Source organism: Bradysia coprophila, unplaced genomic scaffold (genome assembly GCF_014529535.1).
Source record: "Bradysia coprophila strain Holo2 unplaced genomic scaffold, BU_Bcop_v1 contig_297, whole genome shotgun sequence".
Taxonomy (NCBI): domain Eukaryota; kingdom Metazoa; phylum Arthropoda; class Insecta; order Diptera; family Sciaridae; genus Bradysia; species Bradysia coprophila.
In genome coordinates this window covers 3,282,198-3,522,922 of record NW_023503555.1, presented here as the reverse complement: position 1 = coordinate 3,522,922, position 240,725 = coordinate 3,282,198, and the positions used below count along the sequence as shown (strand labels likewise).

At 34.6% G+C, this 240,725-nt stretch overlaps 10 protein-coding genes and 2 long non-coding RNA genes across 14 annotated transcripts in view; 8 read left to right on the top strand and 4 right to left on the bottom strand.

The window, feature by feature from the left end:
- The first annotated feature begins 3,016 nt into the window (after positions 1-3,016).
- LOC119078905 (cadherin-related tumor suppressor) lies at positions 3,017-197,820 on the top strand. Its single transcript, XM_037186634.1, has 17 exons — positions 3,017-3,325; positions 11,372-13,167; positions 17,194-17,269; positions 17,388-18,724; positions 18,926-20,109; positions 22,379-22,773; positions 23,543-25,083; positions 155,052-155,360; positions 161,300-161,533; positions 161,595-161,796; positions 166,480-166,667; positions 166,884-167,300; positions 167,367-167,880; positions 188,653-190,261; positions 190,351-192,272; positions 192,361-194,197; positions 194,259-197,820. Exons 2-17 carry the CDS (start codon positions 12,397-12,399, stop codon positions 196,870-196,872), a joined length of 15,150 nt encoding a protein of 5,049 aa, XP_037042529.1. The 5' UTR covers positions 3,017-3,325; positions 11,372-12,396; the 3' UTR covers positions 196,873-197,820.
- Positions 25,271-27,162, top strand: LOC119078908. Of its 3 annotated transcripts, XM_037186638.1 has the most exons (3): positions 25,271-26,622; positions 26,674-26,688; positions 26,793-27,162. In XM_037186638.1, exons 1-3 carry the CDS (start codon positions 25,467-25,469, stop codon positions 26,849-26,851), a joined length of 1,230 nt encoding a protein of 409 aa, XP_037042533.1. In that variant the 5' UTR covers positions 25,271-25,466; the 3' UTR covers positions 26,852-27,162. The 3 variants fall into 3 exon arrangements, with proteins under 3 accessions (XP_037042533.1, XP_037042531.1, XP_037042532.1); XM_037186636.1 differs by having other exon boundaries at positions 26,674-27,162; XM_037186637.1 differs by having other exon boundaries at positions 25,271-26,689; positions 26,794-27,162.
- LOC119078909 (antigen 5 like allergen Cul n 1-like) lies at positions 74,245-76,820 on the top strand. The gene is made up of 6 exons (XM_037186639.1): positions 74,245-74,357; positions 74,414-74,541; positions 74,640-74,792; positions 74,852-74,933; positions 74,993-75,152; positions 75,232-76,820. Exons 1-6 carry the CDS (start codon positions 74,345-74,347, stop codon positions 75,494-75,496), a joined length of 801 nt encoding a protein of 266 aa, XP_037042534.1. The 5' UTR covers positions 74,245-74,344; the 3' UTR covers positions 75,497-76,820.
- LOC119078906 (piggyBac transposable element-derived protein 4-like) lies at positions 81,070-83,057 on the top strand. Its single transcript, XM_037186635.1, has one exon. The coding sequence runs from the start codon at positions 81,083-81,085 to the stop codon at positions 82,826-82,828; it is 1,746 nt and encodes a 581-aa protein (XP_037042530.1). The 5' UTR covers positions 81,070-81,082; the 3' UTR covers positions 82,829-83,057.
- LOC119078910 lies at positions 83,414-109,691 on the bottom strand. The gene is made up of 3 exons (XR_005088083.1): positions 109,680-109,691; positions 93,492-93,501; positions 83,414-83,531 (listed from the first exon to the last, which is right to left on the bottom strand). It is a non-coding gene; the product is annotated as an uncharacterized LOC119078910 (long non-coding RNA).
- Positions 197,821-200,412: 2,592 nt separating the features above from the next.
- On the top strand, positions 200,413-201,303 carry LOC119078904 (endo-1,4-beta-xylanase-like). Its single transcript, XM_037186633.1, has 3 exons — positions 200,413-200,496; positions 200,592-200,686; positions 200,748-201,303. The coding sequence occupies exons 1-3, from the start codon at positions 200,428-200,430 to the stop codon at positions 201,241-201,243; spliced, it is 660 nt and encodes a 219-aa protein (XP_037042528.1). The 5' UTR covers positions 200,413-200,427; the 3' UTR covers positions 201,244-201,303.
- Positions 201,304-203,906: 2,603 nt separating this feature from the next.
- Positions 203,907-204,847, bottom strand: LOC119078903 (endo-1,4-beta-xylanase-like). Its single transcript, XM_037186632.1, has 3 exons — positions 204,707-204,847; positions 204,517-204,611; positions 203,907-204,455 (listed from the first exon to the last, which is right to left on the bottom strand). The coding sequence occupies exons 1-3, from the start codon at positions 204,773-204,775 to the stop codon at positions 203,960-203,962; spliced, it is 660 nt and encodes a 219-aa protein (XP_037042527.1). The 5' UTR covers positions 204,776-204,847; the 3' UTR covers positions 203,907-203,959.
- Positions 204,848-207,763: 2,916 nt separating this feature from the next.
- Positions 207,764-209,798, top strand: LOC119078902 (vanin-like protein 1). The gene is made up of 6 exons (XM_037186631.1): positions 207,764-207,947; positions 208,015-208,669; positions 208,741-209,135; positions 209,196-209,323; positions 209,382-209,546; positions 209,607-209,798. The coding sequence occupies exons 1-6, from the start codon at positions 207,888-207,890 to the stop codon at positions 209,773-209,775; spliced, it is 1,572 nt and encodes a 523-aa protein (XP_037042526.1). The 5' UTR covers positions 207,764-207,887; the 3' UTR covers positions 209,776-209,798.
- Positions 209,799-212,468: 2,670 nt separating this feature from the next.
- On the bottom strand, positions 212,469-213,855 carry LOC119078901. Its single transcript, XM_037186630.1, has 5 exons — positions 213,735-213,855; positions 213,348-213,538; positions 213,036-213,291; positions 212,740-212,957; positions 212,469-212,677 (listed from the first exon to the last, which is right to left on the bottom strand). The coding sequence occupies exons 1-5, from the start codon at positions 213,749-213,751 to the stop codon at positions 212,562-212,564; spliced, it is 798 nt and encodes a 265-aa protein (XP_037042525.1). The 5' UTR covers positions 213,752-213,855; the 3' UTR covers positions 212,469-212,561.
- Positions 213,848-216,639, bottom strand: LOC119078900 (triokinase/FMN cyclase-like). Its single transcript, XM_037186628.1, has 4 exons — positions 216,296-216,639; positions 214,718-215,726; positions 214,045-214,529; positions 213,848-213,979 (listed from the first exon to the last, which is right to left on the bottom strand). The coding sequence occupies exons 1-4, from the start codon at positions 216,498-216,500 to the stop codon at positions 213,909-213,911; spliced, it is 1,770 nt and encodes a 589-aa protein (XP_037042523.1). The 5' UTR covers positions 216,501-216,639; the 3' UTR covers positions 213,848-213,908.
- Positions 216,640-231,917: 15,278 nt separating this feature from the next.
- Positions 231,918-232,383, top strand: LOC119078899. Its single transcript, XR_005088082.1, has 2 exons — positions 231,918-232,102; positions 232,181-232,383. It is a non-coding gene; the product is annotated as an uncharacterized LOC119078899 (long non-coding RNA).
- Positions 232,384-238,043: 5,660 nt separating this feature from the next.
- Positions 238,044-240,725, top strand: part of LOC119078898 (serine protease snake-like) — a 3,104-nt gene continuing 422 nt past the window's right edge. The window contains exons 1-5 of the mRNA XM_037186627.1: positions 238,044-238,357; positions 238,441-238,592; positions 239,246-239,352; positions 240,076-240,356; positions 240,596-240,725. The exon at positions 240,596-240,725 is cut by the window's right edge and continues 37 nt beyond it. Coding sequence (XP_037042522.1) covers positions 238,081-238,357; positions 238,441-238,592; positions 239,246-239,352; positions 240,076-240,356; positions 240,596-240,725 — 947 coding nt within the window. The 5' untranslated portion in view covers positions 238,044-238,080. The remainder of the gene's footprint in view (positions 238,358-238,440; positions 238,593-239,245; positions 239,353-240,075; positions 240,357-240,595) is intronic.

Here is a 240,725-nt window from a genome sequence, read left to right as displayed (position 1 = left end):
AGCCCTGCTTCTACCATGAACATAGAAAATATTCCGAGGCTGATGAACTCACAGTAAGCACTGCGTTTCTGTTGTACAGATAGATGACTTGCTTTCGTTGTATGAGCTAAAACATATAATACAAACAATCCTAGGCTGTAGCTCGTATCACTAAAGCCTCCAAATTTGACACTTGTCAATTCAGTGTTCATGCTAGTAGCAGTGCTGTGATTATATCAAATACAGAACGTGATTCAAAATTTAAAATGCTCTCGATCACATTCAGTACGTACGTGAGTCCAAATCCTCTAAAAAATAATATTAAAAGCTAGAAACCAGGTTATGGTTTTATTTTTCTGTTCCTAATGTATTGACTAATATGCGTACATATATTCGGTCCACAAAAATATCTTTTTACAAATTGAGTGATGTATTTCATTTAAACTGTCAGTCATAAAACAGGTAAACATTTTTTTTCTTCAACTGTTGAAAATTGATTGAAAGGAATCTGATGTAATGCCGTACCGACTCTCAAAACATTGATTATAGATGTTTTACATATTCTAAGTAGAATAAATTTTTCTTCTCTTCATTTCTTTGGTATTATGCTAATTTTACTTTAAATTTAAAGCATAAGTGATGGAGCGATTTGTTTTCGATTTAACTAATTTACTATCCATCGAAGGGCGGTAACGTTTAAGCAATTCACGTTTGGCTAAAACGTATAATTAAGTGATCGGTGAGGGTGTTCTGGATCTCTGTCTCATCATCATTTACTGGGCTTGTAAAAAAAAAACTTTACTTAATACTTCACAGATAGCATCCACATCTTAATAATAATTATAAAATCTGTTACTTCTTTTGTTCTAAGTATTTTGAATAGATTAATACGAAGTCTTCTACTTCGTTGGTTTTAGCATCAATTTCGCGATATAAAACCACGTCAGCCGCAGCTCATTTTTTTGTCGTCTTCTTCGATAACAGATAATAATAAGATTATCTGTTGACGTGAAGAGCTTTTAAGAAACAAAATCATCAAACGTAGTGACTATTCGCAGGCGCCTTCCAATAGCCAAATTATTACTAAAATGCTATTGGCAGTCGAACTTGCCTGCGAATAGTGTTTTCCCTTTTACGGAGGCTATTGGCAGGCGCACCCGCGTACGAATAGTATCTACCATAAATCAAAAGTGCGAAAGAGCTAACATCTGTTATCGATAACGACTACAGGAATAAACGACAAGCTTTGACTAATGCGATCTTATATAGCAAAAATAACATGTTCAAAAAATGAAGTAAAAGATTTATCAATATCTTCAAACTAATATGACCAAATGAAGTAATAGATCCGATGGTAAAACTGCTTCATTGGTTTTAAGATTCATTTTGCTTTATAAAATCACGAAAGCCAGAGCTCATTCTCCACTCTCTTGAGTTAACAGATGACTCTTGTAAAATTTTCACTTGCATCGTCCATAAATAACGAGTTACATTGTCATCATTTAATTAAGTATGTCTCAAAACCTTGCTTGCGCTCGTTTAATGAAAATCGACTACCTATTTTACTAACCCCTTTGACCAATGCGATCGTCAGACAAATTACGTGTTATGAGAAAAAGAAACTCTGCTGTACAACCTCCGGTCCGAGCCATTATACAATTCTAAAAACTTCATTTACGTATGGATTCTCAAGGAAATGTGAAAATGTACGTGCTGACGAGAACCAACTTAAAATTAGTTCAATAAACTTTCCAAACAGCACTGAATTACCCATATAATTTCCAAATAATACGAAACCCGAAAAAAAATGATCACGACACATTAGACACGCAAATATTTACAACATACGATACGCGTTGGTTCGCATTATAATCGAACTGTGTCCGTAGCAATATATACATACAGCATGAATTCCTAAAAATAACAATAAAAAAAATCCAACCGAACTGATCTCATATATCTCACCATAGGGATTTGTGTGGTGTGCTTACCGGTCGCGACATGTAGAATTACCGAAAAAAAAAATTGTATTCACACAACATCAAATCTCAAATAATTCGCGTCATTACTTCTAGAAATTAGAGGGAATGTGTGTGGGATATTTTAACATAAACGAAGAAACATGTTGCTGCTCAAACATTTTGTTTTCGTTTTTTTTATTGACTTCAACAAATTCATCTCGTTCATCCTTTTTTGATTTTCGGCACAACAAAATTATTTATGTTTTTTTATAGTTTAGCATTTTTGTAATAGAATTATTTTGAGCGAGAGAGCGAGCAGCAGGTTTTACAAATTTTTTCATCCAGTTGACGCAAACTCAACGAAAATACCGTCTACCTGCTGATGATCGAGTAAAAAAAAAATCGTTCGAAATACCTGTGTGTAAAAGCAACAACTTTTCTTTACTGTACTCTATACTATATCCTCCATACACAGTCAAGACAAGTGAATGTGATTGTTGTATCATACACATCTATGCTATGGATTTCTTCTCGGGCTAACCATCTCGTTTTAGTTGTTTGGAACATTAAAATGCATTGCGACGAGAGTCTTTTATACTCTTTTCTGTTTATAAATATACCACGTAGATGAGGTGAGTGACTATTCCTTTTCACACCATCAAATGATGATGGAACATGGAACACGCATATATGTATACATGCATTATACATTTGTATACAGACACACACCGAAAAAGTCATATTATAGTCAACATATTTATAACTCGAATTTATATCTTTTTTATTGTTGTTTCTCGGTCTTCTTCTATAAATGTATTAAATAACATTCCTGGTACTCTGAGGGCCCTCGCCTGAGACATTTCGTTGCGTGTATTTATTATTCTGAGTATAATTTATTCTCTTTTCCATACCAGCGGAGTTTTGTGCAGAACTGCATTATGATGGTGGTAAAAATACAGGCTTGGATGGAGAGAACAAAAAACATAACATTTTTTTATACACCGAAAAATGTCTTGAAAAGTCTTCGCATTTTTCTCTCTTCCACTCGTTCGTTGTGCTCAACATTCCGCTGTTAGCTTTTCAGTTTCAAGTCGACCGCGAAATTGTAAAGACCGTCGCGGACATTTTAAACGCTTTTTTTTAAGTTTGAACAAAATTCATTTTTTTTTTGTGTGTATGAGAGATTTAGTCGCTTGAAAACAATAACTATTTAGGAATTGTATGTTGTGTTTACTCGTGTATATTTGATGAACGTATCAATGATTTGGCGACATAAATTCGAAAAAAAAATTGTGGACTTTTGATTTATTTTTAATAAAGAAATTCCCGGAATTTCGTGGAGAATAGAGTGTGTGTCTGTGTTTATCAGTGCGATCATTTTTTAGGTTAGAATTTGTTGTGCAATTTATTGTTTTCACATAAACCGATTTATTGGATTACCATAATACACATTGAGAGTCTCCAGCTAACAGCTTAATGAATCGGCAAGGAACTTGTTGAATTCTTTTAAAAGCTAGCGACAGGGTTTGTGTTCTTCTCAAATGCGTTGATGTCTTTCGTTTGAAGTTATTTGGAATGAAGTTGAATTGTCGGAAATTGATATATATTTTATGAGGGATGGGCTCTTCTAACTGAAGAGATAATTCACAAATTATCAAACGAAATTTAACGAGATATGACTTTGGACTCTGATATTTCTTTACCTTCTAGAAAAATTATTTGTCTAATTGAAAACATCACCCGTCGTCAAGAACTTCTAGAATATGATTTCAAAGTGGATTTGAAATTTTGATAAACGAGCCCATCTGGAAGCTCCTTGTGTCCTCTAAGATTTTTCACTTTTTAACGACAACGGCGGCAACAATAGCAATGAGACGTAGACAGTAAAATGAATGTTAAAACAAATGAAGTAATAGATTTTGTAGCCTGCTGGAAATACTTATATCAAAAAAAGCAATAGAATTATTCTAGTGAAACCTTCCTGTCTGCAAAAGGTCAAATGCGGCGAGAGTGTTTATAAAACAAAACAAACTCATGCGAAGTCTTAAATCATCTTGAACTTGAATCTATTTCGATTCGATATTTAAAGGTCAGCGTTCATATATCGAAGCAAAAAAAAGCAAGCACAATTCATACTGTTGTGTTTCGTGCATCGTGCTACTTGCGATCGACGTCTGTTAAAAAATTTAATTAAAATTTCGTTTAAATATTGCAGTCAAATTGAACTGAACCACACAGCAGGGATATCAAATACTGTTTTAGGTTTAAAATTTATGTTGTCGCAGTTCTAGAAAAATTACTATTCGGTACCCCCTCTGGAAACGTTATTATAGACAGAAAATCGTTCTGGAAGTGGTGCAAAAACTTTCAAATTTGCTCGGACATCACTAAAAGGTTAATTTTTCTTCGTAAACAATAGGGATGGGAGGCGTTCAAAATTATCGATAATATCAATCGAAAGAAATGATCGATAATCGATTAATTATATCGTTATCGATAATTTAATAATTATCGATAATTATCAAAATATCGAAATTCGATAATTATCAAAATATCGATATTTTGATATTTATCTGAAAATTCATGATAATATACCGATATATCGGAATATATCGATAAATATCGGATTTTCGGACCGAAATATCAATATATCGAATTATCGATATCTTGATAATTATCAAAATATCAATAATTATCGATTATCGATATTTTTTTTTGATAATTTTCGATAAAAAAAGTCGATAATTATCGATTATCGATAATTGATAATTATCGATAATCATTTTCATTATCGCCCATGCCTAGTAAACAATTATTTAGGTTAAAAACTACTTGCTATATGCCTCAAAATCTTAGTCTGTATAAAACGAGTGATTAGGAACGAGAACTTAGAGAAATCATAATTTCAATAGAAGATAGTTTCGTGAAAATCAGACCCTCTGTAAAAAGTTTAATTTTAGTATAGAATTATCAAATGCTACGCCATACGAAAAGTATTCAAAATTATCGTTTATAAAAATTGTTTTCCTATAATTATTGTCAACTAATAGCAGTTTAATCGCGTCAGTATCCTAATCACGGATGACTCAGTGTTTTCTGATCTCGGCAGTTAATAGAGGTAAATGTTTCAGAGTATCGTTAAAATGAGCTAGACTTTGTTTCAAACGATAATTTTGATTTTAGTTCATGATTTAATTCCAAAATCAACTCTTTTGTTTGGTTAAAGTGTCGCTTTTCTTAATACGTTGTACAAAATCTGCTACTTCATTAGTAGCAACATTTGATTTCTTATATGAAAGAACCTATCGATTATATCTATATTAGATGTCGGTAACAGATGACTTTTCAGATGTCTGCAGTTCGTTGAATTTATCTCTAATCTAATTCAAGTTCCATCCAGATTTATCACTTTATATTAGATAGATTTAACAACAGAAAAATTTGTATATGAAATAATTAATTAAGTTTAAGGTACGTCCTGAGACTTGCGATTAACCTTACTCTCGCTGCAACGATCTGCGAACAAAATCTAGAAGCGATCAGAATGAGTGAACTTGATTTGCTTGTTGCTTTTGTCAGCTTCAATAAAATTATGTCACACTAAATTTTAATAACAGAAAAACCCATTCCCATAGGACTCAAGCATATAAATTTATTTATTTAGATCATAATCTTTGAAATTTATGCCAACGCAAATAACATTACCGTCGTTGAAGTGAACATAACAACAAGAGAGCGAGAGAAAAAAAAAACGTTTCCCTCATAAAATGAGGTAAACATTGCGTACAGAAATACGAAAAAAATATGAATACAACCAAAACATAAAGAAAAACAGAAAATTTGTAAAGTTCTTTAACAAAAACACCTTCAGCATCAACCAAAAAACAGTTCAACGAAACCATTACCTACGTTGCTAAATAATTTTTTTTCCGACTTTTAAGTGAACATTGAAACGAGTCAGTCCCAAATATTGATTAAGGTAAACATAATATAAATATCGTTGTGTGCGTCTCTTTATTTACCATAATGAACAACCATAGATATTCCTGATAGTTGGCTTTAAACGAGGCTTTACAATCACTTGTGGTTTGTTGTTTGTTTAAATTAAAAATCATTTAGTCATCTCAGGTGAAGTTATTTTCCTCACGTTTCGTGCAATGGCATTGGTGTTAACTGTTCACAGACGACAAACATAATACCGGTGATGAGTATATCGAATCTAGTACTTCTTTTGATTGAAATATTTTCAAGAGATCGGTTCAAAATCTTGTACTTCGTTGGTTTTCAACATACATTTTGTTACATAAAAAGACATTAGTCAGAATTCATTACTTATTTTTGACGTCGCCGTCGTTAACAGATGAAACTGTGAAGGCTAGTAAGTGTATTGATGTAACACATCCCGTGAAGAAGAGAAGTGAAAGGGAATATAAAAGAAATGAAGCATAATTTCATCGCCGTTTAGCTTTTAAGCCTACAAATTTTAATTCTCTTCTATTGTTCATCGAATGAACAGAAGTTTAACATCTCTGGCCACAAATCAACCAAGAAAATGAAATTTCCAATTTTCTCACCGATATCAACGTTGAATAGGTGAATTCTTATTTTTCTCTGACTTTAAACGTTTTAACTCGAAAAACTGGAAAAACGCTTTCTCATATTTTCACCAATTTTCCAAATTTTTTTCATCTTGGAAAAATTTCCCAAAAATAATTCATGGTTTCATCGGATAGTCCTGTCCTGAAGCGAAATTTTTGTAGGACTAGAACTTAATAACGTTACTTGTCGCCAAAGTTTTCATTAAATTCAAACATACCAATTGGTAACTGATCTAATGAAATGATCCATCAATGACTCTATTAAATTTAGGACAAAATATTTGTGATAAGTTGATGTTCAATGGTCATTTTGAAGGGCGTTTATGGTGAGATTAAACAGCTATAGGGGAAGCTGAAAATTATACGGTCTGTGTGATGTCACTATTACGATCAATTTCACAGTGAAACACCGTTCTCACCACCACATTCCGATTGATAAAGGGAATGACTACTTCTGCATGGTGTGCGAAAAAAAACAGAATTCCTTTACGGTCAGTGCATAGACAAGAGTCTTGAAGTTCATATTTATAATCTAACACATAACTAAATCATAACCAACAGTTGCGTGAAGACGAACAATTTAACAATTATATAACATTGCCCATAAACAGAAAAACGCTCTTTGTGATTTATGCATTTTACAAGTTGGGTATTCTCAAGCTCGACGAAGCATGTAATTTGGTTTTGGAAATTATATTGATATTACAAGAAGGGAAATAATTTTTGTATTTGAACGAAACATTATTATGTTCGATCGGAGACGACCTAAAAACAAAAATCAAAATCCGATAAATAAAAATGCGAGAGAGAGAGAGATGAAAAATCCATCCATCGTTCATTTAATCTAAAATTCATGAAAAACTTCAAATTAATTTTTGAGAACATAATAGAATTTTTTTTTTCTTCTTTTCAACAATTTAATTTGCTTTGGTTTTGTAGTTTTTTTTTTAACTTCTCGTTTGGTGTGTTGTGTTCCTCCAACTTCTCGTGAATCAGATATTTAAAAGTCGAACTATTCTAACATAATATTTTTTATTTTATTTTCTGTATTTCGACCATGCGCATCAGCAACGTGTTATTTTGTTGTTGTACCTCATACCTTGGTGTGTATTCGGACGAAGACGATAAAAAAAGAGTATCAGCTACAACAATGTTCAGCCATATTAAATACCTGCGCAAAGTGAGAGACACACATGCGTTTTCTTAAAGTAACTGAATCTGGTATCGGGAAGACAAAGATGGTTGACTCTTATGGTGTGTACATGATAGAAAAATAGTTTTACACACGGAGGATTTTTGTGGAAGCAAAACGAACAGAAAAACATAAAGATTTAACGAGACATCGAAATATATCGAATGAAAATAAGATGAATCAACGAATATATCCGGCGCTAGGAGTTGTTTCTGAAGGGAGTTAGGTGAAGAGAGGCTACAGTGTATAGGAAATGATTAACGAAATTAGAATTTTTCTTCTTATTTTACAATTAATTACACGTTTCAATGGGTTATTCATTTATTTATTTTTAATTAAAATACTCACTATGTGAGTCTCGGATTGTATGGGCATGTTCTGGTTTGTTACAAGCGTTCAGTTTCAACCCGCATGATTGTCGTTGTTGTTTTTGTTTAATCTTACCTCAGTTACACCGAAAGCGAAACTTTGACTTTATGTTACGCTGTTTTCGTTTTCTATTCAATTCACCATTCTCATTCCCATTTATAATTAACTCGTGTAAAACAATTCAATTGAAATAATGTCGCGGTTGGATATGCATCGAATTTTTCATTGTCATTGTCAATTCAATCAATTTTATTTCCCATTGACAAGTGGAATTTATACTTTTAATTAATTGGCAATAGATTTTGCTGCTTTTTTTTCTACGGACGTCCTCTTATTATGCTTTCAAATTAGTTTGATTCGGTATACCATTTCTGATGTGAATTTTTTTCTTCTCGGAATTAATGAAGTCTAATGAAGGTTGACGGGACAAAGTTTTCAGACAACAGCTTTGCACTTTCCATTAAAATGATTATTAAGAATTTCTTTAATTTTTTTAATTAGATTTTTATTATGACGCAAGTGTTTGTCCGTTTCCAGGAAATTTTTCTTAAATAATTTTGACTTTCATTATGTCGTTCAGCATCACGGTGACCCTTAGGAGTTTTTTTTTCGAAGGAGCACCTAATATATTGTCGAACGGTTCTCCTGAGTCATGTAAAGTCTCATTGTTGCTAGCAATACTCTATTCTTGGGTACAGTCGAAGACACTGAAATTTCAGCATGAATTTGCTTCAGCTGTTTTTCAGTTGATCCACACGTTTAATACTTGTTTATACGCTGCTTTACGGATGCGCGTTGTAGTTGGTGAAACCGTATGAAGATTTATAAAGAGCTTTGATTGTTTGTGTGAATCTGCTGAGAAACAGCTGAACTTTTTATTTTTTCCACTTATTCAAAAAAAACCATAAAAAATTCGGTAAAAATTTAAATTTTTACAAATCTTATGTGAAGGGGAAGCTTAGATATCGTGGAACGGTTTTTCTGTGTTACCAGACTCTTTACTAGCCTGACTAATTTCTTGGGCACACCATCAAAAAACTTTTTCTCGCTTGAGGCCCACCGTGAGCACAAAATTAATGTCTGTTGTTCGGAGAAATTATTTTTTAACCTGTACCTTAATGATCTGTGCACATCTGCTTCAACAAAAGCCTGATAAATAATTGAAAAATTTTAAAAATTCCTCTGAAGAAAGAACTTTAAGTTATCGACTTCTTAAAATGAATCTTAATCACTTTAGCCATACAATGTAACACATACCGTCAATAATGTGTAATTTTTCAATAATTGCTCATTTCGAACATTTCGTAATCAAGTTTGGCTAAGTACCGGGACTTCATCATGATTTATTAAATCTTTTATCTTCATTAACCTTTTAGTCATATCGTATTCTTCGTTAGTTAGGAGACAGAATGCTCCGTCGTCAAAGAATCAATGTGTTCACAATTCGAAGAAATTGGTGAGCCAACCATGACGTTGTAATGGATTATTATTAATAATAAAATGTTGCAAGAACTGTTTTTCGGCATGCCGTAATTTATCATTTCATTATTTGCATTCAAACAAATAACAGACGAATCGTTAATTCCAGTTAATTTTTCAAGTAAACTAAGGATTTGGAGTTTTTTTTCGTGTCAGTTAAGGCTTCTTTAGAACTTAGAACCTTTTAAATTTAATTTTTTAATTCAAAAACGTGAGGTAAAGTTAACTTTACTTCACGGAGCCAAAACTTCACCTCAAGTTTTTGAATAGTAGTACATAACGTCCGAGGTTCCAAATTTTTATTTTGACGAGTGGAGACGTTATGGCACGACCCGAAGAGGAGGGCTGTATTTCCACTCGTCAAAATAAAAATTTGGAACCTCGTACGTACAGTGCTTTACGTGCTTCTGGTTGGAAGCACGTAAAATACCTTACGTGGCAATAGGGTAAATGATGTAAATGGTGCTTCTTGTGTGTTTACCGACCAATCGGTTACACCACGATCGGCAAATTTGACACAAGAACTACCATTTCCATCATTTGCCACATTGTTAAGTTATGTACTATTAATGAGTTAACCGTATGCTAAAACATTAGTTTTACCACATCAAAATCACCCTAAAAAATATAAATAAATTTAACCAAAAACGTCATGGCATCTGTTATCGATAGTGACTAAAAAATAAACGTTGAGCTCCGACTAATGTGTGGTGTTTTATAGCAAAATTTCTGTCAAAAATAATGAAGTAGAAGATTTTTTATAATCGATTGAAAATACATAGAACAAAAGTAGAACAGATTCGATTATTAAGTGCGGCGGGGCTAGTCAAGAAAAGTAGCAGACTTGACACATGGCATGGTTAGCAAACCGATTCACCTTGAACGCATTATTCATAATTTATGATTAAATACTATCTGCTTAAAGGGCAAATTCTACTCGAAATAAAAGAAGTAAAAAAGGACAGGAGCGCGTGAGGATATGCCCGATTAGCCCATATGGCCACTCCGATCCTGGGTGAGATATATGACCATAGTCATTAGTTTCAACAGTTTCATCGAATATATCTGCTGTGTACTGATAGTTCATTCATCAAAGGTATGACGACTCTCATTTCCAAAATATTTCTTTACTAAATCCAATTGAGGGACAGTCAAAGAACCAATGTAGTAACCAAATTTCGTATGGCAATTCAATCTGTAATAGTACATTACTATGCAAGGGAAGTAAAGTGATATCTCGTATCCAGATGAGTAAAAGTAAAAGTACATTTACTCATCGTGATACGAGATATCACTTTATTTTCCGTGTGTAGTACGACGTTGTACTATGCGAGTGATGTAAAGGTTATTGCCTATACATGTAATAGCCTTATTACATGCACCAGCATAGTAAAATCTGTTACTTAAACCGTTTGACGTATCGACCGGCATTGTTACAAAATCTTTTACTTCGATTGTTTTCACACAGATTTGCTATAAGAGACCACGTTTACCGGTTAGACGCTTATTTTTATCGTTGGTGTCAATAACAGATTACTCAGAGTCTCATATGACTCGGTCGTGTCCCAGTTTTCTTCAAAGTAAATGAATCTGATTATTATTGAAAAATTGCGACTGATTGCAGCTGTTGACTATACAAAGTTCAGATAGAGCAGTTTCGATTGAAGTTTTTTAGGAGACACCCTTTCGCCGCAGCTCGAGACTCTCAATATATTTTCAGGATCAAAAACAAAACTTATGCAAGAATAACAACCTACTATACTAACTAGACAAATATGTTCTTACTTTTGCAGCTAAAGGAAAACCAGTGAAAATTCTGCATCATCCACATCTACAGAAGAAAAAAAAAACTTTTAAATCGACAGCCACACATTCACACATATACACTATTTTGACGAAGGAAAAAGAATTCTTTCACTACAACGAAAACTTATATTATGATGCAAGTGTGGATAAAACTATTCGTAATGTGATCATAACCAGTTTTGCTGTCATAAATGTATATGTGATTATGAAGACTTTGAGCGCCTTTTGCTCTTGGAAAAAAGTCTTAAAAGTGTTGGTGGTTTAGTGTTGTTTTTCTTCTTTTTTTTTCTTCGTCTTGTGTTTTGCTGTAAATTTCATTACATTCTAAACCAGTGAGTGTATTTGTACACCAAGAATTTCTTCGTTGGATCGGTTTTTATGATATTCTGTACACACCATTATAATTTTTAAATCGAAATCCAACTATGGTGTATGGCGATTGATCTTCCACAGGGAATATATATGTACACCGACCGATACCTGTGTATACATTGTGTTGTGCTTTTTAAGAAGAAAAAAAATATTTGTATGAAAGAAGAAAAAAATCTCAGATGAACGAACAGACGATCATGAAGAAAAGGTGAATTTTTATGTTCGATCTATGTGCGCGCAGTGGTAACATACAAACAAGATCAAGAAATTTTTATTAGGTTTACTTCATGGTATGTGCCTCATATATAAATTCTATCTTTAAGACAGAGAATTATTTAACAAAAAAATAAATAAAACATTCACACAAAACATAACACGTGCAGGCAGAGATAGTAAAGAAACAATTTGAAAAAAAAAAACGTAAAAACAAATATTGATTCGGAAAGAGTTGGTTGTAATTTTAAATAAATAAAACAGTGAACACAAACCATAAAGTGCCCGCGAGAGAAATCACTCGCTGCAATAAATGTCATCGAAAGTTTACTCGACGATGACTGCAGCCGGTTCACAATTCGAACAGATCAAGTGTAATGGATCAAGTGATCATTAGTTATGTGCTCAATATAATAAAATCGAAATTATGATGACAATCACCAAAATGCAGATTGTCAGTGCTCTGTGGCTGTTAGCAATAGCCGGATTTTGTATCGGTATAGGTAATGGACATGGACCCGGGCCGGGACCCGGAACCAGTTTCGTGATTCCGCGTCGTCGTTCATCCATCGGCGATGGCTATTCGTCGTCACAGATGCAATCGCGCGCGGTCGATATGCGTGTCCAATTGGAAGTGTTTGAAGGTGAACCGAAAGGAACAGTTGTTGGATATATTCCGACAAAAACGGGTTTCACGTATCGATTCAACGAGCCGCCACGAGAATTTACGCTCGATCCGAACAGTGGTGAAATTAAAACGAACACGATATTAGATCGGGAAATGATTCGCGATCGGTATGATCTGGTTGTCTTGTCCAGTCAGCCCACCTATCCGATTGAAGTGCGCATCACAGTTTTAGATATAAACGATAATGCTCCCGAATTTCCGGAACCGAGCATTGCCGTTTCATTTTCCGAAAGTGCGGCGTCCGGAACGCGTTTGTTGTTGGATGCGGCTACCGATCGGGATATCGGTAACAACAGTGTAACCGATGATTATCGGATCGTCGACGGTAATCATGATAATAAGTTTCGGTTAGCGGTTACAACGAATCCCAGTGGTGATGTGTCGTATTTACATTTAGAGACAACCGGTAAATTGGACAGAGAAACTTGCGGATTTTATGTGTTGAATGTTTCTGCGCGAGATGGAGGAAATCCGCCGAAAAATGGATATCTTCAAGTTAACGTGACTGTGGTAAGTTTAAACTTCCGTTTCTGGAATGACTTTTTATTATGAATGTGCACGAAATCACTCTATTACTAAGTTGTTTTACCCCTTTAAAAAATCACTCACCTAACGATATTGCTACGACCGCACCTTTATGTGAATCATCCATTGACCATACTCGTTTGATTCATAAGATTTTCGGTAGAATTTTGAATTCTTCATAAAATCGCAACAATCTATGACACAAAACTGATCACAATAACACGGCGTAACGTTTCAATTCAGTTCAAACCATGGTCAATTAAAATCTGCCCGAATCCGAGGTAGGATGGGCATATTTTGTGCGAATTATTTCAAATTTAATTAATTTATTTAATTGGCTAAAAACTATCAAACAGAAAGATTAAAGAAGCGAGTTTAATATCAGTTTAATTACAGAGACGATAAGCATATCTCAGATATGATCTACAAGTCTTCTACATCTATTGATCAAAGCTCTTTTTACAATTTATACAAAATCTTGTACTTCCTTAGATTTTACATATAGATTTGCTATATAAGACGACGTTCATCAGTGCTCATCGCTTTTTTTTTGTTAACACAGGCGGTAACAGATGCAGTAGGTACATAAAACTCATTTCATTCTATTCAGAAAATGAATTTTAAAACCAAGAGTTGTATACAACTGAAGTACCTACAAGATTTTGAAAAATGAAACACTATGCGACATTTTGAACAAAAGAAGTATCAGATTTAGTTATTGACTTTCGTAGAAATATCTAAGAATTACCTATTAGTTTTGCTATGATCGACAACAAAACTAATAGGTCCATTGATTTGTTGGTTTTCCTTATTTCCAGGAGTTGTAATCAACATACATTACAAATGAACAAAATAATTTATTGAGAAAATGCCTGAACCGATTGATTAATATTTATGAATTGAGACTAACAAGTAACTTTCGTCAAGGCATACTAACTAATTTTCATTAACACTAGATTATCCAAATTGTATAATCCAACACTCCTCCTCAATTTAAATAATCTCAAACCATCTACACTCATTCAAACGTCACTCCTCCTTAACATAATATTGCTAACATGTTCAAGCACTTCAATCTTCCGAAAAGTTCGATCGTTCAGCACTCCGATCGTCCAATTGTTGTCGATTCCAATTCAATAAGTGTGTCAATTCTGACTCCAATTGTTTGCTAATTCCAATTGACTATATTTTATTCCATCTACTTTAGAATTTCCAAATTTCTTCATTCCATTTTCGTGTCTAAATTCCAAGTTCCAAACTTCTCCGATTGTAACTTATCGTAACTGCCTCGATTTTCATTGCTTTCCTGCAGTGTTACGACTTCCCGTACAATCGGTCAACGATTCCGATTGTGTGCCAATTCTGATTGTTCACCAAGTCATATCGTGTGCCAATTTTAATTCCGTTTGTTTGCTAATTCCGATCGTTTGTCGATTGCAATTCCGATCGTTTGCCAAATTCCAAACGTGTGTTAAATTCCGATCGAATGTCAGATCGTTTACAAAATTCCGGTGCCTGACCGCTATGCCACTCAAGCACCAATTTCCAGTTCTAATTCCAATCGTGTAGAGCTTTCCGATTGTATACCACAATCCAATCGTGTACTACATTCCGATCGTTTCGAATTCCGACAGCAGTCAATATTACAGTTAGTTCGATCAAATGTGAAATAATTTTGCTTATTCACTCCCACAATATTCCACGTCCTCCTGGGCCCATAACCTGTTGGTTTTCCTTATTTCCAGGAGTTGTAATCAACATACATTACAAATGAACAAAATAATTTATTGAGAAAATGCCTGAACAGATTAATATTTATGAACTGAGACTAACAAGTAACTTTCGTCAAGGCATACTAACTAATTTTCATTAACACTAGATTATCCAAATTGTATAATCCAACATGATTAATCAGTATGGAAATGAAAGTCCTTCGCTAACATTCTGATTGATGGACTTTAACCTAAAGAATATCGAATTCTACACCGATTATTCTAGATTCATACACACACATACATTTCCTCTAAGTATAATTAAAAGTAGGTATATTCGAGGTACAGATAAACGTAGAAAATTTTAAATTCTTTTAAAATTCTTGAAAATCAAAGTAAATCCTTGAAATCCAAGGAAATCCTAGGGTCCTAAGAAATCTTTTAAGGATTTTCTTTTGTACTAAAAAAATCCTCAAGTTCGTTAAAAATACAAAAAACTTTAAATTTTAAGAAAATCGTTGAAAATCCAAAGAAAATCCTAGAATTTTAAGGGAAAATACTCACAAATTATCTGAAAATCCATAATAAATTGTGTCATTGTTCTAGATAAAAACTGTACCTGACTATTCATTTATTAATTTATTGTTTTTTGAAAGTCTTTAATTAGTTTTTTGATTAATTTGCCAACACACTCAACTCAAAGTGAGCGAATTTTATCAAGATATGCACTGAAGATGATGTAAATCTAAACATCGAAACGTTTGCTGAAAACTAGCATTTTTCACTTAAAACAAACTGATCCAATCCGAAGAATATTCCCCGAATAATCTGAAAGTCCTTTGAAGATTTGCTTTTGGAATATCCCTTTGTACTCAAAAGAGAATCCTCAAATTCGTTAAAAAACCTTGAAAATCAAATTAAATTCTTGAAACTGAAGGGAAAGTCCTTAAGAATGTTTCAAAATCATTTGAGGATTATCTTTTAGAAAATCCCTTGGCACTCAAAATAAAATCCTTAAATTCGTTAAAAATCTTTAAAATTTATTTTATACATAGGGAAAACAAGAAATTTGGTTTAGGTTTCAAAAGCATGCAATAGTAGAGTTTTTGTGTGAATTTTGTTGATCCGAGGCGAAGCCGAGGTCAATAAACAAATGAAAACCAGACTTTTCATTTTTTATCCCGAGTTATGCAATGCATTTTACATGCTAAGGGCGTCGAAAGAAGTGCTTGCAACAATGTTTTCGACGGTTTTCGACGCATGTACCATGTAAAATCCATTACATAACTCGGATAAAAGTTGAAATGTCTCGTTTTCGTGTGTTTATTGACCTCGGCTTCGCCTCGGATCAACAAAGTTCACACTAAAACTCTACTTTTCAACTTTTTATCCCTTGTTATGTAAATAACGATGAAAATCATCAGCAACTCCTTTGCGGATTTTCTTTTAAAAAACTTTTGCACTCAAAATACACGATTATCTGTTCTTCGGATATGATTATACCTAATGAGGATATCAATGTGTTTGGTGTTTAATTTTTGCAACTTATTGGCCCTGGTGTATCTTGCAAGAAATAGTTATACTTTTCTACTGTCAACTACATCAAGCCATGAAAACTTTGCTTGTAACTACAAACATTCAAAATCAGTTGCTGCGTAAAAATGCTTCACATTTCTTGTTAAATTCAATCATCATTTTCGAATGAAATCTTTTCTCTTTTACTTTCCTAAATATCGCCTGAATTATCACTCTGTTGAACTACCTTAAATAACAGGTTCATCAGCATTTTGTGTTCCATTGAAGAAATACAATGGACTGGACATCACGACTCGTAAACTTATTTTTTCAAATGAACGATGGAATGAAGAAAAAATAAATAAATTTCTATGCTCAAGGCACACACACATATCAATTTTCAGGGAAAACAATTTCACAGAAATCAGTTCAGTAATTTCGAAATTATTTTTGAAATCGTAGAGACCATCAACCGTCACACGATCGTGGTACAGACGGTTTACTTTTTGCTTGTGGAGGATAATGTAGTGTCACAAATGAGTGTTTTGCTTGCACGCAAGTTTGAAGCGTTGCACCAAATATTATCAATTCCAAATTCGATGACTTATTGTCGAGTAGTTTATATTGTTGTTATACATTTGCATGCATGGGTTTTAAGGGCATTACATTACCGTTATGCATTTTCATGGGCATATAAAACGAATCACGAAATAACATTTTCACTCAACTATTATTATGTCGTTTCTTCGTTGAATTAAAAACAAAATTATTTTCACAATTCCAGGCCGACGTTAACGACAATCCACCGATATTCGATCACAGTGATTATATCGTTTCATTGAACGAAAGTGTACCACCAGGTAAATTGGAAATCATTTTTGAATTTAAAATTTTAGAGAAAAAGATTACAGACTCCCTTCTCCCTGAGAGACCTCTCAACTCCATCAGTTCGACAATAAAATTTAAAAACCTTCTCAGGTACACCGGTCCTCCAAGTCATGGCTTCCGATAACGATCTCGGAGATAACAGCAAAATAACATACTACTTAGCGGACACCGAGCAACAGTTTACCGTCGATCCGGAAACCGGTGTAATTTCGACCACACTAAAACTAACATGTCCACAACAAAATTGTCCATCATCTGCACGTGGAAGTAGTTGTCCGAAGAGCTGTGTATTTACCGTCTTCGCCAGAGACCACGGATCACCGCGCCAGGATGGACGCACCTACGTTACGGTGAATCTAGTCGATACCAATGACCATGACCCAGTGATACGATTCCAATATTTTCCATCGACTGGGTCATATGCTACAGTCGACGAAAATGCGGTTAATGGCAGTGTGGTTGCTGCAGTGTCCGTTGTTGATGTGGATGAAGGTTTGAATGGCGATTGCAATATTCAAATTATATCCGGCAATGAATTGCAACATTTTCGGTTGGAAAAGACGCCCAGTTTTGATTTAGTTCGCGTTAATGGTGTTTTAGATCGTGAAGAAATCGGAAAATATAATTTGACTGTGGTCGCAACTGATAAAGGCACACCACCACGCACAGCAACTGCCTATTTAATCATTCACGTGAATGACGTTAATGATCATGAGCCAGTCTTTGAAAAATCCGAATATTCGGCCGTGTTGAGTGAATCGGCTCCACCTGGTACATACGTAGCAAGTATCGGTGCCACCGACGAAGATACCGGTGTAAATGCTCAAATCACATACGACTTCGTATCGGGAAATACAAATCAATGGTTCATGATCGATTCGGTTTCGGGATTGATAACGACGAGATCTGCATTAGATCGCGAAATTCAGGGCACGTGCGAACTAAACATATCAGCCAGAGATGGTGGACCGAATCCGAAATGGGCATACACACAATTGAAAGTGACAATTTTGGATGAGAATGATGAAGCGCCTCAATTCTCGCAGCAACAAATCAATGTGAGCTTAAGCGAAAATACGCCACCACATACACTGGTTGCAATGCTCACAGCTGCCGATCATGATCAGGGTACGAATGGCAGTGTTACGTATTCGTTGCACAGTCGAGTGCAACAACGATATCCGGATGTTTTTGCTATGGATGCACTCACCGGCCAATTGACCACAAAAACTGCACTCGACCGTGAAGTGATATCGTCGTATGAAATACAAGTTGTTGCTAAAGATCAGGGCATACCATTGCAATCGGCTACGGCAACAGTTTATTTGAATGTTGAAGATGTGAACGACAATAGTCCGGAATTTTATCCGAAGAAATATTTTCTGGCTATAGCAGACGATACGCCCGTTGGTACTTCGTTGATGAAGGTGAGTGTTTTTTCATGGAAAATTACATTTTTATCGCTAAAACTAAAGATTGAATGAACAACTGCATTTCCTACTTATTAGTCTCGGCAAGCAAATTACAAATTCAGTGAAATCTTGTCGCCTCGTCTCAATTATTTTCTTTCAAATTTTCTTTTCCAATCGTCTTTTAATGACAGAAACAAATTGTTCGCTTGATTGCAGCTATCCGCAACCGATCGCGATGAAGGTGATAATGCCATATTATCGTATAATTTGGAGAGCGGTGGTGACGGTTTGTTCATCGTTGATAATTGGACCGGTGCCATAAGTTTACGCGGCAATTTGGGTACATCACAGAAACCATTACATAAATTGGTAATTTCTGCGAAAGATCGTGGTGATCGTCGGTCGGAGCATGATGCAATTGTTGAAATAATTAAAGAAACCAAATTGGAAGAATTGGAATTCGATTCGTATGGCGGGTATGAGTTTCAAATTGTTGAAGATCATAGCATGGAAAATGCGCAAATTGGCCGTGAAGTGGGACGTACACAAATACGTTCATCGGCAACGAAAAAAATACCAACAACAACCACAACACCAGCACATTCAATTGAATATTCAATTATATATGGTGATCCTAAAGGCAATTTTAAGATAGATGAACGAACAGGAATTATAACCACGGCTACCAAGATTGACCGTGAAGTCACGATTATGTATACATTGACCGTTGTCGCTCGCAGGGGTTTAGCTTATGCTAAGACAACTGTGAACGTATCAATTTTGGATTTAAATGACAATGCACCGATATTCTCACGGGATCGTGATGATATACATTTACCAGAAAATACGGCTGTGGGCCAAGAAATTTATTTATCTAGAGCACGAGATAAAGATTCGGGCATCAACAGTCGCGTTACATACAGCATCACATACAATCCGGACGACCATTTTCGCATCAATGAAGCAACCGGTGTCCTATATCTGAATCGACCCATTCGTGCCGAACCGGGCACCAATCTGCACATCGAACTAACAGCAACAGATGGCGGTACACCACCGCTATCATCGAAAAATACATTAACCATTACCGTTGCCGATGTTAACGATCACACGCCCGTATTCGATCATACATCGTACGAAACGTCTTTATTGGAATCGACTGCGGTTAACGCACGGTTCTTTGCACTGGGTGCATCCGATGCCGATTTGAATGAAAACGGACGCATATCGTATGTCATTTCGGAAGGGAATAGCGACGGTAAATTTGGTATATTTCCGGATGGATATCTGTTTGTTAAGAGTCAATTGGATCGTGAAGAGCATGACTATTATGCGCTAACCATATCTTGTCATGATCATGGCGAACCGTCTCGCAGTTCGATGGTACCGGTCATCATCAGGTATGTAATTCAATCACTTAATCAGATTATTTTATCAAACGATTTTTTTCTGTTGTTGCTCCGTTTCTTTAAATCAAATTATAACTTGACTTTGACTTGTTTATGGTTATGTAGGAATGTAGGTTAGCTTTTTACAGAGATCGGTCTTTGGTGTACTTATGCCAAGTTCAATTAATTCTAGTTCTTGATTTTTGAAACGAATATTGTGTTTCGTTTTTTATGAACTTGAACTTAATTTCGTTGTAGTCTCATAGAGAACGACGATATACTGTTAATTCGGGTTGTTTGTTTTTCTGTTGGCTTTGTTGATTTAATTCGAATTTTTTTCTTCTCCATCGTTTAAACGATTCATGGTAATCTGTAATTGGACCGTCAAAAAATCATTTGATTAATCTACAAATGAATGAACAAACAAACAAAAAGTGCGGGCATCAACGAGAAGACAAATCTATTATTATGAATCGCCGTTGAATACGATTTATCGTCAGAGTTTCATCGCAATTTTTAAGTGAAGATAGGACGATAGGACGGTAACTATATTATAAATATGGTGGGAGAAAGTCAAAGTTAGCAAACCGACAAAATTAAATTAAAAATTCCATCAGGGAAACGGTATGCTTCGTCTATATGAAAGATACCATGGAATCGCGATGCGTTCATTAAATCTACTACTTATTTGGTTTAAAGTATAGCCCATTGTTTGATATAAAATCTTTTACTTCATTAGTTTTAGCAAATATTTTGCTATATAAGACGTCATTCACACGATGTCATCGCGTATTTTTGTCTCAGATATCAATAACAGATGATGCCCGTATGGCAAACGCATTTCGACGTAAAAAGTTACTTATTTTAGCAATGATTTTTTTAGCCTGTTTATAACTGATAGGTTTGTTCCAAGTAAACACGAAATTTGACTGGCCGAACGAACGAACACGATTTCATCCACAGAGCTCGGTTTTCATACAAATATTGATGAGGTTATGTCTCTATGGGTGAAATTTGACAGTAACTTAATAATTCATATGGCCTTGGAACAGACCTATATTATACTGACCTTTCTAAAATAGACCCATGTTTACTACATATGTCGGTGGAAGCATGGGGCTTCAGGGGGCTTTGAAATTTAGCTTTTTAATGTTGCAAGTTTTGCATTGTTAAATACTGTCCAACGTCTCAAAAACCTTGAATTTGACAAAAAAAATTGATAAAAAAAGTAAACCCCCTAAAAACCGGTGGCGATCCACTTGTCAAACGGACACTATATGAACAAATTCCTTGATCTATGTATGAATGAATTTACAAATATTTTACTCACTGTACCCCCTGGAAATGAGTCATTACTTCATTGACTTGGGTGTTAATAGTCATTTAAAGAACAAGTGACAAAAAGCTAAAAAAATCAAGTTTTCGTGGGAATTTGACTGATCCAAGGCGAAGAAGAGGTCATTAAACAATCGAAAACGAGACTTGTCGTTTTTAACCTAAGTTATTTAATGGATTTTATCGTGTAAGCGCTTTGTTTTCCCCTCAAAATTATTTAACTAGAAAATTATTCTTCTGTGATATGTCAAACATGTCATTCCCCTATTTTGTTGTTTCGTTCAAGGCTGTATACTTTTAAGAGGTCACGCAGATCGCCATTTTATTAGATACGCGGGAACACATCTTTTCCATACAAACAAATTCACCAAAATTGAATTTGTATGGTGTGGTGAATTTTTTGTATGAAACGTGGTGTGTAACCCGCGTATCTGCATCTGCGAGACCTCCCCAAAATATACAGCCTTGGTCTCGTTTTCGCTTACACTATAAAATATTCCACTCACATTTAAGGGGAAATTTCGGCAAGCCTCGTTTCCATTACAAAACTCGGTATACAAATGTGAAATACGGCGTTTATTGACTTGGGCTAGCCTCAGATCGTCAAAATTCACACGAAAACTCTACTTTTCATCTTTCGATCTGTAGTTATGTGATAATACATTAGTTACCAATGGGGCAAATGACGGAAATAGTACTTCTTACGTGAAATTTACCGATCGAGGCGCAGCCGAGACTGTTAAACGCACAAGAAGTACCATTTCCATCATTTGTCCGATTGCCCAGTAAGTACTTAGTTAACTTTACCTCATGTTTTTGAGCAACCTTAATTATTTTGTCGTTTCGCTTTCATATCGCACAAAATGGTTGCGATCGCGTACAAGCATTATTAAATGTTATAATATCGAGCATTACACCATTTTTTTGTTTTATTTTCATTTCGCAGGATAATCGACGAAAACGATAATGCCCCACAATTTACCAACACCACGTTTACATTCACTATCGCTGAAAACGAGCCGGCCGATTCGTTTGTGGGAAAATTAACAGCTATCGACCGCGACATTGGTCGTAATGCCGAGTTAATTTTTACATTATCAAATGTGCAAGACGATTTTACGATAGATCCACGTAATGGCTTCATAAAAACGATGCATGAATTCGATCGTGAATCGTTGGTGCAATCAACCGGTCAGCCATTTGTAATACTTGAGGCTATTGTTTCAGACAATGGTGTTGTGAGACTGAAAGATAAAGTCAAAGTGAAAATCATCATATCTGATGTTAATGACAATGCACCGCAGTTTATACGGGCACCGTACAAAGTTCAAATATCCGAAGGTAATTTTAATGTTTGCACTTTCAGAACAATCCTTGCTTTTTTTTAATGAAATAAATTAGAAAATGTATATGGATACGAAAGGAATGTAACCTATGGGTGCTGTTGAAGCGATTGTTTCAATATTTTTTTTTAGTTTTCTCGTAATTTTAAAGAAATTTATTTTTTAATTCAAGCCAGCTAACACTGACCGTTTCTAACAGCATCAATGTGAGACTCCTTTACTTTAATCGGTCTCCATCTCCAAGTAATGTAACCAATCCAATTTTTTTCTATTCAAAACATTTTCCTTACCTGCTGCCTCGGGTCGACAAGTTTTTTTTATACATTTTTAGGAACCAGAATTCCTTACATAATTTATTGATGATCCCTAACTGTTGTGATAACCAATCAAATTATGTTGGAAAGATCGTTGTTGAATTCGTTTCTTTTATATTTAAAAATTATTTGTCTACGGATTTAACAAAGGCACCTGCAAAAGTGAATAATTCATTCAATATGTCATTGTCTATTGCACTTGTTACATACCACTTGTAGCAACAATAAACAGACCATTCCAGTCGATACGATCGATAAACATCTGCCTGTTTTTTTCTCTCTAATAAAAACGACACAACAGATTGAATTTGAATGCAATAGACTTTCTATTATTGCTATGGGGATGGAGATGCGAGATGCCATATAACAAAAGTACTGCGGGTCTTAAGTCTAATCACAACCTCTCAAACAACAATTCTAACGAAGAATTTTTTACAAAAAAAATTTTTCCAGGTTCTTCGATCGATACCCAATTGATTCGTGTTTATACCATCGACGCCGACGAAGGATTAAACGGTGACGTATTTTACAGCATCGAATCGGGAAATGATGAAGCCCGATTCAATATTGACGATGCAACCGGTCAAATAACATTGGCCCGAAAGCTTGACCGGGAAGTGAAATCAATGTACAAATTGGTCATTGTCGCTCATGATGCGGCTGTTAAGAATCAACTATCCTCGACAACAACGCTGACCATCGATGTGTTGGATGAAAATGACAATGCGCCCGAGTTTACGCAAACCAATTCGCAAGTGTTTGTCAATGAAACGACACAAGTGGGAAAGGAGTTGATGCGTTTCCGGGCAACGGATGCTGATCTGGGTGTGAATAGCCAGATTTCGTTTTCCATTTCGTCGGGTAATCGTCGCGATACGTTTCACATTGATCCAATCACCGGGTCGCTTTTCCTGCACAAGACTCTGGACTATGAGGACACAACGGCATATAATTTGAATATCACCGCATCGGATGGTGGTAATCCACGGCTATCAACGACTATCACGTTCATCGTGAACGTCATCGATGAGAATGATAATCCGCCGAATTTTCCCAACACAGCCATTGTTCGACAAATACGTGAAGGAATATCCGTCAATACGCCAATCGTAACGATCACCGCTGAAGATCCCGATTCGGGTGTCAACGGAAAAGTAACCTACGCAATTTCCCATCAAGATCCATTAAATCATCAGCGATACTTTGGCATTAACGCAATGACAGGTGTTATTAGTACGCTGAAAGAAATCGATCGCGAGAGTATTGACACGTTTCGATTGACTGTGGTTGCAACCGATCAAGCAACTGTTGAAACGAAACGATTATCGGCTGAAAAAATCGTGACTGTTATTGTGGAAGATATCAACGATAATGCACCGGTGTTCGCATCTATGAATGCAGCTGTGCTGCCGCTTAAGGACATTCGTGTGGCACCAGGTCGCGACGGTTCTGTTATTATGAATGTTTTCGCTCGTGACGCCGACTCAAGCACCAACGGGTTAGTCACCTACGAAATGGTGAGCGGTAATGCGGAATTGTTTAAGTTGCATCGCAGCACTGGAGTTATTTCGTTACGCAAAGCACTAACAACTCCAGAAGCCCGATACAAACTGGCCGTTAAGGCAACCGACGAAGCCGTACAAAGTGAACGCAAAAGCTCCGATGCTTATGTGACAATATTCGCGAGTGCCTCAGTGAATAATGGACCAAAGTTCGAGATGAGTGAATATTTCGGTAGTGTTTATGAGAATGAAATGCCCGGTACTAGTGTTGTGACTGTGACGGCAAAGTATAGTTCGTCGGTTGATATTGAATATTATGTGACGAATGTTACGGGTGACGGTCGACAAGTGGATCGGTTGTTTGACATCGATACCAAATTGGGTATTTTATCGACAGCCGCCCAATTGGATAGGGAATTAGGTGTGGATACGTACGAGATTGAGGTGTATGCCATTATCATCGGTGGATCGCCAAGGACATCGAAAACTAAGGTGAGTTTTTTATTGAACTTTTTTTGTCATTTTTTACATTTAATTTAAAGAAAAGGCTAGGGCATCGTTTAACGAAGAATCAAATTTCTTATGAAATAATCTCTTGCCCTTACACCACAGTAGTATCATGTTACAGGTTCACTTACGCTCTGTTAGGAGGCTACTATTAAGGTTCAAAAATTGTTCAGACCAATCTGAACTTTTGTTTATCTTAATAGTTGGCACAGTCAATTAAGTTTCTAAATTATGTAATGTCAAGCATTGTACTGTGCAATTTAGTTCATATTATAACGTTGATCTATAAACAACAGTCTTTTGATTCGACATAAAATAATTGAACCTGAGAAACCGATATTCCTTAAACATTTGGGGGCTCAACCGGGATGTCGGTTGCTCAACCGTTTGTTTATTTAATTCGCGTTGTAGTTGTGAGAGAAATCGGCTGTTTTTTTATCAAATTATCGGTCGATGAAAGTTTATGTTCCGACAAGTGCGAACAATCGCGTTCTAAGACAATAGACATTTTTGTGAATCATTCAAATTTGTATGTTTGTGAAAAGAATCAAATGGTTCTAGTTGTTTCATCGAAAAGATACGATTTAAAGAGTCAAGTGTTCAGCGAGTTGGAAGTTTTACGATTTGTGCCCATTCTCTCAATGTTCATTTGTGAGAAAAACGTGGATGGAAACAAAAGGTCGCTGGTTAACAAAAGATCCACGTTGTCTCAAATACACGCTTCGAAAATAATCATCGAATTGCAGTTTCATGTAGTGGCTCATGGATTGGCTTCGTGCTCTACTGTCTTTCAGTGTTCAATAATGACAGAGAAGCTGATTTTCGACTACAAATTGGTGCATTCGAGTATCACTATGCAATTAGTGTATGCCAGTACAGCTTGGTTGACGTCACCATTTCTTTGTTTCAAAGTTATCGTGTGCAATAATCGTCTACCAAAGACAATCAATGGAGTAGAGCAGTGGTCATTTTATGGTTTCAATTTTGGTCAACTGCAATCCGTACAGCGAAAACCGGAATTTACAATTTTGACTTTATGTGTTTCAATAGTCAAACATCATCGAGTATTCCACATTTCAATCGTTTGTTCGATTAAAGTTTCATTTCGAGCATTGGTTTCGGCGTCTCATAACGGATCAAGCAATCATTCCAGTTCGTCTTTAAGCGTGTCAAAGGCCGAACGAGTCGGAAGTTGCAAGGCTGACAGATCAGCTGGATTTATTCATCTTGCAGTAATTGTTCCAACTGCCGTTTCTTCGTATTATTGTGGTCAATTGCAGACAGTCAATGGAGTATCAATGTGTGAACAATTAGCGGAATGTTTCTCGACTTGTTTATGGAACATGAGTAGTCTTCAACATCGTTCGCTGGAGAATGAAGCGCTCCATGGTATCCGAAAACGATTATCCAAGAGATTCATCAGTCGTCGGGCAAAACCTGCCATTATGTACAACAAAAATGCTGCGAATTTTGTGGACTGGATAACAGAGCTTTCTAAGGCACAGCAGAGCGCACTGAGAGAACAAATGGACGAAATAGTCGCTTTATTTACCAACGACGGCGTCGATTGGGAATTCAATCCTACAACAGCAAGTAATTTCGGAGGAATTTGGGAAGCAGCAGTGCAATCAATGAAGTTTCACCTCAAACAAATTGTTGGGTCGTCACATCTCACGTTTAAGGAGCTGACAATTCTTTTTTGTCAAATCGAGTGCGCATTTATTTCGAGACCAATGTGCAGCCTGACCGATGAGGATTTGAATTTGAGTTTATTTTTGAGTAAATTTTTCCGTTTCATTCATTTTATCTTCCGAGCCAATTTCATTTCATTTTGAATTTTTTGTGTTAGTTTTATTTGAAGACGATTTATAATGTCTTGGCCGGGAGTATGTTCAGACCAATCTGAACTTTTGTTTATCTTAATAGTTGGCACAGTCAATTAAGTTTCTAAATTATGTAATGTCAAGCATTGTACTGTGCAATTTAGTTCATATTATAACGTTGATCTATAAACAACAGTCTTTTGATTCGACATAAAATAATTGAACCTGAGAAACCGATATTCCTTAAACAAAAATCTTACTCTTTTCACATGCGAAGATTTTTCTGTTCTGTGTTCCAAGTGACCTAAGACCTATTCATAAAAGACATCCGGAGATTTGGGATTGTTTGACTCGTTTGACCAGTATTTTTATTACCTACTACCGTTAGTGCTGAGTCTTTTTTCATTAAGTTATCTGTTATTGACAAACAGCGAAAAAAATGACTTTTGCTTAATGCAGTCTTATAGCTGCAAAATGAATGGTTAAACAAATGAAGTAAAAGATCTATATAAACATTAGACGATGAACAAAGGGATGAACCTATTATTGGTAATTCTATTATTGAAACTACTGAAAATTACTAGAAACTACCGAAATTTATCAAAACTTACCGAAAAATGGTTTCGGGAAATTTTAGTCATTTCTAACAGATTAACAGACACATATTTACCTATCCTACGTCGTAATAGTGGTTCCCAAAAACTCGCAACAGTTACAATATCTCAATATTCAAATTGCTGTCTTTCGGATCTGATTTTCGTTTTCTTCTTTTCATTCAAATCGTTCAATTGACGATGATAATTGTAACGCTGTACAATTGCCGTTGAATAAATTTTATCCCAAGCCATTTTAATGATACCTCTCTGGCCATACGAACAAACAAGTATTATCACTTTATAAAACGTTTTCCAGATATTTTGCTGGTATTTCCAACTTCACACTTCAAAACTGAAACGAAACATAAGCATTTGAAAAGGGTGTAAATCAAGTCTTTATAAGTCAATTTAAGATAGTGTCACCTATAGACAAAATGGCAAAGAATATTTTTATTGAGTCTCTTTAGAGCCACGGCTATCTGTTAATATATGTATACACAAAAAGGTTGTTGCACATAACTACATTCAGAGAAAAGTATTTATTACAATCTATTTCTATACTTCTTAATAAGCGCACAAACGATTCGTTAAACAAGTTCAGGAAAGCGAAAAAAATTAATTAAAAGAATTCTTTTCCATTTTTTTCCTTCTTTTTCTTTTAATTTATGGTGAATTATAATTTTTCCAACACGTTTTCATGCATTTATTGCAACACTTTTATAAATTCGAAAAGTTGGTTAATATTCCCGTGCGAATGTTTGTTTATTAACGTCTTTTTTCACCAATAGTCTCGTATAGATATGTATAAATACACCTCTGAAAACTAGTTTGTTTGTTTATTTATTTTACCTACTTCATAAGTGATCCGATGTTAATGCATTCGACAAAAGCGATTTATGCAACAAGTTGCGAAATCGGCTTCGCCAGGACCGATAACTCAACACCTTTACAGTGTTATAACTGTAAGAATTAAGAATGGACAATTTTCAATCCAATGCTCTCTGTTCATTCTGTACTGTTCATGGTTTGCCATTTTTTCGGAAGAACTCACCAAATTTTATTCAATGCAAAATTTACTAAAACTATATTTTGTTAAGTTTCGGTAAATTGGAATTTGGTAAAGTTCGTTAAAATTTGGAATGACTAACAAATCCTCGTTTGAAATAGTCCTTTCTTATGAGTCTCAATCTGTAGTAGATATAACACCCAACTTCACGTAACGTTTTTTCAGATTTATTTATGCAACGACTAGCTTGAAGTGAACTTTTGAATGCATACTTTTCCACCCACTTATTCTATTATATTCTGAGCACTTGCCTCTGAATTTTTTCTGACAACTAGTTAATAGTGGATGCACATCACTGAAACGACGCATGAAAAAGTCCACTTTCCACAACAGCGTTGCGTAAAACTATTTTTCTCAATAAACGGAATAATATGTGGCTACGTTTGTGGATAAAAACATTATTTTTCTCTCTCTCTCTTTCTACTGATTAAGTGTTAATTTTCTGAGTGCCTTTAATCAACACTTGTTTTTTTGTAGGTGCAATCTATGCATATTTTACTACACAGCCGGTAATATAATTTAAATAAGGAATTGTACAACCAATTAATTAATTAATTAATTTACTTATTGGCGGAAAAGATATACGGTTGATCGTTAAAATGTCTTAAATTTCACTGGCAATATTTCACAATAATTTTTTTTTAAATTTTCGTTGTTGCTGACCAATGATTGCTCGATGAAATGAACAAAACTTTCTGAACCAAGTAAAATGGATAACTCTATCGGTAAATATAACCAATAAAATAGGTAGGGAGCCATAAAACGTTTACGGAGTTAGTAGCTAAATTAGCTGCCGAATCCGACACACAAGCCATAAATGTACAATAAATTTTTCGACATAATACAATTGTCTTATTTTATACTGTGTCCAGTACAACCAACCATTTTCATATCATAATATTGCCTATAACTACCGTATTAGCAACAATGTTTAAATTGACGGCCAATTAAGTAATAAATCTGAGAAAAAAATTATTATTTTCTCTTCTGTGTGTCGGAGCATATCTTTAAGAAGCGTTCAGGACACAACTGACAAACTAAAATGTCATCTCAGCGAATATAAACCATTTCTATTGTATTCGTTCATTTAATTACAATAGGTCGTGATGGTAGTTCACAAATTAAACACTTGTCAGCGACTTATATATATTAGACACTGTGACTGTCTGATGTGGTTTTGCTAAGTGATGTCTAATACAAAATTAGCTTGTGTAACCGTCGCCATCATCGTCGTCGTATTGGTGGTTTATTTTCCATGTCCATTGTTTGATGCATAAAATCTTTTCTAACGATTTTTCTTTTGAAATTAATTAGAGTAGCATAACCTGTCGACATTTTTAACGTTACACCGTAAAATATACGTTGAATACGTCTTTCGATAATTCTAAGAATATTTTTGAATTATGGCATGTAATCAATTTATTTTGAATGCTGTGCCACTTGTACGAATTATTATTGCTATTAATATGTGCGTGGAAAGTAATACATGTATTTGATTCGGTGTATGTTTTGGTTACATTGGAGAATACTTTTTTTTATCGTTTTCAAAAGATTAGTTATTTGTATTGTTAGATTTTTTTAAAGAAAAATGGCCACGAAAATTACCTTAGAAATATCAACGATAAATAAATTGCACGTTTCGGAAGAAAACGATGCCATTAAAAAATTTGTAAACTGAAAGAGAGGAAAAAAAATTGTTTAATTCGAATAGACGAGTAATTCTTTCTAATTTGAAATAAATTAACCTTAATTCCATACGCAAGGCAAAAACAAATTGAGGAGAGAGAAAAAAAAAACATTTTTGTTCAAAATTAAATGAAAGTGATGATAGTTTGTCGGTTGCGATGTTATGATAGTTTGGTTAAAAGAAATTATTTAATAACAGAAAAATGTGGATGGTTTTTTTCGTCTTTCTGTACGCTTGATGTAATAAAATGAACGTACCTTACCCATTAGCATTAAATTGGGTTAATTTTATGAAATATAATTGCTGTACACAGAATGTATATATTCATCTTACTTATGCGATTAAAAGATGAAAAAACTGTGTAATTGCTCGTAGGTTGGGAGTGATGGGTGATTTCGCGCAAATTTAATGGTTATATGATGATTTGATGTGCAATATTGCATGGATTTTTGGTTAGGGTAGCCCATTTTTGACGAGTGCTCGAAGCAGTATTGGTAGAATTATTCAATATTCAACGAGATATTGAGATGCAATATTAGGCGTTTCGTTAATCGAAAATTTACCGCAAAATTTACGGAAATTTACCGCAAAATTTACGGAAATTTAAAGGTAATGTCAATTTATTGAAATTAACCGACAATTAAAAAATTTATTGATAATTTACTGAAATGAAACGAAATTTTACTGCAATTTACCGACAATTTGATGAAATTGAACGAAAATTTACTGAAATTTACTGAATCCTAACGAGGAAGGAAAGGTCTAGCATGTGACTTACCATCTTAAATTCTTAGAGTGTCCGAATTGTGGCCGAAATGAAGGTCACATTGCGAATGAAATTACAATTCACATTTTTGTTTTATGTGGGATCTGATATTACTAGTCCCACAGATTCTGACAGCTGTTATATTGAATGCAATTTTTGAATTTTTTCCCAGTCGAAATTTTTGTCGAACATGTGTAATGACCAGTTTACTGGGATAAAAACCAAGAAACCATTCGATATCCAGACTATCAAATTTTTGGATCTAGAATTATGTTGAATCTTTTGAAAACGAAAATGTGATAATTCGTTAATTTGGTTAAGTTTAAAATATTAAGTTATTTGTTGTGATCTGGCGTTCCTAACAAGTTAAAATTTTCGATTTTCGCACGTCGGTTGTTGATCTATAGAACCTGGTTTCGACCTGTGTCTAAAAATGTACAGAATTCGCTCAACAAGAACGACGAGAAATGTTTCCAAAGTAGTAGACATTGGACATTGATACAAATATTAAAATTTCGATTACTGTCCTTGCGTGTCCATTGTTGTTCGCAAGACATATCTACAGACAAATTTGATTATTAAATATTATCTCTAGCTTACGTATTAACCATTAAGAAAGGCACAGGCTCGTTTCACCTCGCTAGACAATTCCTGAACATTGCCTTGAGTCATTTACTGTGTAAGATTTGGTTACCCTAATGACTTAATACGAAGCGACTTTTATTTCAATTACATTTAAAAGTGTGAGAGGATCGTCTTATTGATTTAAAATTAATAATAAAAATTCAGTCTTCGAAAAAAGTGTACTTTTGCTCTCAGCCAGATTATCTCTCTTGATTATCTACTAATTTCAATAGAAACTTTTGAATAATTTTTTTCTTCTTCTAAATAAATTTTATAACTTTGAATATTCAGATTCAGACGAAATAACCGTTACCAATATACACAAATATACGGACAGAGCGTTAAATTTTCATTTATTAAAAAAAAACGTTTTTTTCCTACATTTTTCTAACGTGTTTACGTTATTAAAACTAAAAATTAATCATCCAATAAATTTGGTTAATAGCATAAAATTTGGACATATCTTACCAGTTATATTCATTTGCGCGCGATGTTAACTAGCTACATTTGACATTTTTATTGCCGTCTTCAACTAACATTTTCCATGAAATGTTTATATAATTGCCTGTAGGCTCTGCAAGACATCACATTAGATTGCCATTCGGTCTATGCATTTTATTAACGACGTGGCAATCAATTTCTTTTTGTTACTTTAATTTTGTGTTTTTTTTTACTAACTAAATATTAATATTGTTTACGGTATATGTACTACAATGTACATAGGTTGTTTGTGACGACCAAACTGTTAGGAACTTTCGATTGAAATGTTTCACTTGAAATGTGGATGGAAATGTGGCTAGTAGAACCACATTGATTGCTCTAATTATTGTTAGTACGCAGACATATAGTTAATCTTTTAGGGATTAAAAGCAATTGGCCGAATCTTTTTTGGAATTGAATTTTAATTCCATCGGGAATTACTGTCATTTAACACAGAATCCTATTTTGATGTTATGAGACCTTAGTTCAGAATCCGAAAAAAATGGGACCAGAGCCTCCAGTCGACTATCTTACCATTGCTTCAATTCGTTCTTAAGCCCAGCTTAGCGTTATTTCTAACAAAGAAATCAATTTCTTGTGGGATTCAAAATGGTAAAGATGGGATTACTTACTACCGGCAAAGTTTCTTAACAACCACAGAAATCATTTTTTCGCACAAACGATTACTTACACAACAGCCTTCTTAGAACTACAACCAAACGTAAAATTCTTAGAATCACTTCCAACAAATTTCGTCCGCGACTTAGAAATGACTTTCAATTCTCAAAACTTTCTAAAATCTGAATGCCCTGAACATTTTATATAATTTTGCAACAGTGGCATCTGTAATTAGCTGTAATTAAAATGTAATCCCTAAAAAATTAGTTACCCTCATAGACCAAAAATCTTATCTGAAATTCGTTCCTCGTTGGTTCCATCAAAGAAATGATTTTTTTGGTAAAACAATCTACAACCTACATTTATCTTGTACAATCGGCAATCATATAACATGTACATCAAAACTTTTACTTCTTTCTTTGAAGTGATACACAGTGTTGTCTTCTACTTTATTTGTTCTACCCTCCTTTTTGGTATACAAGAGATTACTAGTTTAAGACTCGTCGCTTATTTTGTGTCGCCTCTGCGCTGACAGATGATTAAAAGATTAGTTGATATAATTTGTGGGTTCCCACTGTTCGCTCATCGTTTCATTACAATTTATAAAATTGAAACGTGCCCTGATGGAACTAAGCGTTTTAGAACTCTGTGATGAATTTACGATTGTCCACTTTATTGTTTAATCTGGAATTTTAATTTATTTTCCGCCGATTTTAGCTTATAAAACGCCATTTAAAAAGTGCATCAATTTTATTTTTTAAGATTTGAATTAATAAAATTCAGTTTGAATTTTACGATTTAATAAACTGTTTTATTGCTGCCAGTAATAAAATCACAATAAGAAGACGTCGTCGAGTGTTTTTATTATGTTTTTTGTTCCTTTACAAACAATAAAAAAACCTAAGACCATATCATAGACTATGCGTTGACTATTTCCCTCGGTTTTTTTTTATGAATTGCTGATTTGATATCAAAGTCGTTAACTCGAAAGAGATGATTTCAAAACGTACGTTTTATTGCAAATTCATCTAATTACATGCTTGACTGTAAATGTTGTTTATTAAATTGAAAAATAAAAATTACTTTTTTAAGAGAGGTGCATTTATGTCGTTAGTTTCATGTGAATGTTTATGTAACAGGTAGAGACACAGTAGTGAGTGTTCCATTTATAGCAATTCTTTTCTGCGGTTCTCTGGTGCATTTCTCTTGTTTGAACTATATTCGTAAGGTTAGGACGGAATGGTTACATTTTGTTCTACAATTTAAATCACAGTTACGTTTGTCTCTGAGTCAAATGTATATAATTTTGCGAGCTTCATTCATTTCTTTTCTTGTTTAAATTTCTTCTAGTTAATAGCAGTTACAAAAAGAGTTCAGAAAAAACTTGAACCGACCGACAAAGCAAGGCTAAAACAATAGTTAATTACGTATGTGTCTTGAGATATAGGACGACTTGTTTTAAACAATTTTGTCGAACGAAGTAAGGAACGAAATCTCGAAATTAAAATCTCCCAATTTTATTTTGACTTAATGTCAATTTAAAGCGTTGAAGGGCGGCTTAACCTGGCCCTAGGCCGGACGAGTTGTATCAACATAGAGTGAAGTCCGATATCAAAAAAAATCTTTAATTCTATTAGGTGTCTACTCACCAGACACATAGAAAGTCTGAACCTTGTTCATCTTAAATAGTGTGGAACAGGAATCTATTGGAGTCTATCAAAGAAGTTTTTTTTTTTGCTTACCTGTTATTCCATAGTCATGAACCTGTTCCTCCGATAAATTTCCCTCAAACTCATATGTTCTTGGTGATACCATACGGCGCTAAGCCAATTGACAAACGATGTTCCTAATTTTACCATCTGAGAATTGAGTAACTCCTACTACTCAGAAAGTCTGCAATACAATTTCCAGTAGAAGTCTGGATCGCAGTTTATTCTAATCATGAAATATTTTTTTCCAACTTTATTCAGAGAATTTCTTGGACTTCATAGTAGTCTCACAACATCGCAAAATTCATTGCATTTTTTCTATAGAATTTATGAATATATTTTGCTTGCAACGATTTTGTTTTGTTCTGCTGTATTATGCTGCTAAACACAAAGTGGCTCAAGAACAGGAATATGAAAAGATTTATTCAAGAGCACGGTTAACATAAAATTGAAATATATTGCATATTGCATAATTATGCCTATATTAATGTCATTTGCTTATAACATTTCATTTAAGTCCGGTGTGCAAATTCAGGGGGAGATAAAACACAAAAACATTTAAGAAAGAAATTTACTTTTTTAAATGTTTTTTCCCGAATTGCTCGAAAAATGACTCTGCAATGCGAGCTGAATATTTGCACATGTTTTGACTGTTGAAATGCATTGCGAACAAGTTTATATGGACAGGCCACACAAGATGCTCAAAAACGAGTGCATTGCAGATTTGTATAAAAATGTTTTCTTTTTTGTATAAAAAAATTATTCAATTTTATTTATTGCACATATAACATCACGTACGTACAGTATTTTTATTATGTTTACCATATTTTTTGTTGTTGTTGTAGCGTACTTTCGAAGCGTTGCATTGTGGAACAAAAGAAATGCAAAGTGTGTCCTTTTAATAAATTTTAGATTAAAAGTTATTATGTTGATTAGGGAACGAAGGTGAGATGATAATGGTCATTTCAATGAATTATGAATGACAGAAAACTTTTTAATGTCTTCAGAATTCTCTGTAATTTCTTTTGTGCGGAATTTTTATATGACTGGGGGGAATGACTTAAGACAGAAGTGAAAATACTTGCTCATTTAGAAGATAAAATTTTCATTATTTCTTGCTATACAAAAAATATACCAGAACTTTCCCACACAATAATAAACACACCAATTCTTAGGTATTAAAGAATTGACTATAATGGTCAAGTGTATCGACACAATAGTTATTTGTTTGCCGAGGGAGAAAAATCGGAAATTCCAACACTCGCTCGGGTAAAAATTTTAAATATCTCCCAAAGGTGAACACAACGTTTTTCATATCTGAGAGGTGTGATTTACAGATTTTCTCCACGAAACAAAAGTAGTTATTTACGTATCTGTGATGGACGATAGCGAAGGTGCCTAAAATAAACCGTCCATAACATATGCTTATACAGCTTTTCATGCTTAGGGCCTAAATTACGGGAAAATTTCCGAAATTTATGTCCAAGGCATGAAAACATCAGTTCACCATACCATTTTTGAAAACATTAGCAAAGTGACCAGGGGAGAAAAGTTCTGATTTCTTTCCTCATGAGAGAAAGGGCTGCACTTATCTCACTAAAAATCCCATTTGATTTATCGGTTTTATTTGAGTTATGTCAAATATTGAAAAGTGATCAAAATAATTGGTAGTCCATTTCATAATATTAAGATCGGCGGCTGCTTGTTTTGAAGTTAGTGGCACAGTTTTCTCACCTCAGCCGAAACTTCTGTACTGTGAAAAACGTTGTGTTAACTTCGGAAAAATTAGGAAATTTTACAATTTTTTTTACACAAATACTGAGAGGTTGAATACTGAAATACTGATTGAAATTTTTACCTTATCTTGCGTCTCTCATAATTTGCATAAAGTCCAAAGTCCAACACGAAATTTTATATCCATCCCCGGTATGCAGAAATTTAATCTCAAATTTAACTTTCTTTTCTATCAATTAAGGGATTATGAAAATAACACATTCGAAGTGCCATTAGGAAAATTGACTCTTTCCAAATGCGACAAAAACGATTTAAAAAAACAAAACATCTGCATACAGACTGTATAGTTAATCCTAGTTCAAACAGTGCCGTCCTTAGATTTTGGATGCCAAATGTACATTTCGGGCGAAGAATGAACAACTTTTTTCAGGATAGCTTCACCGTTACCATAACTTAATTATGGTGACCTGAGTCATAAAGCAATTAACATCCGACTGGATTCAAAAATTCTGTTATTCCCTTATAACATTTCAGTCCATTCGAACACGATAGCATGAAAATGAGTTAACGTATCGTTTCATTGTATAATTACAATTTAGAATTTAATATTTACATTTATATCCACTGCTCACAATTTTAAATACTTATCTACCAGCCGTTGAGATGTTCGTTGTCTACAAAAAGATGATGAAAAAAAAAAAATGAACAGAGACGAAGAGCAGCAAAACCAGAAAAAAAACACTAAATCCATCAACTCACTATAATTCTTTAATTTAACATATCCCTTAAGCTCTTGATTGTTTTGTTGGCAACACACAAACTCGAAGGCCTCTTTAGGTGGATTTAGATTGATGGATTCTATAATGTATTACCATCACTCGTGTATAATATACGTTATACATAATATGTTTCAAAATGAAATATATATTTATATGCGCCGTTCTGAGATGTTCTGAAGATTTAGATATAGAAAATATTATGTATGCTACACGTATCAGTCACTTACTAAATTCGAAAAATCACTTATACGAATAAAAAGAAGAAGAAAAAAAAAATCGTTGAACAAACCAACAAGTCATAATTGCGGTTAATGTTGTTCACTTCAGAAAATATTTAAATTCATTAACGAATTCCCGTAAGATCTGTGTACAACATTAACGATACACATATTTATAACTCTTTTGCCTCTTTAAACTCTCTACATATGTATTGCCTGTATATAAATAATTTATTGTATAATATGATTGTTCAGGCTCCCATCTACCCGGTCAGTCATTTTAAATCATATTTTTTTTATTCTTAATAATTATTACGGCGCTTTGATATATTAAGATTTTATTGATCAATTGACATATATTAATGTTCATCCAAACTGTTGGTTTTAAAAGATTTCAAATAAAAATTGGTTGTATTGAATGACCATTAATCAACAGATTTTTTTATTATTCTTTTTTGATTGTATTTCAAAGCGTATACCTCTTTGCTTGGTGGCTGATATGCTATAAGCTTTATGTGAATGAGTTTCGGAAATATTTGGTCTCGTTTTTGAACATCCACAAAAAAGATGTTAAAATTGATATGTAGAACCCTTTCAACAGTGGAGCGTTGTTCTTTTTTTTGTATACATTTCGAATATCACTGTAATTCCCTAAGACTCACACTCAGACGTGACAGTAAAAAAAAAACAGTAGGAAACACAGGCTTTGTACATAAATGGTGACAGGTATCGGTGCCCTAAGTACGAAACACACATCCGTTGGTCCTAATGATGTATGTGGTTCCATTGTATACGCTTCTGAAAAAAATATGGAAAAGTACTGGGAACGGGTGTAGCAGGTATCGAAGTATCTTGGGTGCAGTGAGATGAAAGGTCTTTACTACCTATCGTTAGTATATAATTAAAAGATGTCGAAAATCCGTCATACAAGTCGACATGCGGGTAGTGTAGACTTTTGGAGTGGTCCCACTATTTGTTTACATTCCCAAAGTTTCGAATTGTTGCCCAGTTGCCAATCCACCGAAAATGATTTTGTTCAGAAAATGTATTATTTCATTTCGCGTGGTACCACACAAACCCACCAACACATATCAACAGAACCGAATCGTTAATTAAACTGAAAAACAGCTGACCTAACTTAACAAAATGTTTCAAGTTCAATTTCTCTACATACAACATTGATTTCTACTTGATAATGAATAGATGCGATGATGTATGTGTTCTATCATTATTCATGTACGATATTCCTATATTTGATTAGATTTTTGCATGTCGTTGTATTGTAGTATCACTTTTAAATGCACCTAAACGCATAGCACTCCTTACCACCTTTATCAATCCCAACTTTTATTTCTCGATCGTTTTTTTTTTGACTCTTTTGATATTCGAATGTGAATTGTTTGTCTAATTGGCAATAGCGTTAGTTTGTTGATTCGCAAATTCTTCCACTACTTCAATTACAGCTAAAAACATTAACCGGATTATCTACAGATGATATGATGAAACCAGAATCTTTGTTACTCGAAAAAAGTCGGAATTACTTGTTGTGGGTGCTGCAAAGGAAATCTTTGGAATCTGTCTTTGAATTTGTCACATTTCAAATGAATGTGACCTTTACGGTTACATGGAAGTTCTTTATTTCTCAAAATAACAATTTGTGGTTTTCAGACAATTAAGAACATTTTAATCGTCTGTAGAGGTTTAAAAAAATTCCAATTTTCGTTCATCACTTCAGGAGCAAATTTTTTTTGACACTGTCAGACAGGTAATTATTAGTTCAACTACCCTAATTAGTTGGAGTGTTAGAGGAATTTAAAAAAAATATATTTCACACAAAGTCACGTTGTCAAGTCAATAAAGTCATTAAAAGGGATTATATTTTACAAAAGCAATGAATGGACAAATGGATTATGATTCTTTGCGTTGAAACAAGTTTTTATCGGTTATGAGACTGGTGTGCAGTACATTTACATAGAATTTGGGGTGGGTTGGATTGTACCTTCCGAGCATAAATAGGACCTTCAGAATCCATTTCTGTTCAGTTGTTAACAACAGTTCGTATCGTCAAGATATCGTTTTGTGTGATTTCAAGCTGCAAGTTCAGTCGAAATTTTGTGATTTTATTTTCAAAAAAATCTTCATAACAATGCCACAATCAACAATTGGTCCAGTCACTCAATATGAGAGATACGAGTACGAGAACAATACCTGGGAATCGTACGACGACAACGACATGGATTATTATTTAATTGGCGATGACGAGGATGAGTGGAATAACAGCAACCACGTACAACCAGAGGAGGACTGGGACGTCGAGCCAGTAGAACCTGAAGTGGAAGAAGATTGGGACGCGGAGCTGGAACTGGCCGAAGCTGAACAATTAAGATTGACGAATATTAGTTCACAAGTGTCGAATACCGAAATGGAGACAACGGCCTGCGGTAACATTTCGTCATGAAAAATGTTCGAAAATCGTAGTTTAAGGCAATTGCCTAACGTCAATAGAAATGTTTTGAATAATCGTTGATGCCTAAAATTGGATTTCGTGAAAAATTTAATTAACGAGTCGTTCACTTTGAACGACATTTTTAAACAGTGCTGGATAAAAAAATCGAAAATGTTCTTATCAGCTGCAATCAAATATGTTTCAAGTTATTGTGACCTGTAATGAATATTTCAAATTTTTAATTTTATATCGAATCATTGTGCAGTAAATGTATGAGCCAGTGAATTATGTCGTATACAAGTATTTAATGTATTTTGAAGTGTGCATGAATGAAGTGCAAAATAAAAATTTAATTTAAATTCAAGTTTGTGAAGTTTCTCTTATTTGTTTGGTTTTGCTCCGTGCATTTCCGGCAGTGTTAGTTATCATTTCAACAAAAAAAAATTGATTTAATTCTATTGATCATTCGAAAGCATTATCTCGTCGATTTGGCGAAATGTACCTTGTGCGGTTTATGTGCTACGCATTGCAATCGCACATGCATCGTATAACGTAAAGAAATAAATCATTATCAGTTCCATTCATTACTTAAATTGCATGAAGCTTCAGCGAGTCGTAGCAATCAAATGAGAACAAAATATTTTCAAGTAAAATTCGAATAAACAACAACGAAGCTTTTGTGTGCATTGGTTATAATTCCAACACAGATCATACAAACGATAATCTGTGAAGTTGTTGTTGTTTTTTCTGTTCTCGTCTACACTTCAGCTCATTTAAAATATAAAATCTTTACCGAGTTAACTAACGAATGGGACTCTTTTGTTGTCTTCGGCTCTTTTTCCCATTCTGTTTCATTCTAGATTATGCTTCGTCTCTGATTTTTGTTTTTTTTAGTTTTGTAATACATTTTTCGAAACGCGAATGCATATAAAAGGTCAGAAAGTGTTTTAACAAATTAAGCAAATAGCTAATTATTCATGTTATCAGCTATGATAATTGGATCGAATATATTTTCTGTCGTCTGTCTTTTGCTTCTTTGCGCTGTTTCATTTTTATACAAACACACTCACACAAAAAGTTTCGTTATCTTCTTTTTGCATACCTCTTTAATTGGACGATATTTTCGGCAGAACGAAAATTCAATTTCGAGTCGATTTTATTTCGAATTGAAATCTATAATAACTGAAGCAAGTGAAGTTTAAATGGTAGAGCATCACAATAGCAGGACCGTATCTAGATACTGGTAACTGTATGCTGAGATTCTTTGCGCCCACCCTGATATTGGGAACATAAAAATCCATTGAATGCGTACTCAATAAGTCGTACCAATTTATCGGGTCAGGTCAAACCAGGTGTGTTTCGAGCATTATAGAAATATTACTGATACCCTGAAAAACGCCGAAACTCCACATCAGTGAAATATTTTCATCCGTGCGGCGGGAATAACTTTATTATCTCCACTCAAAAGCGATGAGAACATTGCGCTTTGTTGACGTTCTCTCTGATGACAGTTCCAGTGAGAAAGTCTTAATTTTCTCAACTCTTCCCGGAATGAACAAGAGTTTTTTTTATCAACTGTCACTTTGTTTTGGGAATAAAAACGATTATTCACGCACGCAAGGATGAAATAGACATTTACATGCTACATGCGTCGAAAAACGTACTTTTCATGTTTTAAGCACTTCTTTCGACGCCCTCAGCATGTAAAATCCATTACATAACTCGGGATAAAAATTAAAAATGTCTCGTTTTCGTCTGTTTCTTGACCTCGGCTTCGCCTCGGATCAACAACACGAAAACTCTACTTTTCATCTTTTTATCACTAGGCATGTAATAGTACATTACTATGCAAGGGAAGTAAAGTGATATCTCCTATCCAGATGAGAAAAAGTATCCGAGGGCGGCAGCCCGAGGTACTTTTACTCATCGTGATACGAGATATCACTTTATTTTCCGTGTGTAGTACGACGTTTTACTATGCGAGTGATGTAAAGGTTATTGCCTATACATGTAATAGCCTTATTACATGCACCAGCATAGTAAAATACTATTACGTCACTAGGACGGAAAGGTTGATCTGAAACGAGTTGCGTACATGTTGAAATAAATGTTTAATTAATGAATGAACTGGTTTCGGTGCAGAAGCAGGTAAAATTCTGTATACACCACGGGTAGAAATTGGAAATTCCTACTCCAGCGAAAATCGCTGGAATTTCCTATTTTCTCCACTCGTTAAACAAATCACTATTTCATGACGAATTTAGAAATCAGAAATCGGTGGCTAGAAATCAGAAAATAAATGTTTAAATGTAGAAGACGTTCTTCAGTGCGGGAAATGACCGATGAAACTAGCATGAATTTAAAAAAAATAAACTTTTCGCAGCGCTCGCAGCATTTTATCAATCAATGGTTTATTTTTTTTTCATTTGGCGCAAGCCCTAGGAAAGCCGTCTGGATACGGCTCTGCACCACTGTCTGTATCGTCATTTATTTTCTTATTGACTGCAATGCAGAAAATAAAATGACCAAAAAGAAACCAACGTAATTTAGCGACACAATTCGTGTAGAAAATGACCAGCTAAACGCAGCTACGATTAATTCCATATCTGTGAACACACTCATAGCGAAACCTTTTGAATTTATCTTGCAGAATTTAATATACATGTCATTGATATAATGAAACACGAAACTATTTACATTTTCTAATATTTTTCTTTGCTTTTTTTCTTTGCAAAAACATCAACACTCTCTGCACAGCTTTTATAAAATATAAATCCCTTTCAAACCCACATAATTTATAAAATATCTACACATACCTCTCAACCTACAAGTTGGCTAAAATTATAACACGCACTTGAGATTAAATAAAATATTTTTTCTTACCTTCCATGATTTTCGATCGTCAGATTAGATTAACCACAATGTCACATTTTATGTTAAAAGTTTACAATCAATGGCAAATTCTGTAAAAAGAAATCCTTTATTCAGGTGAATGTAACTTATTCGTTTGGTATTGGGTGTAGTCTATATTTATTCACATAAAACATAGAGATACCTAACTCAACTTGCATTCTAGAATAATCATTTCGACACCAAAGATAAATGTCCATCAGTTTTGTGTTCTGCTCTGGATATCCATTTCTACTTCCTATGTCTCTCGCATGGTATCTGCATACCAAAACCATTCGAAGACATTCATAAATTCTGTACGGTTTGTAGATCTCAAATCCTTATTTTGTGGGTGGTAACCTTTTATTTCAACATTACAACGCCTTCCGCATTACGGAATTACGGTTTTGAATCATTGCGCATGATTTTCTTTTTTGTGAACTGTATCTTGGTTTGGTTAAATGAGTTTTCAATTTTTCATAAAAACTTTGGCAGGCGTTACCTGATTGGAGCTTATGGATAATGGTGAAAAAAAGGCATTACAATGATAATGGGTGGATATGTAAGTGGTGACATTTGATCTGACTGTTCCGTGTGAAATAGGATTCTAGTTTTAGAAATAAGTTCTTTTGTTTAGAGGGGAACGAGGCCTATGTTCGAAATTCTTGAAAATGTTTGAATTAGGAACTTCGAGAACTTTAAAGTTCTTGAAAATTCTTGAAACTTCCTAAATTCTTGAAAACATTAGAAATTTCGAAATTCTAAAAATCAAGAGTTTTCGAAATTTAAATTCTTGAAATTCTCGAAATTCTTGAAAAAAACGCTGATACAGGCTCTGGTCAGCAGAGTACAGTAGAGTAGCATTGACAACAAATTAACCTGTCACAGACGGCAAGCATATTAATAGTTTTACTATCTGATCTATTACTTCATTTGATCAAAGATTTTCAGAGATTGATTTCAGAAATATTCTACTTCATTTGTTTTGAACATGCTTTTCGCTATATTAGACCTCATCAGAATAAATATCTTTAGATTATACGAGCTTACCTACACGAATGCTTTACAGCTCGTCCTCTCTACGAGGAGTAGATTGAGGTACGCTCAATCAGCGCGTCAAAATGACTACCTTTAAATGCCGGTGTTCAAGCACCAACATTGCCGAAGGTGGGGCGAGGACCCAGCATCATCCTTACTGCAATACTCCCTGGAGCAGTCCCTAAACGAACTGAACCACATCCACCAAGTTTCAGCAAAGGATAGGCTCCTCAACCTCATACGACCTCATCAGTCAGAGCTTGTCGTTTATTCTTGCTGTTGTTGTCGATAACAGATGACAGCCTTCTGCAACAGGTTAACTTTAAAAAACGCCGTTTCGTTACATTCATAATCAGTGGATATTACGCAATTGAAATAATATTTCCTTCAAGCTTCACAGACGGCCAGTATATCGCGATTTTTGGTTAAATTATCACCAAGATTTTGTTACAAAATCTTGGGCTTCATTAGTTTTACTAAATATTGGCCATATTATAAGAGAATGCAAATGAGAGTACATTGTTTATTTTTGCCGCCCTTGTCGATACCAAATGAAATGACGAAATGTTCGAAAGTCTGATTTCTGGGATATACTTATAAGAACGCAAAACCTGCGCTCCCACTCATTTATTTATTTCTAAAATACTAGTTTGCACTCCCTTTTCACTGGATTTTAAAACCATCAATTACCGATTTGCAAATGCAAAATTCAGCAACAACAATACCCCGAACTTGACTCTCGATTATCTAATCGATTTATTGAATACAAACAACTTCAACTTCTACCAACAATATCGTTATCTTCTCTTCGTTGTTGTTGTTTTTTTTATCGCGAACAAAAAGAACCGAATGCTTCATAAACACCATGTTTTTCATAAAATTCCGCTTAAATGTTTTTATTTTTTATGATGCGAAAGACTGATATTTTACATCATTTTTATTTTGTTCAGAAATAATTTTTTTTTTGTACAAAATATGAAAGAATCGCAAATCTCTCGCGTATAATATTTTGCATACATATATTTTACATGAAAATCGAAATGGCTGCCCTGGGCGCTAGAAATTGCATTCTGGACAATATCTCAATAAATAATGGTACCCATAAATAATAATCTGTGAGAGAATGCTTTTTGTATACGTATACAGCATCATATATATGTTGGCTGTGGTACAGGTAGTTGAATATAAATACTCTGCAGCCAATGATTTTTTCCATTCTTTCGGTCGATGTTACCATACTGTGGCAGTTTAAGAAGTTTATTCTAATTTTTTTCCCTTTTATTTTTGTGTGGCATGCTATGAAGCTGTACATGGTGTTATCATTATTTAATAAATTTTTTTTTATTCACCGGATTTTTTTTCCTTCTTATTATTATGTTTTTATGAGAGGGATTTCACGAAAATGAAACTCTTTTAATAATAAAGTATTAATTTAAATATAATAAAGCTTGTGCATTGAGGGAGATTATAAGTTGAAAATTGTCGATGTCGATATGTCCATACACAAGCTGAATATAGAGAGAGGGGGCATTCAATTTCTTTAAAAATATTGACTTCATTTTTCATTTAAACAACAGAACCTGTGTTTATTTTTATGTAAGTCACCTTAAGGGCCTTTAAATTCATTGTTTTCAGTAAATTTTTCCATTCCAGCCCAAGACATTAACTAATTGGAAATGAATAAAGATTATTGTCATTAATTCATATTTTGCATTATGTGCATGTGCTGAGCAATTCTATACGGTGCGGTGCATAGTCGCGTCCAGTTAATGAATAATTTGCTAATTTACTAGTTAGACTTCCATACAATATCCTTGAAAGTGTGAGCTTGTAGAGGTTGTTGACTGAGTGGCTTCAGTGTCATTGGTTTGCTTTTTGCTCGTAATCAATTTACGGACGGAAACTAATTTTTCTCAATTCAGCGAAAACTAAAATTTTCGTTTGGTGTTTTGTAGTGCTATGTAGTTCTCGAATCGTTTCGGGTTTTTGCTTCCACGCGCTAGCTTATTGAGTTGTACGCAACTCGGTGGTAAATATTTGTTTTTAGGTAACACTCGGTTTGGAGCGATAATCTACACATCTATCGCCTAGAAATCATTTATCAGTCAGTGGCGTAGTAGTATATTACGTACCTGCCTGCGTTGTTTTCGTAAGTGTGAGGGTTGCGGAACTATAGCCTAAGGCGAGTGGAGTGTTCACACTAATCAAAACAATAATTTAAAATTATTTCCGGGGTTCCAAGTTGTGTATTTGATAAGTGGGATGCTACAGCCCGACCCAAAGGGGATGTATTCCCCACTTGTCAAATGAAAACTTGGAACCTCGTAAGCACAATGCTTTACGTGATTAGGCAATGTAAATGAAAATGAAACATGCCGTAACACGTGAAAGAAATTACGTAAGTTATTTCACAAGCTGGGGCTAGTAGGGTAAGTGCATTTTAACTGTCACAAACAGTGACATAAAGTACTGTTTACCGCACGCTAGCATGTAAAAGGCCAGTTTTTATGTGAGTTTTATTGTTCCAAGGCGCAATAGTGTTGTAAATGAAAATTTTAGTTAACACTAGGGGACTAGGGACAAATTATGGGAATGATGCTTCTTCTTGTCTATATCACGTCAGGCATTTTTCGACCTTTTCATAACAATCTTTTAACTTGACAAGTAAACTGACGTGACGGTGACCTCTGAGTTATTGCTTTGGAAGTAGGGCTATCGTGTGAGTGGCTCTTACCATTTCCGCTCATTTAATAAAAAAAAATTGGTTACCTAGTAATTAACACTAACACAAGGACCCATCATTTGTCGTTTTTTGTGTGTAAATTAAGTGGTTCTAACTCGAGCGTTGTTTTGCTCTGATGAATAATAAATTGCTTCAATTAGAATTCCATTGTAAGAAAACTATTCATGACATGTACAGTGTACGAAGAAAATGATTGTCTAATTCAATTTGATGAGAACGATCGAAAATAAAAAACCGAGGGGAACATTAATAATAAGACGAAAAAACAATCGTAAAACCGCAATTGCTATCTGCTTTAGATCGGTGACAAATTCATTACTTACCATAAAATGCAAATTAAACATCCACATAATATGTGACTATAAATTCCCTTTTGCCGGTCGTGTGTGTGTCTCTCTCGTGTTTTTTTTTCACTGTATTCATTCTCATTCGTCGGACTGTATAAAATGCAGTTATAGGAGGTTGTCTGTACAATATATGTATATCTATAGCTGCAACACAAGCGTAAAAACAAATAAATAAATAAAAAATCGAATCAATTAAATTGTAAGAAAAGAAAAATATAAATGCAGCTGATTAAAAATTATAAAATATATGATTGCAAAGTCATGGGTTCAACAATTCATTTTATACGATACAACGAACGGTCCGTCTCTTCCACCTTTTTCTTGTCGTTGATACATATGTAGATACAAAAGATGTGTGTGATTATAAAAGATTATTATCACAGGGCGATTTTTCAAAAAAAAAAATTCTTTATCAAATCTTTCATTAAAACGCCACTTAGTTCGCCCCGGCTGCATGTGAAACTAAACGACGTTGTTATTAATGAGGAAACACCCTGTTCCAGTGCACAACATATTCATCTTCAACATTGTATTATGTAGATTTTTCGTTTTATTTTCATTTTATACTTTATGCACATCATATATCAGCATTTAATTCATCATATCTCACACAACAGCATGGTTTTGATTCAGATATCTAGCTGGAGTGAAGAGAAAAAAAAATCATAATAATAAATTGATAATATTCCCGTCTTATGAAAACGTATTATATGTGTAATTGCATTCTGCCCACTTATTTGTTTACACTGATTGGAACATTTTAATTAGAACAATAATTTATAGACGGAGTTCTATTCCGTTGTATTGCAGTTTCCGTTGTTAAATCAATAATTCGTTCTTGTCGACATATTCATTGAACAATCAAATTGTTTTATTACCCGGCTAGGCGTTTTTTGTTGATTAATTATGCTGTCGTTTAATTAATAAAGTGGAAATATTATGTTGTGGGCTATTTTTCAGATATAAATCACTTCCTAAGATCATACTTAGAGTATCGCTTACAGTTGTAAGGCGCATAAGAACTTTCTTAGGGTTTACGTAATATCATTTCTCTTGCTTTTAATCTTTAAAAAAACATCAAGCTTAAATCTATTCTTTTCTTTAAATGTTTTTGATGAAAAATCTATTACTTCATTTGTTTAAATATACATTTTCTTGTATAAGAAGATGTTAGCCAGAGTTCAGCGTTTATCGTTGACATCGTTATCAATAACAGATAAATAATTAACCGTTTTGAGACGTCTAGCAAACTTTTTTGAGGCACCTGATTCACCCAAGTAATGGGGCTTCAGCTGCTCAATATTTTAACGTTTGCTTGATTTGCGCTAAAGAGAGCTCTTGGCCTTATATAAGCGCAGGTGTGAAATGTGTCAACCTATAATGCAGATCGTAATAACTATACAAAAGGGACCAGTTGTTGACTACGATCTTTACCAACTGGATCATCATCACAGCTTACCATCTTTTTATTGATATATTAGGCCAGACCGAATGTATTCGTTGCGAATATGAAGATATGTTATCTTGATTTAAGTGAAATTATCAGAAACTATTGCCTGTGCGGTCATTTGAGTGGCATCCTTACACTCCGCCAGCAAAGTAACTATAATAGTTTTCCACTGTAATAAAAATTTTGGTTCGCCTTTTAGTTAGACCTCGTTCTCGAAAGTGTTTTGCTTCAGCGTCCTACATGCTCATCTTCAAAAAATCTGAGGTTTTACGTAACTGTTACACATTAACACATTAACATGAAATTCAGTTTTTTCTTCACGGATTTTCTATAAAAATTTCAGTTCCATATTTGCGAATGGCCACGTTCAGTTATGATATTTTTCAACAAAATGAACTTTCATAAACTTTATTTTATCCTAAAACATTTCCGTTTCTTAAGACTCACAAGTACTTAACATAACCTCACTTTCAATTTTCGTAGTAAAATGAAATTTGCAAAACAAAAAACCAAAGATTTACGGGATTTGTATTGACTCGGTTAACATTTCAGAATGATCCACTCTAATTTTCACTGGACTGGAACATCACTGGAATCAGATTGGATCGTTTCGGAATGTTCGCTGAGTTAATAAAAATCCCGTGAACCAACTAGTGGGACAATATTCTATCTCGTCGTTTCCCCGAGGAGGGGGGATCAAAATTCCTCAATTTTATACCTTCGTATGAAAATAGCAATTTGAATATGACAAACAGTTAGAATCTATTACCGATTTCACATTCTAATTAAGTCTTATAAATTTTTTTTTCCAATATCCGAGCTTGACTCGGGATTGAGAATTATTGCTAACTTTCATACAAAGATATAAAATTGAGAAAGCAGGAATTCTAATCACACCTTCGTTCTACAAAATATTATTTTACGTTGATTAAAAATAATTTCGGAAAACTTCCTCATTTTATTAAGAAAATGGTGGTATTATGTTAAGTACTAAATCGAAATAATTTGGTGGAAAAAATTTGGTTTCAATTAAAATCTAATTGTCGAGAGAATAAACGACGAATCTAAAACAATTCTGCAGAGTCCTTATCGTCACCAGACAACACACCGTTTTTTCTCTAATGAAATAACAAATATCAAGAAAGTCGATAGATAAATACAACGAAAAGTGTTATTTCGTCTTTTATAAAGCTGGTGTTAACAATTCTCCTGCGTATTATTATCCAATCCATCCTTTGGGTAAATTGTGTTTGTGTCTCAGTCTCACACTCTTTCTTTAAACCTTTTTCCATTTTAACTTAAAAACTTGAAACAATGAGTTTATATTGGTATCTAACTAGTTACATTTGGTTGCAAGATAAAGTGAGGTTTTATTTTTGTTGGAGCATGTAAAAGCTTCCGATTTTTTTGTTTTTTTTTTTTTTTCATAGGGAAAAATATCCTATTGTGTTCCACTGTCGGGTGTTCCACATTGACGTGTAGAACATCCGGCAGATGTTGAGCTATTGATTATCAGTGCTTCGACAGTGGAACCCCCGACAGTGAAACACTCGAATGAAGAAAATATCTGATTCTCTCCTTCTGTTTATGATTTATGATATTTAATCGAATCATTAGCGGTGTGTACAATGAACTCTTTCACATTGTTTAACTTGCAAAACTGCAAAACATTGCTTAGAGCTCTTCGAAATCAATTTGAGATAACAGTGTGCGGCTTATCATCAGCTTATCATCCCGCGAAATAACTTCGATAAAGTAACAGTCAAAATTTACATTACTCATTCATATTATCATATCGAAAATTAAACGCGAATTGATCGTAAAACTGGAATTAGAACCGGAAATCTTTATCTCTTCTACTAATCGCGACGAATAAAAACAATCATTTTATTTGACAGAGAAAATCCATCAGACATAGACGACTTGCGAAATTACTCTGTTCTTCGCAGTGTAAAAAACGACAGCATTTATCTTCCGGTTCTTCTGAAGAAATTGAAAGATATTAGAACAATAAAGTACACCGATGGTTGCCGATATCGCCGACTAACAGTATTGTGAATTTAATCAATTCGTGTTTCTTTGTGTTCTACGAACTCACTTCAAATTAACAGATTTTAAACGAGTGTTAGTGCGAGAATGGAATCGAGCTCAACCAAAGTGATTTTTCAAAATGGTGGAACTGCGGCTTCTATAGGTGTCGCTCGCGACGTTCATATCAACACAAATTTGTAGTAAGTTGAAATTCGTTGATTTCCACTTCGTACTTTGTTTTGCGCGAAAAAAAATACATCCGGCGGAAAACGGTTTATCCGTCAAAACAAATGGTAAAGTAACTTTCGGGAAGAATTGATTTTTTTTAGAAGTGCAGAGAGTTGATATGAGCTTGGACTCGTTTGGACTTCTTTTTAAAAGTCCTTTGAAAATTTCTACATCTTTTTTTTCCAAAATTCGTTTCAGCCCCAAAGTGACACCGAATGCAGACGACATATTTTTCGGAATCACAAAACCAGAGACCGATTTCACTGGAAGATCGATTGAATTGGACGAATTGCAACGATTTCTTTGCACAGATGCTGAAACGAAAATTGTCGCCGTGTGTGGAATGGGTGGCGTCGGCAAGACGCAATTGGCAAGGCAATTCATAGAAGACAACAAAGGGCAATTTAACAATTGTATTTGGATCCGGTCCGAAAATTTCGAAAGTATCCACAAGTCGTTCAGAGATCTGTTGAAAGATGAATTAGGTTTAGCGACACGTGATGCGAACGGTGATGAAATGGATTTGAAATCCATCATTGCCAAGACACTTCGCTTGTTGTACAAAAAGAAAACTTTGTTTGTTTACGATAACGTCGACACAATGACAGACATCATGAAATACATATTAGCAATGGCACCACCTCCGGAAGCCGAAAAACCGAAAATTTTGGTTACAACTCGCATTGCGCAATGGCGTCAAGGCATCGAAGTCATTCATTTGGAAGTGTGGAGTAAAATCGAATCTGTTGCCTACATTTCAAAAACTTTCGACATGTCAATCAAAGACACAGATGCAGAGATGGAAACACTAGCTAACATGTTGCAGTATTTACCATTGGCTCTGCGACAGGCAACGGCATTCATAAAGGAACAACGAAGGAAGAACGGAATATTTGGAATCTCGAAATTTGTTGACAGATACAACCGTCAGACGCGCAAAATGTTGGATGATGGCAAATTTCGAGATCATTTGACCGGTGAATACGACAAAACGACGTACACCACATGGCTCATTACGATGGAAGAAATCGAAAACGACAAAACGAACGGTGAGCTGGCGATAAGAATTTTAAGAATCTGTGCGTTCTTCGAAGCTGATAGGATTTTGCGAGACTATTTCTACTGGCTGCCTTTGAGTGACGACAACCAAGAAGATGCCGAGATCGACAACGACGAACGAGAGGAAATGGTAGACTCGGCTGTAGATGTGCTGATGAAGTATTGCATGATTAGCAGTGTGAGTGAGCAGAAAATTTTCAGCATACACCGGCTGGTGCAATTGGTAACAAAACTTGTATCTGAAGAATCAAACAAAGTGGAGCCGGTGGTTCGGAATGCACTTCAAATGTGTTCAAACATAATCGATGGCAATGTGGTAGCACTTTCGGAATACCTTACGCAAACCGTGTCAGTGTTGAAGTTCATCCTAACATTACCCGATCCACGGAAAGAGAAGTTGTTAATAGAATTTTCTGCACTACCTCATTCAATTCTAACATTTGAGTTAAAATTAAATATTTATCAACGAAAGACTGCTATTCATGAAACGGATATTATGAAGCTCGCAAATGTCATCTTGGAGCAGCTCAGCAAAATTTTGGAACCATGCCACAGAGACGTACTCAAATTCCAATTTTGCGTTGCACTGAGAGTATACGATTGGTCAGGAACGCCGAACATTTTGCTCGACATTCATGATAAACAGAAGACACACTTTGGGGAAGCAGATCCAGACACTCTTGAAACTCAGTATCGGATAGCACGCGTGTACTTAGAGCTGGGAAATTTCAAAGATGCCAGTCATTCGTACAACGAAGCCCTGTCAATAGAATGGAAGTGTTCTGGTGGGAAAGACAGACGTATTATGGGACCAATTATCGAATTAGCCGAGTTCTACAAAAAACGTCACGAAAACTACTTTGCAGCACGATTGTTCGAGATCATTTGTGCGCAACAAAGGAATATCATGATGGAAGATGACACCGTCATTCTTCAAACCATTGAAGAAGTATTCCAAGGTCACATCAAGGCAGGTAGCTATAAATTTGCGATAGAATGGTGCGACGAATTGCTTCAATGTCATTGTAAAAGAAACAATTTCCACATTTTCGAACAAATTCTCGACGAAGCACGTTCTTACAGTAGGAAAGGCAAACATTACATCGCACTTCGATTAAATGAAAACGTTTTTGAAAAACAGAAAATTTCGTTGGGTGAGGATCATAACGACACCCTCAAGACTTTGTTTCTTATAGCCGATGAACACAGTAGACTTCAAAACTACCATTTGGCAAGGCAGTTGTTCGAATTCATTTATGAGGAACAAAAACGTCGATTGGATAAAGCCCACCCGGACATTCAAAAATCTTTGCGAGCGGTAGCATACGTTCGGAGTAAACTGTCGAACAGCAGCGACCCGACGATTCAGTTGCTAAAAACTGTTGTTGAGATCGGAATGAAAATCGACAAACCTGATCCACCGCTCCATGAAAAAATTACCCACGATGTTACTGCATACGCAGTTGATCCATGGAGTCTGAGATATGCGAACGAAAAGCACTACGATGTGGCACTGCAACGGTACGTACTGACCTTTTCTACACAGAAGACTCGACTAGGCGAAGATCATCCCGACACTATCGACACGATGTGCGAAATGGCTCGCCTCAATTCCAAACTCGGAAACAACGATTCTCTGCTTCAATTGCATCAAAAAATTTCGACGAAACTGAAAACCATCGACGAAAATTGCAACACCTTCCAAGAAATGTGTCTTCTGGGCCGACTGCACAGTTTGATCGGAAACAATGATATCGCAAACCATTGGTATCGAAAATCCCTGGAAACGGAGTTCGAAAGTACCGGCGATGTTCCATTCAATTTCAAAAAAGAAATATCTTTTCAAATCAGTTATGGCAATTACGATCTGGTGAAGCAGTTGTACGAATTCCTTTATGAGAAAGAAAAAAACCGTCGAGGAGAAAACCACTACCGAACTATAGACAAGATGTGCGGCATGGCCCAAGCGTGCACTCTGATGCGTAAACATGATTTGGCACTCAAATGGTACGACGATGCATTTCAGAGGGATGAAAGTAAAGCGATAGTCATCAGTCGTATTTGTAGCGAAGTGTTTCATCAAATTGACAACGATGATGGAAATTACGATTTTGCACTCCGATTGAGCGACGTCATTTTGAAACGGTTCTCGATAGAGGACTATGTTTATTATCGCCACAACTATAGCAGCATGCGTGAAATAGCTTATGGGAATTAATCTCGACCATATAGAATGTCTACAGTCAACTAATACAAGATCTACAGATGAAATTCAGTAGATGTGTCTTCGGCCGAGGCCGGGGATATTATGATTTATTGACGCATTGTACACGGTATATATAGGCTGGAGCACAGGCTACTTGATGCTTGACAATTCAATGGCAAACTGTGATCACCACAGATACTTCCCCCTTTGAAAAATTTTGCTGGTCCAAGTCGATCGTCTGTGGATCGGGGACGAGTTTTCATAACATGACCATATTTATGTTTGGATAGGGATGTGGTGGATTGGTTGAGCCAGGGATGTTCGGGCTTGAGAGATCTCCGAATTCGTTTGCTTGTCGAGTTGTGTGTCCAAGACCATTTGAATGTTGGTAACCGGTGTATGGCGTGATGTACTTTGAAAATTTGAATCTGTTCCATAGCGATAGGATCCATAGGATTACCTAGTAGCTGTGAAGACAGTTGGTTTTTCGAAAGTTTTTTTTACTTTGAAATTTTGTGTCTGATTAGATTGGTAACGATCTAATAAGATTTGGTTCGAGAATTTGTTATTTCGAATTTTTGGATCTGTTTAAATTTGGAAATAATTTTAAAACAGAGTACGTTGAAAATGATTAAATTTTGAACTTTATTTCGGATGAAGATGGATTTTTTCCGATGTTGGAAAAAAATGTTAAGTTCCCAACTTCATTTGAAAATTTGTTTAGATCGAGAGATCAAACATCATCACAATTTCACTAAATGACATTCTCCACGGCTTTACCCGGAAAAATGAGAAGAGGTCATCCATTTAACTGTTATTTTTACAGTTTCTAATGGGTGAAAAGTGAAGTGTTGTTGTCCTTTTCAAATTTGATTTTGACTTTCAATTCATATGGAATTTGTTTTAAAATTTCCTTATTACTGCCTTTTATATTTGCAGGAATACACACACTGCACGAAATGCACTTTAATTGGATGGTAATATTTGTCTGTGATAGCCGGTGGTAGCAGACTTTTTAGGCAGTAGTTTTTTGTGTGTACATTTCGACTGATATTATTTATGTGACTCATTGATTGTACGGTCAATGAGTGTAAACCTATTGGCGCCGGTTTTGGTGGTTTAATATCAGATTTTATAGACTTAGGTCATTCGTGAACTTGAAATTGCTATGTGTTAATTTCAAGGGTGGTAAATTTATACACGATGACTTTTGATTTCGTTACGTTCTGTGATGTTAAGAACTTGTGAAACTATTTTACATGGAAAAAGGTTGTGTTATCGCACAGTGGATAACTCATTGGATCAATTTCCATGTATCAAGTATTTTCGATTACAATTTTAAGAAACAAAACATTTCAATCCTCGACACGCTTCGGTTTTGCTAAACGGTTCCGTCGTTTATGAGTGAATCATGAAAGATTATTCTCAAGACGGATAGGCGTAGAGCTTAATCTGCGAAACGCTGAGCCGGTTGATTGAAAATCGTTCTATAATTGTAATGAGGGAATACTTGACTTTTTTGTGTTTGTCAGATGAATTTTTAGGATATTTTTTCCGAAAAATTGTTTTAATTTTGGAAGTTTGAACTATTCGTTTAAACTTTTTAGGGTTTGTACGGAAAACGTGCAGACCTTATCTCCATCACAACGATGTCTCGCACCTGTCACAGCATTACCTGGTTGTACCGTAGTACGGGCGGAACGTACATCTCAATTTCGATAAATCGAAATTGGTGATGGTTTTATAGATAGGTTGTCACATTACGTTTTCCGTGAATAATTCACGAAAATGGTATTCTCTGAACGAACAATTTAGTTTCACTAAATGTTGATTTAAAAATTTTTAAGAAAATGGTTGTGAAACCATATTTCTGGGCCAAAAAGATTATTATTTTTTTTTGGTTGACTGTAGTTCTCGTAACTGAGTGGTAAAGTTACGGTAATATTGTCGACAACATTTTAGCCAAAATATTTGTGCTAAAACTAAGTCTTAAATCTAAATTTACTTGTTGAGCTTAACTAGTGGCGTAACCTAGTTTTTATGCTTAAAAGTACAATTTGTTATTAAATTTTGAATTGGTTTTCATAAGTGAAAAACACAATTTTAGAATGTTGTCGACCGAAGTATAGATCTTATAACTTCGTTATATTTTGACGACTGTAGTGCTCGTGTGGGCATTCTTATTTATTATTGTTACAGTCCACTGAACGTTTGTTACGGACAGTGCAAATTGGTTTATTGTGCCAATTTGGTCTTTAATTTTGATTTCATTGCTATTTATAGCTGAAATTATTAGACTTTGTTCAGAGGTATTTTAACGTGAACTTGAGTCGGGGTCACCAATTATATGGGAATTAATCTCGACCATATAGAATGTCTACAGTCAACTAATACAAGATCTACAGATGAAATTCAGTAGATGTGTCTTCGGCCGAGGCCGGGGATATTATGATTTATTGACGCATTGTACACGGTATATATAGGCTGGAGCACAGGCTACTTGATGCTTGACAATTCAATGGCAAACTGTGATCACCACAAGCTCATATGTGCGCCAAACTTAAGAAAAACGATGCAGCGCTCATATTTTACCAGTTTGCTTTTAAAAAGCAAACAGATCTTACATACACCAATTACAACAGCGAGGAATTTGAATTGCTGATAAATAAATATCAAATAGCAGCAGCATTCAACATACACGAAAAAAACCATCTCACTGCACTCCGACTGTACGAAATGATTTTCGAAATACAAAAGATTCGTTGGGGTGAAAACCATCCCGAGACTATCAAAACAATGTGCGACATGGCGAATGTACACAATTTGTTACTTAACAAGCAGTTGGCCCTAAATACTTATCGCAATGTGCTGGAACACCAGAAGAGCTGTCAAGGTGAATTTCATCCGGACACCATCGGAACTATGAGTGCTCTGGCTTCTTTGAACATGGAATTGGGGAATGACGTGGACGCACTACAATCGTACCGGAAACTTTTGAAGATTCGAAATTTCCTGAAAGGAAGCACTGACCCAGAGACCATCGAAACTGAATCGCATATCGTATCTCTGCAGCAGAAAGTGGGGCAACAGGAAGTTTCAGACAATCCAGAAAACTACATTGCGTTCGCTTTCCCAGTAGAATATCGAATAGTGAAGTGGTGGGAGGGAAGCCTATAAACATCGACATTAATGAGTTCATATCGACATTGTTTAAGAGCAATTTTTACACGCTGAAAAAATAGTTTTTCAAAAATTCTTCGTTTCGAAAAACTATTGGCGACAAAAAATTGATGCAATAAATTTATCACAAATAATTAATTATTTATCACAAACGACAACATTTGGGATAAATAGAAAATAGTTGCATTCTCCTTTCTTTTCGTGCAAACAAAACTTGATCAAATAAAAGTTAGAGATTGGAAAAAGTTCAACGTGTGCATGAAAAAATGATCTTTCATTGATCTAGTAGCTATTGTATCTTCTTCCTAAATTTACATTTCTTTTAACAAAATTTTCTTTAGAAAAGAGGGTGACATTTGTAGTTTTCGATCAGTCCGGTAGAGAGAGCTTATGGATTTCTCAGAAGGAAGTTACGGCTAAGTACGGAAACTTTTCGTTGTTTTTTGACAAACGCGTGCTGAGACGAAAAAAATTCACTAGCCAGTACATAGATTGATACATTTTTATCGGAAAGTTCCTGAATATGGACGAAAATATAAAGTTTCCACTTAACCGAAACTTCCCATTGAAAAATTTGTAACTTTGGAACATATGTAGGAACGGCTCTCAAGAGATTAATCGATCGCACGAGCGTCAATCAACAAATGTGGCCGATAACTTGAAATTTGACAAAGCTACTAACTGTTTTCCCAAAAAGTAGAACACAACAATTTTACTCGCATTGTCTAAAAGAAAAGTTCTTTGATGTATCAGATTAACGTTTTGATTCTTTTGTAAAAGAAAGTTTGGTATACTATTTGATGTAAAAGTCGAAAGTGTTAAAATGTTCGCAAGAGTGTCCTCCTTTTGATGGTTGTTACATTTTGCCCGAATTTCTGTTTAAATTAATGCCTGATGAGATTGTAAAGACTAAGAAAAAAAATTTGAAAATGAATTAAGGCACACAATGTGCAAAAAAGAAGAGAGAATATAAATATCGTTTAAGAGCCTCTGCTCTTTAAATGTTTGCTGTCTTTTTTTATGGTTAAACAAATTTTTTAGCTTTAGAGGTGTTTAACTAAACCATGTGTACCAAATACCATTTTTGGAATAGAATATTTTATTATTAAACGAAATGATAATGAGTGAGGGATAATAAAGACTTTATTTTGGGAAATTTAAGTGGATTTTATTTTAGGTCGTTCATCCCCATCAATAAAGAAGGAAAGAAAGAAATTAATTAAATAAAATTAAAAAAGAGGCTAAAAATGTAAATTGAAAACAACAACAACAACATTTTATTAGCCTCTTCTTTCCACATAAAATAGAAGCACTAAATTTTGTTTATTTATTAACGAAATCCACCTAGCATAATAATAACATCCTTTTTTTCCTCAAAAAGAGCACGTTGTTGCGTTCTTCAACTTTTTCTTTTATTAAAAAAAATCGCACTACCGTTAATCGAAATTTTCCCTATCAACCAAAGAAGGAAAAGTGCATTTCTACTTTGACTCGATTCGTGTTCAGAAAGGAAAAAAATCTATCAGAATCTCTGAAACTGCGTGAAAAATGGCACTTTCGAAGCTTTTGTTATACGTAAACAGAAGAATGATGCTGTTGTTGCCCATTTTCAGAATCGAGAACTAAATGCTCGATGGACCTATAATTTACTCCAAATATATAAAAGACTTCCAGAGTTATGGCTAGATATGAGGAAAACTATTCTTGTGTGAAAAGTTGTTCTTTATTCATTCAATGACTTCACAAGAATGAAAAGCAAAGGACCAGTGTCCTGTGATAATTTATTCGTTTGGCATACTAGGTGAAATTATATACTCAACACGCCCCCTTAATTTCGGCCTAGTATTGCAGGTTTTCCACTGTAATAAAAATTTTAGGTAGACCTCGTTCTCAAAGTGTTTTGCATCAGCGTCCTACATGTTCATTTTCAAAAAATCTGAGGTTTTACGTAACTGTTACAGCTTCCATTAAAATATAAATTATTTTCATCTGACAAAGTTCCTCCTCTCAAATCTCCTCTCCCAAACGACTTATGACTGTAAATATTTCCAAACAGCCACTAAAATTCCTGCTGTACCACTGCAATTGTGTTCGTTTCATTAATTTTCAATTATATCTACAAATAGCAATTAAAATAAAATAATGATGCGAAAAGCAGCATAAATTAAAAGTACAATTTTTGTGTGTGTACGGTTCTTTCGTTTTTTGTTTTTCCTGATTAAAAAAAAACTTTAATTAAGTGTTATGAATGTTTGCTTTTTTTCGGGTTCTTTTACTTCATGTTCATCATCATGTTATCCATCCTGTCTCACAAGCGTACAGTTTTTGGCCTCTTAATGTATCTGAATGTTCCCGCCGCATCAAACATAATTTTTTATATTTTTTATTTCGACTCGGATACACACATCGCTTCATATATACACACACTGTACAGATTTGTGTTTATGAAATATATTTTGTTCTGTGAGAAATTAATGAAAACAAATTTCAATTCTGACTGTTTTAAGATGGATTCCGTTAAATAATAATAAAACCAACCGCAAGTGGGATAAGAAGCTTTAACCTAACATGAATTTTGTATGTATATCCCATGAACATATAAGTACAAATTGTACATTCAACCGATATATGTTTGTGTAAAAGCGTTTCGGACATGTAGCGAAAAAAAAAATCATCATCAAGGTGTATAATGCAAGAAATGTTACTTTATAAACATAGAATGTGTACTGCTCACAATTCTTTTAACGTTCTTGACCATTACACAAATTTATCATGATCATCAAGCAAAATGGTATATTAACGCACACCAAAACAGATCTTTTAAACCAAATATTTTGATTTAAATAACAACACAGGGGGTTAAGTGATTTAATTTTTTCGTTGGGTTTATTAATTTCGATTGTTAATGGTTACACAAATAACATATAACTGACATGGTGTTCAAGACACATGAGTTATTGGCTTAATCAGCTTACAGTTACATGAAATATTTATTTGTAATCACATTATTAATTACGAATGTATATATGGGCACCACAAAACCGATGATATTCTTCACTGAAGCTGAACGGGATATTAGCGTATAGAAAGAATCTTTTTATTTATTTCACGTTGAAATGCAAGGCATGTGCTTTATAACATACGATGGTAATTTAATAAGAAATTTCTTAACAAAATGAATTTCTAAAATCAGAATCCGTTTGAAATAAACGAGTCGGTGCCATGATCGGTGTTATACATCGTTGTGTCAATCTCTTATTTTCATGAGTCCGTTTTGTTCCACACTTCCACAGGTGTTTCACATGTGGATTCGTCACAATATATGAACGTGTAGAACAAAGTGGACAGTGGACATTCATAAAGGACGTACCCAATTCAGTGATGCCTCTCAGAGTTGTAACTCGAGAAAAACGCATCGTTGTTAGTTAAATGTGCTACCCCCCTATTGTATAGTATTTGGAGATTGATAACACGGAGGCCTCTAATGTGTAAATGACTATATACCTGACTGTAAGTCATGACGTAGTTTGTTTGGTTTATTTGTCGACCGTATCTGTAATAATCAATTTGTTTACAGAAGTCTGAGTCTTATTAGACCGAAAGCTTCAATGTGATTTAACTGATAATGCTGAAAACAAACGAGACATTGAAAACGTGTTTTGGTCCTAGTTTTCATTGACAAATGCAGCAATTCTAATTTTCGATAGAGAAATTTCTAACTTTATTTGACAGTTGCGACAATTTCGTCATGAAAACAAGGACCAAAACATGTTTTGAATGCCTCGTTTGTTTTCAGCATAAGAAAGGTGACTTTACCTTAATCCTCTGTATTTAGCTTATAACCTTACGATGGATGTTATTTATGTTTATAGCTGAGGATGGATGACAAAACAACGTCCGAAATATACGGAAAAGAAACAAGAAATTTTGCTTCTTTCATTCGTGATCAATACTGATCCTAGCCAAACCAATCTCACAATCAACTCGAGAAAGTATTATTAGTATCTACCGTCTAATCAATCGTCAAATTTTGACTGTAAGCCTATTTTCTAATCTGTTTAATCTGTTACTTCGTTCGTTTAATGTGTCGAATAGTTCTTAATGTAAAATCTGGTACTTCATTAGTTTTAGAGTATATTTAGCTATACAGAGTGTTAGAGGCATAGCTCGCCGCTTATTATTTAAGTAACTGTCTTTAACAAATGAATAGCTCTTTCTAATATGTGTAAAGCTGGTATACCGCCTCACAAATGCAAAATGTTCCAATACCTCTCCAGCATACAATTTTTCCCCATAACAAAACCGATGAACATTTTGTTCAAAAACCTCATATAAGTTATTTTCTTGACTTTTCGCTGGCTACAATGTGGCAAAGTTGCATAAAACGCGAAAAATCAGCAATGAGAACCTCTTCGATATATATACAAGGTTATAATAATGGAATGTCCTATCAATTGTCTGGAAGTGTACTAATGCGCTTTTAGTGTAGTCAGAAGATATGATGCAGATAGGCGAAAAGAAACGAATTAACAAAAATATTTTTTTTTTCATTATTTTCTCATGGAAGTTTTTTTCTTTTACCTTTTTTTATTCTCTTGTACTTTGATCGTGGTTTTTAAGCAAAAATAAATCTGCAGCGAAGCAACCGACTGTGAGTAATCAAAGATGTTTTCATTTTCATTTTATATATAAAAATGTATAAAGTTGGTATTGTGTAGTTACCTGGAGAGTGTTTCTTCTTCTTAATAATATTAAAGTTAAAAATTTTATCAATTTTATTATCAGCCGTGTTTATTATATATATGAAAATAAATAAGAAATTGAAAATCATCAATTAGTGAATGTAAACTTAAGTAGTTTTTGTTTTGTTCGTTGCGAATTATCAGCGAGTGCGTGCAAGATGATGAGTGGGTTTACTGACAAGGAACGTTTTTTTTTTAATTCTTTCATTATTATAAAAAAAATCCTTTTATTTCTCTCTCGCTCTCTCGCAATTTTGTTTCCTTTCAATTTTGTTCACTTTAATTCTACGGTAGCCGTTTTCATATGGATAAGGGGATGTCACATAAGAAAAAGTTTCCTTCAGTCGGGCTAAGTGCAATAAATTGTTTATTCGCGTCAATAAATTAACCGCAGATAAAATGGGAATGTGTATTAATTGAAGTCATGAAATTTACGATATTTGATGTTTTTCTTCCATTTACATTATCTTAACGATTATTATTTTCTATTTTAACCTGCAGAAAGACATACATACATATGACTCGACGACATTCAGCTTAAAATTACCTGAGCACCAAACGGAATAATAATAAAAAAAATCGAATAAATTCTTACGACAACGACGACTTTGTACAGTTTTTCTTCGTTAGTTTGCTAGAAAAATAATAATTTTTATTTAAGTGTTTTATTGTTTACAATTCTCAATTTTGTAAATTCATTTGTGGTTGAATGGTTGTTTATTCCAGCGCTAAACCAGCAAATAAACTCGTCCAACCATATTTGCTCAGAAATTATGATCGTAATGGGCATAAAACTTGTCCTCTTTATGTTTATAAAAAGTGGAATTTGACAAGTTTTTCATTGTCATTGCGTTCGCAAGCAAACGGAATGGTTGAAAGGCAAAATGAAAATGCTGTTATGAAGAAAAGAAAGATAAAAAAGAGAACAGAGCCATCCGAACCGACCAACCAACAGAGGGATAAAAATAAAACATTTTGTTAACATTTTTATATACAAGAGACATTGACTATGCTTATGTTTTCACAGTGACATGATATGTTCAATCAGTAAAACGATGTCGATGCCAATTGCGAAATTTCTTATTAATGAACAACGACTCAATCCGGCTCGATAAATATAAATTACTTCTGGCGAAACGGATTACAATTAACTTTTTAAGAATATTTTACCTTGCGCTTAAATTATTATCGTAATAGGTCACCGAACACCACAGGCAAAACGAATATTGATTGTAAACAGTTTGTGGTTTGACTTCTGAAAAATCATACTGGTGTTGAGATGCCATTAAAAATCACCCGTACACAGATTGCAGATTTATCTCATCTAATCTTAACATTAGCTCAAATATATAGGGCCACCGGCCCATACGCTCGCTCCAAATTTTCTCTCCAATGAAATGAATGCCTAACATGAATTATGCATACACACACTAAGTGCCATTAAATTGATGTACCTTCTGTGCCGGTGTGTATCCATGAACGCGTTTTAAGCCAACGTTTTCCTCTCCCAACTGAATCGTTATGTACAATGCGAAAAACAAGAAGAATTTATTCATCACCTGAGCATAATAAAACTGTTTTGTTATTGATAAAAGATTCTGAGTGGTGTGTCGACCATCAAATAAATTTTAATTTATTTTCAAATGTATCATTACTACGGTTTATATAGCCACAGCCAGTTCCTACAAAAGATATACGGCGTCAACAAAGTTGCCAACTTTTAATGGCCGCAAAGTCTTAATAATGCATTAAATATTATTGTCTTTTATCAATGTTATTTTGTAGTTTGCTTGCTTTTGTATTGCAGCAATTTTATTTACAAATTTTTTTCTTTCTTTTCCAGGTGAGCTTTACGATCCATTTACTTTGTTTAATTAAGGTACTATTATCGTAAGTATTGCACGTTACTTAAGAGATTGTTATTCTAGCATTTGTCAGACCAAGAACATTTGCTTTTTGTATTTTAAAGATCTAGGAGGGCCATAAAGACATTAATTTGGACTTCCTACATACGGCTAAGATATGCATTGGGCAAGGCTATCGATTAATTAAGACATTCTTTATTAAAAGAAAAGTTTGAATTAAAGAGATTGAGTGGGATTTTCAATCTCTATAAAACAATTAGGGGTATCACAACATAATATATAAATCTGCTACTTCTTTTGTTTACATGATCGACCAGTGTTTGATACAAAATCTTTTACTTCATCAGCTTCAACATTCATTTAGTTTAATAAGAGGACATACCCAGAGCTCATTGCTTATTTTTGATTTGGTTGTCGATAACAACTGACCAGCCGTTTTCCAAGGTTCCTTTTCTCTTTTTCCTTCAAAGGCTAATTGTTTGCTTCATAGTATTACAAAGCTGTACTCCACACTCAAATTAAATATTAAAATAATTGATGTTGATGCTCACAAATGCTGAATAAAATCATTTTACTGTGTAGTGTAGAAGCAGTCCGGTGTGTATACACAGACGCACATCAAGTTAAAGAGTTGTAAAGTAAATGAACATACTTAATTCCCCAAAAGTATTATTATTACCCTCATTCCTCGTCAGAATGTCGAAATTTTTAAATTATTTATGTTTCATGAGTTGTGGCCATGGTCAGCTTACATATCTTTATACACATAACATTGAAAATCCAAGTGGAAATAAAATACATCCGGACTAAAACTGACACATTACAATTCCAAAACCGAAGCTCTCTGTGGCACATCAAGTGAACACAGCAAGAAGAAAACGAAAATGAGAAAAAAAAGAGTAAAATCAAAAATAAAGAAAAAAAAACTTATTTTTATAAAACGTAATCATTTCTTCTTGTGTGTTGTGCAATCATTCATTCTCCTCTTCAATGGTAACATGCAGGTCTTTCAACCTTTTCCTCTTACCTGCATGGCGCTCTTTAAAATTTAACAAAATTATTCATTAAATGCATACAACAACACATATGGAATGTAAATAAATCCAAAATCAATTTAGCATTAAGATAAATAATTTGGCTACCATTCGGTTAGAAAAGCCGAAATGAAATAAGTATAAGAAAAATCAAAGAACAAAAACAAAATTGGAACTCGATTCAAAGTTCCCTCCCGTCCAAAGCGTTATCTTTTCTCGCGCACTAAGCAAATTAATAACTCAACTGTTTCTTTATGCCTTGGCTATTTTGTTTTTAATATCCATTTACATTTTGTTGAAACAAACGAACAAGTCCGGGTATTGCGTTTTCTTTTTTTTTAAATTTATTTATTTTAATTTTCGTCGTCCCTGCACCCATTATAAAAAACTGGAAGATGGTTAGGTTTCAATAAATATTTTTTTTAGTGTTCTTTGGTAATTAAATACTGATTAATTATATGCTTTATATATCGGATAAAAATAAATTTACACTCTGTCCGTTTCGCTTCGCAACATATGTGCACTTTTCGAATATATTTAATCTTCGACTGTTTGAGGATTCGGTGTTTATATCCGAGTCTCTTCTTATACAGTTGTGTCAACAAATCGCTCCTTTATTTATTTTCCGAAACGGTTCGTTGTGTGCGCCTTTTTTTTCTCCTGTTCGTACGATTTTTGTTGTTCTTCTTCTGCTTATATCCACGGATAAATTCCTTTTGGAACGCTATCAGCTCCAGTCAATTTTGCTAATGCGAAACGCTTGTCTGAATTCGGATTATGGCTCAAAATTGATTGCATATTTATATGCAGTAAACTTGAGAATTTATATCAAGATATATTTCGTGCAATTTGATTTTAGTTCGCTTGTGTAAATTCTTTTTTCTCTGGTTTTGTTTTAATTCATCTGAAGCTTTCAGTAAGTCGTTGCGTGATCGTATATTTTGTCTGTCTTGTCGCTTAAATGAAGAAGAAATAATACAAAAAAAAATCGAAGAATTAAATAAGCAAAGTGATACGCAATGCAACATGATTTTGATTTAAGTTCGTTTCGGTTTGCGAAATTTGTTTGGATTAAATTGATGACGGAAATGTATCAATATTTTACGGTACACTGTTAGTGAATAGAGGTGTGTGTGCATGGGATTGAGAAGTTCGCGTTTAATGATCCTCTCAGAAACAGTGACAACGAACAATGGCAAAAGTAAACAGTGAACTCTGAATTGTATCGTCTTATATATAAGAAAATGTGTGTTAAAACAATTGAAGTAAAAGATTTTTGCCACATCTCATGACGACAGTGGCAAAGATGCAACCAACCTCAAGGGCTATTCATATCTTTATGCATGAAAAAGTCTAGCGATTTGTAAGCGAAATGAAAGAAAGCTTTGATAAACTTCATCACCAATCCATTCTGTTATGCCTGTGGTAACCACTGGGTAAAAGTTAAATCATCGAATTCATGAAAATTGAGGTGTGATGTTAGGTAAAATTTGAGCACTGAAAAGTGTTCCTGGCTTCCGTAAATAAATAAATTCTATTGATCATTCCGAAGCATCATCTAGTCGTTACGGCGGATGTGCCTAAGAAATTCCTTTTTCGTTATCGACACCAGGTCAATATCTAATTGCAGAAAGGATACGTGTCCAATTAGCGAAAAAAAAATGAAATGTATTTGATTTCCCTTCATTACCAATAGGCTGACGATGTCTTTCCCTTTTCTTAGAATTCGCTAAATGAACACGTTTCTGCATATAGATATTCAAGCCCCTTTTAAAATGGTTATGACTACCGAACATTTCTCACCGCTATTCGGCAAAAACAATGAAATTATACATCTCATAGTTGCATCTTCATCTTACTCATAATACCATCGTGATGGTTATTCTGCGGTTTAATTTTTCTGTTGATATTTAAGCTCATTCGTGTCACTCTCTCTATTCGTTCATTAAATGATGATTACTTCTTATGCAATACGAATTTACCTGACCTGCATTACAAGAGATAATTTATCAAAGTAAAAATCAAACTCCTAACATGGCATTATCCATTACACAATCTTATGCTTAAAGGTCCGAGTCAAAGAGCTTCGAAAACGCCCCTTTGTTTTATATAAACTCAGCTGTTATGATAGGGAAACAAATGCGCGACTATCGTTGACTGTCTTTCGTTGTTGGTAGCAATGACAAAAATACGATTGAAAACTGAAACGTTAAAAACCAATTAAACTATCAGTTCTAACAAATTATATCAGCCCATCGCATCTTACGCATGGCCATTAAGTAATATTTAGTTCATCTTTCCATACATTTCATTATGAAACATTGTTTTTCTCTACACTATCTTCCATATACCGTTGTGGCTGTCCGATACTGTCGCTACATAATGATCAAACACAGTCCATTATGACTCTAATACTTTTCATTTAGCACTTTCGAAATTGTGTTACCAATTTTGGTATGACAATTTAATTATAATTTTCAAGTCCATTGAACGTGGAACTAGTGGCGAGAGTGTTTGATATAGAGAGCTATAGTCCCGACAATGTTAATCGATCATATTCGTAATTATATGATTTATCAACCGGGGCAGTCAAGTACAAAAGAGATTATATACGACGGAGTGTTAAAAAATGAATCAATTTTTATGAAAGGAAAAAACAATGTGTGCGTACAATGCGTTTTATATTAATGCCACGACGAGAGAAATTTAACATTTTAGCTGGATGGTTCGGTATAAATTTTTGTGCGTTTTAACACAGTTTCAAATAAAAAAGAATGTTGGTGGGTCCGAGTCCGGCAAAAGTGATTTATTTCAACCGCTTTTTTTTCCTCACATATTGTTTTGATTAGGGTTTTTGTTTTTGAATACTTTTTTCTGTTTGTTTGTTCTCCTTTTATTGTTTTTCTCTGATTTTTTTTGTATTTCTTCGGTTTCGTAATACTTAATAATATACAAACATTTACAATATACAAATAATGCTGAAATCGCTCTCAATGACTTTCTATATCACGAATAAATTTCAGTTTTATTGCAGAAGAAGTTTTTTTTTATTTTGTATTCTCCGTTTAGTTTTGTTTTGTTTGGATATCGTTGAATCGTTGTTTGTACTGCAATAGGCAATACAAACCATGTATAAAATAATACTGAATGAATACACATATCCGTGGTAACATAGTCTTGTGACAGTTCTTAGACATTCCGCAGGAGTGTCAGCTGTGTTATGGATTTTTGTTTTCTTTTTTGTTTTTTTTTTTTCTCTTTATTTTTGTAAGAATTCCGAATGAAAAGGGAAATGTTTCGCTGCAATAGTTGGATACATATGCGCCGATTTTATTATTTGTTTTTCGTCATTCGTGTATTCCGCGGATGATTTCGCAATGGATGTTTGGATCAAGTTTCTGGTAAAACTTTTACTTTTCATTTTTGTAGATTTGTTTACGCTGATGTTGAATAGAACATGCAATGGGTTTCATGTACGTGTTCAATTTTTTCGAGGTTTTTATTTCAGTATAAAAATCGAAGGAAACGTATTATTAGACACAATTCTCTCTACGGATTTGAATTAACGAAAATTGCACCTCTCATCTTAGAGGTATAATTTATACAGCATCGCACAACGTTGGCATACAACACGCGTTGCCTTTTAATATACCTCAACTTTTTCTATAATAAACATTATTAATCATTTTAATTGCACCACAATAATGACCTTCCAGTCAAATAAATTTTTCGTGAACATTTATTCATTGATAAACAAACATTTCGGTGTTGGGCATTTACATGATTTGTCCATTAGACCACAAAACTGATTTCAATTTTTGTATTCATAGAGAACCCATTTGACTATTTATAGAAAAATGGATTCGTTATTCGAAAATACCGCCCATTGCAATTCAAGTTCTAATACGAAGATTTGTGTTAAATGAATGCTAAGAGCAATTTGAGCGGAACTTTCAAAAATTTGAAGGATAAAATCATTTTTCGTTGTTCATTGGTTTGAATCATAACACTCTTCTTCATGGTAATTCCTCTGAAATTAAACCTTTCACAGATGGTATTCTCTCGTTGATAATTTTAAAGTATAATTTTTATTACTGAGTCTGTTACTTCTTTTGATCACGACGTTTGAAAAAAAATGATTCGAAATCTTGTACTTCAATAGTTTAAACATTTATTTTGCTATACATGCAGGCAGCAGTGAGGGTACAAGGTTCTTATTTTTGTTGTTGCTAACGATAACAGATGATACAACCAGGTGATATAAAAATGTGATTTAGCATGACATTTGTGTACTGCACTAGCTTATCACACAAAATGATATAACTTGAAGAGTAGCAGCATTTCTTACGAAAGCTTTTATTGCGTAAAATTCATTTACTTCATTATAAGGTAAAACCAAAAAATTCAGTCATCGACATCAGGTCAACTGTCTCCAGTTGATATTATTATTTCGATTTGAGCGGTTCTTTTGAAAAACAGCCTGCCGAAATCGGACACATCTTCCAGTTGATTTTTTGATATGTGCCTAGATATTGGTCGATAGATGCCAAAAGCACTTCCAAAAAAATTATTCTAAGCGTGTGTTCTAAGCACTTTTTTATGAAATTTTCTCCGCGGATACACAAAACGTACAAGCTCGTGTGGGCTGTCAAAATTCCATAAGAAAAGTGCATGTTTTCGATCGCTTCCCAATAGCCACACAAGCTTCGATAGTCATTTCTGGAGTGTTCTGATCCCTTCGATTTCGCATCTACACAAGAATCAAAACCGTTGCATGTCTATGGCTTACGAAAGTTAAAAAAAGTTACTAATTTATCATCGTATGCGACGAAAAAGCCATACACCGTTTAGCTTTTGTGGTAGCTCAACACAGACCCGTCCCGAATTGGCCTGGTTAGTGGTGAATTAAAATTTAATTATAATTCGCTAGACATCTTCATGTGCAAATTACTATAGTGTTCGTGAAGCATTGCATGACTGATTTTTGAACTGCATATTATTGCAAACAGTCGAAACAGGACGATGTTAATTTTCTCACAAATCTAAACAGTGGTCAAACGTCGTACCATAACTAGAATCAATACTCGAGTTTTATAAAAACCACCACATCAGCTAATCGGGACACTATCTAACGACAAACCAAATCAAAGACCCGCCATCCGTACATCTTCTCACCGCTCCCTAATACCGCTATTATGTCTTTATCTTTATATTACTCGCATCCAAATTGATCAAAAGCCCGCATGTCCATCGCAATATTATGCTGGTGACTACATTTTTATGGATTTGATTTAAATAAATTTTTTTATATTCCCATTTCATACATTAAGGAAACCTTAGAAAATTCATCATCTCAAACGGATGTTCTGTGTTATAGCGTTCAATAGAAAAAATGTATATGAAACGATTCACTGCCATTCCATATACTGTACGTAATCGTATATAAATATTTTTTAGGTTCATTCAAATCGACGTGGTTTTTTTTATCCGTCTCTCTTCTCTATAAAAATAAAAGGTGTTGAAACTAACAACAATATAAAAAAAAAATTAAAAATAAAATAATTGAAAAAAGAAGAGTATTACAAACAATCCATCGGCTCGCCAGTAATATAATGCATCGTGGTCTGTAGTAAATAAAGAAGAAAAAAAAATATTTTCTATGCAAGCATATTACATGTGTAGTTTAATTTCACACCGAAAATAATCTTTTTGTAAAATGCCGTCTCTTAAATTGAAGAAAAAAAAAATTTCTTCGGTTGATTTCAACGATTAAATCAATAAAAAAATACAGAACTCTCCATACCATACCATAAGTCTATAAAGTTTGTTAGTAAAAATGTTGGAATATTACAAACGTGTACAGCATTTCTATACTGTTTAAAGATGTAAAATACTCGATTTTCTATTGAACCGTTTATCTTTTTTAAAACGTAGAAAATTGTGTGTATGTCTCAGTCTGTTCGGTCTTAGGAAATTTTCTGCACCATGTCTCAAAGAACATTCATACTCATTTACGTATAAATATTAAATAAGGTGTTCTTTTGTAAATAATAATAATACAATGGGATAACTTAATCTTGTCATCATTCATATATGGCATTTGAAAGCATTCTTCGGATTGGGAGGAATGAGAAACGAACAAACCAAAACACGACACATTCAAACATATATCGATTTTGATTAGTCGTTGAAACCGTTTTTTTCAAATGATTTTTCTTCGAAGAACTTTTTTTTTTCAGATTAAATAATGAAAGTCATTTATTATCATCTATTGAATTACATTTTCAGTTAAATGGCTGATGTGTGTGCGATGCTTGTTCTGAGTGTGTTTCGTTTCGTTTTTCGGACAAGAAAGATGAGAACAAATCTTTTATTTTTATATATATTTAAACAATTACAATTATTAGGCTTTGTGTGTGGCATAACATGTTTCTCTTTTATGGAAAACATTGTTCAATATATATTCATTTCAGAATAGATTCTTTTATGTACAAAAAAATATTCTATTTCCCTATGTATAGCATTCTCACCAAAATTTATACAATTTCTTGTCAATGTCAATGTTTTCTTCGGTCTTACATACACCGAATCGTATACAATACAACAACCGAAAAAAAAAATAATTAGATGTCCGAGATGTCCTATTGTGATGTTAATTTTATTTGTTACTCTTTTATATAATTTCTGTATAAATTTGGATCTCGTTTGAATAAATTAAATTCGAAAATTAAATAAACCGAAAATAGTTTTCGGTTCGGAATCGTACACCTAATTCTTTATAACCTTAAACGAAAAACAACCAATTTATCTATCAAATGCGAATGGTTCGTATGGGTTTTTGAACTTTTACGAAATTATTCGTTTTTTTCGGGTTACCGGTTACAGCATCACCTATTGTTTCGAATTGATGAAATGACAAATTAACTTTCGACATTTAATGTCTGCCATTCAGACGAATTAACAAGGTTTTATGATTGACAAATTGCTTGTAAAGTAAGCAAGCATTAGGTCTTGGCTTATGGGACAGATAGGTTGGATATGTAACTAAATCCAACAACATTCATTTGAATTTCCGTCATATTGGTTATTGATTTGTCAAACGTACATTTTTACAAAGTTTTTCACTTCCACAAAATAACTCACTAAGCCTTACTGACTAAGATGCATAATCTCCTTTAATTGAATTTAAACAACTCCTAGACCTCAATTAGAAATCCCTCAATTCAAATACACACAATTTCTGTTAACAACAGCACTGGCTGTGCACCGCCGATTCAAACCTAGACTACCTAAAAATTGCCAATTAGAAGGTAGAAGCTTATCAAGCTCGTAAAAGCTTTTCGAATCGAGGTGAAAAAATATTTTCTTCCTCTCTAATGCTTCTTTCTCCAATACTTTCAAGATCAGTTTAAACTGCCTCGAAATTCGGATTAGCTTCTATCCGGCGATCACGAATCATTTCCACGATTTGAAGAGTTTTGTGGTTCTCTAAGAACATTTACAAGCCATTGAGTGCTATTTGCAATTCATCTTCGATTTTCACTACAAAAAAGAAATTGTAGGACCATTCAATCTGTTACTCAGTTTGTTTAAATTCTGACCTAAGGTTTGATTGCAAATCTAGTACTTCGTTCGACTTTCACGAATATGTTGCTATATAAGAGGACACTATGCGAAGTTCGTCGCTATATTTTACCATGTTTGTTGATAACAGATGACAGATGTTCTATTTTAGAACGGTTTCTGGGGTTACAAAACTGTAGATCATGTTTGGTATTGACACAGAAATGACTTTACAATGGTAAAAGATTGATTTAAAGAATTGCCATGCTATCGTTCGCTTGTCGAATATATAGAATAAAACAGTTACCATTAATTGCATGTCTTAAAGCAAAACCGATAAATCTAGTTGCTAACGAAGAAGTGGAGCTCACCATCTACGATGGTATACTATAGTCTGGTCATTGAAATTACGAGCTCAACCGAAGTTTTGGTATACCTCATTAAATTTAAAAAAATCCACTCCAATCGGCAGGCATTCTAAAACGATTCCAAACAAGACAAGCATTTTAGCTACAGGTTGTGTTGCACCTTACATTTTGTTATTGCAATAATTCTTGATCAACCTAATCAATTATTTATTATTTAAACATCAAATATCATGAATAAATAGCGTCTTGTGTGGTTGCATTGCTATGATTCGTTGCACCCTGTTTGCATAATCCCATTTAGAAAAAAAATAAAGAAATAGAAAAATGCCTAGATATACCATACCATACCCAATTTTAAGTCTTGAATTTCCAGAGTGCCATCAATTATCATAATAAGATATGAGTAGTGAGTAGGTATGTAATAAATATTAAATAGATTTCATAACACAAAGGCACAAATAGCATATATAGGTACAGCTTAACTATAAAGAACGCGCCCAGATTTTATCTTAATGAATTAAATGGAAGACATATCGTTTTTTATTTATATTTTATTCAAATTATTTATATATTTCGATGGAAAACCAAAAGTGTAGAAGATATTGTCACAAAACAAATAGATTTTTTTTCCTCCCAATTTTATTCTTCTCCTATTTATTCTTCGCTTTTTTTATATTTTATTTATTTATCAGTTAATATGTTTGCACCATGTCTCTTTTCACATTCAGTTTGTGGTTATAGAATGTGGTTTTTGGTTTATTCAATTTTTTGTTGTTGTTGTCCGCTCATAATTTGAATAGCATGGACCATTGTCCAGAACGAATATAGAAAAAACATATCCCCAAAATATTAGTTTGCCACTTTATAAATCAAATAGGTGACGCGGTGATGCATATCACTTCTGCAAAAGCGATTGGAAGTTTTTTTTTTCGTTCCGAAAAATTTACTTGTTAGTTTTATGTGTTGCGGTTCTGTTATGACTTATTTATGCAGAATGTAGGATTAATTAAGTTCAATAGAATGTGGGAAGTAAAGTTGAACATTTTGACTGACACGTAAGAGGCAAATAAAAAATGTTTTGTTCACGAAGCGAGCGAAGTTCTGTATTTCATTGTGGAGATGTCTTCCAGTTCAACTTCATCATTTTAAAAACGACAAGCATTTTGATACAAAATCTTTAAATCCGTTACTTAGTATGTTCAAAGTATTTCCAATGCAAAATCTATTACTTCAACATTTTTAACATTTCTCCAAGCATTTCCCCATATAAGGAGCACACTATCCAGAGCTCGTCGCTTAGTTTTGTCTCTATCGTCAGAAGCAGATGACTACCATTTTCTATAAGGTTCTAGACTCGTTTGTTATACAATTTTTTTACTTTATTTGTTGGAACATACATCTTGCCACATAGAAATAAACACAAAATATTGATTCTCTCCTTCATTGTCACTAGCAGATTAGTAGACGTTTCTAAAGGGTTTATCTTCGTATCGATGGAGTATACCTACAAGTATACCGACTGCCGCCTCTGCCGATAATAGAATTGGTATAAACAAACATACTAGCAGGAACCCTTTCTTACTTTCAAACTTTCTGTGTAAAATGATTCAGTACGATCCATTGTTGTGCTACTATTATAAAAATGCACATGGCCGCGTCATCGTCGGAACGTTATAAAGAAATTGTGCTTACAAACCACTTTTGCACAATATTTTGACTTTCGTTTATTATTGTTGATTGTAAAACATGTTGGTTGATCGAGTTTCAAATGTTTATGTTTTTTGCTTCGAAATTGCGGAACGTGTTCACTCGGAACAATAAGAGTTCACTGAATGAAATTCCTAACGTATCCGGTTCCACTTCCTTATTAGATTTTACTATATAAGAATGGTTAGATTCTAATGCCTTTAGTCCAATTAATTTACGAGAAATCATAGAACTGTGAGAGCAACATTAAATGGGTCGTTTCGGTAAAGAAATCTCAATTAATTTGTCAGTTTATTGTTAAAGACTTAATGATTCTCAGTGCTTCTTCACTACTTTGTTGCCATTCTTATTTCAATTGGTATAACCTGTGCTACGACTGACTACTGTCGGCCAGAACTCTGCGATAATGTTGATGGTGCTCCTCATATCGGATGTGGAAATAACGGCGTGTGTATTCATACTTATAATCTCGCCAGTTCTTAATCAATTTGCGATTTAATGATTACGCCTTTTTCCGATTCCGATTGGTCGCTTCCAACTACTAGCTATGGGGTCCAAAATGCTACGGTCGACCCGTAATCCATCCGATGACCTCGAAATTGAGAGCATTAATTTTAAAAAAGCACAACATCGCTCGTAACAAAATAGCTTTGGGAATCGTTCCGGGGTATCTATCGGCCGATAAAATGCTTGAAATGGTACGATCATCGTTTTGTATGTCTTTAGTGTTTACGGGGAAAAAATGAATTTATTACAGTCCTGGAACAAGGAACTGGAGATTATAGCTATGCTTAACGTTAAAACTTGTATATATGGTCACAATCCATGTAGCAACACAGGTATACTGCAGGTAGCTGAATCAATAATTCATAATCAATGGAAACGTTTTTTTTTGTAGACAAGCATCGTTATGTCGGTCAAAACATAGCGATGAGAATATACAGCAAGAATTACGTGATAGAAACCACAGATGTAACAATAAGCTCGTTTATTGATTTATGGTTTAATGAGTATGTGAATTGCAGCATGTCTTATATAAACAACTATGGGCCCAACGAGTAAGACAAACAAGTACATCTTTTTAATGTTGTTGATTCACGTGCTCATCAAATTTTGTTCACTGCCTGTGTATACCAGGAACGTAAAGATTGGTCATTTTACCCAAATTGTTCAATCGAGAGCTAAAAAAATCGGTTGTGCTGCAGCAACATTTCCGTCCGAAGATGGCTATTTCACCCAATTCTATTTGGTGTGCAATTATTCATTCGGTAATGTGATTGGTGAACCAACATACTGCGTTGGACCGACAGCTTCTAAGTGTCACTTTGGTCGAAGTATATCGTACAGAGGACTTTGTAGCACGAAAAAGAAGAAGCATGGCGTTAGAAATTTAATTGATTAATTGGGGGATTGGGTAGGTTTATGAGTTCTTTATAAATTCATTAAATTTGATACCTCGAGCTTAGTGTTTTATGTCGTCTATCGTAGCGGGTGGATTTTTTTCGAAACCCGACCCAACTCAACCATTCAACACGACGCGAACACAACCCGAATTATATTTTTTTAAACCCGACGTTCTAACAAGCTTCCTTCGACAAGCTTCGGTAGGAGAGAACTATTGATAACAAGAGAACGATGTTCTGGCTTATAAATACGATGTGATACATGTCTCAGTAGACCTCAGGTTGCATCATAAAACTAGGGATAAAAATATGAAAAGTAAAGTTTTTGTGAGAATTTCGTTGATCCGAGGCGAACCAGAGCTCAATAAACACACGAAAACGAAGCTTTTCATTTTTATCCCAAGTTATGGAATGGAGTTTACATGCTAAGGGCTTCGTGAGTAATACATAACTGAAACATGCTTAGAATGGTTTCCGATGCATGTAGCGTATAAAATATATTGTGGAAGTCTACTGATAAAAGTTTCAAATAACCCACTCATATCTAGCCTATCGTAAGGTTAGTGTGACTTTTCTACTTCATTTATGAGGACAATGGACTCATCACACCTCTCGTTCCTTTATTTCAATGATCGGAAATGTTTTCAATCAATATTTCATTGCCATCAAAACCACCCACAACGAACGAGCTGAACATTGTGCGACCCTTTAACATTTTTAGTTAAACTCATAAAATCAAACCATGAATAAGAGAGATATGGACATTTAAGCAAAGTCCCATGATTTCACGACTATTATTATTATTATTTCAAGCGTTTAAGAAAATTATTGTTAGGTTGAAGGTTCTATAGATATACGCTCTGTTCGAACTAAATGGAAAATGGAATGTTTATAGAATTTTGTAGCAAACGAAATCATTCAGTGAAATTGTTCAAAGTTGTGTACCGAATGTTTGCATTTATATATCTATATAGGAAAACGTAATAGACCATATAACCCATCGTACAGCACAAGCTAAAAACGATAAAATAATTTTATATCTTCACAATGTTTATAAGAAGGAAACAAAAAAAAAAAAACAAAAAAAAATCAACATGACCAATAAGTTCGTTCATAATCTCTGTATGTACACTACTGCAATTATAGCATAGGATTTATGATTGTTGCAAAGCTTTGGGGCACGAAACATTTTATTATCCAATTCAAGCGACTTTAATATTATTTTATGCATTTTATTTTATTTATTATTTTTTTCCTCTCCTATACTTTTTTTGTGGTTGGTTAGCTGTCTTACGACGGAACGGTGCAACGAAAATCCAAAACATCTTGACTTTTTCGTTCATTTTGTATATCATCGGGATGTGTGCATGAAATTCTTGCCGTTAGAAGATTATTGTTATTATCATGACAATCTTGACACGATCAAGACCAATGTTTATATGGGTTAGTGTAGATGATGAACAAAAAATAAATAAAAATAAATTTTTAGCAACAAAAACTTTACAAATAACAATTTTATATGGTCGGTAAACGCAGTGTTGTATAACAGGAAAATGGTGGTTGTTTCTAACATTTATCAAACTGAATTCCTTGCAGTCATTGCATTTATTACTTTAGACAATCTATCATCGTTTGTAATATACTAATTGATCGTGTTGCATTTTAGATTCAGTTAAAATTATAATTTGCTGAAAAATTACCTTAGTGACGTGTGTTCTGTAATGTAATATATGAACATCGCCGATTAGAATCTCTTTACTAAGTTTGCTTGTCATTGCTTGGTTATAAATATCGTTGGAGGTGATTTCAATGTGTATAATACTATACGGACAGTTCCTGCCATCTTTAGGGCCGGTTTGTTACTTTGTATCTATTCAAATTGTGTTTGTTTGAACGAACCTCGACTTCAGTCTTCAGTGACTTTCATGTATAGAATCTGACCTTTCGTAAACGAAATAGAATATTTGCGGTACAATTATTGAGTCTTATCTCTGATGAAGTATATGCAACAGATTGAAACTAATTCTATTACTTCAATTGTTTTAGCGTGCATTTTGTTATATAAGGCAACATAGGCTAGAGATCATTGCTTAGTTTTGTCATCGCTGTCAATAACAGATACTATATAACCGATTTTTGTTTTGAATTCATATAATTGTTTTTGAGTTTGAAAAAATGCTTAAAAGACTTCTAATACAAAAATTTTAAGATTCCCCGCACAAAAGACTGGTAACTACATCACTGAAATATGCAATAAAAACACAAATTTTCGACGTAATCTATTAACACACTCCATGGGACTTTCTGTAGGGCATATTATTGGTAAACTTATTAACCAAATTTTTACAGAAAGTCAAAATTTCTCGGGTTAAGCATCAATCATTCTTGACATTCTTCGACGTTCCTCAACTCTACCTTTTTCCGTTTATCAATTTATATGTGAGCATAAGTTTAGAACTCATGTTCTTTAGAGACCTGAGGTCTTTAATTACCTTCCTGCTTAAGATCTTACCGTCGTGCACATTTGCAAAGTATATAAAAACTGTAAGCAATGAAAATCTTTCACGTATCACAAATATAGTGGAACCCAACTTTCTGGTGAATTCAAGTGTGGTAGCTCTAACCATTTCTAGGGAATTGATGGATTGTAGTGAATATTGGAAAAGAATTTCAACGCTGCAAAAGTGAGGTCCACTCAACTTCACCCGTGTATTTTTACGGAGTTGTATTACCTTCAGTGGTTTATGTATTTTGAATATTTTCCGTTTGATACTCATCACAGTTCATCAACTGCAGTCTTCTCGTCGACCATCAATTTCCAGGCTTAATTTTCTCGTTTTTATTCATTTTTTAAAGCTTACAGAATCATACTAAATCTACAGACCTTTGGGTCTGACATTTTATCGGTTACATTTGATATAAAGTTAATTGGTTGCAATATGAAATGCGTTTCGTAAACAAAAGATTTTTGTTTAAAAAAAAAAACTATTTTTCATTACGACTGAGTGTTGTTCATTTTGGGGATTATGTGTCGTAAAATTTAAATTTATTGAGAAAAAATACGATCTGAGCTTTTCATTTTTCGTTGAATCCAGGCAGTTACTTTATTGACGAGACAAATATTTTTTTTTCTTGCAATTATTTTAGCTTCATCAATATTGACTCTTTCCTCTGTTCATTTTTTTTTCTTCTTAGTTTACTCTTGACAGTCATAAACTTTTTTATGAGTTTCAATAAAGCCCAAAAGGCCCGAATTCTTTGGCTAAGACACATAAAAAAGATCAACAGAAAAAATCATCGAGAGAAATATTAATAAACCATAAAAGAAGTTTAAGTTATATTGCGTCCGAAAAGAAACCCAACTTATTTGTTCATACGATGACTATACTCCAAATGAGCAATAAATAAACGCACTATAAATGTGAATATTTTTTTTCTTTCCTTCTCTTCTCTCCATCATATTATTATATTGTGGAAGTAATGTCCTTTTTTCATCAGAAAACACATAAAAATTGTCAGATTTACATATGATATAAAACATGGTTGGGTTAATGCAGGTGGGATTTTGAATCTTAGCATATAACTGCACTGAACACGTTTAATAAATATTCACCAGCGTAGGAATATTAAAAATTGCGAGTACAAATCGTTTTTTGTATTATATGGATATGGATATGTGTATGTATGGGATGCATATATATATAAATATGTGCACAGTGCAATCATACTATATGTATAAGTACGTACGCATTGTAATATATTAAGTTGAACTAAATAACCTTCACCTGACGAGAATATTATCTTAAAATCCCTACAGGCTAGAACTGGATCGTGAATGGCCTTTGGTTTTTACTTTTGGTCTCATATATTTATGCCAACAGTTAATTTGAGATCGTTCTTGTTTTTTTTCGTCGTATTTTTACCTTCATGAAGAAGATTATCTCCTCCAGTGACTTTACATAGATCAGTTGCATATCATCGATAAAATTATTGGCATTAAGACTTTTTTCGTTCGTTCGTTCGGTGAATATATCTTTAAAAAAAAATGAACTTCCATCACCACAATTGCATCGCCTCACTTAATGAATGTAACAATTTGCAAAGCCTAAATAGAAAATGAAATGCTTGCATTTTGTTGACTCTCTTGCATGTATAATAATATTCTTACCATAATAATCGCTCTTTCTATCTAACAGGCGAAATAGAATCGTAAAATTTATTTTATTGTGCAAAAGATGGTGTTTTCTGATTAAAAATGAAGTGATAATAATTTTCAATAAAATAAAAATGGGATTTTATTCAAATGATGTGTGACGTAACATCACATTTTAATAATCGCATCGTGTCACGTCCGATATATGCATATTAATTCTATATTCCTCTTTTGAGTATATAACAATCTAACTGGTGAGCACTTTTGTTATGTAAACTAAAAAACGAAAAAAATCTTGTAAATTCTGTTAAATATTATGTATAATTTAAAGCTAATTCGTCGACTAATTTCGCATTCACAGATATGCAAAATATTTGCGCAGACAATGAACTTGAGTCAGTTCTTTGAATAAAATTAATTATTAATACAATTCCTTGTCAAATATATTCATGCTAATAACACGAACATTTTCTAGTCGAACATGTGAAATGAATGTATCCACTTTTTTACTACACCAGTCGGGTGTCAGTGTGTTAAATGGAATGGTCGGGCTTTACATTCGAGCTCTTATTATATGAGCAATATGAGTAGATAGATTGTACAATTGGACGAAATTGTGTGTTGACCGAGGACATTGAGATATTCAGTTTCTAGTTCGTAGGTTCAAAATTCAACAGCAACGCAAATCATTCTGTTTATCAGATTTATCCACAATAAACCACATCTAATTCAATTAGGTCTAGTTTGCGGCTGCGATAATAATTTCGAGTGACCTCTTTCGTTCTCCCATTGTATTAAGTGTCATAAATGTGTGTATAAAACACATTGTAAATTCAGTCTATTAGATGGAAAGCGCAAATATTGGGCATCTAGCCCCCTCTCCGATTAGATTGGATTTCGTCTCGAACGAACCCTTTGTAATTCCCGGTCACCATTAAATCTTACCTCTTCAATTAACAACTACAGTTAAAGTCAACTGTATGCGTGTGACTATTAAACCCATTAAACACTTATTGGTTGATCTTTGCCAATGCCAGACTGGTCTGTCTGAGAATTCAGGCAATTTCCGAAGGGTGTTTTGCATTTTTTATGAACAAGTATCTATTCCGAATGTTACGAGCCTTTTTCCGATTTCTCCGAAGGGCTTTATGGTGCGGTACTGATCTTTGCTGTCTCAAATCTTTAATATTTTCAGTCCCGTCTGGTCTTTACAAGCGGTAAGCTCGTCACCGCAAGATAATCAACAAATCTGGTACTTTGTTTAACCCTAGAGAGTATCATTGTGTCTCACAGACTCTCTTCATTTTTAACTCATAGATAAAATTTGATTTTTGATCGGTATACCATAGCCAATCGTAATTTTTACATGTCAATGATTTTCGCATTACGTATCGCAGTTTTGTTTATGTTACGTTTAATCCTGTAAACAAATATGACCACCGAGGACGATTTCTACGGTTTTAGTGACCAAGGAAATGATATATTTGATGAATGTTCATCAGACGAAGAACACCACGAAAGTATCTGTTTAGATTCGAGTGACGAAGAGGATACTGATACGGAGGATGCGATGAGTGATTGGTCAGATCTGAATGATTCAGAAACCAGTGATGATGACACTAAAGAAACGAGTAAAGATGGAACAAAATGGGCCAAAGTTCCGTACAAGTCAACAAACCTGAACTATAAGAATACGTTTTCGAATATATCTGCTCACCAGGTTAACTTACCGCCCGATGCTGTGATTAAGAACCCGGAAGATGCGTTTTTCTTGTATTTTAATGATTTCATTATAACTGAAATCGTAAAATATACAAACATCGAAGCTGAAAACCATACCGAAAATTGGAAACCTGTGGATGTTATCGAAATGCGAGCGTTTTTCGGATTGCTACTAACTGCTGGACACCTCAAACAGAACAACACGAACTACATAACTTTGTGGAGCGTTAAGTACGGGTCACCCATATTTCGTGCGACAATGAGCCTCGTCAGATTCAAATTACTTCTAAGATTTATCCGTTTCGATGACAAGGCGACCCGGTCAATTCGCAGAGCTACAGATAAACTGGCGCCGATACGGGATATATTTGAGGAATGTAACAAGATGTTCGCTAAGTTCTATATTCCAGGACATTTTTTGACAGTTGATGAGCAGATGATTGGTTGGCGAGGAAGGTGTCCATTTATGCAATTCATGCCAAAGAAACCTGATAAATATGGCATGAAAATGTTTTGGATATGCGATGCTAAAACAGCGTATCCGTTGAGCGCGATACCGTACCTTGGTAAAGAAGGAAATGAAAGAGCAAAAGCTGGACTCGGTGAACGAATTGTTTTGAAATTGTGCGAGCCATATTTTCAATCTAACAGACACGTTACGTACGACAACTTTTTTGGATCGTTGGACCTGGCTAAAACTCTACTAAACAACAAACTGACATCGCTCACCACCGTGAAAAAAAATAAAAGATTCGTGCCGGCATCATTTCAACCTAACAAACTCCGCACAATTCATTCGTCGATTTTTGGTTTCAAGAAAAAGGCAACTTTAGTCTCGTATGTGCCGAAGCGCAGCAAAGCTGTGATTTTATTGTCGACTATGCACAGTTCAGTGGATATCGTTGATACTGAACACAAGAAACCAAAAATGATTTTGGACTACAACAACACCAAAGGCGGTGTTGATACGTTCGACCAAATGATTCACGAGTATTCGTCTAAACGAAAGACAAATCGTTGGCCGCTTTCTTACTTCTTCAACCTAATGGACGCTTCAGCACTCGCTGCCTATAACATTTGGATTACAACCAACCACTCCTGGAAGACCCAAGTCGCCGACAGACGATGCCAATTTCTCAAAACTTTGTGCGAGAATTTGGTCACTCCACTAATTGCTAGAAGAATGAAGAATTTGGTTGGCGTTTGCTTGGAGACAAAGGCTGCAATGGATCTGTTCTTACCATCTGCTATCAACAACGACAAACCCAAACTCGGATCAGAAGAACCAAAAACAAATGAAAAATCCAAACCGGAGGGGAGTGGGCAAAAGCGACGATGCAGATTCTGCCCATATTCCATTGGACGAAGACAAAAACAACAATGTGGTCGCTGTGAGGTTAATGTTTGCAACTCGCACTGTACAAAAACAATTATTTGTCAAAAGTGTTTAAATTAAAACAAAAAATCAAACTCACAACACAATTGATGCAAGAAGATGTACTGAATAAATTTATAACAAATGTGAATGTCGCTGTTTATATTATGAAGCCCTACACGGTGGTGCAAAAGTGTTTGGCGAGAAACGACACGTCCATGAACACGTTTTGACACACAAAGCAGTTATTCGCTTACAATTGCTAAAGTCAACAAAGAATTGATTTTTCGATTCCTTTTTTGTGTATACGTAATACGAATGACGTTTGCACTGTTAAAATATTAAACGTATTTAGACACTGCAATCTGTACACTATCAAGTTTAAAGAAATTTTTCCGTTTGATTTTTTAGTGTATCATTTCATACTGCCTAGGGTTAAAGAATCTCCTATTGCTTGGTGCTCTTTTACTTCATTAGTTTTAGAGTACAAATTGCTATATAAGACATCACTATGTAATGCTTATTGCTCATTTTTGTCGTTGTTGTCGCTAACGGATGTTCAAGTTCAACACAACGATTTGACAGGTCCTTTATTGAAAGCATCAATTTTCCTGGCGTTAACAAAAATTCAAAATAAAACAAAGGGAAAACGAAAATTGATGAAACTGATGGTCCAGATACTGAAGGATTCAATTAAAAACACAAAAGCTGATGACCAGCACATTTGTTCTGATCGAACGAACGAATTTAACAATTGACACACTAGATTTTCAATTGATCAGTGCTGCTCGCCCAATTCAGTGTTGTACCACAACAAAAAAACATAGCTAACGCCGAACCGTACGAAACACCTATTCGTATCAAAAGCCTTTATTGTGAAACTCTTCATTTCTCTTACTTCATTTTCTTCTCTGCTGAAAAGCTATTCGCGCTTTAAAATCACTTGAATTATCCACTCTTTGCCTTGCAAATAAATTGCCGGAGGCAATATAGACAGCCCCGTACGAAGTCAAATTTCATAAATTCCAATTTAAACAGCTATATTTACCTATATTTTCCTATAAATAGACATTCCACAAATGAATTTGCTATTATATAGCTCTACATGCCTGTATATTGCTCAATATAGCTGTATATAGATATATATAGAAGTCCACATATGGGATTCCTAAAACCCCCCACACATAACCAATTACTTCTCTGTTAACAAAAACTATCTAAGTACAAATTTTACCACTTTATATAGTTTTACTAAAATCCAATATGGCCGCCGGCAGCCATTTTGTTAGGAGACCGGAAATAGTACCGACGCTTTACATTCGTTAATACCTTTCAAACAAAAAAAAATCATGAAATTCGGTCAAAATTTACTCGAGATATTGTCAAAATACACCACGTTCACTGTACTTCCGAGTAGCCAGATAAGAGCTCACTCCAAGAGACCTAGCTCACGCTCCGGAGAACATAATTTCATAATTTTTTTTTCCTGATTGGTACGGTCAATACCTATCTAATAAAGCTAAAACAGACGAAATATGTTCAAATGTGGCCGACCTACAAGCAAAAACTGCTTGCCGCCCTGTGCCTGTTCCACACCAAGGGGTCTAACTCACGAGTCGGTCATCCGATTTCCATAAACTTTTTTTTTGTCGATCGGTATTGTAAATACCTTTTATTTGACGTATCACTTACAAGTTTAACGTTTAAATGTCCGGAGATATCTTCGAAAAACCGTAAAGCACTTATTGGGCCACAGCTCGGGAGGGGTCGATCCAAAATCACTCATCTTCGAACTTAGCCTGTCTTTTGACATTACCAAACGGGAAAAAAAAGAATTTTCAAAATCGGATGCGTTTTACTCAAGTTATCGTGCAGACAGACAGACGGACAGACGGACAGACAGACGGACATTTTTTTTTCGCGGATTTGGCATCTCTAGACAACCACAATAGGTTTCTCTTACTCAGGGAGTCCAATTCGACGTGTTACAAACGTATGCGTAAACCTATAAGACCCCAGTACTTCGTACGGGTCTAAAAAGGTGTTCTTTAATACCGCATATATGAGCGATGTACAAACCCCACCATCTTCTACTTCTTTTCGTGTTCAAAGTTCTACTATTTGATAATCTTTTACTTCATTTGTGTCAACATACTTTTCACTACATAAGATAGCAAATGATTGTCCGCTTCTGAAAGGGAACGTGGCTACGTGGTACTACACAGTTCGAGAGGGAAGATCATGCAAAATATATGTGTATGTGGGCTTGAAAAATGAACGTTTACATCATGTTTACATCTGCCAATATTTTTCACAGTTTTTCAAGCATTTTTCAGACATTTTTCACGAACTGTACACTCATCTTAACATTGTTCTCATTCTATCTGATCAAATTGTTTTCATATCACATCACCTTGCATCAGACACACGCGATCTCTGATTCACAATCGGTTCGTTGTTTATCTAATAGTTTTTGTACACCAATCGACCGGCACATTCAATCACCCAATTTGAACATAAATCTTAAACTGGCGTTAAATGCTACATACACAACGTTTATCGATCGAAATGTCGAATTACTTTGTCAACGAAAATTACACTCTCGAAATGTGTAAGTAGCATTCCAGCTCGACTTACACAAGACATACGAAAAGCCATTTTTCGATTTAAAATGTTATGCTATATTCCAACCATCAAAAAAAATATATCTCTTTCGGTTGATAGGTATTATAACAGTAATTTAGCACAGTCAAATGTTAAACATGCATTTAAAATTCACAGAAACGGTGATAATTTACACCACAGATTTTTTCGTTGTAAGTTTAGTGGAAAATATGTTTTTAACTGGCTGCGATAGAAGTTATATCAATTTAATTTATTGAAAAACATATTTAATCAATCTATAAAGTACAAACAACTCTATACTGTATATTTAATGGTTTAAATGCATTGCCCGAGTCACCAAACAGTCACAACACTTATGTTATAATATGGAGTTTTGTGTATCTATATGTTGTGTCGGTCTATACACACATAAACTGAGAAATAATCGAGTGGCACGATTTTCAATTAACAGAAAATTACAATATTTAGATTATTTATAGAATTTTCAATGGTCATAGCGCAGTTATTTTTTGAATGCAATGAAATGTTAAATTTTAATTCCAAATGGTTGGGACATAATAAATTTATTTATATTTCTCCACAGATAACTCAATCTCAATCACCTAAATTACATTTAACAATTTGTTTTTATTTTAATTTTTCCGATTTTTTCTTTGCCTCCGCCATTTAAGTTCATTTTCTAATTCTTGCTAATGATGTTGTTCCATACGTTCATTTTATAGACGAGACATTCAATTTATTGTATTGCACACAACGTTCACACAGTGGCAAAGCAAAAAACCTTAGACGATTTTATAAACCGTACAATATTCGTCCAGCATATGATTGGTTTTTGAAAAATATATATTTTTTTAATTAACCGCCATATGTGCAGTGCATTGAATATTAAAATCTTTTACGATTAATTAATTAACCAATAAATTTTCAAATAAAATTTTGCAATTTGAAATTGTAATTGAATCTACTTAGTAGCGCTAATCAAATACCAAATCTGTTTTGTTGAAAATATAATTTTCAATTTATTTATGCGAAAAAATTTCATTTAAACTGTAATGGATTTATTACATAAAACGATGAATTGATTGGATTTCCATTGGAGATACACAAGCTGAACGAATCGAAATCACCGTTTTGCTATCACTGGGCAGATAAGTAACACATGTCCCGAGTAAAAAAAAAAATCTAAAAAAAAGTTTCATATCAACGCAACGAGTCAGGAAATAGTTACAGTTATTCTGAACACCGCATGATCATTGAAATCTCATTAGGTCAATAATTTCACTCGGCAGTGCATAAGTCGACTTTCAGTGGTTTTTTTAGTTCTGAACAAATTTGAGATTTCGTAGAGTTTTAAAAGTCATTGATGTTCCCAGTCAATTAAGTGCGAAAAATTTGAGAACGCCTTATCGTATTCAAAGTTTCCGTCAAAGTATCATAAACTAAGAATTACTTAATTGTCTAAGAACATCGATTACTTTTAAAGCTCTGATAAATCTAAAATTGTGTTTTTTAAAGGTGAACAAACTGTAATCTAAAAACATTCACTCTCAGGATCTATTTCTTTAAATTACATCAATTTTTGAATATATTAATTGATTGAATCAGCACTTGCTTGTTTCCCAGACTTCAGTCTACAGGAACACAGAGCTTCGAGCGTTTTGTTTTCACCAGAAAGCTGCTGACATTTATTTGAAGGCACCTGTTCTCTTAATCTACTCTTAACACAGTACGATATATCAGCTTTCTTTGGTTTGTGCGTTTAGTTTATTCGGTAGCGACAACATATCGTACAGTAATTATACTAAGATCTATCTGTTTTGAAGAGACTTTCCATAACTGAATCTACTACTTCTCTTTTTACATGAAAGCTGTTACTTCATTAGCTTTACATGTATTTTTCTATATAAGACAACTACACCTAGAGGTAATTTCTTATTTCTATCACCGTTGTCAAAAGCAGATGATCGCAAGATTTTCTTTATTTTTTGAAGAAAGTGTGAGGCAATATATGAAAAAGCTTTTAAAACTTGAACTTATAACTTCAATACGGATGTTATTCCAACTACACCAACGGCTGATACCTTTGAATGTTTTATAGAAAATATCTAAAGCAACCAATTACCAACACGCAATTTAATATAAAATATGACTAAACGTTCAAATCCAAATGGCCAATTTATTCAGGATGAGGTGATAAATTTCGGAAAATTAATGTAAACCAGATAAGAGTGGAAAATTATTATGTCGCGGCTATCATTAATATAGTGTGTACCGTGTAACCGTGTATAGATAAGTCGTCAATAATAAAATATTCCAAGTATTAATCCACATTTAGCAAAAATTTTATTCATTTTAAATTGCACACGACGAAGTAGCGCGGCTCTGAATTGATTTTGAAGAGGATTTTAGTGTTTGGTGTTTTTGCTGGCATAATAAAAACAATTTTTACGACCACGAGTGTGGGTGATATCAAAAGCTTGTTTCCGCTTCTAATATATAATCCGTATAATACAAAGTTTTTACAAAAATACCAGCGAACTAATGTTATTAGTCAAATTAATCAAAAATTATATCGTCGTCTACAAAACAAATCGTTCCCACTGGTCCGTATTGATTTTGTTCTTCATCTTTTCTTTGAATTCTGACTTTAACAGAAATAAAAGATTTTTTTAATCATAATTAATTAGATGAGCTTAATATGCTAATTTTTTTCTATTTTAAATCGTTTTTGTTTCTAATTAGATTTTGAATATGATTAATTAGTGGTTGGTGCTCCGCTCATATAGTAAAAATGTTTGTCTTAAAGTAGGCATTTTTATTTGAAGAGACAGTCTGTGAGAACAAAAAAAAAGTATTTTTCTTATTTTGAGAAAATAAAAGAAAAAGATAAAAACTGAATCGGACGTGAATGAAGCCCACTTCTAATTGAATAACATACGACTCGACACATTAATTTCTTTACCGTTTATATTGTTAAAAAAATAATCATTTTTTTCGTAAGAAATCGTTAAATCTCAGATTTAATTAACTCTCAGCACTTGTCTGGCAAAATATGAAAGGTCACGAAGTTTTTGTCCAGCTTAACCATTTATAAACGACAATCCTACATCGTCACGAGTAATAATGAAATCTGTTACTTCTTTTGTTTAGGGTAGCGTTTCATGCGAAAATCTACTACTTATTCAAGACTTCATTTGATTTTCACATAAATTTTTCTATTTAAGAGGTAGCTTGGCAGTGTTTGTCGATTAGTTTTTTTTTAGTTAGACGATAACAGATGATGATTATTATGCCATTATGTTGTCTGTAACTTGCATAATTGCTGCAAGTAATTTTATCGCTTATATTCATATAAAATAAACAGCCTCGATGAAGCGGGTAACAGTGGCAGAGTCGTTTTGTCGTTGCGTCATATTGCGACAAAGTGGTTCAACGAAAAAGTGACAGTTGTGAAAATTCTAAATAATTTTTTTTTGTTTTGATGTGGTTGATTGTGATGATTTTTCGTTTTGTGTGTGAAAAAGTGTGCAAAATTATGATTGTATTATATTAATAATTGATTAATAATGTGCCACCAGTGACAGTGTTCTCATAAATAATAAAATCGGTGTTCAATGTTTTCAAAAACGAAAAATTCCATGGCCAATGTTCTCGTTCTCATAAACATTAAAATTGGTTTTATGTGAATAGATCCAAAGAAATTGTTACGTTGAGATATGAACCTAGAAAAGCACTCCAACGACCTGATTCATTTCATATGATCCCCTCGGTCTAGATTCTAGATGTGAGATTTTTTCTGATTCAGTTTATGTGATCTGTTTGATCTGTTGCGAGCATTAATTATGAAAATATTTATTATTTCTTGTGTTCAATCAATTCAAATCGAATTCTTGAAAATTAACATTCAAAAATGTTGCGCTAAAAAAATCCAAATTTTACGACAGATCCACTTTGTCGCATTTTCTCATGTCGCATATTTCTGTCTCTGCCACTGTTACCCGCTTCATCGAGGCTGTTTAATATAAAATTGTTAGTGGGAACAGGGAATCAAGTTGTCGCAAGCGAAGCGAGCGAAAAGTTTTTACATTCTTAGTATCTTACTTGTAACTTACGATGTAGGAATTTTTAAACAATTAAAATTTGCTGTTGAAGATTTATGATTGTGAATCAACTTCGTTAAATTTCTCGTCAAAAAAAGTTTGTAAATTGTGAATTCCGTTCCTCAAATCAATTTCTGTTTATTACTACCACACCCACAGTACCTGTCATCTTCCATAATCAAAATAAATAACCGAATAAGAGTTGCCTTGTCTATATACCTTGGGAGAGTTTTCTTAACCCATCCGTATAACCTGGTACTGGATGATATTCACAATGCATTTTTTTTAAGATTTTGTAAATATGGTTCGAATAGTAGCAAATGCCAACACACCGATAAAATAGATGATTACTACAATAACTGTATCATTGATCAGTGTTTACTTTATATATGCTCAATTGACAGTAAGATTAAATCTCCACAAACTGAGACAAATTATTTAAAATTGTCTTTCCTTAACTAGAAAAAACGAACCGATGGATCATTTAATTAATGACGAACGCCAAACTTTCCTATTTAACTGATGCATAATCTGTCGCATCAACGACACAATGCAATTATTTACCGAATGATATCTTGGTTAAAATGCTTAATACTCGACAGAGTCCGACGCAATGCCTAGGTATAACAGTATATATCGGCGTGGAAAGTGCACTGTGCAATTTTTAACATTACAAAAAAAAAACCTTAAAATCGAGCAAGAATTTTGCTTTTTAAAATGCAAGACATCATTATAATTTTATAGTCGCATTGCGTTGCATTATATACGCGAATTTCAAGACTTGAAAACATTAATCACTCCGAATCGATATGCAGGAGAGCTTACCATATTAACCGAGGAGAATAACATATATTTGAACCGAAATAGTCAATTAAAATCTTCCTTAATTTAAATATTTTCATTCGTTTTTCTTTTTAAAAATAATATTTAATTATAAAATTGCAAAATACAAGTGAATTTTACCACATGCATATGAGTGTGCACCTCTGTATGTGTGTGTGTGTGCTGCACACAATAATGTAATTTGCATTTTGTTTTGAAACCCAAGAATTCATTTATGCATTGCATGTTAATTAAAGTGTAGATGTTTCATTTCATATTCTTTTTTACACTTTTTTTGTTGTTTGTTGTGGTGGATTTTATATTTTTCAGAAGCCAAATATTATAGAAGTTTTATAATGTCACTCACAAATGCACTGCTAAGCTTAATTAAAAATTAAAACTAAGAAAACAAATCTTATTTCTCATTTATTAAAATTGTTGCTAAATGAACCAAGTCGTGCTCCTTTGTTCGGATTTTTTTTTTCTTTTTAAATTGCCTCTAATTCTTGTGCTTGACATAGGTTTTATCAAGCATTGCGTTCCAGATTTTTTTCTGTTCAAATTCAGAAATTTATCCACGACGAAACAAAAAAAAAACGATCTCGCTCACAAACCTTGCCGTTTCCAATTAATAGTCAGCTCGGATTGCAGTCATTTAATATAATTATAATAATTACATTAACGATTCAATGCTTGCAAAATCGTCATGGAAATGGTATTATAGTCCTTTATGGATGTCATTTCTTCGTAGTTTTTTGTTTTGTTTGATATGCTACAGCCAGACACAACTCTTTTTCTATCGAGTAATGATGTTTTTCCGTTGAAATGGTTATGCAATATAACCGTTATTTTTAATGGGACGCAGACGCAAATTATCACTAAAATGTGGACAGTGCTTCCGTTGGCATCATGATTTATCGATTGCTCAAAATCGGTAATCAGGTGTAGTGTTTCACACCCTTTCTCCGATTTCAATGAATTAGATCTTTGAAGTGACCTTAGAATTCAATTTTATTTCGTTGAACAGTTTAATTACATTCTTTTGTGTTAAATTTCTCAATTATTTAATGAGAAAATCTACTACCTCATTTGTTCTAAGTAATTTCTTGCGTAGATCGAATTCTTTTACTTCGTTAGAGTTCCATTTAAGAGAACACAAACTCGAGTTCATTTTCACTTTTTTTTGGACTGTATCGATAACAGATGATTAGCCATATTTTTAAAACTTGACCAGCAATACTATGCTAGTTTCTTGCATCTAATCAATTGCGATTTTAATATCATTTCCATAGTTCCAAAAAAAGTTCGTTCCATGTTATAGCCATATACCCATCGTTATCGACTTCGTTTATCATTAAATAAAATCTCAAAATCTTTGCCTCATACTTTGCGTTGAAAAACAAATCATTGTTTTTGTGGTTTGATGCAATCGCGACTGTTCAATACCAAAATGGACATATCTTTCGACCGTAAATCATAATAAAATCGATAGATCTCCTTTTCAAGCATTTTTGTATTATTATATGTACCGATAAAATCAATAAACGTCGTCCGAAAATGATGAAACTTTCATCCATACGGCACTCTCACAGCATTTATTAACAATTAAGAAATCAAAATAGTCTTCAAACATTTCTCTTCGTTTCGTTTGTTATCCAAATCAAAAAAAAAATGTTCGAGAAAAGAAATGTGAAGAAAAAATCACGATCTCATTTTCATTTTATACGCCAGAAGACAAAAGCATTTCGATTGAGCGTATCATTTCTCGTTGTTAGTAATTAGAAATGTAATATTGAATAGGTCAATTACATGATGACTTGTAATTGTTTAAAAAATAGGTGGATGGCTGTCTGTTTCTAAGAAATTTTTTTCCGTTGTACAGAAGAAACTTACCTCACAGTTTGACCGTATGGCACAATCAATTCAAATTTTGTTGAGAAAGTGAATATAATGTTACATGTTGTATGTAGGTAGAATTGCATCATCAATTCCGAATTTGCCACAAAAGTAATGTTCGAAACCGGGGGGTAACATACATTTGACATAATATATGCAAAAAAACTACAGTAAAATGCAGTGAAATCATCAAGGCGCAATCTTTTATGCTTAATACATTGTGGTATAACGAATTTATCGTGACATTTTTCTGGTATACACAGTAAAACAAAAAAAAAACTTCCAACAAATAAATTACCTAACTGTCGCTTTATAATCAAATTGCACAAAAAACCATGATTCCCGATTATCTACAATTAAAATAATTGAAATGTTGTGAATCAAAAAGACAAAATTCAACGATCACGACTACAGTCACGTCATATCAATTAAATTACCTCGAAATAAATTTTTTAAGCGAAAAAAAAAAATGGATAAAAAAATTTAATGGCACCAGAGTTGCCTCTATACAATTTTCATGGATTAATTTGGTTATTGGCAAACCTACATGCATACAAACCTAATATAATAAGATTATTTTAAATATTGTTTGACATATATGCTACCTTTGTGTTAATAAGCTCTTCGACTTAATGTAAATATTTTTGTTGGTAAAGTGCAAACGAAAAAAAATGGAATTCTTTGGGACACTCATGTGATAGCTTCGTGACAAAACCGAAGCGCTAAAAGTCTTAGCTTAAATCTCAAAACAACACTAACGCCTTTTAGCGTAAATTTCGCTAAAATTAGCGTAAATTTCACCTAACCTGACAAGTTGTCTCATTAGTACATTATCATTAGAATTACATCTGCTATCGATAGCAACGACAAAAATAAGCAAAGGCCTGAGGTCAGTGAGTTCATATAAAGTAAAATACTAAATTATTAAAACAATTGAAGTAAAAGATTTTTGCATCTTACGCTAGGCGATACTTTAAACAAAAGAAGTAGCAAATGTAACAATTTAATCATCTCTCTAAAAGGCTACATTTTCTCTTGTTTTGTAGCAAATAGTCACCAATTTGTCTATTAAATTCAAAAACTTCTTTTAAAAAATATGTCATTTATGTGATGCTAAAACTTTTCGCCTCTGTGCGCGCCGGTAAAACTTACAGTATATTCAATTCACGATTATTTATTACTGGATGGACATTGCATTTAGGATAATAGAATAATATTGTACAACTAGCTGTGAAAAGAAGAATTTTCGTGTGCATTTTGATGATCCGAGGCGTAGTCGAGATCAATAATTACACGAAAACGCGATCTTTTCTATTTTTATCCCGAGCAATGTTATGGATTTTACATGTTATGGATTTTACATGCTAAGGATAACAAAAGTAGTGCTTGAAACATGAAAAGTACGTTTTTCGATGAATTCAGCATGTAATTACACATTACAGCACTACTCTCGTTAGCGCCACCTTTTTTACATCACAGTGCTGAAAAATTTAAATTATCTCTTGTGCAGCTGCAGCAACGCTAACCTGATCAGCATGAACTAGCGCCGCTGAAATGTTAATCCTAGTTTCCTTCACGATTCTTTTGAATAAAAAACGAGCTTCAGTAAACAATTGTTTATGAATCACGGCAAACCATTTGCGAAATACTTCTTATAACAATTTAACAATAACAAATAATAAATGTCGCTTGCACGTGAATTTATAAACAATTATTTCAATAATTCTCATCTGGCGCACAGAAAAATTATACAAAATAAATAATCTCGAAAGTTTAAGCCGAATGCTAGTTAATTGTTTTTTTGCGCTCAGGCTAATCATCCGTTCGTAATCTTTTGTGAAAACCTCACCCACCCACTGAATTTCTGAGACAAAAACCCCGGCACAAAGTCGTGTGTAATTATTAATAATCTGCACACACCAGAGAGTAAAAGATTGCACTTTTCGGAATTAATTTATTCACCACAATGAACATTTCGTTGAGTTTATTAATTTCGACACAAAATAATATCCAGACAAAAGTGGGTTTGACCAGAAAAAAAAAATTTTAATTTTAAAATCAAATTATTGGTGAGAAGTCTCGTTTGTATAAAATTATTGGAATTTTCAATTTATTTTAATTTTTTAAATGGTTTTTTGCAATAATAATTTGTGTCTCGATATTTATTCGATGAACTCGAACCGAACATGCCTACGAGAGTAATCTGAACAAAAACGAAAAAATAATCGCCAAAGACAAAACGTTTTACAATTTTCATATCGTTTTTCTATCAATGAAACGAGATCATTCCCCCGTACATTATCTCCGATAATCACATATGCATAATTTTTACATGTGCACATACAAATGCCAATTAATTTTAGAACCGTGACTTACGCTAATACTATATCATTTTCACTGCGGACCACAATAATAATAATAACAACGGAAAAACAACAAAATAACTCGGGGCTAGTTATTGCATTTGAATAAAAAGGAAATAGTCAAGTTTCAATATCATTACAATGGCATTACCATCTTGCATATCTCGAGTATCGTTGGCCGTCCATGGTTGTTGTTTTTTTCAAACGAAGAAAAAATCTCCTTTTGTGAATGGAATTTGCGATAAAATTATGAAAGATTTTCTTTTTCGGTGTTGAAGCTTCCAGCTATGTTGCAGTTTATTGCATTCAATATTTTGTTAGAAATTAAATTTTGCATTCAGTGTTTCATTTCATTTGGATATCACGGAAAGACTCGAAGGAAAGTACAAGTTCAATGTTAATAAAAAGAAACGATTTTACAGGCCTGCCATGAACTTGAGTCACACCTTTAACAGGGAATTTGTATTTATCGTAACACAATTTAATCTAACAAAGTGAAGTGAGTAACTAGAAGAAATACTTGAACTGCGGACGGTTAAAGTTTGTATGAAAACTCGTGGTTATAAAGGTCATTCACAAAATACGCATGCTTCTAGGGGAGAGGATGGCTAGACAAAAGTGTGCGCTACATACATTTTCGAAAAAAATCCCATAAATTTTTGCGTGCAAGGTGGGATGGCGGGTTCTAAAATTCGTAATTTTTTACAATGCGCACTTTATGAATGACACCTTAAACGATGCTGCAAAAGTAATTCATTTGAGGTATGACAAATTTGTGTCCGAACTAAAGTGGTTCGTAACAGCATCCAATGTATTCTGGTTTATCACCTTCCCGATGCGAAAGTTGATTTTCGCATATGAAAATGAACATAAAATGAACCGAAAATAGTCCACATGTAATGGGTAATTTTCGTAGACGGCAAATTGGCATGTAATGGTCAACTTCCGTATGGGGCAGCTAGTAAACTATATTTTCATTCAGAATATCTACAACATTTCTACTCAGTAACACTTTGTGTTGGGTGGGATGTAATTAAACGTTCAGATATCATACGACCGTTCTTACACATTTCTACGCCGTTACAATTCATTGTTTATCATAGTTTTTGGTCCTGATGCTTATCGCATATAGGCTCTCTATACTCGGAAAGCGATTGTAGGCCAACACCTTCCCGTTCTCGGTAATATGGAAAAGTATATTTTATTTTATCGTTGAAATTCTTCTACCAGCACACCAGCTTCATTAACATAATGTTATATCATGGCATGAAATTTCTCCTATTAAAACAAAAAATGATTGAACGAAAATGATAAGCCAATTAACGCCATAATTAATTGCAAAAAGAAAGAAAGAAAAAAATGAATAACTTTATGAATGTTCCGTATACAGCAGAAAATGGATGTAATAAAACGCCCTCAATATACACTTCCAACTTATAACTCAAATAGAAAATCCATAATTTATTATTTGTTTACGATCATTTTGATCATTTATTGATTTCTTGTCATGTTACTTGTTTTTAATGGACTGCGTAAAATGCAATTTAAATGCAATCGCGCGAGTGTATATATGGGTTTTGTCAGTGAGAGAAACATACTATAAAATGCATTATCATGGCACACCGAAAGTAAGTCAACTAATTCATTTAGCAATGCTGTTCATATTTTACCAATTATTTTTACTCCGTTGTCTATTGCAAGATCGCGAGAGAGTTGTCTGTGCGTTTTTTGATTGTTAACTTTATAGTGTTTAATGTCACACCAAAAACAGATTAAATACAAATTTTTTATGTTCCGATTACATTGAAGTATAAAACTATATTTGTTTGACAACTTTCCAATATAGATTTATAAATTGTAAAGTGGAATGAGTATGTGGTACATATGCGGTATATGTACTTGACTAGGCTTCAATAATATCTACTTTGACGGGTGAATGGTGGTTATAGAAAATTTAATAGCACGGAAGTGCAGAAAATATTTTTGTGCAGCGTAGGAGTGTCGATATGACAGGCTCACCGAAAGTATTATATACTTTGGGATTCATTCGAACCTATGTTCGATTGGAAGCAGTTTGCATTAAAATTAAAATCTTTTGGACTCTAAAATTGCGTAAAAAGGTTTGAAAATCCTTTGAAATGGACAAATTATCCTTGAAAATCGGCTTTAAATTTTTTAGAGAGCAAAATTTACGAGAAAAATTACTGTATTTTAATTCCAGTTTTCATCACATAAAATCATGGTTCAAAATGTACAAAATGTTCACTGTGTACAAAAGTCCAATAACTCTTCATAAACGCGTTTAAAAGGCAGACATGCATATGTCTTCATATAATTCATATGAATCTATAACTAATCTATAATGTTCAAACTATAGTCTGCATATGTCTTCATAAAATTCATTTGAATCTATTACTTTATTTGTTCAAAATATCGTCTGCATACGTCTTCATATAATTCATATGAATCTATTACTTCATTTGTTCAAAATATCGTATATAACTCAAGTGATAGTGAAGATATTCGTCTCCTAGCATTAACATATAAAATATTTGTAGGATGCTGGTATAGACTTTGTCTTTCTGGCGTCAAGACAGACTTTCTTCGTAAGCTTCGTGTGCAGCTTTCATTGCTTTTGAAACTTTGTAGTCAAAAAGAGAATGGAATCAGATTTTTTATCATCCTCTGCTGTTAAATCGATAATTTTAGCTTAGTATGAAAAATTATTATTTTATGAACCGAAACCGAGCATGTCATATCTAAGACTTAGTATCAGGAAGTTGTATAATATTCTCGAACATGACAATTCATAATTTAAAGTCGAAAAAAAACAAAACTCTGCTTCACGATTAGAGTCTCGACATTATAACCGAAAAGTCAAGTCATTTTGTGGCATAAATTTAACCAAAACAATAGATTAAAATAATTCTAAAACACAGTCATTGTATGGATGATAGAAATTTAATATTAACGAGCGCATTTAGAGTCGAGAGATCCAAACGTTTAAAATGTTTGAAGAGGAAGACGGAAAAAAATAGTCGTGTGGTTATAAGTCTTAACAAATGCCATTGATTTCGATATACAAAACGAAGAACTTTTTTTTCTCGTTGTCGTCATTCGTTTGTTGCAGAACGAATAATTCACTGTTATGGATGCTCAATTCATATTTTGAAAGTAGATCTCAATCTATCGCTTTGTGTCATAGGTGATCGGAGAAAATCTAACAATTTTCTAAAATATCCAATAAAATATCGAAAAATATCTAAATATTCCTAAACCTTTGATCGTTTCCGAATTTGATAAATAAAATGGAATACAATTTTGATTCAGCGTAATTTACCTATTACAATACCTCCAGTTTATCTCGATACCCAGGCGTCACATCTTTATTTATTGTTAAGTAAAATGTAATATTTTATATCGTTTAACAAAGACCAAACTTTCATTTGACCCAAATACGAATATCGTCTGTTTTCAATATTCTTGATCGTATTATATACCTCTTTTACAAACAATTTATGCAGGCATTGTGAACACGACACCAACAATCGAACGAGAAGTAAAAAATAAAAAACATTGTGAAAATAAGACGAAGATGTGAAGAAGTGAATACCACACTGATGTAATCGAAATCGAGATCAATTTACTTAAAGTGATGAATAACATCACAGTTATTGGTTTATAAATTTATTTAAAAAAAAATATGAAACATGCAACCCTACTTCACCGTTTGGCGATGCATTTATACATGATGAATACAAAACTTGGGACGAGATTCATTTCGTTTCGTTTGCATCACAAAACAACAAACGTTTTTCTTTTGTTTATGGCTATCGCATTTTAAACAGTTTCTAAGTATAGCTATAAAACAAGTCGAATGTTTGACCTTTCATGCTAAGATTCACACACAAACCAAAAAAAAAAAAATTCTGTTGCTTGAGCATAATCGTTGAAGATTAACAAGTTCGTTAAAATTAAATTGAAATATGTTTTGGAAAGGAGGAAATCGGATTATTATCTCAATGGAAATGCAAGCCGATGCAAGCCTAATTTACGTAGAAAATCGAAAAAATCTTATCTGCAGATTCGTTGTTGTACTCGGTGAACGTTTGCCACTTGGCGTTTGTTGGAAAGGAGAGTTGATCTGTGGTATTACAGAGGACACTTTTTAGCGTGTTGGCGACTTACTACAGGGAGTAAATTACGTTGTACACATCTAGCAACAGCTGGTTTTCTTTCATTGTTCACTCTACTTCATATTTCATTCTAATTCATCAATCATCATTCATTCTGTTTAATTGTTCATTCTACTTCATAATAAGAGCACACGGATTTATCCACTTCTAATCTAATCTAATAGCACAGTTTCATTAGTTATCAAATCTACTACTTGATTTGATCAAAACATTTTCAACAGATTGATGCAAAATCCATTACTTCATTTCGTTTAATATGTACTTTGCTGTATAAGACGATGTTGGCTAGAGTCTATTTATATTCGTTGTCGTTAACAAATGCTGTAGATGTAAATGGCATAATTGACGAGTTAGGTACATATCACAACTACTCCTAGGTAGGAGGTCAGACCTCCTAGTTCAATCGAAAATAGTTTTGTCCACATTATAACGTCTTTGTCATGACATCAATGTGAGAAATATTGATTCCAGACAATACAAATGTTGACGTTAATAGTTGAAGCGGCCTTACTGCATTCTTCTAATTTTCTGTACTCGTTTTACTTCTTATTCCAAAATAGTCAGCGGTCCTTCAGTATGACCAGTCCCGGCATGATGTAACTATATTATGATTTCATCTGGATATAAATCACTGTGTTTCCGTGTTCAGTAAAAAATCTTTTACTTCAATAGTTTTAGAATAAATTTTCTTAATTTAAGAGAATTGAAGCTTCGGCTCATCGGTTGTCGATAACAAATGATGATTTGGTTAGCAGTGATTGAGTTGTTGCTCTCTCTATATCTTCTGTAATCCATTGAGCAAAGAATAAGCAAAAGAGCCGCTTCTGCAGTGCCATCTACAACTGTATAAATGACACGAACTGGAATTCGTATTAAAACATATGCTTAAACATCTCTTCTGATATACATCTATACCAACGAGCTATGTTTGATATTATTATTAATAAAATTGTTTGGTGAGAAAATTAGAGGTTCAAATTGAATAGACACATAATAAATGTTAATTTAAATAAAAATAACAAAAACTAATAAAATTTTCAGGTTCGTCGCTTTAAGTTATTTGTCTGACGTTGAAGTCTTTTGTATATCATCGCTATCGTATGGTATCGTATATGGTTCGGTATGCAAATTATATGGAAATATGAAGTGTTTGGTTGAATGTATGTTTTTTTCTTCTTAAATATTTCTTCGGGTTTTTTTCTTCTTCAATTTTTTTTTATTTATTTATTGTTAAACATTAAGTTAGTTTAGAGTTTTGTACGTGTACATGGATACCGATGGAACGATGGAGAAGTACGTATTAAAATGCTTCATCATCTCAGATATGCCTTTCATAAAAACGATTTTATTTTTTTTTATCTCATTTCAAGTACACTTTAAGTGCAAACCAAATATATACGTGGGATGTCATAATATATATACATAATAAATGAAACACATGATGGAGATTATCCGGTAGGAATTTTTTTTCTTCTTCTTCTTCTTCTCTCTGGTGTGTTCGAATCAACCTAAAGCAATAAAATAAGACATGACACGACAAATTTGAGATAAGGATATAATTTACGCAGCGTAATGGGGAGAGACAAATACACTTATTGATCATTGTTGTTGATAGATATTTTGTAGCGCTCTTCAAATCTTAAAAATGCACATGAGATTATCAGACACTTCAGTTGCAAACACTCGTTTGGCCAAACCTTCTGTAAAGTTAAGTATTGTCAGCTTCAGTGAAACAAACACTCAACACTCTGCTAAGATGCCATACCCGTACTTTGTTTGATCAAATCAATGTCTACGATTTTCGTTTTTTTTTTTAGTTTTCAGCAGATTGTTGATGTGGAATTTACACAGATAGTGGAGAAAGTCACGTGCAGAGAATAGAATTCTTTAACGCCTCAATCTTGAAGAAATGACATACGTATCACGATGCAATTTTCAAATCTGTTACTCCTATAAATGGTATTCTTACCTTATGTGTGATACACAATCTTTTACTTTATTTGTTTTAATGTAGAATTTGATATTTAAGACTACATTCACGGCAGGGCATCCTTTATTTTGGTCGTCGCTGTCGATAACAGATGATGCACGTTTCTAGAAGTATCTGTTGCAGCTTGCAATTTTTGAACTGTCATAACTGCGAGTGAGACAACTGTATTACAAAGTCGAGTAGGATATAAACGAATTTCAACAATCACCATGCTATTGTATACTATCGTACACCACTTTATTATAAATAAAACTTGTCAGTTAAATCAGGGGCTGTTTATATATGACGTCACACTCTAAGTGGGGGGGGTTCTATTTTTGTAAAATTTGGTCATTTTGGGAGGGTCTAAAATTCTGAGTGTGACGTCATATGTGAACAACCCCTCAGTTCACACACCAAATCTAATTCTTTTTCCATATGACAATCTGAGCTTGTGCTATAAAACGTCCTCCTCCGACATTAATGAGATAAACATCTATTTTAAACTTTTTTTTTTTAAATCCAACTATTTCCACTCAGTTTTCCAAGTTTTTCGTGGAATCTTGAACTTCCTTAAATTATTTGTTCTTCAATGGCTATTCTAAGGATAAAAAGTTAAGGAATGCATTTTTCGTGATTTTCTATGATTCGAGGCGAAGACAAGCTCAACAAATACATGAAAACGTAATTTTTATGCCGAGCTAAGTAGTGGATTTTACATGATAATGTTGCTGAAAGAAGTGCTTGAAACATGAAAAGTGCTGGTTTTCGATGCATGTAATATGTAAAACATTGTTTGCGTATTAAGACGGGACGTATCGCTCAACAAGTCAACAATCAGAATAATTTTTTTTTTTGGTAAAACATCAGGCATATCTTCATCTTTCCTCTTGTCCGTATGGGAACACATCTATTCACATAAATTATTTTCCAACCAGTATTCGAGACCATTGTGCGTAGAGAAAACGGGGAAATAAAATGTCAAATCAAACATAAACATTCACGCAGCAGAACATTTTGATTTCTGCGTTGTTTTGTTCTCTCAACTTTATCACAACTATTCGGAAAAGATACGAAGATATGCAAATTTGTGGCAGAAAAAAAAAATGATCAAAATCTATAAAATAGATTTTGCAATTTTCATTTTCGAACGGGATTAAGAAAAAAACAATATCTTTGTGGATTGCGGCCATTACTCAATGATAGAATGGAGAAAAAAAATATTATTAATTCCGTTTGAAGATAAATTTTATTATGTTCTGCTAGCATATATGAGCACATATGTAGAAGGGAAAAAATGAACTAAGAAAGAAACAGATTTGTAACATAGACAAGACATATGGAATGGAAAAAGAAGCATTCTTCGGCTTCATTAAAAATTTCCATTAACTTAATATATTTATAAATATTATAATACATTTACATATACACAGTGCATTATTATATACCCAATGGGCACAAAACTATAATATACAAAAACATATAAAGAAAAATATTATTTACGTTTATAGAACATATATATCTAAATCTATCCACATATTCTCGTTACATGCATGTTCCATACGTAAATGATTTTTTACCTTAACCTATCACAGTGCCATATAAATGAAAAATATTTCAATATTAATCAAAAAATTCAATTCTTCCTAAACAAAATATAAAATAAATTACAATTATCTTCTTCGTAATATATTCTACATAATCTACTTACTCTTCATATCAATTCGTTTTTTTTTACTTGTTGTATTATTCTGTCGTATATATTCTTTTCTTCATTTTTCTTATATTTATCCAACTAGAGAGACGCTGCATGCCCAGTATATATGTATATATATATGTATTTCTGTTCAAGCGTTTTTTTTTTAATTTTATTTCTTAGCTAAACGATAGTAATGACAATAATATATAAATAATAATTCACGACACATTATAATGTGTAGTTTATTTAAGTATTATGCTTTATATTTGATGTTACATTACATACACAACACACACACGGTGTTATATATTGAAGAGGACAAAGCCATGCCAAATCTGTTTCATTTTTTTAAACTCACGTTTCATTCAAACTTAACATGAACAAAAAATCAAGTTCATTTGCGCCAACAACAACAAGAGCTAACTACGAAAAAGATGAAGAAAAAAATCAAAATGAAAATAACTTTGCTTTTATAAGTTCCCTTTTATATGTGCGGCCAAATGTCAGCTATTTCTTAACGAGATATTTTATATTACACTACACCGTGTTCATATCATACTTTTCTATATTTTTGTAACCACCAGTTTGAGGTGATAATCGATGAGTGAGTATTTCGGTTTCGATGTTACTACGGTTCGGACATGATTGTTCGGTGTTAAGGGGTTCTGGTTTTCGACCTTCTCCTTTTATATTTTTCACAACTTTCCATTCAATGAAGTTGCTGATGGTAAAGTAATAGGAATTCCGAATATAACAAAAAAAAATCGTCTAAAATGGAGCTAAGGATATAGAGGACATCCAGTAAAGACGTCTGCAATTCAGTGTTATCCGACATAATATTAACTCGAAAAATATGAATTTAGGGTAAACGAATTTATGCCCATCTTTTAAGGAGTATAATGTGAGTTGGATGAAACCTCAGAAATCATTATTTTCTAGTTCAAAGATATTACACATGCATGGCAACACTGAAATGAGGACAACATTTTTATGAATGTCCCCTAGTATTATAGAACTATCTTTTATCTAATATTCACAAAATTTTCCTCGATTTTTACCGAATTTATTGTTCAATTATTGTCCATTAAATCCTACAAACTTTTACAAAAGAACTCTACATTCGACAAACGTTTCGCAAAAGAATTATCAAATCTGGTACTTCTATTGTTTAACTTATTGACATCACAGATCATTCGGTATTTTTAACATTGTGAATTGGCAACGGACTGAATATCATATGAGTGAGTGTTACATTAGAATATCATACAAAATCTATTACTTCATCAGTTTTAACTTACTGCCCGCTTTGCTGGTCAGCTTGCTTCTTTTTGCCGGTCAGCCGTTGTTGACAGCAGATGAACGTCATATTTTAGCAACAAAAATATACCAACAACTTCATTGCTATTCCGGTATTCACATTGTTGGCCGAGTAAATAATTGCATCTAATCCGCCTCATATTAAATTAAGTTGAATGTTGAACCTTTCATGTAAAATTAGTTTTGTATGAGCACATCTTTAAACTATGGCATGACTCAGTAGGGTTTCTCTGGAAAAGAGGCTAAACCACTGTGTATATTATACCAATTCAACGGTGTAGTTATAATTTCATGATCGTTTTTTTGTGTGTGTGTCTTGTTTTTAATATCAATAGTAATATGCAATGGAATGAGGTGGCGATGCAAAATATGTTCAAGATTTAGGATATAAATGGTGTTATATTTTCATCTAACAAAACCGTCGAGCCGGTAATATTTTTTGTGTTGCCACATTTCATTACGAGTTTTTGTTCTCTTGTACATAGTAGACTCGGGTAAGAGATGATTAAAATTAATAGCATCTCGTTGCTTGATATTGTAATAAATTATTACACAAAAGGTGTTCACTTTAATTGCTATATGGTCCTAGAATTTAAGAAAATCTACTGTTAAAATTGTGTATGTTTAACATTCGCAACGTTTTGCAATAAATTCAGTTACTACCATCAGCTTTAAATCAATCGCATTGCATAAACTGTACAATCATATTAACCGTGAGAATGTAATCTGTAAGTCGGAGCAAATTAACGATGACATTTTGCTACGTGTTAAATAAATGCAGAAACATTATGATTCATCTGTATTTATTCAGCTTAAGAACAGTATATCACTGGTGAGTGATGAAAAATCTGTAGAAATAAATTTTCTTCGTAGATCTTTAAATTCGTAGTCATCGGCTACTTTTCTTTTATTTGGAGCTACCATGTTATTTTAAAATGAAGATGCTGTTGAGACCTAATGGAGATGAGAAACCTTTTTCAGTTTTGTTGGTTTTCGGGCTGTTTCCCATTATCCATTCAAAATTCGTTTTTGTCTAAAATGCAGGAAATTATTTAAAGGGACCTCGTAAACGCTCTAGTAGTTGTCATTACCTACCATCGCTACCTCAAATATTTCTCAAAACTTTATACTTTCTCAAAAAGATTCCTTCTGAAGAATTTCTTAAATTTCTTAAAAATCTCTAAGAAATAGTCACTGCATTTGACCTAACCTTTTGCACACACATTATTGAGTATTAAACGTGTCACCATCAAATCGTTAAATCTTGAATCTACTACGTCTTTTGTCACCAAGTTTTTAAGCAATCTTTTACTTCTTTTGTTTTAACATATACTTCGTCATATAAATGAACGGACGTCAGAGCTCATCGCTTATTTTGAACGTTGATGTTGATAACAGCTGACATTACTATTAATTTTATTTTTTGAAATACTGGTTTTGCATGAGCTTGTTGCGTAAATTTTCTTGTTTAAAATCGGATTTGCTCAATTAAAATACTTTTATTTTGCCAAATCAATTTGCGCTGTATAAAGATATTCTGTGTTCTCATTATGTGTATGTTTTCAGCCACTGAAGATGGTATCTATTTGGTACCGAAATTGATTTGGCAAAATAAAAGTATTTTAACTGAGCAAATCCGATTTTAAACAAGAAAAAATTATCTTTTGCAAATGTTTGTATATACGTTTGTTCGACATATGTCTCGAAAATGAACGTTTTTAATAAAGTGAACTGACTCTCCTATAGACTGTTACGATCAGAGCGAGACAACCAAAGACTAGTTATTATAACTTGCCTTGGGGTACTTGTTAAAATATCTTCTTCTCTTTCATCATAAAACTCTATAGCTGCAGGTATACTTGCCTTTTTTGTCAGATGTAAAAAATAGATAATGTTGAAAACTAGACTTTGAGGGGCTGTACCAAAAACGGTACAATTTAGAGGGAAACTGTGGAACAGTTTTTTTTTTGATCAGAACGAAGAGTTGCATGGATTAAAAATAGCAAAACACAAAAGAAAAATTTTGGTCGTGGCTCATTGGAACTTTAGTTTCAGAATTCGAAAAGATTTCTTGTTCTGTGCCAGTAAAATTTCACTGGCTTATACTTTGAGGCTAGCTCGAACTCATACTTCTTCGATTTCAATACTTTTTCTTGCAGCTCTCAAGTATCTTTACTTTTCACTTTTATTCGAGAAAAAAAACCTGACACGCTCATTAAATCAGCCTATCCCATTTTGTCAATCAAAAATAATAATCGTTACCTAATCAAAACGAAACAAATATTCTCTCAAAGATATCAGCGTGTCAATCGAATTGCATGCCAAAAACGGTAATATATCATAACCGAACCATACCCACAATAATATCACGGTCTCGGAATGTCTGTGGCACACACAAATTTGTTTTAATTGAAAGTAACATTAAACTTTGATTGTTGTTTCGTTCGTAAATCGGCATCGTCTATTAATAAAACATGCTCATATTAAGCGATTATAAATCAATTTAAATTAATAATCGGTTTTTCTCCTCAAACATCCAATTCCGATTGTTTTGTGTCTTGTCCCGCGTATATGAACGTAACATAAAATCCATTTTACCTATTTCAGTCGCACGTGTTAAAATCACAATTTAATTGAAAAATAAATTTTATAAATATCTTGTATGCAGATTATGAAATCAATGGTTGTCTTGTGTTGTGGTTTATTGCTCTGGTAGGAATGATAAAAAAAACTACAACGAACGAACGAACGACAATTTTCAAATGTTCAGTTTTGGATATAATACAAAATTTTGTGCATATTTACAAAATCTTAATGCAAAAATGAAATAAATCGTTGTTACCGCGACATAAATTTCATGTCTCCCTGGTGTGTATATAGGTAGATATATAATTCGAATGGGATACATACAATATGCCTACATTGAAATGAAAATATACTCGAAAAATCAGAGGAGAAAAAAACACTTTTTTCCCTGTAGTTTTTTCGGTGTAACAAACATTCCGTGCATTTCTCGTTCAATTTGCATGCAATCAAATTTAATATATTTGATATGTATTTTGTAGTGCGCCTTGTTTGTTAAATATTAATGTTGGATATTAATGTTTTACTATTATTATTTATCAATTATTAATATATTATTAGCTCTCCGCATATATGCATAGTCTGCGTGTATTACAGACAGATCGCTAAGCTATATTTTATATTAACATTATGGTCGGTAACTTATTGGCGAAAGCTGCATTTCATATAAATAACGATATCAAATGTTGCAGTCATAAATTTATGTCATCTGAATCGGTAGCTTTTGTATATAATAAAATAAAATTCCTTTAAATTGATTTCTCGTTGAAGAATTTGCCCTGCTGATGGCGCAATTAAGAGAATATAAAAGTTACAAGACAAAAAAAAATGATAATAATTGTAACAAAAAAAATGACTTAAAAAAATAATCGAAAATGTAAAACATTTTATGATCCGTTTCGATATTATTAAATATATTTTATGTGGGGAACAAAAGAAAGTTAAAAACGCAACGCAAATAAATGCTGTCATACAATACATTATTATATTGCTCGTTCATGTAATACACCGAATACAACCCATTGCAACTATTGCCAACCATTTTATCCGAGTAAAAAGATTAAATTGTGAATTAGTGTACATATTAAGATCGTGATCATTTGGCAGAGGTGATAAAGTTAGACGAGAGGATAACATGCATAAATAATCTCTTTTATAATCTTTTGATCGAGCCGAACGCGATCACAAAGTTTTTCTTGTCTATAAGACCTTTATTTCACCGTCCCAGTGTCTTCGGCACACACACTGCAACTTTATTATGTGCATTGCATTTTTAGTGATTTGTTTTTAAAAGTGTTTTGCTGTCTATCTATCACAAATGAATTCTATGTGCTGATTCATTCAAAGTAAAAGTGCGCAGTCTGCATGGGTTCAAAAAGATTTTTTTTTATTGAGAGCATTAAAGTGATTGAGTTCACGTTTGTAGCGGAAAATTCTTAGACATTGTAAATTTAATTAAATGATCCATGACATGGGTGAGGATAGGCAAACGTGACATTCGGTTATGTAAATCTTTTGTGAGCTCTTTATATGTTGGAAAATATTTCCATTAGATGTTACCTAAGGTAAAACAGTTGAGATTGTTGAGGACTGGTGTTCATCTACAGAAAATATTTTTGGGAACATGAATTTCTGGATCCGCTGGAACTTGGAGTAGTTTATGAAAACTATGCGAGGGATGAGACTGGACCAATTTTGTTGAAGTTAATGCTTGAACTATCTCGAAACTGTTGAAAATTCTTGAAAATACTGTAAATTAGATTCAAGAACTTTCAAGATGAATTTTTGAGAACTTAAATTCATTAAGTTCTCGAAAATCTCCCAAATTCTCGCTAGTTCCCGAAATTCTCATAGAAATTCTTAAGGGCCCTCTGGAGAAGAGAGAGTCCGACCTTGCCATCAGACATTTTTAAATATTTCACAATACTTTGTATGGCAACGACAGGGAATGGTATGTCTTTGAAGGTTAAGTGTGACCTCATTCATAAATGACCTCTTTACAGAATTTTTTCGAACCTAAGTCATCCAAAACAGGTTTGGTTTTGGTAAATTCAGACTGTTGATGCTCCAAAATCTACAAAAAATAAAATTATTTTGATATGCATAATTAGCGACAGCTTGTTCTGCTTCAACTAGTCTCCATTGGCCATTGCATTGTTAGTATGATCTACATTTATCGGTTGGTTCTCTTCGCACTCACAAGCGTTCTTTTAAAGGGCCTGATAAACTGAAGCAAAAGCAACTGTTGCTAGTTATGCACACAAACATAATGTAAGAACTTTAGCTCTGTAGTCCATCGAAAATGAACTCGATGGCTTCACAATTTTGCTTTTGTTTTTCTGAAAATAAATGTCATCTGAGCGCCTGGACTCATTAAATCAAATCGAGCATAAAAATAATTTTCTGTTGACTTTTGACAAATATTATCTTAACGAAGAATTGACTGGATGTTTGTCCCAAACAAAAAAAAAAAATTGTGAAACAAACTCAATTTCCAGCAAGAAATAAAAGAATAAAAAAAAGTATTCTAATGGACAACAACGGACAAAAAACGTTAAAAAAATACCAAGAAATTTAATTTAAAAAGAAAATTTTTTTGTTCGTAAAACCGGATAATGGACATTCTTTTAATTGTTCTGCTTTATGAGTGAATGTTGATTACGCAGGTACATAATATAATATGCAGGTTAAAAAAAATTATCACAAAAATGTGTATGAAGCAGAGAGACCAGCGTTCTTCAACAAACAAATGGATGGAAATTTTGTGGATAGTCGAGAAAAAACACTTCTCTTGAACATTGAATGGTATTACTATAAGTGCAAATTCCGGCATTTGTTTTCATGATTTTGTTTATGTAGTACGAAGGGAATGGATCAGTTTACATTAAATATTCTTTAGAATGAAATATCATGGCTCGTTGTACTTTGATAGACAACATTGCGTAGACAGTCAAAAACCATAAAAATTCTCTCATTAAAAGTTTTCATTCCTCAGTTCACATAATTTTTTTTTTATTTCCAAGCACTACAGGGGTTCATTTTGTTCACGAACGAAGTGTTCTCAGTTAAATAATAATTTTTTTGGCTGAAACGAATGGTAAAGAAAATTAAATTCTTTTGAATTGTAATTACACCTAAAAACAAGCGAAAAACAATTTCATTAATTATAAACGAATTGTGAATTCAGATAAATTGTTATTCTAAATGGAATCACAAAAATAAATTCTCTATATTTGAACATGAGCAATGAGCATGAACATAATTTCAAAGACATCAGACAGAGAAAGAGAGAGACAGCGTACGAGCAAGCGAGCGAGAGATAGAGTAACTTGGAATTACAATTTTTTTTTCATTATGATCACGAAAAAAAGAATTTGAAGAACTCGTTCAACTCCAAAAATACCAATTCGAATATCTGCTCTGCATGCTGTATTGATGGAGCAAAAACGATTTTTATATATTTTTAATGCCAAAAAAACGTATCTTAAGTATAATAAATAAATGGAATTATGCTTAATGCTGTTTAATCGTTATTTCACTGGAGGCATCTTCTTAAAAGATATATTCGTTTTAATTACTCAGTCTTATGCGCTGTCACAAGTGTAATTATTTTAAGAATTAGTTTTGGTCATCCACTTTTTTTAATGTATTTATAACCGAATGTTTCCTGACACTAGTCCATATTATCTGATGTTTGATAAACGAATTATATGTTACTTCAATAGGCTTACTATGTAATTTATCATAACAGATAAAGCGAGCCAGTAATTCTCGCTCATTTTATAGTCGTCCGTGTTGATAGCATATGTCCTCTAGATCTTGCCACATCCAAATCAAGTGAAAAAATCCATGATTCCAGAGCTTCAATGGCAAAGATTTAATTTCGTGATTTCATTTGAACGATGTCTAGAATCTCGCACCACATTCACAATAATCTAGTACTTCGATATTATTTATGGCTGAAACGAATCAGAAACAATCAGACGAATCAAACAATTGTGTTGGACAAGTTTTATAAATCAATAGATAGATTCACATCCATCGATGGAAAAATAGTTTTGAAAGTCATGTCACAACGTTTGGAAAAACTAGATGAAAACTGCAGATCTTCGTAGAAAATCAAAAAGTTCAACGCAACTTTTCTAAATATTTTTCCCCTCAAATAACATTTGACGCGTTTGGTCAACCATTCAAAATAGATGACGACGTTGAATGTATAACGTTTAAAACGTTTCTTTCTTAACATGTTAAAATATTCTCGGACTCGCCGCATGCGAAATAACATAAAAAAATTGTTTTTAATTACGAAAAATGTTTCAACTTCAACGAACTCGTAAAATTAAAATTATTTTTTTTTTATCATCTTTCTTAGAACATTTTTTCTCATAATATTTGTTTTTCAAACCTGGCAAATGTTACCAAAGAATATGTATTTACCTTTCTTTATTTATTAAAAATATGGTGTATTGTTGTTACATACCCGAACATGTCACCGTTGAAAAAGAAAAAGTCTTTTGTTTGGAATGCGATTATTTTTTAAGTGCTTTTTGTTTATTAAAGCTAAAATCCATATGTGTTATATTTGCATTTATGAATTCAGAAAAGGTGAATGAATGGTTTACATTTTGTTCATATATAAATCAGTTGTACATTTTAAGTGTATGTGGACGCTGGTCATTCGACTATTTTCAGAATTTTATTGTTTAGAATGAAATACATTGTTTCAAAGAGTAAACGTGGAATTGTTAAAGGCGTTAAATGACATTTTCATTAGTTTTACAGTGTAAGTCGTTACTACACCTTCAAGACCATTGACTTAATTTTCCATTAAAAATCTATAAAGAAGTCACTTCATGTAGTATGTTTGTGGTGTTCATTACGGACAAATAAGTCCTGTAAGTCTTGTTAGATTATGGGTTTAAAACTATTTCACCGAATGTAAATACAGAAAATGAAATTAATTCAACAAAACATTGGACCATCCACAGGAAAATTTCCTATTAGAAATGATAAAAATGTATCGAGATGCAGGCCTTTTAAGGTTTTTTTTACTCGAGAACTTCTAAAATTTCAAGAATTAATTATTTGAAAATTCTCGGTCATTTAGAATTTCTAGAATTTGCAAAAATTTCAAAAATTTCGAGATTTTTCAAAAATCATTTTCACGAAAATAGGTCATGTCTAGTTGTAACTATCACATCTATCACTCATTTTGTTTTTAACACCGCCTAATGCTTGATGAAAAATCTATGACTTCATTTGTTTTGATATAGATTGATTTGCTATATAAGACAGCATTAGCGGACATCATCCCTCATTTTTGTCATTGCTGTCGACAAGACGTGTTCCAGTGCTCCTGCTCTTACTCGAAAAAAATGTATCTATTCCGTTAGCGAATTTTTGAGCTTTGTTTCAAAATATTCCATATAGTTTGTCATAGACTATGATTACCCTAGAACTTGTATGAGACAATGCGGGACTGATATGGGAAGAAGCGAAAGAAATATTTTTTGAATTTCTGACGTGTTGTAGTCGTACTGCGAAACTCTAAGCAAAATCTTAAATCAATTGATTTTACAGATCGACGTAAAAGAATTTGAATTTATTACCAAACCACTTTGCCCGATAAATAAAAAGTTATTTCGACCGAATTAATTTCATTGACGAATCATGGATTGATCGACATAACTAACGTTAGAACGGGCGATTGGATTCTGAAACAAATTTACCATCTAACCTAAACTAATATAACAACGGAAAGCAAAAGAACGATGAGAAAAAACAACCAACCAACCAACGAGGAAAATAAAGAGTTTCGCGTAACTTGGCAGCCTTCAATCTGTGTATGGAATTAATACCAAGAATTGAACAGAAACAAAACTGAAAAATGAAATAAGACTGAAAAAAAGAGAAGACAAAAATTGGTATATCTTAAAGTGATGTAGGTATTTATTTGTATATGCGGTGTATTACGTTGATGATGATGAGGATACTGATGATGATGAACATTTTTTTTTCTTCGTTCGTTCGCATAATTTTCATGTTTGTATGCACAGCAAAAAAACAGACAAAGTATTGCAGAAAAAAAAGGAGAACAAAATCGTTTTTGATATTCGACAGCAGAATATTTTTGTGCAGCATATGCTTCTTGAGTAGAAATTTATTTATTACTCTAAATTAGGGTTGCACGAACGTTATAATTATCTTTTATTGAATTACATACACTTGTAATATAAAACAATTTTAAAGACATTTAGGGAGTTTTTTTTAATTAATCATCGCTAACAATAACATTCTCAAAGTCGAGTTGGTTTTTTTTTGTGTAATTTGCAAATGCAATTTAACATCGTTTTGGCATTCACACTTACTACTTAGAATTTCAATTTCAAGAAACGAATTAACCTAATGCAGTGCATCATCATTTTTTTTTAAGAATGACTGTGTATAAGGTAGAGCTATTCTTAAAACATATTTTCTCTTCCAGTGCTCTTAACTGGTAAGGGGATCGTTACTAACCTTTTTACCCGATAATTTCCCAAATTTCCGAGGTTCCAGTCTCTTTTAACAGAGTGAAAACCGGAAAGTCTGCGACTTTCTATTCTATACGTTTTTATGCGGGAGCTATAGACTAGAGGCTGCTGTGGGGAAGTGCCAATCGTCATAATATTACGGATGTCAGCGTTCTAGACTGTTATGACAGATGTTTTGATATAGGGAATAGGGAAAATTTGATTTTCACAAAATAACTTGCAGCAAGTGTCAAACGATTAAGCAAAAATTTCCTCGTCATTTGACACTTGCCTCAAATTGAAAACAATTAAAATTTTCCCGTCATAACAATCTATTTTCTTGTGAACCAACTTCACTGTTATGACATTTCATGGATTTTGACCACAAAGAAGTTATTTCCAATGTAGATATAGTGTGGAGGTAATGTCATTCAGAAGCCATGGTTATTTTCACCAGAAAATAAGGAGCAAAGAATGAAGTACTGAAAAAAAAACCGTAGCGCCTCTACAGGATTCCGTTGTGAAACGAAAGATTTTTTTAAAACTGTTAAGAGTCAAATAATTTCAAAAATAAGCGGGAATCCACTTTTTGACAGCCTTGATATCAAGTATAATTTAGACACGAACAGATCATAAGCGTAAAAGTGCACTTCATGTTTTTTAATTGTATGTTTTACGTTGTCAACAATGCTTCAAACATTTTTATGGCATCCACACAGTAGGATCAATATCAATAAGCTTTAGAACAAGTTCTTTCATAGTTGGTTAAAACTCTTCTTATTTACAACATACAAACATATATCCACCATGACAAGATAACGTTATTTAAACTTCTTCTATGCCGAAGAGGTAACATCTGATTAATTATTACTTCGAATAAATTAATTACCATCGAATCATGAACAGCAGAAGAAGAAGAAGAAGTAAAAAAGTCTACGAAATGAATACGATAACCGATTTATCATGCGCATTTTGAAAAACGAAAACCCAAATGTTATGTGTTCATGTACAGTTACTACGAATTCTTTTTATAGAGTAACAAAACATCACCTCACTCCCGGCTTCTAATGTTATAATATATTTTCGAATAAAAACTTTTAATTCTTTAGATGATTGTTCAACTTTTTACTGGAAAGAAAAAAAAAATAAATTTTAATTTCCCGGACAAACGGTTATTTTATATCAAATTCAATGTTATATTTCGGAATGTCTATTTCGAATCATCGATCTAATTTTTTTTCTTGTTCGTCGATATCTTTCTTCGTTTTTTTTTTCATCTGTTCGATTCCGAAATTTTAACCTGTAAAAGATTCAAACAATCAATTTTAAACTGTAAAGCAGGTGTCAAAGTATTCGACACAACGATTAGTCTCAGATTCGGTTTTTTTTCCTTCATTATTATTATTATTTTGTTGTTATAAAGTTTTTCTTCAAAGCATTTAACGAACATTGAAATTATTTCTAATCGCTTGTTTCATTCTATATGTATAACAGACAATGTGCAGGGAATGGTTGTAATAGGAACCACTTAATGGGAAAATTGAAGTGTTAATTGGGAGCATAAAAGTTTTTTTCTCTTCACCGAATTACGCATGCATAACGTTTTGTTTTGGTGTTGGAACGTTTTTTTTTTCTTTCTTCTAACGATATGTTGAGCGGCATTTTTATATTATATTAATATTTAAAACTTAAATTTTAATAAAATCATTTTAGACGTCGCTTAATCTATTTATGGAATCTCTTGTTCATTTATTTAAATTCGGGTGATTAATTTGAATAAATCAGTCCGCTGCCTTTTATTTGAACATTATCGCATTATACGTTTGCAGCGCAATCGATTCGAAAATGTTTTCGGCAACTTATTCGCCGACATTACATTCTGAGCACACAATCGTCTGGTTTCTCAGAATTTATAAATAGCTATAACCATCGGTTATCGATAGCATCGACAAAAATGAGTAATGATCTCTGTTAACCACTTGGAAACGGCAAGCGTATCAAAAGTGAACTATTAAATCTACTACTTCCTTTTTGTGTAAAGTATATCTTACTTGATCTACAAACTCTATCACTTCAACATTTTTATCACGCATTTCTCTCTATATATATAAGATAACTCTAGCCTGAGTTCAGAGAGAGATATTCTTGTCATCTTTATCGATCTAACTAGTCTAATTGTTGCAAAAAAATATTTTCTTGGTAGATCAATACCACAGAAGTTTAAGGTTGGTTTGATTGTGAGTTAGTTACTGGATTGTTGGAGAAGTTGACAGTGATGAGGGAGGATTTAGATTTTTAGAGTTAAAAGAAACAGGTGTATAAGAGATTAGATGAAGGAGAGAGTCGATGAAGGAGAGAGGTGAATAAAAGCTCACTTATTAAAGAATAGACTTTTGAAACTATCTAAACCATGAGATCAGTTACTTCTTTTAACTAAAATATTTTCAACAAATCAATAGAAAATCTTCAACTTCATTTGCTTCACTGCACTGCACCGGAAACCGTTTATTTAATCAATCGAAAAAAAAAAGAAAAGTCACGTTTCCGCGTAGTTATTGACCACGGCTTCGGCTCGAATTAAAAAACTCCACACGAAAACTCGACTTTTATACTTTTCCCTCATTGTGTCGTTAATGTACCGCTTGCTATAGGACCAAATGCGGAAAAACTCACCGTTTACCTTTGTCGTCAGTGTCGATAACAGATCGATAAGCGAATTGACGCCAGTTTCTTCCCTACATGTTACATTTTTAACAAATGAGAGCTAAATTTATTGTAGCCATTCAGATAGGTCTGGTTAAACATACATCACACAACAATTTATTTCGTCCACTAAATGCATACTTGCTCAACGAGGAGGTCTAATAAGCTATCTTCGATTGAAAATGATGTGCAAAACACAGCCCTACATTGTTGTATAGTGCTCTGCCTCACACGGATTTATTATACCATGCCATTTATGGTGTTTGCACTTTCTCAATTCCACTTACTCATCTTCTAACGTTAATTCTTATTTCGACGGATCTGATTATGGTGCTCTCTCCTCTGCATCTTATAATGTTTACGTGTATCATCAATTCAATAAATTTTTTTCTGCTGGAAAAGTTTATGATTATTTCTAGTCAGGTAATAGGTAATAACGCAGAGGTATGTTTTATTGGAAAAAATCATTCACTGTCCATATCGAAACAAAACGTTATCAATATATTATTAATGACGCAGACGTACTGACCGGATAACATTGTGTGTGCATTTGTGCAAAGAGAACGGATGATTTTCATATATTATACGCGGCAAAATGGTTTTAACATCAGTAACGACGACTTTGAAGGTTTTTTTTAATGAAATAACACAGAAATTCTTTCAATAAATGGATAAACCAAAGTTTTTTTTCTTGCTTCTCTCTCGCAATCGAATAATTAATTCAAGACAGTTTTGCAAATGGATTGAACTGAATTCTTGGCTTTTATCCATCGCGTCGATATCATTTTTACCGCGAAATGCGAGGCGAAACGATACACTCATTTCTATGCGCAAATTTTAATTGATAATTGCGACAGCGCGACATATAAGTTTTTTTTTTCTTCTCCTTCGTCACCCACATTTATACTGACTGGTAACTTGAATGCATTATTTTGTGTAACACTTAAACCGTTTTGTTGTTAACGTTTCAAATTTATGGTTTTATGAATGATTTATGAAATTCAATGAAAATGTCCGCCAAGACGTGGCGTTTTTCTGATGTTAAGTAATAATCTTGGCGAGAATATTATATTATTTAAATGACTGGGCAATGTTTTATATGCAGATATATCGCTTAAATGGTCAGACAAGAGAGTTCGTTTTAGGTAGTTCGCATATAACGAAAAATAATATTACATTTCTTGCCAAAGCTTCAAGTAATATAAAAATTATTTAGCGGCCAATGGTCATAATGTAATTTATTCCCAGTAGTGAAAGTTTCAACATATTTATTGATTTGTTTCTGACACAAAACATAACTCTGTCGATTATCGGTTTTGTTAAATGATATACCTTCGAAGCATAACTCAGATAGATATTTCTTTTCGCATGTTAAAGCACATAAATGATTTAGGTTTCTCACAGCTGCAAAAATATAGTATTGCATGCATAGACAGCAATTTGAACATATCGTTCCGTGTCAGTATCATTTCAAATTTTTTTGATTGTAATTATTTTCGACGAATATTAAATTGGATTGTTGTGAAATGTACGGGCGACATGTAATTTTACGCGGCACAAGCCGTAGATTTTATTGCAAACGATTAATTCCGTGTAAATAGCCAATTTATTTGATGTCTTACTATAAAACTGAAAGCGATTACAACAAGCGATTCGATGGGAGTTTTTTATATTCCAAAATTCATTGAACAGAAAAGCCTTCTGATTTAACAAAAATTCCCTTACTAATGTTCGTTGTTTTTTTTTATTTACAGGTGAGCGTTTGAAATCCATCTTAAAGAAATCAAATAGACAGAAAGTAGTGTCATCATACGTAAGTTTTATTGATTTAGTAGCTAACAGATGACTAACAAACGACGGGAGATTTGCGATATAATCGTTAGATCTGCTACTTCTTTTTATTTTGTGATTGAAATCGAAGTTTTGTGTAGCAAAATCTTTTACTTCATTTGTTTTACAGTGTTTCTGGCAATGTTTTTTGCTATACAAGACAACATTAACGAGAACTTTTCGCTTAATTCTGTTGACAATGTTTATAACAGATGACAGTCTGCAGCTAGTATGTATATGACGAGAATTGTTTGTATGATTAGATCAAGAAGGCGAACTGAAAGAAACTAGAGAAATGGCAGTCATATTTTGTATCTCGGGCAGAAATGAAGAAAGTTGTTGGACAATACGTTCTGGACAACATCCCCAAGTGACTAGTTTCAGACGTAGTGAGTAGATTTCTCAACAATATCGGTTATGTCGGTTCGGATGAGCTTAAAACCAGATCATACAAACTAACATTGAGTTACAGCAGGGTGCATGTCTCAGCAAACAAAGGTTGAAACATTCACTACTAGTAAACATTGTCTTTGCCGTTAGTCGCAGGAATACTTGGCCGTAATTTTTTAACAAACTTGATATAGATTTTACTTAAGGCTCAGAACAGGTCAGGTCGACTGAAACTCAGATTCTCTGAATCTGATTAGAACTGAATCTGAATTGAACATTTTTACCTGGCCTGGATTTACCAGATATCTGAAAATCAGTAAATCAGTAAAATCAGGCATATCAGGCCAGACTTCGGGCATATCTGAGATTTTTTCACGTGTACCTGAAATCTGACTTGATATACTTGGACGCTGTTTTGCACTAACCGTACTTATTTCAAGTGAGCTTTAACTTATATTCCGAGTCTTTTACTTCAGTTCCCGCTTACTTGATGAATTCTAAAATGGCTTGTCCAAATCATATCAGTACTAACAGAAGAGAGATTTTATGTAGAATATGTTGAGTTTATCCAACAAAGTAAAAACAGGTGCAAATATATGCTCGAATGGTTGCGGTAGTGCGTAATTTTTAATTATGTTTTTGCATCAGTTGCAACAGCTGACAAGTAACTAAACCAAGATTTTTGTTGTCCTTCTGTTATATATACATAGTACCACAACGCTAAATGCCAAATGTGAACAAAGAATGCCTCTCATTATTCTGACGCACACACATAATCAGCATCCAATTCCATGACCACAGCATTGCATATATAACAATAATAAGATGAATAAAGTATCGAACAAAAGTGTGTAAGTTACAACACTCACAACAATTCAATTTTCTTTTATTAAATTGTCTCGACCGTTAATGTCGGAATCCGCCTAGTAAATTTTCATCGCAATTCACCAGTGTAACATTGCCAATTAATTGATTTTAATTATTTCCTACGATATGGAGATATAATTAAATTGTGTGTAATTTTCAATATTCGACATAATCATAACGTCGATTTATACATATTATATCGCTGGCTGTGTATATCATACATTGTAATGCCGGAGAGATGATACATGTACGTTATATATACGACGAATAACGCCGACGTTAACAATGTACACTCATTTTTTTCCCCTTTTTTGGATGCAACATAAGCATAATAATAATTGTAATGGCATGCGTTTTACGAGTCAGTAAAAGATGAGAACAACCATCCAATGGCTATGATGTGTTATAGTGAGTCCCGCCTTCTTCGACATCGTAACACCAGAAGTTCTTATAACTTATTTGTTCTTCTTATTACTATTATACATATTCTTATGCGGCGTATATTGCTTTTTAAATATTTTTCATAAAATAACATACCTGTACGAAAAACGCGTTCACATAAAAATTGTCTACCTACGGTTACGTACGTACATATAGAATTAAAATTTTCGTATATATGCGACTCATCGCTGTTCATTTTTCGCATACCTGCATGTCTTCCATACCGCTGTCTATATACATATATCTCGTATATGCGTTTGATGTAAAACCTAAAACGCTTTCCAAACGATATCTCATAAGTTCGATATTTTTTCTTCTGTTGTTCTGATGTTGTGTTGCGCATAGGATAAGATATATATATACGTACGTACACGATATGAGTACTTCTTGGTCGAATTTTTTTTTACTTTATCCTAAGAGATGCGCACTATAAAGAAACGTGCTGATGTTATAAGCATAACGTTTAGCATGTCCATGCAATTCATATTTTGTCATATCGAGTGATAATCAAAACAAAGATCGACAAAATTTTGATACAAGTTCCAGTGAGTTGAATGAGAACGATATACGAAAAAAGAATTCAGGCAAAAAAGCGACCAGAAAACGGAGAACTTTATATATAAGTATATCCATCCGTGTATATGTATCTCGTAACGGGAGTGTTTTATTCAGCCCGTTTTAATTTTTATTTCGTTCGTATGGTTGGTTTTTTTTTGCTGTTGTTGTTGTGTTCATGCGTCGTTTTTTTTAATTGTTTTATTTTGCTTTAACCTGTAATATTAGCGACAAACGCGTTACCATTTGTGATCAACGTGTAATTAAAACCCATTTATTGGAAATAATAAACTGCATTGCACATAATAATCAGTTTGGTGAATTATTTATTTGAAACTTTTGCGTTATATTTTAACTCATTTTATTGGTGGCATTTGGTTTTTGGCTTGGCACCAAATGTACAGGAACGAAGATGGCCATATTCGGTGAGAGTTTTGCCCGAACGGCTACTGTATGTACGCTTTTATAATTGACTCAATTTAATGCATAAATTAAGCGAATTTGAATTTCTTTCGCATTTTGAATTTTAATTCGAAATGTCCCTCAGGACAGCAATGGTATTGTTTCGGTCGGAATCATCATCGAGTGGTCAATTTGCATACATCAAAGTACACTTTTTAAGAGTTTTTTTTAATGATGCTGCAATATTGTTCCATTCCGTGTGATTGTATGAAGGCTGTCATCAGTATCGAGTCTATTACTTCAATTGATAAATAGTTTCTTACAAAATCTTTTACTTCATTTTTGTAACTTACTTTTCACTATATTAAACCACTTAAGCAAGGGATCATCACTTATTTTTTTAGTGCTGCCGATGACAGATGCTTAAAATTACTTACATTATCAATGAATACTATTGTTGACGTCAAATCTCAAAGTTCTATCACTCTCACAGAAAAATGAAATCGTTTTATATACGGAGTTCTGAGGCCATAAAAAGCGCATCGAACGAATTAAAAATTTTAATTTCAACTTCAATTTTGTAAACAAAATTTGAAATAATAGTGAATCGACTCATCTGATCGGTAAATTCGAAAAATATGCTCAAAAAATTGCATTTACCGACCAGAAGCACGTAAAATCTTTTACTTCATTTGTTTTGCCGTACATTTTGCTTTATAAGTTGTATAGATAATCATTGACCTTAAAAAGTTAAAACTCTCTTTTCTTTTGTTGGGGAAGAACAACTTATTCCTATGAGTCGCGTGAGTGAACTTCGGGTTCGCTTACCCAATAATATCAATAATTTAACTTGTCGCTCTGTGCAATTATTATATAGAACTCTACAGTGGAAACGCGTTAATGTTGAGTAGAAGAAAAAGAAAATTACAAACAAGATCCAATGCTAAAGGATCATCTAGCCATATTTTAATTGTCCATCGCATTCATCTATATATACCAGTATTGATGGTAAAATATCTCAATAGCCAGTAGCATAAATTCATGACACCTTACAGATGTAAAACGCATATCCACATTACCTATAATCTTACGTTTAATATTTCTTTAATCCTATTACGTTAAACATGTACTTCAATGTGCCATTATACTGTGCAAAATCCTTTTAAGATATTTATCGAACTGAAAATAGACTTTTTATATACATGCATCGTCATGTATCTGTGGAATGCATTTGCACTATTCACTTCACTTAACATGAAATGTTCAAGGGGAAGTGGTTTTGTCAACTGTAATTTTTCGTTACAAACAAAAAAGTAAAAAAAAATCTTTATCACTCCTGTAATTATGATGATCGTGTGAAAAATAGATTTGAAGTGATTAATGTTGAATGTATCATCCGAATCAACCCATCTATCTCATTAGGTGGCCGTCATTGATGACCTTTGCTAATTTTCCTTTGCTTGTCTCATAGTTATTCCGAAAGGTAAAAACCATCGTAAATATGAAAATTCACATGGACTTCTTTTTATACTTCAATCGGCTTGGGAATTGACTATCGCAACATAACTATATCCATTAATGTTAACCTATCTTTCCATAGTCAAAACAACAGAAAAAAAAACATTTTTTTTCTTCTTTTAGTTGAACTTTTATTTGTTTTAATATATTTATTGTTTTCCTGGTTCAAGTAATGCGCAATGCCGCGCATAGTAGTAGAGTTGCATATATTGCAAATAATGAATGCAAAATAGAGAATTGGATGTATGTATATAAAAGAGGCTGGAAACGAGAAAATGATTTTAATCTTTGCATTAAAAGCAATGTTGATGGTTAGGTTAGTTGTATTGATTTTATCATTTTTCGACATTGCTTCGGTACATTTATAGGATTAAAATAAAAAAAGGAGAAAAAAAAATTTAATCTGAAAAATAAACCAGCCACTCTCACATATAGAGATATAATTGTTTGGAAAAATATATAATTTTTTGGTTGCGTGTTGCCCCCTGCCGTTAGTTGCGCGGAATAATTCTATATAGATATATGATGGTATGGAGTGGATTTTAATATCGGATCCATCTAAAAAAAAAACGATCTTCATCGAATTTATACTTATATCTGTGTATACACACCAGCACAAACTGATACTTGGGTTTCGTCGGATATAATTCATAATATTATTTTGATAAATAAATAATAAAAAAAAAATTCTTTAATGGAACGAACAGATAATGTAGCGTAATTTATTTGCTCAAAAGCGATTATATTGCAGAAAATGTGTGCACCAAATTTATTGTAATCTGGCTGAGCAGTTAATCATAGAAGATATTGAATTTTTTTGCGCTCTTTCTCGCTGATTGTTCGTTGATCATATCGCGGATATTTATTAATTTATTAATTAAATTGGTTGTTGTTAGCCTAACCTTGAATTATAAAAGCTTCTCAGGGGAATTTATGGTGCCGCGGTTATAAAAAAAATCTTTTAAAATAATAATAAAAATATCGAATTAAAGATTTATTATTCGTAGGAGTCGTTATAGACTGAGAGCCAGTGTGCATGTGAGTCACTCAAAAGGTCACAGGTTCGGACTCTAGCGGATATATCATTCTTCAGCACAGACAATTCTAATTTTCGAAATTGCTTCTTGTCTGAGACTGCAAGGCTTTCATTAAAAATTTTATTCTTAAATTTCGTTAGTCACCAGATGGGATATTTTACGATATATGCATTAGGCGCAGGCTATTCTACTCTTAGCGCTCGAAACAAATGTTTTTAAAAGACAACACATAACGACAACGAGCGCCTTACTAACTCAGTCAGAAACAAAAATTGTGAACAAATCTGATAAATAGAATCATTAAAGCAAAGTTATCAACATCTTTGGTAAACTTAATAACATTAATTTGCACTTTGCACTAAAAAATCCTTTGTTTAGTCCTTCCAATCAAATAAAGTCCTTAAAAATCAAAGAAAATCCGTCAAGATTGAAGAATATCAAAATTAAATCCGAAAAAATCGTGTAAAAATGCTTGAAAATCCTTTGAAACCGACACAAATATTCCTTGATCAAAGAAAATCCTCATAAATTCCTTTGAGGATTATCTTTTAGAAAATTCGTTTACACTGGAAATACACGATTATTTGCCCTTTCTCTAAATTAAATAGAAAAAATTGTTCATCCAATGCGTATTAGTGATTAGTGGTAAATTTACATAAATTTACCAAAAATGTACCAAAATGAAATCGAAACATAATTTCTGTCAATTTTTGGTAAATTTTGGTAAATTTCAGTAGAGTTTGATAAACAGATTTACCAATAGTATGTCCTGTTCCATTGGCTTTGATTCCAGCAATCATTCCAATTCTGCATCGGAACATTCATTCTTTGAAATGGATATTGAGTAGGTCCTAGTAGTTCTTCTGAAACGTCTTCAATTGTCAACATCGTCCAACGATAAGTATTTCAATAGCTTTTCGTATCCGTTTAATAATTTGGAATAGGGTTCAAATCTTAGACTGGTGAGAGACTGATACGAACACAAGCTCTCAGTCTATTAGTCAAGTTTTGATATTGACTTCAGGAATTCTTTTTTATTTGCCTTAAAATGTGCATCCTCACTTGTTCAATTAATGAGTGGACCGGTTACCGGATTCATGACTCGTTACCGCAATACCGAAATAAGTTAATTTGCAAGTCTATAAAGTCATAAACTCCTTTTTATTATTATACTTATTATTAAAAGAAAAAAGGGTTTTTATATCCCCGAGTCAGATTGCAGAAACTACAACAACAAAAAAATGAGAAAAGAAATTCAAAAGTACACCAAAAGTGTTGTAAAAATGTCAGACCTTTAGTTAAAAGATTTACGATTCAATTTGCTGCAAGCAGTATATTGTGTGCGATAACCACGATTCCGGAATGATGTTTTTAAAATCTAATAAAATATAAATAAATAAATAAAATGAATGCACTAAAACTCACTGTTATTAAATTATATTTATTTAGACATGAACGTAGAATAAATAATAAAACTATGAGGCAAGATTATGAAAATATAAATACTTAAAACACAATATTCGTTTACGTTATCGTTCTACGGTCTTCGGTTATTATTGTTATTAATATCCTGCTCTATCATTGTGTGCATACAGCATAATACAGTTTCAGTTTTATGCCTTCGAATATACTTTAATGGACTAATTTTAATAGTTCGGTTCGGGAAAAGTCTGTCACATCATCATAAATTTGAATGTCATTGAAGATGTTAATTTAATATTGTTCGGAAGACTTGAATCGGAATTGGTGTTTTATTCATTAACAGTAATGGTTCACTTTTCGATTACGCCTGATCTTTCTTCGATATATGTAGCTTCTAGACCGAGAGAGCCTGTGTATATATCAGTATATCATAGGTTGTAATGGATATACTGATGCAAAAATCCCTCATAAAACCAAGGTGTCTTATGATATGCACAGGCTATCGGCTATACATTACACCTTTTTAAACTTTCACAGACAACTTAACGTCTGCAGTTTTACTATTGAATCTATTACTTCGTTTGATCTAAGTATTATTTTTCAAGTTCTCAAATCTTGTACTTCATTACTCTGAACATGCCTTTCACCCAGGGACTATTTTGAGAAATCGAATTTCTCAAAATTTCTCAATTATTTCTCAATTATTTCTCAATTATTTCTCAAAGAATTTCTCAAGAATTTCTCAAATTTCTCAAAATTCTCAAATTTCTCAAGAATTTCTCAAGAATTTCTCAAATTTCTCAAAATTCTCAAATTTCTCAAAAATATAAAAAATTTCTCAAAAATTTCTCAAAGATTTCTCAAAGAATTTCTCAAATTTCTCAAAATTTCTCAAAATTTCTCAAAAATAGTCCCTGCTTTCACCATATCATCATCATCATCTTGTCTTACACCGCGGGGGAGCATAAGGCACCAACAAATTGCCTTCATCGCACACGATTCAGCGCCAAGGCTTTCACTTCGCTCCAAGTCTTTCCTTGGTCCTTGGCTTCTTCGATGATTGTCCTTTTCCACGTAATCTTTGGACGACCTCTCTTCCTGTTTCCCAGTGGATTCCAATCTAGCGCAGCTTTCGCTATGTCTTCACTTCTGGTCCACGTAGAGTGTGTCCTATCCAATTCCACTTTCATCTCCTGATCATTAATGCCATGTTCTCAACACCGGTTATGCGCCACAAATCTTCGTTTGACATGTCGTTCGGCCAAAAGATCTTCAGAATTCGTCTTAGACATTTGTTTCAAGGTAAAGTTTTGTGATGTATCGTCTGAGAAGGAAGTGGGATAATGTGAGTGAGATTGACGTGTTATGAGGCTGATTGTATCTTCCGACCGTGTCTTGTCTGCTTTATTGGTCCCTGATCTTCATTCCTATCGATCGAACTTGCACGTGACAGACCAGTCAAAATCGTCTCTACAACGCTTTACTAGTTCAAATGCGTTAGTATACACTGTCTTGCTAAAAGGTGTAATAGGAAGCAACTGATGATGGTCAGACCACGCTGACCTAGGGCCACTATTACAACCTGAGGCCGAAACAGTATCTTTCGATGTTGTGTACATCAACCTTCCATCTATACCCTGTTTGATCTGGCTTTCCGTTTCTGTCTTTGCTGTTCTTACTCTCGATGGTCCTAACACCTACGAGATCTAGGTATGTGCGAATAGTCCGTTGCTAAAGCCGCAACGTTAAAAAGATCGTTATATCCAGTTGATTTGTTCCTTTCACCATAAAAGACCGCTTTAATCAGCAGTTTTGTCGTTAATACCTAAAGCCTTTATCGATAACTATTGTGTGAGTTGACAAACAATCAAGATTGATTAATGGGCTCTAAATGCATTTGATCATCTTCAGGCTTTTTTTCCTCTTCTTATTACAACCATAAGCATATTGCTAATTTTCGTCACAATTAGCAATGCTTGTATGTTGGTTATTCGATATGAATTCAGTCTAATTAATTTAATCATTATGTATCGCTTAACCGGGCTTTTATACAAAGTTTCGGCCAATACACTGTAATGAGTTACTCAAACAAATGTCTGATTAAAAATAATCGATCATCCATACGGTTTTTTTTACTCCTCTCTCTCTGCCGATCCGTATAAATATTTGAAAAGTAATTACAGCAAAAATACATATTTGCTTGCTGTGTATCATCTTACACAAAACAAATTTACGGCACGCACCCTTAAGCCGTATTTAAATGCTTTTTTCGTTTGCTTCCAATGAACCAAAAAAAAAAAATTGAACAGAATGTAGCAACAGTTTCGCAGTTGATTCAGTTCCCATGGTAGTGCCAGGGATCCAGTGCAAAATTAACGTTAAAGTACGATCATGTTATTGTTTGTTACTTAATTTGTGCATAAGATGAAGTGCATACACTAAATTTATAAATAATGATCGGAGCGGAAAGCAATCGAAATGGAATGAAATAAAAAAACAAATCCACAAAAGTTTTAAATTTAAAAATACTAAAATTTATTGAAATTCATTAATCAAAATGAAATAAAAATTTCTGCATTTCCTCTTCCAATTTTTTTTGTGTTGGGCCATTCAATCTTGAATGCAAAAAGAGCCTTTAATAATGGTTGCATTTAAAAAAAAAAACTTATTCTAATTATAATTCGGAACCGCTAACACGTTAATATTTTATTATTTTTATTTGCGTTAAGGTGTGTACAACTAATAATTTAGTTCATCATCAATGAATATTGTTCGCTTTGCATTCGTAATAATTTTTTCTGCGCGCACACATGTTTCAATTCATATTCTTCTTTTTTTTTTTTGGTTTTGGCTTTTTTTCATATGTGATGTCTTTTCGTATATGGTCTGGCAATTGTAAAATATGTTCTTTTTATTGGAATTATTATTCGAATTTATTTTTCAAGCTTCAAGAATGGTGGTGCATGAAATAAATCATTTTTCATAATTTTAATGATTATATATGATTTTGTTTAAGCGTACGGTTATGTTCAAGTCATTAAAGTTCCTTCTTCTCTTTATTTCATGTTTGAATTCAAATTTGATCCATGCCTGCGTTAAAACATTTCGCAGACGACCCGTCAGCAGTATAATTATCGAATCTGGTACTTCTTTTGATTTAAGTATTTTCGACTGATTGATAGAAAAATCTTTTACTTCATTTGATTTAACATCGGTCCTGCTATATAAGGCCGAATCAGTCTAGGCTTATGGCTTGTCGATGACAGATTTTAATTGTAAATGAAAATATCATTCATTTCCAACGACTTAGATAGAATGTCTCTGTATTCAGGAACAGTCCTTATTTATAGGCGAAAGTGCAAACAGGACCCTTGACTACATATTTCGAATAGAATTACGTTCAGCAGGGAAAACTTGGAAAAATAACTTTACAAGAATAAGGAAAGAAAATCTCATATGGTGTTGTTCTGAACGTGAGCATTTAGTGATATATTTTAGGCTTGATAAAGTTTCAACCCGTTCCTAGTAGTATACATGAAGAGTTAAATTCAGAAATTTAACATGCGACATTAGCGACTTATAAGAAATATGAATTTAATTAATTTAGCTTTGTTTCGAATATGCTTCCATTGGCTTATAAAATTTTCTGTTTTAATTTTTCAAAACAATTCTATTGAAATCAGATTATTTGAAGCGGATTATTTGAAATTTCATTTTTCCTATAATTCGCTAATGTGACACGTCCCCTTTCTGCATTTAACTACACGTGTAGTGCATTTAAAATTTCAGAGTTTTGTTATGGGTCACTTGTTAAACCTAGTATAAAACCAACCGGTGAAATGTGACACAAAAATTTTCAGCTTGCGGGGAAAAATGTATGAGAATTTCATTTCACGAACTGGTTGTATACTTGACTTTACTTGCTGATACAGACGCGGCTGACAGAGCCAGAGCCAGTAAGTGTTTCTATTCTATGGGAATTTCTCTTTCACAATGTAAACAATTTGGAGTTAGATGTCGCTGGCTTAACACTTAACACTGGTTTTGACTTAACAACCTCCCTTCACTCTAGTCGAGACTCTAGTATGGGATTAAAACTTTCTGAGACCTATCTTTTTTGCCTAGATCGAGTATACTGAAAAATACTAACTCCCGTCCAACTATTTGTTGTATCAGACAGTCCGATGGATGATTTTATCAATAAATTCAGATTAATACATTCACTCAATTTCACGGTATTCCATCCATCAAAGTATTTGATTCAAAGTCCTAACAAGATGACATTCATTAAATTGAAATTTGTACGTACGCTCTGACCAAATCAACATCATCAGCAACAACAGTGCAACAACAACACCATCGCCACTCATCTATTTACATCTGCACGTTTTGTACGTTGAACACGAAAAATATGAAAGACTTGAAAGTAAATATTTTAATTGGAATTCAGTAATATCCGAAGCCAGACATAATTCGATATCAAGACAGATTTAAACAGATTAAACAAATATAACTCCTTGGTATACATAGCCATACTGACGAAAAAAAAAATTGCTACACGAAACGAAGAAGAAATGCGAAATGTGTGCATTTGAGATCATGTCAACTATTAAATAAGAACGTAATAAGCTTTTCGAACAACAACAACAACAACAACAAAAAAACTGCATTCTCACATCATATCACACTCATATAAATAAAATGGCTCGTCGTGTAATTTGTACGTATGCACCGTTTTTCTGTACTCTATCTACAATTCCGTACGTTAAAATATAAATGAATACATTTTAATAAATGGAAAGACTGTTGCGCTGTGTTGCACAGACATATTATAAAGATTGGATATATTTTCGAAAATATATAGTTTGATGGTCGCAAACATGACAGTTTAGTACTTTTAACGAAGTCTCTTCACACCAAGGTATTATTATTTCTACAAAATAAAGCGGTCATTGAATTTACTATTATTGTTCACCGGGTGAGGAGAAATAAATAAATTTCATATTTTATTGTGGGGGGCACTCTGCGGACGCGGAAAGGTAAGGAAAAAAAATTGTGATCGAATTGAATGGATGAATAGACTATCGGATTATGGAATTAAAGTTTATGGCGGAGCTCTGTCGTTTTGTTCCAACATTTTTTTTTCTTCCTCGTCGTCTTCTTAAGCAGATGATATTTTGACACATTAAATGTGCGTTTTGTATTTGACTGGTGCGTCTAATTTCTTAAGTAGCTAAATGGAACAATGAACTGTAACGCAAATGGTTTTATATTGAACGGAAGCAACATTTCCATTTTAAATACACACAGGCAGGACGGGGGCTTTGTGTTTTCGTTCTGGAAATCAAGTTGAACTATTCCTTATGTCATGTAATTCAAGAACTTTTTCGGTAGCGCAGAACTTAGCTTGCAAGAAGGACCTATTCGAATTTGTGATTAGTTTCGATGATAGGAAAGACCGAGTACTTAGCTTTGAGGAATCGAGGGGCAGAAAAACATTTTTTGCACTCAAAGAAAAATCCTTTGTTAAAAAAATTCTTAAAATCAAAGGACCACCTTGAAATCAAAGAAATTACTTGAAAATCAAAGAAAATCAAGAGAAAATTCTCAGCACTCGTGAAAAAATGCTTTACAGTAATTTCAAATTGTCAACAAAATACTTAACTTTTAAATCCCAGAAAAACCTTGAGATCCCAGAAATCCTTTGAGGATTTTCCTTTAGAATATCCTTTAACACTCACTTAATATCCGCCGCTCTCACAGTAATCAAAAATTCTGGTACTTCTTTTGTTAAAACATTTTTTTAAAGAAAATCTTGTACTTCATTACAACAACAACGTTTGATATTCAATTCAATTCAAGTTGACTAGTTGTTTTGGACCTTTCCATTCCAATGTAACTAATTTTTGTGCAAATAAAAATTCTTCATCCAACAGAAGGCTGTTGTTTCCTCTTTTGTCGTACATTATTATCAATCTCTTATAATAAATGGCGTAAAATAATTTACTGAACGCGAGCTACTGCCGCCAGATACTTAATGTAAGCAATCATTTCGTGCACACACAGTGCATCCTTAAAAGTATATTTTCCGTGTGCATTTGTGGCTGGCAAATAAAATTATCGAAAGAAGAATAAAAAACGTCTGAACTTGAAATCACTTACACATCAACCCGTTGGATTTTTAGCCCCGTACGAAGTACGAAGGGGCTTATAGGATTACGATGCCGTGTGTAATTGATGGAATTCGAAGCAGACGGTAAGGGCAAAGTGTTTGCCTATGTTCATAGATAACGAATCCGCAATAAAAATTTGGGCCGTCTGTCCGTCTGTCCGTCTGTCCGTCTGTCCGTCTGTCCGTCTGTCCGTCTGTCCGTCTGTCCGTCTGTCCGTCTGTCCGTCTGTCCGTCACGTCGATATCTTGAGTAAATCAAATCCGATTTCAAAAATTTTTTTTTTCCCTGAAAGATAGTCAAAATAGTGAGGCTAAGTTCGAAGATGGGCATATTCGGGTCGGCCCTTCGTGAGTTAGGGCCACCTAAGTGATTTAAGGTCTTTTGGTGATATTTATGGCAAAATGAACGAAGGAAATGTAAATGACACGGCAAATGATAGGTATTGTCAATACCAATCCAGGAAAAAAAAGTTTTTTAAAATCGGGTGAGTGGACCGTGAGTTAGGGCCTTAGAAGTGAAAAGCTACTAGGGCCCTATGTGTATTTTACATAGAACTCAAGTAAATTTCATTCGTTTTTCGTAATTTTTGTGTCATTTGGAAGGTAATCAAAAGCCGAATAGAATGTTGTTGAAAAAAAAAATTAAATTTGGGTCCTCGGACTAAGGCCGCTACTAGGGCCCTATGCGTATTTTACATACAACTCGAGTAAATTTCATCCGTTTTTCGTAATTTTTGTTTCATTTGAAAGATAATCGAACACCGAATAGAATGTTGTTGAAAAAAAAAATTAAATTTGGGTCCTTGGACTAAGGCCGCTACTAGGGCCCTATGTGTATTTTACATATAGCTCGAGCAAATTTCATCCGTTTTTCGTAATTTTTGTTTCATTTGGAAGGTAATCAAAGGCCGAATAGAATGTTGTTGAAAAAAAATTAAATTTGGGTCCTTGGACTAAGGCCACTACTAGGGCCCTATGTGTATTTTACATTGAACTCGAGTAAATTTCATTCGTTTTTCGTAATTTTTGTGTCATTTGGAAGGAAATCAAAGGCTGAATAGAATGTTGTTGAAAAAAAAATTAAGTTTGGGTCCTTGGACTAAGGTCGCTACTAGGGCCCTATGTGTATTTTACATATAACTCGAGCAAATTTCATCAGTTTTTCGTATTTTTTGTTTCATTTGGAAGGTAATCGAACACCGAATAGAATGTAGTTGAAAAAAAAATTAAATTTGGATCCTCGGACTGAGGCCGATACTAGGCCCTATGTGTATTTATACTCAATAAATTAAAACTTTAGGTCAATTCGAAATTTGTGTTACATTTAAAAGGAACGTCGTACGGGGCTTCGTAATTGCGCTATGCGCAATTTTTAAGACGTACACATTTCATAAGAATTTTACTTTACCGACGTTTACGGGCGCAGTAGGTTTACGGTAAGAGTAGGGCGACGGACGAACTAGGGTCACGTACGCAATAGATGTACGGGTTTGTACGGGGCTCAGTCGCAGCAAACGCTCCGACTGTTCTGACGGCTCGTTTTCTCTGATTTTTCGTTGTCTTGATAGCCCGTTGTTTCCAAAAAAAAGTGGGCGTAAATTTACATGTCCTATTTTCGAACATCTCAAACCTCTTTTCCTTTCATGTCAATATTGCGCTGATGTTTTTCCCATAGTGTAATTTTGTACACCACGTATGTACGGTTCAAATCCGACATCGAACCGTTTTTGTTTCGTTTATTATTTTCGTTTTGTTCACAAGAAAAGAACTTTCTATTATAATGTTTGAATATTGCTGGAAGATTTATTGTTTTAGTAGGAAAAAGTTGTGTAGAAAGGCTTAACCTGTATACGTATAATAATAAATTTCGCATTGGAACGCTACATTTTGTTCCCTCTGGGCACTCGTAGGCAAAATCTGGTGCTTAATTTTGCGTAATGAATGAAAAAGGCAATGAATCAACTCATTGAATTATTAATGTCTGTTCGAAGGAATTAATTTTTTTTTCATCTCCCAATTCATTTTCTCGTAAGCTAAGTACAAATAATATAAAATAGTTTTAATTAATGGCAATCATTGTTTTACCACACGTTCAATGTTAATGTCCACAACAGCCTATTATTAAAACGAAAGGGTAGAGTCGAAACACTATTATATGCAACCCACACATTGACAGCCATAATCAATAACACGTAATGGAATAAAAAAGAGGTACACTCTCAATCGAATTAAGAAAAATGAAATATAAAACAAAACCCATCGTCTTGCAATCACTTTTAAACAAGTATCATTTTTCAAATGGCTCAGCTACGAGTTATATCTTCACTTAACACACAATTTTTTGTTGTTCTTTTTTTGTAATTCCTCTCCGTATAGCCAGACTTTTATTTACTTTATATTTTATGTTCACATGAAAGTGTGTGCATATATTGTTGTGCAGCAATTATCACAAAATTCATGACATGAATAATTTACTGCAATTTATTTATAATCTCATCTCAATATTATGCTAAGTCTCCCTTTTCTTATTATTATTATTTGTTATTACTTTATTGCATTTAGAGTTCAAATTAAAATGTATGTTTGGTAACAAAAGAACGAGCCAACATCCACTCACACACATTTTCTCCAGCGAATTATTAAAAGATTTTTTTAAAATTACTTTTGCAAACATTAAACTTTAAATCATAGGAACAATTTTCATTGTAATTTACTGGAAATGTTCAAATATACAACGAGTGGAAAAAAAATCGTTTTTTTTTTCTTTTCTTTTCTCTTGTGGGCTCCCACATAACTGCCATAATATTTATGAATATTAATAACAAATAATATAAATATTTTGTTGCTCATACATTTTCGACAGTTTAATTTATTTATATATCTGCATATTGACCCCCATAGGGTATACCGTATAATTTACTCGAATAAGATTCGATAATTGTTGTTTGCATTTTTCATCTTTCCTTGCATACATTACGAATCCGCTTCATTTCCGCTTTGCACGCATGCCAAATTATAGTATATGTATAGAGAAACGATTAGCAATTCGCTAGACGTAATAAATTGATCAACCACCGAAGACTTGCCTTTTTCGTTGAAAAAGAACGGCTGTGAAGGTGGAGCTTTCAATTCCAATCTTATAGTTTCTTTGGTAATGTGCTTGCGTCTATCTCTAGGTCTATTATGTTTTTTAGAGACAATAAATTCGTATATCAACAAAAGAAGTAACAGAATTTGGATTTATATACTTGCCAATAGTAGCCACTAACAGGCTGGAGAGCTCATACAGATAAAGTCATTTATTCTATTAATTCTTTTCTTTTAAATTCATCTTGTGTTCCAAATAAAATCTTTTACTTCATTTGTTTTAACATACATTTTTCTATATAAAAGTGTACAAACTAGAGCTCATTGCTTATTTTTTTCATTGTTATCGATAACAAATGACTGGCCGTTTCTTCTAATAACTCGCATTTAAGATTGATATAAAAAACCCGCATAAAGTTTCCATGGACAAAAACTTATTTGTCAACTGCCATGTGGATGCAATTTTTTTTGGAACAAGATGGTTTGGGGAAAGAGGAGAATTAAACTCTTAATAACGTGAGGGCATTATAATTCTTAGCAGAATGATTTTCTTTTCAGTACTTTAATTTGACTGTGTTTCCCTCTCAATCAATTAGTTTGTTGACTCGAACTATAAGTATTCAGCATATGACTAGAGTGACATATACCAGAGATTTACAGTAATAGATATAATGAAAGCTCGAAAGTCTTTTCCTATCGTATACTTCTTCAAACTCACTTCGGCAACCTAAGCGAGTCGAAGGGATTCAGTGGTTGTTGCACTATCTGTTGCTTTGTAGACAACCAATGGCATTTGGTTAATTGTTTTGTCAGAAAGTCATTTTGAAATGATTTAAAATGGCTGACCCTAATCATATGAAACTTAGATTCTGGAATGAAAATTCCTCTGAAAGGAATTGTTGTGATATCTCGGATCTTAAGTTAGACTCATTGCATTTATAACAGATCCAGTTGATCATGACGTTTTTTTTTTAAAGAAGTTGCAAAAACAGGTATCTGCTAACCGATGCATTTCTTTGCATTCGAAATAAAAACAATTTTATTGTTCGAATAATCGTAGATTTGAATGAGAAGAATTCCGATATTACACCAACTACATTTAAATTCATAAAAGAAATTCACATCGTCAATGCTGCCATCCATTTTTATATAGAAAACTCACTAGTTCTTTGTATGGCATGGCATAACAAATTTCAAATTGGCACGATAAAATTTTATACAAATTTGCTCTTGTTAGTGATTTGTACACAGGTCTACTGTGTCGACGGTTTTTTTTTTCATTCGTTTTTCGTTTGTTCCGTCGTCCATTTTCATAGAAACAGACTCTGAATCAGATTTCAAAAAACTGAAGGAAGAAAAAAACGTAATATTATAATGTGCATAGACACGATTGGTTTTCGATTGATGGACGATGCCTATGGCCACAATATGAACAAAATAATAATGCGAAGTAGACACACGAAAAAAAAGCAACCACACGAAGCAACAGAAAGATGGTTCAGTTTTCTATAAAATATCTCAAAATAAAAATACAGAAGAACGTAACATATCGCAAACTATACTTGATCTGAATAACTAATAGAGCACCAGTTGAAAGATTGAAGTGATAGCCTCAAGAGAAAATGAACTTTTTTCTGTTCATATTCTTTGCATTAAACTATTAGAATGCACATGCGAACGTCTGTTTTTCGATTTTGTATTGGAAGAAATTAAATGAGATGCATTTTTGATTGAAGGGTGGCTCGGTTGCATAATTACATAGCTATATGCAAATGAGCCTATGAATTACCAAAAAAAAAGTAAGTAGAGCGGCAGTTCATGACGATGATTCTTGGTAAATAATGATGTTGGACTGCCCACCTATTCAGGTATCAATTTGAGCCGGATTTTGCTCTGGTCACAAGTTCGAAAGGTTCAGACTACGAAAACGCGGTTGAACGCAGATAAAACGAAAACCTAAAGTTCGAATCAAAATGTCGGAAGTATCACTTAATGAAATATTATTTCAGTGGTTGAAGGATCTTCGTTGCAGTAGCCTCAGTTTAATTCCAATTTAATTCCTTGAGAACCTGTGTACAAGTTCGAGGACCTTTGACTAAGGGAATCTTCATAATGACGTGCTTAATTTCGAAAGGTATCCATTCTCTTAAAGTAACACACTTTTACTAAACCAATGTGACGTATGGAACAAAAAAAACGTCGACATGGGAACGTGACCACGTCAGAAAATTAGCACAAGTGACTCATGAAGATTTTGGTCTTCCTTCTACTCACAATACCAAATATTCCGAATAATTCCCGAGATTCCGAAAAATTCCCGAGATTCGAGAAAACCAAGATAATTTAAAGAAAATCGAATAAAAAATATTTCTCGAATTCCGAAAACCAGAGCCGGGATTCAATTATAGTGTCAGTAATAAAATAAATTAAATAATAAATGAAATTTACTCCAAGTTGCGCGATCTGCTTTGAAGTGAAGTTGTTAAAAACGCCATGACTCATTTATTGAAGAAAATAACCTGAACTCAAAATGTGATAAAATTTGATGACTTAACTTTTTAAGCAGCCGAAATGTTGATGATACAGAATGATTGCAGTTGCAAAAATCCTTGAATCTTAATGGTATTCGATACTATAATAATATTTACGATAGCGCATTTTAATCTCGTCACGTCCAAGTAAGCAAATTTCTGCTTTTTTTTGCTTCGTCTTTAAACAAGAATCTTCATCGCCTTAATGCCAATATTTGTCAATAAATTCGTAATGTAAGCGAATTAAGACATTATAATGACACCAAACAAATATAATGTTAAATACTTTTAAGGCTTAAAAATAAATATAGATTTTATTACATCTTATTAGTGTCTGACACCTTATGCTAACAATGCAATAAAAATCCATACATTATGATCCACTTTACATTTTTTCAGGATGTCTACAACGCAAGTTTGTTCTTTTTTTCTTCACTTCTCTCAACCTCTTTGTGTTTGCATCAGTCTTTTTTTTATCTTTTCGCTTAATTTGAAGTTTAAGAATAAAAAAAAGTTTATCTCAAAAGGCATGTATATTTGCCACGCCGGCCGTAATGTTAATACGGAACGTATCACATCTAGATGAGGTGTCCTGCTGATTAAAGTAGATTGAAAAGTTTTTTTTACTAAAAATTAATAATAAAAAAATGAAGAAAAATAATTTTGCGTTCAATAAAGATCGTCCGAGAGTGTATGGAGGTTTTTTATTTCACTACAAAATTGGTTGAGTGTCAGATTTTCTTTCACTTGACTTAGCAATATCTTCACTTTATTGTCCAATAAAAAGGCATATATTTTCAAGCAAAATTTTTTAACTCTTGAATGATTTTCAAGGTTCTGTAATTCAGTTTTAAGAAATCTGTCAATATTTTTTGTACATACATTCAACAATAAAAATTGTCGTTGCTTGCTGTTCAATATCTCATCCAATTGTTCGAAACAATTGGATGAATTGAATAAATTCATTAAATTCTTCGCCTTTTTTTCGTAAACCAAATTAACATCTCCATGGATAATTGTGATACGTTAATGTTAATTCTATGCGATGCAAACTTGTTCATCAAACGGTTATATAGTTTTATAGTCTACCACTCTCTTGCGATGTCTTGTCTGCATTCTAAAAAATATAAAAAAAAGAGGAAAAAGCAAACACACACATACACCGTCCATAAAATAAAAATGCTAATGGCAGAGTATTTGGGTTAAATGATAAGACGTTGTGTGGTTGGTTTTACGATACGAACTAAACTTTATTCTCGTAGTCGTTCCTAATATAAATGTAGCTAATTGACTCTATGTACATGATATAAAGGTGGTGAATATGAACATAGTCGGGTTCCTCTCAACACCCTCACTTTTTAAAATTTTTGATTACTCCTTTGATGAAAATTTAATTGAAAGTTTAAGCAAAAATACCAAAAAGAAATTTATTCAAAATCGTACTCGATTCAAAGAATGCAAAAAAAAAAACTTTAACGGATTTACTCAAAAAAATTGACTGCAACGCAAAATGAATGAAAAAAAATTTTAAAACCACAAACCCATTTCCTTGGTACAAAATTCGTGTTTGTCCTTGGTTACAGCCTTGGTCAAATTGTCTGCAGCCATTTCGTTTGTTGAAACATGATCAATGGCAACAGTACCATCTCCGACTTTTTCGCGTATATAATGATGACGGATATCTATGTGCTTTGTACGTTGCCTGTATCCATCGCATGTTGCCAAATCTATTGCGCTTTGGTTGTCACAAAACAGCTGAACTGTTTCGTTTAAACTGTTGTCCAATTCGCGACCAAATTGTTTCAACCAAATTGCCTCTTGAATACATGACGCCAATGACATATATTCAGCTTCCGTACTTGATAAAGCGACTGTTTGTTGTCTTTTGCTATACCAAGAAATAGCTCCATTTGAAAACTTGAAAAAATGCCCACTGCACGAACGACGTTTATCCACATCCGATGCCCAATCCGAATCCGTATAACCGATCAGATTTCCGTTGCCTTGACTCGAATAGTGGAGCTTGAATTCGATCGTTCCTTTGAGATAACGAACGATTCGCTTCACCGCTTTCCAATGAACTGCTCGGTGTTTTTGATTGAATCGACTGACATCGCTGACGGCAAAGGCAATATCCGGTCTGGTTCCCTGCACCAGGAACAATAAACAACCAACGAGCTCTTGATACGGAACACTTCCTGTAATATCGACATCCTCCTCCTCGTTTGTTGTTGAATTGATCGATAGCTTTTGGTTAACGTCGCTCGGTGTTGAAACTGGTTTGCAATCCTCCATTCGAAAACGACTCAACACATCTCTGATGTACGCTGATTGATCCAATCCAATCCCGTCCTCGGTGTAGGTGATACGGACGCCAACACAATTTGTAGCTTGCCCCATTTCTTTCATTTTGAAAGTTGAACTCAACGACTTTTTTAACTTTTTCAAAACCACTTCGTCTTTCCAGAATATAAAGATGTCGTCGACCCAGATTGCCAACAACAAATCCAACGATTTCGTATAAAAAACGCACGGGTCCATTTTCGATTGGTTCAGACCGAATGACTTTAGCGCTTTTACCAATTTGATATTCCAGACACGACCAGATTGTTTCAGGCCGTTGATTGCCTTATTCAACTTGCATACACGGCTTGTACCATCTTTGAAACCTTCAGGCTGTTCGATGTATATTTCCTCTGTCAGGTCACCTTGCATGAACGCCGTAACTGCATCCATTTGGTCGATCTTCAGTCCATTTTTCACCGCCAGTGCAATGAGAAATCGTAGAGACGTGTGACGAACGACCGGCGAGTATGTTTCGATGTAATCAACGCCATATCGTTGCGAACAACCCTTCGCAACCAATCGTGCTTTGTGACGAATTACGTTTCCTTTATCGTCTCTTTTCAGTTTGAAAACCCATTTGGTCTTCACAGGCTTTCGACCAGGCGGCAGATTAACCAAATTCCAGGTGTTGTTTTCGTCCAACGAATTAATCTCATCTTCCATGGCAACCTTCCATTCACTTGCATTATGGCTCGAGAAAGCTTCTTGAACTGTCAACGGTTCAGCATCTGTCGGTTGTACTTTCGCTGATAAAACGTAACGGTTGAGCTGCTGATGCCTCACAAACATTGTCGCATCGTTCATTTCGCTTTCGTTTGGCTCGTAGTTCGGATCCGCCATAGTGTCATCGAATGATTCCTCCTCATCCGAAAATTCTAGACCCGAATTGTACTCATCATCGTCCGAACTCGACGACTCTTCGATGACAACACCCGATTCGTTTCCATTTGATCGTTCCATGTCATCGACTTCGATTTCCCTCACTGAAACGAATTCATTGTTCGGATTATCGATCGGGTCAATTACCTTTTCCAAAAATATCACGTCGCGACTGATTAGCAACTTCTTGGTAATTGGATCGATGCATCGGTAGCCTTTACGGTCGTTGTCCATCCCAACGAAAATTAACTTCTTTGACTTGTGGTCCCATTTCTTCCGTACTTGCTTTGGAACATGAACCATAACGTGCGAGCCAAACAACTGAAGCTGGCCCAAATCGACTTTCACTCCTGACCATACTTCTTCCGGTGTACTTCGAGGATGAGCAGTGCACACTGAACGATTAATGAGGTAAACTGCCATATTCGCCGCTTCTGCCCAGTAAGATTTGTCCAGATCGGCATCGAATAGCAAACATTTTGCCCGTTCAACTATGGTTCGATTCATTCTCTCGGCGAGACCATTTTGCTGCGGTGTGTACACTACAGTACGTTGATGCTGTATTCCACTTTCCACACACACTGTATCGATCGACTTATTGCAAAATTCCAGGCCATTGTCCGTGCGGAATATCTTGATTTTGCGGTTGAATTGATTTTCTGCCCAAGCTTTGAACTCCAAAAATTTCTTTGCAACTTCACTTTTTGACTTTAGGAAGTAGATGAAAATTTTCCGGGAAAAATCGTCGATGAACGTAAGAAAGTAGCGCGCACCACCAATAGAAATCTTTTCCATATCGCCACACAGGTCTGCATGAATCATGTCCAGAATATTTTTCGTATTCTTCTTGTACTTGTTGCTCTTGAACGGCAGTCGACTTTGTTTACCTAATGCACAAATCTCGCACGACTTCAACAATTTCGAATCGTTTTGAAATTTGACTCCATCCACAGCTCCATCACGCATGCTGCACATACTTTGATAATTCAAATGGCCCAAACGACGATGCCACTTCACCAAATTGTTGTTGTTTACGTTCAAAAAATTGCTGTTTACAACAGCTGACGACTCGAATTTGTATACACCATCTGACTCTTTGCACTGAATAACAACATCATTGTTTCGGTTGAATATCGTACAGCCGTTATGATCAAAAACCACTTTGTTGCCATTCTTCACTACGCTCGACACTGATAGAAGATTGACCGATAAATCTGGTACGTGTAGACAATTTTTCACATCGATTCTGTTGTTTGAAACATTCAAATCCAAATTGCCCATACATTTAACGTCCAAATTTGAGTTATCAGCAGTCATCACTTTATCGACATTGCTCTTCGATTTGTTCATAACAATGTCTCCATACGGTGTCATATTTCGTCCACTACCACTATCAACATACCACTCGTGCTTTCTCTTTTCATCCTTAACTTGAGCTGAAAACGCCGTTGAAAACACCACTTTGGCCGTAGTATTTTGTTGATTCGATGCGTGAACAGACGAACCAGCAGTTCCACTTTGTGATGAATTGTTTGATTTTTTCTCCTTCTTGCAGTCGATGGCTTTGTGATTTCTCCCACCACAATTGAAACACGAAAAACCTTTCTTGCTCTGTTTCGGCTTCGGTTTCTTATTCGTATACAACACATTCCCTTTCACATTATTGGCGCCAATTTCCGAATCGAGCAATTTTTGCTTTATCATGTCGGCTGTTATTTCAACGCCACTTCCTTCGATGCTCATGATAAACGGCTTGAATTCCTCTGTTAATCCAGCCAGCAAAATCGATGCTATCCATTCGTCGCCAATTTCAAATCCAATGCTGCTTAGCCTGTTTGAAATGTTCATGATTTCCTCCACATAGGATTGCATAGAATTCATCTCTTCCAAACGAACAGACATTAGGGCGCGCAACAAACCCGTTCTCCGCAGTAAACCTTTGTCCTCGTACATGTATTCGAATATCCTCCAAATTTCCAGCGCACTTTTTGCTTTACGAATATGAACCACCAATGACTCGTGCACACTTAGCGATAAAATCGACTTCGCTTCGATGAGTTTTTCAGGATCATTTTCACAAGACACATCCGGTAAATTCGGCTTTGGCTTTATGCTTTTATCCAATTTCTTTAGTGCGAAATAATTTTCCATTTGGAATTTCCAGTAATGAAAATTATCCGATCCCGTTAACTTCTTGAGATCAAATTCAGGTTTCTTCGCCATATTCGTAGATCACACAAAAATATTTGATGAAATTTGGCCCAATTTGTAGATATATGCAAATTATTCGAAACTTTTTAAATAATTTTTCTTTGTTTAAAATTATTTAACTGGCCTGCCCATAACCTAATGGCAGAGTATTTGGGTTAAATGATAAGACGTTGTGTGGTTGGTTTTACGATACGAACTAAACTTTATTCTCGTAGTCGTTCCTAATATAAATGTAGCTAATTGACTCTATGTACATGATATAAAGGTGGTGAATATGAACATAGTCGGGTTCCTCTCAACAAATGCATTAATAAAGTTCGCCTAAAACTCATAAATATTCAACGAAATCAGAAAAGAATTCATTCAAAGTGAACAAGCGGATGGTATGTCCTGCTGGCTTATACACCTATGTGTCCATTAATGCAAGCATGTATTCATTGTATGATAGAAGTATATAAAACTTTTATATTCCTAGACATGTGTTATGTATATAGAAATTGTTGCACAAAAAAAATCCTATGTAGACAAGACACAAAAAAATATTATAAAAGAGACGGAACGTAATTTCGATTTCATTTGATATAACTAAAATCTGCGGACGATGCAGCGGACGGTTAGTTTTTCGTTTAACATTTTAACATAGTAATTCTTTCGTCACGTAGACATGTTTAAGAAACCATTTGAGTAATAAATTATGCAAAAAATAAACGATTTTTCTCAATTTCTTGGCCCTTGTTAGAACTTTTAGGCGACAAGCTGTTACTTCTTTTGATCTTTGGATTTACATAATCTATTACTTCATTATTTTACCTTAAATTTTCTTATATAAGACTATGTTCGCCAAAGTTCATTGCTTATCTACGTCGTCATGTCGTTAACAGATGTCGTAAGACTTAAGAGGTTCCGAGCCTACGCTGAAATTGTAGCCTACATTTCTGCGTTTCGAAATTTTTGATCGCTGATATCTTTTTACGAGAGCCCTTTTTGAAAAATGTACGACCACATTTTCGAGTAAAAATATGTCAGCTTTGAATAAAAAATAAAATTGTCTGTGAAAGTTCCATGTGCTTTGAGAAAAGTGTACCTTTGATGCAAATTTGGGGCATCGGTACAGTTTTCTCAAAGCACATCGAACTTTCACAGACAATTTTATTTTTTATTCAAAGTTGACATATTTTTACTCGAAAATGTGGTCGTACATTTTTCAAAAAGGGCTCTCGTAAAAAGATATCAGCGATCAAAAATTTCGAAACGCAGAAATGTAGGCTACAATTTCAGCGTACGCTCGGAAGCTCTTAAGGCGCTTGCTTCAATTTAGAGGTAGAGTTATCCATATTTGTTATAATAATACCATTTTCAAAAAAATTCAAAAAAAATCCCATCTTATAACGAAAGTTAAAACAAGAAATCTAATTTAAAATTTTCTCACTTTTTCGCTGCAAATCGAGGCTGTTTAAATATTATTACCCTAGGGTACTTAATATATGTTAAGTTCTCCTTGTCATTCAGTAAACCTCCGTAAACCTCTTTCCCCACCCCACCACGTATGAGAATAATATACTATTATTCACGATAACTTCATTCTAGGGAATTAAAGAAACAGCAAAAGACTGGCGTTAGGTTGAGAATTCTGCGACACGATATAATTGAACGTTATAACATATTTTAGCGCCTTCCGCAGTCCGATGCTCATAGCTCGTTGACATCAAAATCATAGTTTTGTCATCATGCCTTCTAGGAGTGCTGCTAGCTGAACAATTAACAATAGTAAAAGTATAATTGAAATTGACGGACATATAACGCATAGTATAAACAAAAGAAGTACTAGAAGGAACAAATTTTATCGTCATATGGTGACGGTGATACCCTCATAAAATGCTAAATACATTTTCTTTGTTTTCAAACAAAATACATAAATCATTCGGCACTCTCATTCTACATGAAATTTTTAGTTCAATGTAGGTGTGAACGATGTCTACTTTTTATTATTTGTGAAAGATACATCCGCAATTACGCTTAGAAAAGCGAAATAAAGCAATTCAACCCACATGCAAGGAACATAATGGAGATCATTGTTCAGTTGATAACCAATGACCTATTCGGCTGCATATATATGCGGTGTGTCATCGTCAGCGAAATGATAAGCACATGAATATCAATTACCAAAGTAACGTGCAGTGAAGCACACCAATCTTGGCATTAGTTTTGGTGCCCGATGTAGTTGCATTAAGTGTCCATGTGTATGCGGTGGTGTCTGAATAATAAATGCACTTTTTCAGAGTATTAAGTCTGACGTTAATTCTGTCACCGTTGTGATTTTCCAAGTTGCGTTCACCTTTTGCATCGAGATCAATTACCCTCGGCAATTTGAGGCCCTCATCAGGTCACGGTTTTGAAACCTGTGCCAAATTGTTATATTACCCGATACGAAAAACATTTGTTCTATGACTTTTGTCATAGTGTTAGAGGGCTAGAACGATGACAGTCCTATTTCCTAGTGAATCCATCAGCAACGGCACATCGTAGTAAATCCAACTTGGAGTCAAAATGTCTGTATTGTAGTCCGAAGAAAAATTGAAATGACAAATAAGATTTTTCAATTCCATTCTTCTTTGGGCTAAATTAGTTTCTTTTTCACCCTATTGGATTTTCTACAATCTATAGATGCCGAGATATACACTAGTTATATACATCGGGTCTTTCGGTATTAATTTTCAATTTAAAACCCAGTAGCAATAACATACTACTTGAATGACCAAAGCGATTATCGATTTACGAAAAATCTTTAAATTCTACACAAATGTTTCTAAAATGATTCTCAACACCAAATAATGATTGTCAAACGTAATGACTTATAATGACCTGATCGTCCCACTGTACTTTCGATTTTCGAGTCGACAAAACAACTCAATCAATGGATGAGTGTGCAGTCACTGCAGTGTGTAACACCCAATACTTTAAAAATAAATAGTATTCTTTCCAATCAATTAATTTACAGTTTAATATCTCGGTATAATTAAATAATAAAATAAATAAATAAATAATAATAATCATCATCATAATCACACCAATAAAATGACAAAGAAACACCACGAAGAAGACATGAAAAATTATGTATATTTAAGAAAAACCGAACGTGCGAATTTAAGCTACATATATTCCGAACAAAGTTCTTCGATTCTGTTGTTGTTTTTTTTCCTTCCTCCTCGGAACGAAGATAAAAAAATCTTTCTCAACAAGATACAATATATTGTCAATGTCAATGACCTTTAAATACATATTCATCTCAAAATTATGTATAATATTAAAAATTATTGAATTACATACAGAGTGTTATACACCATACGACATACAAGATAAAAATTATTCAATAATAATATGTTGGATTCTTTTTAGAGTTTCGTTTCGGTTTTTTTTATTTTTTATATATTTTTAAGGAACTCTTTTTTAGTGAAAACGATGTTGTTTAATAATGTAATGTCTGGTTAGTTGTTGTTGTTTTTTATTCTCGTTTGAATGGTGAGTCGGCGCGCGGAATGGTATAGAACTCTCTATTAAAATATATAAAATCTTAACGATTTAATATATTCTTTGACACTTTTACCAAGAGAGACTATAAATTATTGAATTAATAAGTATATAACCTAGCCTATGTGATGTACACACAATTTTTTTTAAATGGAAACAAAAATAAAACGAAAATAAAACTTAATCTCGATGTAATATGATACAAAACGTTTTATATAAAATATGTTTTCGGAAAAGAAAAAAAATCGTAATTTGTGTATTTATACACATCCACCATTTGTATTTTATTGTACGTTTATATACCTGTTGGTATTACTTCAGTTTTGCTTAATAGCATCCACATCCAGAAATGGTGTGTAAACAAGTTATTCGGAAAAAGAGATGAACAAGACAAAAACAAAACAAAAAATTATTGAAAATATGATACTTTATCATGACTGGGCACTAATGTAGTACCATGTTTCAAGGAGTGCACCACTAAAAATTAGAACCAATTTTAGTTACAAATGTATCAGACAAAGCAACAACAAATTACAAATTAGCTTTCAAGACTTCTTTCATCGCAATACTTCTCTGTCTAATCTATCGTCAGAATATTTTGATATAGAGACCTTCAGCAACAATTGACAAGAGCCATAGCGCTCTAGCTCCAAGCATGACCACTCCCACATGAGAAATGTCAGATTTGAAGTCTTTTTACGCTTACATGCATACAAAATTGCATGTCTTGTCTTTCAGGCATATTTTAGCTAAAGGCAACGAAAGTTCCTTAATTCCGGTTTCTCTCAAATCTTTGCTCAAAAACATTAAAAGAAACTGAAAAGGTCATAAAAACAACGGAGGCACTTCGATCTATTGTTATTTCAGAAGACAAAAGGGGAAAAAGTTAATGAATTTTCGGGAATTTAATTCTCCTAAAGTAGAACCTGGAATTCTGTTTTAAATACTTTATCTCACACAATTAAAACATGCTTCCATCATGAAGACATAGACTCTACGTAGGTTACAGCAGACACCAAACTTTTTCCTTTGTTACTGCTTGAAAGTTTGAGTGCTATACAAGAGCTGTTAATTCGGTATTTGTTGCATATGCTTACGATGATATATTGTGCCCATAGAAGTCTTTATACGGGTCTGACCAAAACAAAATTAAGTTACAAGGCCGTATATGCAGAGAGCTTTAATAATGCAGCAAATTTATTTCAAGGGTGCAGATATTTTAGCCCACTCATTTTTACATTAAAATGAGGAAAAGAAGCGATAAATCATCTTTCATTGTGATCTTTGAATTAACGTCCGTTCGAGCTGGTTGAAAGATTATTTTTTCTGTAAACTCTGCTTGTGTTCCCCTGTCTAAAAAATTAAATTAAATGAAAACCAACGTTGCAAGGTCGTTAATAAAAAGGTCAATACAAAAAATACTTGCCTACAAGTTTACCAAATATATTATTTAATTATCAGCAGGAGACAAGCGTGTTAAATCTAATACTACTTTTGTTTCAAGTATCGCCTTGTATCGAGCTAATTTGATACAAAATCTATTATCTCATTTATTTTAACATCACTTTATCAAAGTATTGCATATAACAAGATACCAGCTTTTCTTACTTTACATTTCTTATCTTTGTCGATAACAGATGTCATTGTTCTTGATCTTGTTTTTAGTTTTTTTGTGTGTCTCGCCTTCAAATTGAAATTTCATCTCAAGGGAGTTAGGCCACTAAGCACACAAGAATATGAAAGTTCCTACTTTTTTCCAGTAGGGATTGTATCACACAATTAAACAAGTAGTAATGATATGTCGATAAAATCAATTGATCTGTCGTTTGTCTGTCGTCAAAATTGAAAGCTTTGAAGCCCTAGTGGATAAGTCACATAAATAAGGACAAGGAATTCAGAGTAATAGAAATGTTTCCAGGTAATGGGAAAGCACGCTTTTTACCACTTGATGTTGATTGAACTATCATCATACACATGATCTCAAAATAACCTCACTGCATCTTCATATGGAATTTCTTCACAATAAAGTATATTCTAATGGCCGTTATTCGTTAGAAAGTAAATGCACTGCAAAATTTATTATTTGCTGAAATGTATACTTCACCTTCTGCACATAAATAAAGAGAAATATGTAAAGTGATAGCCATCAGCACTCTAAAAGGCTTTCATCAATTATATTCCTTATCATTTCCAGCCATTCACTTTATAATCGTAAGCCATTTTATTAAATGAACTTTTCTAATCAATCAGTCCTTTACGGAAATGATTGCGATTTATCATCGATTCGAAAATACTAACCAAAGCCCCCCCGACACCACAGCGCAAAACATTTCATATTAATGGACACATTTTTCGCTATGCGCGAGTATCTCATTTTTTTTTTGCTTTGTTTTGTAGTCGTTAACAATTTATTTATTTTTTACAAAGTAAAATAAATAATAGGTACGCTGATTGCTGAAGGTATGGAATATGTAAATTTTTCATTTTTAATATTATGCTTACACGGCGAATGTTTATTTTATTAAATAAATAAATAAACAAAATACAACAACACGTCAAAATATTACAATAACAATAACGAAAGTGAAATTGACATTTCTCAATCACGATGGTTCATCATAAAGGAATAATTGTCTTCGGACACATAGGAATAGTAGGATAAAAAATCAGTTTTCTCGTGTGACGTTCGGCTGTCTTCAATAGACATTTTGCTTGTATTACGTGGAAATGTCGAGAGAGGTCTTGATTTCTCAGCCACTTAGTTTAGGACTCCCGAAAGTGTTACTAGATTTAGCAAAAATCTTTTACAACAGGATACGTCACCTGCTAGCTAAGCGACGACAAAAACAGGCAAACTGCACAATACTGTACTATATAGGCGAAAGCAAGTTACATTTTTACGAAGTACTAGTTTCTCTGCAGTGACGCCGAGTTAACATCAGCGAGGGAGGCAATTTTCCATATAGTTGATGGGCAGTTGCATCCGTACAACAATTTTACCATTTCATTAAGACGTAACTACCACAACAGATTTTAAACATTGACGTTTGTTAGGTGGAGCTTCGAAAAATAAGCATTCTGATTCTGTGTTGACAGAAGAAGGAACAGATTTTATGATCAAATGATTTCCGTTTCAAAAAGGTCATATGAGATAAATGCAATTAAATTTCTAGCACGTATGAGCTATGTCAGGATCGAAAGTCTGTATGTTTAAGATTGATATCGTTCGGCGATCCGGGCAAGCTATGGCTCGTTTGAATCTCGCGGATTAGTTCTGTTGCAAGCCAGCAGGACTATCCAAACATTCACCACATTTTTAATCATATGTCTAGAACGGGTGGCAGCCCTTACCAATGGTTACACTCTTTATATAGGTCTGTCAGAGGCCTATATTCCTACAATATTTCAAGTTTTATAAACATGCCTATCTCGAGCTATCACAAAAAAACTGTTTTAACGACCCCTAGACATGCTATGATTTTACACGTGGTCACTCTGAAAATGGAAAACTTATGGAAAAAGTAAAAGATACCTATTTCTCAGAATTGAAAGACATAGCTTGCCCGGATCGCCGAACCATTGTGTTCGAATTGGTTCAAGTTTTAACGATATCACTCTTAACAGTAATAATAGCAAGAGAGTGAACTTCAATCGAACGTCACACTCCCACCGTGGTACTTGAATAGTTTTTGTAATCGATACAGACGCTTGAATATAACCAGAAGTTGTTCCAACAAAATCTTTTACTTCATTAGTTTCAAGTAACGCTTAGTGCTTGTGGTCAAATCTGTTACTTCCTTAGCATTACTATTCTTTTTGTTCTATATGAGAATACCAGCCGTAGATGATCGAATGTTTTGATCATCGTTGTCGATAACAAACGACTGGTCGTTTTAAAAGTTTCTCTGAGGAAAGCATTATTACTTCAAGCTTATACCATGGATTAAGAAACTACACCTTAAACGCGCAGAGTGTCTCCTCGATCATAATTTTTTGTCTTTTCTTCTTTCAATTAATTCTATACCGTTTATCATAAAAATATTTTTTTTTGTTCGTCTCTACGACGAAGAATAACACCATAAACCAGCTAAATTATTGCATACATTTTTCATCTTATTAGAAACGTTCATCGTGGAACTATTTAATTTGCGCCAAGAAGCCACAGACTTTGAAAGTTGCTTAATCAACACAAAACACCAGAGCACACGGTAGAAGAAAAAAAAACAGTCAAAGCACGAATGTATTTATCTTGAACAATATTGATTTTGAAAGGAAAAACTTATTATAAGTCCGGGGAGAAAAAAAAAGAGTTGGAATTGTAATCAATTCAAATCTAAAAGTACATTGAAGGCAACAATTTTGTTATTGTAATATCAAAATATTAAATGTATGAAGTGTATACGTGTATGAATAATTTTGATATTTCACAATTTACTTTAATTAGAGGTGAAGTTCTCTGAGACTTTGATGCGCATTGTTCGGAGTGTTTCAAAGCTTCAATGATTTTTGTAATGAGAATTAAAAATTTTACTCGAACTTTTTTTTATCACAAAATTATTTCATAATTGGTTTGGTTATTTGCTGATTTTAATTAAACTGTCAACAATAGGTGTCATATCCCGCATGGATTTTTTTCGGGCGCAGACAGTTCTTGCATGTTCATTTTGATTCGTGATATTTTATAATTGTGACTAAGCAACATCTAGTGCTGTGAATAATATATACCCAATCGTTGGTATATATGGGTCTATATGTTCTGTGCAATAGCATAATACCCACTCGTTTACATACGAATAAAATATATATTTCATTTTGAGATATTATCATGAAATTTGATTGGGAAATGTCATGAAATTTGAGGTTTTTTTTCGTCTCCGTCGTCTTGTCTCTCTGGGTCTTATTACACAATACAAAATTTTATGCATCACATATCGTAGAGAGATGACTTCTGGTGTCTGTTAATTAGCTGCAAAAGCATATGTATCGTACTGATCGTAACGGCAAGATAATAAATTTAAATTAGCCATAAGTATCTTTGCATACAAATGTGAAAATTTAACGAAAGAAAGAAGCTGATTGAAATTTTGATCAAATATTTTTTTTTGTATGTACAACAACGTAACCATAAATATCCCAATCTCTTTCGGGTAACAATTTTTTTTTGGAAATGGAAAGTTTCAACTAATTATTGATGATGGTCTTACAGGAACTTATGTGTACACGGTTGTGTTTCTCTTACATTTTAATTAAAAACACTACACGAGACTCGACAGTACAAGTTTTCAATTATTCCAATCAATGGTTGGTTGCCTTGGACAACATTTTATTTTGTTTTTTCCTAATAGACCAATAGGTCTTGCGGTCAGACTATTCGGTTTCCGTGTAACTTACATATTCGCACCTCTACAGACCGAGAAATTCTCTCATGGAAAACAAATTTAGAGGTTCCAGTTAGGAGATCGTGCCTGCATGTATATGAACCATATGATTGTAAAATATGTTTCGGACAGCATACCGGAATAAATGCTCGAATTCTTTGTTAACACATTACATCGCACAGTGTCGACATTTCGATTTCATTTTTTTTTACTTTAAATTCCTTGTCTTTTCTACATTAGTTTCTCTATTACTTTAATTCATAGGTGTTAAAGCCGTGTACTTATACGAAACTCGTTCGGTGTGGATACCGACAGCTAATTTGATCAAGCCCACACAAATCATCTGAAATAAGTTTGCACTTACCTGCTAACCGGACAAATTAATAGGTGTTATAAACTGAGACCCATCCAGTTAGACTTGATAATTTTTGTTTGTTTGATGTCATTGTAGCGTGACATATATACGTGCTGCAATACGACGAAACTATAGCCATTGGGATAAATTATAGTTATTTGTTGACACAGGGAAGAAAATTGGAAATTCCAACAAGAGAGAAGTTTGGAGCGGAGCGAGGGTCGTGATTTACTCGAGTTGGAATTTCATATTTTCTTCCATATGTTCAGCATAAATAAATGTGACAGTTCGGTGACGAAAATGTTTATTTTCTACCCTGTCAAAACAAGATGCGATAAAATAGACTGTTTCTTCATGGAACTGTCATCAAACGAAGCGTCGGTAAAACTTCATTTTCTCATGAAGAAAATAAGGTTAATCACACCGCCCATATGAAAAAGTCTTTTTCTTGATATTTGTGAAATACCAGCCGTTTCCGTGGTGGAACAGCGAGACATAATTCGATTGGTGGATATTACAATGTCTTTGTTTTATAACATTATGACGAAAGGTTCTTAAGATTAACGACGTTCTACAACTAACAATATCCCACAATGCTCGTTGTATTAACGGTTAACGAGCATTAAATCTCGGTTAAAAATGGACCCCAGACACCAACAAACGAAGTAAAACGCATGTTCTGATTCTCCAAGCACTTCTATTGCAACGCTAATTCTCATTTCAAACATAAATTGTTTATATCGAAGTTTCTAGATACATTTCCAATCCAACGACATAGTTCTCGTACTCATACATATATACATGGATGGATTAACATCAATTATTTTCTGAAAAAAAGCCAATATTCGAATAACAATAAAAATGTCTTTTTAATTCAATCCAAATAGCATGAAAGAAGAAATATTTAAGATCATTGTTAAACACGGCACTATTGTTACCTACATATAATCCCCGCGCACACACCGTAGTCCCATAGACATACGGATGGATCTTTTTTTTGTTCGTCTTTGCTTGGGGGCATACTTTTCTTACACATTTTTCGTGACACCGAGAAACAGAAATGCAATTTTCGCACGTATATATGTAGGTAACACAATAAAATATGCACCACATTGCTTCTATACGGTAATAATTTCCTTGTGTCCGCGCACAGTCCACTCAATTATTACAAAGAACATACCAAAAATGATAATCTCCAGTGATGTATACCTTTAAAACAATGTTTCTGTCTAAAGACACATATATTCTATACCATACGTTATAGATAAATACGATGTGCTGGTTCATCGAACAACTGTGCGCAGTGTAGCATATATAACAACCATTTATCCATTCCAGCTCATACGGTTACGACCAAGGCAAAAATATTTAATTTTATATTATTGTTTATTATCTAGTTCTGGTTCTCTCTCTTCCTTTTTTTTTGGTTTTGTTAATAATTTGGTATTGGTATTGAGCTCAGCATTTTATGTGTACAATCGGAACTGAATTCCTATTCTACTCCATTCAGATAAGTTACACACAAAAAAAAAATAAAAAATTTTGTTATTTCAATGGTAGAATTATTCTTTATTGGTTCTTTGCATGTAATAAACTTAAAACCAGTAACCACGAGCCATTTCCAGAGATACACCGAAAGAACCTATATAATGGTTTACAAAAAAAAAATGAAAAGAAAAAATATTTGTAGATATAGAAGGAGGAAAAACCGTTAAATTCTATGCATTTTACTCGAATCGTTTTCGAAGTACAACTCTCCATTATATTATTATTTGTTATTATATATGTGTGTACCAAGTACCATTGCGACCAATATCGCGGATTTTATAAAGTCTAAATCGATGTTGACCTTTAATGTTATTCATTTATGTATGAAAATGATTTTATTTTGTCATTTAAGTTCAACTTTGTTTATTATTATTGAAAGATTATTTTTTTTTTTGCATTTTATAAAAGAATGCGAACTATCTAATGCAATTCGATTTCAATTTTAGATAGAATGGTAGGTGGTTCGTATAAATATGGTTTGAAATGATTTATCATACATCGTTAATTAACTAATTATTAATAAGCTCAACGTGTCGCCGTTGTCGTGCGAATTGAAAAAAATGCAGAAATTTCGACACGATTTCACGAAAATAGACTCGACGCGCTCGTTAATGCAAATTATATACAACAGTGGACTTAACACTGACTGGCTGCCAATAATGCATGAAATTCTGTTGTTTTAATTATTTATTCTTGATAATAGAGCTGTGCAGCCCAGATTGGCCTTAATTGGAGTCCATCCGAGTCTACTGGAGGAGTTGAATTCAGGTCATGGAATATTAGGTTCAGGTCTATACCTAGATAGTAGATCGAGATCACTATCTTTCCATTGTGCACATGCGGCGCATGACATGCACTGATATATGATACAGAAGACTGAGCCTGGAGGTTGACCTGTTTAGAGGCTTTCTGTGTTTAGCACCTAAATGTACACAGTAAAGCCCTAATGCCGACGAGGTCAGACATTTGTTTACTTCGTTGACGAAGGATTTTCAAAAAAAAACCTCTGAGGATTTTCAAAAATGTGGACTTTCTTTCGTAAAATTTTGAAAGATTTTCTAATTTTGCATGACTTGAATTTGATCTGCCGTACTCTAACTCACGCATTTGTATGAAACTAGCTTTTCCAACTAAATCGTGCTTGCAAATTTTGGAATTTTTTTTTCTGTAAACACTGACCCTTCCTATACAGACAGAAATCACTTTAATGTTGTGACTATTTTTGGAAACAATCTTTTCCCACATTTTCCTAGATTTTCCAATATTTTTCTTAATTTAAAAAAAAAATCGTAGAAATACGAGAAAATGTGGGAAAAACCGGAAAATGTAGGAAAATTTAGGAAAATATGAGAAAAAATAGCACCAGTTATAGAACGTACAGTAGAGTTTCTAGTAACAAGTAAAGCTTGACAAGCTGGAATGGCGAACATGCATAGACCAGTCTCACGATGTCTATGTGTTCTTTATCCTACTTGTAGCACATTTTTTTCCACTCAACTATTTTCCATCCATCGTCCCGAAATTTTCCTCTTAAAGTTAGTTATGAATATTATCGGGACGGATTTAACCGGATACAAACCCGGTCGACCCGCACAACTCTAGTCATAACTCGGTCAATCATTGTTCTATGATACTAAAAATAAAGCAGAGACTGTGAGACTGTTATTTGATTTTCAAAACCGATTACCGATCGTTATCACATCCAAAATCTCAGCGTAATATCACCAGCAGAATAGTGTGATTTACCACACCTTGTTTCAGTTTATCATTTCATGCGTCTCGCTGCTCGTTAATATGTAATTACAAACTAATAAATGTTTGTAACCGGCCTACGGTTTTTAATAAATTGGAAAAATGGATTTTTTTTTTCAAACTTCAATGAAACAAAGTTATAATCACCATCGGAAACACCATAATAATTAAAGTTAACAAAATAATCGATACATTGGCGCCAATTTATAAGCGGTATCATAACGCTGGAGAATGTTGTGCATTTTTCCACGACAAAAAGTGTGTCTTTTGACGATTTATTTGCGATAAAATCTCTAATTCTTTCGAGCCATGTGTGTTTATATACCGAATACCAACATTTTATTGGTTTCAAGAGATCTTTTCGTATTTAATTTTATTATTTATTATTCTACGAGTACAAAACTGAAACATTATAATAAACACCTACACTATACATACCTCCACCGAAATGGCAGCGCTGTATTTTTTCTCCTCTTAATCTGCTGAAATAATTTATTGTTAAAATAATTTGACTGGTGCGCAGTGGTTTAAGTAAATTATTCATATTGTTTTTTGCGCTTACAAGTGATCTTTTGTAGCTCTTTTTGCCATCAATTTTTTTTTTTTTAAGTTTAAACAAATTGCCGAAATCGTGTTGTACACCGCCTAAATGATTAATTGAATAAAATCTGATTATTTCAAGGAAATCAAAAAATTCGACTTTTTTGTACACAAATAATTCTAGAACTATGATTTCATCTGCATTTGGTATTGTTATTAATTCCGACTTATCGAGTCAATGGTACGGCGCTAAAAAAAAATTCGAACAAGTTATGCAGCTGCTCTGTGATTAATTCAAGTCAAAACGTAATCGACGAACAATGGAATTCTTGGAAATTTTATTGTTATGTTTGGCTGAAGTTAAAGAGTGAACTGAACGGTATTATATAACTCAACGTCTAACTGGTACAACAGCAGATTGTCCACCTACGTTAATTTGTTTGTAACCTGATTCCTTATTTCACCTTCAAAACGCTGAACAGTACGATTTGAAGGTGAACCAAGGAATCAAGTGAATAAAAGAAACTAAAAAAGGAATAAATGCAGCAACAAGAATAGTTGAAAATCGTGACACAATTATCGAAATTTCATTGAACTGTTGTTTTGTGGCGACATACCATTGATATGGTGTCTTAGCTCTGTAGATAACTAAAAATCCCCAAGCTATCCTACGGGCTAGTCATGGACACACAAGTCAACAAAATATTAACTTTTCATTTTCTTTCATTTACAGGTTAAAGTCAACGTACTCGACAAAAATGACAGTCCACCGCAATTCCCAGACACCCCACTTATATTCAGCGTATCAGAGGACTTGGGTGCTGGTCATACTGTTGCAACGATTCGTGCTACCGATCCAGACACTATCGGAACACTGTCATATGCATTAATGTCGGGCGATGGAAAGAAATTTTCGCTGGATAGTAATACCGGGATCTTAACGCTTCGTGACACGTTGGATCGTGAAACAAAGGATGCATACGAGTTGATAGTTCGTGTAACAGATGGTGTCCAATTTAGTGAGACATCAGTTACCATTCAGGTATGTTGGTTGATATTGAAACAAATTTTTTTGTGGTTTATTTCTTGGAAAAATCCAAAGGTGAAGAAGATGTTTTACTGAAATTCCTTTTCGGTGTGAATGTGTGTGTTGGTCGAAAGTTCAATATTAATTAGTTAATCCATTCTACATAAAAGGTAGATTGTACGAAATACCTTTGCTTACCATGTTCGCAAACAGCTTTTCGAATGCGTATTCTAAATCACGCGATCTGTATCCCGGATGACTAAGCAATTTCACTTGATTTTTTGGTTGAGAATTTGCTACACCTTTAACCAACGTGTTTTGGTTGTACCCAAACACCGAAAGCACGAATTCAACGATGCAAATTTGATATGATTTTTGCTGCATTACCAAGAACTCTTAAAAAATAGTTCTCAAAAAATTGTTGGTCAGATAGCAAAACAACGCCCGCTACAACGTCCTGTACCGATTTGAACGTGAAAATTTAAAAAAACGGGTCGACAATGTCATACATAAGTTGGAACACTTATAAGGGTCATAGTGCGGGTCAACAGAATTATTTAGAGAGATTGGCGATTTTTAGTGAGTACATTAGACAGACAATGTTCCTTCTAAACACAGACTTGGACATGTTTTCAGTTCAAACAAAATCAAAGGACCAACGATCTACCGACGATCGAGCGTATATATCAATAAGCATCACATTAATTTCGCCGAGAACACGTTTTGGATGTTTGTCCTTGAATGACTAAGATTACATGTTTGTTAAATATATATTCTGCTCTTCGTTCTTTCCTTCATTGACTGCAACAATGTAGTGAGTCGTCTTTAATTTTTGTTTAAATTTCTCTTTAATTTCATGGGTAACATTATCTCATCCGTCGTTTTATCGACTTTTTCCTTCCTTTTTTTATCAATTTCTTGATTACACAATATTTGGAACGAGTTCAAAACAAAAGGTAAATGTCGATGCCACAACGTAATTTGCATGTAGTTGAAATGATTGCCGGTGAAATACAACGAAAACCAATTTAATTGTATTGAAATATCTCGGTTAATGGTAGTGTGGTTTAAGTCTTCCGGTTCCGATTGAGCAAAAAAAGTTGTCAGATTTAAAAGGAGAATATTTTTTGTTGAAACATTGTCTTGTGCGTTTCTAAAACGTTAACAAACCCCAACATTTCAGAAACGACGGGCACTCCTGAGCAAAAAAAAGTTTAAACTCAATGCTTTTTGTCGTTGTTATCGATAACAGATGATTCACTCTTTCTAACCGGATTTGAATATATATCGAAGTCACGACCGCCTCCCCATAGATCATTTTCATTATACGATACTCGTCAACGTAACATCGCTTAATTTTTCGTCAAGTAGTCCTTAACCTCAATTAATTGACGTTAACTGCGTTTAATTTACTGGATTTTACATTAAAATCATTCGTTCAATTCATTCGATATTTTTCGACATGTCTGACAGTTTGGATCGTGTCTGACGTTTACAAGGTCATGAAAATGATGTGTTGTAATGCGCCATTTAGCGCGAGTTACAACATCCTAAAAGTTACATGTTCTACGAAGTTACACATCCTCGAGAGTAACCCATCCTCTTACTCATATACTTTTACTAATTAAAATTATTCTAATTATTTCAACCTCTTGAAGCGGGTTCGTGTGCTTAGAAAAGTAGAAAAAGAACTTACTGCTGTTGTTGACATATTTCAAAGATGAAGGAAATGAGCAAAATAATCAAAAAATCCATTTTCTCTGCCTCTTTTTGCATTACCACCCTCTATTTCTCAGAAATAGCAGACGTAATCGCGATACAATAATTAAATCTATTACTACATCTGTGAAAGTGTCGCTTAATTTTGGATAAAAAAATCTATTACTTCATATGTTTTGGCATAAGTATTTCTTTAAAAAAGACAACATTAACCGGAGTTCATCGTTAGTTTTTTGTAGTTGCTGTCGATGACAGATCCAATTGCATTAAATATCGCCAATTTGGATTTATTTTCAGCATTTGAACAAAAATTACAACGAACATTCATACAATCCCAATATCTTTAATATCTTGCATTAAATTGTACTACACTTGCCGGTTTCAGAGCTCACCTAAAAAATTCGAAAATTGCCGGATATTCCAAATCTTAGGAAAATACCTTATTTTTTCACTCAAAGGCTACGAAAAAAATTACATTTCGTTGACGTTCTGTCTAATGACATAGTATTAAAATAGTACATTACGTAAGGTATTTTACTTGCGAAGTCCTGCGAAAATGAAAATTATCGAAAGGGTCAACGGTGTGCTGCTGGAAAAAACATTTTTCAAACAAAACCTAGTGAAGTTCATGTTGAAATGAAATTGTCTTTTTTTTGCTACACTGCGTTATAAAAAATGTATACTTTCTCGCCTCTTGTTTTGACAGGGGAGAAAATAGAAATTTTCTATCCTGACATGTCACCTTTATTTTGAAAAATTGTGTAAGAAATTGGTGTTCTTGTTTCGTGGTGAAAACGGGTTCACGCCGACGAATGGAAAACGTTGTGTTCACAGAGGGAAGAAAATAGGAAATTCTAACTCGAGCAATTTGCAAGCAGAGCGGAGCAAGGGCCGCAAAACCTCATTTATGTTTGAATTTCCAACTTTCTTCCGTCAGTAAACAAATCACTTGAAAAAGACATCGCTTTTCTCTGTACATTTAAATAGTTCTAACAATCAAATACAACGGTAACCAGACGCATTTTGAACCTATAACTCACACCAACGTTCTTCCAAATGGCTATGTTTCAGTCGTGCCGTCCAGAAAAACCAACGGAACGTACACAAGACGTCTTTTTTCTGCCTTTTCTGAATAAAAAACGCAATAAAACAAGTAATCTTCATCTTGACTTTTTGACAGCCCCATTCAAATATATAAAAACAAAAACACAAAAGGTTTCTTATTACATATTTATATGGTAATAGACTAAAAAATTAAATTATGTGGAATATATAATTATATATAATTGCTCATTTATCGTAATATTTCTCTCTTTCTCTGTATGTAGCTACAATATAATAAACGTTTCAAATACTTTTTAATAAAAAAAAAACTTTGCGACGATGTTTTATTCCGATCCGACTACAAAACAAAACTCCTATCCCAATGATCAGATTTAATATTATTATTTTTTATAAATTTTATTGTTAAACGGATTATAATGCGTTTTCGTTTCATTTGAAATATTTATGTGTGTGTCTTCATGGAGTTGTTGGATATGTCGTCGCTTCGTTGCAAAATCGCGGTTTTTTTTAATGCCATCATCATATATTGTTGAATTTTATGACTCTATCAATTTAAATTGGTTTAATTTAATTAGATTTTATTATAAATGAAAATCTTTTTTTATTATTATTATTTATTTCTTATTAAATTTCCATTTTTATTTGATTAGTTAATCTAATTTGGTTTGGATAAGATTGCTAAATGAACGAGCTATTAATTAAAAGAAAAGAAAGAAAAAAAAACCTCAACCAGTGAGTTGTGTGACCAATCGGCAATCGATTTAAATTTACAGCAGTCATAAAAGTCGTTAGTAAATTAGGAATTATTATTCCATTTCGCAAAACTATGTGTTCATTGTAGGAGCTGTACATAAATAGACAAAAGAGAGATAGAGAGAGAAAATGTGATATTTATTACCGTACTCTGTCAGTGTACATATTTACAACTACTGCACATGGTTCTCGCTATAGGCAACAGTTGCCCTCTAAAGTTATTTGTTTACCTAGGGAAGAGAATAATAAATATCTAACAAGAGCGAAGTTTTACTGACAGACCGGAACGAGGGCGAATCGCTCGAGTTGGAATTTCCTACTTTCTTCCCTCGGTAAACACAACGCTTATCATACTTACGAGGTCCCCCCCCCAATAAACAAAAACTCAAATTTTTACAAAAAATTTAAGAAAAAGTGTGACAGTTTGGGGTATAAAATTTGTACTTTCTCCCTTGTCAAAACAAGAGCGGAGTAAATAAACATTTCCTCTCATGAACTGTCTCAGGCAAAGCATGAATAAACCTTCATTTTCTTTATGGCCTTTTAGTGGAGAAAATAAGGCTAATCGCACCTCGCACATATGAAATAGTTATTTACGTACCTGTCTTGGACGATTGATTTCTAGGCAATTTTACAAGGTAAAGTGTCTAAAATCAATGGTCCAAGACAGGTACGTTACGTAATTTTTCACGCAAACTCGAGGAAAAAATCCAAAATTTACCTCATTTTCGTCCCTGAAGCATGAAACATATATTTTTAACTCAAAGACCAGTGGTAGGTAGAGCGTCTTTAAAAAGAGATAAGAATTTTTATTTTTTTCCTCTTTCATCGTATTCATCGTCATCGATGCATTCTCACCGGCATTTGGTAGAAAACGTTTTACGACGATCAATCTAACTCACAAGATTTCGATCGTGTTGACATTTTTTTTGTCAGAAAATTGATGGTTTGATTTGGAAAGTATTTTTGGTGACCATTTAACACTGGTTATACCGTTCATTATTTATTTTAACAAACAATCTTTCGATCAGTTTGAAGTGTAGACTATAGGTTAGTTGAATATGAATCCCCACCAATCTATTTTGGATATTTTGTGATTCTTTTTGTCATTTAGTACAGCCGGTGACTTTAAAATTTGTGTCTCCTTTCGCTTAAGCTGTCAGCTCATACAAATGATACCGCTTTTACGTCTTTATACTGTTTTACCAGTACCACCCGCTCTCCCGCGTAACTATTTAATATCCTGAATATAAACAAAAAATATTTCAATATTTACAAATATTTGGTAAAATTCAACAAGTCTATCCGTGATCTAAGCACAAAAGATAACTATCACATGGAGTACAATTGTAAAAGAAGCAATTATCATGTTTTGGAACGTCAGATCAAATTGTAGCAGTTTAAAGACCACAATTATCGAATCTGTTACTTATTTTGATTGAAACGGTTTGAATATATACAAAGTCTACTACTTCGCTTATTTAAACCTGCACTATGATATAAAGGGAACATTAGCCAAATTGAATCGCTTATTTTCGCTGAAGGAGTCGACAACAGGTGACATTGTTCCGAATGGTACATCCAGTAAATGTACCTTCGGATTTATCTCATTTTACATTTGAAATAACATCGAGTGAGAGAAACCAGAGTGACATAGAATAACAAGATTAGCTTAGAAACGAAAGTGGCAGTATTTACGTATGCAAAACAGTAACATATGTACAACAAATAATCATAAATACAGGGATAAATATTCGGTTTCTTCATGTCCGTCACTCACTGCATTTCGTAAGTTCAAATTTATCAAACAAGTTACACTAAAACCATTCAATGTGTATGCAAGTCGGCTCTTGTGATATATCCGGTATATGTGCAGTATAGATTCTTATCTCCATCAAATGTTTGTAGACGACGATAAAAATATTCGTGCCTTCAAAACGTTCGGGACGTTTGGGAGTAAAAAAATCGAAAATTTTCTCTGACTGCGACGACATAACATTTAGCGGAAAACTTACGCTTATATACTCCGAACGTGTGTGTATTCCTTTTAACTTATCATTTGTGTTTGTTTGTACAAGTCTGAAGAACAGAATTTTTTCTTGGTAATCTAAAATGCCATTCCATCAAACCTTTTCGATAATATTATTTGAGGAATTTCTTTTCGGAAAATTTTGCCGATGCCGACAATCAGTTATTAATGCGCGGACATTGGAATAATATTTATTGAGTTTTAGAGATGGAATTGAACCTTTTTTCATAATAAAGAAATTTTATGAATCCAAATCAGTATTTCGATGAGAGAGTGATGAGAAACATGTGTGGGTTGAAGAGTGTCGTCGCCATGTTATACTTTCGTTATTATCGATAAATTTAAATGAAAGACAAAATGAAATCAAAACACAATTCCCTCTCACCAGGTCACCGATACAAACGACAATCCACCAATATTTAACGAGCCCGCCTATTCGTTTGACATTCCGGAAAATGCCGAACGCGGATACCAAGTCGGTGTCATATCAGCCATGGACTCAGATCTGGGATCCAATGCCATGATCTCATACACAGTAATATCCGATTGGGCAAACGATGTGTTTTCGTTGAATCCACAAACTGGTGTTTTCACGCTGACAGCGCGATTAGATTACGAGGAGGTAATGGATGTTTGAGTGGAGAATTTACTGGACAGAATAATTCATGTATCGCTTCTTTCAGGTTCAACATTATATTCTCGTAGTACAAGCGCAAGACAACGGTCATCCAAGTCTGTCAACAACTCTAACAGTGTACTGCAACGTCTTGGATTTAAATGACAATGCGGCGATTTTTGATCCGATGAGCTATTCAAATGAAGTGTTCGAGAATATACCGATTGGTACGGAAGTTGTGACTGTTAGCGCCACCGATATTGATTCCGGTAAGTGGAAACCATTTTAGTCTTCAAAGTTACTACTGCCTAAAATTTAAATTATTTTCCGAACGAAAATCATACTTTGGTCGCGTAAATAATAAACTTAAAGTTTTGACAATTCTACAGCCCACAAACATACTGTGTCGAATCTATTACTTCACATGTTTAACGTATAAGATAGTGACAAAATCTGTTACTTCATTCGTTGAAGCATACGTTTTGCTATATAATAGAATGCTTACCAGAAATAATCGATTACCTTTCTCATCGTTGTCGAAAACAGATGGCGTAGTCGACTGCAAAAGGTACAGCTTTGTTGTCCATCTAATTAATTTATCAAAACAATAAACGAAACTGTCATCAACAGTCCTGATCGGATGACTCTCCAAAGACTCGCCATTACGTTAAATTACCAACCAAAACCCGTATTTTCACTGCCGATCCATAAAACTTCTGAGACATTGTCATATCAAATGTTGGATCTGCCTCCAATCATTTCTGCAATAATGAAAAGTTCAATATTTTCGTTCAGTTTTTTTTATATGGCTGAGGACTTTTATTGCCTGGCTATTTCTGCACAAAGTTGCAATTAGGAAAACGCATTAGCAAACCATTAAGCCAAGAATGAAGTTCCATAAATTTGTTGGCTGGCTCGTTCGTTCGGTTCGTTTTTTTTTTAATTATACCGTTTATGAGCCTATTTATAATTCCTCAAATAAATTCCTATACCGTACCAGTTTGCTTGAATTATTTTCATTTTATTAACCATAACCTACACCACTGTTGAAACGCGCTGCACCTTCACAATGTACAATTTCTCGTACAAATAACAGTTCATTCTTATTATAGAATTAAGAGATGTCGTTTTCAAAACTTATTTTGTTATTTTTCATTGCATTATTATTGCTATTTTTCCATATAATAATATCCCATCCATCCGTCCGTCCGTCCATCCATCCATCCATCTATCTAGTCCCTATTCATTTTCAATATATATAAATGGAATTATACACAGAGAGTCGCATGGAATGGTAGATAGAAACGAAGGAAAAAAAAACGAACAGAACCAACAAGAGGAAAGAAAAAAAATATTTTACAAAATGTTCGTCAACGTACACTCTCAAGTTAAAGACGACGAGACAACACAGTGATTGATTACTTTTGAGGTCAAAAATACAAAGTCAAATTTATATGTTACAAACAAATGTTTGTCTTGTTCGTGCATTTCATTTGCATTTTGGTTTATTGCACATTTCATATTTTTGTAATTAGAATTTTTCGTTGCAATTACATGACGATGAAATTGTACAAAAAAGGTAGAATACCTATTGGATTTATGCTTGCAATTGCAGTGTAGTGCAGTTCCGCTCTCAGTGATTTTATCTGCAGCAGAACCATGTTTAATTTAAATGAGGATGATGCAGTGCAGTTAAAGTTTTTAATAAATTATGTCACTCAGTTCAAAGCTTTTTTTCAGTGTTAGGCACGAAAGTAATTGGGAGTTTGAATATTTTGCAAACGGAAGGGGTTAAATGCTTGAACCAAGAGCAAGTTGCAGCAAATTTTCTGATCGGGTCACTCCGAGACTCGGAGTCTGAGTTAGAAACATAAAATAATGGGATTATTATACCGAAAGAATTTTTTGCGAACTAAACTTTAATCATTTTCTTGTTTTGACAATTGAATCTATTACTTCATTCGATGCAATAAGTTAAATCAATATAAAATCTTTTACTTCATTCGTTATTACACACATTTTGCAATATACGAACGTATAAGTCAGAGTTAATTGTTGAGTTTCTCGTAACCGTTGCTAACAGATGAAATCTGAGTTTCTGATATTCTATCCATTCTGTATCTGAATAGAACTTATGGGTCTTTCAAAAAGTATGCCATGCTAATATCGACGTTTTTCAGACGTTTTTCTTCCTCCCGTCACACCAAAATGGATGAAACATTAAAACAATTGAATAGACTGCCTCGAGAAAGCACAGCGTAGAAAAATGACTCTCACAAATAGAGGTCGCCATCGGGATTTCGTAGATTTGTGCATATATTATTGCGTTCCATACGTCATATATTTATATATGTAAGTCCAGTTACAGCATTCATGTCAGACGATGGTTAGTCGTTTTGTGCGATTTTATATGACAAAATGCATGGCTAAGCTAATGAAGTACTAGATTTTTTAAATGTTTCGATCAAATATTTGGTAATTATATTCGTGGTATTGAGTACGTGAAAGGTTAACATAACCGCAAACTCTTTCTTATTAATATTTGTGGACACTGATCACATCAATTTTTGTATGGGAGAATGGGAGACATTACAACATACATGTCCATTCACTTTAGTGTTTCTTTGGCCGAGTAAATTGTGCTGCGTATAAAGGGGAATGTGGATCGATTGAATTAAATAGTCGACAATCCTGTGTTGAATCGTGAACAATTATTTAAAATAAAAACAGAAACTTTTGGGCTACATACTGTGAATGAGTGGTAGTAGTAATGCAATAAATTAAATTGTTTTAATACACATAAAATGCATGGCTGGACTGGACACTACGTTTTTTGTTCCGTTTGAAAATAAATTATTTTCGTCGCATCAAAATTCTATTCTTGACCATCGTCGAAACAATTAAATAAAAACCAAATTTATGCTTTAATTAACATTCAAAGAGCGATCCTGTTTTCAGGTTATATATTTATAACGTACTGTATACCAGCCAGCGAAGTGACTTAATTAATTTTTCGAAATAAAATTTTATCGATTTTTTCAACATTTCTCGAAAAGAAGAAAAAGTTTTTGTTATCTCAATTTAACGTTGTCTTGCTGGTTGAATCTCACCTCACATGGTTCAATTATAAAACGGAATGTCCGCAACAGCGTACCACGTTACGAAACGTTTTCAAGATGTAACTAGAGTTCATAATGTATTGAATACTCGATGACTGTACGATATATAAATTCACCCAGTATAGGATTCCTTTGCCACAGGTCGGTTCTGATAACAAATTGTATCTGGTCGTTTAATCGAATCGGTAATCGGTCTAAGAAAAAAAAATTGTAGCGAAAGGTGGATTTCGTAACAAGTATCCAGTCAATGTTATTCATCATCATTTTTCGTCTCATTCAAACTTTTTGTTATGATTGTAGGAGAGTGTAATGTAAGCATCGTTCATTTGTCAACACAGTTTGTACATTTTGTATAAGGAATGTTTTCCTTATCTGTTCAAGGAGAGCATTTAGACAAAATTAGACTGGATGTAGGGCTCTGGGCGCCGATTCTCGTTAATTTAAGAATTCGTTACGTGGTATTAAGGTGATAAATGCTGAGAGTGGTCCATACGATTCGTAACCTTTGTTTTAAGGTGACAACGGTCAAGTAACGAATTCTTAAATTCACGAGAATCATCGCCCTGATTATTTACAGTTCAACACAAGGCCAATTTTTAGGAATTTATTTTCGAGAATTTTCATGAATTTCGTGAATTTTTGATTCAGTATTCCAAGAATTTATTTTCTCTTCTTGAAATTATCGAAAATTCTTGAATTTTAGAGTTTCGAGCACTTTCAAGAATTCTTATTTTTCAAGTATTTTAAGAATTTTCAGCAACTTTTACGCCCTGGTTCAACATGAAAAACAATCAAGTTATTATAGAATCCCATTCGGTAACAATAAACCTTGCACACTTTGCTTGTACATACTTAACTTACTTTCACTATTTGGAGAACTTTATTAGGTTCGTTTCATATAACCCTTCATAAAGAGCGAACCAGTCGTGAAATAATCATTAAATCTGTTACATCCTTTGTTTAAACCGTTTCATACAAAATCTTCTACTTCATTAGTTTCAACATAAATATTACCGTATAAGCCTGTTCTAGCCAGAACTCATTGCTTATGTTTGTCGCTCTTGGCGATAACAGATGACACGAATTGCGAATGCGCGATAACAGATAACACGAATTGTGAATGCAGAATAATTCCGAGTTAAGTTTATTTGTCTCTCTGCCGCCAACAGTCACAAAACCTTTTTGATTGGCATTTCATCGCACAATTACAGTCAATCTTCAATCGGAGTATTCGACACTAAAAATTGATGTCTCCACCTCAAATTATGCGGTCAAACTGAACAATGGAATTCCTAGAAATTTGAATAGAAACTTTTTTGAAATAGACAATGCGTAATACCAGTGAAAACCGCACAAACCTCGAAGACAATGCATACATGTTGATGACTTAAACGTTGGTTGCCAATAGTTTTTTTTTCGGTGAAATTCGCGATTTCTATGTCGAAAACAATTTATTTTTATCTCCGAGAATAACTGATTTAGCATCTGTGCTCTGGCAAACCGTCCACAAAAGAAATTTGCGAATTAATTGCCTGTGATGATTGGGTAAATTTCTCATTAATTCCGACCGAACAAAACTAATTCGAATCAAATTTCGTTGATCCACGATCATTGTTCATTCAATACACTGTATGTATGCATAACATTAAAAACATGCTCGACACGATGGTGTTCCATGTTCTCAGTGTATTTATTTGATTGATTATCATGTCTAACTAACCGTGACTAATTGTTGACCTTAAAAGAAAACAATTTCTAATGTTTAAGAAAAGAACGAATTACAAAAATCTTTGTGTGTTAAACTAAAACATTTTTAATTATGAATTTTTGCAGGCGATAACGGTCGTATTGAGTATGCTATAACAGCGGGAGACGATAATGGTGATTTCCAAATGGCACAAAATGGTACGATTCTAACCAAACGTGAACTGGATCGTGAAACAATCAGCACATACAATTTAGTTGTAACCGCAAAAGATTGTGCCAGACAACCAGAAAAACGGTTATCTTCAACAGTTCAGGTAATCAATTTTTTTTTCTGTTTCACTTTTTGCTCGGAAATATGTGGTCAGTTTTGAACACAATCAATCCATGATTGTGGAAACCTTTTTTATTGTAAGCTCGGTTGGTGACCTAGTTCTACAATAAAAGTTTTTTTGTTTTTTGTTTTAAATTTCATCCATATCCACTTCGTCACACTGAAAAAGAAAAATCGAATAACCACATAAATCAATCAGGTTACAATCACCCTGAAAGATGTCAATGACCTATCGCCGGAATTCATCACATCCAACGAGACTAGTGTAATGGAAAACATTCCATTGAATACAGTCGTCCTAGCTGTTAAAGCTGTCGACTATGATGAGGGTCGCAACGGCTACATCGAATACGCATTGGTTGTAGAGCCGAACGTTCCGTTTACCTTGGGTCCCACCGATGGATTGCTTCGAGTATCTGGCCGATTGGATCGAGAACTGCAGTCTTCTTATCCGTTAACTGTGATAGCAAGGGATCGCGGTGAACCACCAAGATCTACGCAGCAACAGATCATCGTTAACATACTGGACGAAAACGATAACAGCCCGGTGTTTGATCCGAAACAGTACAGTGCGTCTGTAGCGGAAAACGCTAGCATCGGAGCAATGGTACTTCAGGTAAAAAATAATTTTGATTTTATGCAACGGGTGAAAATGACCTATAACATCAATGTGTTTTACCAGGTGTCTGCCACTGATATTGACGAAGGAGCCAATGGACGTGTGAGATTTTCAATTTCACTTGGAGATGAGAACCGCGACTTTAGCATCAGCGAAGATTCGGGTATAGTGCGCGTAGCTAAAAATCTGAATTACGAACGAAAATCTCGGTATGTGCTAACGGTTCGGGCCGAAGATTGTGCCGGTGATATCGGTAACGGTGAAATGCGTTTCGATACCGCCGAACTAACGATATCGATTAGTGATATAAATGACAATCCGCCAACGTTTCTCGATTCGCCGTACTTGGCCTATGTGATGGAAAATGTGATACCACCGAACGGTGGCTATGTGATTAAAGTGAAAGCTTATGATGCGGATACGCCGCCGTTTAATTCACAAGTGAGATATTTTTTGAAGGAGGGTGATGCTGACCTGTTTCGAATTAATGCGTCGAGTGGTGAAATATTTTTACTGAGAGCGCTGGACCGAGAATTGCAGGCGGAATATTCACTGACTTTGGTCGCAATGGATACGGGTGAGTTGAAAAATGTGCTTTTTTGTAGAAAATTTCCTTTCATTTGATTGAGTTTCATTGATGTCTTTATGTTCATACGATTTGTTTTGTTACTCACCATTAATTTAATTTTTATAAACGACTTGAGTATCACGGCATAATTGATAGAATCTATTACTTCATTAGTTTTGACATACAATTTACTATATAAGAGCCTCTACTCGCTCATCGCTCATTTTTGGAGTCGTTGTCCCGGAATGTTTTGTGAGTACATAGTACCTTACTTGTAGGTCCAGTCCTACGTAGCGCTTAAATCTAATGGTGATTGCAACACCCAACTGACGTGGCATCCGCACTCTACCCAAATCCCTATTCAATCAACCTTTTTCCACGAGAACCGAACCCGGACTTTTTGGGTACCCATCAATCTCGTGTGCCACAGGTGACTGTGCCACGATAATAGGTGTCTTAGCAAATATTTAACAATTTCTTAAAAGGCCATCAACACAAAATTCATCACACACGCACGATTCTAGTGAATCATAATTGAGAGTTCAAGTTCAACCACATTGGGCTTTATAATACGGATTTCGTATCTATAGAAGAATCAAAAGCCTCACCACTTGGGTTATGTGTATGAAAATCATGTTCACATAGGTATGTGCAAAGCTTGACGTTACTACAAAATTTAATGGTAGAGTAAGTCGGCCTAAGCTCACTCCAAGAGACCTAATCCGAGACCCAAACCGACTTTCAAATACTTATTTCCCTTGATTCTGTTTTAATACAGGTACGATAATTCCTGACGTTCCTACCGAACAGCGCCAAATTTACCATCGGGAAGTTATTGTTATGATTCCGGGAAGGGATGGTTCTGTCTATCTAGTCGGAGCGGTGTGGTGAGATGAAAAACGGGTTGGGTGAATCATGAAGAATTCAAGATTTTTTTTTCACTTTTTATTCGAAATATCCCTTCAACCAAATGATAAAATATATTAATTAAGGATCTTCCTTTCATTTCATTTCAATTGTTCTGGGCATACTGAATATATCGCGATTATCGAGTACCATTTTAATAAGCGGACAACTGAAAAATAGTTGCATTTTGACTTGACGGATTCTGGTTGAGCAAAATGACAGTGTATCATTATCTCAGTCAAGGAACAGGGGTCTTAAGATCACTCAGGGTATTGCAATATACACAGTGTATCCAGAATAGTCATATCGATTCGAAAGACCGAGTTAATTAGAGCACACTTTGTCTGACGTCAAGTCTATGATCAGAAATGGCGAAATAAAGGGATGAGTTGAATAAAATTCTGTCGTTGTCTTCGGACAGGGATGCGTCAACGCGATATCGACCTCCGGGCAAAATTTGTGGATAATCAAACTCGTTCATCGATATGTTATCGGCTCTGGCATATAGATAACCCTCGTACGGACACCTATGATTCACATTTGTTAGCTCGGAGAATTTTTCGACAAGCCATTTCACCACGGGCACGTGTTCTTTTTTCGAAAGTACATCACAAACATCCACTACCAAATCTCCGCCGGCTCGCTGATACAAGTTGTATTTGTAAAAAAATCTGAACCGAAATTTGAACGCGTTAATCGGTTCACTTAAGTTTCCCCATAGATCAATTTTCAGGTGGTTGCGATCAATGTATTTCGCCATGCATCTGTAGTTCTTGGCAATTTTACTTCCCGGGTGGTATTTACAGATCAATTTTTCGAAAATAACTTTGTTCCTCTGAAAATGAAAATTTGTTATCAAAGTTGTAAAGTTCCAGAGATGGCGATTTCAAAAATTAGTATCTTACTGAATGCGGACGTAAGTGGTCATATTCCGAATTCATAACGATCTTTACGAAAATCAAGAACCAAACAATTTTCGTTAGAGTTTTCATTGTTGCACCTGTCGGAGAAAAAATTGGTAACTGGTTCCCAAATTCAGTGATCACTAGTGGTAGACATAATTACAGAGTTACCGTTTTGAATGGATCAGATGTTATCAATAAGTGGGTCGGTGGTAAATGGTTTTTTAATGGATGATTGCGAAATAAATGAGTTGAGAAGTATAATAATTGCTGATTGAACGCACGCGCGCAATAACGATGCTAATGACATCTGTCATCAATGTTGATCCAATTTGCGTTTTGCAGTAGAAATGACTCAGAGAATTCACCGATAATGACAAAATTATTACTCAAACTTAGAGATTATGAGATTATGTCCTCTCTTGACAGTGTTTTTTTATGAGTTTTCCATTCATTGAAATTCTCCGATTTCTTTCAAGTTTTTGGTGGTCATTGTCTTGAAGTTAAGACATAGGTATCCCAAAATTCAAAATCTTTCCAAATAGATATCCATAGATATCCCAAATTTTCTCAAAAGTCCGTACGAATCCTATAATCCAAAATATTTCTCAAAATTTCAAACAACCGAAGATATCTCGAAAGGGAATTTTTATTAAAATTAATTTAGCGCCACAAAATAAGTTAGCGTGATCGTCCGAAGTTAGTGCTTTGTACAATTTTTGAGAAAACTTTTGGGATAACTTAACCGCTAGCTTTACCGTCATATAGTTCGCTGCAACTGTATTTCCAGATAATGGTTCAGGTTGTCCTGAAACCACCTGATGATCCAAAATTTTCAATGTAGACCTGAATGTTTCAGGTTGACCCGACCTGACCTGAATTGTTCAGGGTTCAGGTTGTCTCGACCCGATAGTTTTAGGCTGCAACTTTGTATCATAATGACTTGACCAATTGCAGGTTGCAACTTTGTATAATAAATTTAAAAAGAAAAATTATTTATTTTTGTGAACATTCTCCGATTCTTCCATGGTCATGAACGTCAGCCGCGCTTCATCAAGTGATCTTCACGTCTTTCAACGAAAGACGTGAAGCATATGCCTGTGTACAATTAACAATGAACTCTGTACAAGTCGTATTACCGAACAAAAAAAAGACTTTAATATGAAAGACGAATCGAACAGCTAGAGAAAATATTTTAAAATTTATCTCAAAAATATTCTTAATGAACCTTTATCATCTGCTCATAATTTTTTTTTTCTGTTATTGTACAGAAATTTATTGTATTTTTTTTCAATTCAACGATGTGTACTACAATTTGATGGTCATTTTCCTCTTCAACAATTTTTTTTTTTTTAATTTTATTTTCAAAACTGAACACACTCCACACAAAGTATTTAATAAAAATATACGAGATCCCAAACCAAAGAATGAAATGAGAAAATATACAAAAAATGAAAATAAAAGAAGTAAGAAAGAAAAAGACGAAGAAAAAAAAACTCTGAATTTCTGCTATATCATTTTATATAATTTTTGTTCACTAAACTTTGTGATGTCGTGACTTTTAATTTCCGATAAAAACATTTTAAAAACGCTTTGTGTGTGTCCATAATTCACAATAAATAAATAAGTAAATTGTCTTCTAGTAAATGTTGCTCGTTTTTTATCGTCATAGTTTCTTCTCCGATTTTTTTTTAGTTCGTTCTTTACTTTTCTAGAAGAAATCTTATTATTCTGACTCTGACTTGTTTCCCATTTTATTTTTCTTTATTTTTCCATTTTATCAAGAAAAATAATAATAAAATGAGGATAAAATTCTTATTCTAATGGTGTGTCCGTATCTATCTCTCTCTCGTTTATATGCCCACTTTCATATCAAATCTTTTTAGACCCTCCTACTGTGAACTATAATTATCGAGTACTACGGTCATGTCAATCCAATTGTATAATCTACACAATATTATAAAATAAACATGCAATGCACAATGTGACGGCAGGAAAAAAAAGAGTTTTTATTCGTAAAAGAGCTTTTTTCAATTATCTTGTCGTCGCAAAGAATTTGGACGCATATGACGAGCCAATATTTACAAAATGCGAACCTAGTGAAATCATCTGTAAGCTTCCGCTTAATAATTTCCATTTATAATATCAACCTGTTTGTGAGCAGACACGAAGACATGCAATTCTACTTAGAGTTTAACAATATTCATTACTCCCAGATTCAAGGGCGATAAATCAATCAATCAATTTTAATAAATTGGTTATTAGTCCGTCTCGACATTTAGAAATTGAAGGTTTTTAGCTCTTAATAATCTCGAGTTGTTGATAGGTTTTATCCATGTGACATAAATCCTTTAACAGGAATGATAATTGACCGATTTTTTCGATGGTCGTTAGCATTTTAGCATTTTATTCAACGACTTCAATTACAGCTTTGATTGACTTTATTTACAAAATGAATTTGAGGGCAGAAAAACGTATATTTTTGATTGGAAAATGATTTACGAAAATAGATCACCAAAGAATTTTGTGGGATTTTCTCTTATTTTCCAGGATTTTTTGTTAATTTTCTTTAACGTTCAAGGATTTTTTGAGATTTTTGGAAGAATTTCAGAATTTTCTGAACAAAGGATTATGTTTTGAGTGCAAAAGGATTTTCCATGATTACCTGCCCTGCTCACCGACTGGATAGTGTCTCCTATTCTATCATTGAGATCTTTCTAAGGATCTTTGGATCCATTATCTAAGTTTTTTTTATCCATCTTCGCCTAGATTACTAAGCTTCTTCCGCTTCATCATTGCCTACCTTCAGTGCCGGACTGGTTCAAAAACATTCCTCAATTGCATCTCAAAAATCTAAAAAGTCATTCTGGAATCGCCCAAGCTCACAGTATGGCATGGCTAGTCCGGGCCTGTCTACCTTTACTAAAGTTCCTAGTTTACTTCCTACAGTTCTTCTTCTTCTTCTTCACAGCCTATAGTTTCCGAGTTATGCAACATTGTTTCTCTTTAATAATTCTGTTCATTATCAGGCAAAAAAGTAAATTGCTCAGATCATTTTCAAGCTTTTCGTAGAATTTCGTCTTCAATGCAATTTTTTCTATTCAAAATCTAACAACCCAATTATGAAATTATCGTCAATCATTTTCTGCATCCACGTTCCGTAGCTCTACGATCTGTGTTCTCCACTCATTTCCAAATGCATAACGCTGTGTAACAAAAAAATTGTTTGACACACGGCACAAATGCAGTGTGCGCAATATCACGCTTCATTTAAATCCGATTACACACTTCCGCCAGAGATAATTTTTTTTAAAACAAAGTTCTAATGTTTGTACGTAAATAATCGCTTAAAATTGCGCGGTCTGGTGTAACATATTGACAGAGACAAGGCATTGGTATAAAAGACGGAGGCTTAACGTCAAAATATACGAGACCAACAGCAATAAGATGAAAACTTTTTTGTTTTCGAATAAAATTCTATTTACACACTGCACATCACATCAGAAATAAAACGAATCTTACTGGGCAAATTAATTTTTGTTCAATTCTTTCCGATTATCAACGGCGTAGAGTAAACCTACACGCCTGTCCGACAACCCGTATTCGTTGATATGGTAAATTAAACTTTTTCTTCTTACATTGCATTGGTAAATTATATGTAGCACCATTGCACCATTTTGAACGAAACGAAAAACTTCCAACATTCACAATCATCTCTTTACTCTTCTCGGTTATATTATATTATTCCGTGGATGTTTTGGTGTATCTTTCTCATTATTATATTGTTTCCTACGTAAAATCTATGTGTACCATATGAGCTGGTTCGTTATGCTCTTGTGCAATGTTATATGTTGTTAAGTTCTTTATAAAATGAAGGAAATATGAACATGAGAACTTTGTATAAGAAGAAAGAATGTTTTTTTTCCTGTTTTTTTTTATGTAACCTCTAGTTGAATTGTAATAAACTGGTTGTTTGTTTTCGATATTGTAAAACAAGATGATAAAAGTAGAAAATATTTCTTCAACTATGTTCAACTAGGGAACACCGAGCACACAGAGGTATTTATATAGTACGTATATTCAGCTATATGGTGCAGCACATATGTAACATAATATAACAAGTCAGGTATCGATCTTCTGTTCATATCTATGCAACTAAACGAATAAAAATCTCTTTTGTTATTCGCTATGTGTTCTGTGGCATAGAACACAAAAACAGAAGTAGGAAAAAAACCCACCGAACCGAATGGTATTTCCAAATAAAATTCAAGTCATAGCATTGGATACCCGGCAGCTTTTTTTCCTGCTTCTTTTGTTACCTCTCACTGGCAGAAAAATTGTACAAAAGACAATGTTGCCTCGGATACATTGGTCATGTTTCAAGATTATGCTTATTAAATGTTAAACTCTCTTTTTATCATTTCGTTCAAATTTGGCCTACTACCGCGATAGGGATTGCACATAAATCGATACAATGTATCGAAAAATCGTGCGAGAATACCTGGACAATGTGCGTGATTAAATTTATATATTCAATGATATTGCGGCTAAAGAAGTTTCATTTAAAACTGTTTTTTTTTGTCGATTTTCTGTGTAAGTGGGTGATTTCAATGAAACGTTAATAATAATCAGATGATCATTAAAGAGAAGAAGACGAAAAAAGTCACACACACACACATTGCCCGGCTGAAACAATGTTGATCGCAAGATGTTATAGCGAAAAATGGTTCTGGAATACGGTTAGGAAATGTTCATAATTTAAAATAACTAATAATGAACAGTGGCTTAATTGAGGTATGTCTTGGGTTCAACGGTACTGTGACCTAGTGATTTTCTTTCAACAAGCCCATAGTCAGAATTTGTGTTAGAATTAGACGGGTGAATGTTTGCATTTTTTTAGATATGTAGCATTTACCCTTAAGTTCGTCAATGATTGAAAAGAAAGTCTCAGGAAAAGTTCTGAATAATTCGGAATTTGAAATAATTTGAAACCTTAGAACCATGGGGACCACACTGTAACAAATTTGTTTCCGATTTGGACAAAAGAATTTCAGGACTTACGTACGAAAAAAGGGCTACATTATATACCTTAAACAAAGGCTAAGCATTGACGCTCAACGAGGCGATATTATTGAGGGATATCAGTCCTCAACACATTGACATCAACGAGTACTCTGAAGGAAGTTTTTTTTTTTTTCAAAAAAAAATTCATAATATTTGGTTTTGAAAAGATCGTTTGACCTTAGTGTTGAGCTTTTTTTCGCATTCTAAATTTAATTTTATTCGGAAAAAAAATTCGAAAAAAATTCAAACTATTTTTGGATTTAATACAAACTTTCTGCAGGGAAAATGGTACAGTTTTGTTTTTCCGGCTTACGCCATTGATTTCCATGCACAAACAACAAAACTTCAAACCTAGCCTTTGTTGAGTTAGCTCACATATACAGTAGTTTCATCTGTAAGCGACAACACCGACAAAAATAAGGATTGAACTCTGGTTAACGCTGATATTATAGTGAAACAATATTGAAGTAGTAGATTATGTATATATCTTCTTGCAGACATTAAGAGCAGAAGAAGTAACAGATTTGAAAAATGTATCGATGGTAGGCTTAAAAGATTATCGAATTGCTGAAAATCCTCCGAATTCTTATCTCTGAATTGAAAAGATGATTGCACTACTATAGACTGCGACAACAATAAACCATAAATGCTAGAGTAGGTGAATTTAGAAGTGATTGACTCAGTTCTTGGCTAAAGTTAAAAAGCGTGTTAGGTTTTTTCGTTCTTAAATTCTTCTTATTACTGACCAAAAATGCAGCACCTAATGAGCATGATGCATTGTTCAATTATGTATGACATTCCATGCAATCACCGTCTGTGCTACCTAATAGGTGTGTTGATATTATTCCTAGTATTTATACATCTTACCACATATTATTGTATGTTCTCATAAACTGTATAAGTTCAAGTTCACCCAGTGAAACTAAATTAATTTCAAAAGTATTTTGCAAGGAAATTCCAGATGTTGCTGGTCGGTTGTTGTTTTTTTAATGAATATAAAACCGGAGGGATCGGGCTTATCTTCCACCAAACAAAATGTAACATAATTGTTAATAGTTTGAACCGATAAACTTTAAAAGCGATCGAATGAAAACATTTTTCTTTAAACTTCGTCGATTTTATGCAATAAATTACCATCGATATCGGTTTGACCTTTTAAAGTGCAATTTCTCGTATCATTTTTTTGATAAAAGGGAGTAGCAAAAAAGCATATAAAATCGTTGTTCGTCTTTCGTTATAATGGAAAATATTTTACCAACATCTCTCGTTTTTCTTTTGTGAAATAGATTTATTACAAAATAATGAAAAATTGCCAAGTAATTCGAGGGGAATGGGAATATAATAATACGAAACACGGTCTTCGATATAAAAATGAACTTATATACATTTTCGTATGGGTTTATAAAGTATTCTCCTCTACTCTCCATAGCTCTGTACATATTAATCGAACCATGTGTGTTTGTTGCATATCGATAGCTTTCTGTGATAAATCGTTTGTGCGACTCTCACAAGAAATTAGAATAATCTGCAGCGATAAGTAAATAAATATAAAATGTGCGCAATTGCATTGCACACAAAATTGTCTGTGTTTCGAGTATATTTTATACTTTAAAAAGTTTTGTGTTTGAATTGAAAACTTTTTAAAAATATAAAGTAACTGAGAACCGTGTAAGGAAATGTATGTCTTTCTTATAGTTGAAACGTTGTTTGCTCATTTTTCGTTTTATTTATAATCCGGTAGTGTGCATAATTAAAGAACCAGAAGAACAAAAATTTTTATTTATTTTTTTCGTTTTTATTAAATTCAAACTGAAACTGAATGATATGTGAAAATGCTTAATGTGAGAAAATAAAATTTATTGTGGCAATGTTGCCGTGGTAGTCTGATTGTAAACAATATATATCTTGACCATCGCATGATGCTGATTGCGTTATGTTTCCAACAAAATAAGAAGAAGACGAAGAAAAAAAAGAACCTTTACAATTTCAGTGAGGCCAATTGCGACAGTTTACTGGATTTTATTAATTAATAGGATGACTTTATTAAAATTATTATCTCACAGTGTCGTTTTAAAACATGCACACGGTTACGTGCTCAGAATCTTTAATATCATCAGATTAAATGACCGAAAAAAAACGGGATATATCGTTCGTTCTGAGCAAATATGTATGCACCGCATAAATCTTAATCGTCGAGAAGAGGTGTGATTTAGAAGTAAAAATGGTGATGCAGACGTATAGGACATTTTAATACCTAATTGAACGAAAGCCCATTTTGAGTACGACGCAGTCAATAAATTAGATTAGTGTGGGTTGTACATAAACCTCCGTTATAAATTAGAAAATATAAGTCAAAAGATAAGAAAATATTTTCTCTGGATGTTGTGAATTATTTTTCCATTCAACCTGTTACGGACGGCTATCATCTGTTATCGATATCGACTGGGATAATAAATGATAAGCTCTGAGTGGAGCGTTCTTACGCAGGAAAAAAATGTTCAAAAAATTGAAGTAAAAGATTTGAAATCAACATCTGGAAAACAGTTACATCCAACGCAGTAAAAGATTTATTCCATAGCAAAATACTGATATGCTTGCCGCCTCTGAAAGGTTAATAACAAATATGGAAGTGTACTAGTGAGATTAGGAGTAATAGAGAGATAACAGAGACCAAACGATGTATTCGGGCACTATTAGGGAAAATGTGACTAAAACCTAGGTTCTGAAAAAACAGGAAAGGCAGCTTGCACCCAAATTTGAACGGTTTAGTAGACATTTCCCATATACATTTTTAGTACTGTTTTGCACCCGTAAATAATCCCACTTTTGAGTCTAAGCCGTTCTTCTTGGTTTCTCTCATTTGCCATTTGAAATAGCATACAAAATACGAGAAACGGAGAGAGGAACAGCAGCAAAACCTTAGGTACGAAAGTGGCATTTTTTACGTGCGCAAAGCAGTAAACACAGAATTCTATTCTAAGTTCGTAGATTGCGTCAGTAGTGGGTTTGATTCAGAGTAGGGCCTATTTTATGTGTTTCATGACAATGGATCGACGGGCCTCCGTTGTTGTCATCCCCCTGATCTTATCATGTTAGAGGAATTTGGTTGATATGAAATTGAATTTTGTGTGGACCAGCCCACCTTCCCCTCCTACGGCGGTTATGGATTTTCCCTAGGCATTTTTTAAATTATTACAGCTTCCGTACGACAAGGCTCTTATCATTGCATTGGTTATACAGTCACTCACCTTTTACATATCCGTCCAACAAAGGGCTTATTGTTTGATTGTTGCAGCACCAAGCAGCAGCAGCAATAAAAGTTGAAAATAGTACGAACATACTTTGCATACAATGAATTGCTCCCATCGGCACATGGGGCTGTCTTTGTATGACTTTCAAATTGATTTTTATTTTCAAACTTAATTTATATGCTTGTAACGAGCTATGAAATTTAATCGCAACTTTATCTATAAAAACATTGTATATATATCGCTGCGCTAGGCAAAATGTATATACATTTTGGTATATGAAACGACGAAGGGAATAAAGGGCTACCAGGCATCATAAAATATTTATTTTCTAAGTCCGTCTTTTAATCACTAACTTCTTTAGATTAAACATAAATTTTCCAGATTAAATTGCATCAAGTAGAACAGCGAACTTATTATTTAATGGCCCAGCGCTCCGTTCATATACGATATTAGGTATATGTATGATCAAGATGCAAAAGGAAAAGACATAAGTCCATTATAATGTTGTTGCCGGTTGTGGTTGTTCTTTTTAAATTCTGTATTATACTTTTCATTGTCGTTTTGTGGATACTGCACTCATATAAAAATACCGAACAACCGAACAGAGAAAGAGAAACCCTAAGGGATCTCGTGACGTCACGTTTTCATGAAGCATTAATATGGCCGATGCGGCGTCCGTCGACACACCTCTTTGTTATCTTTGCTTGATTTTTGCTCACTTTTAAAGTCGTTTTATGTGATTTTGCTTGTATTTCATCGTAAATGTCGGCATAATATGGCAGAGGAGAATGCATACATTAGAATTATAATATATATACCAAAACCGTACCCAATATCAAGTGTATAAAAATGAAACTGAAACATGAACGAAAAATTGTACGAAAAAGAGAAAAAAATTAATTTTGTGCTTAATTCAGTTTTGTGTTATTAACAACAATGGGTATTTAGTAGCAAAACAAAGTAAAGATTATTTATCCTCCTCCTAACAATGGGCTGCATAAAATAGTTGTGGGAAAAAATGCTGGTCTGGAATGTTTTTTTTTTCCTCTCTTCGCTGTTCTTCATTTAAAATTTTTATTTTTGGCTAATTTCCATGCGCTGTTAAATTCAATTTGAAGCAGTCAGTTCAACATCAAATGGATTGTGTAATTCCTTGTGTAAATATTGATGATTTTTGAAAGGTTAAAATCTCTTGAGAGATTCTTACTTGCGATAACACTTGACAACGCATTTAATCAAACGAATTTATTTTCCAGTTGAATTTTTTTTCTGCTACACATTTTACAGCGATGTGTAAAAGGTTACCAAACTTTCCGTACCATGTAAACATTTTGTAATACACAATGTTGTGCAGTGCGGCAGAGCTTATTGTTGAGAAAATGATTTCTTTTATTGAATTTTCTTGATTTTCTGCACATTTTTTTTTTTAAATCTAAAGAAAATATGTTTTTTTATGTGAGCGGTGCGAGGTTTGATTAACCTTATTTTCTTCACTCAAATTGTCATGAGAAAATAACGTTTTGTTGATGCTTTGTCATTTGTCTGATGACAGTTCTGTGAAGAAAATTCCCATTTTTCCCTCTTGTTTTGACGAGAAAATATAAATTTTCTACACCGAACTGTCATATTTGTTTTTAAAAATTGTGTAAATAATAGATGTTTTTGTTTCGTGGAGAAAAGTGGTTAATCACACCTCGCTCTGTCCGTGAAAATTCGCCGTTGTTGGAATTTCCTATTTATTTCCATCGGTAAACAATAGATTATTTGTTTACCTAGTGAAAATGAGTTTGAGGTCAACACAACGTTTTTCACAACAAAGACATCTGAAGTTTCAGCTGAGGTAAGAAAATGACTATTTTCACCATTGCATTATGAAAATAACTATTCTTGAATTTTCTCGAAATATCATGAAAACTTCCACGAATTTCTCAAAAAGCATTTTCAAGAAATTTTGAGAAAATAGGCCCTGATGTACGGAGAATCTTAATTTTTTTAAAATTTCATTTGTTGTCGAGTCTCGAGTACTTAATGAATAAATATTGAAATTGCAAACCAAAATATGCTCCGCTCACAATGTTTTCTTTTACACGAAAATATCTGACTTTTCGTTATCGTTATTTATCTATCGATCTTTAAAATCTCTGAACCGTTCAGTGCATACCTATGATCACAGGCAAAACTTCCGTACGGAAAATATCATGACGCATATTTTCGTATTATAATTCACATAATAATAGACTTATATCGGCCGAGCACACCTGTTATTAAATTGAAATTAACTGCAATGTAAGTTAGGAAAACATAATCGAAGAATTATATCGTTTTACTATATTAAAAGAAAAGAAATAAACGCAAAAATATGAGTTACAGTTTACTTATACACACAGACAGAGATTTGTAATTCTTGGCTAATTTACATGGGCTGGGCTTTAGTTTTAATATCACGAAATGAAACTCCCTGAAAACCTTTTGCTAATATCGCAATTTGTGGTGCAGGTTGATATTTTTTAACATTGAAGTCACACCTTGTGGTATCAAAAACAAATTGTTTTTCTTTCATTGCTTAACTACTTGTTGGAAAATGTTTGAGTCAAAACCATGGTCATCGCTTCGGGAAGAAAATTTCTGTATAATAAATAAGCTTCTTCTTTTTCTTAAAAAAATTGAGAGAATTAGAGCAAAAATAGTCTATCTGAGGTGATCCTGTTCTAGAGCTTGAGTTCATATTAGTCCTTTTAGTCTAACCGATGTGATGTTGTCGCTATGCCTAGGACAAAAATATTTTTTCGGCACAATTTTGTTCTTGAGCTACAGGGTGGCATAATGACGAGGAATAGACAAATATTTTACAGCTTAGGTCAGTAAAACAAGTAAAAGCCAAAATGGATGTATAACTTCTACACGAAGGCTGTCCATTGTATCCTTAAGCTGCTTAAGATTTACTTTTGACAAATAACCACGTTAGCCCCTCCTTGCTCGATAATATGCTACCATTTTTTTTTTAAATCGCCTAGTGTTTGATACAAAACCTATTACTTCATTGGTTTTGAAATACATTTGGCTACATAAGACAACGGGTAGGTAAAGGCCATTCCTTATTTTTATCATCGCGATAATGCTTTACTGAATACGTTTTCTGTGAAAATTCGCGAAAATGTTGTCACGATTAAATGCTCTGCTTTCGTCTCAATTGACATTGTGCTACTCTTTACAAATAACATCCCAGCAAACGAAGTAACAATTTAGCATTGCTGGCTGTTACAGGTGGTATAATTGTAACATTCCAAAAATCTAATACGCTCTTTGATACCCAATTTGATTGAATCGAAAGTCTGCTCGTTTAAAAAAAAAAACGCCACAATCTTGTGTTCTCATTTCGTTAATGTTTTCCTTTCTTTCGTTTTTTTTTTGCCTTAATAAAATTACAAAGAAGATGCATGCTTATCATTTTATCGATCGATTTATTTTCGCAAAATGAACAGAAAAGAAAAAAAAATTCATTGTCCTGAGGCTAGATTTTTTTCATCGACAACGTTCGTAAGCAAATTTCTTATTTTTTAAGTTAATTTTTTTTGTGATTAAAATGGTTTGAGCGATCGATCTGCTTCTTATGTACATGGTAATAGGTTTTGTTTCGTTGTTTTTTTTTATTGGATGCATGGAATACCAAAGTCGATCGATGCACTGCAGGCAAATAATTAGCAATTTATTTATTTGACGTAATTTTTGTTTATCGTCCAATTTAGTTGTCCAAATCTAACGTCCTCATCAAATTTTATGTTTGGTATGACTGACCTTTCCATTTTTCCAATCATTTTATTTTTGGAAATATTTATTTTCATATGTGCGTGCGGTGTGATTAACCGTACTTTCTTCACTCACTAGACTATGAGAAAATTAGGCTTTGTTGATGCTTTCTCTTATGACAATTCGGAGGAGTTCATTTTCTCCCCTCTTGTCCTTATTACATGAGAGAAAATAGCAATTTTATCCCCCGCGGTGTCATCAGTCAAAGCGTCAATACCAACATCATTTTCTGATGGCCTTTTGAGTGGAGATAATAAGGTTAATCAATCACATTAAAACGTTGTGTTCACCAATGGAAGAAAATGAGAAATTCCAAAAAAAGCGAAGGTTTTCGCTCGGTAAACAAAGAACTATTTATCGTCCATGCTATACATAAATTTCATATTCTCCGGTCTGTAAACAAAAGGAAATATTTTTGATTCATAAGTGGCCTGACACGCAACAATCAATAATATTTTTTCAAATGTAAACCGCAATTTATCTTGCGTTGTTCAAGTCTATTTGAATTGGGATTTTCCGATGTTTTTGTCTTACAATAGTTGCAATTGCATCAGCAACAATTCGCCGTTTCCACTTTAGAAAACTTTAAATTTATCATCGCATATCGACTCGAATTAGCAATGGGTATACGTTCCACTTCTCGACTGGTGGAAACGAAATATTGCAAACAAATAAATTATTACAAACGCAGTGGTAACATAGGTAGGTAAAAACCTAAGCGAAAAATATTTTATCTCGACTATTTTATCAGCTTTACCAATAATAAAAAAAAGCGAAAAGAAATCCGAAAACCACGGAATTGCAATAAACAAATAAAATATTAAATATATAAACGGTCGATAATCTATTTTCATTTTATAAAAACAATTGAAAACAAACCTATCCCGAATAGAGTGTATAAAAGTTCAATTCATCTCTGACCCTCAATATAAACTTCTCATTCCGAAAACAATTTTTCTCGCTGAAACAGAGAAATTCCCCTCAATGGTGTACTCCATCATGTCGCGCACTGCAATAATAAAATGTTCGAAACACTGAGCTGCATCAACCACACGGGTTGTACGTTGTAGCTAGTTTTTGGTTTCCGTTTTTTTTTTTCTAGAGTTGAGTGCATGTAGGCTTTGTCTTTCGGAAAAAGGCAAAACACCGTCAATATTTTATGGGTTTTTCTGTGTTGCGCATAGTGAAGACGAAGGAGAAAAAAAATCATAAATTTTATAACATTCCAATAATGTTCTAATGTGCATGGTATCACGGTATGATTGGCTTACATGCATATGATACGTACATATACGTACAAAAATGTATGACTCAAAAGCCAGGAAAGAAAGAAAAAACACAGAAATAATTTCAAAATGAAACATGCGGAGATAAAAGTTTCGTATTTATGAAAATAGATAACATAAATGAAACTTGGGAAATGGTTGCACATATAGCCTGCACATACAACAATAATTTTTTTCTTTAGTTAGTTTCGCAGATAAAATATTTTCGAATGAAAAAAAAATTGCATCGAGAGTTTAAACGGATTACAATAAAAGTCGCTAAGGATCAAGAGAACTATATGCTGTGGAAAAGCATAAAGTTTGTTACGTAGATATATTTGTTACGAAAAGGTCATTTTATTATTATTTATTTGTTATTTTATTATTCACTGGTTTAGTTATGCATATTTTACACACAAAAAAAGAATAAGAAAAAAATCGCAACAATTTTATAACAAAATAAATAAGCAGCACAGAGATAAATTAATTGTTTTCTGATTTATTGTTGGCAATTTTGCTGTAGGAGCTGTATGGAAATAAAAGGAAAAGAAAAAAAACATTCAAGTACTTTACAACAAAGCGAATTAAGTTATGGAACTTATTGCTCAACGCAAGTATTTCAATTTCGGATAGTTTATGGGATTTCGTTCAGTTGGGGGGATATCGAAATAATATAAAAATGAAATATATGAGTAAATGGATGGTGTAGCATAAACTTTCTTTGCGACAGACAGACTGAATGAATCCATTCAATGAAGGTCGTGAGTATTTATCACTTTATGCCAGTGCTCCTAATTGTGGACGATGTGTGAGTGTTCGCTCAAGATCATATTGAACATGACTTATCGAGCGTCCAAACTAAACTGTAATTGAATATTTTGCTGGAAAAATTTAGTGTCTACCCCAATCTAGCACTGCCTGAATATCATCAATCGATGACAAATTTTCTAAATAATCGATATAATATCAATCGAATAAATCATCCAACATGCCTACATTGGAACCATAAATATAGGATGTCCAACAAAATCTTCATGTTTTTTTTTTACACTCCAACTCGCAATTCAAATACCCATTTTCCAGTGTATACTTCCCTGTTGACATCTATTGTTCTTATTCCGAATGAAGTCCGATTTGAGACACAGTTCATTTTGAAAATATTGAGATATAAGAACGAACAAAATGTTCCCAACTTGCGAATAAATTGGAATTTTTCTAATACGATGTGTTGTCAACCTCGGCTCCGCCTCGACAATTGTTATTACCAAAACTATTTAGGCACATGATATGAAAATTGCTATTGCATTGATAACAAAATGTTCGAGAGACATATCTTTTTCAGCCTATTTTAAAATTGAATACCTACAGCCGATAGGAAAGTTACTAACTGGATTATTTGCGATATTTTTAATTAACACAGATTCTCTGAGCATCAGATTTTATGGACATCCAGAGAAATAACAATAAAAAAGTAAGAAAATAACCCGCTCTAGATGCTCTAGATCCGTGCTTAAAAACGGATGCCATCTGTTATCGAAACCGACAGCAAAAAGAAACAATAAGCTCAAACCCCCATTAGTATAGCAATGAATGTTAAACCTAGTGAAGTAATAGATTTTACCTCAAAGATGTCTAGATCAAAAGAAGTAACAGATTCGATCACTAGGGGTGCTTGCCGTATGTAAAAGCTTATTTTCCGATGTAAATTCTTTTGTAACTGACTAATTCCAAAAATATTATTCCATTCTCGATATCGATATCCAATAAATTTATTAGTGTTCAACACTCGATATGGTGGTTACAAGCAATATAAATGTTTTACTCAGCCAACCTTGCTCAACCACTAATTTGTCGACGGTTTATTTCTTTTCATTTTTTTTGTGTGTGAATAATTACGGTTCTCACGAGTTGATCACATTTCTATTCTGAGATGGATGTCTTGAACGATGGGTTATAATTGTTATAAAAAATAAACTTTGGCGCCCGTTAAACTATCGAATCTGTGAGGTTTTTTTATATCGCTGTTTTCGATAAAAATGGCAGCCCGAGCACAGTATATTTACATACCATTTTATTATCATTCAAACGAAATGGGTAAATTTATTTTTATTATAAAATTTATTATCGGTTGTAATGTAATGCGTTTTCGTTTCTCGTTCCACCATACGAAAAATATAATATTCTACCCGTAATTTACATAAATGACTTGTTTGACTATTGATGGAAATATATATATATATAGAAATAACAAAACGGTCTCTTCTGTGGCCTCGTATTGCCACGAACTTTGTGTGGTCTTTTTTTTTGTTACTCGTACTGAACACACAACGTTTCACATTTCGATGAATATTATCCACACATGAAATCGATTTGCTTAAAATAAAATGTAGACAAAATTATTGTTCTGTTACACGAATTGTTGAACAATTTTTCGCGATATAATTGTCCCTGTCTATGAATTATGCCATTGATTTGTAATCAATTTCCAATCAAATCAAAGTCGGAGTAATCGTCGAGGAAGTGAGTAAATTTTGGGATTTATATTTAGAAACGGCAAGTGTATCGGGATGTAATTGTTGAATGGGACATGATGCGAAATTCCAACCAAAGTACAAAATTCACACGAGTTGGAATTTTCTATTTTTTGCCAAGGTAAACAGAACCATTCTCATGTAAGAGTTGTGACAAAATGAACATTTTCTCCACTGAATTGTCAATTCTAAGAGTGATGAGAGAAATATGACATTTTCTTAACACATTTGAGTGTACAAAGACAGAATTTTCGCAATGCACACTTGAAAAATCTATTACTTCGTTTGTTATAATATTTCGTCATTAAAAGGGAATAGCAGTGAAAGTTCACTGCTTACTTTCGTGATAGTGATCGATAACAGATGACTAGGAATTTAGCATAATTTCCAGTTTATTTCGAATAAAGTCGATCGAAAAAGTGAACTATTCAACAGAAAGACACAGCAAAATTGTGGGTACCGAAACCCTGAACTCAGTCAAACTTAATTTCGTCAATTTTTTTTAATTTAAAGATTGTCTAAAGTTAGTTGGTCTTGGTTGTTAGGTAAATCTATGTTGTATGTTGCAGAAGAAACTATTTCAGGTCGAAGCTTTATTGTCTTTAGGATAGCTACTCTACAAAAACATTAACCATCAAGGTCAAGGTAACGTAATTTAATAAGAAAAAACGAAACAACCAAAGTAAACAACCTTAGAAATTATGCCACATAATTTGGGTGGGTCAGGTTCCTTGACTGACTGATTTTTTCGATAGGTTTTCGTAATTGTTAAAAAATACCATAAAATTGTCTTGCTTTTTAAATAAAAACTAATTTTCAGAAAGCAAACATCAAAGCAAACTCATCCTTACATTTTCCATCGAGCAAAAAACAAATTTGGGAAAAAGTCCTAGATTATTACTTTGGTATTTTCCATTAACAAACTTGGGTCCCAAGAATTTTACTCCTTGTAGAATATAAAAAAGTTAAGTCCTTTGGAAATTACTCTAGTTATCGTGTTGCCAAGCAAAGAGACAACAATTCTTTGGGAAGTATCTCTAAGATCTTCAAACTTGTCCGCAATAATTTCCCCGTCGAAGAAATAGACAAAGTTAGACTAACATTTTCTTACATTTCGGTTGATGGTCATTCATTCATGCATTTTCAATCATAGTGAACCCATAGTGTAACAAACATTTTCGAGTGATTTGATGGTGTTAACTTAACACTGTTAAGGAACAAAGTCAAAGGAACGAAAATCTTTATCCAGATGAACGAAGAGAAGTTACTTGATTTTAATTCTATTTCTGCCAAAATTCATCTGATGATCATTAATACCAGAGAGTTAAAGTATTCTCCGCGAATGTACCAAAAAAAATCTTTTCCTTCAATAACTTGATACTAACACCCTTGTAATTTTAGCTGAAAGAAAAGCACATTCTTTCTTAAACTCGTCAAAATGTGTCACCTTTTTATCACTAAATCTATTTCTTTTTTTATTTAAACAATCGCTTGATACAAAATCTATTACTTCATTAGTTTTAGCATACGCACGCATAGCTTTATAAAGAACGATATCCAGAATTCTTTTTTTTCATTTTTCCCATCGTTGTCAATAACAGATTAGCGACCGAATCGAATCTTTTGTGTTTTTTGAATCTAGTTTGGGGCTGTTCACATATTACGTCATGCTCAAAGGGGGGAAAAGGTACATCAAAACGTGATGGTTCTAAAAAATTTATGTTAAATTTAACAGTTTTTACATGATGATGGGGAGGGGGTGTCGAAAATTGCGTAAAATAACATGACGTAATATCTGAACAGCCCGTTAACTGAACATTCTACATTACATTCAATCAGTTAAAATGAAAACATTTGCATCTTTGGTGCAATAAACTTTTCAATTGATATTGTGTCTGGTGCTAAAGTCTTCCAACCGAGAGCCATAAATGAAGAATTTTATTTATCTAAATTAGATGAAAGAAACAAGAAGATTATCATTAGACGGGATGGCTTGTTCACTTGCATATTTGCATACAATTTCTTAATAAAATTTTTTTTCTCTTCAGCCATCCCACTTTTTATTATAAAATTTCCGTATAAAATTATCAAACCACACACTCTAATTCTCATTGGTCGTCAATTTTGTTGTTTTTGTTTTTAAAGAGTCAGTTGTTAATTTATTTAATGATTCGCATGGTTGAGGTAATGTCATACAATATAGCCAAAGGTAATTTTCATGCTTCACATATTTTTTATCTTCGTTGGTTGTTCTGCCGTTTTTATTTCATTTTTCATTTTTCTTGTGTTATTCTCCACCGTTCATATTATATTATGTTATTTATGTGCATAAATTGTGATGAAAATATGCAAACTATTTTTGTGTGAGAGAGTGCTGCATGCAAAGCCCACCTCACAATAATCTCCTCTTTTTTTAAGTTTTATTTTTTTTATGATATTAATATCATGGATGTGACGGTAAAAACACAGCAAAATCATGTTCCAAAGTGTGCGTGTGCATTAGTTGCAATCTCATAAATTAATTTCAACTCGGAATTAACATGAATTCATATCACAAATATTGACAGAGATATAATACACCCAGTCACGTGGTCATGGAATATCAATTGAAAAGAAAATTCTATTTTCGATTCGAGTTTATAGTGAGTGAGAGACACACTTGCGTTCGCGCAATTCATTTGTACATTCAAATATTTGAATTTGTTTAACATAATGCTATTCGGATTAGCGCAATATCCCATCCACTTGACGTGTATTGACACGCATTAGCGAATGTTTAAGAGAACGCGATTATTTATTATTTGATTTGATGTGGTGTGCAATGTGCATTTGAGTAGCTCTATCGTCATTCGTGGCATCGTTGAATGCAATAAGCAAATGTCCAGCAAATAAACAGCTAATATTTGCATACACCAATCAATCGTTGAAATTCTTTTCTCGCCTCTAGACAGACACTTACCCCACGTAGTGCAAATAGATATCCATAATCGTCTGTCCGTTAGTTTGCTCATCGAACTTGAAAATTAATTTTTTTTTCAATTTTTTCTCATTACAGGATCACCACCACTTACCGGCTCCGGTACCGTACGCGTTATCGTTCAGGACATGAACGATCACAATCCCGAATTCGAGCGGCACAACTATCATGCAACAGTGCTGGAAAATTCTCCCGCCGGTACGAGTGTCCTTCAACCGAAAGCATTCGACAAAGACACCGGATTGAATGCCAAAATTCGATTCAGTTTGCTCGGCGAGAAGGTGGAACGTTTCCATATCGATTCGGATACTGGTCTGATTACAACTGCTATGGTTTTGGATCGTGAAGAGATGAGCGGTTATCATATGACCCTAATGGCACAAGACAGTTCGCCGACAGAACCGAGAGCGTTTGCTGTTAATCTAACTGTGGCTGTTCTGGATGTTAATGACAACAGTCCGGTGTTTGCATCGTCTACCTTCAATATCAACATTCCTGATCGTATAAAGCCGGGTCAATTTGTTTACGGAGCTGTGGCCATCGACAGTGATGAGGGTGATAACAGTCGAATCATTTACTCCATTAGCGGTAAAGCGAAGGATAAATTTACCATCAACGGAAGTACGGGAGTGATTAAAACCGCTCAAGAACTAGCACTGAATGGTCAGGGAAATGACAAGACCTACAATTTAATCGTTCACGCCTTTGACCAAGGAGCCGAGTCGAAATCAGCCAGTGCAGAGTTGAATATAATTTTGAGGCCAGCGCATCTGTTCCCAACATTCTCATACATGGCAAACAACCAATTCACATTATCCGAGGACATGCCCGAAAATCATATCGTAACCAAATTAACAGCCACGTCTCCGAAGAGAGGAGCTGTGGCCAACATTAATTACTCTATTGCTGGCGGGAATGTGCGGGATGCATTGAAGATCGATTCCAACACCGGCGAAGTGTCGATTTCGAAAGGTGGACTAGACTATGAGATCCTTCAACAGTATGAAATTTGGATCGAAGCTGCCGATTCGGATCGTCCTAGTTTGAGAAGTGTAGTTCGGATAACAATCAATGTCACCGATGCGAATGACAATGCACCAGTCATGGACAAATTGATTTACAATTCGGATGTAATGGAAGAGGAATCGCCACCACTACTCGTCACCAAAGTGTCAGCAATTGATCAAGATTCCGGTGAAAATGGTATCGTCACCTATCGACTGAAGAACGACTTTGACGGATCATTCGAAATCGATGCGGACAGTGGGGAGATCTATACCAGTGTTAAATTGGACCGAGAGGACATTCCAAATTACGAATTGATCGTTGAAGCTGTGGATCAGGGCATGCCACAACACACCGGCACTGCAAGTGTTTTGGTTCAGATTTTGGATAAAAATGATAATCCGCCGAGGTTCACCCGTTTGTTCAGCGTAAATGTAACGGAAAACGCTGAGATCGGGTCATTTGTTATCAGAGTTACATCGTCCGACCTGGATATCGGTGAAAATGCCAACGCGACGTACAATTTTACGGAAAATCCCGGAAACAAATTTTCGATCGACCCAATTACGGGTAATGTTACGGTTGCTGGGCATCTGGATCGTGAACAACAAGACGAATTTGTTTTGAAAGTCGCTGCTGTTGATGGTGCTTGGCGAGCTGAGACACCTCTTACCATAACTTTGTAAGTAAAATTAATTTTGTTCGTTGGAGGCTGGTAGAGAGATAGAAGTTCGCCGAGAAATTAATGCTTTTTCGCTTTCCCATTTACAGAGTCGATCAAAACGACAACGCACCCGAATTCGAGCACAGCTACTACAGTTTCAACTTTCCCGAGCTTCAGAGATCCGTGGCATTTGTTGGTCAAGTGATAGCAACCGATCGTGACAAACAGGGACCGAATTCAGTCATTTCATACTCACTCCAACAGCCATCCGATCTGTTCATCATCGATCCGGCAACTGGAGAAATACTCAGTAAACGTACTATCCGTTACAAGCACACCCAAATGGAATCATCGCCCGAAAATATGTACGTGCTGACGGTCCTAGCAACGGACAACGGCAAGCCACCAATGTACTCCGAATGTCTGGTCAACATCAATGTGGTCGATGCGAATAACAATCCACCGCGATTCGATCAAAAGGAATATTTGTCACCGGTTCCAGACGATGCGGTCGTCGGACAAAGAGTGGTTCAAGTTCAGGCTAAGGACGAATTTGATTTCGGCGTAAATGCTGAAGTTGACTACATGATCTCCGGTGGCAACGGTTCCAGTAATTTCATAATCAACAAATACGACGGTTGGATCTCGGTGTCGAAGCCATTGCAGAACAGTCAATCGATGAACGCGTATGAACTGTATGTAAAAGCCGTTGATCGGGGCTCACCACCGCAACAAGACGAAGTGATTGTACGCATCATGGTGACCGGTGAAAATAGATACAGTCCCGTCTTCACAGCACTCAGCTATCAGGTTATTGTTCCGGAAAATGAGCCGATCGATTCGACCATACTGACGGTCAGTGCGACAGATTTGGATGATGGACCGAATGGCATGATCAGATACGCGATTTCCAGTGGTAATGTGAAGAAGGAGTTCGGTGTGAATCCAGTGACCGGTGCCGTAACTATTCTTCAGCCGTTGGACTATGACGTCATTCAAGAATATCATTTGAACATCACAGCGCAAGATCTTGGATTCAAGTCGAAAAGTGCGGTGGCAATGTTAACCGTCACCCTAACAGACATCAACGACAACGAACCCGTGTTCAATCAAACCGAGTACCACGCATTTTTGGCCGAAAATTCACCAGTTCGAAGTTTCGTATACAAAGTCATCGCAACCGACAAGGACTCGCCTAAAAATGCGATCACCCATTATTCGATCATTGGGGGCAGTGGAAAGGACTTGTTCGCTATCGATCAGGCAACTGGTGTGGTAACATCCAAAGTGACATTCGATTATGAAGAGGACAATCTTCACGATCTGATCGTCATGGCCGTCAATCCCGATTCACCCATGTCAAGTACCACCAAAATCCAGGTTCACATAACCGGCGTCAATGAATTCTATCCGAGATTCGTTCAGCCGGTCTTCCATTTCGATGTTTCTGAGTCGGCAGAAATCGGAACCAGTGTCGGTTTGATTCAAGCTACAGATAAAGATGCTGGTGATGATGGTCGAGTTTATTATCTACTGGTCGGTTCTAGCAACGACAAGGGATTCAGTATCAATGCAGAGAGTGGTATAATGACTGTGTCCAGGAATTTGGATCGTGAAACGCAGAGTCGTGTCGTGTTGACCGTTATGGCGAAAAACTTTGGTGGAATTCGTGGCAATGACACCGATGAGGCGCAAGTGATCATATCGATTCAGGATGGTAACGATCCGCCGGAATTTTTATTGGATTTGTATGAAGCAACGGTATCGGAGGGATCTGATGTCGGAACGAGTGTTGTCAGTGTGAAGGCTGTCGACAAGGATGTTCGACCGCAAAACAATCAGTTCAGTTATTCCATCATTGGCGGCAATGTTGATCAGTCGTTCAAGATCGATCCACAGAGCGGAAATATTCAAACTTCACGGAAGTTGGACCGAGAGTCAATGGACAGTTACAGTTTAATCGTCGGAGCAATAGATGTTGGCATTCCACCACAGACTGGCACCACTTTGGTTCGGATTTCAGTTGGAGGTGAGTTGACTTAGTTTGAATGGGTAGTTGCTCTGATGGTGTTCAGAGTCATGTTCGAGCGGTGGAACTAAAAAATTTTCCATTTCAGATATAAACGACAACGGACCAACATTCGAGTCATCAAACACCATTGGTTATGTATCGGAAAATGAACCGCCTGGCACCAGCATCATGACCCTAACAGCAATCGACCAAGATCTTCCACCGAACGGAGCACCATTCACCTATCAATTGATCGGTGGACGTCACAAATCGTTCGTCACAATCGAAATGCATTCGGGTCTGATGAAAACGACGCGTAGCATTGATCGCGAATCGACATCCAAATTGGAATTGCTCGTCGAAGTGGAAGACAATGGTACGCCGAAATTGCGATCACAGCATCCGATCGTTGTGCATATTTTGGATCAAAATGATACACCATCAACACCGCGTACCGTTCACATACTGTTGCATGTATTCAATCAGAAATTACCGGTCGGTAAGATCGCCGACGTCCATCCAAATGACTTGGATACAACCGGTGACTACAAATGCAAAATTTTAATGGATTCGAATCCTGCGGGCGCATTTAAAATTGTGAATGGCTGCAATTTGCATGCATCGCCCGATATACCCATACAAGGTTACTCGTATTCGGTGTCGGGTAACGATGGCAAGCATTCGGATGTTGTATCAACAGTGAGTGTTGAATTTATGTTCTTCGACAATCGAACGGTGGAACATTCGGTGACAATCAAAATGTTCAATATGAGCGCCATTCAGTTCATATCCAGTTATTATCGCAGTTTTTTGGATGTTATGAAAGCGGCTGTTGAGTCGAACGATGTCATCACCATGTACAGTTTGCGTGACACGAATTCCAGTCTGGAAATAACCGTTGCTGTACGAATGGGAGCGGCCGGAGGTTATCGATCGACATCGTTTTTGATTGAACGGTTCAATAAGAAACGGAATGCCATGATCCAATTGCTGCAGATATCCAACATAACCATTGGTTACACACCATGCGATGAGGCCATATGTGATAATGGAGGTGTGTGCTCACAGCAAATCAATGTTGGCGATGAGACTCGAATCATTGACAGCCAATCGCTGATATTCACATCGCCATCGGTGAGTCACGACTTCAAGTGCAGTTGTTCGGATGGATATACTGGCCTCAAATGTGACAAAAGAACAGATCCGTGTGCACCGAATCCATGCCAGGCTGGTGGACACTGTCGTCGACAAGGATACGATTTTCAATGCACTTGTCCCAGTCATCGTGAGGGCAAAGTTTGCCAATTGGAGCGTGGAGACGTTTGCAGCAGTATGCCTTGTAAGAACGGTGGTTCGTGCCGGGAAAGTCCTGATGGTTCGTCGTTCTTCTGCTTGTGTCGTCCAGGTTTTCGTGGAAATGAATGCGAAACGGTAGCCGATTCGTGTCGACCGAATCCATGCCTGCACGGAGGACTTTGCGTTAGTTCGAAGCCGGGATACAAATGCAGTTGCGTTGATGGTCACTACGGAATACACTGTGAGAGATCGACATTCGGTTTTCACGAACTGTCGTACATGTCGTTTCCAGCCCTCGATGCAGCCACCAACGACATTTCAATTGTCTTTGCTACAACGAAACCGGATGCTCTGCTGATCTACAATTATGGAACACAGAGTGGTGGAAGGTCTGACTTCGTGGCAATGGAAATTGTTCGAACAAAAGCTGTGTTCTCGTTTGGCGGTGCAAGAACTGCAATTACATCTGTGGAGACCGGAGGAGCTGATGGCACTTTATCGAATGGAAAATGGCACAAAGTTACTGCCACGCGAAATGGACGAGTGATGTCGCTGAGTGTATCCCGATGCTCTGACAATGGAGATGTCTGTGAAGAATGTCGACCAGGCGATGCATCTTGCTATTCAGACGACGTGGGTCCCACTGGGTAAGTTTTCTTTTATGCAATTCATGCTACAGCATTATCTAAACTGTTTTCGCTCTTTCAGCACGCTAAACTTCAACAAACATCCTCTCCTAATTGGTGGTTTATCATCAGCCGATCCAGTACTGGAACGACCAGGACAAGTCCATTCGGATGATCTGGTTGGATGTGTTCATAGTGTATCAATCAACGGAAGACCTTTAAATCTAACGAATGCAATCGAATCACGAGGAATATCACCAACATGCACCCGAAACAGTAATGGTGGTCCTTGTTCGCAAGGTCTTCCAGAAGATCCAACTTTGTCGCTTTGTGGTTCGTTCGGTGGTTGTATGGATCGTTGGCATTCGGCAATGTGTCGATGTGGGGGCAACTTGTTATCGCCGGACTGTTACAATTCGTTGGATCCGATTTCATTGGGTGACGGAGGATTTGTGGAATTTAAAATCTCGGAAAAACATCGTCGAATGCAGCTGCTGGACAATTTGTACAGCGGCTCAACGGTTTGGACATACGATGTTGGGCGCACAAAGAGGTTCTCGTCTAATGAAAATGTCACCAATCTGGCACTCGCAATCGATCCACCAAAGATATTGAGCCTACTGTTCCGTACGGTTCGCAGTGAGGGACTGATTTTGTATGCCGCGACCAACGATCATTTCACTTCGGTCGAACTACGTGAAGGAAAACTGTTTTACCAATCGAAACAGGGAACATCGGTGAACATGACCGTTCATCATCCAAATGTGGCCGATGGAAAGTGGCACAACATTACCCTGAACGCATTCAATAGAGTCTTGCAGGTCATCGTCGATGGTGTTCGAGTGGGCGATGAATTGGATTCTGCCGGTGTGCACGACTTCTTAGATCCATATCTGACGGTGCTATCAGTGGGTGGTGTGAGACGGGAATTATTTGTGCAGGAGTCCTTACCACCCAGCTTTGAGGGATGTTTGGCAAATTTCACGATAAACAACGAGATTCAGCCGTTCAACGGTTCGGGAAGCGTATTCCAGAACATATTGACACGTGGTAAAGTGTACCAAGGTTGCCATGGCGTTGTTGGCGTCGGTGCAGCTCAAATACCAGATCCATTGAGCATTGGCATAACTCTGGTTATCGTTTTCTTCGTCATACTGTTGATTGCGATCCTGGTGTCATTTGTGGTGTTTCGATTGAGAAAGCAACAGAAAGAAAAGAGTGGCGGTCTACACAAACCGTCTGGCGGTTCCACATTGCTCGGTACTGGAGGCCTAGTCTCATCGAATGATATACTCGGTCGTGGAATTCATTCGAACGATGCATCAATCGGTTTTCATTCGGATGGAGATGTAATTCGGGGCGTTGGTCATCATCTTGTCGGACCCGAATTGATTTCAAAGAAGTACAAAGAAAGAGACCTCGGAGCAACAGAGCTTCAACGTCCGCAACGACCAGACATTATTGAACGCGAAGTGGTCAGCAAAAGTCCCCCACTTCGTGAAGACCATCATCAGTCGAGCGGTGTGGATCTAAACGAGTATCCAGAGCACTACGATCTGGAGAATGCAAGTTCAATCGCTCCGTCTGACATCGACATTGTGTACCATTACAAAGGCTATCGAGAAGCTGGTGGAGTTCGAAAATATAAGGCAACACCGCCTCCTGTCGCTTCATACACACATCATAAACATGGAAACACATCACAACAACAGCATAGGCATTCACCACATCATGCCGGATCATTTGCTCCACGTGCACCACCTCAAACTAGTCAAACACAAACATCAAATGCACCACGCCAGCACCAAAGTACACCATTGGCGAGACTGTCTCCAAGTTCGGAATTGAGTTCACAACAACCGAGAATCTTAACGCTACACGACATTTCCGGCAAGCCACTGCAAAGTGCTCTTCTAGCAGCCACCACATCCAGTTCTGGCGGCGTCGGAAAAGATGCACTGCACAGCAATAGCGAGCGCAGTTTGAATAGTCCAGTTATGTCTCAACTATCTGGTCAGAGTTCCAGTGCTAGTCGAACAAAACCAGGCGTACAAACACAAACATCCAACGGCAATTCCGTCGGTGGTCCAATGGGACTGACTGCTGAAGAAATCCAGCGGCTTAATGCTCGAACATCTAGTCTTGTTTCAACGTTAGACGCAGTGTCGTCCAGCAGTGAAGCACCTCGTGTTCCCGGTGCATCTCACCTCAACCATTTACACCATTCGCCAGCTGTTGATGCGCATAGTAGTTCCTCGACAACGGACGAAAGTGGAAATGACAGCTTCACCTGCTCCGAAATCGAGTACGACAATAACAGCTTAAACGGTGATAAGTTTCCGAAAAGCGGCGACGACGAAGATCGTCGTGGCAACGACAGCGGCACATCGGCCAAACCACCACCAATGCACCCGCCGTACGACGGTTTCGACTCATCGTTTCGTGGCTCACTCAGTACCTTAGTTGCGTCCGACGACGATCTGTCCACACACATGGGCCATCAAATGTACCGGCCATCGAATGCAACATCACCAGCAGCAACGGCACTTGGTTGGGACTATCTGTTAAATTGGGGACCGTCAAATTTCGATAATTTGATTGGTGTGTTTAAGGACATAGCCGAATTACCCGATGGTGGCATGGTGCCGTTACGAATGCCGTCGAATGTACAGAAGCCATCGGAAGAATATGTGTAGGGGATATAGGGGAGTTTAAGAAAATTGAGGTAGATTAAATTGTAAGTACACGAACACGTAACATACGCCGAAAGACACCTTGTATCAAGATGTGCTTGCGATGCTTGTCTTCATTTAAAAAGTTTTTTTTTTTTGTTAAGAAAAGTAAGAGAAAAACCGGAAAACATTTCACAATATTTGAGTGCTATAAATAAGAAATGTGTTGCGGTATTCAGCACATTTGGCTCCTTAATGTTAGTGTAAATGCCATATTAGACAACTATATATATTTTGCCACTGAGATTTTCTACTTTGATTAATTATTTTAGATCTTAGCGAAAAATGGGAAAAGAATTTTGATTAATTTTTGATGAATGAAACTATGGACGAACGGATAATCTAATTTCAGATTTTTATAAATATTTACAAAGACTGCAACTCGTTTCGCGAGTTTTTTTTTATTATTTAATTTAATTTTTTGTTTTCTTTTATAATTGCACTAACTAAAGGTTTTATTGAAATAAATTAATTTTTGTTTTGTACAGTGACTATGTTTAATAATAAGTAAAATATATTCCATTAAGCTATAGGGATCTATGAATGTAAAACCGAATGTGCGAATTAAAATATTCTCTTTTAATACAATCATTAGTTGTCGTTTGTACATTTTAACACCCATTGAAATTACCTCTGTAAAAACTTAGAAAATGAAAATTGAACTAAAATGAACAAATTGAACAAAACTTTATAGAAATTGTGAAAAAAGGTGATGCGTGTGCTATTTAAGAGATAGAAATGAAATTTATATAAAAAGAAACGAACCTCAACAATTTACCTATCGTAGTGGTACTGAAGCTTCATGCATGTTTTTATTAGGCACAAAAAAAAAATTATTTAGACGCTAAGAATTCTAGTGTACAGTTTTTATACGAATGAATTGAAAATAAAAGTGAAAATTACGATGAATAAAAGCAAGAAATCTTTTATTTCCTTACTTCAGTTGCAGCTTTCAATAAAATATTTCCGTAAAAGTCAACGATATATCCTTCCTGTTCTTTTTCGACGTTAATGGGCCCTAGACTGTCCATCTAGACTGAGCTACGTTAAGGCCTATTTTAAGTATTTTTTTTAGAGAATTTGAAGAATTTTTGAGAGTTACGGAAATTTCAAGAATTTTAAAAAATTAGGTCCTGAGATAAGTTTTGCCATGTTCCTAATTCCTAGATGATGAATTCTGAAAAAAATGAACGATTGGGGAACTAGGGAGATAAGAAAACACAATTTTCTCATTGCCTATTGAGGGGAGAAAATATGGAAAAACACAACTCGCTCATGAAAAATTTCTTTTGCCTTGTTGAGTAGTAGTAAAGTAGCGCACCTTCATCGAGAGATTGTGTGGAAATTTACTAGTAAGAATGTGTCGCTTTCCCAAGGGCACAGCAACACACTCACCTTCGCATCCATTTTCTATTATTTTTCACATGGATGCGCTTAATTTACTAATATTTACCATGGATGATTCTACGCCCATCCTGATAGTTTCAGATAATTTTGCTAGTTGCACAACCCACTTCTATTGCTGAACTTTTACAACTGTTACAATCAGTGGCCGACTGGACATACTGGCAATTCGGACGATTCCCGAAGGGCCTTTTGCACGTTTATATGAAAAAGCCTTTTTCGAATTTTACGGGCTGTTTTTTTCGATTTTTCTCACAATCCGTGGCTCACCAAAGTTCTTAGTTCTAAGTTGTATCCGCAGCAAAAACTTGTACACAAAGCTCTACGACATACTGAAGGAACCCATGATTATGATACAAATACTCGATTAAAGCCCAAATCTGCTGGTTTTTGGAAATCATTAATGAGTGTGCGAATCCATTCCAATGAAATGGTCAATACAGAGGAATCAGTGAAGGTAAAATTGAATCACTTTGAAAAGCGCAAACGAAGATGTGATATAGACGTGTAAACGCCGTTTACTAAACGCAGCCTAATACTGTAAACTCAACAATTGTAATTATGGTCTTCTTGTAAACAGTCACTACCGAGAGCTCATGTGAGATTCATTCGTTTCATTACAGATTACAGAAGAGAAACGGACCAACTTTTTTGAGCAATTCGGAATCAATGTATCATTTGTTGAACTAGCTAAGTATTTAGCAAGGTTGCGATCGCTAACGATTTTTATTAGCGACGCTAACGCTAACGCTAATTTAAAAAAATGTTAGCGTCGCTAAACTTATTCGCTAACCGAAAAAAAGTTAGCGCGCTAGTAGCGGCCGCTAATAGCGATCGCTAATGTTTCGCTAAGAGATCTCATGATTAAGACGATTTTTTAATTTATAAATTTATTAACATTTTGGATCATGCTGAACATGATGAAATATCAATAATTTTTTAAATATTGTTTTTGATGAACTTTGATTGCATTTTGTTCAATCGTTTTTTGAGGAAAATTTATTAGATTTTATGATTATGTTGAAGATTTATGTTGAAGCTTACCTTTTTACGGGAGTTGCAAAAGATTGAGTATGAGAATGAACAATTGGAAAGTCAAGCTTTCGTGTGAATTTTGTTAATCTAAAGCATGAAAAGTATTTTACACGATTGCGAGTTGGAGTTGGTCTAATACATGAAATTTCATAAACTTTCAACGGACTTTGAATGTGAAGTACATAACTCAATTTTTCAACGCTTCACTTCTAGTTATGCAAATAACAATTCTAATAATTCAATATTAAATTGTTCAATACCTAGAATGTTCTATTTTTCATTAGCGAAGTGATTAGCGATCAGCGAAAAAAATTTCGCTAATGATATTCTAGCGAGCGCTAACGCTAGTAGCGACAAATTTTGAAAATAAGCGTTGCTACTAGCGGCGCTAGTAGCGACGCTAGTAGCGTCGCTAATGACTAGCGACGCTAGTGCAACCTTGGTATTTAGCTAAACTGAAATTTGGGAATGTCATCCCGAGGCGAAGCCGAGGTGAATAACTCATCGTATAACCTAAATTTCAGCTTAGGAACAGTTAGTTAGGAACAAGACTTTACAGTAGTCGGATAACTATTTTCACAAACTTCACTTTTACGCACTAGTGTCTAAATATGTGCATAAACCGTATGTATACAACAAGTTGAGAAATGGGGTGGTTTTTCTCACTAGATGTGATGTCATCAAACGAGCGAAGGAAAAGATGAAAGATAAAGCATGAAAAAAGCTCTATTAAACTCATTTCAACCACAATACTAGGACTTACTTCAACAAATTGGCTGGTGCATTTTGTATATTAGAATTAGATTTAATTGAACGTTCCGGCAACCCTATAGCAAAATTTTGCTGTTTTTTTCCTATCTAACAGATGAACATTGGATACCCAACATAATGCAGAGATTTTGTCTCGTTTCTTTATCATCAGATATGAATATAAATTATTTCTATATTATCATTCATCTTCACTTCTAATCGATATATTAACGTGACATGCATTCAATGCATGTATCACCTTTTTTGGCGTGTCTAGTCTATATAAAGAGATGGTGACTGTCGACGAAGATATCATTCAGTTGCTTTAAAATGTTCAACGCTTTGATATTTACCTTGTTGGCGGTTTCTGCCGTTCAGAGTTCCCCGCTTAATTACAATGTGAGCGACATTTCAATAATATTTTCATTTTATGAGTTATTCAGTATCAGTGCGTAGGCTAGACAATTAATTGTTTGTTTTGTTTGCTATCATAGGATACAATTACTCCACGTGCTTTGACTCCCAATTCGGAGGGATGGCACGACGGATTCTATTATTCCTGGTGGTCTGATGGTCTACCATCTGCAACGTAATGCTTCGGAATTACAAATTTTGACTTTTGCTTATTTCACTGTTCAATCTCCTATCAGGTACACCAATCTTGCGGGTGGTGCATACAGTTTGACTTGGTCTGGCAATGGTAATCTTGTCGGCGGAAAGGGATGGAATCCGGGAGGATATCGAACCATCAATTATTCCGGAACGTATAATCCAAATGGTAACAGCTATCTCGCCGTATATGGATGGACTAGGAATCCGTTGATTGAGTACTATATCGTTGAAAATTTCGGAACATACAATCCGTCCAGCGGCGCTACACATAAAGGAACAGTGGACTCTGATGGTGGTACCTATGACATTTACGTCTCAACTCGAGTTCAACAACCGTCGATCGATGGCACTCAAACGTTTAATCAGCACTGGTCGGTTCGACGCAACAAACGTACTGGTGGAACGGTAACTACTAACAATCATTTGGATGCTTGGGGCAGACTTGGAATGACCATGGGATCATCGTACTACTACATGATTGTTGCTACTGAAGGTTACTATAGCAGTGGCAATGCTCACATCATCGTCTCATAAGTTTTCCATTGTGTCCGACCAAGCGATAATGTAAAATTTCAATAAAAATAATTGCAGTAAGTCCTCTCAATATTTGAAATTTTGCAACGGATCGGGGGCGATTATTTAACGTTCAGAAAAATTTCATGACTGCCAATGTAAAAAAAAATAGTAGATTACATTGGATGCTGCGGATGTAGTTCATTACATGAGGGATCAATTTTGTGATTCGAGCCAAACTCGCAAGTGTGGCTTTAAGCAAGAAGCTTTGGAAACGGCTATTTTAAAGCAGGTTGCTTAAAACCACAGTAGTGATTTCACAAAATTGATTCCGAGTGTAATGAACTACCAAGCAGCATCCAATGTATGCTGTTTTATTGCCTATCCACCCGGAATATTGTTATTACGAGTACATTTTAGATTATGCTAAATTAATGTCAAACAAAAAATCTGTTATTGAAACGTTTGTAAACGAATCTAGGCGGCTGATGAAATCGGCTCACACTCATTCATAACATTAATCCCAAAAGGATCACTGAACTGGCAACACTACAGTAGTGGCATGTGGCATTGGTGGCATGTTGACAAACTACTGTTTAGTTTTTGTGAAGTGCTAGATTCATATTTTGCGTAATATTTGTCGATTTTGGTGGTGTTACAATAAATTTTGCTGTGAAGTGAAGTGAGTACATACAATGTACTCCGTACATGATAATAAAAGCAAAAGTGTTGTGTTTTTGAAAATAAGTGAAAAATGCAAAAATTAAAATTGTTTGGCCATTAATTTTCGTCGAAGTTGAAAAAATTGAAATTTTGGTCTCTTTTATTTTTGTGTTTTTTATTTTATTTTTCAAAACTAAAATAACATCGCGAGTCATTGTTTCGATACCTAAAGAATATTTCATGTGATTCATTTTTGCTGATAATGAAAATCTCCTGGTATGTAATGAATTTTCATATGAATTTTCCTTCACTTGTGATGTAATAAAAAAGTTCCCATATGTAACGACCACTTTCCGCGGGTGGAAAATGTTCATGTAACAACAATATTCCGGGTGGATAGGCAATAAAAAATCTTAAATTCTTAAATACTCGAGACAGTGCTCTAAGAACACTATACCGATTTGCACACGAACAAGTCTAGCTGTCTAGCGAATCATAGCCGAAATGAAATTTCAACTCATCATCAAATTTGCTAACTCGTGGCCAGTCCGTGGTTTCTTTTACCCAAAAGCCACCACTTAAGCGAATCCAAGCAAAGGTAGGTTTGCTTGCACATATGTTTGAATGTGAACAAATGAAAAATTTTTCAAGCATATGCATGGCTTGATGGTTTGAAAAAACTTTCATTTGTTCAGATTTAAGCATGTTATAAGTGCAAACCTTTTCTTGGGCATACATTGCGGTACTTTTCTCGTAATTTAGGCCCTCAACATGATAAGTTGTATATGCATCTGTGTGGACGGTAAATTCTAGGCACTTTCGCTTGACGCCCTTACTCCGTTTCGGGCTAAAACCCGCGAAATTGCCTAAATTCTACCGTCCACAACAGATACGAAAATAACTAAACTTCATTTGGCTCCAAAGACCCCAATTTCGATTTTCTACGATGTGTGACGGCTGATGTATATACGAGGGTTCGTCTTAGCCCAAATCGAAAAGTTGTCGAACAGTATGTGCTGCTCTGTAGTGGCTAAAACTACAGTACTCCAGCACGTGGAGTGTAAGTTTTTTAGTGATGAGGCGTTTTGAAGAATTTTATTTCTTCATTTAGCTAATGATTCACTGAAAAATAGCGTGTATAAAGTTATGACTACCTCTCGCAGTTTGGTCATTTCTTTGCCACTGTCGCCATGGCCTGATGAGAAATCTATTTTATCGCATACGCGGTGTGATTCCCCGAAAAAATTATTCACCTAGGATATATAAACGAACATTATACTTCTGTAAATTGTCAAAGTGTCACTCGCATATCTTGTTGTCTCGTTTTCGCTTATGCGATAAAAAAGAATATGCACGTATGACAAGCCGTCTCGGCAAGCCTCGACCGCTTTGTCATACGTGCATAATATTTAATTTCTCTCATTTCAATTGTTGCGTAGTGTTTCATACCAAATCTACAATTTTACTGTATATGTAGACTCAATTCATCGTTTATTTTTGTCATCGATGTCGATAACAGATAACTGGCATTTTCCATAAGGTCAACTGCATGAAGATTGCAAACCAGAATTAAGTTGAAATTTGGAAATAATATTTCGTTTTGTACGCGTCGAAACGAGATTTCAACCCCAGACCTCTTGCGTATGAAGCAAGAGTTCGACGGTCCGAACTAAGGGACTGAACAAAAGTTTCGGACAAAGCAAGACTGAGTGTTACTCAGTGAGGCATTAACAGTGATTTGACGAGCTTCAGATGTCGAGGCTTCAGACTACGAGTTACCACCAAAGATTGCATGTACACTATATTGTGCGTTTACATCTAGCTTCACAAAAGAAACACACAGCCAATTTCTATGAATGAAACAGCCCCCAAATATTTATTGCTTTGAGTACTAAAAAACGGAGTTCACAATCCTGTATTCCTGCTATTCGGTTGTGTGAACTGTTAACTTCGTTACGACAGCGATCATCGAAACGTACGTCAATCTTGAGATTCAAAAATTGAAACGCGCAAATGTTTGCAATTATTTTTATTGAAATTTTACATTATCGCTTATTCGGACACAATGGAAAACTTATGAGACAATGATGTGAGCATTGCCACTGCTATAGTAACCTTCAGTAGCAACAATCATGTAGTAGTACGATGATCCCATGGTCATTCCAAGTCTGCCCCAAGCATCCATATGATTGTTAGTAGTTACCGTTCCACCAGTACGTTTGTTGCGTCGAACCGACCAGTGCTGATTAAACGTTTGAGTGCCATCGATCGACGGTTGTTGAACTCGAGTTGAGACGTAAATGTCATAGGTACCACCATCAGACTCCACAGTTCCTTTATGTGTAGCGCCGCTGGACGGATTGTATGTTCCGAAATTTTCAACGATATAGTACTCAATCAACGGATTCCTAGTCCATCCATATACGGCGAGATAGCTGTTACCATTTGGATTATACGTTCCGGAATAATTGATGGTTCGATATCCTCCCGGATTCCATCCCTTTCCGCCGACAAGATTACCATTGCCAGACCAAGTCAAACTGTATGCACCACCCGCAAGATTGGTGTACCTGATAGGAGATTGAACAGTGAAACAAGCGAAAGTCAAAATTTGTAATTCCGAAGCATTACGTTGCAGATGGTAGACCATCAGACCACCAGGAATAATAGAATCCGTCGTGCCATCCCTCCGAATTGGGAGTTAAAGCACGTGGAGTAATTGTATCCTATGATAGCAAACAAAACAAACAATTAATTGTCTAGCCTACGCACTGATACTGAATAACTCATAAAATGGAAATATTATTGAAATGTCGCTCACATTGTAATTAAGCGGTGAACTCTGAACGGCAGAAACCGCCAACAAGGTAAATATCAAAGCGTTGAACATTTTAAAGCAACTGAATGATATCTTCGTCGACAGTCACCATCTCTTTATATGGACGAGACAAGCCAAAAAAATATGATAAAGGCATTGAATGCATGTCACGGTAATATAATGTCGATTAGAGGTGAAGATGATTGATAATATAGAAACACAAAAATTTTCATTATCTGATGATAAAGAAACGAGACGATACTTACAAACAAAATCTCTGCATTACGTGGGGTATCCAATGTTCATCTATAAGATAGGAAGAAAACAACAAAATTTTGCTATAGGGTTGTCTAAACGTTCAATTATATCTAATTCTAGTATACAAAATACACGATCCCATTCGTTGAAGTGAGTCCTAGTATTCACTCCGTAAGTAAGTGCGCAGAATATGAACGCAGAAACAAATCCTTAACGCAGACTTTAAAATCTCTATTCCATAGATACCAAACCAATGAAAAAAACTAAATGTCACTCATTCGTTTGTTGATTTCTGGCTGGAATGACTTTGGGCCGGACGAACTAGATTTGCCGGAACCGTAAGTGAAAAACAATGACTTTTTGATTCCCATTGAGCAAAGCGATATTTTCAATTTCGAACTAGATCCGGGACCCTCAGACCATTATCAGAGCATGCAGGAAACTGAAGACTTTCCATCGTAACATCTACTTCAACTTTTACCTTTTATCTTTTCATTGTTTATTTCTATGCTGCATTATCATGCATTCTAGGCCTAAAATGCGTAAAGAAATTGAAGAATTGAAAGCTCAAATCGAAAGCCTGTTGTGCAGTAACGAAAATTTGCAAGTAGAAAATGTTAAATTGCGGTCGGCATTATACGAGATACTTGCCGTTATCCGATTTTTCCAAATAACGAACCAGTCTACATTGTTGGACCATTCGTTATTTTCGAGACTATATAGTCTCATCGTTTCTTTAAAAACTTCGCTTTGTTGCATTGTCAAGTCGAATGTACGTTGTTTCATGAAGCATTTACTTTTCCTCCAATTATTTTGAGATTTCCATCGAATGCGCAACCTCTTTCACATTTTTCTCTTCTTTTGAAAAGTTAAAAAGTTAACGGGTTCGGGTTGACCTGTTTTAGTTCAGGTTGACCTGAACCGGATTCATGACCCGAACCTGAAAATTTATTTCGGGTTCAACCCGAACTTGACCCGAACATGAATTGTTAATTTCGGGTTTAACCCGAACGTGACCTTAACCCGAAATTGTTCCACCGAATTTGACCTGAACCTGAATTTTCAATTTCGAGTTCGACCCGAACCTGAACTGAACCCGAAATTTTAAATTTAATCAGGTCGGGTTCGGGTAACCCGAAATTTTTGACTTTTTACAGTGTAATAAACGCTTAAAATTTCGAGTCAAGTTCGGGTTGAACCCGAAATAATTTTTCAGTTTCGGGTTAAATCAAGTTCGGGTTCCGGTCTGACCGAACCCGACCCGTTCCGAGCCTTAAATTGAATGAAATTGAATATAAACAATGGATCACGTCAACAGTATCACTGTCGCCATGGCCTGATGAGAAATGGTATTATGGAACTGCATATTAATGCAAAACGTCGAAAGAATTAACGACACCGTGCCACAGAAACATTTAAAGTCGATACTTCTGTTGCCAAATGATTTAAGGCGTTTTGTGGATTTGTTACGTGTAATGATTGATTCTTTCATATTTTTTTTTCTCATACCAGCGGTTACCCCACACATTTTCTCGTTACTAAAGTGTCGCCAAATTATAGAGATGAAGTGCAAAAATTTGAAACTCTTTTGTGTATTCCTGGGCTAAAGTAAAAATCTGCCGCAGTATGTCATGAAACGAGTAAATCATGAAACGTTTTATGCGTAATACGGGCTAAAGCAACGCACTTCATCAATATCCACTAGGCCATTCCTAGAGGGTGTTTTAACGTTACACAATCTTGCAACGATCCAAACCACCAATATCACAAAACGTACAAGAAGTCTTCTACAAAATAAGAGCGAAAAGGGAAGAGACTGAGAACCAATAATCACGTCTTGCGACGTCGTCGCTTTGATGGAACGAGCCAATGAAGATGAGAAGTGCGTTGGCTAAAGTAAAAAAAAATCAACCTCTGCGATTGCAGCCATTGCCTTCGACGCACTCTGTGGAATTTTTTTATTTTCGCCCCTTGTTATTCGACATTAACCTAACATATTCTGTGATGTCAGTAGGCTGATAGGCATGTTCGATAATTCATTTGATTGATGAAATATCAATTATCTATTTCCTTAGAATCGATTTTCAAAAAATCAACATCGGTCTAATGTTTGACTGATAATCGGTAAATTTCGACTGGCAATTCCATTATCAGTCGATATTTATCGATCCATGAAACATTCGATTATCGATTATCTGGAAATTTTATCATCGATTGATGATATTTTTCAGTGAAAATGCAGATGCCTTATGAGGGAGGCAAAGTGTCTTGATTCAGCTGTCTAAAGATTAGCATGACCTAGTCCTTTTCTCTAATATATTATCCATTCATCAGCCTTTGACAGAAAGTCCTTCTTTTTTATCCAATACCTAACAATCCATACGTAAATGTTCGATATTTTCTTCTTTTTCAAATGATAAATGAAAAAATCTTACATATTAGCTCTTCTCACAACCGAAGCCCAGAGCTATTTGTTGAAATTGAGAATCATGGACAACAACCACTGCAGAAACCCTACGAATTATAACCAACGAACAGAAATCTCACTATAGCACATTCAACTATACAAATGTTGTTCGAGTGTCTTCGCTAATACATGTGGAAACATTTGTATGGTTTTAGGTGTGGTTTGAATAATTTTAGGTGCTTTTGAACAAGGTACACCGCTATTTGGTTGTGTTCTGCATAAACATTTTTTGAATTTTGATGTTGTTCATATTTCGCGTTTTTATGTTATCATTTACAGGCTAATCTCATTATTGATTGCTTGATTCGAGTTTTATTTGCTTGTTTTATCATTCATATTACTCTATTGATTGAGGAAAGACATAAATTTTTGAGAGGTCGACACACTCTGCCTAGTAAAATTCCCACTCCCGCTTGTAATTATCGATGAAAGTAGTCACAACATACGAACATACCAAAAATGATTTGCGTTATACTAAAAGTCCTTTGCTTGCTTGTTCTGACCAATACATCGAGTGGGGTAAGGAACATACCAATTTTGTGCATAAAATATCTCAACGAAGTAATGAGACAACTAAAAAATTTAGATTTCAAGCCCTGAATCGACTTCATACGTTGCTGGAGTTGTGGAATACCAAGTCGATCAAGGTTTAACGACCGATGAACTGTACTGGACCAGTGATCAAATGTTCCAATTCAATACTGAAAAGTACATCGCCATTCTCCATTCCGTTGAAGCGACGAATGTCGACATACTCGTGTTCCCGGAAAATACTTTAAACCGCCAGGCCACGGCAGTAATCATACCGAAAGAAAACGAATTCGATTTGGATCTGTGTACGAACACCACGTACAATGACAACCTTCGGAATATCGCCTGTGCAGCGAAGAGCTTGAGAAAGTACGTTGTCATCAACCTAACAACCAAATGGCAATGTACTGGAAACGAAGCAGAACAACAGTGCACAGACGGATGGGAGCTGTACAATACTAATGTTGTATTCAACCGTGACGGTGTGGTTATTTCCATTTATCGCAAGTATAACTTGTTTGGTGAACTCGGCATTACCCGACCCAGCGCTATTGAATTGAAAACATTCGACACAGACTTTGGAGTGAGATTCGGTCATTTCGTCTGCTTCGATTTGATGTTTGAGTCGCCAGGTGTGAAGCTTGTGAGGGACGGTGTTAAAAACATTGTTTTCCCGACACGATGGTATTCAGAGCTACCATTCATTACCGGTAACTACAGTCACAATATACAAGGGAAATGCGACATTGAGTGGCTTTGTGTGGTTTTCTTTTTCATTTAGCAATTCAAATGCAACAAAATTGGGCCCATGTGAACGACGTGAACTTTCTAGCAGCTGGTGCTAATTTACCCATTCTCGGTACAACCGGAAGCGGAATCTATTCCGGAAAACTGGGTACGTTAACATCAATAATGACTGGAGATAACACAACGAAATTGTTGGTGCATGAGGTCCCTAAGGTGCCCGGTGATCCAGTGGAACCTGTTGATCAAATTTATTTTGGCTCACATTTCGATGACCTGACATTGTATCAAGATGAATTTGATGGCTATGCTTATTCGAGAATCAATCCGTCAACCTCTGAACCGCAAATTGACGAACTATGCAGTACATTCAAAGAGGAGCGACTGTGCTGTCGATTTAACACGACTGTTAAATATACGCAAAATGAATCTGTATGACTGGGGTGTAAAATTGAACGAACAAAACAATTTTAAAAACAAAAATCATTTCAGATGAAGTATGAGTACATGGCAGTAGTATATAACGGGTGGCGACATTTCAATCACTATACCTATGAAGGTGTTAAGATATGTGCAATAGTTGCATGTGAAAACGAACATATTCTCAGCTGTGGAAAGAGGTAAGGTAATTCTCCACCAATAATTGTACAACTTACACTCCCACCTATCTCGTGTCAGACTTAATAATTCAGCCGAAGTGTCCCGCATCACTTTCGTTAATGTTTCAATAGAAGGAAATTTCTCCTCCGATGCATCATCTGCATTGACGATGCCAACATCTCTGGATTTTAATATCTCTTCCCTGCCCACCACTCAGTTTGCATTTCAGGAAACCCAGGACGAGTAAATTGAATTGTCAATGTTTTTAGTGACGCAACGAATTTTTAAAGAAAAATGTTTTAGGTTCCGGATGGATTTGATAGGAGAGAGTTCCGAGCTACTAGCATTTGGCATATTTGCGCGTGATTTTCGATACAGTACTAAGGAGAATCCTAACGGTTCGGATGCTGTAGTAGTGTCCAGCTCATTAATATTTTTGTCATTAATTTGTGTACTTTTGCAGTGGAATTGATGAAGAAAATTATTTTGAAAGATTCCAAAAGTTTTGTTTTTATTAAGTGGGGTAAGTCAATAAATTTTTTGACTCATAGACAGCATGCTTAATAACAGAATTTATCGAGTCAACTACTTGCTTTAATTCAAGTTGGTTTACAAAATTCATCAAGAAATCTATTACTTCAATTGCTTTAACATGGATTTGGCTATATAAGAACACTTTAACCGAAACAGCACGCTTATACCCTGATTAGTTTTCGCTGTCATTAACAGAAGATTTGCCAATTTTGCCATGTATGATTCTCAGCAAGAAGTAATTATGAAAAAGATTTTGCATCGAGGTCGGACTACTACCAAATTTGGGGCCATGGTAAACAAAATTTCTATTTTCATGTATGTTATGGAAAAATAAGCAAATATTATATCACCTACGACAATTAGACATAATTCAAAGACAATATTTTGTAATATTTGTAAATTTCGTTTACCATGGCCCTAAATTTGCTAGTAGCCCGAACTCGATGCAAAATCTTTATCATAAACAGTTCTTGCTGAGAACCATACATGGCATATTTGGTATCATTAGAAAGCTTAGACGCTAACGGTTACAAGATATGTCGTGTTGAAATATGTCAACTGGAAAGGTATGAAAGTAGCCAAAGTTCACCGAGGGTAGCAAAACAGTGACTTTTCTGAAAATGTACCAAACGATACCACTTTCAAAATTTCGTTATTGCCATTGGAAAGGTCACATAACCCACGTCTAGAAGTGTTATTACAGGGCTGGGTTGGGCGCTTGGTCGTGGAGGCATCACCCCTTGAAGAAGGTAAAATTGAGACTTTCAGCTTCTATTGCTCTGGGTGACCAAGTGACCGAGAGAAAAAAAATTTACATAATAGATCCTAGAATTTGTCCCTCTACCGATTCCAGTTTCATACACTGGTCCAGAACCTTCCGCGGGACCAGGCAACGATATTCCTAGTTCTCAGAAACGGCTCAGCGGTTGCGCCTGCAACATGTGCCGTTGAATAGTACATGTCTCCCCTAACTCAGCTATCAAAAGGGCCGAGATGGAAGTGGACAAGTTTATTTAAAATTCGTTCAGCCCCACCGTGTGCAGAGATAGAGTTAAAAGTTCGTTCATCTTCAAATTTGAATGAATTTTGACTCAAAACGATATGCAAAGGAACTTAAGCTTTCACAGCCGACAAGCATATTACCAGGATAATGTATCGAGTCAACTACTTTCTCTGCTTCCAGTTGTTTTAACAAAGAAACTTTTTACTTCATTGGTTTTGACATAGATTTTGCTCTATGTAAGGATACCATAACCGAATTATTTCGAAGCATTTCGCTTATACATTCGTCTTCGCTGTCGTTAACAGATGATATTTTGCCGTGTTAATGTAATCCGTTTTTGTATTTTTTTCCGTTGCACGAAAAATTACATACGTTACGTACCTGTCTAGGACGAGCCTCACTACGTTCGGGCCACAACTCATCAAAATGCCTAAAATCAATCGTCCAAGACACATACGAAATAACTGTCTCGTTGCAGTCTGATTTCAGGATTTCGAGATAATTCATTTAAATCGAAAATGAAAAGAAATTTAGGCCAGGCTAAAGTGGCATGAATCGCAAACGTTTACATTGTCAATTATCGTGTAAAGTACCAACACTTGGTCTTAAGTAAAATTCGTGAAAATCAAGAGAGCCAACACAACAAACCAAGAAAAAAATCCAGAAAACTTTTCTCAAAGATTGGCAGTAGTGCAGCAGAGATCGAGTTAAAACTTTACTCACCTTCAAAGAACCCACAATTTCGAATTCTTTTAACAGCAGACGCAGACATTTACGTATTAGTACTTCAGAATTAGTTCTCTTGCACAAACTCGCTACTCAATTTCAGAATAGGCCCTCTTCACAGTCAAGGCTGTCAGAGTTGAAATATTTTGTCAGTTCAGTTGTGGTGAGCAAACCGTGTAATTGTCCAGCTAGCTTTGGAGAGCTACTGCGTGATTTGGGCTTTCTCTCTAATGGAATTTCGAATTTTCGAAATTAGAAAACGATGTGGAACCAACATGCATTTTCTCGTAGATTTCTAATTCCAGGCTGAATCCAATTCTACAACGACTTCACATGATTGACATTAGGGCGTATCGAATTTCTAGAATTTTAAGGGCCGCGATAGCCTGTGTGCGGAAAACGTAGATCATTGAAAACTAATTCCAGGCATATGGTTGATGGATCCGAAGGTGCCCGGGAAGAAGTCCCACCGGACGACTTTAAGTTAAGAGTATTTTTGAAAACAATGTTCTAGCAGGATGTAGAGCGTTAAAAACTCTACAAAACTGCCAAAGAAACCGATGGTCCAAAAGGTGTGTCTGTCCAGGTTTTCTAACATCGAAAGTTCGACATTTTGGTTTTTGACTTTTATTTCCTGAGAGACAAATTATTAAGTTTAGCTTTTGGCATGAGGTTGTAGAGGAGGTCGAGTACTACCAGTACACTAGGCATTGTCCCGGTCGGCGATCCATCCGAAACCACTTTTTCAACATTAATGAATGAATGAATAAAGTGGGACTTCTTTCCGGGCACCTTCGGATCCATCAACCATATGCCTGGACTTAGTTTTCAATGATCTATGTTTTCCGCACACAGGCTATCGCGACCCTTAAAATTCTCAAAATTCGATACGCCCTATTGACATCCCTTAACACACAGAAGTCTTGTCCCAACTAAAACTAGAATGTTCTTAGCCACAACGAAAGTTCAAACAAACAATATTCAATTCAAATCGTCTACACGTCCGCGCATTCGACAATGTTCCAAGCGTTGAAGACTCTTCCAAACGCATCATAGATCCCAGTAATTACGTACGCGTTCCCATAAATCACTTTGTAAGCAGCCAAATCATCTGGAAAATGTCAGCGCAATGAATTTCCGAAAACACTTTAATTACCATCGTGTTCCACCAACCGCGTAAAATGACATCGAATTTCTGATACATCGTTCCCGTGGATCGTCTCGGTGTTTGTGCCATCTCGAGTGGAAAAACAATTAATTTCACCTGTTCGGACATATCACGTAACGGTACGCGTTCAATCATCGTTTTATGGCATAATTCACATGTTGGTGCTGCTTTCGATACCACATTTGGGATGCATTTTCTGTTGCAGTGCCAAACCGTTTGACGACTGAAAATTTGATGGATTTTTCATGTTATCGGGATCGCCTTTTCGGTTTGATAGCCGAGGATTCAGTTTGCAACTTACGTGTACTTCGTCACCTCACCACGTCCCGCCACAATGCACGTAAAATTCGACAAAGACATTCGGATGCTCGGATAGAATTTGTATTTGTCCACCAATGGCAGCTTCTCGAGACGGTAAACAAAATGAATTTGTTCATCCTGCACTCGAAATGGTCGGGACATGTTTTCCAGTTCCGAGTTTACGGCTTTCAGAATGACTTTCCGCAGGACATGCTCGTAGTAATGTGGATTGGCAATTAGAAATTGACCGAGTGACTCTGGAAATGGTATCAAAACTCGAATTACAAACTCATTATCAAGCTTCGAGTCTTACCGAAATCATTCCTGAACATCGAGTACTCGTATTTCAGCGGTAAAACCACCGAACTACTCACGAATTCCTTGTCCTTTTCGTCGACATTGGTTAAATATTCATCGAACAGTGGTTCGATTTCTTTCCAAGCACCAATTTCATTTAAGAAGCGGAGAATAACGTCCTCCATTGTGAACCGACTCGTTATGAAGCTTGTTGAAGAATGGATTGAAGTAGAAATTTTCGAAAATGTTGTTCATGTGACGGTGCTCAGCCGCATTGATACAAGAGCCGTGATTGCGGTAAAAATTCTTTCAGGTAAAACATTTTGGGTAGATACACTTGGTACACTTGAAGCTTCACATGATCCTGTTGAAATTGCGGGTGCGTTGAAGATGACGTTAGTACCTTGTCTCTAGTTCCATTGGACTCTTGTACCAGCACCGCTTTTAAAACAAGATTTTCCTGATATTGAAAACAGTTGTGGATAGGCTAGGCAGTGTAGGTATAGCAAAACAAACTTTTCGAGAATCGTTATGATTTATTTACTACCGACGCGACAGTTGATCCGAGATTATTCATTTACTGCTGATCAAAGGTCTGCCTAATTTCACGACATACTTCTCGGGCAATAATTGCGATAACTTGGGCACCTGCGAAGTAAAAATGGTACATTGAACAACACATCATCCCGATACCAACCGAACCATTTCCTCACCTGGATCATTTACTTCCGCCGTAAACGTTTTTCCCTCGGAGAAAACATACGCAGCACGACCGGATTTCGGCATCATGTTCTTAGTGTTGTTTGCTCCTTGCTCACAACCCGCAGCAAAAGCGGTAACCGCCTTAAAAACATTCTGATTCTCACCAACTTTCAGCTCAAACTGTTCCACTCCGCATTGTAATGCGTCCAACATCGTTCTGTCGCCCAAGTCAGCCAGTCCGTATTTCTGGACGGCGCTTATTCCTAGTTTCAAGGCGGATAGCCAGAATTGCATACTGTCTGCATTAGAATGGGCAGCTGCTGGAGCAGCTTGTAGGAAGATACACAGCAGTGCTCCTAATGATCCTCCCATATTTTTCTGCAACACTTCACTTAAATTGTGTAACATTACGGCTGGATGTGCGACGTCAATTTCGTTATTAATTAGGGCTTGATGTACAGTACTGGCACCTGTAGCTATTAGTGATCCGGTGTCGCTAGAAGTAAAACAAAATCGAAAAGTTTTGGGTTATCAACATGCAACGGCAGAATAAGGTATGGACTAAGTGGTCTCTGAGCTGTTTGAGAAGATAACGATGAAATATGAAGAGAGGTGAAGTGATCCGAAATCAGAAATTAGAAGGCAGAATTTACTAGGCATTTATAGAGATTCCTTAACACTTACCTATCGCCGAACTCCGCATCCATTTCGTTCAAAACATTTCTATTTTCAAGTAATTTCATACAAGCACCTGCCACTGCTCTATTACAAGCCTCTTTCGCTTTTCCATCGTATTTGATTCGGTAGAATCGTTGGTCAAGATTTGCTTTTTCAAAAATATTTGTCGACACAAGACTGCGACTATCGCGATCACCAGGAAGATCAAAACCACGATTGATGTTGAACGGCACGTTGGCTGCAATCTTTACCGGATATTTGATATGGTCGATTATGGTGTCTTTGTCGTCATCGAGTAGATGCAAAATTGTTACAGAAATTCCTTCGGCATGCAAAGAGGTCATGAATTCACCCTGCAGCACCAATTGAGTGTCGAAGTGATTTTTCGCTCGTTGCATGAATGAATATGCAAATGTTGACATTGTAAACTGTGATGTTCCTCCCAAATTGTTGAACATCAACACAATTTTCGATTTCCTGCCTCCACACGCCGCTTTCTTCAACAACTTTTCCATAACAATTTCAATGATGCGCTCAAAATTGGGCTCATCTTCAAGTTTCATGATTCCTGGTTCACCGTGAACACCTCGTCCAATTTCAATTGACGTAATTCGATCACTGGCACTGGTAAACGTAAATCCAACCGTTACAAGTCGTCCATTTTTCAGTAATTCACCACAAAAATCGTGAATCTCTTTCAAAGCTGAACCTCTAGCTGCCATGGCTCCAGCAATTTTATGAATAAGTACCGTTCCAGCCAGCCCGCGTTTTCCCACACTTTTTCGCACATTTTCTATGGCACAATCGTCGTCGACCAGTAACATTTCGACGTCGTATCCGTATCTCGTTTTGGCAATTTCCCCAGCCAGACCGAAATTCAGACGATCTCCTGTGTAGTTCGTGACAATGAGGAGTACGGGAGTGCCTGGCTTAGCGACTGACAGGATTGCACTCAATATGTTCAGTACACTCGGTGAGGCGAAAATTTCCCCACAGACAGCGGCCGTGATCATTCCTGGAAACGGGAAAGGGACAACGTTAACTAAGACGTAGAGGTGGCATCCGAATGATTTAAGTTCTTTCATAAACGAGAGCATAATTATCTGTTTACTCGGTGTTATGGCAACCCTCCTATCCAAAGTTGTAGAAATCCTTGAAATCCCCCATGGATCGATTAGTACTGTTAAACATGTAAAACGGTCACAACCTTAACTTTACACGGGTGCTTCGTCAGATACGATAACAAACATTGTTATAGTAATTGATACGCGCGCACACAGAAACAGCACTGCATCTTACACAATCCACAAAAGCTTCGATTGTATACGGAACGTCTATCAACATCTTTACTACTGTTCCGAATACCAAACACCACTCTATCTACACAATTATACACAGACGAGATTATGCGAACTTCATGCAACATCACATCGCGTACATTATGATACAAACAATTCGCGTGTTCTGTTCGGTGTATAAATAGCAATCATTAATAATCTGATTATGCACTTTGAACACTTTCAGTTTCCCTGTACACGGTTAAAGTAAAATGATGATTGTTGAAAGCTCAAGTTCATAACATACCATCTCCCACATATCCTGAATGTGCTGGCTCATGACCCGATCCGCCTCCAGTAATTATTCGAACAATGTTCGGTTGCAATGATTCAATATCACTGCGAACTACGACATTTGTGTTCCGATAATGCCTTAAATTGTTATTGATGGAAACATAGGCCGATAAACAGTTTTGAACGTTAGTTAGACCAATGTTGGCGTTACTATCCATTTCTGATTGTTGTTGTACGACTTATGTAAATGCACACGATAAAATTTCCCGGCTTAAATATTGACGATTATGCGATCACAATAAAACAAGTAGCAGTACGTTCATCAGCGGATGCTGATAGTGTAATGAATAACATAAAAGAAAATGAAATGTCGACTTTCTAAGCATCACATTGGTGTTTGTGTTGCCATTTGTGTGTTGATCTCTTATTTCTATGATACGGTTTATAAACAAAACGTTATCAATTCATGGTATTTTGTTTCTGTCAAAGATGTATAATAAATTGGTTTATCTGCTATGAACAACCATGAAAAAATAAACGATGAGCTCTGAGTAGTGTAGGGTAATAAATATAAAATAAAATGTTAACACGAATTGAAGTAAAAGATTTTGTTTCAACATCCCGAAAATGTTTAGATCGAAAGAGATTACTTATTCGATAATTACACTGGTCATATTATCTGGGTCGACTGTGACCGACTGTATTACAGACGACAAGCATATGACCAGTATTACTATCATTACTTTCATTGATCAAAGAAATCGGTTGATCTCAAATCTTGTACTTCAATTTTTTTAATATGCATTTTGCTGTATGAAAAGGACCAAATTGCCCAGAGATTTTTAATATTTTTATATTTACCGACCAGAAGCACGTAAAACACTATAAGTACGAGGTTCCAAATTTTTATGTTGACGAGAGTGAATACAGCCCTCCTCTTCTGATGTTATCCAATATTAGACCTAGCAGAAAATTAATAGTAATTCGTTGTTTAATGTCATTTAAAATATTTGTAAGGTGCAGCAAGTTTAACTTGACTGGCTCTTCTTATACAGGAGAAGTAAAACACGGCAAATTGATGCACTTTTGATGTTCATACATACAATCAAATAGTCAGAAAATTGTATATAAGGAAAAATATTCATCAGGACAGTTGAGTGATACATACCTGGTACCTCAGTCACCCAAGAATTATACGAAGTGACTAGTCGCAGTCATCTTCAAATAGTCAATATTAATGCTATTCGTACGAATAGTCAATATTAATGCTATTCGCAGTTACTTATTTGAAAAATTGTAAATAACTAAAAATATCTTCTAAAATAAAAGTAGAGCAAGTTGGGACGATTGTTGGTTTGTTAAACAAAGAAAATTCGTTCAGTCAAAAAATTAGATTTTTTCGATAATTTGTAAAATATATATATTTCAAAATGCAACGAAAGAAACTGATTATCCATTGTATAAGCTTTGGCGACTGTTGGTCACATATACAAAGTGTAAAGCTAGGGATTGATCCTCCCTTTTACCAACTGCATCATTACGGATTGTCGCTCTCTTTTGCAAACTGTAACATTAGAGAATGTCGCTCCACTTTATAAACTGTAACACAGAGTGTTGATCGCTTTTACAAAGTACAAACTATGACATAACAGACTGTTGATCCCTTTTACAAACTGTGACAGTAAAGACTGTCACTCCATTTTACGAACTGTATTATTACAGAGTGTTGATCCCTTTTACAAACTGTGACATTACAGATTTTTGCTGCCTATTGCAAACTGCGATTGTACAGACTCTTGCGCCCCTTTACAAAACTTGAATCACAAATTCTAAAAAAAGTCAATATGAATGCTATTCGCAGACTAATTGTGCCTTCACATTGATGATAAATGATTTTGCGCTGCGCGAAATCATTTATCATCAATGTGAAGGCACAATTAGTCTGCGAATAGCATTCATATTGACTATTCGCAGTTGACTGCGAATATATCATCAATATTGACTATTGACAGTTGACTGCGAATAGCATGTGCCAGAATTATATTAGTTCGACTTGGATGAGTTGGTAGTGAAATTTGTAGAGCAGTGGTACAAAAGATCAGACGATCCACGGATCCACGGACTTTGAGAATTTTAATTCTTAAATTGATGGACAAAGCTGATGAATGGTCGTGAAAGTATAGTTGTATTATCTCTAGCAATAATCCAAAAATTACTTTTTACAAAACCATCTCTCTTGAAGTCTACAGCGGTTCAAAATTATTCCCGGCTTGTAGTCTCAGCCTCCCAACGAAACTACATTTACCATTAATCAAGCTACAAGTGGTTATCTCTTAAATGCATACGTGAGGAGAATCCGGCTATGACGAAATTTTGAGCATGGCTTAATAAGCTTGTTTAAAGCACAAAAACCAGATAGAATTTTACACTCATGCTGAGAACACTTTAGAGTGATAACGCGAAGAATTCAAGTGATTTTATTAACTTTGTAAATCAGTATGGTAGCTCGTTGTGCTCGTCATTCAATTCTAGAGAATACATACCCCTAATTCTTTCAATTAAATTTTTATTTTGAGAGTAAAAGGGTCAAATCAGTTTTTTTTACAATAACTCAAGAAGTATGAATTATAGAACATTGTTTGTGCAAGTACACCCACGAGAGTTATGGCCATAAATGTGGCAAATGTTTGGAGAATTCGTCTTCCCTACAACATGGATGTTCTGCAGGTCTGACTAAGCGGTGTTGAAGCTGGCCTCACACACTATCGTTCTACACACAGTACTTTTGGGTTGCAGGTCTACAGAAGACTTGGAATTTTTTTATACAAATTACAGGTTTTTAATAAAAAGAACGCTTCGCTATTTCGCGAATATAGGTTGTTGAAATAAAGCCAGAGTTAGCAAAATCAAGAAAAAATAATTTAATTTTTCCTCTGAGAATTTTAGTAAAATAAAATGTTAGCGTTTTGCGCATTATTGCATGGGACTCCGGAACCGAAATTAGTTTTCCAATATACCCAATATTTGCTATGAATTTTGGAAAAGGATATGATAAAGCGGGAGCAAACGGTTTTCCATGAGGGAAAACTCACAGCCCTTCCACACATCCTAATATTTCAAAAATGCTATTAAAATCTCCTAAAACTCCTAAAAAATCATTAAACTATTGTAAATCAGAATTTTTAAACTGAAAACGCTTTTTATTTAATTCTAAACATTTTCGGTCAGTACAGTGGTGATAGCTCGATCGAATTATGAAATATGTTGGAAAACTTTCCTGTCCTTTGAAATTAGCTTTTAGTGTAGGAAAAGGAAAATGTCCAAAGTTAGACTTAAAGCTTTTTGAAACCTTTGAATGACTCCAACTTTTCTAGATTCCATTTCCGATCCTGCAAAATCTACCAAGCCGATTTTGCAGGATCGGAAATGGAATAGTCGAAGAGGCTACAACGTGGAGTATGCTACAACGTGAGTTTAATTTTGCTACATATTGGAACGAACAAGACAATACTTTGCACGGAGGAAATCAAGGATGTTACAAGAAATAGAGACTTCCCAGCAATAGCAAAAAAAATGGGAATTAATATACATTCGTTCAATGACGAATTTATCTTAACAAATGTGGCCTTCCACATCGAGCTATTTGTACAATGAAACGTAAAAGGTTGAAGGCCCGTCATTGGGAAATGACAGGACAGTTTCCCGAAAATGTATGGAAAATTTTATCACAAAAATTCACCGAAAAGATTCAAAGAAACTCACCCATGATGCTTTCCATTGTATTCGTGCACCGTCTCTTTATGTCCCCAAGGCATATTTAAACACTAAAACACTTTTTACTCGATGCAAAAACAAAGTTTTTTTTTGTTTTGTCGCGACAAAAACACAGAAAATATTTCGACACAACTGTGACACTCCGCGACTATAAGTACTAGAATCAATGTTTGCTGTGTTCACTTCGGCGGTAAAATATTTTCATTCAAAAAAGTGTCGGACATTTAAAAACAATCATCAAACGGTTGACAAAGGGTAGCGTATACATTTAATAATGCTCATCGACCATTTTTTAAAGCTTTACGAGAGCTCAGCGGACATTCTCTCAACGATGGAAGAGCATTTATTAAAAATATAGCCTCTCGTAAGACTGCGCTGAGCGTAAATAAATGTTCGTTCCTCTTTAGTAAGCTAAGAAGACTTCGCGAAGTCTAATTATGCCACCTCTTTGAATAAAAATATCGGCTGAGTTCTAATAATTCTCCGCTGAGCTTTAACAAACCTCCGCTGAGCTCTAATAATTCTCCGCTAGGCATCAGGAAGTGTCCGTTAGGCCTAAGCAAGTTGCAGTGTAAGGCTTAATGGAGCGAATCGGACACTCAGCGGAGATCTGCCAAAGCTAAGTGGAGTCTTATTAAATCATAGCAACAATTATTAGGTATCCGCTGATGCTTATTGAGTGTTCGGTTAGCTTCATTGCCTTACTACAACGTGCTAAGGTCTGACGGACTCTTACTGAAGCCTAGCGGAGAATTATTAGAACTCATTAGAGGTTTGTCAAAGCTCAGCGGAGAATTATTAGAGCTCAGCGGAGGTTTGTTAAAGCTCAGCGCAGAATTATTCGACCTCAGCCGATATTTTTGTTCGAAGAGGTGGCATAATTAGACTCAGCGAAGTCTTGTTAGCTTACTAAAGAAGTGGGAGAGGTTACAATTTTAATAAATGTCTACCATCGTTGAAGTGTCGGACACTTTTTTGAATGAAAATATTTTACCGCCGAAGTGGACACAGCAAACATTCATTCTAGTACTTATAGTAGCGGAGTGTCACAGTTGTGTCGAAATATTTTCTGTGTTTTTGTAGCGACAAAACAAAAAACAAAATTTTGATTTTGCATCGAGTAAAAAGTGCTTTAGTGTTTAAATATGCCTTGGGGACATAAAGAGACGGTGCACGAATACAATGGAAAGCATCATGGGTGAGTTTCTTTGAATCTTTTCGGTGAATTTTTGTGATAAAATTTTCCATACATTTTCGGGAAACTGTCCTGTCATTTCCCAATGACGGGCCTTTTAACAAATATAATGTTCCCAGCGAACGAAAATGTTCCATTAAATCTCCTACAACGTAATTCTAAAAACCTTGTAAAATGGAAGGATTTTTAAAGCGTGGGAGGCCTGAACCCATCTCCAATTTAGAATTTTGTTTAATTTCCAATTTTATAGAACCAAAGGTAGAAAGCCTTTGATAGATGAGATTGTTTTGCGTGTAAGCTGTAAGGGGACATGAATAGGGATATAAAACCTTGGGGAAAATTAACAAACTTTTTTTTTATAAATCGCATCTATTGTTGGGCAATTAAAAATAATAATAATGAAAAAATTGAGATGAACAGTCGTTGAATATCATCATCAGCATTATTAGCTTTAAAATACTTAAACAATAAACAGATAATTAAATACCCACATGAAATGAGCATATAACAACACACACGGATTGCAAAAAAAAATTAAATGTAAACCTTAATCGTATGCCGATTGCAGAAAATGCAATCCTATTAAAACAAATGCTAACAATAAATGGGGATTTAAAACTACATAGCCGCATGCTAATTTTTTATTTTTATTTTTGTTGTGTTCTGCTCTCGTTCGGTATGAATTTTGTGTTGTTATTTGGTAATAGGGAGCTTCGTGAAAACTTCAAATCGATGTGGAATTAAATTTTTTTTTCTGCATGTACACATGAACATTTAACATGCATAGGTACACATCCAACCGGTATATTCATATCAGAGTTGAACAGAATATAAAAAAAAAAACAGTGTAATCCGATTGGATTAAAAAAAAGATTTAAACTTTTGGAAAAAGCGTTTAACGGTGTGCTTATATGCACACAGAGTAATGCGCTACAACAATAGGCAAACGAACGAGGTGAGCTTATTAAATGAAACATATTTTTCTGCCGTGTTTACTGTTAATGGTGCCGGGCAGATAGTACTATACAGAGAAATGTGAGTTAAATATATTCAAATTAAAGACAAATAAATAATTCAAATCTTCCCGAAAATTATGTGCTAGTTGAAAGCTTGAAACGCAAAAAGAATAAAAATAAATTAACTCACTCGTCGCAACACGATGGCTCAAAGCGAACACCCATCATACCACCCACAATGATTAAAGCTCTTTTGATTCGACAATTCACCAACATTCACACTTAATTCAGTGTGCCTACAAAAATCCATTTAAACGAAACATTAAACTTATTGCCAGGCATTGTTGGGTATTACGTAAGCATCTGAACTTTAATCTGCAAATGACTTCTCTTTTAGCGAAATAATTCCAAAACTCAAATCAGATTGTTAACAGGATGTTTAAACGAACTGAAACGGAATGATAACATCGAAACAAATTAATTTCAAAGTTTGTTACCGTTCGGTTGGTTGTTTTTCAGTATTAAGCGCTTAGAATTTGCGTGCAAGAATTTTATATATACAATGCTCGGTGTGTAGGAGAGCCCATAATTGTGCAGGAATGCAGAAACGTATAAAACTAAACGAAAGCTCATTCAATACACGAACATTGGAACATTTTTTGGAATAAATGGAATGGATATTCATAATTCGATCAACAGAAAAAAATAAGTTCCGGAACACAGGCGTTATGAGAAGGAAGTAAATTTTGTTTGTTTTTAAGTCTCGGTTTGTTGCTACGGTATTAAGGCATTTCACGTGAGAATTACTGACGCCTGAACAAATTTTAATCAGCGAAGGGTTCAGTAGATCCTTCCATGTACAATTTTTAATACAAAACATGAAATCTTCTACGTCGATGGAGGAGCCACTGTAAAATTCTCTTGCTACTGCCTTCGTAGCAGAGCCTATTTTCGTGAAATTGGCAATGCAGAAAATAAACGATAAGCTATAGTTACTTGATCTTGTATAGTAAAATGCACATTCAAACCCACGAAGTAAACGATCTTGCATCGATCAGTCGAAATTGCTTACATCAAAAGAAGTAATAGATTTCGAAAGTTTCAAGCTGTATTCCACAGAAAAAATCCACTTTTCCAATCACAAACATTGCCATACGTTGTTTTGCCTAAACACAGCAGTAGCAATAGTGTTGTTATCGTGTCACTCATGATATCTATCTATTCAACACACAGCGATGTGAAATCTTTTGGTATAAAAGACCATGTTAACCACAGCTCATCAGTTTCAATAACAGATGCTAATTACAGTCACTGCCATGTTCAATTGCTATTTAGGAAGAATTGCTAAATCCTGACACTTTTGAGGAAAGATATCCAGCCGCACGACACCAGCGCGGTCATAAGATAAAATATAACTTTCATTTAATTATCATTGTTCAGTATGCTTTGGCACGCTCTATTTTGTCTGCATCATTGTAATAATCAGTTCAAGTTCATAAATCATGTTTGCGTACACATCTATTTATACACAGCGTATTTCACACACAGAGAGATTTCCTTGTATATTATAAAGCTCGTGTGTTGTGTCTATAGATATTACATTAAACCTATAGCTGAACTGTTTGTTCAAATTTGAAAGCCGGTTTCCTGGTTTAAGATCGAATGTAGGGATTTTGCTGTGCATCTTGAAGATAAACATTTGAAAGTACTTTGGCAAACAACACTTTCTTAGACTTTTTTGGCTTTTTATTTGGAGCTTCTGTGGTAATTTTACGTTCAAATTGTTAATGTTTCACATGCGGTAAGCACACCACCTGTGGAAATTCCAAGTCTTTTACTTCATTTGTTACAAAATATTTTGCTTCATTAGTTTTCAACCTTTTCAAATAGCATACTGATAGAGCGAGCTCCAGATAACATATGACTAATGAACTCTGTCCACGATATCGATATGTTGTCTAGTCTATTCAGTCAGTTTAACATTTTTTTTTAGGATTTGAAAGTGATCTCTGAGTGGATCACAAAGAAGGTGGTATCATTATACTAACATCAATCCACATTTCCTCGATTCGCAAAATGTCTTGGCGAGAGTCACTAAGTTTCCCGAATATTTAAAAGTGTACCCTGGTTACAGAATTTTTTGTTTGTTTTCCACGAAATGGTCATATGGTCAGTTCAATTATGGTCAACTAACCAACCTATTATCGAATATTTTAAATGGTTAAGTGTCCCGTCCGATGAACATATTAATGATAAAACAATAACCTTTCATTCAGCTGCATTACCAAAAACCGAAATTCATCCACCACCCCCACTCCGTTAATATTTATGTGTAAAACATCAACTTCTCACTGAATGCAGCAGTCGTTCGATATATTCAAAATAACGTTATTTAGGTTTAGGTTCACAGCATTCATTTATATATATTTTTGGAAAATATTCAAAATTTATGGTTTTTGGTTTAATAATATGGTTCTCTGCTGCGAAATGTATTATGGTAGTTAAAAGTTGAATGGAGGCAGAGGTATGCCAGATTTAATGGATTGGCTCGGTCATTTTGATGTTATTTTATGTTCAATATCATAGTTCATATAGATTGAGTATGTGAGGTTACCACTGTGGCATTTTACATTAAAATAATTAAGTAAAATCTAAAATGGATTTTTGTCGACACACAAATGATATTCCATACATCTATTCGATGTGTTGTACTATACACGTACTTTAACTTTTGCATGCCATCAGAAAAGGTAACGCAATTTAAAATTGAACATGAATTGAAAGCAAGGCTGCATGCCACAAAATTAAATTAAATTTCGAATGGAAATTTCACTATCGTTTAATTTTCATACTCTCACCAATTTTTCCAATCAGTTCCGTCATCCATTAAGTTTACAATTGAATTTGCATTGGAAGATCAAAGTTATCAATCGAAAGTGAGTCTACCCACATCTTCATTGTAATGTTGTGCGAAATTAAAGTAGTAATTTGGGACGCAAGTGGGGAAATTATGATCGAGATGAGAGAAAAATATACATAAGGGCGTCAGCGCGCTACAACTTTAAACCTTGCAATACATTTCAGCGAGCACGAAATTACATTTTATTTTGAAACAAAAACAACTTTATGTCCGTGTTTCTCTCTCACTGTTGCACCAACTCAGGGACACTAGATTATTGCTGATACTAAAATACATAAAAGTACATAAAAGCCAACTTAACCGTTCAGATAGGAAAAGCATATCATCTGAGCAATTATGAATTCTAGTATTTCATTCGATTTAAGAATGAAGATTGATGAAAAATCTCTTACTTCAATAGTTTTTTCACCTTTACTATATAACCAATGTGAAAACCAGAGATCATCGTTTATTTCTATTTGTCACCGTCGAAAACAGATTGTGAGAAAACACCAGGGTTCCGTGGTTAGGAACTTAAATCAAAAACGTGTGCTCTTGAGTAATGACAAAGAGATATTGTTTTATTGATTCTTCAGGTTGGCTCGATATAAGACTATAGGGCCGGTATGTAGATACTTGTTATGAATTAAGTTGTTAACGTTACACTAGTCCAGCATATAACAACACAGATGAGCAACAACATGTGTAGATTATTCCGATAATAGTTATTGTATAAAACCTGGCTCACTCTCGCTTCACTCGAACAGGACGACCGAAAAGGTTCACAGGCGCTCTATTATCTTCTAAAATAAGATTTCTCATGTGTGCGCACGTGCGGACCTTATTTTTCTAATCAAAAGGCCATGAGAAATGACATTTTGGTGAAGCATTATCAGATGACAGTTAGGGGGAGAGAATGCCTATTTTCTCTCCTCTTTATTTGAAAGGGGGGAAAATATAAATTTTCGTGCAGAAAAAACGGTTAATCATACCTCGGACTGCTCTGGCTGCAAAGCTGTGCTCTTGTTGGAATTTCCTATTTTCTTCCCTCGGCAAACAGATAACTATTTCACTGTTCACTTGGTTATGCCAAAAGAATTGGTGTTACAGCTATCAAAAATTAGGAATCACATTTTTGTTTTATGTAGGATCTGATATTTCTTGTTTTAAACATTCTAACAGTATAACGACCAGTTTCCTGGGATACAAACCAAAAAACCATTCAATATCAAGATTGTTAAATCTGTGGATCTAGAAATTATGTAGAATCTGTTGAAAACGAAAATGTGATAATACACACGCGGAATTTTGAAAACCGACACATTTTCTGTTTTGTGGTTTACTGTTTTTTTGTGAATTGTGCATGTATTTTTATATGGAGAAATTAAGAACTCAAGTAAAACACAGAAACAAAAAATGTGTCGGTTTTCAAAATTCCGCGAGTGTAAGTAAATTTTTTTAAGTGTATTTCGTATAGGGTCAACGCACTTCAAGCAAAAGTGGTACTCTAAATAGGGTACTGAAACTTGACAGTGCTCCAATTTTACACTGTAAAAAGAGTGGGGATAAAATTTCATACAAAATAGTACTCTATTTGGCAGCTGTCATTAATAGCACTTTTGCTTGAAGCGCGTTGATAGGATTTAATTTTCAGAGGTAATACTGGAGATACAAATCTTTTGCACGGATGAAAATCTCAAGCATTTGCTCTTTACTTCCGCCTTTTTGTATCCCAAGAACGTTGCCAATCTGCAACGTTAAAAACCCAGTACTTTGTTATTGAGAGTAGATTCACGTGTGTTTGTTGCATGAGTTCATTCATTCGTAATGTTTGAATCGTATTGGCTGAGATATTCACATACTTCATTGACTTTACCCCTACCATACGCTTCAGCAGAGCATTTTTTTGGTTAAATTCGTCATGTCCACGTTTTTATCTCTGACATAAAATATTCTACCAGAATTTGCTGGTCTTGTTAAAAATATAAAATTTATATGAATCTTAAAATTCCGCACGCACACATAACGTAAACGGGCCAACTGTAAAATGTAAAGGCCATATAAAGGAAAATATCCAACAAAATCCATAAAACCATATATCCTCTCAAAGACATCATTTTCAAAACGAATTATGTGTTCCAATGCTAACAAATAAAATCATTTCATTTTAAAATCGAATGAGTAGCACACGACGTAAATTTTCTTTTTTAATTCAACCGTATTCCTTTTCATTCGGAAAATCCATAAAAAAAATCTCAGTCCATCACCATCTACATACAAATTGTTATGGTCTAACTGGGGGTATATATTGGCACAATATAAAAAAAAGAAGGAAAAAAAACGGAATACACAGAATATCCCCCAAAAACGCTTAATATTATTCGTCACATACTCCTCATTTAATGTGTGACATCCTGCTGAAAAATAAATCTAACCCTTCTTACTACACACATTAATACATTCTTATATTCTTGAGCGTAATACACAAAAAAAAGGAAGGGTAACATGCAAAAAGCTATAAGAAGAAATTGAATAAAACATTCTGGGTATCACATTTCTAGCAACTCTCCTGTCACATTCTTTTAACTTTTTTTTTCTTCTCTACATTGCCATTAGTTAGATGTCGAAAACAGAAACTTTGAAATGCGTCGTGCATATTGAAATTTTTTTTAGATCCTTCTTATGCATAATAAAAACAAACTTTAGGGTTCTCCTTTATGCTAGACAAAAAAAAATTAGTTGAGAAAGTTTTCGTTCATAGTATTAAAGTTTGTGTGTGCTTTTTTTCATCTCTTCTTCCTCCATCCTCTCCTTACACTCGTTATATGGTTATGAGGGTTGAAAATTAGTTCCGAACACAAAGCCAACCTACATCTGCATATAAATACATATTTTGTAAATCGTAAAAGTTCAAGCTTGGGAGACGCAGCAGAGAGTGAAAAGGAAGAAAAAAATTATGAAAACAAATTTACAGTAAATACCATCCATTAGTCATAAAAAAACCGAATTTAGTGAAAATTGGGAGTTGACTCATCAATAACTTGACGGATATTTCGAAGAAGATATCCGTATGACAGGCTTATGAGTCAAAATGTTTTTGAAGCTTTCTTTCTATAACGTGTCGATTCATAAATTATTGTTCAATTTACTGTAAGGAGGATCCGAAGTTAACGATTTGGTATGCCTCTTTTGCTATTTCACCATATTTGTTTAAGGGAACATCCCATATTGGTCTACGTTTTCGGCAACTAGAATAATCATTGTAAAAAGAACTTTCCATGTCAATTTGACATTGTCAAAGTTAAAGCTCAACTTCGCAATACTTTCCAACATGTAAAGGCCAACATACACTAGCATCCAGTGTCATTTGGAAATATTATATTTCTATTGTAAAAACCGGTTTTAACCGATTTTAGCTGATTTAAACAATAGAAATATCATATTACTGATTACACTAGATGCTAATGTGATGGCCTTCACATTGGAATAAATCTAAATCCGAAAAAATTCTGAATTTTTTTTTATTAATTTTTTTTACAACTTTTTGGAATTTTTCAGAATTAAAATTCTCTAAAATAAGCCCTGACACAAAACCAACTTGATTTCTTGAAATTCCGATCTGGACATTTAAAGAAAATCTTGGATCAAAAATATGTAATTAATGACATCAGCGCGTTTCCTTAAATTATAAACAGACTCTCGGTGACAAGATGGAAATTACCGCTTTACGGTGCTATAAAATACTTTAACGAAATCAGCTGAACCTTTAGAAATGATGAACCAAATCTAGCTTGGTGGAAAGATTTGTCAATCACAGCATATACCTCTAAATTTTTTGACGTTTGGTTGCTTATAGCAACAAGGAGCAAGAAGGCTTTAACAACAAACCATTAGTTTCATCTGTTGACGAGAATATCGACAAAAAAGCGATTTCCACTGGCTAACGTCGTCTTATATAGTATTTTAAAACTTAATGAAGTACAAGAGTTTGAATCAATATGATGAATATATTTGAATCAAAAAAAGTAATAGACTCAACAACTGTACTGTGTGCTAGTTTCACAACGTGTGTGGTTTGTAAAAAAATACAAGATTGCTAAAGAAAGCTTTGGAATGTATTTGAAGCAACATAGTGCTTGAGTTGTAACTTTTCGATGTTCTTACCAATTATTGCACCTACAAAGAAAACTGTCTTCACTTAAGTTCATTGCGTTTTGCTCAATTTGTTCTTTTTAAGTGTTGCGTAAAGTTTTTCTATTGCATTTGTAATATAAACTCTTACGAAAAATCTACACAGAAAACATAGATGTCAGAAAAATCTATTTCCTTATTTTCTACAATTTCCCCAGATTCTCCTTCATTTACCGAAAAAAATGTGGGGTAAAATTATCCTCATAATTAAATCAAAAGTTGATTATGAGCTAAAGTCGAAGCATTATAATTTGATCGATTCTACTCATTTAATTAATTTTTAAATAATTGTAGTTTTCGAAGAAATCATTTCGAAAACATTACAGTATAAAAGCTTAGAAGCGTGCATTTGAACGGATTACCCGCAGGTATACCGCGAGTAAACAGCTCTAATGCGCATGTGTAAGCTTTTATACTGTAATGTTTTCGAAATGATTTCTTGAAAAACTATAATTATTTAAAAATGAATACAATCGATCAAATTATAATGCTTCGACCTTACCATCGAAAATTTAAATTTATTTTTTGAAATGTCTGCTAGCAAACGAGTAACTATTCTTTCTGTCACCGTGCCGAAAGCTAAAGCTAAAGTAAAGCCCATAAAATTGACAGTGGTTTGCTTTCTTATGTAACGTACACATAACAGCTCATCGTTCATTGTTGTCGTAACTGTCTAAAGCAGAAGTCATTGTTCAATTCAAATGATGGGTTTATAACTTACAGACAAGGAGCTTGTTTACATAATATCAGTGCATTTCAGGGCACTGTGCCATATTATTACACATCAAAGTAAACCAAATAGGAACAGTCGGTATTCGAAAATTTAACGTGTCTGTCATGACGAACCTTCCAAATAAAAGTTTATCTTTGAAATTGAATATTCTTCTCGTGGTTTCTCGACGTGATCACTGAGATATACACTCGGCCTGCACTCTCAAAGACTCTCATAGTACTTAAAATTAAAAGACATGAAAAAGCCTTTGAAGCCATGCTCTTAGCGAGAGGAGGCATGGTGGCGCTGATGCTAATTGTCACCCAAAAATGGGCACCTCACACATGTTTAAAAATTACAGCGCCACCATGACATCTATCGAGTGTAACAATATAGGTTTTAGTATCGGGTAATACTTTTGCCAAATGTTTCAAATGATGGCCGATGGATTGTTATGCACGTAGCCTCTCGGTCGTTTCTATCAAAACGAAGTTAACATTCTACCTGTGCATCATAGTTTGTTGTGACACGAACTTAATGCTTTTATAATTTTCAATAGTAAAAAGTAGAGAAATCAATCGTCTAAAGTCTGTAAATTGTTGCACGTCACAATCACTTCCCTTTTGTATGCATCCGTAAAATACACACTGTGTGCCTCATCATCACAAAAGCAATATTGCAATTTCTGTGATTTATCTACCTATGTGTTTTGCATTATGTAAGCAGTGCATCCACAACACAGCGGTAGGAGAGTCGGTCTCGGTGTGCTGAAATAAAGTAAACAACACATCCATAAATGCATGTTTCAAAATGTGTCGTTTAGAGGATTGGATAACAAAATCACAGCAGCATTGTTAAGCTGCCAATGTGAATGTTGTTATGGTTTATTATTAAATAAAATTGTCAAGGAATTCCACTGGGGTGACAATTGAATTTCAGTGGATGTAGCAAATTGTTGGTCCCACTGATGATTGGAATTTAATTTTAAAATTTTCATCATTTTAAACAATTGCGTTGATTTCATTTTCGCATCAACTGGTTTTCATTAAATTGCAGTTGTCCTTTGTTCTAACATAACATTTAAATTATAGTAGTGTTAACATTTAAAATTTTGTTATATTACGGCACGTATATCGTCAATATAATTTTCGAATCTGTTACTTCATTATTTACTCCACACCTCCTCAAACGAATTCGTTTACTTCAACATTCTTAATGCTTTCTGGTTGCAATAATATCAGGATCGCTAACTTCAGCATTTAAAATCGCAAGGAAAATTTTTGAGAAAACGTTTTCTCATTTATTCGTAATTTTTCTAAATTTTCCCGCTTTTCTTCGAAATTTTAGTTATTTTAATGAAAATGTTTTTGAAAAAATTGGGAAAATCGTTAACAACCGCCTGCGACATTCATTGCTGGTGCATTTTCTCGTGTAGATAGGTGAAATAACTTTGAAACAGTCTTACCACTAAGCTGTTTAGATGTTTGGTCTTTGGGAAGATGTTTTCATCGATCTGACTCACCCACGGGCCTAACACATGCTATTTCTCATTTTTTTAAACGCTGCTATTCACAGAGTGTCCAGCCTGTGGACTCACCCAACAAAAACCTGATCGGCATGAAATTAATTTTGTCTTATTTACTTTTGCCTTCAGGGGAAAAAACGTTTATCGAAATTGGTTCACCCTTTATTCACTCGTTCAATTCGATTTGAATTTTCGATTTGACGACCGACGTTAGCACTTTATCATAACACACGATTCTTATCCACCATATGTCGTTTCATTTTCGTGAAGACGCAATGATACGTGGTATGGGTTAATGTCGATAATAAAACAATGGCTTGTAGGGGGATTCGCCGTTGATACTAAGTATATTTTTGGAACTTAAAAACACCTGAGCAAATAGTGCTTGATAGAACCTTGAAGATTGTAATACTTTTCGAGACACAAGCTTTTCCATAAAATAAACTCATTTCATTTCTGACTTCTACGTTGTTTGCAACAAATTATTTTTTTTCTTATACGATGAAACTTACATATTCGTTGGTGTTTGCATTGGTGGCATTTTTCTGTCTGGTGACACCATTGGAAGGTATTAGTTTTATCCAAACTGATTCCTGAGCAATTCATTTATTTATTATTTTTAATATTGTTTCTGTTTTGCGCCAAGGCTTGGAGTGTCCTCCACCAACAGGTGCTCTTTGCAAACAATGGCTCAACAATTGTTATTTTGACTTTCAATGTGGAATCGGCAAAAAGTGCTGTCTGGAAACATATTGTGGACGTTCGTGCCGAACTGCTGTCTAGATTTACATTGTTTGTCTCTGTGTAATGTTTTTGTTTTGAGGAAATATAAGGTCATTGTACATCAAAGTTCAAATTGAAATTCCCAAAAGTAAGCCCTGAGGGAGGGGCGGGAAAACAGGAAAATGTAAAAGTAGGAAAATATGCACTTCAAAGAAGTTGAAACACCAGAGTAGTGACCAGAATAACATTTACATCAACAACTATTTACTTTCAAGAAAAAAAAAAATCCTGGTGCAACAGCTACTGATCCGGAAAACTGCTTTTTGATACTTACTGTAGAAGATATTCTGCATCGTTGATGTGAAAAGTAAAAGCTATTCTGATCACCACTGTGGCATATTTTCCAACTTCCCATGTTTTCCCGCACCTCACTGGAATATGTTGTTACGAATGGCTGGACTTGCTAACCTATCATCAGCATATCAAAATACTCCAACTATTTAATCTAATTTATGGTTTTCTTGGAACATCTTAGCATAGTTCAATTGTAGGCGTTGTTCTCATAATTCCCTAAAGAACCATTCAGTCTAAATCGAAACATAACGGTCCCACTTGCACTTTCCTCACAGAGATCGTTTGCTAACTTAACGACTACAAAATCATTGACAAGAAATCTGCGGAAATCTACTACTGTGCAGACAATCCCTTCGTATTTTTGTTTCATCAATCACATTTTTATATTTTTCGCAAAACAGACAAAATAAAAAAATAAAAATAAACTGACTGGCACATTAAAACTTCCTACTGTCAAGTCAAATCGCATCCGAAAAAGAAAACATCCCGAGCTATAAAATTGCTTACAACTTGAGAATGTTTTGAATGTTGAAAAGAACATCTAAACGATAAATTGGCAAATTTATAGAAATATAACTGCTGATATGTCACCCCTTAAACTTGGCTGGTATACGCTCTATATTACGTGTGTTCTTACTGCCTCTGGTTGTGTTATATATGGTGTTAAACAGGGGTTCGGTTCTGTTTACAAAGAATGTGGATCCATGCGGAGTTTCCACATATATATCCTTATAAGTTACGGTTGAAATATTAGTTGGAGGTTGGAACAAAAGTATGGTGTATGTTTGACTTGTAACGACAATGATTCAACTGACTCTACTCTGTCAATTCATCTGTTATATTCGGAATATGAAAGTCACATAAATTAGGGGAAGCAACTCACATTTATGCAAAATTTCTGCCTCTTAGTTTTCTGACATCATATAAGTTGACATCCATTCCAAACAGTGTGGAGTGATTTAAGAAGTAAATTTATTAAGTTTTATGGTTCCGTGGATTTATCACGACATTTTATCTTTAAAGCAAACTATTTGTCCTCTTTATTAGTCGTAAGTCGATCGTACATTTTGCGGAACATTATTCAGAATTTAATTGTCGAATATGAGGTTTCTAGAATTCGTTCATGGCTACATCACACTATAAATGCTATGTTTGAACGAGTATGAAAATAGTACATTATGCTACCGGGGAATATTGCCAGCGTTGTAGACTCGTGTATATTACACAAATCACAAGTGCAACGACCATATAATGTTTTACACGCTTCATGATACAAAAACAGACGAAATCACTCGCCGAAAGTTATCGGAAACCATAGTTTTTTAGTTCTCTCTGAGCAGAGACCTAGTAAACAGGTCTAGGGATATAGATGATGTTTTACTCGCATGCGACCTGTTTCGAATTGATGTATACGAAGGCGGAGCTAACTCTCTCACTTTCTTTTGCTCTTTTTGTTTTTAGCCCCGTACGAAGTACTGGGGGCTTATAAGATTAATATGCCGTTTGTAACACGTCGAATTGGAAGCAGACAGTAAGGGCAAAGCATTTGGTTATGTTCATAGATGACGAATCCGCAATAAAAAAAATGTCCGTCCGTCCGTCCGTGACCCCTCTAGCTAGAGTAAATCACAACCTTTTTTCAAAATTCTTTTTTTCCCCGATTGGTATCGACAAAAGTAAGGTCAAGTTCGAAAATGGGCATGGTAGGGTCGGCCCCTCCAGAGCTAGGGCCCTATAGGTGTTTTTCAGTCTTTCGACGATATCTACCGAAATACGCACGCAATAGCTGCTTGTGATATATCAAATGAAAGGTATTGACGAGTAGAACAAAGTTGCTGAACATTGTTTTTGGGTAAGATGTAACGTGGGCTTGTTGGGAGGGCTCAAAGGTCGTTACTCAGCCCTAAGTGTTTTTTGCACATAAATCGAGTAAATCTCATCCGATTTTGCTAGTTTTTGTTTCATTTGAGGGATAATTGAATGCCGAATAGAATGATGGCAAAAAAAAGTTTCAAATTTGGGCCCTTGCACTAAGGCCGCTACTCGGCCCTAAGTGCTTTTTGCACATAAATCGAGTAAATCTCAACCGATTTTGCTAGTTTTTGTTTCATTTGAGAGGTAATTGAATACCCAATGGAAAGTTGGCAAAAAATTTTGGGTTTCTAAAATATTGTCGTAATTTGTTGGTTTTATTTGAGAGGTACTTCGTACGGGCTTTCGTAATTGCGCTATGCGCAATTTTAAAAATGAACAGTTTCAGTAAATTTGACAATTCCCAACTTGACTTGCATTTTGGTAACAGACGCATTAGAGGGTTGTAGACGTATTAGGGTTCCGGGCTTATTAGGGCTACGGACGTATTATGGTTGCGGACGAAATAGGATTACGGGTTGTACGGGGCTAAGTCGCAGCAAACGCTCCGACTGTTCTGATGCCTTGTTTTCTGTTTTTCGTATCATAAAGCGTATAATATATATTACACACTTGTCGGCGGAGAAGAAGAAGAGGCTTGCCGAGACTGATAGTGACAAGTGTGTACTATATTTTATCACATAAGCGAAAACGAGACAACAACATAGAACTGAAGTGTAATTTTTATATTAAACTTCTAGTTAAGTAATTTTGACATCCGAACACCGCGCGTATGTGATAAAATTGTGTTCATCATAAGGAGAGAACACACTCAATCACAGTATGTGTGTGAATTCGTATGCCGAGAGAATGATTTTGCATAAGTATGTATGTCGAGGTCGTAATTACACGTACTGTAATTTCGTGGTTTCTCTCCTTATGATCAAAATAACTATTATTATGTTGGCGGAAACGACCAACTTATCGACATATATAATGAACTCTATGTAATAGTTATTTATGAAACAAGAATCGTATGAAGGTATATTGTCGCACTTGATGTCAGATTGCAAGCCAATCCAAGGTCCGCTGAGCTATCGTAAAAGAAAAGTAGAATTCTACAGAATTTTTATGTTAGTACACTTCAATCAAAATTGAAGCTCAACGAAAGTCGTGCCGCGGTAGGTTGATGCTGTCATGGATAATTGGATAGTAGAGGTCACTACCTAGCAAACGACACCCATATCGTCCAAGTCTTTCATTGTATCTTTTTAAACACTCTCCAAAACACTCACGAAATGTTTTCAAGACCAGCATATGCGGCGTCAACACCTCTACCAATGACCATAATTTCAGATAAATGCGCTACGTATTGTCGGTGATATGCAAACAAAACTATTTTGAACACCCCTTCCACATTTAAAAAGATGTCATATTTACTCGACCGATTATCCTTATTTTCAAACTTGTCCTGTATACCACTTCTTTTGAAGCGAAATTTGTAGAGATTGATTCGATATTACACACTCTATCGTGTTCACAAGTATTTACTGACGCCAATTCCACATTTCAAACAGAGCCCCCTCCTCACTACTGAATCAGTAGTACTGATCAACTCAACCGATTATGTTCATTTTCAAACTTGACCTGCTAGAATGGAAATACGCTTCCTTTGAAACCAAATTTGTAGAATTTCACGCTCTATTGTGTTCACAAACATTTATTTTTTCATTTTCATTTTTTCTCATTTTACCCATTTTTGAACGTTAGACACTGACTTTATTTAAAATAAAATAAATTATAATAAAATATTGTACTTTAAGTGCAGCGCTCAACGATGTTAAAAAATTAATAGTAGATTATTCACCTATGTCCACATGTTTATTTAGACACTTGGGGAGTTGTTGCATGAGCCGAAGGCGAATGTTGTAGCCCCAAGTGTCTAAATAAACATTTGTACAGAGGTGAATACGCTATTTTATCTACCGACGGCGAAATAATAGCACTTTTTCACTGCTATTATTTCACCTAGGTAGATAAAAAAAATTAACTACATTTTTAATCACGAAGCCATGAGTCAATGAGTATCGATGTTTCTTGTGTCCAAGATATTCGTTTGATATTATTGCAAATTAACATGTCTGAGGTAATGCCGGCCGTAAATATTTTTTTATAAACGAAAATAATCTTGAGATTGCAGTAACACAAGTTTGCATAAATTAAAGAGGAAATTATCTTGTTTTCGGTAAAATTCATTTAAAAAAACGTTTTGTGCTACACGCGTGCGTCTGTTTTAGAGTAATGCAGAATCCCATACCGAAATGAAAGCTCAGACCCGGGAATTGCTACACCAATACATATCAAAGGCCTGAAATTCAACCGAGAACCGTGCGTCATAAAATTAGGAAAAATCAGCAATTCACTTGAAGCCTTCCGAAAAGTTGATTCTATTTTAGCTGAGAATAAGTGCATTTAAAATTCATGAAAAGGAACTAAATAAGGGGAAATCCCTTAGAAACGAAGTTAGTAGTGTTGAGTTTGCACTGTTTGCATACAAAAATGAACCGTCGTCAGTGGTGGAAAGGTCGAAGACCAACTTCACGAAATAAAAATGAGATAGTATTCTACAGTTAGTTTTGCGTAAAATTCTTTCGTGTAAATGCATCCGCTCTTCGTTCCAACCAATTTCTCCTTGAAAACGTTACCCCGTCATAACAGTCAATAAATTTAGATATCGAGCTTCTGACATATATATTCGGTTTGATTGGAAGCTCATAATAGTGCACTGTTACTTCCCTTGCATCCAATTTACTTTTACCTTCAATTAAGGTGATTGAAACCAGCGTTATTTTTTTGCATGTCTCTATGTTTGTTATTCAAATTAGGCTGGACGCGACCAAACTGGTTCGCCAAATAGTCAGGTGCGAGTTGTCCTTTTGCTCATATTGAATGTGAAAAGCGTATTTATGGTTGATTATCGTAGGTGGGTCGGCCACGAACTCGAATCGCAATGTTGCCAAGCTGGGATCTGCCTGGTTTGGGCCGGGGGCCGCCGTTATCTAAAACTTCTTTCGGCTCTATAAAATTGAATTTTGATCTGAATTGAGTGAAAGAAAAATCATGGGTTCATTGAACCTTTCTGCATACGAAGTGATTGAAAAAGTATGCAGGTGGCGCTGTAATTCAAGATGGCGCCCATCAATACAAAAAAGTGTGTATATCTGGAAAATCCGGTAAATGTTTTTTTAAAGTAATTAATGTTTTTTATTTTTAACATAAAATAGATACCACTTGGAATATTTTCGCCCATGGAACCATGTCAAAAATATTTCATTTTATATTTCAAAATAAATTTGCAAAAATCAAAATTTCATAGAGCGAAAAGAAGTTTTAGGGAACGTCGGCTCCCTAGACCAAACCAGGCCGATCACAGCTGGGCAACATCGCGATTCGAGTTACTGGTCGATCCATCTACGATAATAAACCATAAAATCGGTTTTCACATTCAATATGAGCGAAACGATTTTTTTTGACAACTCGCACTCGACTAAAACTGTTATTCCGATAATTTCTGCAGTATAAATCTATCGCTTGATAATCATTGATCGTCACTAAAATATGGTTAGATATTTTGGGTTTGTGGCATTTGTTTGTTATCAGTTTTATCTGGCGAATTCCAATTTCATTTTCAATAACTATAACCCAAACGATCTCGATGTCGGATCGTCATGCAGATTCAATGGTAACAATTCGAAAGGCATTTGCAGAGAAATCACGCATTGTCCCGGCGCTCACAGAGATTTGTATCAACGTCACATTTCACCGACTATCTGTGCATTTCGCTCAAACAACGAACACTTAGTGTGCTGTGGGTATAAACGCAGATACGAGGCTTGTAGGTTATTGTTCTGCTGATCGAATGATGAAGATCAGCCCTTGGCTTATTTGTTTTGAATACACAGAATCACTAAATTCCAGATTGTGATAATCACAGAGGCTCACCAGAGACAGTCCGTGTTTGTCCTAGCCCGGTTCTACTATATGAATGCGAAAATGACAGTGGATCCAAATTCCATTCGTTTAAGAACGGATTAACTCATGGTGTTCGGGCTGGCTCCATTCCATACATGGTTTGTTTATTGTATTGAAAGGAATCGACTTTCATTGCATTGTGATTGAGTTTTATTGGAGCTGTTGTGGAGGACTGGTTTTAGGTTAATTTCACGTCGCAAGTGGAAGTGTCTAAACTTTATAAATAGCACCATCTCTTAGGTTGAGACATCAGTGCTTATTTGTAATTGATTCCCACGGCCTGAATAAAAGCCGAACAGATGACATTTTAAGGATTCCGTTTAGCTCTGCTTCAAAAAATACGACCAAAAGAGGCATGGAATTTCAGGATGAAAGTGTGTTGAGAATCGAACTCGAAAAATCACTCTAAAAAACTTATTTTCTCTAATCAAAAGGTCATGAGAAAATGATGTTTGGTTGACAATTCGGAATAGGAAATTTCTATTTTCTGCCCTCCGGGAAGAAAATAGCAATTTGCTCGCCTAAATTGTCACTTTGTTTTCGATTTTTTTTTTTATTATTTGATGTGGAGAAAAATAGTTAATCACAGCGAATATCACCTGAAAAAACGGTATGTTCACCTCCGCCCGGGAGAAAATAGGAAATTCAAACTCGAGTGATTCAAGGCTCCATTCCGATTTCTTCTTCCACCCCTCGGTAAACAAATAACCATTATCATTAATTCAATGTTTTATTTTAAAAAAATGTGCAGGTAGCTCTTGGATGGCAATTTTCTGAAGCAACGCAATACAAATGTGGCGGCATTATGATATCACGAAGGTTTGTTTTGACGGCGGCGCATTGTACGCAATTTAAAGGGTGAATATAAAGTTTTTATGATTTATTGGGTTACAACACTATCATGAACTCGCGAAATTGCCAAAAATATGCCGTCCACGACAGATATGTAAAGCTTAACTATTTGATTGACAAAATCCGTTGAGTTGAAAATTGATTATTTTTCAGTTGACATTGACAGTCGTCAATCCTATGCTATTATTTTTTGACGTGAATAGATTGAGGTTAGCACGTTCAGTATGTGTTTATTAAGTAGAAAGCACGGGGTTTTCAGGGGCTATAATCAGAGAAATGATAACTAGGTACGCCTGTGGCGAGATAGAAGGAACATGTGAATGTTAGTTGATTTCTATGTGAGAGAATGGAACCAATTTTGTATGCAATTCTCTTACTTTCTCTCCCATAGGAGTCAACTGTCATTCACATGTTCCTTCTATCTCGCCACAAGCGTACCCACTGCCAAATTTCATTCACCGGAACATAACCATATCAAAAAATGAGTCACCGGAACAATGAAGACACATCGGTAAAGCAACAAATAATATTAATATCGTGGTTATACCAAAAAATGGTACCGGCACTGAATTTTTGAAATTATGGTTACCGGCACCAATTTCTGGTAGTCAGACCCTGACTTTTAGTCAAGCTAATGCTATAACAAAAGGTTGTGCATTTCATTTTCTTACCTGCTCCGATGCTCCTATTTTATATTTTATTCAGCATTTAATTTTCAATCACTTGCAGGATACAGCCAAATATTTTACGAATTGGTGCTGAACATTTATTAAACGATGATCCACAAAACACCTACAAAATAATCGACATAATTACGCACCCCGGATATAAGGAACCACTTTATTACCACGATATCGCACTGATCCAATACGATGCAAAAAATGGACATCACTTTAAGGATGACTTTGCTTGTTTACCCCCAGAGCATCTGATCAGTGATGAATATGTTGTTTATGATCCATCAGAATGGGGTGAAATGGAAGCACTTGGTTATGGTGCCACCTCATTCGGTATGTTTTAAGGGTTAATTTAATTGTGTTAATTTTACAAACAATCAACTTTTATTTACTCGGCTCTGGCTTTGGGATCTATGTGTGTTCCCATTATCAAGGTTTGGTTTACGTCGAAATCAAACCTTGATAATGGAATGGAAACATGATTCCCGAAACATTTCCTGATACTTCTCAGTTTCATATTGAACGAACGAACATAATGTATGTCACTAGGCTTTTCGGTCATCATATTTCAGGCGGTCCAACTGATGACACACATTTACTTAGAGTCAACATCGACCGTTTGCCTTCCGAATTATGTGTTCAATCATTCCCACCCGATGAAAATCAACCAAAAGGCTATCAGAAGAATGTGCAAATATGCGC

Bases quoted from the DNA above. Each gene is read 5' to 3' on its own strand.
- LOC119078905 (XM_037186634.1), top strand. From the start codon at position 12,397: ATGATGACAATCACCAAAATGCAGATTGTCAGTGCTCTGTGGCTGTTA. The intron at 22,774-23,542 runs GTAATTTTAATG...AAATTTTTCCAG, and splicing joins CAAAGTTCAAATATCCGAAG to GTTCTTCGATCGATACCCAA. The intron at 161,797-166,479 runs GTAAGTGGAAAC...GAATTTTTGCAG, and splicing joins CGCCACCGATATTGATTCCG to GCGATAACGGTCGTATTGAG.
- LOC119078908 (XM_037186636.1), top strand. From the start codon at position 25,467: ATGTCGGTTGCTCAACCGTTTGTTTATTTAATTCGCGTTGTAGTTGTG. The intron at 26,623-26,673 runs AAATGGACGAAA...TCGATTGGGAAT, and splicing joins GCAGAGCGCACTGAGAGAAC to TCAATCCTACAACAGCAAGT.
- LOC119078909 (XM_037186639.1), top strand. The intron at 74,542-74,639 runs GTGTGTATTCAT...TCCAACTACTAG, and splicing joins TCGGATGTGGAAATAACGGC to CTATGGGGTCCAAAATGCTA. The intron at 74,793-74,851 runs GTACGATCATCG...AATTTATTACAG, and splicing joins CCGATAAAATGCTTGAAATG to TCCTGGAACAAGGAACTGGA.
- LOC119078906 (XM_037186635.1), top strand. From the start codon at position 81,083: ATGACCACCGAGGACGATTTCTACGGTTTTAGTGACCAAGGAAATGAT.
- LOC119078904 (XM_037186633.1), top strand. From the start codon at position 200,428: ATGTTCAACGCTTTGATATTTACCTTGTTGGCGGTTTCTGCCGTTCAG. The intron at 200,497-200,591 runs GTGAGCGACATT...TTGCTATCATAG, and splicing joins GTTCCCCGCTTAATTACAAT to GATACAATTACTCCACGTGC. The intron at 200,687-200,747 runs GTAATGCTTCGG...ATCTCCTATCAG, and splicing joins GATGGTCTACCATCTGCAAC to GTACACCAATCTTGCGGGTG.
- LOC119078903 (XM_037186632.1), bottom strand. From the start codon at position 204,775: ATGTTCAACGCTTTGATATTTACCTTGTTGGCGGTTTCTGCCGTTCAG. The intron at 204,612-204,706 runs GTGAGCGACATT...TTGCTATCATAG, and splicing joins GTTCACCGCTTAATTACAAT to GATACAATTACTCCACGTGC. The intron at 204,456-204,516 runs GTAATGCTTCGG...ATCTCCTATCAG, and splicing joins GATGGTCTACCATCTGCAAC to GTACACCAATCTTGCGGGTG.
- LOC119078902 (XM_037186631.1), top strand. From the start codon at position 207,888: ATGATTTGCGTTATACTAAAAGTCCTTTGCTTGCTTGTTCTGACCAAT. The intron at 207,948-208,014 runs GTAAGGAACATA...TAAAAAATTTAG, and splicing joins TGACCAATACATCGAGTGGG to ATTTCAAGCCCTGAATCGAC. The intron at 208,670-208,740 runs GTAACTACAGTC...TTTTTCATTTAG, and splicing joins AGAGCTACCATTCATTACCG to CAATTCAAATGCAACAAAAT.
- LOC119078901 (XM_037186630.1), bottom strand. The intron at 212,958-213,035 runs GTAAGTTGCAAA...TCAAATTTTCAG, and splicing joins GGTGAGGTGACGAAGTACAC to TCGTCAAACGGTTTGGCACT. The intron at 212,678-212,739 runs GTTGGTGGAACA...GACATTTTCCAG, and splicing joins ATTCGATGTCATTTTACGCG to ATGATTTGGCTGCTTACAAA.
- LOC119078900 (XM_037186628.1), bottom strand. From the start codon at position 216,500: ATGGATAGTAACGCCAACATTGGTCTAACTAACGTTCAAAACTGTTTA. The intron at 215,727-216,295 runs GTATGTTATGAA...TCCCGTTTCCAG, and splicing joins TTCAGGATATGTGGGAGATG to GAATGATCACGGCCGCTGTC. The intron at 213,980-214,044 runs GTGAGGAAATGG...TTTACTTCGCAG, and splicing joins GGCGGAAGTAAATGATCCAG to GTGCCCAAGTTATCGCAATT.